At 40.4% G+C, this 288,358-nt stretch overlaps 2 protein-coding genes across 2 annotated transcripts; one reads left to right on the top strand and one right to left on the bottom strand.

The window, feature by feature from the left end:
* Window positions 1-79,180: 79,180 nt before the first annotated feature.
* Window positions 79,181-218,822, bottom strand: CDH8 (cadherin 8). Its single transcript, XM_053987768.1, has 11 exons — window positions 218,382-218,822; window positions 178,250-178,544; window positions 160,407-160,526; window positions 146,435-146,602; window positions 142,556-142,743; window positions 139,614-139,867; window positions 131,877-132,013; window positions 113,524-113,645; window positions 106,453-106,570; window positions 82,780-83,031; window positions 79,181-81,238 (listed from the first exon to the last, which is right to left on the bottom strand). The coding sequence occupies exons 1-11, from the start codon at window positions 218,631-218,633 to the stop codon at window positions 80,745-80,747; spliced, it is 2,400 nt and encodes a 799-aa protein (XP_053843743.1). The 5' UTR covers window positions 218,634-218,822; the 3' UTR covers window positions 79,181-80,744.
* Window positions 218,823-253,525: 34,703 nt separating this feature from the next.
* LOC128813024 (peptidyl-prolyl cis-trans isomerase-like 4) lies at window positions 253,526-254,768 on the top strand. The gene is given in 4 exon segments (XM_053987769.1): window positions 253,526-253,907; window positions 253,910-254,266; window positions 254,269-254,342; window positions 254,345-254,768. Coding segments are annotated over 4 exon segments (1,215 nt in total). The 3' UTR covers window positions 254,747-254,768.
* Window positions 254,769-288,358: the final 33,590 nt, after the last annotated feature.

Genomic DNA, 288,358 nt, shown 5'->3' with positions numbered 1-288,358 from the left:
TCAAATCAAGAAATAGCACATTTCCACAGTGAAAAGTGAAACGCTAACCCAGCAGTCTCTCCCCATAACTGACAATACCAAATGCACCCGAGTAACTCCCCTCATTTCAAAACCTTTCAAAAAGATTTCTATCCAGGAGTGAATTTTTATTCTGTGATTGTGTTCACTTTTCTTCCTTTTTTCCCCTTTTCTTCTATCTACCACATCTTATGAACTTATTACATGCACAAATCTCCCAAATTCACACATTTTAACATCCACATCACCATGTGAAGTCAGTGAAAGTCACAGAAACTCTTGGACTTTGTGACTGAACTAAAGCCTGGGACTCTAGTCAAGAAAAAAAAAAGAGGATTTTTTTACAAGATGTATCTTCATTTAATCACAATTAGAATTATTTCCCTTCTTTCTCCTGTTATGTAAATTTCTCCAAAGACCATGACACGTTCCTCTAGAGAAGACAGGCACAACTGTCAACAAATTATCTAGTCTTCATCAGAAGCCTTATAAAATTATAAAGACACTCCCAAGAAAGGCAGACAATTCAGTCACTGTCCATTCAAAATACACTCACAAGTCTCGTGACAGAGACGCTGTATTACTACTTCATTTTAAGTAAGGTAATTCATTATTACATCTTATTTATTTTAGTGCTTAATTATAGACTCCTTTTTACATCTTGTGAGAGCACACACAGAAAACAAGCAATTGCATTAGCCACTTCAGTATTGACAAAATTAACTGGGTTACACTCAGCAAGTTTCAATCTTTGGTTCTGAAATAACTGTAAATTTTCATGGAGAGCATCAGCATTGAGCACTTCTATTTCTAAACACAGATTCATGTCCCAAACTGCATTGCAAAGCTGGGAGTGTGTAATGAACTTTAGGTGTTGTCAAGAAAGAATTAAGACAAACCAAACCCCAACCACACCCATTACACAAACATCCTCTACTGGTTGAAAGGGATTTCCATTCAGACATCTGAGAGACAGCCAGAGGCCCAAGTATTGAAAAAGCAGAATAAACTTTTGCGTGCTTTGTTAATTATCAGAAGGTTACACTGGGACATTTAAGTAGAAAACCCCATTAATAATATGACTAAAGGGGAAATTGTTTAGCTCTGGGTTGCAATGGTGATGAATAGAGGTTGCCATGAACTTGAAATTATTGTCTGAAATTACAATGCTGTATCAAAGGTCAATGCCAGCTTTGCTCATTTAAGGAAAAAGCTAATTATATTTACATCATAAACCACTTGAGATATAAAGCAATTAAAAATGTTTTAGAATGGAATAAATAAATTGATTGATAAGTCATCAGTTTTATAGGGTTAGCTGATTTAGAAGCCCAACACAACTGAAGGAAAATGGCTTGTAGAACCCCTGGGCTGCATTAGGAGCATTTTCCCAGAAATCAAATCAAAAGCTACAAGTTGAGGTTACCAAAAACTACCCAAGATGAGGAAAAGCAGCTTGCCATTGGTACCAAATTTGCAACCACACTGTATCCACTCTGTCACTTGATAATATTGACTTCAGTCAACTGCAGAGGACAGCAAGGCCAGCAGAGCTTTGGGAGGCACCAGGCAACTGTTTCCAGCAATGGGAAGTTTGCACAAAGTTTATCTATTTCAACAGCCATTCTGAAATTTGACACAATTAGTGATCCCAAAAAGAAAAAGAAACAAAAAGTGACCCTCAACCATCCCCCCACCCCAAAGCACACAACCACCCCCACATTGCATAGTAAATATTCCCCAAAAGACCCAAGCACACATCAGAAACACATGGACTCTTTGCCTCATGCACAAAGTGAGTTCATCGTTACCACCCTGAGGGTTTTACTTATTCTGACAATATTGCATTGACTACCCTCAGAATCAAAAATCTGTCCTGCCCAACAAGAAAAGACCAAGCTGATAGAAATCTGTCATGAAAGACAACCCTGTAGCCCCTAATATTTTTTTCCATTATTTTAAATTTTTACCTGGTCTTTCCTTTTCATCGCCTGTATCTCAATAAGTAATTCTGACATTGTTAATATTATACTGAATAATGTGTTGACCATGGAGACGAAGAAAAATACATATTCAGGAGGCACCAAACCTGCATGAAATAACTGGTTGCAACATTCTTTGAATGTTATTTTAGTGCTTACAGGGCATTATGCGGTTTAAGTAGCTGACTGAGTTTTTCTGCAAATTGAAGCATTAATATTTTTCAAGATAACAATTCAGCCAGAAAGGAGGTGAATTTTCTCTAAATGTGACATCTATATTCATATACTATAGGGTAGTAATATAGGAAAATAAGGTTTCTGTTATTCTGACATGACTTGAAAGTTGCATGTCTTACATATTGTATTGTTTTACATTCAGCTAAAACCACTCAGACACCATGAGAAAAAAAAAAAAGTCAGAGATTTTAATGTTATTTAGGATGAAAAAAAAAAATGAAATAAAATCCTAACCATACTCTGAAATTAAAGAATCAACTTTATTCTTGAAACCCATCTTTTTAGCACTTTCTTTGTATTACCCTGGCATGAGGAACAGATGAGCACTGCTAAAACAAAGTTAGGACCAGTGTCAATAAGGAGCAGAAATGAGATATCATGGCAAATGAACTGGATTATCTCCATGACTGAAGATAATGGGAATGAAAGCCATAAGTATAAAAGCCAAGAGGATTCAGCTAACTAAGAAAAATCCTAGGCTGCACCAAAGATCTCATCAATCAGAAATGGCTGCGGAGAAAAGGGAGATGGATGCATTAGAAGCCATCCCTGCAAAACACTCTTATTGCTGCAAACCATGTTTGCACAAGTCAAACACAAAGCTATAATGCTAAAAGCAAGTTATATTCACTAGAGGTATTGGAATCAATCCTATGGAAAAGTGTACTGCCAGAACATCATTTCAGATAGAAAGGGACAAACAGAATATGACCTTGATTTGCTCCTGCCTCAGCAGGGATGTTAAACGTGACTGACCCATGAGGGGCATGCACACGTCCTGTCTCTGCTCTGCCACACACAGAGGATGTTTTATGGGTATTGTGGTTTTTCCTGTTGTTTTTTTTTTTTTTCTTTGCCAGGATAGCCAATAAAACAGCTGAGCAGGCAGAGCTCAGCCTCTTGGAGCTATTTCCTGGTAGAGGCTCACATCTCCTGTTTGTGTCACTCCCCTTGGGCCAGCCCCAGCCCCAGCACAGAGAGACCCTCCCTGACAGTGCCAGGGAAGGCTGTTGGTCCCCAAGGCTCCCCTGGCAGTGCCAGGGAAGGCTGTTGGTCCCCAAGGCTCCCCTGGCAGTGCCAGGGAAGGCTGTTGGTCCCCAAGGCTCCGTGGGTGCATCTGTAGAGGATACTGTAAAATTCTGGGGTGTTACCAGCCCAGCCTTGACAAGTTATAGGAGAGAGATGAAGAAAGGGATGGAGCAAATTAAAGGGCTGAAAAACTGTTCTCCTTAAAGAGCAAGGCAAATTAGTATTCATGGATTTAAGTTGGAAAGAAACAGTTTTCTACAATCAGAGCTATCGGCATCTGGAACACCTTTTAGAACAGTTTCAGATGAGAAACTGTAAGGAAAAAAAAAGAGTTTTCAAAATGCATCTTCATAAACTTAAGAAAAGAATATTTCATTGCTGAATGTGACTGGTGGCACCTGACCTAATGATCATTTCAGATGGAAGGTTGAGAGAATTGGGATTGTTTAGGCTGGACAGGAGAAGCTTTGAGCTGAGCTCAGGGTGGCCTTGCAGGGCCTGAAGGAGCTGCAGGAAAGATGGAGAGAGACAATTGCCAAGGGCTGGAGGGACAGGACCCAGGGAATGGCTCCCAGTGCCAGAGGGCAGGGCTGGATGGGATCTTGGGAATTAGGAATTGTTCCCTGGCAGGGTGGGCAGGCCCTGGCACAGGGTGCCCAGAGCAGCTGGGGCTGCCCCTGGATCCCTGGCAGTGCCCAAGGCCAGGCTGGACACTGGGGCTGGGAGCAGCCTGGGACAGTGGGAGGTGTCCCTGCCATGGCTGGGGTGGCACTGGATGAGCTTTAAGGTCCCCCCAACCCAAACCATTCTGTGATTCAGTGATTGCTTCAAATCTGATAATCCCACCTTTCAAATCCAGTTCCTCCATAGAGAACTTCAGCATGTTCTTCATTCCCTTAGCAACACACATTCAGGAAGTATATATCAAAACTTTTACTGAAATTTGTATCCTAATGTGAAAGAAGAACATTGTCGCAAACATATAATGATTATATTTTCTGCAGAAGGTGGGTCAAAATCATCTGCAGCCCAGAGCTAGTTAATTATAAAAGACAATTTATATCTGAAGCATCTTTCATGCCTAGCTAGACATCATAGATTTAATAGCAGCTGATATGTACTTCCCACAATTAAAAAGAGATGAACAGGTCCTACCTTTATACTTATGAACTATTATGGATGTTGTTACAACAGCTGCTGCAAATTAATCCACTGTAATCCTTTTACACTCTGCCATTAGTTATACAACAAAATCAGAGCTTCTTGAAAACAAAAAAAAAAAAAAGTGTGAAATTGTTCTAATTACAAACTTAACTTATGAAAAATGAGAGTATTCCATTTGTCATCATCCAAAACTCCTATAATAAAAGATAAATTACTTTGAACCAGTTTACTGTTCACTACAATATATCCATCTAGTGAGACCTTACCCTAAATTAAGATATTTTACCTTAACATTCCTACAACCAGGGACATTATAATTTTCTCTTCAACTTATATATCAAGAATTTATCCTCAAGTGAAAAAAAGAAAAAAAAATCATAAACTTCAGAAAAGTAGTAGATTACATGAAAAAATCACAATCAAATACTCAAGCACTATGTCATTTAATACATAAACTTCAAGAGCATTTTAATATGCATTTTCATTGCTACCCTCTTCATGAAATCTGACTGGGAAGTCAGAAGTGTGGAAGGAATCGGGTGGGATTTAGGAATACTGAAAAACAAGAAAAATTATAAAGAAGAAGAAAATCTGTTTGGAACATTTCAGAATTACCTGTCACCAATGACATTCTGCTGTGAAATGATGGCATCTTAATATCTTCATCTAAGGGACCTTGATTTGAAATATTTATATAACACATGAAATGGGACTCCTGGTAACAATGAGAACTGTCAAGTACTGAAAATAGTGAGTATTGCCATGCAATTTTTCCCTGTCAAGCTTAAATCCTTTCTTTCAGAGCTGGGGAAGAAGTATCACCTCTAATGCTGAGTTGTTTATTCTTCCTTCCCAGGAGTGACTCCCGTGCCATCACTCTGTGTGACACAGTGTGCCAAGTCACGGCTGTACCCAAGTCCCTCTCCACCCACTGGCAAACACACAAACCCCGTATTTTTTTCCTACCCCAGCTCTAGGAAAGCTTTATCTGCACTGTCTCTTTAGAGAGGGACCCCCAAACTTTAAAAAATGAGTGCTAAATCCTTGTAGTCCACTCTGTTTGGAAGCCTCCATCCTTGTGGACTTGGTGCTGCTCTTTTGGCTTTTCAGAACAAAAGGGGATTGGAACATTTTAACATAAACAAAGCACAATCCAGGGGAGCCGTAGCAAGTGAGTAAAGACCAAGCAAAATTTGTGTCATCCAGTTTTTCCCCCCTTTCTCATCAACAGAAACCAGGAAATAGATCATTCTCAATATTTCTTTTCCCCCATTGGAGTGCCAAGAGTTACATCTGAACTCAGCCCAAAGCATCCTCAAAAAATGCAGTGGAAAAGAGATTTCTGTGAAAATGCCTACGTTGTCAGAAGACCAATGTTTTGCCTTATTAGAACATCTTTTCTTCAAGAACAATCAAAAGATAAAATTTTGCAAAGAATTCCTGATGCGGCCTGTAATTTCAACCAGACTTTCAGTGTCCAATGATTCCCCTTGTCTACAGCAAATATCCCTGGACAGTATGTCTCAAAACATCTGCAGGGTGACTTAGTTTCTCAATTTTCATTTGACATTAATCTTGCCAGAGGGGAGTGTGTGTGTGTGTGTGTGTGTGTGTGTGTTGTGTGCTTCTTTGTTGATGGGTTTTCCCCATTCACAGAGAAAAAATCTGTAGCATTCCTTTTAAGAAAAAGTTTAAAATATCCTAAATTAGAAGAACTGATTTTTCAGTCCTAGGGTTGCAACTTAAAATTAGGGATTAACCAAAACTCACCAGATGCACTGTTCCTTTCATAAGTAACTCATATACATATACACACTTATATATATATATATATATATATATATATATATATATATATATATATATAAAAGATAAATGTGTGCACATAGATATGTAAATATATCCACACATATATTTCTTAGCAGTGCCATGTTAATATCTGGGCTGAAGATCTCAGGGGTCTTTTCTATCCTAAATGATTCTATGATACAGAATATATTTGCATCATTTAGGCAAAGACTACATAACAAAAGGGAAAAAACTTATCTGCATTTAGGAGAGAGTACATTCAGCTGAAACTAAAAACCACACTACTTTTATTCATGGCTTCTTATTTTTTACTGATTCATAAAAGAGAGCAAATGCTTGAGCAGTAATTAGTATTGAGGAGCCATTAAAATCAGTTGTTAGAGGATTGGGATCTTCAAAGTCGGCAGTCATAATCTCCTAAGATTTTCCACTTGGCCAACAAAAAACTGTCTGAAATATATAAATCAGACAGAAAAAACAAGAACATTGGAACCCAAAAGTCCAGCTACCAGCTTTTCCAGAATCATTGAATTAAGACTGTATTCTGTCCAACTGAAGCTGGGTGCATATGCTGAACACCCCAGCACACAGCAGTAAGCAGAGTCAAATGAAATAGAAATAGAAGTACAGCTACTGTTTGCATTTAGAAAATAATACCACAGTCCCCACTTTTAAGTACTTCTCTTGTTAATTAATACAACATTCAAATCAGCACATGTCCCTTGGAACATGATGGGAATGGACACAGAACAAGAAATAGAAGTCAAAGTCCTGCTATAATTGGAAACATTGGCAAGACTTTTAAAAATTGAATCTGAAAGTTGGAAGTAAAACCAAGAAGCCCCAGCATGCTCAAGTCTTTGAGATAGAAAGCAAAGAAAAGAGTAATCTTGAATATTAAACTATCTTTAGGTGAGCAATAGCTCCTTTTAGTAGATACTATCACTGTTATTAACAACTTCTGTTTTGAACTGGTGGAAAAAACACTTCAGCTTGTGGTAAACATTATCGGAAAAAATCTGCACCATTTCAGAGAGGAATAAAGCCCAACAAGTACATAGATATCTATATAACAACGTTTCATAAAGCCTTTTTAGTTGTTCAATTAATATCCACTCTGTTACTTTTATCCAAGAAGGATAAAAATATTTAATGATACTGACTATCACTGTTCTAGGCCATGTTAATAAAAACAAATCAGTGGAGGGATACTTCACTACACGGTATTCATTATAACTGCTGTACAGAGGGAAAGAACCATCCAGAAACTGTGATAAGGTTGCCCAGCAGCACCAGTTGTGTGTAACTCCAGCTTATTCAACTCCAGCTTATTCAACTCCAGCAGGTTGGAAGGACACAAAAAAGTCAAATAACTTACTTAAAGTAGCTTCAGAGATTTAAACCCCACTTTTCCAAAACATCCACTTCACAGAAATGTTGTAAACCCTTTTAATGTCCCTGCCCTAGGAGATCAGATGACACAGATATGCCCAAATAAAAATGCTTGAGCTGACACCTGGTGCTGTTTGAGCAATGTACAGACTGCTAAAAACAGCTGTAAATGACAGAAACAAATAAGAGGCACAGATAAGACCTAATCATATTTATTATCAAGAGACAGGCTTGAGACACCAGTCACACAAACTGGATTTCTTTCAAACAGTGCCTGAGAAAGCTTTAAAAAACCCCAAAACAACCAAAACCTAAATGACCAAACTAAGAAATAAAGGATCATTCTGTCTCATTTGTGTAGCCTGCAGTTCACAAGGACAGCAAGTAAAGTTCATGTTTCAAACCTTAGATAATTTCCAATAGCACACAGCTTGCAGAGGTCCATCCAATTGCTTAGAAAAAAAAAAATAAACCTAGCTAGATAAAACCTTACATCTTGTTATGAGAGAACAGCCTGAGTCCACTTTGGTTAACAGTAAATATGGACCAACAAAGAATTAACACAAGTCAGAGTCACTGAATAAATGCAAAAATCCATCTTGTCCTGCAAGAACTGAACAATAAAAGCTTTACATTTTTTATCAGTTCTGGGTATTTTGTTGTGGTTCATGTGATCACTTCTGTCAACACTAGGCAAAATATTAATTTGTGTAGATATGTCTAATTAAGCAAGTTCACATCTTAAGAATTTTTTGATTGCAAGAGAAATGGCAAACTAAAGCCTGCATCCTTTAAAATGTGTTTTATACTGAGCTTAATCTTCTTGCACTCTCTTTCCTTTCCAATTTAATTTCAACATTGAGACATGCAATGATTTGGTTACAAACATGACTGGCTGCCTTTATGATATTATATGAATTGTCATAAAGAATGCTTTCTAGTTGAATTAACGTGACAGGTATGTAACAGATTCTGTAAAAATAAAGTCACAATATGCCATAATATTTCACAATGCTCTAAAACTGACAAGCAGTTCCCTAATTACTGCTTACACAGAAATTCTAAACACCATTTTCCTCTGTTTACTTTGCTAAGCAATCTATTATTTTTGTGCATGCTATGCTGAAAATGCAACGCAGTTAAAAAGAAAAAATGTGAAAGATTTATCTTTCATACTTATCAGAAAAATGTCAAGACCTGACAAGGTAAATGAAACATCTGGTTACAGGAAAACTCTGGATATACAAACAGCACTAAGTTTTCACAGAAGTATTGGGTTTTACTTCTCTGTTTTATTCTTATTGGCTAAAAATATTTAGCCAATGCCTGCAATGCTGCTTCTGCAGATCATGACTCTGCACTGCAAAGTGAAAGGGACCCTTTTGCAAAAACCCTTTTTGACCCCAAACAGTCCCTTTGGTCTTCCCAAGGCACTGTTTTCATTACAAGGGGAAAGAATCTCCTCTTCAAGGAAATCTTGAAGGAGATATAATTGATGCAAAGGTCTTTGTACTTAGGGTACCAGTAATTTCAATAGAAATTCAATAAAATAAAATTGTTCATCAGAAAATATCCATTTACTAAAATTAAAACCATTATTGATCTATTTATATTGCTAAAATACCTCTATTGAACATGAAATTTCTGATAAAATCCTGGTATTAGGAGCACGAAACAAGCTATAGGCCAAAAGCTGGGGCAGTGGAGCAGGGATTCTGACATCTCGTGGCTTGCTAAATTCCTGGAAAAAATGGAAACAAGTAGGACCCTTTCTCAAGGCCCTGTGCCCCTGTGAACCAGAGATCCTTATCTAATGTACTTCCAGGGACCCCCATCTTGCAGAACACAGTGCATTGCTCTGCTCTGGGGTGCACTGGTTCATCACAGCCTATTGTGTGTTTTTAAGCTAAACAAGCCCACACAAAAGTAGAAACAGCAGCTTATGTTCAGCCTGTGATTTGCATATTTAAATTCAGTGTTTAAACACGTCTTAATCTGCATGCTGTGCTCCATCTCTTGAAGTGGCTATTATAGAACTTGTCTCTGAGAAAATGTTAGATGCCAAACTAAGCAACATGTCTGGAACACAGCAATCATTTTATCCGGCCTCCTCGAGTGCTTTGCCATCCTTGGAGCCATTCTTCCAGCTTTCCACAGCTTTGCTTCAGTCTGCAGTTCTGCTAAGCACTGTCCTCACCATTAATCCAAATTCCAGTTCTCTGCACAATATTATCACAAACACAATATTAGCACTTAAAACTCAATTGCAAGAAACAGATAAATCCCCCACCAGAGATGGATAAATACTATATGGGCTTCAGTGAGCTCCTAGGATCATAACTTTATGCATAAACAGCTCTTTTCAGTAACTGCACAGACTGTTTCTTTCCATCCCTTAAACCAAATGAACATTAGAATGGTTTCTCTACTCCTTAAGAATATGGATTTATTTGTTTCCATAAAAAAAAAAAAATTCAATTTCAAGTTGCTCACAGTGCCAACAATCACCTGAATGCAAACAGCTGAGCCTCAAGCCAGGTCTGGGAAACGTCACTCAAACAATCAGTTTATAAGTGTTTTAAGACAACAGGATTTTTGAAATACTTCTCCTGAAAATTTTAGATAGGTATTAAAATAGTGTTAGTATAACAAAAAACCTGCTTATTTTTCTGAAATGAAACACCAAAGGCTGAGAAAACCACCCCAAAACATGAGCGAGGCAGTTTTCGGAGAGTTTTTAAGAGAACAGTTGAGACATTTCCATGCAAAGCAAAAATCAACTTCAATCAAAAAAAAATGATAACTTTTACTTCAGTCTACATTTTTAAATAACTTTTCAACCTTTGCCCTGAAACACAAAGAATTCCCACTGAACAGGTCTCCTTTCTAAAAATGTGCAATTTAGAGTTAAGCATTTACTATAGCAGTTATACCACTCTATTAAAATGAGCAGTGAAGTTGGGAATAATGTTTGCACTTCAAACCACAGAACAAACTTCCTTTTTTTTGTTTAATTCAAGCAGTTACTTTTAGTGCACTCATGCGCAGGCACCAAACTCTTAAATGTTTGATTCTATGAAGCAAATAACAGTTAAATAAGCCTAACCACAAATTTAATTAGAGTGGTGAAATGGCTCCAAAGGAGGCACAGTGGTCTGCTGTGACAAACCACAGACCAGGAGAATCCCCAGGAGAGTTTAACCCAGTGCAAATTACCCAGCTGGAAAGGGCAAAGCTGAGGATGTCTTCAAGGAATGCACAGCTAACAGCTACAAAAAGTTGTTGGTTCATTTTTCAAGTGAATAAGAGTATGTTTAGCTGCTGCATAAAGAAAAAAAATATAAGATCCAGCTGCAGTTCTATGGTTCTTCTGCAAGGCAGGATGGTACAGGTGTGGAACCCTATGAAAATGGTTGGTTTGCCTACTGAAAGAACGTGGCTGATGTTTGGTGGTTTCTGTAGAGTTTTGTTTTTCCCTCCCCTTTAAGTGGAGAGATCAAATTTAGCTGGATGTTTTATTGGAACTCACAGGGCTTGGCTCAAACGCCAACTGCTTGCTTGTTACTGAAATGCCTCATTATTCACTCAGTCTGATTCTATTCAAATCCCGGGAAGTTAATATTCCACTTTACAGTTTAACACCTGCTGTCAGAGCTCTGGTGCCTCCTTACAGCTCCCAGGGGACAATGCAGCACCTCCTCTCTCACTTCGTCTGCACTGCCTTTAATTCTCAATACACAGAAACACAACCCACCTCTGCAGTCACAGGTTTCAATTTCAGGTTGTTTTTATTTTTCCTTTACATGCTTTAGAAGCATTTTTTCTTTTTTTGCTCCTATCACAAGGCTATCTGGAGTGGTAAGACCTGTGGGTCCACTCATCGGGATTTGTTGTATACCTCTGTGCTTCAACCCTCCTGTTTATGATGAGGTGAGCAACATAAAATTTTACCTTACAAAACAAATCCAGTCGAAGAGTCAGGTCTGTGACACACAAAAAGGGGCTTTTACTGACTTGCAGAAACCTGGCAATGCAGGCTGAGTGCAAAATATTGCACAGGAAATGGCTTAAAGTTCCTTTGCATGGTAGTTGTCCTTGTTCTGGGTTTTCTGACATGTAACTAAATTTCATCTTACCAGCATTATTTTAATAATCTCTGCTGTTGCTGTTCTGCACAATATATTTCTTAAATTCCCTCTGGATTACCTGCAGGAAGGTGAATGCACACAATGTTCCTACAAAAACCTTTGCTGAGATCACTCCTGTCCCCACAGCTTTAGTGCCACCAATGTTAGTCTGATAAGTAAGCGTGCACTTGTTTCCTTGGAACACCATTCCCAACCACATCCCAGGATAGCACAGCATAACCCTCTCTATCAAGGAAAATCTAGGGCCCCTGTCAGGGAGCTTTTCTTTAGGGCACTGGAGCATTTTTGCTCCACCAAACCTATAAAATTGTGTTCTTTATACTCCAGCTTGTCCCAGGAATGGCAATCTGAAGGGGTGGAATGCAAAAAATGTGGTGGTTTGGCTAAAAAAATAGACACATTTTAACATGCCATTTAAAAAGGGCTTAGCTTATTTCTTCTCTACAGGAATGATGATTTATAAAATTGATACAAATGTGATTTATTAAACAAATTATAGCTTTGTGTTTAGCATTATATTTCTTTTAGAGTGTGTTGTCATTTAGACAGGGTTTTTTACATAACACAACCTGTCTTGCCTCAAAATTAGCATTATTAATTCTCAAAATCCAATGGCAAACAAGTGCAAGCAGTCCCAAACCTACCTAAAAAATTCATACTTTAACAGAAATTTACATAAGAAAGATTTAATATTTGATATGTGTATTTATATTACTTCTTTTTATTTAAAATATAGATTGAAATGCCAGAACATTACACAATAAAATGGGAAGTACAGCTTGAGGACTAAAATGCAGTAATGATGTGGCATTTTCCTGTGTGACAAGTACATATGGAGGCTGGTTTGTGTCAAGTCAGTATACCTTGGAAAAACATGGGAAACTGTTGCAAAGCTCTCATTTTGTTTATTTTTGCAAAGAATATTGCCATCACTTATTTCTGATACACCAAACCGTGAAAATAAATTCACTAAGCTGACTAAGAAGTCTCGTTTAAAAGGTCAAGATTTTATCTTTTCTCAACACTTTAAAAATGGAGATACCACTTCTGATGAGATGAGTAACTCGGTAAAGAAAAAATATGTAATTTCTGCCTGCAGCTTTGAAATAAATATGGAGCCCCTTCCCAAAAGGAATATCAACCTCCTGCTCTAAACTGCAGCATCCAGTGGGATATAGACTGCCACATTTCTATGCCCCTTGTTCCCAGTCCCATATGACAAGTCTAAACCCACTGTACAGGAATGCACCCACTTCTTACCAACAGGTCATTTAGAGCACCTGCAGAGACACAGTGCAAGAAAAATATTAAAAAGTGCATCAAGAAGAAACTACTGGCATCTAAACTACCCTTCATATGCTACAAGATGTTAATTGGCATTTAGGTAATGCACTAATAAACCTAAATGCTCTAATTACACTAACAGCAGCAGAGTACTGTGTGGATGTCGGCCACAACAAGAGAATCACAGAAAATGGGTGGGAAAGGATTTCAAGAAGCTGTGTTTTTTCATTTCCTTTGCTTTAAAAATACCCAAGTAGATTTCTGAGCTGCTTTGTAATTGTTTCAGATCCATATGGGGCAAAAAAAGCAATCAATGCTCCTATGGAACAGTGCTAATAAGGTGACTATTCTACCCATTTACTATCTAGTACATAAAATTGCTGCTTTGTCTGTTCCATGTGTAAAACGTACCTCATGTCAGAGAACTCTTATGTTGGAAAAGCCCTCCCAGCCCATGGAGTCCCAGCTGTGCCCGATGCCCACCCTGTCCCCAGCCCAGAGCACTGAGTGCCACCTCCAGCCCTTCCTGGGACACCTCCAGGGATGGGCACTCCAAACCTCCCTGGGCAGCCCCTGCCAAGGCCTGAGCACCCTTTCCATGCAGAAATTCCTGCTGCTGTCCACCCTGAGCCTGCCCTGGCCCAGCCTGAGGCCGTTCCCTCTCCTCCTGTCCCTGTTCCCTGGGAGCACAGCCCGACCCCCCCGGCTGTCCCCTCCTGGCAGGAGCTGTGCAGAGCCAGAAGGGCCCCCCTGAGCCTCCTTTTCTCCAGGCTGAGCCCCTTTCCAGCTCCCTCAGCCCCTCCCCAGCTCTGTTGCCCGATCCTAAACACAGGTAGTAAAATAGATTCAGATGTGAAGCCATATCCCAGACTTTTTCCTCTCTGGAAAAAGAGTTTGGAGCTCACTTTTAAGGGTGGTTGTGTACTGTACCTCGAGTTATACTGTCCTGCCCAACTCAGCTCAGCAGATCTGACTGGAATTCCCATGAACAGGAATCTCTCCAGCAGTTAATTAAGCAACTTGTATCTTTCTGACAGGATGCGTGTGGTTTCAGTTCTCAAATTCTTTCTTTGGTCCCTGTTTTGTTGGTCAAAAGAGAAGATCATTACACACTGCTGAAGGGTGCTCCCCCTTTGCATCTTCAGATGCAAATGAAGACTTCAAATAGTGCAAACACATCTATTAAACATGAACAAAGGTAGCAAGACTCTGAGAGAAGGTGGCCTTTCATTAATATTAGATTAATGAAAAACCTTGTTTCCCATTTACTGCTGTCATAATTTACAGCAATTCCACATGGGAAATTAACTTCACAGACCCTTTTTAACCCCTTATTTTTTCACAAGTGAAGGCAATTTAAAGTGAAAGAATAAACCCTTCATTTTGGCATACCTAAGACATTGATTGGCACATACAGACACAAACAATGAACTGAATCACTGGGCTGTATTGGATTTTTCCTTTCAAATACAATATGAGTAAGACTCACTATTTTTGCCTACTTATTCTTTATTGCTGTTGGGTAATGGATGCAACAGAATGAATGGCAGAACCAGCAGCTGTGATTCTACCACATGCTGCAAGAACAAAAAAAAAAAAAACCCAAAAAAACAACCAAAAACCATCTCCAGCTGTGCTTCTAAAGGCATCATTTCTTCTAAATGATCATAGACCATGCATTTCTTTGACTTAGGTGAGAGCCAGGGCTCTCAGCCAGCTTGATGCAACTCTTACTAGCAACATGTAAGAATTAGAGAGCTGTCAAAAAATATCATTAGAGCTTTTTAGTGATTATTTTCCTTCAATAAGTCACTCCAAATTAGAATCTAATGCTTGCTTTCTTTGATGGCTTCTAGTTTTCTGGAGGTGAAAGAATACAAGCCACAAATGAAAAATCTGGCTTGGTTTGTCATTCATTATTAATTTGTTTTGAAACATTTTCTACATATCTTCATAGGATTCACAATTAATTTTAGAGACAGTACAGCACATATCTCTTAATATCAGAGAGATGGAAATCTAAATGTCAGATCCCAGAAGTGAGTGTGCCATTGTTCTAGAAGCACATGGTGAAGGCCATTCCTGAAGTCCACTTCGAAAAAAGCTCTCTGGCTGCTCAGGAATAATATATTAAACAAAAAATAATATATTAAACAAAATTTTGTTTCCAAAATTAGGTAAAGATTTATTCTTTTATTTGTTAATCACATACCAGACCCTCAAAAAAAGAAATCAGTTACTACTGGCTTGGCATTACTGATTAGGTAGAATCTGAATTTAGATCAATATCTAAGCATGAGTGCACTTTATGTCTGTGTTTCTGATACAGCAAATGCTTCCACTTTATTACATGCACAAATCTACCTGCACTAGAGCACACTTCTACTCACCCAGGGACCACAAAGCATCACAGAGATGTAAAGTCAGCAACATCATTTGTATGGGGTCCCTGCCTTGGGTATTTATTATCCATCATGCCCTCCTTATCCAGCCCCCACATGGCCACACCTGCCCCTAGTTTCTGCCACACTAAATTCAGGAGGATCTGCTCTACTACTCCATGTACCAGGAAAAAAGTGAAGCATCTGCCCCTTTTGGCTCTTATGTGCAAAGTCTGCAACAACACGTGTGAGGAAACCCACGGAAACAAACAGAGTGCATGTTTGTTACTGCACCTAAATTTAGGGATCAAGCTGATTCCTAATGAAGAGCATTTTTATTTGCATCTCTCCAGGCACATGTGCTACTGCTCAAATTTGTGACACACCCTATTTTACCATGCATTCAGCAGGGTTTTTTTTCAATCTAGTAATCTTCCAGTGCCCCCAGTAAATCTGTAACAAAATTATAAGTTTTGAGCACTGCATGATTACTTGCACAATAGGATGATTCTGTCTTCTTGCTTCTTACCTGTGTTATTTTCATTTATTGTGTTCTCAAAGAATACTGATCATGACAGATTGGAGAACACTATTTCCAGAAAGCACTCTGCAAAGTATATAAGGATAGCTAGCTCTTGGTTTCCCTGGTTACCTTGAATTTACATGGCACTGAATTAAGAACAAAAACCTGTTAGTCAGAATCCTTATTGGTTCCATCTAGAAAGAGATTTTTAGACAATGTTAACCCCTGCATTTTTCAGGCTAAAAAAAAAAAAAAAAAAAAAAATCAGCCATGCTCAGAGAGCTCTGGAGCTGATGTTAGGATTAGATATCCAAGGCAGGAATGTACATGTTATGTACATGGCTTTAGATTGACCCAAGGATCCCAACTCCTTCATGCTCTAGAGGTAGAATTCTGAGGAGACTGCCAAATTACTTTCAGACCTGGCTAATTCTCCCACAAAACCACAGTCCCACATGCAGAAATAAATATAAAATACAGCACTTTCACAAAAGCTTACTATTTTTGGAGCGCCAGATTAGATTACATCCTTCTGTGTGAGAACTGGCATTTACATATATATGTACACAGGAAAGGTGTTCTCTGACCTTCACCAAATCCAGCATCAAGCATTTGTCTGGTGTTTACAGAGAGCACCACCCCTCTCTGCTTTGCAGATTTCAAAAGATCTGTGTACAATGCAAGCCACTGGAGCCAGGAAAAGCCACAACACAACTGCTTATGCATTTCCTGATTGAAAATAAGCCTCAATACCAGCACTTATTTTATCATCAGCAGTGACATCACACCAAACAGCAACTATTCTCTGGTTTTTCAACTTCCACTGGTGCAATTTCATCAGCTCTTATCTGGAAATCACTAAATATTATTAATGTCTTTTAGCCCATCATTGCCTGTCCATTGTTTCAGTGCATTAAGAGTTCATACAGCAGGGAGAGTACAGGAGCATCACAGCAGTTCAGGAAGAGGACAACATGGAATACAGCTAACAAAAGAGAGGAGGGGTGTAAAGGAGGGTTGAACACAAAATTGGGACAGGTAAAAAAAAAATTCAACCTTTGAGAAAGGACAAAAGCAAGATTAAAAAAAGATTAAAGGAAAATGTGTATTCTCAGCAATTAAAGAGATGTAAGGATAACATAAATTAACTCTCTGCTGAAGTCTATAGAATGCAGTAGCAATTTTGGCTACTAAGACTTTAATTTCCACATAAAAATAAAAATCCTCAGTATTCCTAACTTACAAAAAAAAAAAGTTCATATTCCCTTTCACTGAAAGTATTTAAGCATAACTTCATTTTATTATAAATAAGATCAGAAAGGAAGAAATACAATATTACTGCACCTAAAAACTCAGTCTTTAGCAGAAATTTTATAACAACCTGGAATCCCACAAGTAAAAGGTTGGAGCACTGGTACTTAGTTATAATACACACTCTCAGTCTTTCTGTTAAAGTACAGAAGAGTTTCATTTCCAGGTTGGATGGGGCTTGGAGCAACCTGCTCTAGTGGAAGGTGTCCCTGCCCACGGCACGGGCTTGGAATGAGCTTTAAAGTCTCCCTCCACTCAGGCCATCCCATGATTCTGTGTTTCTCTAAAATTAGGAAAACAAAAGAAAAATTACTGTATCCACACACAAACATTTATTTTCATTTCTTCTACCACCAGAAATAAAATTACTCACACTGCAAGGAGCCACTGGCAATGCACACCTTGTGCTGCTTCTTGCTGCAGGGAAGTGGATCTTAAGGAGGGGGAGTCCAATTCTCAGGTGAACCCAAGTACAAACCAATCACCACATTTACAGGGTAAGAAAACCCCCATCAAAACACAGAACAAATATGTAACATTACAGCTGAAATTTTGCTGTGATAGCAGGGCCCAGCACATATCACTGTGCCACCTGAAGTTTCTTTAAATACCAGCAAAAGGAAAGAAACTGTTCTAGGATGCCAAATCTCTCTTCCCACTTCTCGCTCTTAAGAGAGATTTTTCAGGATGTGGCATGCAAACCATCAAGGAAAAAACATAGAGCTGCAATTCTACTTTACTGCCCGAGGCAGTAAATAAAAATAAAGGCATTTCACACACTGATATCCTTCTCTCGGCAAAGAAATCTCTCAAATTTTAAAAGTGTTTCATTACCAGGCTCATCTAAAAAAAGTCTGCAACAACTAAAGCCAAAGCACAAAGCTGCTGAAAATGTTAGAAAAACCTAAAATTTCTTGGGACATTATGCCTTGAATCCCTGCTAACACTGAGTTGCAGCTGGATAATCTCCTGGCACTGAGAAAAGTTCTGGAATAGGGTCCTGCTCTGGAAGGCAGTGATGGAGTTCTCCTGACCAGGATCTCCAGTGACCTGCACAACAGAAGCCTCTCAAAAAAACTTTTAAGCAACAGATTTAATGCAGGAGCACAGAGAGATACTTATCATCTGTGCTCTGCTGCTCAGCTGGTCATTTTATACAACTTTCTAATGAAAAATTAATTTTGCCTCATTTACCATGTTACTGTTTTTCCTTTAAACTTGCTTAGCATTTCTTCAAGCAGCTGACAGTAAGCTAAAAACCTTTGCAGAGGCGTCTCATACTGGAACCACACGCTCCACTTTTGAGATAAGTGCAAACACAAAGATCTGGAGATTTTCAGACTAGGAAGTTAATACCCATGAAGCTGCAAAAGCATGTAAGGAAGGTACTATTGCCGACTATCAAGTAAAAAAGTGGGAAAAGGCAAAGAGGGAAAACACAATCTAGTGCTTAAAGAAAATATTATCAAAAGAATCTGGCCTTTAAACCCAATCACGCACGATCTGACAGATCTTTTTCATTTAGTCTTATGTTCCCTTTTCAAAAGGTTTGCTTTGTTGCTTTAATGAACTTTGCTGCTCTGACACTATTACAGGGTGGCAAAACAGAGATGTTTCCATTAGCTAAATAATTGAGCTTCTTTACTGCTGCAGAAGTCAATATAGAATCTATAAATTGGATTTCTTGCTGGACAGGATATAATGAATCATGGAATATAATGTTTGCAACAAGTTATGAAGAAGGATGAGTGGATTTAGTTCATCTTTGAACCAAAACATTTCAAGTTAAGCCTTCTCTCTGACCAGTTCTCAACTAAGCCTTCAAATTAGGTTTCCATGCTTTGCCAGGTGTGTCAGGCTGTGTCACATCCTGGCCTCATCGATCTCTGAGGCTCAAGCAATTCCACTTTGACTAACACTGATGGAATAGTCAAGAAAACAAAGGCTATGAGCCATTCACCTGAGGTGAGCCCAAAGTTCAGTGATCAGACAAGTGAAGGGTCTCTCCTCCTCTCCAGAGGACCAGCACAGAGCAGGCAATGCAGTTCCAGCACAAACCTCACAGGTTACAGCTGTCAGGAGAACATTCCAGAGGAGGCACAGAGCACCTCACACCAACAGAAATCACCTTTGCCAGGGGACAGGGTGCACACATTTCAGCTGCTTCTGACAGAAACGATCCAGATCTTGGGTTTTGAACTGCCAACATTTGTGAACTTGCTCAATGTCTGTCCTAGGAACAATAAAACAATCCTACAAGAGACCCCTTCTCTTTTATTGTAAAAACAATGGTTCAACCTTCTCCTGCCTCCTCTTGCCACACCCTTTAGCCCACAACTGTTTCACTTTGGGGTTACACAGGCCATCAATTTTCAGAAAACTTTGAAAACACAAATTTTCAGACATCTGATCTAAATTTTAACAGCTAACAGTATTCTTTCATTGCATTTGAGTAACCTAGAGTTCTGTGACATTAAGCAACAGTAAACTTGTTAACACTTGAACGTAAAAACCGATCAAAAGTCTTTAGGTATTTATTAATTATTTAACAAATATTTGCAACAAATTAATTAGCAAGTTTAGTAGCTCATAGCTTTTTGATATGTGGTTAAATGCTATTTAAATGGTTAAATTAATTATCCTCAGAAATCTAATCTAACAATATAGAAATGTGGTCATGTACCTACCACATTTCTAGTTTGAATTAATTACATGCCAAGTAGATTTATCTTTATGTATTCTACCACAATAGGCACAACGTTCAATCAACAATCAAATGAAGTTTTTTTGTCATTACTCTTAATTAAATATATTTAATAACAGTAGAAGGACAGGCTTGCAGATTCTTTAGTCAATGTTACTTTTGTTTCTTTCTGACACAATAACCCAGTTTTTACACTGAGAAGGGGCTGAGATTGGTACCAAAACATTATGCAAAAGATTTAACTTATATACCAGAACATAATAGTTCAGAAAATCCACTGCGAAAACCTCAGACTGCAGCTTTCAGCATCCCCCCCTCCTTTAACATCCCCCTGTTCAGCTGCTCCCCCTCCACCTCTCTGCCTCCTCAAAATGCACCCCATTTCATGGGCAGGACACATGGCTGACCTCGATTTTACCTGTCTCCAAACGTGTATCCTCACAGGATAACCAGTATCAATAAACATATATGGTTGATATTTTGAATTTATGTCCCCCTTCTTATGATATTTTAGAGTGATTTTCATGTGTCCTTGAATAGTCTTTAATTCGTTTTTTTATTATTGTTATTTTTAATTTTACTTACAGAAAGTGTAAAGAATGAACCATTCACACCTACTTGTCCTATCTAATATCAATATTTGTAGTTGCATCTTTCATGTCTTGTCTTCAGGCCCCACCAAGTGCCTTTCACTCATCAGAAAGGAAGAATGAAGGAGTAAAATACGTTAATGACAACATCCCTTCTCCACATCCCCTTGGCTAATTAGTTCAGTAAATTCATTGACAGTTCTGCCCTTGAGAGGAATAGTGGCTTTCTCTTTACAAACAAGCTCTGGGTCTGCTGGTAGACAAAACTAGCACTGGGAGATAAAAAGAAACAATGGGAAGGATTCCACTGATTGATGAATGGAAAAAGATATTTGCTTTTACAAATAAACTTTAGGTTTGCTGATAAATGAAATTAGACATTGAGAGATGAAAGAAGCAATGGGGAACCCCCTAAATTCCATAAGAATTAAAAATTAAAAGGGAGGGTTATACATTAGAGGGAAATCTTCGGTATCAGGCGTATCAGGAAGTCTGTACCTCTCAAGTACCTCAGCCAATGGGGAAAGAGAGAAGGGAAATGCAGCTGGGAAATGAGGATAGAAAGGAAGCTGCATCCTCCAAAAATTTGAGAGACCCCAGGCTAATGGCCCATGGTCTCTCCCTTTATTCAAATAAAGTAGAAGGACTCCTCTGTCTCCTTTTTGGACATAAACCTCTGATGTTTGTGGATTTATTTTCCTAACATCCTTCCTGATAGTTAAAAAAAAGAGGGGAGATGAGAATAGCAGAGTAAAACCGTGAACTTTCAGCAACATGTTAAAAAAAAATGTAAATCTTATAAAATTAATCAGTGCACACCTTAACACCTACAAACAAAAAAAAAAAAAACATTCCAGGCTGTCTGGATGACTCCCTCAAAAATCAGTGTATATTGTCAGGAATTGCAGTCAAGAACTTAGCAAAAACCCCAACAAACCCCTTATGAATTGAATATATTTTCTCTCTTTTTTTACTAAAAGTCTGCTCCTGCAAGAGTCACCATTTGCTGCCCCAAATCAGAGTGCTGTACAGGTACACACCAGCACTATCTCAATTCAGTTAGGTGGGGGAAGAATTAAAATACTTAAGTCTGCTCACAGTGATGGTAAATTTTATAATAAGCTTAATTTGTATATTACTGCAATTAACAGCAGTTTCACCATTAAATTTTATAAAAAGCAGTATTTGAGCATCTCTCTATCCAGCTGGAAAAACGAGGACTTTGCTCAAACACCATGTCCAAACTTAATGAAACGATCTTGCAGCAATCTAAATCCTGAGTTCCACAGGGTTACAGGAGTCAGAGACCTTTCAGACCTTCAAGGGCACAAATGCAGCATCAAATTTCCACTGAGACTACCTGTAATAGAGGCCAAAGAGATAGGAGCTCTCTCCAAAGTCACTTCCAGGCCCCCTGGTCTTTAAACAGAAACCCTCTTCCAATTCCTGCTGCTGGGGCTTCTCTTTTACCTTGTCACAAGAACCAGGTACCAGACAGCAGAGTCCTACATGTTGGTCAAGATTTCAGAGTTTCCTTCTTTCCCACATGCATGTGCTTTTCATTTCAAATGCAACATTATTTTTTTCCCCATTTGAAACAGAGGTTTTATCTGAAAATTTTAAAGAAGCCTGAAAAAAGACAGCTTCCAGCAAAAAAAAAATCCATGAGATTTAGGTCCCAGGTGCAGGCTAAGGCCTTCTTCCCCCTGCTCATAAACAGATGATAAATGTTATCACATAACTCAGCCTTGAAGCAGCTTTGTAAGAAGCTGAGGCCTTATGCAAATGCCTACAGAGTAAAAGGTCTGGATCCAGCATGATCAGAAAAGCAAATTATGCTTTTGTGCCACAGCAGTTGCCTGCAAGTGTGTCACCACCAAATTCAGAAAGTGTATATTCCAGTAGGAGGCTTTCCCAGAGGTATGATTTCTCAAAGGTTAATACACAATTAAAGCAGCAAATTTATTATACTGGATGGAATTTCTAAAAAGCAAACACACAATCTGTGTTCAAATTACTTTGGAATGGATATTTCTATTAAAACTCCAGTAAAGTCTGTTCAATAAATCACAGCATTTGTAATTAGTTATTTCAATGAAGCATGCTTGGCATATCAAATATTCATGAACTGATGATACGAGGCAGAAATCTATAAAATACAAGATATAATTGAGTTCCTATGTGATTAATCCACCATTGTTTTAGCAACAATAGAATTCTACATAATCTGTTCCATTTGTATGTAATGTATGTTTTAGCAGTTTAGTAATGAGCTTTAACAAGCTGGACATCCATTCAATGTAGGGTTTGAGTGCTCAAAGAACATATAATCTGCTTAAAAGTGCCCTCACTAACCAATGTTCATCCATTTCATGGAATGGCTCAGGCTGGAAGAGACCTTAAAGATCATCTAGTTTCAATATTGTAAGGTTTCTTTTACAACCAAATGAAAAACTTTTAAATATAAAGGCAACCAATACATTATTTTCCTGTAAAAGTAAGTAATATGTATGGAAACCTCTATAATATCTAATTATTTAAGTATTGTCAGGCCAACCTACTTTTACATACTGCTGAATACCAAATAAAACTAAATCAGTGCTAAAATTAACAGAATGCTTCCAGTTCTGAGCACCCTCAGTTTGTAAATCAATCTATAGCTAAAAAAACAAGTAAACTGGTGAAAGATAGAACCCTAAGAGAACAAAAAGATCTTTGGCTTCCTGAGCATCTCTCAGGCAGCCACTGTAGAAGTAACAGACAGAAGCAGCCTCCTGGCTGCCACTTTTGGATTTCAGCCTTCACAGACACTTTTCCAAGGCTTTATAAAAAAATCCAAGCTATATTTTCTAGTATTGTAAGAGCCTAACTTAAAGTGACAAATCTAGTACAATTTCCCTTTGAAGACTTTTCCAATCTTCAAACAGAACAAAAGAAATTAGAAATTAATTGGTAGCATAAACAGAACCTTCTAGATGCTTAAGGAGTACCAAATATATTGGATAGCTTTGAACTACTCTGGTCATGTGTGGCCATATATAAACTGAAAATCTTCCCTCATGTTCCCTTATCATCTATTCAATGATATATTAAAGATGTCTGTGGCATCAGACCCTCTCAGTGCTGTGATCCAGGTTAAGTTTGCCTCTAGTTTCATCAAGGAGATTGTTGGAAGACAGGAAAAGTGAATGAAAGGAGCTCTTTCAGACAAAAGATAACATAAACTGGGTCATTCCAAAAATCACACCTGAGAACAGCAGGAATTTCATTCAAATATCATCAAGATGAAGAGAGTCAATACCAGCTTCTGCTCTGCCCAGGAAATACCATTTACAAGCCCAACGGAAGGCTTTGCTTTTCTCCTCTCCTCCTCCAGATTAAAAAGTATCTCCAGGTTTTTACCTGAGAATAAAGTTCCCCTATCTTACAATCTTGGATTTTTTTTGTAAAATTGCTTTATATCAATAAGAGGAGGAGAGCTTCAGCATTTTGCAATGACAGCAGTCAGGCACAAAGTAAATATTTCCATTTCCTTTGTTGTCCTACGCTTTGGTTCCATATTCTCTCACTACATTACCATTTTTACTATTTACCATATTTACCATTATCATAGTTTAGTTACCTCTGATTACTGGAAATTTTCTAAAGCAGATGAATTTGTTGGGTCTGTAGAATCTGTAAATTTTGAGGAAGGTGATTAATTTCCACCCATGTAAACAAAACTATTTTTCACGTGCACACTACTCATCATCACGAGTGAGCTGCTTCACGTGAGCATGAACAAAGATTCCCTGGAAACTGTTGCCTGGTCTCTTAGTTCAGAATCAATCCAGCTCCAGAATGCTGGAGAAAACTGTTGCTGTAGTTCACAGGAACGGTTTTGCAAATATTTTCTGGGACCTATTTGAGGGAATTCCCACTAAAAGCCTTCAAGAAGCTGGAACTCACTACTGGAAAGTACTCGCACTACTATATTTGTAAATAGGCAACTTCTTTAACTGAATAATTCTAAATTATTTTTAAAAGCAGAGTGACACCTCTAGTCTACAGTGGGCCCTTCCTACTTTTTTCACATGCTTCCCACTCATCAAGTGGAATAGTTAAGTAAAATTTGGAAGACCAAGACAGTTCATCCTTACGTAACTCTTGTGCTCCAGAGATGTTTGCTTTGATAAACAACTTAAACCACCACAGTATAAGGTTTTAAGGATTAAGCATGGAAGAAAATAAGATCAAAATGCATAATCTGCCAGTTTAAGTGGAACCAACTGGAATCTCTGCACAGAAAATAATTCAAGTCATGTAAGTTATTTTTATTAATTACTGACCAGGGTCAATTACTCATTAAGGTTCTAGTTTGAACACTGTTTTGACCTTAGACAAGAAAAAGTATAACCAGAAGGAGAATAGCTCTTCTTACTTGTTCTGATACAGTAACTGATTTTATACAGCAAGTCAGTGCTGAAAGTATCAGTAATTTTATAAAATAAACCTCCTACCTAGCTATTGCTGTTTGTACTTACTAAAAGCATCACCATTCCCTGAGTTCAGTCATTTATTTAACTACAACTAAAAAAAAAAAACAAAAAAAAACACCCCCCCCCCATATCTAAACCCAGCAACATTAAAACTAGAAGATGAAAAAAAATCAATGTTTTGAAATAAAGTGAAATAAACTCCACATCACTTTTGTCTGCTTATGGAGAGGCCCTTAGCTCTGTTGCCAAGCAGTGCATCCACAGTTCCCAGCACTGAGCACAAGTCAGTTTGTAATGTCACAGTGTTCCAACAAAAAGGTTCACGTGTGCACCCTGAGAAAGGAATCACCACAGTGCATGCACTGGAGCTAAAGGAAACCTTCCATTCTTCGATTTTATGTATAATATTTGTCGTCATTAAAAAATTAATCATAAATCAATCCCTAAGTTTTAACCAGACTGAAAAACGACTGGCAAATGCCACAGGTCAACACAACCCTCAGTGAATTTTTGGTTATGATGAATATTTGTTACTCATAGGCAGTAGGGATATACCTAAATTACTGAAAATATTGAGATTCTTCTCAGAAGTCAAACACACTAAACCATAATTAGGAGGGGGATTCCTCCCCCTCTCATGACACTCATTAATGCTCAGGTTGTGACTAAAATAAAAATGTATATGGATTCTCCCTGTTGTCTAATTCATACAACAGAACCTTCTGGTGACACTTGTAAATACACAGGTATTTATTAACCTAAGCATTACTTCATGGCTCTGTGCTGTGCTTAATACTATAAATATTTTTACAGCCTCCTTCCCATCCTACCACTTCCTCATAAGGTCATTTTCCCCATCTGCTAACAATTCCTATTAAAATCTTTAAGTCAATTTTTGCCTGAACTTTTCACTTTTTGTATTCCCCAAATCACCTCAGCACTTGGGAAAAAAAAAAAAACAAACCCAAAAAAACCTTGAGTTGCATCCCTTTCCTGCAGCAAGACTATTTAGTTCCCCTAGTTATTTTCTACGGGGCATCACTCCTTTGTTGTCCCTTGAATTCCTCTGAAGAGGACCTCAGCTGTGTGGCTGTGCCTTGGTACCTTCAGCGTGTGAAGCAGTCCTTGTTAGTTAGTGTCAGTATGAATAATGCAGTTCAGTGTTTGAGAGCACATCTTAACAGCTGCCTGTGTCCCAGTGTTGCCATTTACTGCTGGCCACAAAGCTTCCCTCCTTGGGAGAGCTTTGCTCTTTGCCTTTTCCAGCCTTACACTGCCTGACAACGTGAGAAACGCTGAGCTGCTTCCTATGGATTTATAAAGCCAATTTCTGCCTATGGAGACTAACTTGTTTTTATTATAGGTAGCATAACTGACTGTTCTTCATCACCAGCAGAAGCATTTACCTGGCTCAATGTGAGCAGTGCTTTTAGTGCCATACAAGTACTTTAGTGCACAGTGATGCTCTTGAACAGTAAATGTGACATCTTCCCTCCAACTTGCTTCTGGAAAAATTAATTGTGCTGCCCTGTGTCAAACCACACATTCAGAAGTGCAATATCTAAATACATTTTAATGACTGTACTCTCACCTGCTCACTTGGTCACTATAAATATTCCCAAATAATTGCTTTCTGAAGAAATGGGCCTCCTAGCATTCACTTCAACACACTATTCATTTTGGTAACTTTCCCAGCTCTGAGCCAGTACCCAGTTTTGAAGCACTTAGGAAACTTTTCACACAATGTGAATGAATTTCCATGCACAGCACTTGGTCCCTGTTCAGTTTTACTTAGAGATGCATCAGAGGAAGACTTCATGACAAAGCCACTGCAAGAGCAGCTTCAAATCTTGAAAATTTTGAGGTTTTATTATCCTCTTTTTAAAAGCCAAGTACTTAAATTGTTCAAGTATCTTAATCCAAGTTACTTCCTGTCATCAAATTCGTTTTCTGGGTCATCTTTGGTCATGTTACTTCATGACCAGGGAAGACACCATCCCCCTGTGCCAGGCACTGGGGAGCCACCTCAAGATCCTTGAGGGTCCCTTCCAATGCAGAATATTCTGTAATTCTGAGTGTTGTGTCCAGTTCTGGACCCCTCTTGGCCAGAGAGCCCTGGAGGGGCTGGAGCATGGCCAGGGAAGGGAACGGGGCTGGGGAAGGGGCTGGAGCCCCAGGAGGGGCTGAGGCAGCTGGAAAGGGGCTCAGCCTGGAGAAAAGGAGGCTCAGGGGGGCCCTTGTGGCTCTGCACAACTCCTGCCAGGAGGGGACAGCCGGGGGGGTCGGGCTGTGCTCCCAGGGAACAGGGACAGGAGGAGAGGGAACAGCCTCAGGCTGGGCCAGGGCAGGCTCAGGGTGGACAGCAGCAGGAATTTCTGCATGGAAAGGGTGCTCAGGCCTTGGCAGGGGCTGCCCAGGGAGGTTTGGAGTGCCCATCCCTGGAGGTGTCCCAGGAAGGGCTGGAGGTGGCACTCAGTGCTCTGGGCTGGGGACAGGGTGGACATTGGGCACAGCTGGGACTCCATGGGCTGGGAGGGCTTTTCCAACCCCAGTGGTTCTGTGAGTCTATGAGTCTATGAAGTGATGATTCAAAATAGATTTTAACTCCAAATCTATCATACACAAATATTACAGAGGTCAAAATTTGCGTGAAAAAAAATTAAGATTATTCTTTAAGATTGAAATCATATGTAAAGACAGCATTATATAAACTGCCCTTGGGTTTAACATCTTCAGTGAAAAGTTAAACCGAACCTCTCTAAGAAAGGATTATTGGTTCAAATTTCCTTTTCCTTGAAGAGAATTCAAAAGTCTTCAGAGACATATTACAGCTTATGTAAATACAAACACCTTAATATGTACAGATATATCCTGATTATCATTACTGACAGCCAGTGGAAGAGAAAAAATAATCAGATTTTATAGGCTGACTTCTTCCCTCTAATACCTGGCCTTTCTGGCTGAGATGCCAGACTCATGATCACACTGTTTAATTCTTTTTCAGTTAAAGATAAGTTGTGAGAAAAGCTGTGCCTCAATGAGGCCTGGCCTTGTACACATCTAGTAAAAATGATTTTTCTGTGTTTGAAGTTTCTCAAAAGGCAGATCTTTGCCCTGGAAATGCAACTCTCAGTCAGTGACTTTCTTGGGAGAAGGTGAAATAAAATGCAGCTTGTGCTGCACTTAATGCAGTAAAATTGCACAATACAAACCTGATGTACATAATAGATTATGTTACATATATCAAATTACACATGCACAGGTAAATTTTTCAAAAGGGTGACCTTCTATAATTGTTAACGCAGATTTAACCAGTGTTAAAAATACATTTAACATTTGAAATTCTGATGCTTACAGTTCTAAAGCTGCTGACTCATAATGTCTGAAAATGTAATAGCAGGTGGGATCTTGATGCATGATTTACTGAACCTTTATGATTTATATGAATTATTAATCCTTTGCTACTTAGATGAACCGGTACAAAATTTCTCCTAGATTTGAGCAATTAGTATTACTTATATTTAGTCTGCTGTTGTACTTCTTAATTCAATCATCGTGTTTCGTCAAAACTTCTCAAAGCTCCTCTATGATTCTGAAAATCCTTGGCAGGGAGGAGGGGCAAAGTAACAAAGGCATCATTGAGTTTGTTTTGCAGATTGATGGACTACAACCCACTTTAATAAGGATTAACTATCCTGAATAGATGGCCAAATTCTGTAAAGCACAGCTCTGTGACCCTTGCTCAGCTTTGAAGCATAAGACTGCTGCTGAACCAACCCAAAAAAAACCCACATAAAATAAAGAGTCGGGAGATTTTTACACCAGTAAGGAACAAATAACAAAAACTTTCAAGTGGGTAGTAGTTAAGAGAAAAACACGGATGTGAAGAGATGTAAAATGAGTTGGAAAATGGCAGTTCAGAAAGATCAAGAATCCTCACACTGCAGCAAGCAGCACAGGCTGTCACCTTTCCATCTGAGTGGTGACTCCCTGCCCAGCGGTGACTCAGCGGTCACTCCATCAAGGAGGTGAGACAAGACTTGGCCTGTGTTAGTTCCAGGCACTTGCTTTCTGTATTAGCAAATAAACAGCTCTTCTCTGTGCAATCAAAATCTTATCTTCAATTCATTATGGCCATTACTCACTATTCCATGGCTTTTTTTGCCCCTAGCTAACAAAATCGAACTGATAATTCTTGGAGTTCCTACCTGACATTAACAGCACCTGGTGCTTTGTTATTCCCAAGGGTTCCCAGTGCCTCCTGAATTTCATCACCTTCCAGTTCTTCACAAACAGCTCAGCTGTCTAGAAAATAGCTCCCTACTTATTCCACCACTAAGACTCTCTACACAACCACCTCAAACATTCTATAATTACGTTCTTGGCAACTGTTTTGGATTCTCAGCTCATTTATTCTGTCCTACACCCCCCACATCTCCCTCACCTGCTCCCCAAGGATTCAATCTCATCAATTACCACCCCAGTATTTTATACTCCTCTTAAAGAGAAGCTTTACTAACACCATTTACATTTGTAAGGTATACTTACCTAGTACTGCACAGAAATTAAACAGGAGGTCAATGTACTAAAGGCCCTTAGATTTCTGCATAGAATTACCAGCTTGGATTCTGTTTTATGTATCTGACCCTTGTTCACTACAGAGCAACAATTTACTGGTGATCCAAGGAAACCCTCATCACTTGGGGGAGAGCGTGATGTGCAATAAAAAAGGGGTAGGGCATGTTTTTTTGAGGTTGGTTTTATAACTTAGGAATATGGGGTGTTTAGTTCTTGTTGTTGTTGTGTTTGTGTTTTTAAAGGGGGTCCAATAATCTCTAGGGGAGCATGGCCAGAAAGAACTCTGAGCAACCTGGTCCAGGGGAAGTGTCCCTGCCCATGGTAGGGGGGTGGAATGAGATGACCTTTAAGGTCCCTTCTAACCCAACCATTCTGTGATTCTTTGTAAAATTCCATTCTAAAGTGAAATTGTGGATATGTAATCTTTTCAAAGAGGAAGAATGTGGAAAAACACACAAACTTATATGTATAGCTTAAACACAAACTGTAGTGCAGACACACAGTCCAAGCAGCAGCAAAGATGCTCTGGCCACATCCATTTTATACCTGCTGAACTCTTTTTCCCTGCAAGGACATTATGCATTCCCTGGTCACTTGTGTCACAAGGGTCTTTGGCAGCAATTTAACACCCTGTTAATTCTGAATTTTCTTGCTAAGTACTTCTCCCTCATTTACTTCATCCTGATGTTGATGAAAGATTTCTTCACAATACCAAATTCTAATGCCATGAGGATGCTCCATTTCACAAGGGCTCCAGGAGCATTCATGCTTCACTACATTTCTACCGAGTACCCCCCAGGCAGCACCAATGCTGTCTGAGACCTTGTAAAAGGCCTTCCCACTTCAGGAAAAAACTCAAGCATGTGCAAATATAAAGTTGAATATCCCTGCTTTCCATGGTCCCCCAAAACACCCTTCTGTTGTACTTCTAATCTTCCTTTCCTCCGTTAAACCACACAAATATATTTTTGTTCTTCACACAATTTTCAAACCACCTTTTGTTTTTTACACTTCAAGGTGTTCTCACAGTCCCCCTGTGGTTCCCACTAGCATCTCTCTCAATGTTCTGCCACCAGCTATCAACATGCTCTGTAACCTGTACAGGCTAAGACCTCTTTGCTGATGGATATTCCTATCAATAATTTAAATTCCTCACAGGTATCCATAACTGAACATCTTCAGCAGTTTCTTTATTGTAACATGGCTCCTTCTCACCCCCAGGCTCACAGCTGGGGAGCTCTGTCACAATCGTATCTCTCTGTATTTATCTAATAAAGCTACAGGGCACTGATCAGGGGCTTATCTTCAACAATTGCCAAATGAATCCATTTCATTTGACTGCTATTAACATCATTCCCTGTTAAGTGATTCCCAAACATTTTTCCTTCCTATTGACGCAGATACAGATGAAAACCATAAACAACAAAGTTCCTGGACAGAAGGCTGCATTTGGCTTACACCAATCTAGAGACACTTCTATGAAGTGGTATCATTTTTCTCTGCTTAAACAGTTTCCACTGTATTTGGACAATCCCAAATCCTTCAGGCCAGTTGGAAGTTGGCTTGAGAGCAGCTTGGCCCATCAGCATGTGACAACTTGCAAGCCCTGCCCAGAAGCTGAAGCTCTATCAGCCCAAGCTCTTATTTTTTGCAGCAAACTGGATGTGAGCTACAATTCCAACTCCCTCCAGCTTTCTACCAAATCTGTTCATTTGAGGCTGCCATTGGCCACCTGGATACATGGGACACCCTCACCAGACATGATACAGTGGTGTTAAGGAGACTTCCCTGTTCAGCCTTCCAGGGGCCACTCTGGCAGACCAGATCCACATGGTCCCGGAGGTCCCTTCCGCCCCAAACCTATTCTATAATTATATGAAACCTCCCTCTGTTATTTTCAGCTCTCCACAAGACAATGATCTACAGCTGCTCTGTCCCTGACTGGAGGACAGGAGGCTTTTCTCCAACAGTTAAAATGGGACCAGGAGCATAAGTTGGCTTTTGTTTAAGCCTGTTTTACAGCAAAGTATAAACATATTGGAAAGCTTAACTTCTGATCCCCTGCTCCCTGAGACTTTGTGAGATGTTCCCTTTCCTGAAAAGAAAGACAAAACACTCTCATACTTCAGCCTGGTGATTTGTATTATCATTTGCTATTTATAAACCTGATTTTAGTTCTCTAAATAATTCTGAAATTTTAATAAAAGAGGTACCCTGAAACAAAAATATAATGAAGGCAAACAAGCAAGGAAAGGATAATTGGATTTTTCTCAGGCTATGCTAATCTGTAGACTATAAATGCTGTGTGGTTACACTTGAATACTGTTAATTTGCATGTAGCTGGGAGCACTGGCATGAACCACCAACATATTAGATCACAACACCTGACACTGGATGCTCTTTCAGACATCAAGCATTTCATCCTGGAATTAGTTGATTAAGCATATTTAGACACAAAAACCTACATTTCTTTTCTACAACTATAAATCAGAGGAGATTTTTTAAAGACTGTATTAGACATAATCAAGTGTGCCAGTATTTGATCAAATGCTACTAGCAAGGAGGAGCTAACTACAAGCTGTAGATGCAATGGCTGTTTATGCCTTGCTGGGCAGAAACAATCATTCAAACATTGGTATTCAGACAGGAAAGTGCTTGTCAAGTTCAAAATGCTAATCACTGCTTGCTGAGAAATGCAGTTGTTCCCAGCTGTAGGAAGAGCAACGCGTAGCTGGCAGCAGCTGCAGCACGTTGTTCTCTCCATCCAGGGATGGAATTCCTGGTCACCAGTGTGTCCTGGAAAATTTACAGGGCAAGAAACAACAATGCTTGCACTAAACATTAAAAATAAAAAATAAAAAATTAAAAATAAAACATTCATATCAGAATTTCCATAATTCATAAAAAAACCATATCAGAAGGTTTGTAATCCTTAAATCAGAACACCACCTTTTCAATCACCAAAGCAAAATGTGCTCTCTGGGGTTCACAATAATGCTTCTTTGAACAAAGAGTTTGCTCACTGAATCCAGAGTAAGCAGTGTTATTCAATTATATTAACATAATTTTATTAACTATTTAAATTACATATACATGATTTCTCATGTCTGTTTTCCCTTATAATACCATTTCTGTAAAAAAAACCCAAAAACTCAAAATCAAAACCCAATCTACAACATTTTTTTTTTAAATTGCTGAATATCATTTTCTTGCTTATGTATTTGAAAAAAACCCCTAAGTTTAGGGACTAAGTGAGTAAAAAATATGATAAAAGGACAAGCCTGGACACAACCCCTGTTTCAGATTTAGCCTGCAAGTAGATATATGTGTAAGGCTCCTTGCATCAACCCCATAGCTTTTAATCAATTTTGCATCTTTTTCCCCTAATCCTGGCAGCCCACTAGAAAATACGCACATGCTATGGAAATGGAATAAGTCTTAAAAAAAACCAAAACCAAACAAGCCAGTGAACATTTATGAGATATGCCCAATAAAACATTTAACTCGGTACCCAGCCTCACATGCAGCTAACCAGACCTACCAAAGACAGAACTTCCAGCAGCCTTTCCTTCTCTGAGGAGCTCAGCAGTGAGAGCTGCCAGGGTTCTCCTCATTCCCCAAGCCTGGGAAAGAGCCTGTCCTTGCTTGCAAACACCTCACCACCATGGTGCATCCCCTGCATTGAGAAACAGCTTAAAAACCCAACCAAGCAAATAACAAACTACAGCTAAAGGGACCAGCATGACAAAAGAACTGTTTAGGAAGATTTCTCCCAGACCAAGCTCTGGCTTACTCTCAGGGATACAATAACAATGCTTAGTTTGATCCCAACATCTCAGGCACACAAATGGTGTCTTCACTCTGGACATTCTTGATCTTCACATTCAGACTTCTTAATCTTTGAGTATTTTGATCTATTTTTGTCTTTCTGTGTTATCCTTTTCCCTTGTGATACATCTGACACTGTGCCATCATAACTACAATGCCTTGCTCTGATGACTGAGCTCACTGAGGTTTCTCTGATCCTTAAGTGAATTAGGAATAACACCAGATACAACAAAAATGTTTCAAACATTCCATATCCTGTATTGCTTCATATTTTGGGAGCTTTTCATATTTTGGGAGCTACTATAACACACTGTAGTTATGACAATCATTGTTTTATATGGAAACTACTGATAGTCACAACAGAAACCAAACCCTGAAAACAAACATTTCTACTCCTCCAAGATGCAAACACCACCGACATCAGAACAACCCAACAGGCAGAGACACGGGACTTTGGAGTTCAAAGTTCCATTTCAGGCTCTGGGTAACACCTCAGTGACATTGATATCTCACTCCACTCACATTTCTTACTGGTCTTTGTGAAATGGGGATAATGACAGCACTTTTAGGTCTCTATAAAAGCCAAGGCATACAAAGTTGGTTATTACTATTAATAGCACAGAAACCAGTATCAGCCTCTACCCAACTGCTGCTAAAACCCAAAACCAAAGCAATTGTTACTAACAATTAAGTTCTTGTATTTCTAGACAGCCATTATCATTACATAATTAGAGTAACCAGGATCACATTTGCTGACTCATTCCACTGCCATCCTATCCTTACATGCTTTTCTGACTATATTTTTCTTTTCATTTTTTCCCCTCCTCACATTTGAAATATTCAATGTAGAGGCTTTATGTATGCAAACAATTTCCAGAAACACTCCATTCCCCTACCTGGCTGTTTAACATCAATGACTGTTGCTTAAATAAAGTAAAAGTTGGCTTTAAGATGCCTTGTTATGCCAGCTGACAGATTTTATAACAGGAGGAAATGATGGGACTGAGATGAAGCAGCCTGGAGGTTCAGGCTGTTATATTTCTTTGACATAACTCCTCAGGTACAGATATAAATAAAAACTGTACATCAGGGCCTCAAGAATTCAACTCTGTATCTGGAGAAGCTCCTGATATACAAGTTCCAGTGAACTCAGTTGAGTAGTAACACTCAAAAGTTCTCCTCTGTCCCATTACTGCACACTTAACTACCAGATTATACACCAAATTCCACCAATCTCTTAAAATTTCCTTGCAAGGGTGAAGGCTTTAAGGGAAATCTTCATACAAAAGCCTCTAAATATCAGGCTCTTCAGTTCATTAAAACCTGAACAGCATTATATTGCTATGAATTCTATCCATTAAATTCATCTGCATAAAAGTCTTCAATAGCAAATAATAATTTTTGAATGTAAGTTTCCAACCTCCTGTTGCAGAGGAAAATCTTATTTTTTGCACATAGCACAAGAAATTTCACTAAATTCACTATGTGAGTTCAACAGTATACCCTCATTAGTGCTTTGTATTTACCCCAATGAGTTTCACTGGCCCTTCAATTTCTCAAGCATTGTATTTTTGGATCCCCTGGTGTAACAAATCATGACATCCCTAGGAAAGTCCAAATAATGCTATTACACACATAAAATACATGTCCAGTATATGTGATTGAAATCAAGACCATTCTAATGCAACTTCTGAGGTAAATATGAAGAATATTTTCAAAATCCGTGTTGCATTTTACTGGCTACTGCACATAAAATTCAAAGACTAAACCCAGCGTGTTATTCTGGCAACAAGCAATTTTTTTGAATAATCAGATCCTGAGCAACTTTCTGAGGTGCCTCAAGAGTAATAATTTACAGCAGAATTGCTCTGTGTCAACTGCTACAAAATTTATAAGTTGTCCTGTGAAGGTGAAATCAGTTGCTCTGCACCTCCTGTTTACACACAGTTCCATCCATTTTGTTCTTGAGTTAACACAGTTATCCCACTGGTTTAGAGCAGTGAAACACTTCTGACAAAGCCACTTCTCAATTCTAATAAGCTTTAAACTAAACTTAAATGCAACTTCTGGCACAGGGTACAGCTTCAGACTCTGTGAGCCACCAGTGTCCAAATTCAGTTTTCTCAAATGCCACTGAAAAAGCATTAAGAGAGAATTTGTCCACAGTTTTGATCCCAATTGCAAATAAGTCACACTAACTGCAAACATCAGAACAGCAGAACCTCAGGCTGGGTGAGAACCTCCCTTCACAGAATCCTGGAGTGGGAAAAGGCTGGAAGGACCCACAGGAGCTCCTCTGGTGGCACCTCCCTGCTCCAGCAGGGCCATCCCAGAGCACAGGGCACAGCAGTGTGTCCGTGTGGCTCTGCAATATCCCCAGGGAGGAGACTCCACAGCCTCTCTGCACCATCTGCTCAGGGCTGGGCACTGCCCAGGGCAGCAGTTCTGCCTCCTGGGCAGGGGCAGCTCCTGGGCTCAGGCCCTGCCCAGGGCCCTGAATCAAGGCTTTAAAGAAACTGAAAGAGTTCAAGCTTTAGCTAGATTTAGTTAGGGGGGATATAAACAATTAAGAGTATAGCAAGAAGAGCAGAATTAATAAGGGATAGTTAATTATTAGTGGATGGAATAGTTAAGGCTAAGGTGTAAATCATGTATTTGTCTTTACTGTGTTTAAAGACGCAGGATGGGATGCAGATCTAATTGTGAAAAAGAAGAGGACCATGGCCTGCACCTGGGCCCCAAAACCTGAGCTATGGCCAAGGGGTCCCAAGCCTGCCAACAAGGCAAAAGTAAAGGGCCACTGTGACCTCAGAAGTCCATTGCCCCATTTCAAACCCACCGACCCATTTCAAACCCACCGACCCATGTGAAGTGAAAGACTGCGCAGGCATGAAGGACATTTTAATATGCAGCAGGGTAGGTGGGGTTAGCTAATGAATATGTATGAGGCACTTTGGGCATTATATGAATATGTAAGACTTTTTTAGATCAATAGAGTGCTGGAGCCTGTGATTCTTTGCACATGCCTTTGGAAATTATTCCACTTGTGCCCGGCGCTGTAATAAACATTCCACTTTTCATCTTTAATTAGCTGAAGAGTCGTCTGTCCGTGCTTCAGCTCTGGGGCCGTGGCTGGGCCTGGAGCAGAGCCTGGGCCTGCTCTGCCCTCCTGCACACAGGGACAGCCAGGGCTGAGGGCCCTCAGCAAATCCCTGGCTGCCCTCTGTCCTGTAGGGCAACTGAACCCAAATGTAGGGACTACCACATGATTTACAAACATCACCTTGAAATTATACAGGAGGTTCTTCCCTGCAGGCCAGCTACTCGTGCCTAGAGCAAGGAAAGGCAGCACTCAGGAGGACAGAAAAACCTCCAGATGGCTGATACAATCCTTCTTTCTCTCAAATATTTTGGTGCTGAAACACCAGTAACATAGTTATGGCTTTGTAAGCACTCAGTGTCCTTTATGTAGGATTGACTCACTTAATGCAAATTCTCCTCCAAAACAACCCAAGGAGACAGGACCCTGCTCTGCAGAGCTGCATTAGACTCAGCACAGATGGGTGAACTGAAAGCAATCACATCCTTTGTAGGAAAAGACTTTGGTCCTAGCTATTTGCCAGAATTAAACCCCACCTTCTGAAAGTTTTACCTATACACAAAGTATCTGTAAGTGTATGGAAAAACTAAGTGTAAGTCTATCATCAGCCAGTGACCTCAACACAAATATGCCTTTACAGCTCACCCACAGAAAAGCACTTCAAGAAGGAAAGATGTATCTATACAAAAACAAGGCAGTGGAAGCAATTTTCAGAATTTGGGAATTTACAGCTTAAACAGACTTGTTACAAAGGCAAGCACCATTTACCTTTGTTGTGGGGTTAGAAATTCAAGGAAAACTAAACACTTTTCTGCAGATAAAGTGCCACTAGATATGAGAAATCATGCTTTCTATTATTCACACATTCATATCAAAATGCACTTAAAGTGCAGATGTTAAAAAGAAGGGGAAAAAGGTACTTAGCTTCCAACAAAACACACAAATGGTCAAGTACTTGTTAAGTACGGACTTCATAAAAAAAAGGAAAACAAAACAGAAAACAAAGCAAAACAAAACAAAAACACACACAAAAAAAAAACACACACACACAAAAAAAAAAAAAAAAAAAAAAAAAAAAAAAAAGAAAACAAGCTGCAAAACTATTGAAGAACAGGGTGGGCAGGCCCTGGCACAGGGTGCCCAGAGCAGCTGGGGCTGCCCCTGGATCCCTGGCAGTGACCAAGGCCAGGCTGGACACTGGGGCTGGGAGCAGCCTGGGACAGTGGGAGGTGTCCCTGCCATGGCACCCGGTGCCAGGGAACAATTCCTAATTCCCAAGATCCCATCCAGCCCTGCCCTCTGGCACTGGGAGCCATTCCCTGGGTCCTGTCCCTCCAGCCCTTGGCAATTGTCTCTCTCCATCTTTCCTGGGTCTACTTCAGGTCCTGCAAGGCCACCCTGAGCTCAGCCCAAAGCTTCTCCTGTGCAGGTGAGTGTCGTGGTTTGACATGGAAGTGAATTTTTTTCCAGGAAGTTGGGTCAAACCAATCAGTGGTCAGGTTTGGATATTGGCACCTGGAGTGACCACTGAAAGTATGGACACGCCTCTGAGAACACAGGGGGTTAAAAGCAAGAATTCCCAGGGGAACTGTCTCTTTGGTTCCAGTCGTCAGAGAGTGCAGACCTCCCCTGCCCAGCCATGGGCTGGGTGCGGGAGGGGAAGCCACGCAGCCTTGTCCAGGTAGGCCGAGGGGCTGAAGGTCTGGAACCGAGCCAGCTCCTGTGGACAGAAGGGTGGAGAGAAGCGGAGATGCCTTTGCCCCCCCCACAGAGGGAAGGTGACAGAGAGCCTGGCGGCACCTGGAAATTTGCCCGCAGAGGAGAAGGAGAAGGGGGGGGGAATGATGCCCAGCGTGGGAGTCGAGAATGCTGGACCGAGATTTCAGCCGTCCAGGGAGTCTGAACTTTTAACCCTTTCCCGGAAATGAGGGCTTTGTAAAATATTACTCCTCCTTGATTTGTAGTGGAAGAGAGACAGTCCGGGACCTGAGATGTTAGAAGAAGAAATATTTAGGTGGGAGGAGATGATGAAGTAGCTTTTGGCTGGACTTTTCTTGTTAGCCACGGACTGAACCAAAATCTCCTGCAATAGAGACTGCATTTTAGGGGGATGCAGTGATGACCCAAAGAGACCTGCTTCAGCTTCTAAAAGCACAGGAATGGCAAGAACAGAAGAAAGTTGAGGAGGGAATGGTGATGCCCTCTGTCTTCGGGAAAGAAGATGATTTTCTGTTCTTGGACCCTTGGCCCCAGGGGAAAATGGAGGGGTCTGTAGTCCCAGGATGAGAAGCTGAACTGTTGTATCTTTGGGTCTGTGGCAAAGCATCCTTAAAGGAGCCCTATGAGCAGTCTGTCCATGCACGGTGGTGAGAGCACTGTGACATGGAAAGGAGAGTGTCACACTGGCAGATTTTCTCCAGGCGGTTGCCATGTGTGACAGGGAAACACAGGAGGTGGCAACTGTGTTTCCTGGGGGGTCTGTGGTGCAAGAGAGACTTTTCTCTCCCTTGATAGTTTGAGTATAGATTACCTGAAGGGTGGTAATTTGATCAGGAATCCCGGGTGATGTTTCATGGTGGGTGTTTTAGGAATTGGGAGGAGGAGGGGTGTTTTAAAAGGTCTTCATCCTGGATTTAGTTTATGTGTTTTCTGTATTAGTAGTAGTTTAATAAGGTTTTTTTTTCCTTTGCTATTAAGCTTGGGCCTGCTCTGCTCTGTTCCTGATAACATCTCACAGCATTTATTTGGGGAAGGTGCATTTTCATGGGGGCGCTGGCATTGCGCCAGTGTCAAACCATGACAGTGAGCAATGCCAGCTGTGCCAGCCTTTCCTGCCAGCAGAGCTGCTCCATCCCTCTGCTCCTCCTGGAGCCTCCTCTGGGCTCTGTGCAGCAGCTCCAGGTCCCTCCTGTGCTGGCCCAGGGCTGGAATGGTCTGTCCCTATCTATGAGACTCTGACAGCAGAGAGCACAAATATTTGGGTAAGATTTTAATTATGTGACCATAAAAAGCAATTCTGGGCTATTCAGGGTTTGTGGGTGTGCACATATGACAAGAGTTGGTGTCAGCACAGCCACTCTGAGGAGTCCATTGCACTGTCCAGGATTTTTAGCCCAAGCTCCCTGTAGAGCCTTTCAGATTGCCAACAGCTTGAGGTAAATGCAGCTTGAAGGACAGTGAAACTGGTCCTTTGGTGAGTAGATTTACTGTGCTTACTCATCTTACCTACAAGGACCTGATCTAAAGCTAGAGAGGACTGTGAATTATCACCTTGAAGTATTTTACACCCAAAATATGAAAGGAAGCTATCCTACAAAATGTTGACTAAAGATACAGTTTCAACTTTTTTTTCTACACTGTAATTCAGGTTTGCTTGTTATCAACACAGACACAGCTGTTAAACCTTCTTGGATGCAACTCCAGAGGAACTCAGTTGGATACACCTGTCAACAACACCCCAAAATATTCCTTAATTCAGAAAATGCAGCATTCTGTACCACTCTCCCATTTACATCACAGCATCACATATCCTGCAGTCACTGTTAAGTCCTCTTTATCAGAAATTCTGCCATTTGCCTCTCAGGCTTAAGCCATAGATTTGGATTCATTATAATTACAAATATATTCACAGGCCCATCAGATGAGGGGAGCTTTCTGAAAACCCATCTTTATTTGCAGTTCCTCACCTCTTAAAAGAGACAGAGACTCTGCGAGAGGGTGGCTCGTGCAAGACAAGAATGCTCTGCACAACTTCTGATTCTCCAGCAGAGAACTGAGAATCCTGCATCTAAAGAACTGCTGACAATGTTTGGGGTTGTGACACTCCTACTGCTCACGGCAGAAAAAGTAATAATTTAAAAAAAAAAAATTAAAGTAAATAAAGATCACTGTAAAACATGTCCCACTGAAATATTGAACATGAATGAGTTCCTACTGCTGTGCAATGATTTAAAATTATTTGCAATAAAACACAGGTGCATATTATAGTTCAATATTAACTGCATTTTTATGCATTTGCAAGCATACAAGAGAAGACAAACAGGGATACTGGACTAAATTCATGATTTTCCAACATGGCTCATCTCTTCTCCTGCCTGACTACTGCAGGAATTAAGTTAGCCATTAATTTATCTCTTATAAACATCAGACTTTAAATTAGCAAATAATTTACAAGACACCTTATGCAGATAGACAAACACAAGAGTAAAAAATAATAAAATGGTCATAATTTTGCATGCTATGTCTCATTTGCTCCAAGTCTATTTTTTCCCCTTTTTTGTCTCCTATTTTTATTAAAACTTTTTCCTATTGCATGGAAAAACAGTTTTTAACATATACAGATACACATACAGGTTTTTAGATATATGTATATACACACACATATGTATGTGGGTGCATGCATATACACAAACACGGGAAAATTTATTTCCTTTTCTCTTGAGAAAATGAGTTTTTATATTTTCCCAACTGGCACTGGAGGGGAAAGCATGAAAAGAAAAAATAGCTGGCAGAAGATCTGGTAGATCTATGCCAAGCATGGCTTTGAGCAGGATGAACTCCATGTGCTTCTCACCTTATGACAATATTTATATCTCATTTTTTTCATAAGCTTTATTTTGTTCCCACCAGTCCACATCAAAGTCACATTTGTTCATGTGTTTGAACAAACCCCTGCAGTAAAGACAGCGTTTGAAAGGTTTGGGGAGGATTAGTGAGTGCATTGATACTTGTTCCTGTTAGACTATGCCAATGTTATGGAACGCTGAATACATTCACTGTGACAAGTGATCTAACACAGCCACCCAGCTCAGGCTCTGGGGAATTATCATTTTGCCCATCTGTCCAGGAGTAGAAAGTAGACTGTGTGCTTATGCCACAATATTTCATTTTCCATGTGTTAGGCAGAGCATGCTGGAGCTGGATGTCTCTCCCGTGGCACAGGGAAACAGCCCCACAGTGCTGGGAGAAGGGCAAAGCCACAGCACAGGAACCAGCAGTAAAGCTGCAAACGTGGCACAGCTCCTGTCAGCATCTCCTGCCAGGGAGGTTCAGCACGCTGCCTGCTGCAAGTGGGAAAACCCAGGAGGGGGCTGAGGGAAACGTTTCAATGGAAATGCTTTACTGGTCTGGAAACCAAAACCAACCAAACACTAAGAAGTAGCTTTTTCGTTGCAATTAATATTTACAGATTTGTAATATGTTTCAGTGGTAACTCAATTCAACCTGAGTCAAAGCTGTAGAGAATCTTTAAGGTTTGATAGAAGGTTTATACAATATGTATTTGTATATAAATTTAGAAATGCCAGTTCTGTTTATTTCTTGTTGAAATGTTTAAGCTACCCCCTCCTTTTTTTTTTCTTTTTTTTTTTTTTTTTTGACCCAGCCTGTTTAATCAATGATTGTCCAACCAGTCAAAAACCTCATTTTTTTACTTTAACTGGCTTCCCCTGGCTGCATCAGGTAAACCATCAGGAAGGCAAAACTCTTCTCCCAGAAAATATCTGAAAACTAATTCCAAACAAATGGTTAAATGGGAGTAGGTACTATGAGCCAGGTTAAATCTTGACAGGATAATTTGCAGAACGCACAAGAACATTCTTGAGATAAGAAATGAAAAAAAAAAAGATTCACTACAAGGAGCTATTGTATGCTTTGCACTTAACACACGTAACCTCAGAGTCACCACACACATTAATATTCAAACACTGAGGCTTGGGAAATATCCGAGGTCTCCGACATCCTGAGGCCTCACTGGGGAGCTGTCCCCTTGGTACTGAGGTTATGAACATTCTGCTGGGAGAACAATCCAGGGTTCTCCTCCTCATTCCCTTTCCAGGAGACAAAAATACACAGAGGCAGATATGTGATCCTTGGAAAATTGTCCAGCTTCTCAAACAGCTAATTTAACTTTCCCCAAATCTCAAACATTACCCAGTAGCAAGGAAATGGATAGATTTGTGGGCATTGCTGTGTTCATCTCTACTTTCAAAAAATAAGTTTTCATATTTCCAAGCAAGTGGAAAAATATTAATATTATTTCTCCAAACACAGGCCCATTAGTATTTTATTGTGAAGATAAATACTGAATCCGCCAACAGTCCAAAAGTGCTTCAAGTAATTCAATTTTGAAGAAAGTCTTAATAATATATGCAGTAGCATTTTACCCATAGCAGCAGGAATATTGATCTCGCACCATTAAGGTTTGCAGCATTTTTAAAACCCATTACCTCTGTGCACATTAGCTCTCACTGGCAGAAAGGGCATCACATTTGCTGTTAACTTCTGGCAGACATCAACACAAAAAGGTGATTCCACCTGCTGGAGTGTCTGCCTGACTGCCTGATAATGTCAATCAATAAGCAAAATCACTTCTTACAGTTCTCATAAAACAAGACGTCTGCCACACACGCGAATACAGAAGCTGTATTTCTGTACTTAAAATATTAATGAGCCTTAAAATACTTACTCTTACATTTGCTAACACACACCTCATAAATATCAGCAGATGCTTTATAAAGTATAAAAAGGAGTGGATCAGTGTAGCAGGGGCTGGATAACACCAGAACAGATTTAAAACACTGACGAGCAGCGTGTACAGCAGGTCAGCACAGACACCACTGAATCATAAAAGAAAGACCTGTCAGCTTTCAGATAAAGCTGGCACTTGATGATGATAAATTATTTACCAAGTGCTCTTTTTGAAACCATTAGGAAAATCCTTTCTTCTTCCTCCACCATCCATTCAAGTCAAGAGTACACCACATGCTCATTTTAAAACACACAGTGAAAGAAAGCACACTTTTAGAGCAACAACAATGGGAGTGTGAGCATATTAGCTAGGAACTAGCCTTTGTTACAAATCTGAAAGTGTTTGGGTTTTCGTCAGCAATGTCAAAATTGCCCACCCTGTGAAAGTGTACCATTAGGTTGGCAAGGGGACTGGGTTGGTGAAAAAATATTGAGAATGCACGTGTTAAAAAAAATAAAGGCATTGCAGCACCTCTGGTATCGATGGTTTTCCTCTGATTCTTAGGATTTCCTAGGAATGGCAAAAGAAAAACAGTTCTGCCCTAGACCCAGGCAAAATGATTCCATCCTAATAACTATCTAATCAGTATATCTTTTTTGTACAATGGAATTTTATGCCCTGACATCCATTCTATAAAGAAGAGTCTCCTGTCACCCTCCCAGCTTGCTGTGAGGTCTGAGCTGTGCATGCAATTACCTAAAGGCTTCAAACCCCCCAAGAAATTCAGCTCCACTCAGCTTGCCTGGGTGTACAGCTGAAACCCAGTCAATTCAACTGTGAAACAACTTGTTTTTAGGTTCACAACATATCTCTAGCAGCAACCATGGGCCCCAGAGGATTCTGGACACGCTAAATCCAATCCCCTTATCTAAAGTTGGTATTAACAGAAATACTTAATCAGAAAGTTAGATAGGATTTGCAAAAATATAGGAGATTATTTTGAAAGTGAATTAGTAATTTGTTACACATCAAAGGCATAAAAAAACCTACAAAAAAAAAAAACCCTAACAAACCTCAAAAAACACAGCAGTAAACTTTCAATCTACTCTGGGATTAGACGTACTCTGAGCCACTAAAAACTGAAATATCATGAAAGCAGAGAGTTATATAACATACACTTAGTGCATTGATATTACAGGAACTCCCTATATTGTTTCCACCTGCTTATATAATTGCTTACAATTGGATGTTGAGAAATCCATAATCTTCAAATGTCCAAAAACCCACAAATCCCTTAATTTTCCAAAATAACTCAAAATTTAAAATAACTCAGTGATTCCATACATCCTGCGTTTCAATTTCTAAACACTCCATTCTTATATGAAAGCAGGCAAGCCTTCAGTTTCACCTACCAGCTTTCCTATAAACCCCAAAAAATTGCAAATGAAAGAAAGGAAAAAAAAACCCCACAACCCTCCCCTCCCCCCCCCCCAACAAACAAAATCAAACAAACAAAACCCCGAACAAATAAAACCAAACAAACCCCAAACAAAAACCACGGAGACATATTGATCTGGGGCACACCTGTTATTCCATGAGTCACTAAGCCTATGGAAATTTATACCAATATAAGATTTTTCTCTGAAAAATTGCATTCCAATAGTATCTATATACAGGTTGTTGTCTGGACTCTAAACACTAAAATATGCACATTATTTACGCAGTGTTTTTTAATAAATAATCCAGCCAAGTCTAAAAAAATACAGCTTAATGTATAAATTCTAGTTATTAAAATCATATTGCCCCAATTTACTCTGAGATATGAAGCTATGTAAGGAAGAGAGGAAGGTTTAATTATGTACTTGTTGACATTGTCTAGATAATTTGCCACAATAAATAACAATGCTTAGGAGTCCTGTATAAGATAATCCAAAGCAAGGCTTGAGATGACTTTAGTCCCTTGAAAATAGACGTGCTAAAATAGACACATATGCCCATCCACCCATTGTTAACAAGTTACTTTAAAGGGGCAAAATTTGAAAGCTGATTTTGCCTTTTTAGCAAGTTCCAGACAGGACTTTTGTTCCCACGAGTTTTCAGCACACTAAGGTTCTACCTAGGGCATAATGACCCTAGGAGAGACATTCAGATACTTGTCAAGGGCCTGACGTGGTTTGGAATGCCAGAATGCACAGAAAAAATTCATTTTTCACCTTACGCCCACCAAGACTTGGCAGCACCACACAACAGTGACAATCTTACCCAAAATAGACATTTTTTAAAATAGTAGAGTTACTGATCACCTGTCAGTAAAGTGCCTGACTCTGCTCTGCTGCAGGTATACCCTGGCAAATTTGGCTCAGTCAAATGCATCAGCTCATACTGCAGCACTCATCCAAGCAACACAAGGTCTTCAAAGAAAACTTAAAAAAAAAGAAAAGACAAAAAACCCCACAAGGACTGTTTTTTAAAACTTAGTCATAACCAAATTCTTTATTAAAAGAATATAATAGTATAGATATGAGATGATCTTACTTTTCATCCATTATATTCATAGGAAAAAACAGGTTCTATTTCTGATGCTCAATCTAACCACAGCGAAAAAAGTATGTTCTTTCTCAAAGGAATTACAGAAGCTCAGGCCTTAACAGAAAACCTGATCTAAAGTCCTCTAAATGTTGATGAGTCTTTCTGAAGGCCTCAATGGCCTTTTTGTCATGTCAGCCCATAATTAATATCACCTTCTATGAAAAAGATTTAGGCTACTAGACATGGTTAAGTACAAAAATCAAAGCTCACTCGCACCAAAGGGATTACTGCTTCCATCCCCTCTGAGGTCAAAGACATTTCCAGCTTTAACAACAAGGTACTCTGGTTATCTAGTTCATTAAATGCCTGGGAGGTTTATTTTTTCTTAAATAATTAACATACCTGAAAGTTTGATATGATTCTAGTGTCTAATTTACACAGTAAGATGTTTGTGTTTGGAATTTCTGAATTGCTTCTGCGTGAGAGGCAGGCTTTGATAAGTTTTTAATTAAACTGATAATATCACTTTAAAAGCTAAAACACCTAGAGTATACAGGACACAAGAAATAACAGATTTTATAAGGCTTAGCAGCTTTATAAAGCTTGCTTGCTTTGTGGAAGAAACTGCTTTTGTGAAAATGTGTGTTTGCCATCTGATTGCTTCTGAAGAATATTTAAAGAAGGTTAGACACCTCTGGCTTTAAGAAGTATTGTGTATTACCATTCCAATAATACAGTTTTGTTCTGTATTTCAAAGTGGGAGGGTTGTAAACCCTTCCTACTGAATTAAATAGCTCTGCATTTCATGCTCTCTGCTCTTTTCAGAGAGCGAGCTTTGCCTCTGTGTTAAATTCTATGCTATAAAGTGACATTTCTACTTAATTACATTGTACTTGCACTTTAACTACTACAATTATTTAGAAAATATTGCTAACATCCTAAGAGGGGGCCACCTTTTAAACAGGTGAGTTCCAGTTGGACTCACAAACACTGAAATGAGGCACCACATCATCTGTGGAATGTTTTATGTGCAGCTGAAGGAAGAAGAGAGCCAAGCAGCTTTCAAAGACACAAAAAACCCTTAACTGTGGATAATGTATCTCCAACATTCTGAGCTGCTGAACACGTCAGGCAAAATGACCAATTAATCACAGAGGTTAAAAACTGGCAAGACCCAGACAGGTCAACCTACATGGAAATCTACTAAATTGAGCAAAATAATTTCCTAGACAGGAATGGGTATCAACCTAAGTCAGTGAAATCCATGAATCAAGCCTTCAGCTGCCCCATTGATGATTTTTGAGAATTCCATCAATTTCTCTTCACTGAAGACAATATAGAATGATGCCTCAGGTTTACTTTTACATTTTTCAGATTCTGTACTGCTTTAATGTGTAGTTCTGAGCTTCATATTAGGGGATGGTGAGCTCTCTGCACAGAGCAGGCAGACAAAACAATTCCTTCTCTAGCTGGGGACCAAGGACAACTGATCCAAATCTCAGGCCAAGAGCATAAACAACGTGGACTGAAGAGAGAAAAACAAGAAGGGTGGGACTTCATGGGCTAAAGCTGGAATTGGACAATTAACTCCAATATGCAGATGGGCCAGAACTGATCAAAGTGAGAGACCTTGTGAGCGGCCGTCCATTCTGTGACCCTTTTGGCTCACCTTGGCTGTAGCCCTGGCTGGGCTCTTGTGCTGCCCAAGGTGGATCCAGTGAGGCATTTTAATAAATCCCTACTTTATTCTGTAACTCTGTCCAGCCTCTGCTCTAGGGCAGCCTCTCAAGGCATCAAACATGTGAGACAATCCCATCAGCTACAGCTCCTCAAGCCTTGTAACTCCTGTGGCCAAGCCACCACGAGGCCTTTTGTCACTCTTTTCCTGACACATCCACACTCAAGCTTCCTGCAAACTCCCTCGTTGTTGTTCCCTGTTTTCTGCAGCCTGTGCCATGGCCTCTGAGTGTGCCCAGGGCTACTTCCCTCTTTCTTTCTAGAAGGAGGACACTGGGGATATCTCCTGTAGGCTGAGGCTGCTGGACTTGCCACAGGGCTGGGCACCATAAGTGTCACCTGTCCCCTTTATCATTTCCACTCACAGCTGTCAGGAGTTGTCTGCTACTGTCTGGTTGCTGTCACTGGGCAGACAATAAATTTCTGATCTTAATTCCTTACAAACTAACCACCAAACTGGGGATGAACTCCATTTCTCAGGCCCTGTGACAGGTTAAAAACTATTCTGTTGAAGCTTAGGTGTAAGATCACCTTTCAGCGTCAGATACAGTTAAGTTTCAACCAGTTGTGCATTTTGTGACCATTTTGGCTCACCTTGGGTGCAGCCCTGGCTGGGCTCTTGTGCTGCCCAAGGTGGATCCATTGAGGCCTTTTAATAAATCCCTACTTTATTCTTTAGCTCTGTCCAGCCTCTGTTCTAGGGCAGCCTCTCAAGGCATCAAGAAAATGCCAGGTGATGTGAAAAACAGAGCCATCAAAAGGTGAACATTTTGCCCAAAGTTTCTTCACCTTCTTAAGACAAAAGCAGATTCTTATCAGATACACTCAGTGTTGGGCTGCTATTCCAACAGAACTGATGCTTCCAAAGGCAAATATCAGAGAGCAGGAGACACAGAGCAGATACCTGCTCTAAATCCAGTCCCAACTCTGCAGGGCTTAGCACACACGGTCCACTGGCATCACCATGACTTTACACAAGGACAAAGTGCAAAATTCTTTGGCAAGCCACAGCACAGAAAAGGCAAATATTGCAATTCAGCCCTTGCTTGGATGAAACACTCAAGGCAGTATTCCAATGTTCACTTAGAGCATGATTTAAACACTGCCAGGCTTGGGGCTGATCTCACAGTGTGTTCAACACAGGGAGAACCTGACACACAGAAGGGCCAGACCTTCCTGATTGTTGTGTACTTAGCTACAAAATCACTGGGTTTTGGTTTTGTTGTTTGCTTTAAAAAAAAATTCCCTTAGATCTTTCTTGTTTTATAGCAAATTACCACTACCATTGTATTTCAGAGAAAGTAGCCTGTGACTGAACAACTGAGAATTGTATTTTAGAAGTAAACAAATAAAGTACTGTCATTACCTAAGAAGCAATAATTTAATAGATTAAAAACCATGAAATTATAATTACTAACTTGTTTGAGACCTACTTCAACACATACATTTATATTTTCCAAAAAATCTTTCTGCAGTACGAATGTATTCATTCTGATCTTTAATAAAAAAAGTCACAAAAACAAAAGATGAAGCCCAAACACTAAACAGTTTTACAGGAACAGATTCAATGCAAGTTATTTTAGTCTGAGTTGTACAAACTCTCACGAGGAAAAATAGCGTAACGTGACTATTAACTGGAAGAGTCTGAAAAACATCCTTGCACATATTTTCATGCTCCACATCAAAACAGAAATTAAACCTTTTTTTGTTTCTTTTGAGGAATAAACGTAACAGATACCAGCTCTGGAGTTGAATCTCTTGCTGTGCACTTGAGCATCGAGGCTGCCATCCAGCAGGGATCCTACCAATGGAATATTTTCTGTAAAGCTCAGGCAAGCTCAGCAATCTCTCTCCACTTGTATTTAGCTTTGAAACCCCCTGTTTCTATTTCAGACTCCGAGAAGGGTTTATGGGCTCTAAAATTCATCTTATCTTTACCAGCTCTCACAGCTGAGCCAATAAAAGTTATTGCAAACCTTGGTCTTCTCTACTTCCTTACATCCCCATGCCAAGAGCCACCTATCCTGTACAAACATTCAAAAATAATTGAAAATGTTTCTTCTCTGAAAGAATCAGTTTTGAGTTTCACTCATCAGATCATTACCAGTAAGCAGAAGGCTTTATCTAGCACAGAAATAGGGAGATTCTCAGGAATTCTGATGTGGATGAACACCAAATAGGGATAGAGGATACACACAGGAGGCCACCCAGAGCTTTTCACGGAAGAAGAAGAAAAGTCAGCTTGGTTGGAGTTTGTGTGCATTGTCCTTAGATTGGTTTGTTTTAGGTTTTTATTTTCAGAAGGCTCCTAAGGATCAAAATACCCTTTTCATGTTGCTGTGCATAAAGCCCTTTCCTAAATCATTCAGTTCTGCCAATAGTCCATAGCCACTGATAAGATACCAGATGCAGTGCAGTCAGAACTCTCAGCTATTTTCCTGGGTGTTTCTTTTCCTACCAGCAGTGATTTTTCAATAAACAACCCCACAGAGAGCACAACACACTTGGACAGCCAATATTTGTGTCCAGACTATATATTTATAACATTCACAGAGTACAGTTCATTCGGTTCTTAGCAATGCCAAACTACAGTAACAATGATCTTATTAATGTATGATAGCTCAATTTAATTTTTTAATCAGTTTTATGCATAATGAATTCTTACTGTGTTCAGTAAATTATTACCTGAATGATTATTTGCAGGCAACAAAAAAAAAAAAAAAAAAAAAAAAAAAAAAAAAAAAAAAAAAAAAATATTGTGACTGTCTAATAGCTGTTTGTAAGGCAGTGGAGCTTTTTCATCTTTCAGTGTAGAAAACATGTAGCTTATGGACAGCATCTCAAATTTAAGGAAAGATATTTTAGCCTAGTTTCATACAGAAATAAGGCCTAAAAAAAACCCAGCCATCTCATGTACCTCTTCCTCCCAATCACTCCTTAATTTACATGCCACTTTCTTTCCTTTTTATTTTTCTTTTTTTGAGATGTCTGCCTCAAATAAATGACAGTCATTTACATTTCAGAGAAAATAGGATAGGCTAACAAATTATTAAAACCCTTCTTAAGGGACAAAAGTATACAAGGAGGTCTACCTAAGCAAGCCCACAAGAAAGGCTTCTGTACAAGGGTGCTCATGATAAGGTATCCTGCAATTCTTCAAGACAAACCCTCATGAATTTTCTAGTATTGGTGTTTGCAGGCCTAACTGCAAGTGCTCCTACTTTCATTACAAGAATGAGGTAACGTAAGTGCAGAAAATCTTAAAAACCATGATAATTTTGATATGTAGCTGGAATTAGGATTATAAAAATATGCATTTAGTGGCAAGTAGAGCCTGGAAAAAGGACAGGTGTTTACACTGTTAATACTTCAGAAGTAAGTTTTTGAGGCTTAGGATTTAGATTTCAATAAAATCCTTTTTTTTTTTTTTTCCTCTAATGTATTGTCCTCCTCTGGGAAATTTGGTACACTTTCATCCTTTAGAAGCTTTAGTAACAATCAGCTAATGCAAACACCTAAAGCTGGATGAAGTGACTTTATCACTGGAGCTCCAGAACCCACCCACACCCTGTTACACCTCCACTGACAGCCCTGGGGACACCCTCAGTGACATTCAGCTGCTCACCAGGCTAATTCTAGATATGGCAATGATATTGCTCAGTCACCACTTACTTATGACAATTTAATTCCTCCAACATAAGCCTTACACAGTTTGTAGTTACCCAGGACATCAATCACCTCTCTCATGCCAGACCTGAAGGATAGCTCTGCTTGAAAAGAAAATCCTACTTTTTTCCTCTGAATAAAAATAAAAAGGGGGGAAAAAAGCCCAAGCAAAGCTCAGGTAAAAGAAAAGAGCTGTCCCATTTCAACCTCCAAAAATTCCAGTGATTCCTTTGCAGAAAACTCTCTAATCATTGTACTGAAATTTAATCATCTGTAAGACCAGACTTGTCAGAAATCCATTGAACAAAGTTGAAAGTAAGAACCTGCCTCCATAATCCAAGCTGCATTAGGCCTGTGCTGAGTCCCAGAGGGGATAATTAGGTTTGCAAGTGTAATAATCCACTGTAATAGAACAGCCTTTGTTCTCACCAAGCAGGCCTTGTTCCAGTTCCCCATCTGAGAAACGGGAATTTCTGATGTCAATAATCAATTGACCCAAAGAAAACGTCCTGCACTTCAAGAACTTCAGAGGTTCTGAAATAAAGAGTTCTCCTCCCCTCCCCCTGCACCAAATACAGCTATTTGGGAAGAATAGTCACAATTGGCTCTTTGAACCCCAATAATTCTAATGCATCACACAACTAATTACAGATATAAAGTAGAGATCACACAACTTCTTCCTATGGAATGTGTAACGTGGCTGGGTCTGCTGTAACTTTTATTCCAAATTATGTGTAAATTTTAGGCTGCAGTCCTCAGCTGTCAAAAATTGACCAACACATTTATAAAAATTTATACCTCACAGTCTCAAGCGCCCTCTCCCAGATAGCTTCCAACAATGAGCCTAAAACCAGCAACCTGGATGATACAAAAGCCACTGACACAACACAACAGAAAGGACAGCAAAGCTTCAAGACCAGTTTCATCAACTATTAAAGAAACTATGACTGCATTCTTTTTTCACTAATAAATTAATATGACTATTTCCTTACCTCCTGCATCCCTCCAGGCCAGGCCCCACTTGCTGGCTTGGAGCTGCTCATTTGAAGACTCCCTCAGCTGCAGCTTGTTCCTGACCCTCTGCATCCACGTGCAGCTGCCTGGGCTGTCCCTGGCCAGGCTGGCTGGCTTTCCCTCTCTCATGATCAGCTCCAGTGGCACTGTTCCCACCACACCTGCAGCCCCTTGAACCTTGCCTTGCTTAGAGAGCCTGCACAGCAGCTCTCTGGCAGCTGGTTCTCTGTTCCTCCAGGAGGTTTCCATCAGCCATCACTCCAAACCAATGGAGCCTAACACAGAGCAAAAGGAAAATTAAGCAAAACCTAAATGTTTCTGTCAAAATTATTCACTTTACAAAAAAAAAAAAAAAAAAAAAAAAAAAAAAAAAAACCTTTTTCTTAGTAAAAAAAAAATGCAGAATTATACTGTTGCTCACAACACCTTACAAAAAACCCCATGTAATAGCAAATCCTTTAACCTGTATGGGCTCAGCCCAGCCACTCCCTGTCTGAGAGAAGACAGGAATCCATTAAACAGAAGAAATCTGTATTTTCTTTTCTCAAAGCACCCATTCTGCATCATCTCTTTGACCCCACACCTATCCCTTCCCTGCAGACAAAAAGGACAGTGTAGCACAGCAAATGCCACTCTTTGGAGCATCATTCCTTCAGCAGCTCCCAGGGTGGGATCAGTCACTTTTCCCACAGGTGGAACAGGGCCTGAGCAATGTTTTGGAATCACTCTTCATGGAAAACATGGCAAGGCTGATGGAAATTAAACCTCTGTGCCCAGCCTGGAGACTGGTCACCAGGAAAGGCAGCTTGGAGGTGCCCTGAGGGCACTGCTGCAGACCTTAAACCCAGGTTATTCCCAGTCCATGCACACCCCTGCAATATGGTAATAATGGAGACTACAACTAACTCTGTCCCTTCCATCTCCTGCTCGTTCTAAATTTGATGAAAATCCAATCTTATTCAAAGAGCATTGCTATGATTAATTCCATATTTTGTGTACTTGAGCCTACATGAAAAAGAATCTCATTTTAGTGCTTGACTATAACAGGGTTTGATTTATTTTTCTAATATATAGTAATTCCTCTCTTTTCAACCCCCTACCCTCCCCCCAAAAAAACCAAAACTAAACCAAAACCCAACCAAACAAAAGAAAACAAACCCAAAAGATGAAGCGTTCCTTTCCTTCCATAAAATGCATGCTAGGGCTGAAGCACTATAATAGTTTCACCTCTTAAATGTGAAAAAGGTATATACAGAGCAGTTAATATCTGGGACATGTATCTCAGAGGGAAAAAATAATTTAAAAAATAGAAAAAGTAGGATTTTATCAGCAGTTGGAAGCAAACCAAAGTTCACAACTGATTCCCTAAAAAGGGATAGGCCTCACTTCCCCAGCATAAAAAATAAATATACTGGGAGTTACACAGCATTGAAATATTTAATGCTGTTGAACTGAAACGAGAAAGATACTGCTTTAAAGTATTTCATCTTCCATAATAATTTTTCTCTTTATTTTAAAAAGAAAGAACTACTTCAATGTTTTAAGAAGCAGAATATTTTTTTAATACAAAACAAAGAGTCTTTGTTTCAAACATTTTTTTTACAAGAGCTTAAAGAATTGCAAATTTTCTTTTTAATGAGTAATAAAAAAATAGGAGTTGCCATGGATATGAAACAACTATATATTCCTCCCTACTCGCTCCAGCTAAAACACAAGTATTTCAGATTACATTTGTAAGTGTTTTAAAATAAAAACACAGACTCAATGTGCATTAACAGTGTAACTGCTCTGTAATTGTTCACTAACAAGAGGCAAAAGTCTTGGTTCCACCACTTGGTGATTACTTAAACATCCCCAAAAAGCTGAGAGGCTGCCTGTAGGTGTAGTCAAGGACCCTTTTCCTCCACTGCTGGACAAAACCTGAACTCCAAGGGGGTCAGTTTTGGCCAAATTCCTTAAACTGCCATCTGTAACACTACCTAAAGTAAGAAACAATCTGTTATCCTTTGGAAGCACAGAGGGAGCAGAAAGGAGTAGAAAGCAGAGGCTGTAGGGAGTTATGAAAACCTACTTGAATATTGAAGATATTGATTTTTTTTTTTTTTTCTGTGACCCCTCAATCTATGGTTTCATCAGTTTACTTCGCGTTAAATTAAGCTGACAGCACAGCACTGAAAATGAAGCATTGGAAGGGGTAAAACTTTGACCCCTCAAATCTCAAATGAGGATGAAAAGCTATGTGCTTGGTAGAATCAAACATGGAAATTTAACAGAATTATCATCTAGGCAGAACATCTCAATGTGTAAAAGCCTGTTTAGACCCTAAGGTATTTATCAGAAATTTTAATTTAGAAAAAAGTCACACATATATTAATATTCCAATGGCATCTCCTAACCAAGAAAGGAGAAAAATATCCAGTCCACATGCAAAAAACACAATACTTGCAAAGGAAAAATTGCCTTTTGTCCCTCAACACAGGCAAAACCAAGACCCACTTTGGTAGCTGCTTCATAAACAACTGTCCTGTCTTGTCTGCCACTCTCAACCCCAAAAGCAGAAAAACATCCAAGCTGGAAACATGTTAACTTTTATAATTGAAACTTGCTGAAGTCAAACCCAAATAGAAGTAGTTTCTTGTAGAGAACAATGTCAGAAAACTTTAGTGAGAGGTGACTATGTCTTTCCCTGAGGTAGATTCCATCCTGCTGAAAGATCCAGCAGCAACAACAAATGGCCAATTCTGTCCAAGATTTAAAGCTTTTATTTGAATCCATGAGAAAAAAATAGTCCAGAGGGGGATAAAGAGAGAAGTCAGCTGAAAATCAGCAGCTGTTAGGGTTAAATTACAGGCCACTTCAGGGGATTGTAACTACTCAACCTCTAAGTGAAACTTAAAGGGATTTCCAAGCATCAGTCCCAGTTTATATTTGCCCATTAGACACAGGCTCAATAGGCTGTGAAGGAAGGAAGGCTGCCCAGCTGCTTTTGCCATTGGAACAGCAAGAGTGGTGATAAAAGATCAGTACAGCATTGGGTGGAAACATGGAACTGATGAAAGCTGAGGAATTTCAAACCTCAAGTGAAAGGAATGGTTTTTGTCCCATGTACTGGTGCAGGAGATGTTCCTGGGGTTGATCAGGCAGAGGTGGCTCAGGGGTGAGGAAATGTCTTGGCTGTTCCTCCATGCCCTGAGCTGCTCCCAGCTGGGTCAGCCTTCAGCCAGCCAGGACACCACATTTGTGTCACTATTTGTGTCACTGTTTGTGTCACTGGGCAAACACACAGCTCTGGGGGTCACCCTGGCAAGTCACCTCCTGCTCGTGTCCCTGCAGTGGAGCAGTTCAGAGCCAGAGAAGAGAGCTCAGTGTAGGACCAGAAAAAGGGGCTCCATTTCACAGGTAGACTTTTCCTGAAAATTAGCAGGGCTTAAGAAGTACTAATAGATAGGTAATTGTGTAGTTACAATGAAATCAGCTAATTAAAGGGAAGCCAAATGGGAAATATCCAGTGTTCTCTTTTGGCAGGCAACACAGAAGGAAAAATTTCCCAATGCTTATCGGTATCCCTAAGCCATTTATATCTCTAATTCCAGACATTTTCTCTGTCAGAGTTAAGGATTAAAATCTCTTATGAAAACAGTGTTAACAGGAGAAAAGCAAACAGGAAAGCTTAGTTTTGAGGTGGTTGCTCTTTTCTGAAATTTCAGTCTGGAAAGTCTTATCCTCCCATCCTGGTAAAACCTGATCTTTACAGTTCCTCAGCATTTGGGGGTTTATGGCAAAGCCAAAGTCTGAAAAGAAACTGTGAAATCGATTACCAAATTAGAAAAAATTCATTTTTAATTGCATTTTATGATGTTAGCCTTCTAAAACAAGTAAGAAGAAGTAAATTCTATCCCATCCTCAGGCTCAGTATCAAACTTTTACTGAATTGAGGTTACACAAGCTGTTGAGGGTTAATAACAACAAAAAAAAAATTAAAAACTATCTTATCTTTTCACTATTTAGACAGTATTTGGGACAAATATGGTGACATTCTACTTTCATAGAAAAACAGAAATTGTTTCGCTGAACAACAGTTCCAGTTTCTGGGCTATGGATCCTACTTTACTCTCAGTGGTGGGAAGGATGAAGCCAAAGCAGAAAAGGTGAGAAAGAAAAGTAGTAAAGACATTTATTCAGTCAGTTCACTCACTTTTATGAAATGCTGTCATTTTAATGAAAATGTGTTGTGATTTTTTTGTTACACAACAAATCTGATTTTTTTCATCACTTCTATGAAGCAATCACTGTTTTAACCTGGAGAGTTTTTAGCAGAACAAACCAGCTCTAAGATAATAATAGGATGAAATAATAATAAGAAAAAAGTCTTGTCATGCAAGCAAGAGGTATAGGAATAATGTTAAAGAAATACTGGAAATCCATTTTCTCAAACTTTTTAAAGTTAGCCAGACAAGCCATTAGTAAAAGTAATGTAAGGTATAATTCCACAGTAGCAAAAATGACTACATGACTTAATGCATCCTTTCCATTTTTCTGTCTCCCACAGTCCTTTTGATAATCTTATCATTGTGTAACCATCACAAGCAGCATCACCAGAAGTAATGGTTAGCTATTCTCAGACCACTTTTAAATTATTTACAGCAGCTCTGTTTCCATTTCTCTGACTCATTCTTTTAGACATAACAGGAAGTAGAAAACATGGAAATGGAAGAGTTATGACATTACATTTTTAGAAAAAATAGAAAGCTAAAAATTATCCAGTCTGTTATTTCTTTTTCTCAGCAATGCAAGAAAACATTGGCATCTTTCTGAACAATGACCCACCAAAGCACTGAAAAAAAACCTCCAACACCAGAACTTGCTCAATACCAAACAGATCCAGGTTCTGTTCTGCTATTTTTACAGAAAAAAAAAAAGGAAAGATGAGACATTGCTAGGAGAGAAACAACACTCCTTTCTTTTAATTAATATGAAGGAACCGCAGCAATCAGACTAACCCCAAAAGGACAATCTTGTTTAGTGCATCTTGCATGGGAAGAATGCTTTAAAATGTCACAGTCCTCCCACCCTCCCCTTATGCTTCAGTACTAATTTCTGGGCTCTTTTTTTTTTTTTTTTTTTTTTTTTTTTTTTTTAAGCCTAGCAAAAAAGAAAATAAAATCATTTCAACTTATGCTTTTTAGCAGAGTGATAAAGTGATTTACAAAGGTCATTTTCATTATTCATATTTTGGGGAAGAGAAGACTGAGGAAAGAGGAGAAAAGTCTTGGCAAAGAGTTCAGGCAAAGGAATGGAATTGAGGTCTGAACCCCAAAAGGCTACACACAGCTCTCAGTGCCACCTAGGAGCTGGGCAGGTTTAAAAGAAATCAAGTTCACCACAATGAATTTCAGTGTTCTCATTTATTTTATTCGTTTTTACAGTACCATAAGACAAATCATTATCAAATGAGTAAAGAAATATTTCTAGAAGGTGTAAGAAAGAAGACAACAAACGCGACAAGAGATGGGGATCCTACAGTCCCTGCCTGCCCAAGGAGGATTTTCTCTTCCTCTTAGAAGAGCTCCTCTGAAGGTTTTGCAAATTGGCTTCAGGACTGATGCCCTTACTGAAATACAAAAAAATACAGGGAAAAATGAAGTTTCTGAAAGGATGGTCTGGCTCAAGATCTCTGTAGTAATAAACCATTGGACAGAATGTCTTACACAATCTTCCAGAAGTAATTCAAAATGCCTTGGAAAGGAGCCAGCTGGCCTGGGAGCTGGCTGCAGCACTGCAAACAAATGGTGCTGTTCCACAGCGATGCATCGAGTGCTGCGCCCAGACACCAGGGAGAGCAGTGTTCTGTCAGCTCTTATTTCCAGCACTGCCCTGCTCTGCAAAGTGACAGGATGGAATGGCACCTTCCTCCTCAACACATCTCATCTAGAGATGGACCCAGTCCTGTCTAATTAGTGACAAAAGTTTATTCCTATTGCCAAAATGGTCTGGAGTTAAGTGAGGGCTGCTGCTGCCAGTACATGATGGAAATATTTTGGTGGGTTCCAAACACTTATAGAGAGCTCCAGACTGCACAAGGGGTGCCATTGTCAGTTTAATTCAGCAAACAGACTCATTATTACTGGGAATAATGCTTGTAATGGGAAAAAACCCCAAACCAACATCGGTCAGACTTTCTGCATGCAGGCAGTGTGTCTTGGTTTGCAAAGCCAGGTGTCTGCTAAGGAAGGCAGAAGCCTCCCTTGACATGGAAAATGTAAACCCCCTCCCTCCAAATTATTATAATTTTGAAATTAAGAGGCTCTCAGGCAAAAATATCGGAGTAGGAATAACAGTTCTTTACTAGGAAATTTAAAAATACAAATGCAATAGTACAAACAAAAAAACAAAAAAAAAACACTGCCATAGTCAGAACAAGCCCTGGCAGCCTGTGTGTCAGGGTGGTGGCAGCAGTGCCATTCCATGGTGGCTCAGCCCTCCTGCAGTGCCAGCTGTGCTTCTGCTGGAGCAGGATCCTGGACAAGGCTGGAGTTTTCCTCTGAAGCTCCAGGGGTGCTGGAGATGGGCCTGGGCTTCCTCTGGGAATGCAGTGGGGCAGAAAGCTGCTCCTCTGGGAATGCAGTGGGCAAAGGCTGCTGTGGTGTCCCAAGAGGTCAGATTGTATCCAGGTAGGAATGCTTGGCTCCTCCCCTGGGCACAGCATCTCCCCATGGGATGATGGAATTTTCTCAGCCATGCAGGGACACTCACTGGCCATGAACAGAAGAGATCTCCTGGAGGGAGGATTGGCTGTGGGAGAGATAAAGAAAACTGTCCAATGTACAGCAGAGAACTGCCCCAGCTCTAATGGATGGTGATAGAATGCACACTTATCTGACAACCCAGGACACAGGGTTTGGCAGACTGGCAGCCGGTTCCCCTTTCTTGAGGGACAAACATACTCAGGAAAGACCCAGTAAGGTGAAACAGCAATGGATCCATACATGGATTTGTGAGTTACAAGTGGCAAGACATGGGAGTTCATCCCCAGGACTAATTAACAAATGTGAAATGATCACCTAAGAGAAAAGTTAAAACACCTTGAAAAGTTTAATATATAGTAGATAATTTGGCCTTTAAGCATGATTTCAGAATTTCAGTAATTTTGTCCTTGAATCCTCTTTAAATGCTTTTAACATTCTATTTCTCAAAGTGTGCATAAGCTGCTTTAACTGGAATTATCTTTAGTGATAAAAAAGAATATGCATTGTGATTGGGAACTCATTTTCTTAGCCACAATGCCAGTAAGTGCCTTGGAAACTAAGAAATTCAGCAGGTGTTATTGATCTATCTTAAACTAAGCTAAACACAATATACTGCAACTTTAAATGCTATACCATACCATATATGTATATGTATATAAATAGATATATAAAAAATGGCTTTCTTGTGGTTTGTGCGTGTCAAGTATTGACTGCTCATAATAAAAAACCTGTTATCACAGTTCATCACACAAAAGGAACTCTGAATGCAAATGTCATTGTTTCTTATAGAAAGGATCTGGTGCCGATTTCAGCATGTCCATACTACTCCAAACCTTGGACTTTTTTCCATTTTTCATTGTGACTGGCAAAATGAGACCAAGACCAAAAGGCTACTACCATGCTGGATTACAAACAGAGGCTCTGTAATACTAACAGCAGTTTAATTAAAAATGTTTTTTCTCAAAAAAAAGACCCCTTGGTTTTTTGCACCCTCTTACACCAACTCTCAGTAACTCTCTACTGCACAGCTTTAAAGTTTTGCTTCTGCTTAGAGCAGCCATATGGCTGAATTTTGCACTTTACTTCATGTGATGTGTCTGCTGCTATTACTACAAAATTAGTCTTAAAATATCAATATTATTTCAGGAATCCAAAAGACACTGTCAACTTACCCTAAAGAACACCAATTTTCCCAATTTTAACCAAAGCCCAGCAAACTTCATCTTTTTCTCTCCCTCTGTTACTTGCCCACAACAAGAACTGCATGGTATAAAACCAAGTTGTTGTCATTAAAAATCAGTGAATGTTGCTAAACAGACACAATGGGTAAAGAAGCTTCAACTTTCATAACTCCTTGTCAAGTGAAATCACACTTTGGAGCAGCACAGAGTGATGTTTCAAATATCTCTAAAAATAGCTACTTCCGCTGTGTAATTTTAACATTGTTAAAGATTCTTTTTCCTTAATGTGTGATTTAAGTGTTTTCTTTTATGTGGTCATTTCACACTATTGCTCCTTATTACACCCTGTTCAGCCACTGTCAATGCCACAACAGGGATTGCTGCAGCTCAGCTGTTTGTAGACACTGATGTCCCTGTCACAGTCCCTGTGTGGCTCCTTGCCCTGGTGCACCTATCAAAGTGTGGCTCAGACTGCACACTGTAAATTGTGTATGCTGGGACACGGATTTTATCATCCAGCATTTGCCTTTGTACCAAAACCATGCAAAATTTGCATGTCAAAAACTCCTCCAACTGCTCGAGCAACAGCCTCAGTCTGGGCTCTGAAAGTCAAGCTGTGTTCCTTCTGCTTCATACATCATCTTTCTAATAAAAGTTCTCAAGTGCAACCCAGCTGCAATTCTGCTGCTGACGCACGTAACAAAACACCCCAGCTCGCCGTGCCATTGCCTGGGCAGGGGAGCAGAAATAAAAACCAGAAGCCACTCGAGGGATTGTGAGGGACTTGAATTAAGCACGTGGGACAGAATGATGTCAGTAGATGATACCCAGGATCTGGCAGAAGTCTTTCATTGAGGTGCAGATTCTGGAGCTGAGCATGGAGTACACAATACTGTCACTGGAGAATGTGGAATACCTAACTCCTAAAACATTTGCATATGTTTAAAGTAATCATTATTATTTTGCTCTTTTCTGCTGAATTGTTTTCCAAAAGCTCTCAGCTGTCCTTAAATATCATTCCTTCTTTAACATGAACTCCAACTGTGAGTTTTAGACAATGTTCTTCTTTAGACATGTGAGGGGAAAAAAACCCAATCTAAATCTAATAGTGAGTTTTGGCTGAGTAACAGTTTGTTTAATTGAATCTGTTTGAGAGCTCTTCCGAATTGATCACAGAAACATTGAATCACAGAATGGCCCAGTTTGGAAAAAACCTTAAAACTCACACAGTGCCACCCCCTGCCATGGGCAGGGACACCTTCCACTGTCCCAGGGTGCTCCAAGCCCTGTCCCACATGGCCTTGTACACTCCCAGGGATCCAGGGGCAGCCACAGCTTGGAACATGGTAATTTGTTCAATTTTCTAGTCCATGATAAATATATCAGAAGGTAGGCACAGACCATGCCCTTCTAGAGGTGAAAATTCCATATTCTCTTAGGCTTCTCACCAGTCTAAACTCAGATTCATCTTTTCATGGAAACTTTGAAAAAAGTCATGACCTTTTTAGAGCCACTATCCTGACTAAAGTTCTCTCTGCAAGTAACTAGGTTTACATTCCTGCTGTGTAAGAAATTAGAATAGTTTTATGTGATGTTGTATGTCCTGCAGGGCATTTTTTCTATGTTTACCATGAATTTAAGCAGAATGCCAGCATGCAGGCCTGCTGGGGATGGTGTTATCTGTTACAGAGTCACCAGACTTCTCAAAAAATCATTGGCTTTGATTATATTTGGGAAGTTAGTCTGACATTGATTCAGGTCATAGAGGAAGTGAATTATCAAGGACTGGCTGACTTGACTGGACTGTGGCACAGATTAAGGCAGATCTCACAAATTGCATTTAGTTCTTATGCAAAGTGAGCATCGTTTTGCTTTGATTTACAGCATCAGGGATGAGTCTCCCCTAGCCCACCTGCCAAATTCTAATACACTAAATAATAAAGTGTAGGAAAGCTGGGGGGGAGGTTGTATTGTTTTTAAGTACCTGACTGTACTCTGTTTCTTTCTGTTTCTTTCCAGAACCAGTGGCCTGGGAGGAACTCAGAAGTCCCGGATGCAGTTCTCCACTTCTCTGCCTATCCAGGTGCAGCCTAAAGAGAGGTCAGGACAAGCACAGTGACTTAGAGAAGAAGCTTTTCTTTGGACTTGTCTTGATACCAGTGTTTCTCCATCAAAAATGAAGTCTGGAAACAAGGGAAAATGATAGATTAGGACCAGACGATGCTTTTTTTGTTTTAGTTTTTTAAAGGATAATATTAAAAAAGAATGCACAAAAGTGAAGCAAGTTCAAACACACAACAATACAAGAACTTAAGACTTCTGAAAGTTCAGAAATTTGATTGCAAACAGAGCAATTAACAGACTTTGTATTAGAAGACTAATATTTAGGACTGACATACCTGAAAGATTAAGGCAGAAACAGCAAAACATGCAAAATGGAGGGTCCCTGTGAGAGTAACTAAAGTCTTTGTACAGAAAAATGTGTCAGTGTAAAGCACCACCATCAGACACACCAGAAATCTGCCCTTCCTGATCTTCAAGAACATTGAATGTATGATGTCACAACATATCTCTTTATTATATCACATCATGCTCCAACTGACAGCTTACTCAAAACAATAGTAGTATTTTCAAAATGCAGAGATGCAAGCCCTTCCTAAAGTTATCTTCTCAGATCATTGCTTTTAAAATATATTTAATAAAAAATGTTAGTTAATGGAGACTGTAAATGCACTACTGAGCTGCTCTCTATTTGTGGTATTTTAAATTTGATTGAAAACAATTAGCAGATGAGAGAGATGCCTGTGAGCATTCATTAAAATGAGGCTTGTGGTTTGTGACTGTTGAATTTCACTCTGCATCTGGAGCTGTTTGCACTGGTGGCACAGTTTCCCGTCATCATAAAAAAGGGACTGTTCCCTATAAAGGTTATGCTGGCAAAAAATAAATTGTATTAAATTTTTCCAAAACTTCCCATTGAGAGAGCAGCAGCCTATTACCCACGGGGAATTTCTCTATCAGATGACGATGGCTCATGGACAATTTAATTTGTTATTTAGCAACAGCTTGTAAATCCCTCTCTTATAAATAACATGCAGTTGTAAAAGCTGACTGCTAATGAGATGATTGACCCTAAAGGTCACACTGGCAGAATCCCCCATTGTTTGCTTAAGGATATAATTTTCATTTCATCTAACTGAAAACTGACACTCGAGCATAACATGACAAGACATTAAAAAAAAAAAATAAAAATCTGCATTACTGGAAGAACTCTGCCATTGTTTTGTGTTTGAGATAAACATTGTTAGCTTGGGCTGAGCTGCTACCAAGGCAGTCAGCTGATGGATATGGAACTCTCCAATGGACTGTGGGGAGAGATGAATACACTGAAAAATATCTGGTGAGCAACTACAATATCAAAGGTGAGCATGGTCTGAACGTGAACATTCAATTTTTCAGTTCATTAAAATCAAGTTCAATTCCAAAACTCATCTCAAGGTGAGGTGATTGGGGTAAGGAGGTTTTACAGAGGTTTTGCTTGTGTTATATTAGGAATTTTTTTGCTGCTGCCTGCATTTTTAATATTGAGCTGCTAGAAGAATCTCAGGCAGCTTAGTGCACTACAGGACAAAATTGTATGGACAACAGTCCTGACTTTAAAATGGTCAACACAGTAAAAATATTTAATTTTCAAAATCTATGTGCTCAGTAGTCTGAAAATAGCACAAAATTAAGTACAAGGCTGCTGTGACACATTATGCTTTCTACCACCTTCTACTTTCTCAGTACCTACCACAGTACCTACCCTCATGTTTCTTTCTTTCTTCTGCAGTCATGCAAAAAGCCTCCAAATTAATCCAGCATTCTTCCCTGTGTAGAGATTATTTGGGGCTTTTGTGCCAATGTCCATCCTGAATCGTGTAATACTTGGCTGATGTTGAACAGTATACCCAAAAGAGAAATATTTAACCAATACAGGAGGTAACAAGCATTACTGATCTGAGTTAATCCAGTAAGACTAAATAATGTAAATGAACTGTGCAATGCATTATGATTTTCAGCACATTCATTTGGGATAATCATGGTGATGACATAACCAGCTATCTGATCAAGAAATCCATGGACACATCTGTAAGAATACTTCAGATACATCAAATATATTGACAGATACCTTAGTGCCTTTGTAAACCCCTGATAGCTACTAGGGAAAACGTCTCCACAAGACATAACATTTGTAGCTGTGATTATTCTTATCAAAATATTGGTTACATATGAAGTTCAAAATCATGGTCCACTTGTCAAAGTCTACTGATTTTACACCAGATAACTTTGGGCACTGCTCCAGCTCCTGGGAACACATTTGAAAATTCAAGGTACTTTCAAAGGTCAGCCTCTGCTGTTCAGTTCACAGAAAACACAACATACACTCTCAGAAAGACTTAAATTAGCACTGATACTCACCAGTCAATCTGAAGGAAATTATAGGCTGCATGTAGGTAGATACCTCATCTTTATATTTATGCATATACAGACCTTAATTAGAGCTCTGTGCTCTGCATGTCCCATTTCCATCTCTAAGGATTCAACAGGGTATTCAGGAATTCAAGGTCTCTTGATGTAGGTTGAGCATCTGTTCCCCCTGAGGATGACCATATTTTGAATCTACTTGGCATTGATTATCTTGGAGTATAGTCACAGACTAGTTGTTTATGAGAACTTCACACTCCATCAGGTTTCCCTGTATTTTAGAGAAGTGGAGAGGTCATATTAATTGACAGGAAGAAAACCCAAAAGCTGCCTGCTTGAGCATAAAAAAAAAGTAAGGATGACAAGAGTTTTGAGACCAGATGTGTGTCCTAAGGTGACTTTCTGATGCTTGTATTCCCAGTTGTCTGTTCTGCTTATGCTGGATATTGAGTTCTGTGCCATACCCTTCTGTGTTATTATTTAACAAAATAATAATGAAATAGTCAAATCCTTTAAAGTTTCTTTTTATTTTGGAATCCTGCACTGACAGACAAAAAGCATCAACAAGAATGAGTCATTCGATTGATGTCCCATTCTTAAGCCCCTCTATCTCATTTTTGTCTGTTTTTCAATAAAAGCCAGCTCTGCCACTCTGCAAACATTAACCTAATATTGCAGGGTATGGTATCCAGTGCATACCAGGGCATTTATACTATAGCATCACCTGGATGAACCCTCCCATAAGATTCATGTGCTTTTAGTCTACAGCACAGACTTGTACCATCTTAACACAGAACTAAACCACACCAATTTCTACTGTGGGGAAGATGTCAAGAAATAATGAGGCAAATGTACTTAATCCACTATAGACACCATTATTTTTCAGTGTAACGGAATGGAGAATTTTTCAAAGAAATCAAAGTAAACATCAGTTTTTTGATTTAAAATATCCCCAAAGAAAAATTTAATTGTAAAGTTTCAAACACTCAGCCCCACATAAAATTATATTACTTACAATATTTTCCTTACTGTATTTATTATGCTGTCCAATGTGAATCTGAAATTTTTCCCATATCAATTGTACCAGCCCCTTACCACAGAAATGTCAGAGCTCAGCAATATCACCCGGATGGACAGGAGAACATCAACAGAAGGGTGACAGAAACCTCCCTCACATCACAACTGTGGGGATGGGGCTTCCTCCTGTAAGTCAAGGCCACATGAAGGTGGGGATCACGTGGCAGATTTGGGAGCGCACTGACGGTGGGTAGAAGAACCCATCTAATAAATTGAGATTATTTAATCACTCCCCTTCTAAATTCGGCTTACAAGAGCTCAGGAGAAACGGCAGTCTTAGATGTTGATGTGCAGCTGAGCCGGGCAAAATGCAGCAAACTGTTCACAGGGCTCTTCTCCTGGCCATGGGCTCTTGTCCTGAGAAGCCTAGAAGAACACAATAAAGGCATTTAAGGCTCAAGTGTTGTGTATCAATGAGAAAATAAGTGCCTGTGGCCAGAATAATTTTATTTTATTCTTAGGCTGGCAACACAGGGTAACATCCTGTCTGAAAAAATTGCACAAAGGATTTTATTGGACTAATCGGGGCCCCTGGTGAATAGACCTAATTGTTAAACTGCCATGGAAACATCACACAGTTCCAGGTGATTGATAACTTTTGCTATTTTCAAAACACAGAGAATGCAGAGAAGGAAATATTTAGATAACAAAGAATGCATAATCTGTCATACCTTTAAAGAATGTTGATCTTTTATGGAACTACTATTATCTCATCCTTTTATCCATAATCAACACAAAAAGCAAAGCAGAACTCATTTGCATTCTCCTCAGGCCTACTGCTTTTCCCTAAAACTGAAGGAAAAAATAGCTAGGACCTTTTATCATCCAGGACAAATAAAATAGCAAACAAGATGAAAGCAGAATTGCTAATGGGGGTTGCTGCACAGACATTACCAGGGTCAGTGTCCAGTGGAAATGCAGGAGCAGGATGTTAGGCAAACCCAGTGACAGCTCCTTTCACTGGCTCTGGATGACCCCACTGAAATGACTGCAGATTCCCACTGGTGGAGGAAACGGTTGGGAATCGGGATGGATGGAGTATTGTTACCTAAAGCCTTCTGGATCATGACTGTTGGGAAAAAATCTCATTGTCCAGAAAGCCCCCCTGTTTATTTGGGTCACAGCTGGCACACTGGAGCAGAGCAGTGGAGAGAAGGCTCTCACTCAGGATGAGAAATCCAGCACTGCTTGTGTGGAGGATTATGATCAGACTTATTGCTGATACAGTGAAGAAATATGGCCAGTGCAGTCTCTAATAGAAGCAGGTCTAGAGGGTGGTACCAGAAGTGGGTTTGGGTGGGAATGAAGAAGTTGGCAGAATGCACAGGCACAGAGCCCCCGTGGAGTTGCTTTGGGGTTTTACCTCCCTGTGTGACAATCTGAGAGCCTTTACTCACCCAACCCAAAGGGATTGTCCCCTGTGGTCAGGCTGGACCTGGACATAACCTGCAGGGGTCCCTGCCAAGGAGGGGATCCGCCCAGAATCTGCCTGCAACCTTGGGACACCAGTTTGTCGAGTTGGCCCAACCTCCACTAACATTTTATACCCTTTTGCAAGCTGCTGTGCACCAAAGTCAATTAGCACAGCTCCCCATCTCTGGAATATATTCATTATTTGAGCAATCAGAGAGTTCCTCCTGCAATTCCCACATGTGTTCTTATCTTAGGACAATTCATCCTATCAGAGACAATCCCAAGGGAGAGGGGGTGTGTTGAGGGGGGAGGTAGGAGGGACACACCTGATGACCCTCAGCATTGTCACACACATTGTGATGCCTTGAGAAGGCTGCCCTAGAACAGAGGCTGGACAGAGTTACAGAATAAAGGAGGGATTTGCTAAAAGGCCTCACTGGATCCACCTTGGGCAGCACAAGAGCCCAGCCAGGGCTACAGCCAAGGTGAGCCAAAAGGGTCACAGAATGGACGACCGCTCACAAGGTCTCTCGCTTTGATCAGTTCTGGCCCATCTGCATATTGGAGTTAATTGTCCAATTCCAGCTTTAGCCCATGAAGTCCCACCCTTCTTGTTTTTCTCTCCTCAGCCCACGTTGTTTATGCTCTTGGCCTGAGATTTGGATCATGTCCTTGGTCCCCAGCTAGAGAAGGAATTGTTTTGTCTGCCTACTTTGTGAAGAGAGCTCACCATCCCCTAATATGAAGCCCAGACCCGCACACTAAAACAGTACAGAACCTGAAAAATATAAAAGCTAAAACTTAAGGCATCATTTGTAGTGAAAAGGAGGAGTAGCAGACTTGTTACTGGGTTACAGACCATACTGGGTATCAAGAATTTGAGTGAGAAACCTGCAAGCTTTCTCCCAGTATCACCCAGAATGTGTTACTTCCTCCCACAAGACGCACCCTCCACTTTTCCCAAGACCCCCTGTGTTTTCTCCTCCCAGCCCAGCTGAGCACAGACAATCAGGCCATTTGCCCAAGACCTCCCCACGCTAGAGCAGCCCCTCCAGACCAGCAGGGCCTTGCCAGGAGTGCCAATGGACTCCAGAGTGGGCTCCCAGCAGGTGCCCCCCACCCAGGGATTCACTGCACTCCCACTGAGCACAGGGCAGGGCTCAGCTCAGCAGCACTGACATCCAGAATCCTCTCCTCCAGCCACAACTCCCTCTGGAATACCAACAACAAACCTGTGATGAGCACATTTATTCCCTAACTCCAGGACAGCACATTCCAGATTCAGGGCATGCTCAAATCACTACTTATCTGCTTAGATCTAGGAATACAAACATACCATTGAAATGTAAAATTTCTGAGCACAGGAACACCAGCTCGTGCCACATGATCTCCACTGAGATTGCTGGAGAGTGGAAAAAAAGCCAAATTCAAACTAATGTCAGAAGGAAATAATTTTAAACAGAGCAACCTTTATCTTCATTTCATCTCACTGATGTGATGGAAAAAGGCCTTTTATGAGGGAGGGATGAGTCTAAAGTTTTTGAAGGTTCATTTCAAAGGCTTTTTAACTGATTATCCAGAGCATCCCTTTGGTACAAAAAGCAAACCAGAGTAATTTTTTCATCTCTTGAGACTACCATCCCCATTTGGACTACTCAGAAATACCTTTCCCACACAGTCCTTCCTTTGCACTCAGAGGAACCTCTAAGGAGTGCAGGGACATGCAGACTAATTTGCAGACCCAAAAATATCCAGATTTTGAACTGAGAAATTCCAGACTGGTTAATTTAAAATATTCCTAAGGAAAGAGGCAGCTCACTTATCTGAATATTGAGAAATCATTAATTATTAGTTGGTCACACTGGTAAGACTCAGTGAGAGGTTCTTGTGCACTTCAGCTGAACAACATCCCAACTCTGATAACACAGAAATAGTAATCAAACAACAGAAACACAAAATCTGCTATTTTCTGTTACACTTTCTCTGTTCTGTTGGATTGTTCCAGCTCTTGTCTGCTTTAACACAAATAGGGAAGAAATCTCTCCTGGTCTTACAGGACATGCACAGGTTTTTGGTTAAGGTTCCTGCTTTATTACACTTTCTGTGGAGCCCTGTCCAGCTCCTTCAGTGTCTCAGTTTCAGGTATTTAATTTGTGCAAGGTGTCAAACAGCACTTTGTTACAGCTCTGAGGTGTTGTGCAGGTAACTAAAAAAAAGAAGATGCATCCAGCTACTACTCAATGGAAACTTATAAAAATGTACATCAGGGCGAAGAGTATTGCTCCCCTTCAATTCACTTTGACTCTTGATGGAACAAATCTCCAGGAAAAAATTGTTACAGGGCCTTGCAATGCTGGAGCCTCTAAAGCCTGGCTATTAATTAAACTATTAATGTGCTCTTTCTCTGCTTCAGTAGGGAGGTAAATAACCAGATTAGTGCTTGAGGAACCTCTTGTGAATAGCAGTGATTTTTTACCCTCCATTATTTTGTCTCACCAATCCAGTATCATTTGCTCCTTTTCCCCTTCCCTCCTACCATTCACTTATCTCAGGCAATACAAGAGCAAATTGTCCTTATTCTTTCTTTACTGCTGAGATGGACTTCAGAATTTATCCAGCCTGAATGTCACATTTTAATTTTTTTTTCTTCCAGAGACTTTATCATTTAAACCAAGTTTATCTTCTGCTCTCCTTGCACAGTTATCTGTTCACACAGTCCCAGTTCCTGAAAGGGACACTATTTTGGCACATAACATTTTCATTTAAATGATTGGTGTATTTTTAAAAATCATTTATCACCCAGGACTCAAACATAACACAAAACACCTGATGAACACACAGTTCATCTCAGTACCAAGGGGGTGATAAGTAAAAAGATAACTGACTAAATGGTATTTAGCTCAGGAAAGTACATCTGCCTTCTTGTCAGAAACCAGAGTAGAGATGGGAGAGGAGACTTGGCAGGAGAGTGAATTATTTTGTTTCTGGCCACGTGAAGGTTTGGCATGCAACACATTCCACAGGAACATCATCAGCAAAGCACACAGGCATCAGTCAGGAATATTTTTTGAGAGGATAGCACATAAAATGAGACATGCTCAGAGTAAAGGGTAATGAGGAATGGACCATTGTTCTGAAGTATCTGCTTGGGGACTATATAAATCCTCTTTATTGATCCATGTATTACAATGACAATTCCTACTCAAAAATTCAAGTTATTTATAGTCCCATAGATCTGCTTTAAGCTTAACACATATTTTTTTACAAAGCAAGATCTGAAAGTCCTTTTTCCTTAACTGTCAAGAGGGATTAATTTTGGAAGGGACTAGAAATTTTATTTCTAATCTTCACCTGCTGTGGCTCAGGTTCTAATGCCCTTCTTTATTTACACTTAGGACTGTGCTCTGTTTTACTGTGAGAGAGCAAAACTGTCCTGCTCTGGTCCCCTGAGTATCATTATCACTGCTAATAATGAAGGGATGGGACTATCATTGGGTTAAGAACGATTTATTGCTCAGATAAATATTTGTTTGAGAGGCTGTGAGATTTTAGAGGAGCAAGCAGTCGGCCATAGCTTAAAGCAGTTACAAGTTCTTTGTTACAAGATAATATATAACTTTCTGTAGTCTAATAGATAATTGTCACAAGGTGTATTTTGTTTTTCTAACTTATCACTTTTACTTACTTCTGCTGTACTGAGGATACTTTTGTCTAATAGGCTTCTGTCTCATGTACACATAGGCCTCTGTTATCACTTCTAAACTCTTTGTTACTCTGTATAACTACACCCTTACATTATAAATTCTTCACTATCTTATTAGTCCAGTTTTTCACTTATTTAAGGCATATTCTTACTCACAACTATAGAAATATAAGTTTATAATTTTTCTGCTTAATATCTGTCTATTGTATTTTTATATTAATCTAAGCTCCTTCCAAGGCTGTAAATCAAACTCTTCAATGTCTGTGGAAGTTTCTGTTTTTCTGATTCCTACCCTGAGGATACAGAAGAACCCTTTCTGATATAGCTGAACTTATTTAGGCTACATCTAACTAGAGAGTTCCAGGAATGCATCCCATGTCCATACGCAGACCCTGACACTGCTTTTCCTGGAAAGACATTCCAGCCTCACAGAGGGAAGGAAGCCACTACAAGGTTTGGAATCGCTTAGAGCTTGTACCAACAGGGAAGCAGGACTCAGGAGCTTTTTTCAAAATGCATTTTTCCTCTGACTTTAAGGAAAATAGGAGAGTATTCTTTGGCATCAGGACTCGGGGATGCTCAGTGCCTGCAGAGAGCTGTGCAGGGGATGCAATCCCCAGCTCAGTCAGTGCTGTCCACAGTGTGTACCAGAGTGAAGGATTCAGCTGCAATCAAATTCAGGCTTCAGCTTCTGAATTCAGGGAAAACTTGGAGTTATGCAGCTCTCTTTTAGCATCAATAATAAGATCATCAGGATTATTGTGGTTCTCTCCCTAATACACGTGAAAATCAGTGGTGATGCAGAAATCCATTTGTTCTATAAAACAGTCAATAAGAAAAAAAATTATTATGTTCTTTGTTGTGAAATTCTACCAAACTGAATGAAAATTATTTCTTCGCTTCTGAATTAGACCTGTCAGAGTGATTCATTCTTTTAAAAAAAGTCCACCTCACATATCATTCCTTCAGTTTGCAATAGACAAAGGATTTGTATAAATATCATCAAATCAGAGGGATAAAACACTGCAACATCAGAAAGAGCTCCTGTGAGATGTTTGATTCTCTTTCAGCCCTGGGTGAAAGGCAGTCTGAAACACAAAATTCTGTTTAAGGCATGGTCAGACTGTCAGCCATATATTATGGTTCACACCATGTGACTGTGATGATGATTCCTTTATATCAAGAAAAAACAAAGTTGTTTGTGATACAGTGAAGAAAATAACTTCAGTAGATATACAAATTTTCTAGGAGCTATCCCTCAAGACTAGAAATGCTTGGGAACTGTATAAACTGACCTATCAGTCCTTTTTTATAAAGGGTGAATGTCAGGGATTTAAATGCCCATGTTTGGAGAATCTTTTTCAAAATGTTGATAATTTGTCATTCTCTCTCATCCTACACACACATACTCATATTATACTCATATTTATGAGTATGTCGCATTTACAGTGTATTTTCAAGAAAAAAAATCAGGGTTTTTCTTCTTGTTTATGCTGCTTTCTGCTTTGCTACTCATCCCACAGATCACTACATTCCCAATCTGATTTGAGGCTTACTGCATAGACACAAAAACCAATTATACTCAGCCCCAGACTGCAGCACAGAGATTGGATTACAAGTGGCACCTTATGTTTTAGCTGTTCACTCCCTTTCAGCTCCTGTACATTATTTGCATTTTCATCAGCTGCCTGGTACAACTCTGAGCATTTCCAGCTTGCACTGCACAGCAGAGTTGTGAAGCCACTGGGTGCAGGCAGGAAAGTTCCAGTGATGTATGAGACTGCCAGAGGAACGGCAAGAGCTGCAAGTTTGAAACTTATTCTCTGTGCTCATGTCCTCAGAGAAAATCACTGCAGAGCACAGGGCCATATTTTGTGGGCTTAAGTGTTAATTAAGTGTGGAATAGATCTCACTCTGGTTCCCTGCACAGGGGAAGTTTCTACCCTTTGAGGCAGGTGAACTACTCACAGCAATAATTTATTTTACTTTTTCTTTTTTCAGCTGTAGCCGTTTTTCCTCATTAGCTCCTCATCACTTCTAGAAACTTGTTTGAATGTTTTATGTGTAACACCCAGTGCATTGAACACAATATTTTATCAGCACTTCAAAAATTTGAATTCCAGCTTTTAAGGGAAATTCTTTTAGTAAATATGAAAATTGTTGGCACACACTTACCTGAGCAGGACTCAGGATAGACCAGGATGCATTGAATTGTACCTGACTTCATGCCTTGCTGAGTTCTCCGTGCTTCACTTACCATCTAAAAGCAATCAGAAACACCAAACAGAAATAGAGAAATTACCCCTCACACCTGCACCTGGCATGGGGTGGGACCAGGCCTCTCACTGCCTTACCCAGCTTCTAACAAATCAATGCATCCAAGTTCTCCATGAGGACTACAGTTCCCAAAATTCCTCACCAAAAACTGAATTGGTATCAGACCATCAAATTCCATGATGAAATGAACACTTGCAGCAATAATGTGCCTTCTCTTCATACAAATTATTTTCCTAGGACTGACAGTATTTGACTGGCATTTGTTGCCAGAAAAAAATCCATAAAATACACTGAAAATATGACTGGAAATGAAAATTAAAACTAGACAGAATCATTCTGAAAATTTAGAAAAATATATCTTTCTTTTTGTATTTTGAATGTTTTTTCTTTCTCTTTGCAACTGTAAGTTGGTTTTGGTAATAAAAGTTTTCAATCAATATGTGCTCGTTTGCCCATCACTAAGCATAAGGGGAAATAAATTCTCAAAATTACTAGATTCTGTTTGTGTCACATTAGGATTGCAAAAAACCCCACTCACCTAATCCTTTCATACATTTTTAAGTGATAAAATATTTTCAGAAACAGAAGCTGTGGGAAAACTTGAGAAATAGTTATTAAGGCAATCACAGGTTTGTAAGATAACACTTTTCCTCCCTCTCTGATATTAGCAGACTGCCTGAAAGGACAGAATCTTACTAGATTATGATTTAAAAAGCTCTCAAATGAATTGCCACGTGGACAAGAGCAGACACAATACTAAATTTAATTAATTAATTAAGCCAGAGCATTCATGAGGATGGGACAGAAAGAAGAGAGTAATGGAGACTTCTGCTTAAATCAAACATTGGACTGGGTCTGTATAATCATGGGCTGATAATTCCCTGATTTTTAGTGGTTTTTTTTTTTTTTTTTTTTTTGTAAATTATGAAAACAGAAGCAGCAGACATTTATGGCAGTCTAAATAAAGCCCCTTTGTCATCTACTGTTACTTTTATTTATGGAAGAAGAATTATATGGAACAAAATGAATGGCTGCTGTTTCATGTGATATAAGAGGGTTGGGAAATATCCATTAAATCCCTACAGCATTTGCTGATTCATACTTGATCTTTTTTTGCAAGGATTAATTGTATCTCCTGCTCCATGTTGCAATGACATTTTACCCAACCTGCCTTTATTTGCTGCAACAGATTCTGGGTGGCCACAGCCAGCTCACACCTGGCACTGCAGGAAGTGGCAGTGAAATCTTGGGACAAGGACCAGAAGGATCACCTGTGCCTCTGGAGGTGACAGGCTCTTGGCCACCTTCCCCAGCCTGCCCTGGCACAGACTGGGACAAAGCCCTGCAGAATCACCCCGGGCTTGAGAGCTGCACTGGGCTGTGGGAAGGAGGAGGTCACACAAATTGCCAAAATAATCTGGAGTTTAACTCTAACCAGCTGCCCTGTCTCACACCTGAGACACTTGGAATTCAGCTCTGAATCCTACTTGTTCATGTGATTTTAAGTAAAACACCCTGTTTCTGTATTCCTGGCTTAAAGTCGTGATATTCTTCTTTTATAAAATATGGGAAATATTCCTCAGCAATGTCTAAAGTGGTAATCCCTTGCATATAAAACTCCCAGCACTGGTATATCAGTATCTGAAAATGAGTCCAAAAGCAATCCCATCTGTGGCAGGAAATGTGGAAGTGGAGTTTATTTTAAAGGTGATTCAATTGGCTTTGTTGCTCCCAATCATATAAATAATATTTTAGTTAAAAAAATGCACATCTTTTGTTTTCATATTCATTGGTAAAACTGCCAGCTTGTGAAATTTGGCAGAATGAACTGTGTCAGTGTTGCCATCAGGGAACATTGCACTAACAAAGGAAGAAATGACAAAAAGGCCCCCCAACCACAAGACCTGTTTTATAATTCAAAAGCAAGCTGTTATGAAAGGCAGGGAAATGACTTTTTTTTGCTGTAAATATTTTGAAGGTAAAAAAATCAAGGCTGGGCTTGGGCAACCCAAAGACCCAAGATACAAAATGAGAACCCAGTCCAGATTCACCCATCATTTTGCCACCACCAGTTACCAGTGCTGCTTTTCTGGCTGTTTCTTCCAGACTTCACAAATCAGCCCCATGGAACAAGTCTCTCTTTAGATTGGATGAGCATCTCTGGCAGTGTCCAAGCCAGGCTGGACAGGGCTTGGAGCACCCTGGGATAGAGAAGGGTGTCCCTGCCCATGGCAGGGGGTGGAAAATTAATGATTTTTTTGGGTCCTTTCCAATCTCACCCATTCCATGAATCTACACAAAATAGTTGGCCTGGGACCTCCTGATGAGCAGGAATTTGAGCTGTTAGTATTCGATTTAATTTGTATTTTGTGAGTGTCCAGGAAAATATCAGGGGAAGGTACTACTGCCCCCATACTAGAAATGCTTTCTCCAATCATGGAATAAAACAGGCAACCTCTACTCATCCCTTCACTCTGCCTGTGGTCTCACAAACCTTCCTCAAACTGGCACCAGAAACGGTGGCAGGTGAAAAAAGGGAATTTTGCAAGTTGTTCCATAGCCCCTCTGAAGAGAAGGCTGAGATTTTCATGCTGTTGATTTCAGTGGTTTAATGTTTGCAATGTGGGGGGGTAGGAAGAACAAAAAAAGAAGAGATAGTTGTGTTGCAATGCTAATGAGCACATTTACAAGGCTCTGCCAGCAACGCTGAGCTTCAGCTTGCTTTTATTAGCCATTTTGGAAGATGTCTTAGTTGCAGTTGCACAAAAAGCATTGTCAGGACTTTTATATTTTCTCATTTTGAATACTGTGACATTAGTTGGAGAGGGTCTGGTTCTGCAGCACATAAGCCAGTATCAGTATTGTATAATACAGCAGCTAGACTCATTTTGCAGTGTGATTACAAAACCCATCACTGTGAATTATACAGCAAGTTAAATTGGTTTCCACCTTCTGCAAAGCCAGAATATTATCTTGCACAAATAGTATACAAATGCAGAAATAATACAAGTCCAACTTATCTGAATGATAGAGCACAGAAAGCTTTCATTGCTCACTCCATCAGTACTTTCTATTTTCTGCTAATGACACGTGCTGTAGTCTGAAAGCAAACTCTAATAACAGTGAATGCTCTCACTTTTTACTTTTTACATTTTTATTTTTACTAAGCTTCAATTTACTAGAGCATCCTGCTGCTGCTAAAAACTTTCCAAGTCTGAAAAATAATTTTTCGAGCAACATTTTTACACAGAATCCCAGAAATGGCCCAGTTTGGAAGGGGGCTTAGAGCTCATCCAACCCCACCCCTGCCACGGCAGGGACACCTCCCACTGTCCCAGGCTGCTCCCAGCCCCAGTGTCCAGCCTGGCCTTGGGCACTGCCAGGGATCCAGGGGCAGCCCCAGCTGCTCTGGGCACCCTGTGCCAGGGCCTGCCCACCCTGCCAGGGAACAATTCCTAATTCCCAAGATCCATCCAGCCCTGCCCTCTGGCACTGGGAGCCATTCCCTGGGTCCTGGCACTGCAGTCCTGATGAACTTTTGATGAACTTCCCACTTCTCTTGATCAGAAGAACTTGTGAATGTCTGCCACTAATGAACATTTTTTTTTCTATTATTTATGTTTTTCTATTAATTAAAAAGCACCATCATTAGCTTCAGATTTTTCAGCATAATTTAAATACTGGATGAGTACTTAAATTCGTATGAGTAACTCAGACTGTTCAGTCTTCCCTATAGAAGGAAAGGAGCTTGGTGAATCTCACTGTCCTGGGTGAGCTGCATTTTCTAGTCTCTGAACACTGACCAGCTGAAAAAGACCTACACAGTCTTAATGAACTTCCTGACATTATACTCCCAGTATTCCAGCTCAGGATAGATGTGGTGAAGAGAGGAGCAGGCAAAGGAGGAGAAACAGCCAAACAGCTCCACCAGACTGAAAGTATATCCCAAGAAAGCCAGATACAGGAAAAGTGCCAAAAATTCCTCCTGCTAGACAGAGCTTGGAGAAGCTTTCTAAACCCATTTATCCAGTTCTAGAATCCTATGACCATGCAAGCTGTTAAAAAAATTGCCACACACATTTGTAGGTAGATGCAACTGCATGGATGTAGTAGAGCTGATTTATTTTTCTCTTTCTATTAAAATCAGCAGCTCCATCTCTAGCAGAGCTGTACAAATAGAGTTATTCCAAGCAGACTATTTTGCAGACATCCTGTCTGCTCTCCAGACTGAGAATTGTCACTGCTGTGCTGCCACAGAGCTGATGGGATTTGGAGTTGCCATAGTGTTAAATGTTTCTCCTGTGATCAGCAACTGCTGATTTAAATGAAAGTCTTGAGCCATTTTCTCTCCTCTGTATTTCACAGTCATTTCAAAGTCATCATAGACAAAAAGGTGTAATGATAACAGGTAAAAAATGTATTTAAATGAGCTTGCTGTGATCTGATTTCAAGGTCAGAGCACACAAACAGCCTCTGCTTTCAGCTGCTGTAAAGGACAGGACACACTGAGGACCTCCAGCCATCCGAGTTATATTTAATAAACATGTACACACATTTCCTTCACAGTGCTTTTGTGTTGAAATGCCTGAGCTGAATTTTGTGTCCTTACAATGTGTGCAGAATTCCAGCTCTCATGGGTGCCATGATTTACTTCAGTGGTTGTGACAAACGATGTGAGGCACAGCCAGATGAAGGCAGGCCAGGATCAATGGGTCTCTAAGGCACTTGGCACTTGTAAAAGATTTTGAGTATTTACTTCTCAAATTTATCAGTATTAATAATTCTAATTTAATGCATTTTCCTTGTCACTTGCAATGAGTCAGTTGCTAATTAAATGTTGTTGAAAAAGATGAATTACACGTTTACATGCTTAAAAAGAGTGTCGCTAATATATCTAAATCTAGATGTGAAATGTAGAACAGTATGATCTACATACTGTTGTTACCCAAAATAATTCTATGCTGAGTTAATTATCAAAAAAGAAGTACTGGAAAACTGAATGATTGCCATTTAACCCTCTAACATGTATTGGTATAAATTTTATATTCAGATTACATGGAATTAGTTTGCAGAATTAATCATTTCACTTCAGTGGGGAGGCAATGACACAAGAAACAGCACATCTCTATTGACAGGTCAGAAATTCATTAATTCTTTTTCTCCCCTTTGCATTGTAGCCATTCCTGTTTAAAAGCTGTAGAAATGCCCAATTTCGAGCTCTGCCCAGCAGTAGTGACTCCCATCTCTTTTTGACTGACAATGATGAGATTCCTGTCATGCTTTGCCTCTCCTACAGGGCCAGTGATGGGATTTTTTCCTGGAAATCTTATTACTGAATGCACTGTCGTGGTCTCAGATGGAACTTTCAATCAGAAAGGCAATCAGAAGGTTTTCCATTTGTGAGTTTTCCTACAGGAGAGCTCTGCTAAACTCTCCAGTGTAGCCTCTCACTCACAGAGTGCCTTGCCCTGAACGCTGAGGTGGCCCCAGCCAATGCCACGATCCATGTTCACAGCACCTTCCCTGGCTCCCAGCACTGGGATGTACCCAGAAACTGGCTCAGGTCCCAATCCCTTTCCTGTTTAAGCTGGTGTTGGATCTGCCATGGCAGCTCAGAACAGCCTGGCACCCAGAGCAAGTGATGAGTAAGAGTGTGTTTGGTTTTTCTTGTAGTGAGTTACAGAAATAAGTTTGGTTTCATTGAAATCTCCAGGATATCTCCTTTCCTACCCTTAGAAGACTTCACTGTTTAGATCAGTGTTTTGCCAAAAGTTTTAGATTTAATTATTCAAAAGCATTTTTGTTTTACTGCAGTGTAACTTAAATCTATTGGGTACTTAATGAATTTCAATAAAATCTCTATAATATATATCAAGGTGGTATTAATGTATTAATTGCCTACAGACTACAGTCATTAAACCAAGTCACACTGCAGCTAAAGCAAAGTCTGTGTTACCATCTGAAATACAGGCAAAACTGGGGGTGATGTGTTAAGAATTCTTTGTTTGCAGAATAAGTGTTATTGAGGAACTTTAAGTCAGTGGGTTGTTTTAATCAGGAATGCTTAAACAAAAATCATGTGAGGTTATTTTTCAGCATGGTGCAGTGAATCAGACACTCATAACTCCTGTGCTACCATCACTGTCAAAATTCTGCAATCACTGTCAAAAATGGTTTCAAATATTCTCCTTTTTTCTTTTTCTTTTTTTTTATTTTGTCTGTATTCAACTAATAAATAAATTATTTTGAAGAAACTACATTCCTCAAAAAACTATGTAGTTATTCTGGCAGATTCATTTCTGCAGTGCCCAGGTAAACCTGAAAGAAAAGCAATAACAAGAAAAGTATTTATAAAAATATATTTCACAAAGTAGGAAACAATACAGGAGTTTCTCTGAATACAATACATGGAGTAAATAAACAAATGATAATATAGCTTCAAAACAAAGTAGAAAATTAAAATGATTTGCATGTAATACGTAGTTTTCTTATACAATTGCTACTTCTAAATGGCAAGTTTGCATTACAAATTGAGTATGCTTGCAGCTTCTAGTGTTCTTTCTCTGTGTGCAAGAGCCCTGGTGCATCACTATGAATATTATAGAAAAAAATGCTAATAACAGAAGCAGTAAAATTATGTACACACTGGTTCCTGCTCTAATACAGTGGAGAACTATAAGCATGGTTTTTTTACTGTACTGTGTTATGTGTGGATTTCTAAAAGTCTATAGTTTAAATATTCACATGAACCAGTTTACTTCCAGCTGTTTGTGCTTGTATTAAAAACACCAGGTACTAGATTTATGAAGAAGATATAAAACTGTCAAAAGTTTTCTCTGGCAATGTTTAATTCCTGCCAGCATTCTCTTAAAATTCAGCTACTGCAAATGGACAGGGAACTGCTTTAACCTGCAACAATTTGTCATTTTTCTTTTCAAAATGTACATGTATGAAACATTCATTATACATAGAAAAAAAAATCTAACTGATATAATTTAGTTTTCTTCATAATCTTACACTATAGATTATTAGTCAATAAATAAAAGCAGTAATGGACATCAATAAAATATTTATTTCAAAGATTAAACAAATAAATTCGATCTTTAGCAATAAAATCAGCAATTCTTTCATTTATGTAAGTCCATCCCATTTCACAGTTTTTTCTTTCAGAAGACGAAGCACAGGGTTGATCCTTCTTCTAGAAAAAAAGATCCTTTTGTGAAGCAAGATTTTGCAGCCCTGCCTTTGAATCTCTACACATTAGCATTTATTACCCATCACTGGAATGGATTAAGAACATGTGAATATTTTAAGGCTTGACACAATATTTAAAGATGATACTCAGTCTGTGGTTGCGTGGCCAACAATTACTGTATGTACAATGGATGGTCACTGCACAGTAGGAGCCAGTAGGAATTGGCAATGCTATTTCTGCTCAGCATTGCTAAGAAGACCAAGATATTGCTTTGAACATTTCTGTGGCGGGATCTTTGTTGGCAATGCAGAAACAAACCTTTAGCTTTACACATACTGGGCAGGAGCTACTGTTCAACAGTAAATCCCTGCAAGTCCATTTCCTAAGAGAGCACCAATTTCTTTTTTGTTCTTTTCAATTCACTGAAGATAATCAAAGATCCAAATCTCCATCTTCAGAGTGGTCAAGTGAATATCAAATATCCAAAGACTTCTAGACACTCCACATACTTTACTTCACACTCCACAAGACTTAACCTCCTAACATATACTTTTTTTTTTTTTTGGTTCAACATTACAATGTAGTTGATTTTATAGATGACTGGCGCTAAACTTGCCTCTAAAACAAAAAGCCACATTAGTTTTAACTAACAGCAGTGGCCCTAGAATATTACATGATCATTAAGTCAAGAGGGAAAAAGTTTGTAATCCACTGTCAAGTTTCTTTGTCACTTTCTCCGACTGAGTAAAGTTCTCCGAGTCTTTTAAAGCGAGGACCCCATTCACTGAGGTAGTCAAAATTCTGGTCTGAGTCTGATGTGGAGGACTCCAAGGAGCTAAGGGAACCGGCCGCTGACCCCTTTCCTTCATAGCCATAAATCTGGATAGAGTCATATGGCGGAGCTGTGGGGTCATTATCAGCTTCATGAAGCCTTACATTAATAAATTCGTCAACATCAACACCATTAGGAACAGGTGCAAGACCCTGCCTGGGCATAAATTGAAGATCAGGCTTAATATCCTTACGAGGCAAAAATCCATTAATTCCATCTGGATTTTGCAAAGTCGCAATGTCAAAAGCTTCTGTGTCTTCCTCTCCACCTCCTTCGTCGTCGTAGCGAATGATATTTTCCCTCACATCTTCATCATCTTTGATGATCAGAGGCTCATTCTTATGTCTTCTTAGTGTCACAAACAGCACCACAATGACTGCAAAGAGAGCACCACAAGCTGATTAGGCAAAACATTTCCAAACCAAACACCACATGGTGAGTGCAGCTGGGGAAGGTGAGAGGCTGCTTTTTGTGGGATTGGGAGTAATAAGGGTGAAAAGCTGAAAGACCTATTCACATGAAGGAAATTGGATCAGAAGCTCTGATTAGTCATCTAGTCTTTGATTATCAGCTCATATTTACATCTGAAGCTCAATTTTATAGAAGCAATAAGATTTCCCATACTCCTAATTTCAAGCCTCGACTTTTCCCTTTGGAAGTGAAGTCAGGCTATCATTATTCACATAGTCTATAATGATCTACATTAGGGATAGTGCTTTCAAAAATTAGAGGGTGTTTTTCTGAAAACATAGCCCTAATGGGAGAATGAAATCAGTGCTTTTTCTACCTGTTGCAAGACACTGCTATTATATAACTAAAAGAGAGTGAGAAAATAAATGAGACAGAAAGAGCTCAGCTCAATTTCAGAATCATGAACAGATGCATAAAAAATTCTAGATGGGTTATGCTTGGTTTTGCAGTTTAATGCTTAAACCTCAGTTACTGATGTAAATCTCAGTCACAAAGTGAAGCTGCAAAGTGCAGGAATAGGACTCTCATTGTTCTCTCCCTCACTTGCTTGATGTTGTACACAAATGTTGTATGTTTTATTAAAATATACCACAGTGCTTATCTTGTAAAGCTTTAGTGTCTCTTGTGCCATTACAATCCAGAATAAACTCCTAATAGAAATATACAAATATAAATATATATAAAATAGAAAGAAATAAAGCTATAAGAAGGCATCCAAAGGAGGGAGCCCAGGCTGGGGAAGGGCCTGCAGGGGCCACCCGAGGAGAGGCTGAGGGCACTGGGCTGGGTCAGCTGCAGCAGAGGGGCTGCAGGGGCAGCTCTGAGCTCTGCTCTGGGCCAGGGACAGCACCCAGGGAGTGGCTGGAGCTGGGCAGAGCAGGGTCAAGCTGGACATCAGGGGAAGGTTCTGCTTCCCCAGAGGGTGCTGGCACTGCCCAGGCTCCCCAGGGAATGGGCACGGCCCCGAGGCTGCCGGAGCTCCAGGAGTGTTTGGACACCAGGGATGCACAGGAGGGATTGTTGGGGGGTCTGGGCAGGGACAGGGGCTGGGTCAATGATCCCTGTGGGTCCCTTCCAGCTCAGGACATTCTATGATTCCACAATTCATACAAGTCTTTGAATATACAATAGATCCATTTTCTATCAGGTGTAGTCCACACTGTGTTCACCTTGCTGCTCAACACCCCGATGTGATTTTCAGTTTCCCATTCCACACCTGTTTATTCTGTAACTCGTGTGTGTGACTACTTCAGAGCAGGACTTTGCTCCCTCTGCTTCTGTCCAGCCCTCAGCACATGAGGGATTGAGTGCTGCCAGCACTGTCAGTGCTGCTGCACGTTGTGTCGGACTGGACCGTCCCTCCTCCTCTCTGACGGCCACACCTCCTCCGAGCCCGCAGGCCCAGGGGATTTGCGAAGGTGATGCAGGCCGTGCCAGAGCACCCACCGAGCAGCAGGATGATGCAGGCCAGGATGGCGATGAGGGCGCCCATGCTGAGCCCGATGGGCAGCACGTAGGCCTCGGCGTTGCAGGACTGCACGGTGCCGTCGCTGCTGCAGCCGCACACGCGGATGGTCAGCGTGCCCGTGCTGCTCATGGGCGGCGTGCCGCTGTCGCTGATGACGATGGGCAGCAGGTACACCTCCTGCTTCTGCCGGCTGAAGCCGCTGTGCTTGGCCAGGATGCTCAGCGTGTTATCTGCAAGGCAAAAGCTCAAGATGCGTCAAGGGAAATTTAGGTTGGAAACTAGGAAAACGTTTTTCACAGAAAGAGTGATAAAGTTCTGGAATGGCTGCCCGGGGAGGTGGTGGAGTCCCCATCCCTGGATGTGTTTAACAAAGCCTGGGTGTGGCACTGGGTGCCAGGGTTTAGTTGAGGTGTTGGGGCTGGGTTGGACTCGATGTTCTTGAAGGTCTCGCCCAACCCAGTGATTCTGTGAAATCTGTGAAAATGGCAGCGTCTCAGCTCTTCCTCAGTGCCTTCAGGAGCCTCAGTGCAAACATTCCATGATCTCCTCGTGTCAGCAGCACGTGGCACGGAAATGCCTCCCCTTTCTGTCCAGCTGCCTCAAGAAGTGCAATATATGCATTTCCTTGTGTGATAAGAAGATCATGATCCCTTATTTCTCCTCTGCATACAGCGCTACAGATATATTCCAATCCTGATTCACCACTTTTTTTCAAGTCACACAGTCATAAAAATCCAGCCAGTAAAACAAGAGAGAAACGAAATGTTAAAGAAACCCAGACTTAAAGCATATTCACCAATTAACACAAATCTTCCTTGCCTTACAACCACAAACTACACAATTTCTTCTGCTATAAAAGATTTTTCCTTTTTATATAAAGACAAAAGAAAAGCTAAATGCATTCAAAGTAGTGGGGCTAATTTTAAGAGATCTAAATATTTATTTGACCTCAATGAAGACAAGAGAGCAAACCAGGCTTTATCTCCCATGGAGGCAGACAAGAAATGAGTCTAGGACATCTTACCTCTGCACACATATGTAGAAAGTTAATTTTAGAAATATAAAGAGGCATCTGACTGCATGGCATCCTACACAGCCATACAGTTACACAGTGAAATCTCTAAGAGTTACTCAGTTCTCAGTTCACCAAATGAATACAAGTTGATTTTTCATAGGGTAATCATACAGATTTTAATTTGCATAGTTATAAAAATTACAGATTCTAGACAGTTATAAACACACACATAGCAGATATCAATAATCTTGTATGTGTCATAGTGCTCAGGTATAAACCATGATTAGTGGCATGTCAAATCGGCAGAAAATTCTGATTTCTTTATATACTTAAACATTCTCTAACTTTTAACTGCTTTATTCTGTGGAATAAAATAATAATTCAATATTAGGAATTATAATAACAGTGCATGTTGACTTCCACTAGTGGGCTGTTTGTATTTTCTTTAATAAAAAGATTCAGAGGCACAGAGAAGAGGAATGTATGTGTTTGTGTGTGAGTCTTGCCGGGGGATCCAATGACAATTTAAAAATAAAGCTGCACATCTTGTTTGGAAGAAGGAGTTGAGGTTCATTTTCCTGATGCATCATGAACAAAAGAAAGCCTCCTGATATTTTATGCTCTAAAATGGACACATGCAATGCTAAATGTCATTCCATGGAAGGAAAGAAAACACTAGGAGTGCTCATATGACAATAGGCTTCTCCTGAAGATCAGGTCCCTTCCCACACAAACATTCTGTGATTCTATAATATTCTATTAGAGAATCACCTACCAATCACATTTACTTGGCCTAGAGAGGTTCTTACTATAATTTATATTGCAGATGATGTAACCATTTCAGCATTTTTCATAAATTCAGATTATGCAACACGTGAAGGTCAATCTAAAAATTAACTCCTTCATAAAGCAGAATAAATATGGTCACTTTGCAGAACAAAAAGTATTCCTAATAAATTTTTTTCCCCCCCACAGGAATCCTGAGGTTTTATCTATTCCAGTTGGAAACAGTCACATCAAAACTGATGGCACCCTGGAGCTAAATAAATAGTCTAGTTCTTCCTTGTGCCCTTTTTAAAATGAAAGGAAGCATATGTGTTTACTGAAGACAAATTTCAGGTATAAGCTCTTAAGAATTCTGACAACTCAAATAGGACCAAAGTCCCTGATGACACCCAGTGTCACATGTGCCAGTGTGCTGCAGTGGAAAAGTCACGTGTGTTTGAAGGCAATAATTAACACACATTTGGAAGTGAACAAACCCTGCACTTCTCCTTGCTTGGGTGTGCCAGAGGTGTTAACACACGTGTGCAAGTTAAACCACTTCCTTGTTCTCTGCAGGAAAAAAAGGGAAAAGTTATGCTGGGAAAATAGTCTTGTAGCTCAGTTTCCCTGAATATGGGTGTGTGGAGCTTTACCAAAGAAAGAGTGACTACGTGATGTGCAAAAGTTCTTTTTTTTGATCTGATAGCCTTCTTTTCTCCCTCAGCACCCCTCCTTGTTTTGAAATACTGGAAGACAAATTCATCTATCTGCTGTCATTCTCCTGCAAAATTAAAAATATCCCAGCATAAGCTGCATTCTTAATCCTTTTGCTTTAACCTTTCAAAAGAGAAAATAACTATGTGGTGCTCAATTTCCAGCTCTTTCTTTGAGACAAATCCCACTCAGAGGTGTCACATCTGTAGTCATTTATTTGGAACTCCAGAGACTTTTACAGTTCTATAGCACAGTGCTCTAAAATCTGTACTGATACAGCCTGTTCCTTCCTGTGAACCTGCTGCAGTCCTTCTCTGCCCAAGCTGGAGCACAGGATTGATTACTGAGCCCAACAGCCCTGCACTTTACAGATATGCAAAAGAGGGAAGGCACCTGCTTTAGGAAGAACTGAAAAAGAGAAGCTGTACTTGTTGGGAACAGCTTCAGATCCCTTCCATCCTCCTGAGACACTCACTGCCATCCTGTCTGCTGCAGAAAATTCTAATAAGTCAAAACCAGAGCATAACAGAGTAAAAAAAGGAAGGATGCACTCTAAAGAGAAGGGGGCAGAAAAAGTGAGAGGGAGGAGAGATGGAGAAAATGTTCATCAGTGAAGCTTTGTTGAGTGTAAGAAGCCACCTGGTTTCTTGATTCCTGGTTGGAATTGATAACCACCATGGTTATCAATTCAAGCTCAGAGATGCAAGATATTTGGGGTATTAACTGTTAGTTAAGTGCAAAACAAGTTGCAATGCCTGGACAGTCAGAACTATTCAGAAGAGATGTCAAACAATGAGAAGAGAATAACTTTCTTTTCTTACAGATGGCTTGCTTGCTTGTTTGGTTGGGTTTTTTTATTTGTTTGTTTTTGTTTTTTGGTGGTTTTTTTTTTGTTTTTTTGGTGGTTTTTTGGGTTGTTTTTTTTTTTGTTGGGTTTTTTTTTTATTTTTTTTTTAGTTGAGGTTTTTTGTTTGGTTGGTTGTTTTTTGTTAGAAACCATGTTTGACTAAAAGTGAATATGTTATGCCTGGAAAGAAAAGAAAAGCAGACAAGTAGAACATAGAAAAAGCAAAATAAAATGACCAAATTGTTTTGCCAATGAGTGGCAAGTCCTCCATTTGACTTAAGAATTTTGTTTAGCAATAAATTCTTTCCCCTTCATTGCTATGTCTTAAAATAAATATACCTTGGTGTTGCTGGAGATGTGGCTCTTGAGTGAAGAACAATGACTCCCTGGGTTGACATTTAGTTGGTTCCTAGAACTTGAAGATAAATCCTGGCAGCTGATCAGCAATAAACTCAATTTATCTGATTTGCTTTCTCCTTTCTGGACATTCCAGAAGGAGCCTCCTTCAGGAACAGCCTCCAGCACTGCTGCATGAATGAACTTGGCAGCAGGTGCTCAGCAGGAGAGGGGACAATCACCTTCCCTCATCTTCCCAATTAACCCACTGATCCTTCATTACAGCGCTGCTCGGGTTCTTTATTTATTCATGGTACTTTTAGCAAAACAAGGAAAAGCACGTGCAGAAAAGCCCCAAAGCTCTCTGCTCACAAAACTCTGAGCTGTCTGCCACAGGCAAAGAGCCACAGAGAGTGTTCCTCCAGCCAGGGAGGCACATCCAAGAAGGGCTTTGACATTCTCCATCAGAATTCTCCCAGAATTCTGTGCCCTTCTCAATGGGGAAGGGGCTGGAGAAGTTCATGGAAATGCCTGAGCACTATGAAATCCCCTCTCCCTGGTGATGCAGCAGCCACCCAGGATGGACCAGGAGCTGCATCCTGTCCTGCAGGCTTCAGGAATGGTGTAAGATCTTAATAACTCTCATAGCATCAGTGTCAGGTCAGAGAAGCACAGCTCTGGGCATGCACAGGTACAGCTCAGAGATGGAGCTCACTTCTGCCTTTTTTTACACTTAAAAAACCTGGTGGCTCAGCTCCCTGGCTGACTCTGAGTCTCTGTAATTTACAAGCAGATTCTTGAAATAACCATGAAAGAGACTGTTTTGGGAATATCTCTCTCACAGCTGGAACACAGGATGACAATGCAGAAGGTCTTTTAAAGATGTCCAGTGTGGTTTCTAGACAAAGGTAGTTTGCATAACCATAGCAATTACCACAGGGCCAAGTGCTTTCTGCAGATTCCCCAGCTCTTCTCAAATCTCCCAGATCTCTTTTGAGGCTCTTGGATGAACGATTTTGAGAATATGTAAATGCAATCATTTTAATACAAAGCTACTTCTGGATTTTCTAGACACGAGTGACTTGAATGGCATCAACAGCAATCAGGATGTCAAATTAGCAGGCAGGAGTCAACCCCTTTATCTCCCACTTTGTGCAAGAATGCATCTTGCAATTTTAAACCAGACAATAAAATAACAGAAGTAAAAATCAGCAGTGAGTTTGCATCTAAGTCATTTTCTCTGCACACTTTATTGCAATTCTTTAATTCCCTTGCAGTCTCTAATATGTTGAGATCAGCGGAGTTCCCTGCTGTGCCACCTTACACCTACAGAATTCTGCCTTTCTTTTTTTATCCCTTTTATAATGTCCTCAGAAAGATCAAATAATTAATGATATTAAGGACTTGGTGGTAGAAGTTGTTATCTATGCTGGATATATTATTTATGTGAAGAAGGAATTTTAATTGGAAACTGCAGCTGGAAACAGCAGAATGACAGAAATATACGGTTCTTCCTGTTTATTAGAGCTATCATTCTGTGTACATTTTTAAAGCTCAGATTCTCTGTAAAATAGAGTTTTTTGAGAAGAGTTTCTTCTCTTCTACTCTTCTAAGTAGAAGAGCAGCAGGGATATCCTTACTGTGACACTCCCTGCTCTTTCTGATAAGGAAAAGACAGGGACAGCTCATTCATCTCCAATCTCTATTCAAAAGTAGCATCTATTCTTAAATAAAAACCCCAAACTTGAAATAACTGAGCAATTGAATTATTATCATCAAGGTTTCAGTGGAAACTAGCAGAAAACCAGAGCACATGACATTTGAAGGAATGTGAGCTCTAGAACACTCAGCAACCAGCTGCAAAGGCACTAGAAAAGAACATTCAAGAGAACGCTGATGCCATTTCAGCTTTGTATAACCATTAATAACCATAATTAATATGCATATGCCTCTTGTAATAGTTAATATTCACTAGTGGAAACCTTACAATGTCAAACACAGATTTTTTAAAAGATCCTTTCAAACATTAGTATTTTTGTTTTTCTTCAGAAGTCAAACCTAATGACAGAGAAATGGATTGATGATAGGAAGATTCCAATCCCCTTTTTAGAGCCTGAGTATAAAACTGTCAAGAGACACAGAGGTGTCTCAAAAAGTCACTGTATAAGTCACCTTAATCATTATTCTTTTTGAATATTTTCCCAGTCATATTTCCGTTCTACAAAGAGATTTACAAATAACACCTTTTTAGATTGGTAGGATTGCACTGCAGGAAAAACCCAGTGACTGCAGCCCCGACAAGTCACTGCCCACAGTGCCACGTGTGCTCTCTTGTTTTGAAATTTCTCTTTTTTCCTTTTGCAATTACAAAATCCCTGGGAAAGAATAGTCCTGATCTCCTTTCTGATCCACCACAAGAACCAGCAGTGACAACTCCAAGCACACCCTCATCCATGCTCACCTTTTAAAAAGCCACTGCTCACAAATGGGCCCTGAGCTGGAAAACTGATTTATTTGTTTCAGGCTCCACTTTAGTACAAGTGGGAAATATCAGTTTCCTGCTTCCAAAATAATGAATTTAAAATTCTTTATGAGAAATATCCATGTAAGACAGTTGTTTTTTTTTTTTTTTTCCATGCCTTAGGCTGCAACAAATTTAAAGGAATATTTGATTAAAAGGATACAATTATAAGTTTGTATGTTATAAATTTGGTAATAGGTAGTAGCTGAAAAAATAACCTATTTGTTCATTAGAACTGCTATAACAATTTTGTTTGATGTTTAAACTTAGTGCTTTCAACATGGCTGTATTTATAAAAAATACATTTTTATGATAACATATATATATGTATGTATTTTAATATATCTAAATATAAAACTGTGTCGTGTGTATTTTTACAGCTGTACCAGGCCTTCCTTGATGACTGTCTCAAAGAAAATCCTCTCGAGCAGCAGTTTACAGGAAAAAGGACCCTTTGTCTAATCTGTATGGTAAAGGCATAAATGTTCTATTCAAACAGAAGGCTTACAAAATCATCTGAAAATAAAGAGAGGCCATTTTTTACAGTATATTTTTGCTGATTTATGATGGCCAAACCATACTGGCAGTGAAGTATCCACAGGCATTTCAAAGTGACCTGCTTTTCATATATGTCAAAAATTTGTGAGGTCTTCAAAAAAGCAGATTGATGATTGCTATCAAATTTGATAGCAGACATCAGGTTCAAAGGAAAAAAACTTTTTGTCATAAAAATTCAGCTGATTGATCAAATTCTCTTTCCTGCCCCATAGCAAGTTGCATTCCATATCAGCATATTTAATGGCAATTCACAAAGCATTCCTATGACAAATTAACAAACACTTAAATGATTTTGGTTTATTTATAGACCTGAGGTATCTGCAATCCCTTAAAGCACCTATAAGAACACAGGGAAAGAAAAAGTATTTCATGTGAGAAAATATATTGGTAGAAGAATAATTGGAAAATGTCACATATTTTGTATCTTTGATTATTTTCTCCTCTTTACCAGTTGGCTTAAATAATAACAGTTTATGCCAGAACTGAGCAGCTGAATCAACTAATGAATAAAAAAAACCTAAATACATTTCCATGTAGTCCTTTGCAGAAATAAAAAGTACTGCTGGGAATTTTGAATCATGAGCAAAGTAATATTTAATTGTGTATACATCATTTTCATATGTTAAAATTTCTTGGAAAGGGGAATAATTATGTTAGTGCTACTGTGTAATACAGAATTTGTAGTAAATAAATTCTTGACAGGAGGAAAAAAAAAAAAAAAAAGCCAGACAAATTAACAGCAAAGTGATGATGAATAAGCATTTCCTCCTACTTTTTTCCTTTGAAAATGTGAACTTTAGATAATAGTCTGTATAATTTCTAGTTCTATTCCTTTGGAAAAGTCTGAACTTTAGATAATTGTCTCTTAAGTATTCTAAAACTTTCCTGTGACCTTTAGGCCAGCAGAGCTATAATCAAACATAACTATACGGTCCCTTGCAGTCTAGCAGCAACTCTTGTATTTTGTACCTTGGTTTTAACTCATTGAAGAAAGGACAGAAAATCCCTGCTGAAGAAGTAATGATGTAGAACACATTGAGTCTGAAATAATACCAGTTTTATTGTTAATAGAGTAGAGAAATAATTAGGACATGGTACCTTTCTCTCTCTTTTTAATTTACAGACGCATAGAGCAAGTCAAAGCAGGAAATTTTGGGTTCTGGGTCTGTTTAAGCTCCACCTTGTCTGAACTGCACCCAGCACATCTGCTGAACCTCACTCACTCTGGTTTGTCAGTTCATCTCTTCCCAACCCTGGTGCCACTTGGGCTTGACACTCCCATAATGGGAAGCAATCCAGGCCAGTGAGGGTGTGAGATGTGCTCAACCAGCACTGGCTTTTGCCCCTCCTTTTCTCTCCTGTATCCCAGCAGCCAGTCACAAAGCTGTTTACTAATAATGCCACTGCTTTGACACGCTTTGCTTCATTCAGATCACATCACTGCATGGCACGTGCATTGAATGGTACATCTGTAAAGTGTAAGAATTAATGCAGGTTGCCAAGCTCTGCTTTAGAAAAAGAGATGAAATGGCTGTCAAATGTGCTCAGCATTAAAAATACATTATTAACACAGCAATTTGCATAGACTGATGGATCATTTTTGAAATCTACATATTCTAGTTAATTCTATTCTGTTGTTATTTTAACCAAAAAGTTTCAGAAAGTGATACGGTGTTTTACAGCACTTTGATAAAATAATGCCTATATTTTGCATTTGAACCAAGAACTTTCCAGTACTATATTACCAGATTCTAACAAAAATGCTTCAAGGATAAATAGAAAAGTCAAGATATCCCAAGGCTGTGCCATCTGCTTTTCTTTGGAGGGATAATGGATTCTCAATCTTTCTATGATTACTACTTAACAAATGCAGTGTGGGAGGAGAAGCTGGTGGCAGACAGGGATCTGAGCCCCTTAGGCCACAGTGACAGCTACAGCTTTAAACGTTACACACATGTTCTCTTCTGTGTAGAGCTGAATCTCCACCGGGTTCAGTGAAATTCAGAGTGATTTTGGTAGGTGATGGAAAAGCTCCAAGAATTCTTGCCCATGTTCTTCACCTTCCTCACTTCAACACATCCTCCAGTTCTTCTATCAGTGACTTCTAGGTCTGGAAAAGTTCACAGACCTCGAGACTACGAAGACAATCATGGATGTTTGAAGTGAATCTTTCTTTCTACAATGTAAACTGTCACTATCACAGGAAAAACCATAAAACTTAAGTAGGAACCTTTCGGGTCTTAGATGTGATGTGTTCTTGCCATTTAACATCCACTTCTCCATGCCATGATAATCACCTTTTCCATCCCAATTCTGTGCTGAATGTACACAGGGGCTTGGTAGGGATTTAAAACAATTTACCAGTAAATCATACACCAGCCCTTAAAAACTAAATCTGTAATCAGATCTATCAACCATATTGAAGATTTGTTGCAACAGTAAAAGCCAAATTCCAGCCCTACCAATGTATTTCTATTATGCCACTTACTTTTTACATAATGTCCACTTTGAAATACAGCAGCAGAAAGCAACCAGCAGACTATAAAAACAGCAACCAGCATTTATTGGAACGTTGCCTTTTGGTACTGGTGTAATAAAGGTCTTGTCAGCACTTCCATTACAAAATGCCAATTTTCAGAGGTTTATAACTCTGACATAACAACTTCCTATGAAAAGAAATTTAGAATGTGGACTCTCTGCCAAAGAGCACTGAAAGTTAAATACAGCTTACGTTGGCCTGGGTATTTTAAGTCAGAAAATAAATTAAAAACAATTCTGACTTAACATTTTCTTGAGCTAGTGCCACTGAAGAAAAAAAATGTGTCTTTCATTGTAAAAAGTGCCAGATCCTGCAGTTCTTATACACGCAGAACTCCCTTGAAGTTCCCTGAGAACAATATCTGTGAGAGCCCTGAAAGGAGTGCCATTATACATTTTTGTAAATGTCATCAAGAGTTATATTAGCTTTTTGTAATTTGAAAGACTGAAATGTTATGGTGTAACATTGCCCCTGGGCACACAGGCAGCATGATAATGACTTTGGGAAGACATTCTGATATGCAGATTACATATAACAATAACAATTTGTTATCACCAGGCCATTAATGGCAGTAATTCAGACCTCTGTCTCACACCCAAAGGATTCACAGGATGCCTTATTACATGCACACCTCTCAGGATGTGATTCCCATGGGGAAAACTCATGGCCTTTTGAAATGCAGGGAAGAGCAAAAGGCATCCAGAGAAGGAATTCCAGTGAGTGAAAAAATACCAATTACCCATCTATAGAGTGGAAAACATATAGCTTGAAAAAGTTTTCAAATGAAACATCCCAGATACTCTTTGGAATGTTTCTGGACAGCATGCAAACATTAAAAAAACATGGGAAAAACATGGAATAGCCACAGGTTCCAGACTGGGATACACAGCTGGATTATGGAGAATCACAGCAGGAACACACACACATCTGAATTTAGATTCAAAGCCCAGGACACACTGCAAGACCCTGCCTTTGCTCTCTCCATGATGTGACACAACACAGAACTTGGAAAGAAGCAGCCAGAGAAAGATGTCAGCACTTGAATTCTGCCTCACCACAGAGATGTTACCAAGTCAGTGCTCATATGGGTGAATATTAAGAATATATATGTTCATGTATTATGAATACATGAAACTACAGCACCAGTTCAGAAGTTGTTTAGAGTTCTCATGGAATCACAGGATGAGTGAGGTTGGAAGGGACCTCCAGAGGTCACCTGCTCCAACCCTGCTCACCACAGCTACCCAGAGCCCAGGACCACGTCCATCTGGCTTCTGAATATCTCCAAGGATGGGACTTCTAAAAATAGTAAAATATTTGTATTCACAATTGAAATATAACTGTGACAAACCAAAAGACATCCAGTGTTTCTCTTCATCCCATGAAGAGAAGCTATCAGGTATAAATATATAAAGAATCTGTAAGCCAAGAGAACACCTTGCAAATGGTTCCTTGTTGTCTTCTAATTTGTGATGAAGAGTCTGATAAAGTACAAGTGAAGTGTTTAGGCAAAAGCTGCAATAAAAATACAAAGCATGATCACATAAAAATATTAGAAGAGATGGGGATTCTACTGGCAGAGGAAAATACATCTCAATATGCCAAAAAGACCTCTGTGATCACGAAGAAAAAACATATAAAGTTTAAAAAACATGTAAAAAATATATATAAAGGTGAGCAGAAAAACCCCAGTAGATATTTTGACAAACTTATGTTTCCTTACTGGGAAAAAAAAAAAAAAAAAAAAAAAAAGATTTAAGAAAAATCATTTTAGTTTAGAAAAAGCTATGGTCTATACATGAATTTTTGAAGCAAGTGGTTCTGCTAGACAGACTGTATTAGAACTCTATAAAGTTTTTAGCAACTACATCTTTTGATCTTGCCTGTTAGCACAAAAAAGGCACAAAACAAGAAAAAGTTGATTTGTCATAATTTTTTTTCATTTAGAAATAGCAAATCTTAGTACAAAGAAGCCATAACAATGTGGATTAGATAAAGATGATACAGAAGGAGATGTCAGGGGTAGAACTGAGTCTCAACTATCTCCCTCTGTATTCAGTATTGCAGCTCATATCGAAGATTCTAGCTGCCATCAGACTGGGCTCCACCATCTCCTCCCCTGACAAGCACATTCCTCATGTTTCCTGTCTGGGACTTCCAGAAGAATCCAAAATATCTCTCCCTTAGAGCACTCCTGAAATTCTCAGCCTTTACCAGCCCCACTGCTCACAGCTCTGCAGCGTTTGCACAGCACAACTGCAGCACAGACATTAAATGTTTTACCAAATTCATAATAGCCAAGCTAAACAGAAGCGTTCCAAACTCCAGAACAATTCCTCAATCAAAAATCCATCACTCCTGTGGAGTGCTCTGAGATCACAAGGTCTTAATGTTCGTTGGGGGAACACTGCATAGTTTACAGGAAGGTCACACATAATGGATGAAAAGGTTATGGAAAGTGACAGGACCCAACTAAGCAAGGTTAGGGAGCAACAAGTTGGAAAAGCCTACATGAATTAGTTTTATTTTTTATTATTTCCAACAAGCTATATTTAAGCTTCAGTTTTAGGTTAGACTGAATGAGAGTTTCATAACACAGCACAAACAAAGCCAGAAAGCTTTACCTGTGTTTATGAAAGCAATGTGAAATTATTATGTCATTAAAAGAGAAGAAAAAATTCAGTGTTCATGTTCAAGACAGCCAATATTCTTAGAACAGAACACAGAACTTTCATCAGCATTCAGAGATTACTGTAGCTTTTTAAGGTTTATGACTTCAACACCAAACTCTACTCAAAACTCCACCACAAGGACTTCATTCCTGATTTAGCTCTTAGAGTCAGATTAGAAAAAAACCCCAATCCTACAGAGTTGCAGTTACTGTTTAGGCAGGAACACAGTCCTTAGCCCATAGCCAGAGCGGAGTTTGCTAGTCTGAGCCCAGGGTTAGTCAGGCCAGGCTGGGGGCTCAGCCTGTGCTCTCTGAACATGGGCAGACAGCTCCCACTGCTTCTCTGATTCCTGCAATCGGCCCCGCATCCATCAGTTACCTTTGGAGGACCCCACGAGCTCTTCCTCTTCAGTGCCATCAAGCAGACATCTGGTCCTTTTCTTCAAGTTCTATTTATCTCTCCCTAACAAGCTGCCTTATTATCTCACTTCAAACAGGGGCCCATCTTCACTCCCTCTCTAATCAGTGCTGATTACCAAGTGTGCACATCCTATCATTTTAGGATATGCAAACTCTCTCCCCAGACTAGACAGGTCAACTGATGCATTTCATTTCTTTGCTGTGTTTGGCTCAGTGTGTAAGATCTCTGTGTTCAGTCAAATCATGTATTCTACCTCTTCCCTGCCCTCTGAATGGATTGCCTTCTAGGCAGATTTATTATATAAATATTACATGCTAATAATTACATAAATGTGTCGCTAATTACTGGCTGCTTGCCAAATAAAGTACATCCTAATTAGACAGAATTAAATGAAGACCAACAAAGTGACATATTTTACAACAAAATCACCCATAAAAATTACAAAATCAGGAGTTGATGGGAAAATAGCCTAAGTGGTACAAACCTCCCCCACCCAGAAAAAGTTTTGTCTCCTTTGTTCTCCAAAGGTTGATGTCAGAAGCTGTAGTGAAAAATCATGAAAAAAAATCTCCTGTTTCCTTCAGTGTGTCACTGCTTTATTTGCTGTGACAGAGAAATACAACCTGTTCTTAAACAGTCACCTCCCCAAAATGAGTAAGGAAGAAATAAAGGGGTATGTAAAATATAAAATATAAACTCATTTGAGCACACCAGACAGGTTCAGGAAAATGCAGAGACACAGAATTCACATAATAATCAATGATGTGGTCACCCTGCAGGAACAATGACTGTGATTCCAGCAGTAACTCCTTCCTTGTGTAAAACACTTGTTGCATTGGTTCAAAACAAGATACAAATTAGAACATGATCTGAGCCTTTTAAACTCACATTATACTGTCAGTTGTGTAATAATTAATCAGATAAGCCTTAAGGCTAAGCATTAAAAATCAATACCTTCTATTTTTTAATGGAGCATCCACGTGCAACTAGTCTGATATAATGACAAAAGGAGATTTTTCTTAATCAAAGGAAAAATTAACAGTTAGTAGGTCATGATTCCTGCTTAAATTTTTTTCACTTTTAGCCTGTTTATTCTTCCTCTAGTAGAACAGTGTTGGTGGTCTTTTAATCTTTACTGCAACTAAAAGTTTAAAATGAGAACTCCTATCTAGTTTCTCATTAATTGACAAAAGTGCAATTAGAGCAACTACTAAATTAATTCCTCCTCAACAGTCTGCATTTAGGATACGATAAAACAAAGAGATATTCCATAATGAGAGCAACCAAGAAATTTAAAAAGAGGGAGGGAAGGAGAGAAGGGAAAAAGAAAAAAATTAAAAGGAAGGAGGAAGGGAAGGGGAAGGGGAAGGGGAAGGGGAAGGGGAAGGGGAAGGGGAAGGGGAAGGACGGGACCAATCAGGTAATTAGGGATAAAATCCAAATAGCCAAACCAAAATAAAAGCTAACCATGAGGTAAACTCAGAAGAATTTCTTAGATGCAATATGACTCTGCTGGGCAATATATTGATGTGGTGATGGGGCAGAGGTTCTACTAGAACCTTTGGCCTCAGGACATCATTCCTCCTACTCAGAATTAAACCCATTTCCAGGAAATCAAACATAGTCTGTGCATATGTCCATGAACATTTCCATCACAGAAATTGCTTTTTGCAGAAAACCTGGAGGAACCAAATGTACCCATCAAGCCAGAAGTGGTACTTAGAAGTCTCTTAACTCTTTCAGCAGGTAGCTGATTAAAAATCTGGAGATGTCTCTCCAAATATTATATATTCACTTAGCTATAAATACTACTATGAAATATTCTAAAGTCCTAGAGTATAATAATCATGGGTGCTGTGAGTTTTTAAGGAGTTATGTCAGAACACTTAGGGAACCTTTGATCAAAGGCTGGTGGAGCAACATTTCACAGAATCCCAGCATGGCTGAGGCTGGAAGGACCCACAGGAGCTCCTCTGGTGGCACCTCCCTGCTCCAGCAGGGCCATCCCAGAGCACAGGGCACAGCAGTGTGTCCGTGTGGCTCTGCAATATCCCCAGGGAGGAGACTCCACAGCCTCTCTGCACCATCTGCTCAGGGCTGGCACTGCCCAGGGCAGCAGTTCTGCCTCCTGGGCAGGGGCAGCTCCTGGGCTCAGGCCCTGCCCGTGGATAAATTCCAAGGAGCTGGTACTGCAGATCTTACTGCTGTTAGTGTAGAAGTTTTGCACTCAGTAAGAACACAACCCTTCTGCCTGCTAAGCAGTTCAGTCTTGAGACCTTGATTTAATGTCTATTTTCCCATTATGTGTCTGAAATTAAGTCACACTGAAGATTCAATTTGTTCTTCTCTGCTATTTCTTTCATCCATGTTCCATGATATTATTAAGCCAGACAGATTTTCAAGCTATCTTACTGACCAAATTCTTTTGCTCTCCTGTTTTGTTTTCACAACCTTTTATCCCCTACTCACTCTTCTCTAGATTTATTATGAAATTAATGCAATAAACTGGGAAAAGAGAGCTAAGGACGTTACACTACTGAGCTTGATGAAACTCCTACAGCAGGAAAATTCACAGCTGTCCAATCCATTCCCTCATCATGAGTAAGCACTGTTGTGCATATGGTGCACAACACTGACCTCAGATCTTTTTCACTCAGATTGCATCTGGTTCTCAATTAGTTTGATTTATAAAATGAAACATAATTGACATCTTGGCAACATTCTGTTGCTAGCAGCACAAATAATAAATTAAGAACGAGTGAAGTAAAAGTCTCTTTAGTCATGTATGCATAATGGCAGGCTGCATGTATTTGGGATTAGCTGGGTCTCATCACTCCCACTGGAAGCTGTTTGGAGCTGGGTCATGTTTACACTAATGCTCTGCAATAACTCTCTAATTGTGGTTGATACAAATGACCACAAAAAAGGCAGTCTCTGAAAGGATGGGATGCTGTGGGAATTAGTCTGATTTTCCAATGTGCATATACAAATCCTCTGTAGCTGTCTGAAAGTTTGCATTTGGGAGGCTTGGAAAGAAGTTGTCACCACAGAGCTAAACTGAACCAGGACAGAAAGGTTATACAGCATTTGGAACAGAAGCTCCCAGGAAACACTTCGCCAGTGCAAAACTGCAAAAAGTACAGATGTGCTGGGGAGCACAGCAGGGCTGAAGAGGAGCTGGAGATGCTTGCAAGAGGACAATCAGCTTACCAGATGGCCCCCTCCTTGCTGGTTCATCCATCAGCTTGGCCTGTCCAGTCCAGTGAAGACTTGATGGATCACCTCTGGCTTAGGGCGGAGGAGAGAGGGAATCTGTCTGGAGTCCTGCATCCTGAATACAGGAGAGGAGTGAATAAGGATTCAGGTGGACAGAACAGACAGAAGGGTCGCAGCGTGGAGGAGCTGGCAGCTGAGTTAGCCTCTGAAGAGCTGATCCTAGTTCTCTGTTTCAGCTGTGTGCACCAAGAAGGAGTCACCTCTTTAGCCTATTGAAGTGGTGAAAAGCACATAACCATTGTGAGGAGCTTAAATCACCCAGACAGGGATAAAAAGTGTTTGCAGAAGAACTGCACTGACTCTTCACCTGGTTTGTGGTTCTAATCAGAAAGGAGTCTGGAAAGAGCAGTGATCTGCATGCAAGAAGAAAGCTGGGAAAGACAGCAGAAGCAGGTGTCAGTGAAGGACAAAGGATTGGAGTGGAAAAATGCTGGCTTCCCATCTACATTAATGCAATCACTTCAGAAAACAACACCACAGCCATCCCTGCCAGGGAAGTTGTTTCAAATCTCATTCAACTGATAGTCAACATCAAGGCAAAACAGAACTTCAGGGAATAAGAGAACACAGCTGATAGTGATTATAGTAAAGAAAGAAGGGGGAAAGGAAGCAGAGAGTTATCAGCAGAAAGACACTGAGAATATTGTCACCAGCATTCTCAGCTAGGTGGGACTAACACTGCAATACCAGGGAAAAGTGTAGCCTTGCTAGGAGTAGTAGACAGGAGTCAGATATGTCACTTCAACTGCAATGTAAAATCATACAGTGAAAATGGAAATTCATCCACTGCCTGGCAAGACAGAACCTCTCAGCACTACTGGAATGTATTGGACTCCCTTGGGAATATTACCATTAACTTGGAATTCTACCAAGTCTTCTAGAATTTGAGAATAATCTCAGGATGTATAACACTGATTTCCTCCTTCTGTAGCTCATCACTTGTCACTGAGAAAGGGCTCCTCTCTTTCAGTTCTTAGGCACAGTCTTACTTCACAGGATGACATTACATCTTAGAATTGTCAGATATGCAAATAAGAAAATTGATTACTTTTCTCACAAAGGATGATCTAGCATGTTTTCTGATCCAAAGCAGTTTCAGGCAGGTGAATTGTCTAAGGACCAAAGGTAAAGGAACCTGAGTATAATAAAGAGGGAACTGCATGAATTATTTCAGGGACTTGCCACCCAACGCACAGCCACTCGCTCCAGCAAAGCTGTTTGCACTGGCTGAACATCACTTTTTGCATATTAATGGAGTGGAAGCTTGAATCAGTCCTGTCCTTTCTGTGGTGTCCCTGCCTGCTGCCACAGTGAGGGAGGTGTGGCAGCACAGTGTCCCCAGGTCCCCTCCCAGCCCCACCGTGATCCTGACGCACTTTCCACCAGCAGAGCAAAGCACACCAGAGACACAATTCTTAAAAGGGGGCTCAGCAGTTTAGGATAACTTGCAGACCAGACTATGTTACTTCAGGCCTGTAAATCACATTTTGTTTTTAGCTGAGAAAGGCAAGTATGCATCCAAAATATAATTAAGTATTTTCCAGAAAAAAAAAAAAAAAATTATTCTTAATTCACAAAATTAAAATGTTTCATAGAACTTAGTTACCTTAACTATCACATTATTTGTTTTGGTAATATTTAGACCTTCCTACTCAGCAAAATAACATCTTTATGCTTTGTTTTAATTTCTTTAACTTACAATTTCTAATAGAAGCGAAAAAGGAACTTATTGAACAAAATCTTTCAACCAGGCTACAAAGGAAATATTTCAATAATTTTGTATTAGCAATTTCATTATTAACTCTATTATTCATTAGAAAAATCAATAAACTGAGGGTCTTCTGGCATGCACAGGCTATAAAAATGTTGAACTTTGCTATTTAACAACTCCAGTTTAAATGCCATGCTGAGAAAAAGATTGATAGTATGATATTTATAACACTTTTTTCACACTATGAACACTCCTGGAGAAACATGATGTGTGCCTGTGGATGGCAGATCCTGACACACAAGTGCCAGATAATAGGGTACTTGGTGTTTGTTATTTTTTAATACATTGCAATGCTTTATTTTTAACTGCTCCTTTCACACTGCCTGCACCTTGTTATGCAAGTATTCCTTGTGATTTCTGGTGACAAACCCACATCTATTAAGAGATGTTGATCAATGCTTTTCCTTAGATTATGCTCATATTCCTTTCCATCTCCTGAATGCTATTCCATACCACTAATATTGACAGATGGTAGAAAAATAATAACTTATAAGATGCAAGACTGAACACATCACTTAATTTGAAGAAAACCACTAACAAGGATGTGATTTGGAACGTTTTGGAGTTTGAAAGTCTAATTACTGATATATAAAAGAAATGAGGATGATAATTAAACCCATTAGAAATACATAAGCATGTGCTTTCCCTCGAGCAGTGCCATTGTGGAACACCCTCTGGCATGTGGCAGCTGGGCCACAAAGCTTCCCAAAATTGCCTGAAACTGCAGCAATGTGTGAGGATGTGCTGCTCACATCCAAGGCTCTCTTTGGGTGCTGTGATTCTGGATGTTCACTGCACATCCACCCAGAAATGATGGGTTTAATGATGTCCTTGCTTTGACAATTTGTACCTGGGGTCAGGGGGTCAACTTTGAAATTGGGCAAAGTGGAAGGAGAGCAATGAAACAGAGGAGTCACCTCAGAGCTCTCTGAGGGATATATTTGGAGAGAAAAGTCAATCAAAAACACAGAAGGAGCTTCAGCTGGCAGCTGAGACAATGGCAGAGAGACTTATCCAGAAATGCCAAAAGAAACTGTTTCAGGGAAAGACTTATTTTAACACATGAGAGGTACTCTGGTGGGAACAAAAGACTCACCCTCCAGGTATGTATTTGACAGATGCTCCTAAAAATACTTTGATGAAAAAAGCTGAGGGAAAATCCGGGTTTTATTGTATTAAAATCACAGTGACAGAGAAGTACTTTAACAAAAAAAAGTTATAATAATTTGTCTTATTATTTGGGATATCTAAAAGTGCTTGCATGTAATTGTTTTCCTCAGCTATTGTGAAAGTTTAGAAATATTTGGGTTTTAATGGTAAAGAGGTGGTGAAATATAAAATAATCCATAATATACAAAGGCATGCAAGGCAGTGATTGAAGTGATTATACCAGGCCATTTCCTTTAAAACACCTGACACAGTGCCTGCACTTTCAAGGCAGCACAAGGAGGACGTAAGCAAGATTTAACTTGAAGGAAAGAACAAAAGAAATGGGAATTTAAGCATGATCACTCTTGGAGCTGTTATATGTATCATAGATATAATGGACTAAGCATGGCAGAGAATAAATATTAAGTTTGTTAAAGAGAACCAACAGAACAATTCATCACTCAGGTGGATATATAATGCTTCAATTAAAAAAAAACAAAACCCCAAAACATTTTACTATGCACTCATTAGAATCAGGACCAAATTCAGAGCTCAACTTGCCAGATGGACACTAAATATTTGAGAAGAGAGGAGGCTGATCATTGATAATCAGCCTATTACAAGCCAAATCAGGCTATTGGATTTCTGCAGGAATATGAGCTCATGCCAGGAAGGTTCTTAACCCAAAGGTAAGCCCTGCAAACGGGCCAGGCAACCCCAGGACTGCTCTGCTACATAAGCCCTATAAGAAGTATGGAATATCCCATTTATCCAGGAAAGATGCACCATTTCTCCTGTCAGAAGAATTACTGCATCCAAAGGCACTGTGGAACGTTCAATTTGGGGTTTATTCCATTAGGAAACAGATTCTGGCATCAGAAAAATGGAATAGCAATGGCAGCTTCTTGTGGGAAAACTTTGGGTCTCTTTATGGCAAAGACGTGTTTGGTAGTTTTTGACAGTAAAAATTGCATTGGCAGCATATCAAAATGTTTGCATGTGTGAAAATGCTCCTATCACAGAATTCAGTTCTCACTTGAACAATCCAAGGGAACCTGAAGGATTCAATGCTGAAAACAGGTACTGCTGTGAGAGGGTTGTCTGGGATGCAGCAGGAGACCCATGTACTGGCACTGGATTTTAGGTAACGCTCTGTAAAGACCATTCATCTGGAAAAAAAGGCTGTCAACAAATTCTAATTCCATTTCCAGAAGTCTCATTTCAGTTTTCTGATGCCATGACAGTACAAAATCCTCATCAGTTGTCTAAATTCCTGTCAGTTTTTTGTCATTTATGAGCCTACAGTGTTTTTGGAAGGGTTAATTTCAGTCAGTCTACAACACATTGCTAGAGTGCATCAACACTTGTCTAAAGATGAGATATTTTCATCTGAAATGTGAGGTTTTTCTGGTTCAAAGTTTCTCAGACACACCGCACAAAACACCAATTTTCATTTTTTCCTGCTTCTGCTCCTGTGCAGAAAACTCAGCACAAAAGCACGTGAAAAGTGCCCAGAGATTCAGTCAGGAGTTTGTGCAGTCAGGGACTTGTTATGTCACACAGTCACAGGTTTAGTCACAGGTCTAACACAAAAAACATGACATGATTTTCATGTAGCATTAACTTCTTATATTTTTTTATATAACTCTGCTATTTCTCTTGAGAGGGGATAAAGGTTTTTGCACCTGGCATCCAAGTGCTCAGCGTGCCTTGATTACAACTTGAGAGGGCATGATTGCCTGGATTCGGATTATCACACACTGCCCAGGAACCCAAGCACTAAACCTACAAACCCCACCCAGTAATGGACATCTGAGCTCAGAAAAGGACACAAGAAAAGCATCAGGAGAGATAAAAATAAAGATGGCTAAGAGATGATCTACAGATATTCTGTGAGATGGATGATAGCATTTAAATTTACATTTTTTACATTATTTACATCAGAAAGGCACCACAGCCTCTACAGTTTTGGGTATCTTGTCTACAGAAGGAATATGGAAATTCATAATATGGAAATTAATATGGAAAAATAATATGAAAAAAATCAATAAATTAATATGGGAAAATTAGTATGGAAATTAATATGGAAATTCAACAAACCAAGCAAATTAAGAACACCAGTGCACCATTTCAAGGCACAGATTCTGCTGGGAGCACAGCATAACTTCTATATATGTAATAAAATTTTCTGAGAAGTGTTTTGAGTTTTTGGCTTTGGTTTTGTTTTTTTGGGGCTTTTTTTTTTGCTTTTTTTTTTTGTGTGGTTCCTGATGAAGATACCTGTTGTGTCACTTAGTTAAACACATTTCTCAACAACATGGCCAATCATAATATTTGCAGTGCATGTCAGCAGCACAGTTAATTACTGACTATCATGGGAACTTGCCTTAGGGTAATTTGGAAGGTTTTAACAACAGAATCAGCCTGTGTGCAACAAGCTAAATTGATTAATGGTTGTGCTTATGTTCTACACAGGAAGGGAATATTCCAAATCACAGATATCTTATGTATTCTTTGGAAGGAGGTACAGAAAGAGGACACTGCAGCTTTTTCTCCTGGCAGGTGCCAAACTGCACTGTTGGCATACCAATGTCACCACATTCAATGTCATCATTACGTGGTGGCCAAATGCCACACGGTTACCTAAAGCACAAGAGAATCCAAAAGGGCAATATCATTTCTTGAGGAGCAGTCCTTATGTTTATCTCAACCCTCAAGAGAATTTTGAAGAAAGGGGAGGTATTCAAAATTATTTAAATAAAGAAAAGCACTAATTCTAGCAAGTAAAAATTGGGTTTCTACAGGAGGCTTCCTGAGAAAATGCAGTCCCTGTGTGGTATTCACATGTAGACAGCATTTCTTCAGCAACCATCAGGTTTCTGCTGCCTTGAAGAATTAATTTGGCAGGAATTAATTAATCTGGGAGGAAATTGAGGCTGAGGACACAGTCAGGAAGGTGTCAAGGATTTTGGCCACCAGTGTGAGGGAATGTTTTTCTGCTCCAAGCTTTACTGTGTTGAGCATTGATCTGACCTCCAGAAAGGAAAGGAGGGTTTGTTACAGGCATTTCCTTACAGTTCCACACTGCACCAGCTTGGTTATGGACAGCCCAGATACTCAGTAATACAAAAAAAAGGAGAAATTTCACTTGTGAATTCAGGTTTTTTTAGAGATATTGGTGTCTTTCAACAAGAATAATCACTCATGCTTATCTGGCAGATATATTCAAGACAAAGTCATGGTCAAGTTCATTGTTTAAGTGGCATAACTAAATAAAGACTTACTGAAGATCTATGATGTTTAAAGGACATAAAACTCACCTCAGCCAAATTATACCCTGATTTTGGCTCTGACAGGAGTATTTGCTTCCTGTGGGAGATCATGTCCTAACATCAACTGTGCACTGCACCCCTGACTGAGCAAACTTGATAGACAAGGATGGCATGCATAGTTGGGATTTTATTATTGGATACTAGAGGATTAAATCAGAAAAGTCTTTTCAAGCTGATTTTTTAATTTGAAGAGATTTCAGGTGGTTGTTTTAAGAGGATTTTCACATTTAACTGATTCAAACACATTAAAAATTGCATAAAACTGAGTGGCAATGATGTAACAAAATTAGATTTATTTTTCTAAACCTTGTTACATAGAAAGTTTCCTCACTCCTCCTCAGCTCATTTTGCCATTGGCTGTGAGTAGGAGCAGGAGTGGGTCTTAAATAGGTAACAGATTGGAAGGACAAGGATAATTAGCAACGTGAGCTCAGTATTTAAACATGAAGAGAAATGCTAAGATCTTTTTTACTTTGTCATGCTGTGCCAAGCAAACCACCTCACATTTAGGATGCTTAATTCAATTTGTGTTACACTGCTGATGATTATGAAATGCATTTTGAAGAGATTTGTTTTATCTTCTCCAGAAAACACAGAGACTCATTTACTACAAGAAAATAGAGATATAAGTAGAGACGCACTTTGTGAATGCTAGAAGAGAAAAACACATCTAAGGAAAAGGAAAATATAGGATACATTTAAGCAGATTTAAGAATTTAGGTGCAGTGTCATTTAGCAAAACAGTATCATCATGCTTCTAGGTTGGAACAGATAGAATAAAAAATGCAAACAGCATTTCCTCTTTAATTGACGTTTCATGTATTGCTTTTATACCCCTGCACATACAGCACACACATTCATCTTCCACATTCCTATTAGTAATGGATTAAACAGGGCTTTACTTTCTAACAATTTCAAATAAGTAACTGAATTTGACTAGAATTCCTGGCAGAGTGTGCTTTATTAAAAAGAGCCAAGATAGAACAACTTTGCTGAATATTCAAGTAAGTACAATCACATCAAGCACACTTCATAGCATTCTTGGGATCAGTCCTAGCTCTTTCTCTCACCCGACCTTCAAACTGATCTGTGTGCCAAAGAATAGGATCAGTATAAATTTATTGCCCAACAATATTAAATGGGTCTTTTTTTTTCCATCACACGTGAATGGTCCCTTCTACAGCCCTGCAAAATGACATTTTGCCCTTCCAGAACTGCTCCAAAGCACAGGGACTCAAAGTGCCCTTCTGGGCTTTGCTGACCTAAGGGATTTCTCTTTCTAGCAAAAGTTCCTCACCAAAATACTTTGGAACCTTTATAAACACAACAAACAGGCTGAAAAGGTGCTTGCTTTGGGAGATTTAGTAGATACTTAATTTTATGTTCCCATCCATAAACAGTCAATGTAGGAGTCAACATTTATTTAACAACATAGTTTCAGATTTTCATCTTACACCATATCTCTGGAATTTCAAATTAATAGGAATAATACAGGCAGTAAATCCATCCTTTCATTTTATTTAAGCCAGTGACCTGTCTTCTGGATCTAAATTCCACGTTCATTTTACTTTTTTCTTATCTACTGTAAAGTTATTGAAAATAGCTTAAATGAAGGTACCATTCAGCAGATTATTTACATTTTAATTGCACAAAGAACACACTGGTAAAGTAATTGGAAATCAAAACAATTTCAAAGTAATTTGTTGAGATACACACTTTATATCTGTTCTATTTACCTTCATTTTTCTTGATGGTGAAATTTGGGTTGTTGACCATTTCAGGAAGAAGGCTGTACAGGAAGTAATGCCCATTTTTAGGATCATCCTTGTCAACAGCACTGACAATCTGAATTACCTGCAACATAAATGGGCTCATTAAGTTTTCACACTCCTGATAAGCAGACAGTGTTGAAAAAAAAATTGTATTTCTTGGACACATTTCATTTCTCTCCATGCCAGATTTAAAAAGATAATTTATAACTCTGCAAGGCTTTTATGGACCTTAGACTAAAAACCTTGGGAAGAGGAGCTGTATCTGCCCCTTTTAAAATGTTTCCAGAACAAAGAGTGAGCAAATAAGAAGAGACAGGTAAGAGAGGCCAGCAGATGCTGCTGCTGATTTAGACAAGTAATAAATTATTATTCAACAAAAAAAGGAAAATTGTGCTTCAGAAACACTCATATTGCCTATGGCAAGCTTTCATTTACACGACCACACTTCTCACTGGCTTGGATATATAATATACCTTTAATCCTTTCTCCTTCCCCCACCCCACATTTCACTTCATAGAATTGTTATTATTTTTTTTAATTAATTTGCATGTGAAAATTTGGATGAGAAAAAATCAAAAAGAAAAAAAAGAAAAAAATAGAATATATTGAGGGCTGTATGTTTTTCCCCTTAATTCTAATAAAACCTCAGTTATTCCTGTACTAGGAAGATATGCTTGTTTGTTTTTTAATAACATCATTATTAATTAATGATTCCTAGAATAATGCAAGATAATTAGGTGAGAAGACTGTTTTGGATAGTTTGGATAACTTTGAATAATCAAGTAACTTTGTATGAAGTACCTCATATGAATTACATGACCAACTGCAGAGTCTGAAGCGGATTTACGTCCATTTACAATTTTTACCTTTTACATTACTCAGGTACTGCAGCTGATCATCTTCAAATCATACAAAGTTGCACAGAACTATGAAAGGAATAATTTTAAAATAACCAGGAGGTTCAGGGTTTTTTGTTTGATATTTTTGGTTTCTTTGTGATGGTTTTGTTTCGTTGGGAATTTTAAAATATTTGATGCACTTGCTTTTGATTCCAAAGGTTTTCCAGAGAAACAGAAACAAAACCAGCCGTGGATCCAGATTCCACCCTCAGATCTGGCTTTCAGGGCAACTTAGCTCATGCTAGATGAGGTTCATAAGAAATTTAATTAGAATTATTGACCTTTTCCATGTCCATTGAATCCAATACCAATTGTCTTATGTATTTATTTGCAATGTCTAAAGCAAAGCACCAATAATTTCTTGCACAATTAAATTCAAATTAGGAATCACTAAAAATTTTAAAGTATAGAGTGAAAAATGGAAGCAGGGGTTGATGCTATCCAAATTCATAGCCTTTTATTTTAAAATTTCCATGTTTCCCTAAGAAAATGACAATAATTAACAATTTATTCTGGTTTAACCACAAGGACTATCAGTCTGTATGTGTTACATATATGAAAATAGTCAAAATCATATTTATGTTCTTCAAGAGTCAAAGAAAGAACAAAATCTTACTAGATAATCACAAGGATCAACACCAAAGCATAATATTTGAAATTATGTATGTAAAGAAATGTTTGAGCAAGTAGTGCTATTTATAGGACAGCCCAACTTAGGAAGCAATGTGAGACAATTAATTCCTAGCCTAATCATATTCTGGATAGGTCAGTTTTATCATTATTATTATCAAAAATCTACTGAAAAAAAAATAGATTGCTTAAATACCACATAAATAGGGGAGTTTTTTGATAACTGCATCTATCAAGGTGGAAACCTTGATAGTATTTCAAACAAATGTATTAGAAGAGATGGACAAAAAAAAAATAGGCCTAATTCAGTTCTTTCTTTTTTTACTTTAAGAGGTAGGTCTCCAATTTAATAGTTGAATAACAGATCCTAAATTGGGAAAAAAATAAACAGTGGAAAAATATCTAAGTAGCCTCTGTCTGTCCCAGTGCAGAGCTGGAGCCATTTGCAGATGGGAAGCATTTTCAGCTTTCTCTTTGCAGAGGTGTCAGGCACTAAAGCACCCACTGTGATGTGCCCAGGGCTGGAGCAGGTAGCAGTAATTCATCATCATAGGGAAGTGCAGTTTGGGCTGGGCTCCTGAACAAGCAGATATATTTAGACAGATATATACATTAAAGGCTGTTCAATTTTTCAAACACTGATAGAATGGGAAAGCAATAGGGAAAAAGGATAATGACACAGTGAAATCTGGAAGGGCAAGTGCACATAACAGGTGCAGTTTATCAGATTGTTATAATATTTTGTATGTACTGGTATTCCATCCATTCCCTACATTGTTTACAAAATCCTTCTTTTTCTGAAAATGCACCAAAAATTATATGCAAAAGACAGGCTTAGTGCAATATTACATTTGTTGTGTTACATGCACAGATCACAGAATTAAGAGTTAGAGTTCCCATAGCAACCTTATTTCTTTGTGTGTTTGCATTAAGATAAGGTCTTAAAAAAAAACCCACAACAGAAAACATAATATATATGCAGCGATATTAAACTGTGGTATCTTTTACTCCACAGGGGTCAGAAAAGTCCACTAATTCTCATTTCCAAGTTTTTATTAGTGTGCTGACAGGCATATTTTACTACTCCATGTTGCGTGCTCACGCAATGGAATACGACTGAGGTAATTCTCCAACTCTTAATTTGTGGCTCACAACATGGTTGAGAATCACAAAATCACAGAGTCACAGAACCACTGAGGCTGGAAAAGCCCTCCCAGGCCATGGAGTCCCAGCTGTGCCCGATGCCCACCCTGTCCCCAGCCCAGAGCACTGAGTGCCACCTCCAGCCCTTCCTGGGACACCTCCAGGGATGGGCACTCCAAACCTCCCTGGGCAGCCCCTGCCAAGGCCTGAGCACCCTTTCCATGCAGAAATTCCTGCTGCTGTCCACCCTGAGCCTGCCCTGGCCCAGCCTGAGGCCGTTCCCTCTCCTCCTGTCCCTGTTCCCTGGGAGCACAGCCCGACCCCCCCGGCTGTCCCCTCCTGGCAGGAGCTGTGCAGAGCCAGAAGGGCCCCCCTGAGCCTCCTTTTCTCCAGGCTGAGCCCCTTCCCAGCTCCCTCAGCCCCTCCTGGGGCTCCAGCCCCTTCCCCAGCTCATTCCCTTCCCTGGCCACGCTCCGGCCCCTCCAGGGCTCTTGTTATGAGGGACCCAAAACTGCTCCCAGTGCTGGAGGTCCCTCAGCAGGGCCAGCACAGGGGACGGGCTCTGCCTTGGTCCTGTGGCCACACCATGGCTGGCACAGCCCAGGTGCCCCTGGCCTCTTGCCCACTACAGATATCTTTCATTTTCTGGGAACAACACGCACCCCGAAAATGTTCCACTATACAGAAATTGGTCAATATTTGTCATAAAGAAAATAAGAACTGACTTTTTTTTTACTACATATGCAGTGAAAGTTAATAACCCTTTGGCTGCTCAGTCTTGAAAGTTCTGAAATTCTTACATGTAAAATTCCAACTTTGATCTTGTATTAATACTTCATGCATGCATTTGATTCTGTACATACATTTAGCAGAAACTTAGCAAATCAGCATATTTTGTTTAGCAGACAGCACTGGATTGTAATGAATAGTTAAATGGTCCCCTAGGACAACTTGACTTTCTAATTTGTAGGATTGTATTGCAGTTCTACAAAGACACATGTGCCTGAAATAATTAATACAAGGATAAATAGAAAAATAAAGTTATTTTCAACACATCATAACTATCTACATGCAATTTTAGTACATGGCACTGTTTAAAAGACTGTTCCTGTGATGCATCTCCTTAACCTCACTTAGAATGGGTCCTCATCACTAATAAACACTTTTCTGATTTTAATGAGTCTTATCTTCCAACTCTGGAAAAGCTTTTGCAGTCCCATTGCTGTTCATGGTTATTTCTGCATATTTTGCAGACTCAAAACACTGTCAAGAGTAGAGTCACTACAGAGCAATTTTAACTCTGTCTGAAGAGTCAAATGCAGGTTCTGGCAATAAAGGGATGGCTCTAGCTGAACAGGCAAAGATCTACCTGAAGATTTCACCCATTAGAAAGAAAAACAATCTAGAAGGAGAAGTGAATAAAATAGAGACAAATTGTGGGAGACTGGAAGAGCACTGTACTCAGTTTTCTATTGCTCCAGTTTAAAGCTGGCTTCAGCTCTCATATATCTCTGTCTGTACTACTCAACTGAAAATTTTGTAGCTCTGTTTCCAGCAAACAGCACTTCTCTGGAAAAGTCTGAGCATGGACTGGAGAACAGTGAGTGAGGCACTTTTCTTACTCAATATTACACAAGTTCTGTTCTAGGTCTACAGGAAAATAATTTTACTGTGCTGGAGAACAACCAACAGCACAGCTATAGTCAGCAAACCATGAATGTTCTGGTTCTAGTAATTGGAATTTTGCAAAACAAAAAGGAATAATAGGAAAAGGCAAGAGCTGATTTGTGGCTAACTTAGAGGTACTGTAGCAGTACTTTCAAATTTTTGGGGTTTGTTTGGGTTTTTTTCCTCCTAAAACTGATATAAAACGTTTCTGGCAACTCTCTGTTGTGTGTAAAAATGTGAGAGGAGCACAGAAATACATGCATAAAAAATAGATTTCCTTCTCCCTCCCCTTCCTCTCCTAACAGCCTGTGGTACCTTTACTCAGAGGTAGGTCAAGGCAAGGAAAATGCATCTGGCAGCATTACACATCAAGAGTTTTTAATCCACTGTGTCACCTCACTAGCAGCTGTACTTGCTACTGCAATTATATCAGAACCCAAAACAGAACACTTAGAAAGTGAACTGGAATAGATGATGCAATGTATTTAGTGGCTGCACATAAGGTTTTACCAATAGTTCAAATATAATCTCTTTTATGGTAAATTAAATTTGATTTAAACTTAGATTTAAGTGGAACTGCAAATGTCAACAGACAGGAATACCTTAAGACAATTGCACCTTTTCTGCACGTGTAACATTTGAGTTTAAGCTTTGGACAACCATCCAAATTAGGCTTTTGCTACTAGTGGTATCTTTCTCATATCACCTATTTCATAACTGAGATATATGTAGTTTCTTGAATTCTACCTCCTGACTTATTAATAGGATTTCTTCAAAAACTTGAATATAGAAATAAGCATACGAAAATACAATAAGGCAGTGGAGTTACTAAAATCTTTACAGGAGCTGATGATTTTTGAATGACAACTTCAATTCAGAACCTAACCTTGGTGATTATTCTGGACTGGTTACTGTTCCAGTAGTGTTATTTGTTTAAACACTGAATAAATTGCAGGATCAGTGCCACGTCATCCATGCTGGCAGCCAAATATTTAATACCCATCTGTAAAGTTCACATGAGGATTCATGCTCAAGAATGACATCTGCCATCAGATCAAGAGTGTAAGAAGTAATGGTAGATAAAGAATATCATGCTTTAATGAAAGTTTTCTGTAAGTGCTTAAACAAAAGCCTCTTCTACCTGCTGACTCTTAATCATCTCATTTATTGTTTTATTCCAAAATGAAATGTGAAATTTTTCACCATCTCTTAAACCACCTGAAATTCAATAGGAATACCTAGATAAGTACAGTCAGAAAACACTGTACAACAGAACTTTCTGATTTTAGGGAAGCTCACTGAGTCCTGGATATAGGCATAGTCATTAAGATTTAATCCATCCTGGAAAATGCAACTACTCAGCATCAGAAACCCACCCTGAGCTAAACAGAAATCCACACTGAGCTAAAAGAACTGAATTGCCAACAGTAATATGACTGTCTGCTCATAAGGGCACATCTCTTCAGTGGATAGAGAGAATTCTCATTCCTTAAGTGGCACATTTTTGACACCGTTTTACTAAACAAAAAGGGGTGCTAGAAGTCAAATCATCCTCTGCAACAATACAATCCAATCCTGTATGCAGAGCTGGGTTGTCATACACTGCTATATAGGTTGTCATTTAATGCTACTAAAGAGAAAATAACTTCTAACTCTATTGTCAGGTAACTGTCTTTGGAGAACAGTGAATTTAATGTCTAACACCCACATGAGACACAGGAATAGTTGGATTAACAAGCCATGTCATGCTGTCAGCTGCTGTTTATTTACATAAAATGTCACAATCTAGAAATAAATTGCAAAGTTTAAAAACATCGAATTGTTGTCACACCCAATGTTTCTCTGGCTGGACAAAAGTTACATCTCATTTACACTGCATTACTTTCTAAATGTCTGTGCATATTCTTGAGTCTTCACCTTGTCATTTAGGTGGCATATGAGATGTTCTTCCCTCTCTGCTTTACTCTGCTTCATTTCTTTGAAAAAGACTAAACAGTTTAAATCCTGCTTCTGACATGTTGTTGTTTACCTCATGTTGGCAAGTACTGTGTGAGTTTCTTCACCAAGCTTTTCTTCATTAAATGAAGAAGGTAATAACATTTTATATATTTTTTAATATAATGAAAACTTGAACTTCCCTTCTCCAACACCGTCTTCAAACACAATTACAATTTACTTCACTTTCCATCAAGTTCTGGTTTGCTGTCTTATTTTTTTTCCCAACTGTCATAGAAAAGTAAGAACTGAATAGAGATTATAACTGAGATAAGGTCAAGGGGAAATGGGTTTATTGCTTTAACGGCTTATTCTAAATTATACCTGGGAGCAGCTGCAATGCAGGTCAATAACTGAACTGGAATTCAGGTTGGATTATACTTTCACCTACTAACACACATGAACTTGAGTTCTAAGCTCCATCACACAGAGTGTGACATTGAGAGCTTAAAGACACCCACAATTTTTTCAGGATATTGTCCCAAAATACTCACCTTTAATTTAAAACTATACCTTAAGGGAAAAAGAAAGTTTATTTAATTATAGAAGACATTCCACAGAAAGTGATCATGGGTTTATCTTAAGTTAATGCTAAGAGCTGTGAGCACGAACACATGGGCACCCATTTTGGGAATAAAGACGACATAAGGTGACAGGGAGAAAGCCCAGTCTCACACCATATAAAACCTGGGATACTCACTTGTCCAGGCTTGCCATTCTCACACAGGAAGGCCTCGTGCTCTGATGCAAACTCAGGGGCATTGTCGTTCACATCGAGAACTTTGATAGCAACAGGCACCCGGGACACCTGGCTGTGGTTCCCTAAGGAAAGAAACCAAAGTACCCAAGGTAAGAATATTTAATTGGGAACTAAATACAGCAGTGCTGGCACTGTGACCATGCTCTTCCTGTCTCCTGGCCTTGCTTAACTGGGCTGCCTCATCTGCAACGGATCGTGGAGTTGGAGCGGCAGCTGAAGAAGGATGGCCAGGGCTTTGTGGCTGAAAAGAATAAATAGATCCCTGTTGCAAACAGCATTTGTTGGAGATTAGCCCAATGAAGACCTTTCTTGGTCTAAATTGGTAAGATTTTTCTTTGATGAAGTTTGTATTGTTTTATTGATAAAATCCATTACATATGGAAAAGGGAAGGCTGCAAACAGCAGAGATTTATTTCTTTGTTTATCTTTGGCAAAGAACAGCACATTTTACTCCATTAATTGTTCTGACTGCACATCTATTATTTCTTCATTGCAAACACAGTTAAAGTACTGACCCACATTGGGAAAAAGATGGATGGGAGACTGACAGGGGCAAAACTAGACAGTAATTTGGACTATTAAAGCACTTTGATCATCTACCACGGACCAAAACTGTGACCTGTGAACTTCTTTTTTCATTGAAGTAACAACTCATTATTTATAATATAGAGCTATTTTGCATAAAATTGTTTATCACTGTGAAGAGTAGAATGAGTTGTAAGGCAAGAAAAGCCAAACCAACAGTTTGCATCTACTTTGAATAGCTTTCAGAGGCAGCTGCCTGTGTCTTTCCGTCAATTCAGCATCATTAACTTGCTCAGAGACTACTTATAAATATTTTAAATTATTTTTCCCCAAGGAGCAAGCCCATTAATTCAGTTTAAACTGAGGTCACCAGCTGATTTGGAGAGTTTGATAAACTGTTCCACAGCACAAGCACATCTCCACAGGTACCTCAAACCCAGTGTCAAAGTCCATCTCCCAGTGAATATTATTTTCCAATCATGGTATTCTACTTCATTTGTATCATCAGTAATGACAAATCTCAATATTCAGTGCACTTCTTGGTACACATAACTACAACGTACAAGAAGATCAGGCTCCACCAGTGCTCAGGGACCAACTGGTAGCAGCTCTACAAATGACAGAGATTAATAAAGGCAGCATCACCATATACACTGTGGGTTTTGTGGTTTCCATCAGGGTTAATTCTGTTGTGACCTATTCAAACCTGATATCTTACAGCCCTTCTTCCTCCTTGTGTCCTAAAGACATCCACAAGATGGGAGGCTCCACCCAGAAATCTAAATGTGCAAATGTCTATTGTTCTACTGACATTAAAATGACATAAAATAACAACTTTAAAAACACAAACTCAAATATACCAGTGCTATAAAAGGCTTTGTATTTCTGAGATTGTCTGAAATACCAAAATTCCTCCTGGATAGGACATGGAAGATCACCACACATCAGAATGTAAATGTTTTCCATCGTAAGGAGCCAACAGTTTTTATATGGAAAGAAACATATTACAGAAGAAAAAGAAACACCCACCAAAATATTATATGAGCAATATTAATGTTACTTTGCATCTTATGATCTTACTTACCAACAGGTGAGGGGAACTTACCAACAGGTGAGGCCATAAAATAATAATGTATTTGAAACCAAATAAAACCTAATATGCAAATCATGAATTCCAAACATTTTAAACACTTTTTTAATCTTCACTTAATAAAAATACAGACAATGAATCTCAAGCTTATCAGAATTCTCAGCACTAGTGTCATATTTAAACACTAAAGATTTACTTTTATCTAAATTAATGAAATGATGGCAGTTCAAATTTTAAAGACATTACAGAGAAATGTAATTAATTAGATAAGCTTCTAAAGAAATTATTCATGTCCCTTGTGACTGCCCCCAAAATGTTTGTCTTTCATCAGAAATACAAACATTAAATTTAAAGATATTATAATTAGAAACTTGATGAGAATTCGTTTAAAAAATTAATTTACTAAACACAAGAGAGGCCTAGCTGGTTTGGAAATCTCCAAACAAGGGGATATCCACTGCCTTTTAGGGTTCCTGTGACTATGGTGAAATTTGTTGTTGAGAAAGAGAGAGAGATGGGAGAGGAAAATGTATCTACAGCTTGTACTGCCCACTACTCTGAATACACTGCATTATTTTGTCATCCCAAACTTCCCGGGGAAATTCCACTTTGTGCTAAGTGTTTTCCTCCACCCTGAGCACACCCATTCAAACACATTAGTGAGTCCTCACTAAGCAAACCCAGGTTGAAAACGCTGTCAGGACGGAACAGTTCCATCTGTTCATCTCCATACGTTTCATGTCTGCACACTCTCGGTGCTGAAACACGTACAGAGGATGGCCAAGCTTAAACCCAGATCTGCTGGCAATGCCCCAAATGCTTGGGCTGGGAGTAGGAAGGGATTGGAGTGCATCCAGGCTGGTCACAACCTGCCCCAGCTGCATGGTCACTGCCCTTGAGGCCGTTGGGTGTCTCACTGGTTAGTATTCAACGTTCAGAACTTTTCCTCATTTGTATGAATGGACAGTCAGTTCTTTCTAAACTAAGAACAAAACTGAGTTTAATTACTGTGTGGGTTTTTGTTTACTTTGGGTTTTTGCCCAATAAACCCCTCAGTCAGAAGATTTAAGGGAGACTGAACCTTCTTGCATGAACCAGGTAGACAGCTAGACTGACTGCTTAGCTTCCAATCTGTTATTTTATGCAAAATCATTAAAAAAGGTGAAGTTAGAGACTCTTTAAGGAACTAAGCAGATTTTTAAAAGCTTTAGCACCAGTAGGTATTGTGATGCACAGTTTAAAAATACCTATCTTGAATTTTGCAATATAAAAGTATCATTACGGCTGTCACTTGAGAAACATCAGATTTGTTTGAAAATTTAATGCTCTGAGATGCAAGATTGAAAAATATTGAGAAAATTTCTACTAGTCTAGTTAAATAAAAGTCTGTTCAAGCAAGAGGTGCACAGAAGGACTTAGCTGGCCATCTGAGGATGCCACTCTGTGTCTAGATGAGCAGAGAACATTTCTGAACTCCAGCAGTGAGATCCAGATGAGCACAGAAAGGAGCATCATATACACAGAAAGGAGCATCTAGACAGATCCAAGGAAAGGAAGAATCAATGCAACATAAGTAGTGGAACTTAGTTTGGGTTGATAAATAAACTTCCAAAAATTACGGAAAATCCACCTGGGTTTAGAAATGCACATTGGAAAGTTTGCAAGGGTCATAAGCACCTAAAAAGCTCTTCTGTTTTCTCTCTGGGAGAAAGACTCTACTGGGACGTTAAATGCTTGAAATGCCCGACTTGCTGGTACTCCTCTGAGTGACCCACTGAAACTGACTCAGGGTTTAAAAACGCTGTAGAGTTTGATACCAAAATGATGAGGCAGATCAAATAACCAAAGTCAAATTAAATCAAACAAACAAAAAACCAAACAAACATTATCAAGCAACTTAGTGTCTCCAAACCTGAACTTTTGGAGGCTACAGTCCCATGCTTTACCACTTGTTATTGCGATCAACACTTTTCATCCTTCCTGGAAAAAATCCTACGTAACTGAGATGTATCTGTATTGTAGGAAATTTGTATTACAAAGCACCGAGTGTTGTCAACATTGTTACTGCACACAGCAAGAATTTCTAGGAGTAACTAGAGCTTTTAAATATTTTTGGTCTTATACTACAATTAACAAAATAAAATACAGCTTTTCAAATCCCATAAACACTTAAAGGTTTCATAAATTTGCTTAAAACACTTTCCCCGTCTTCCCTTGACTGATAAAATGCTTTTTGAGATAAAGGGAATTATTGTGTCCCAAAATGAAGTTTATAATTTATTTAAACTGAAGAAATCCAGTTAAGTTCAGTTTTCCTTTAGGTAATTAAATAATCCAAAATCACTTCAACATTCTCTATAAAAAATCATTAGCTGTCTTGTATTTTACCTAAAATTTATCTATATGAATAGAAAGTAGATTCCTACAAAATAACTCATTTCAATAACTCATTATTATTATTATTATTATTATTATTATTATTATTATTATTATCATCACCACCACCACATGGTTTGGAAATGGTTATTTCATGCTTCTCTGATTCAAGGAAATTTCTACAATAATTATATTTTAAATTAGGTGTAAAGGAAGACCTAGTTCTAACAAAGAAATCAAAACAAAATCTGAATCACTGACTTCATAAAAAACAGCACTTGGTTTACATCCCTTATGTTTCAAACTTATTAAGTTGTATTTTAACAGATCCAATCCCCCTGACTTTATCAAAGTTTTATCTGATGACTTTATTAAGATAATCCTCAGGATAAGTTTTTTCTCCTGTTGTAGTTTATGTTGTTGTTTTCTTTAGGCAATCCTTTACTTCTAGAATGCCACAGCTTATAACATTTTTTCTGTCATACAAAACTAACAAATCTGACTTAAAGAATCCTTAGATACACAGATGCTATTGTGAAACAGAGGTTTTATTTATGTTGAAGCTTAACTCTAGAAATCACATAGTGCAGCAAATACTGGGCTCGTTTGTCTGCAGCGTTGGGTAATGATCTGATTCAAGAGAGGCTGAGTGCCTGAAACCCTCTCCAAAATTGTCAGGAAGACAGCAGTAATTGCCAGCATTTCTCTTAAAAATACCAGAACACAAACTATTTCTGAGCTAGGACAAAACTCAAACAACAAACTAAAAACCCAGACAGAACTGTTCAGCAGGAAGATTTAGATTCCCCATTGAAATGATTGTCTTTTTAAAGGATGAGAAGTCGTGGATTATTGAAATAGCAATATAAACATATCAGTACTTAGTACTTACAGTTCCTGTACGAGGTGCTAAGACAAGAAACAAACACGGCCTCCTAATTATTATTCAATTTGTATTTCTTTAGCACATGGAACTCGCCGGAGCAGCACAGATTGTGGCGAGTGTCTGTGTGTACATGTGTGTGGGAGGGGCGCAGAAGGGAAAGGATGTGGAACATATTTCTCAGGTTTGTTCCTTCAGTCATTCTTTGGGAGAAAAATAATAACGGAGTTGAGAAGTTTCGTCTCCTTTCTCCAACTCCCTGGGTTTATTGTGTTGTGGGCTCCAGAAGGATGAATGAGGCAAGAGCAAAGCTTTGTTATGCTCTACTTCTATTTCCTCACTGAGCGACTGTCACAAGTTTAACCAAGAAGTAGCTTAATATCGTCCACCTCTTCAAAGCTGAATTTGGAGTTAAGAGGTTCCCAAAGTTCAGCAACTCCAGCTGTAAAGATGTGACTCGGGAAGGCCACCTACCTTTATTCAATATATGAGATGTATCACTTGGGACTAAAGGACTGATTTTACTTTCAGGTTGCTGAAAATACCAAAACAAAAAATAAAGATTGAAATTTCTTTGATACGTGCACACACCGTGGCAGAAAATGTTAGTTAAATACACCAATACACCATATCCTTCAGGTCCTGTTTTCACTCACTTTCTTTTTCTGTGGTTTTTTTTTTTGTTTGTTTGTTTGTTTGTCTTTTTTTTTTTTTTTTGGTACATAAGTGCACATAAGACATGAAAATTATTTCGTATATAACCTAGCACCGATCAGATTCTGAATCAATTACCTAAATTATGCAGAAAATGGAGACATGCCTGCAAAAAGACCAATTTTTTTTTTATAAGTGATATTCCACCTAGCCCTGCACTCAGCTCTTTGCTTGCCACTGAATTATTTACTACATTTGAAATAATTTAGGATTCAAAAAAAATATATACTTTAAATTAAAACAGGGATTTCAACCGGATACTTGGTTAACTTCAAAGGATCAACACTGATTTATAAAACTTGATAATAAAATTTTTAAAGGGAGCCTATTCCTTTCTTACAGGTACAATGCATACTGATAGAATCAGTCAGCCCTCATTTTGCTTATCTGAGGTCAGGCTGTAATTTGACATTCACATGCAACCTCTCTGCTATTTTTCATGTCATGAAGCCATGCAGTTATTCAGCAGCTTCATAAATAGTTACTCTGTAATTACCTCTGATACTCTGTGAATTGTAAGATCCATTTGCAAAACTGGGAAAGGTTTGTAATTTTCTGCAGAAGTATCTTATTTTGCTTGGTGTATTTGCATTATATTGCCTTGTCTGACTGCACAGACAGATCAAAAGGGCTTGGAAAGGAGAGACTAGATCAGAAAAGCAAAACATCCCTTCAAATGTAGTTCACAAGAGTGAAAAGGGCCTCTTCTACCATAACCCTGGCTATAAGGGAAAATCAAAAGATCCTGTTCTATTTAGATTTAGCTGTGCATGATAAGAGAGAAGTTATCCTCTTCTGCAATGAGACTGAGAATATGGGCCACACTGAGCGAGCTCTAAGTTTGTCCTGGAGGGAGTGGAGGATGCTGAAAGAAATTCAAATCCACCTTGGGGCTGGAGGGGATTGGGAAGCAAAGACAACCCCCACACCTCATGCCATCCTTCCAAAAACTCAACAACACCAAAACTTAAGGCTTTCTGGTTATTCCGAATGACTCTGAATGGTGATTTGTCTTTAGACCCAACGTGTATGTTTTGAAAACTCCACCTTGGTGTCACTACTTGCTATTCAGTGTCATGAGCTCCAAAGAGCAAATGCTAGAAGAGACAGGAGATGCTCCCTGTACTGGATAACACAAGTGCTGATTGCATGGGACACACCTATTGCATCAGAGAGGGATTTGGAGGCTGCCATGGCATTCTGGAGATGCTGCTGCCCATGGCTTGGACAGGTACACCTTCTCTGGATGAGAAACTGGCTGATGGCCTGACCCAGAAATGGGAAATGGTGCCGGGCACCAAGGGTGTCCCCCAGAGCTTAGTGTTGGGACCAGTCCTGTTCAGTATCTCTGTGGATGGTCTGGATGAGGGAATTTGGGGCCTCCTCAGTCAATTTGGAGATAACATCAGGTTGGGTGGGAGCATGGATCTGCTGGAGGGCAGGAAGGCTCTGCAGAGGGATCGGGACAGGCTGGATCCATGGGCTGAGGGACAACAGGGCCAAGTGCCAGGTCCTGCCTGGGGTCCCCCCAAGCCCATGGAGCTGGGCTGGGGCAGAGGGGCTGAAAGCTGCTGCTGGGAAAGGCCCTGGGGGTGCTGTGCCAGGGGCTGGACACAAACCCAGCTGTGCCAGAGCCCAGGGGCACCTGGGCTGTGCCAGCCCTGGGTGGCAGCAGGCCCAGGGCAGGGCCCGTCCCCTGTGCTGGCCCTGCTGAGGCACCTCGAGGGCTGTGGCCAGCTCTGGGCCCGTCATGGCCACGAGAGCCCTGGAGGGGCTGGGGACAGGGTGGGCATCGGGCACAGCTGGGACTCCATGGGCTGGGAGGGCTTTTCAGTGATCCGGGTTTTTTTGTGAATGCATGGAATATGCAGGAGGAGAGAAAAATGAGCTATGAAAGCAATGGGAACAAATGGATGGGATGAAATTTGGAAAGAGTTGGAATGGGCATCCCAATCAGAAATTCCAACATCTTTGCAATATTTGAGTAAGAATTACGGGTCCTTGTCTCTTGACGTGCTCTGGATGCAAACAGCATGTGCTTAGAGGCTGCTCTGCATATCTAATTCTGACCACAGTGAGGTTTATATTCACAGTGACACATAATAAAGATATATGTGACGCATCAATATGAGTAAACAAATACATAATTCAAAATAAAGTATTAGTAGAACTGCTTGAGAGGGGTTGTATTGGAAGCTGCTAACGTCATATCAGGTTTATGACAATGAAGCAATTCCAGTTCATTCACTGATGCTAAGGAAATCCTTAAGGGAAAACAATAAAAAAACCCAACACTGCCAATATCCTTCCACCCACACATCTATCCAGAGACCAAACTGAAACAACTTCTGGCAGAAAACAACCTGTATTTGTCATAAAGCATTGTCTAATTGAGCCTTATTTATCTCTAACGAGGACACAAGTCAGGAGGAAGTTTGCAGTTTTGTCACACTCAGTAAATTAGCTGTGCTATGTACTGAAGTGGGGAATCATTACAACTGCAAAATTAAAAATCCAGCTAAAGTTTTAGTGCTTACTAGCAGTGCACTTATTAACAACTACAAGAAATGGCAATCTAGAAATATTTGAAGTTTTACAGTTAAATTTTTGTGCAAAAGTCCAATGCAAATCAAACATGAAGCAAATGGAAAAATGATACCTAACTTCAAGATTGAACAATAGAAAAACAACACTTGTGATCTCTGGAAGCATCTCCAAAAGGAAGCATTGCTCTACAGACCCAGCATTTCAGAAAAGAGGCTACTAAAAGATTTTGAGCTAAGGTTTTCCATTTCCTTGTGGCAAGCACCACTAGGAAGGAAAAAAGTTAGGAAAACAAAGAACCTCAGATCATCTTTCTGATACTTTCATTATACACTCTAAAATAATAACAGTGTGATGAAATGCCACTGGATCTGTACTTTTGTGGATCAAAGCACCACAAGGCTAATTAGGATTCCAGATTTTCTGAGGCAGTGTAATGCCTTAAATCTTTGTGAGGAAGTAACAGGTTTTAATTTCTAAATATTATAAGGTGAAAAAAATCCAGAAAATAATATGGTGTCCTTGAACAACAGAAAAGAATTTGACTTAAAAATAAGGCAGTGGACAGGCAGGAAAAGAAATTGACAGAAAAAAAATTTATGACACAACAAATGTACCAGGACATGATTTGGTGCTGTGTTTCTCAATTCCAGCTTAACCAAGGGAGTTGTGCTGCCATAAAACAGTCAGGAATCTGTCCCACACTTTAGAGCAATTATATTATTAATACGCTAATACCTCATGCATATTAAAATCTTATAAAAATATTGACTTAGATACGCAAGGTCTTATTGTCAATTATAATTAGCTATGAAATTTTCTAATGACTAGCAGCAATAATAACAACAATAAGCAGACTGATTGAGGACAAGTTGTCTGGAATATTTGGGGGTTTTTATTTGAAATGATTTCATGATTGAAGTAAAATAATTTATAGCTCAAATAAAATCCCTCCCTTACTCATAGACAAAGCATCAAAATGCTTTAATAAAGATTTTTATTAAAGCAGAATTTATTATAGAAGCGTTTAAATGTCATTACTTTTAGAGCTCATATTGCTTTCTGAGACTGATTTTCTTAACAGTGCAATTCAATTAATCTTATGTTTCCTTCACTGATAGAATATTGCTGGATATCCTGGATATGAATCGGGTTCTAGGAGTTCAGCATCAAACCTTCTTACTTGCATACCTTCAGCAATAAGCAAAAAAGACCTCTCCAGCACATCAGAATGCACCTTTAAAAAGACCATCTCCTTTGTTTTCCAGACACAAAATAGTTCCATTCTTTCCTGTCCTGCACCTTTGCCAGAAGCTCAGAGCAACCTGCTCAGTCTTTATTCCAGACAGAAATGTGCCTTAAGAAGATTGACTGAAATTATACTGAGTTACAAACCCCTACTCTGCCCTGCTCTCATGCAGAAAAACCAGTGAAGATTTCAGACAGTCCCAGTCTGCTCAGAACTGAACTCAGGTTCTCAAATGAGGTGAATTCCACACAGTATTTCTAAGATTAATCTTATTTTCTTTAGAACTTCTAATTCAAATGTTCAAAGTGCAGATGGGCAGTTGCTAGGTGACCAGGGTAAAGATGCACTTTGCTAATATAACATATATTAGCATATATATATATATCAGCTATATATCTATATGGTCAGCCTCTAAATTTCCTCAAACTAATAAATATTCTGTGCACTAATTAGTCATGTACATTTCTGCTTGTACTCCTTACTTGAATCCTTCCCTGCTTTATGCTCCAGGAAATCTTATTTCCTTCTAAAAGACCACCCAATGCCCCAACCTTTTGTGTTTTAAGCTTTGAACAGTGTTCCAACTCCTGTACAATTTTACAAAATGAATATTTGCCAATCTAGAACTCGGATGTCCAGCCTGGATTTTTAATGCCCAGAAAACAGAAGTATCATTTAGACTGTTACTGCAAATCTCTCTCCTTTTCCTTGTCATAATGATGTTCACTACTTTCTTCGACCTTTTTTAGTTGTGGTGTGGATTTTTTGGGGTTTTTTTTGTTTTGTTTTGAGTTTGTTTTTTTTTTTTTTTTATGTGGGTTTTTTTTGTGTGTGTATGTGTGTTTTTTTTTTTTAACTGAATTACATAGATGCTTTATTCACAGCTGCCTCCCTCTGGAATCAGAGGCCTCCAACTTCTACTCCATATCTGAATTTTAGTTCTTGCTCCTGAACTACTAAAGCCACTTCACACAGAGATTGTTTCACAAGCACACTCCTTTCCCATTTGTATTTCCTCATAATATGGCCACTCCCATGCTATTGTCCATGTGGATCACCTCTCCTGCTATTCTTGAGCTGTGTGAAACACTAATGGGAAAATCCGTGCTATGTTTGAGCACACTTTCACAGTTGAGAACTGCAAACTACCTTGACAAGATGCACCAGCCCTCCACTGCCCAATGGCAAACCTTCCATGACCCTTTAGGATCTGAGGAGCTCTGTCTAACCCTCTAGTTATGTGCAAAAGGATAAAAAGCACCTTAGCAAATTCTGTGTTTTAGTGTGAAAATGATGGATTATATAGTTTGAGTTCCAGTAAACCAGAGCAAAAAGGGTCAAGCAGAAAAGGTTAATATTCCTGAGCTTCTCTTGTTTAAACCTCCATAAAGGCTTATTTCCCTCTTTTTTTCTCAAACTTACTGAAATTGATTCAGCCCTAAGTTAGAGATAATTATATGATGTACCAAAGTAACACTCTAAAATGTTAGAATTATTGCTAATAATGCCTATAGTTATTTTTACCATAAAAGCCTAAATAAAATTAAATAAATGAAAGCATAATGAAAGCAAAGGTATTCATGGCATTAAAAAGTACATTGTAGCTGAAGGCTTGTTCTGAAGAAATATGTCTCTCTTCCTTTTTAATTAGTGTCCTTGCATTTTTTAAAGGCATACACACTATAGATAACTTTAGCAGTGCATGTGCTGGGTGATGATTCAATTACTCTATTTATGCTCTCGGTAAACCATACAGAGCCTTTCTGGCTTTATGCCCTTTCCCATTAGGTGACAAAATTGCCTCATACTTCTTCATTTCCAAAGAATGCCATTGGTGTGGGTAATTACCTGTGTCAGAGCCCACAGCTTTGTCCTTGAGATGCCTCTGCTCTGAGCCTGGAAAATATTTATTGTGGTCAAACCTCCATTTACATTTCAAGATCTTGTCTAGATTTTCACTTCTTGCTTTGAATAATTATTCAGGAAAATTTCTACTTGTTGTGGCAGTTCTGGTGCTTTGCCCAGCCCTTGGGCAGGGGGCTGAGGCTGCCAGGGGAGTGCTGCTTGCTTGGCACATGGGGCTGAGTGCCAAGAACCCTTTGGTCAAGCAGTCAGTCCAATGAAAATAACATCTCTGTGACTGCAGTGCCTGCAGAATAAGGACAGCAGAAATTCCATTAAAACCCTTCATTCAGTGATTTAAACCTTGGCTAAAAGCACTGCTCCAGGCCACAGGCCTGTTCCAGGCACTGGCTTTGGAATTCCCCAGTGGACTGCTCTGTTGCGTGTCTGTGGGTGTGATGTGCAGAGTGTGAGGACCACAGGATCCCAGAGTGGTTTGGTTGGAAGGACCTAAAAATAATCTTCTTCCACCCCAGCCATGGCAGGGACACCTTCCACTGTCCCAGGCTGCTCCCAGCCCCAGTGTCCAGCCTGGCCTTGGGCACTGCCAGGGATCCAGGGGCAGCCCCAGCTGCTCTGGGCACCCTGTGCCAGGGCCTGCCCACCCTGACAGGGAACAATTAATTTCTTCCTAATATCCAGCCTAAGAGAGAGAAGAATCCAGTGCTGCAAATAATCATAATACAGCTCAGAGGAAAATATAAACCTTGAGTACTCCACTCAGCGCTACACAGAGTGAAAGCCAGCTTGGGGATTTTAAAGGGATCATCATTTAGCTGTCTTTAGAGATAATGAGCCAGGCTTTCTATAATTTATTGATGTGTTTGTCACAAATCTGAGCCGGCCAAGTGGAATATATTTAGAAGTCTTTACTTGTTGAAATCTATGGTGTCATTCAAGGAAGCTGAACTATGTAATACACATATTCTGGGGGAAAAATTACCTCACTTTTTCAAAAGAGAATTTCAGATAAGCATTGCTAATAATGAAGGCATTGCAGTATATTTTGTTTCCAAAGAATTCACTAGAATCCTGTATCTCAAACAGATCTCAGCTTCAGTTTTGGAGGGATGAATATGCAAATATCAGGATATTCATATTTAAATCAGAGGAATGTTGTGCAGTCAAATTCTATTGCTAATAATTTTCTTTCTAGGCTAAGTTAAACCAGTTTCTCTGAGATGTTTTGCTTTCGTTTCAAACTGCACCACTTCTCCATTTATTACTGCTGTTATTATATCAATTAACCAGCAATGATGGGCATTTCCCTAATAACAATGGCCCACATTGTGAGTGTGCTAGGAATTGTCTGCAAGGTGGCTGTTCCAGCCATTAGAAAATGGAAATCCATGGAGCTGGAGGCAGAAAGAGGACAGAGTTTAATTATTACATGCCTTATCCGTGTCTGGCAATCTGATCCCTTGAATGATCAGTGATTCTGAGCTCCATTCAGAAATCTGTAGGAAAAATGATCTAATAAATAAGTCATGGCTATTTGATTTTCTTTTCCTCTGACTAGCACTGACAACACATAACGTGGTAAGTGCTGGCAAACCTGTGCAAGAAACTGGGAGAATACTGAGGAGGTTAAGCCCAGCCTGAACCCTGCTCTGCTTCACTGCCCAGCAAAAGTGGCAGCCAGTTAATGCCAGCAACCCAAGCATGTCAATGGGAGCAAGAGTTACAGCTATAATTGTAACCTACACAGTGAAAAAATGTATATGCAGGTTCAGGAGAATGGGATTGCATCTGACTTTTAGGATCCTGACTTCACCAGATTTTACTGAATGGTAGAAAATTCATTTCAAGCAAGTAGCAAAGAACCAAAGATGTGATGAGCTTTTGTACATATAAAAAAGATGCACCAAAAGAGAAGTCTGTAATTTAATCATTCATTCTTACTGCACTGCAATTCAGGCTGTCAAAAATCCTTGCACATGCCCCCAGATTCCTTTCCTGTTCAGGATACAGCTCCAGAGAGCTCAAACACATGAGCAGCACTATCATCCCTGACTTACAGAGCAAGTCTAACATTCAACCCTCTCTCAAGAATTTAAATTTAAAATAAACCTCCCAACCTTGGCTACAGCTTTAAGCTCATGTAAATTTCAGCTACACCACAAACTAATGAGAAATCTCATTAGGTCAGTGTTTAAAGCCCAGAGTCAGTGACAACGTTCACCCTTTATATGCACAGAGCACAAAGGTTCATTCTCAAGGAATCATTTTGCCAGTGGACCTGCTTCTTCCGGCCTGTCATCACCTTGATATTCCTGCTCCTTTCCATTCAGCAGGGTAAACTTAGTGAATGGCAATGTAGAAAGAAAATTTAAGAATCAATTCACAGGTTCAATAGCTTTGAGTCTTGCCCTTGCCATGAGTGTATTTCTTCTGCACACCCTAAGCCTGCATTTCAGATGTATCTTTCAAAGATGTCAAGGTTCTTTCTAATATTATCTTCTCTTGAAAATCCATATGGCAGAATTCATCAGCACAGAGGAGACGAGGATAAAAGTTAAGCAACAAAGAAGCAAAAATTAATTTGATCCCATAAGAAAGAGATGTAAGAAATCACACAATAGAAAAAATGTGCAAAAGATATTTAGGAGTAGACAAATTTAAGGGTAGCAGTTGAGTGGACCAAAGCTGCAGAAGGAGTTTAAAGGAAAACATATAACTAAATGTACAGTTACATCTGAAATATTGAAACCAGCACCTAAACATCACCTGTATCACCTAAACATCATCTGTACCGTGTTAATCTCATTCAGTTCATTCTTTTCCACAGATGGCTCTTTGCTTGGTTTATTCTCTAGTAACTACAATAAGATTAAAGAATTCACTCTTGTGGCCCTGCAGCTAATAAAGGGAACCTCCCAGTGTGCCCATTCATGGGACTCTCTGTCAGGCACACTCCCACCACCCTACATTGTCACTGCTGGGACCCAGCAGCAGCTCCAGGTCCCCTCTTGACTCCCCACACCCCACACACAGCCAGAACAGGTTTCCTCACTGGTTCCAGCCCAGGTTTCCCTCAGCAGAGTCTCAGATCTCTTGTTCCATAAAGCCATTTATTCCCAGCACAGTAATACAGCCACAGCCTGAGCCTGTGCCTCTGAGGAGGGACCTCACAAAGACTTTTATCCCTGAGCTTTCATCCCTTCACAGCCTGAGCACAGGGAAGCTTTGCCTCTTCTTCCTGAGCCCTGGGCTCCTGCCCTGACTCTGGGTGTCCCTCACCCAGCTGGTCATTGGATCCCTTAGCATGCAAAGGGTCACAGGTCACATCCCCCTGTCTCTCTGAGCTCCCACCCAGAGCTCAACCTGCAGCTTGCAAACCAAGCAACTGCACCAGGTGTGTCCCTCACCACAAGCAGAATGCACCATGGTTACTGGGATTTTAGCAGGAGCCAAAAGCCCTGTGCACTGGCCAAGCGTTTCAGGAACCAGAATGTAAAGGCAAAACAAAAGTCTGGGCAAAAATGAGAGGGACAGCCACTCAAGGCAGCTGTTCTTTAATCTTGCTGGCCAGTTTAACTCCCTGAAAACAAAGGCTGCAGAAAACTAGAAACTCCTTCAAAAGAGTCTGTCAGCAATGGGAAAGTAAAGGAGGGAACAGCACCATCCAAAATGTCTCACTTTGCACAAGTCTCAGAATACAATGGAAATGCTATTTGTCACCAATAGCAGGAATTATGTCTGAACAAGTACTGGCCAGACACTTGCCTATGAATGAGAACAGAAAATGTCTTTCTTCTAAATAAAAACCCAACCAAATGAAAAACCCTACAAAAATCCCACAAAACAACCCCAAACTCCTCTTTTGCCTGTCAAATCCATGTAGAAGAATCACATTCCCCACTGGCTCACACTTTCCTCTGCCTTGTTTTGCTAGACATGAAAGAGTTAAATTAATATTTTGAAGCATTAAGATTAAAAATGTTTAAAGTTATCCACACACATTTTAAATCTGATCACTTTTAAAAAGATTCTGAGCCTGAGGATCTTCACCCCCATTTCAAGTGAAAATGCAGAAGCAGTAACGCTTCATTCAGCCACACCAATCCTGCCTTGGAATATTCCTACCTGAGACAGTGGCTGAGGGATGATACAAATAAATAACTTTGTCATGGCAGGAAACTGCCAAAAATTAAATCAGCTTAGAGCACAAATTTAGATGCAGGTACCTTACCATTACAAAGTCTGAAATAGTGAATTATGGTTTGTCAAAAGTTGGTGTTTATCTATGAAAGTGTTGCTAAATTAGGGCAAATTCATATAATCTAGGATCTACCATGCTGGGAATCAAGAAATAAAAATCCAGTATGATGGCTTATGAGTAGTAAGCAAATTTAATGGCAGTTAAATGGCTTGGTCATTGCCCTGCAGATGGAGAGGAGAGCCTTGCACAACCTTGGGAAGCAGCCAGCCCAGGAAGAGGAAATGTTCCTGCACGAATAATTCCCACAAATTTATTTTCCTGTGAGAGATCAGCAGTCCATTAATAAGACTGTCACTGAAGGCATTGTAATGACACACTTTGCACTTGCATTTGCTGCTTGTGTCTGCCTCCAACAGATTTCTGTTATTTTACAGCAGAGATTTTGTCTATTACTGTCTTGGAAAAAAAAATCTAAAAATGCCCATTTTCCCCTGTTTGACAGTTCTATAAGCAAATTTAATTTCTGCTTGAGGAGCTTAAAAATAATTTCACTTAAATAAGCAAAGACAGTAGTCTATGAAATTAAGCACTTGTTTTATGTAAATGTCAAATAATTATATTAGGAATGCAAAAATAAGCCATCAGCAGGAACACAAATGCTCAGAACAAGATTGGCATTATTATTTTCATAGCCAGTCTGATAAGAGGCAATTTTACAATAGCAGTAGATGCTGAGGCTCCCATGAAGTCTAATGACAAGGCTGATTTCTTACAAAATTCTTGAGCATAATTAAGTTTCAGAAAACTGAAAATGCAACATGCAGACTTCATGCTTGTGTGGCTTAGTAAAGTGCACTTCTGGCAGTTTTGCTCTGACACACACATGTAAAGGAGATATAAAAATGAACTGGAGGAGTGTCTTGCAAAATTATTCCTCTTGTTCCTTTTTGACTTTTTGGAGAAAACAAATTGTAAAACGACTTCACTTTACATCTTACTATTCCAATGTCTGAGAGTGTTGGATCATAAACTAACAATTCTGCTTTCCATGCTGTTGGTAAATCTCATCAACTGAGAAAATTAGTATGCACATTTTATATATTTTTCCTTTAAAAACATTAAAATTATTAACTGGTTAGATAAGAAGTGGAAAAAAGTATGCCTGATGAAACCACGCCTTCCTTTCTTTCCTCATGTGCTTCCCTGTGGCTTGGCTTCCCCACAAGCAGAGAAGTTTAAATTATTTCTGCTAATTTATCAAAGTATTGTTTGGCTGCAAGATGGCACAGTGATAGGGCACTGTGGGCACTACTGGCAATGAAATCCCCAAATTACTGAGGTGGGCCAGAGGAGCACAGGGTACAAGGATTGGAAGTTGGGAGCTCAGTTCACACCCAGACCCACCTTTCCCATGTGTCACGGATTCCTCATAGGTTTGGTTTTGAAAACAAGTACTGTTGTGATATTGGGACACAAGACAGATGATGGACTTTGGACCTGGTTAGCATAAGAGATTTGATAACAGGATGCCTTGGCAAGAGCAAAGAGAACTTTTAAAAGAAGATTCAATCAGACTGGTTTACTGGAAAAAAAGAGAATTTCATTATACTCTGCAAGCAAGAGATATTGTAATATGCATAAGTTTGTGCATGTGATTTTAACCTAATCATTGTAGTAAACATTACTAGTCTCCCTAAAACAGTATATAAGCATTGGTAGTCCTCAATAAATTCGGGTTCTGATCACTGAATCAGTCTTCCCTGTCTATCTTCATTGCTGACAAGTACCACAGGAAAGATATTGGACAACAAAAATGGGCCAAATAAGCATATTTTATCCCCCAATTTATTATGTTCATGGCTGTAGCACTACAAAACTGAGCTTCAAATGCTCAGTACCATAATGCTGTATCCTTCAAAGCAGAGATTTGGGGACAAGCAAGCACGGCACCAGGCAGTTCTCTCTGTGCAGGAGTGAGCAGCACTGGCCACCAAGCTCTGCAGACAGATATTCCTCCAGTGCTGGCACAGATGGGTTCTGCTGTACACTGAGTGCAGAACAGAGAGCGTCCCAGGGTTTGTGTTCCAGGTCAGGACACCACACGGGGCGGCAGCCCCACCTTCCCCACCTGCTCCTTTGCCTCAACACGCTTGTGTGGAATGCATTGTCTAAAATACAGTGCTAATATGAATAATAAATTACGCTGTCGCGTGTGATCTTGTCAGCAGCTCCAAATTAATTAAGAATTCTCCTTGATTAAAATCTCTGACCCATATTGCCAGGCAGGGCAGCTCTCCTGACTCAGGTGTGCAGAGCAGCCACCAGGGCTCTGTGGACCTGAACAATGCAGGCTCTTGTTGAGAGTTGGGTGTGAGTAAACTCATCCATATGTATCCAACAGCACTACTTTCATGCAACATTACCCCTGTGCTTAATCATTTATAGCTCTGAAACATAATAGCACTCAGAATTAAGAATGTCTGGGTTGAGCCTTCAATTTACTTCTACAATAGCAAAGCCTTAATTTTTTCTGTCTTAATAGAGCTAATTATAAGGCTTTAGTTTGGGCTTTTTAAACCATTTTTTAACGTTTACCCTGCATAGCCTGTACATTTGTACTCATCTACCACTTCAGAATATCTATTGCCATATTCACTGGGAAAAAAAAATGCTGTTGTGAAAACTAAAAGAAATGGAGCTTGCACAAAAATTAAGCTTTATTTCCAAAATTCTCTAACTTGAACACCCAATACATTTTATTTTACTGAATTACATAAAGTTTCCACTGCACAGCCTGTCAAATTCAACTATAAATCCATCAGAACAGCCAGAGAACTCAAACACTTACTGGTTTCAGTGGCTACAATAGTGATGTTGTGCCATGTGCTGGTTTCTCTGTCCAGGGGTGTTGCCAGAGTTATTTTCCCATCCTCTGCATTGATGTTGAACTGTCTCTCAAGGTCAGTGTGGCGATCAATGGAAAACCTGCAAAACAGACATCCCTGTAATCTACTTAATGAAGTTGGTGTAATCCATACAGTCACAGAGACAATTTAGGCAGCCCTCTGAGAGCTACAGTTTTATAGCCAAATGGATTGAGAAGCTCAATAGCATAATAATTTAGAAGACAAAATGACAAACTGAGGCTAAAAAAACTTAATAATTATTGCCCAAGGAGTAATTAGCTGTATACCCAGTGTGAAGGTCGTAAAGTGCCCTCAGGTTCACCGGTAGCATCTCTGAAAAACGGTGCTGATCAAGAGTTAATTACACAATCCATCACGTTTATTGGACAGCTTCTATGGTATTTCACAGTAACTGATGATAATTTCAACAGTAATCTATTAAGCAACAAAAGTGGTGGGCTTTGTGGTTATTTTAAAAAGGGGATGAATAATATTATTTTACCAATAAATTTCAGATTAACGAAGCATGAACGATTCACCAAGCACATTATTATTTGCTTATGGTTCAAGCAGCTCCATGGGCAGAGCACAGTGAATCACCATTTTTTCCTATAAAACACTGCAAATGCTGGAGGCTTGATTCTTTTATGGGCTGACATCATTGATTTTTAACCAAACAAGTTCCATCTGACAGGTAGTCAGAGTTTGCAATTGTGAATGTCCAGGTAAATTCTGCAGCCCAAGCAGGGAGCCAGAGCTGCAGTGGATTGCTCCGATGGTGATTAAGCAGGATGATGATTTAAAGCTCAGGTCCAGATCTCCAGAAAGCTTTTGTGTTTGTCCATTTGCACAGTTATTTTATTAATGAATTACTCGCAAAAAGAAACTAAATTACAAAATTGAGCCTTCAGTTTCTTGACAGGAAAGGTAGGGAAAGAGGGAGTTGAGTGATAAACTATTGATATGGTTTAACAGAAATTGACTTCAAGGGGTTTTACTGAATCCTAATTGTGGATTTATACAAAAGCCTTTTAAGCCTTTGTGTCTGTGTATTAGAGAAGCTACCAGCATGCACTGGCAGTTTTTACATCTGTTCTGCATTACAGCAAGGCACAATAGTTAGGTGAGTTAGAATAAGGTATCACACTCAATTACCTTATGGAGTGGCCAGAAAAGTGACTCCAGACTGTCACTTTCTCATCACTTTTCTACCTTTTGCAAGCACATTGTTAAAATACCACAATAAAAGTAAAAGAACACATTTTACTACAGTGAGAATGGCATTGTTATCTGAAAATCAGCTATTCCATTCTGGTTTGTGCTTTAGCAGAAGCAATTTCCAAAAAATATTCTGATTTGGAGGTCCCTTTATTCACTACAATAAATATATTCCAATGAACTCCAACTCATTCCAGCCAACACAATCGATTTTAATAAACACAGCATTAGCATCTGATTTCAAAGCTTAGGATTATTGTGTTCTTTTTTTTTTATTTCAGTATCAGATATTCTCCTATTTAGAATGAAAGTTACATTGCAATTAGATTATTTGTGCAATGCATTCTGTAAGATACAGCTCACTTTCAAAAAGAGCTCTAAATGATGAAAACTTATCAAAATCTCAAAGTTTAAGTGTTTAAATACTGCATTGCCAGAGTTCAACACTAACCTGATCACAATGCTTAAGTACTTAACTAGTAATGGATTTAAGAGGGAAAACCTCAGCTTAACTACAAAATGGGATTTGTTAGATATTTACTTGTTTTGTTTGAAACTCTGAGAAGAACTAGTTCTACTCATTGAAAAATAACTAGTTTGGTAAGAAGAGTACCAGAAAAATATGAAGTCAAATTCCAAATATCTGTGCCAAACACACATGCATGTGTGTTTGGACATTTAAGTAAACTGATTTTCTCATGAGCTCCACATACTCAGTTCTCAATGGTTTAATGGGAACTGCACTAAACTCAGCATTTCTGAAAATCAGGTCACTTGTGTGGAAGAATAAAGCTGTAGGTACTTAACTTCAGGCAATCATTTTTGAAAGTGGATCTTAACTGTATTTTGATGTCTCCCTAGTTCCAATTAAAGTATTAGAAGTAAAATTCTGGTACTAGTGAAGTTAGTAAAAAAATACCTTACAGCCTTTCACAGGTTTAAGGTTTCACTCAGGAAAATACCAGAAAAGACAGCAATTAGCTCTTTTTAAGAAGTCATCACTTATAACTGTCTTTTCATTTTCAAGTTTTAGGTAATGATGATGAAAGAACTCTACTGATATGAAACATATAAAAAGTTTTCCCAGTCCACAAACAAAATAAAATGTGAAATGCTCATATGGTATTCAGTGTTTAGTCAACCTGGGGTTGACATAAATTCCACTGAGGAAAGACAGTTTTTCTCTAAGGACCAATCCTTCCTTAAACTTCCACTCACAGCCTTCCTGCCATGCAGGTTTTGAAGTTATAAAAGAGGGAGTGACACATCTGTGAGTTTATTATATCACATTTAATCTTATCCCAGCAGTATTTACTCACAACACAAACCCAGCAACTCAATAAGAAACATTTTTAACATAAGTTGTGTGTCTTTGCAAGACAACAAAGAGGTAAAACCCTCTCCTGATTTTAATATGATAAATATTTGTTACAAAACCAAAAAATAAAATCTGCAGTGTCATAAACCTGGGAAAACTAAGGATACATTTGCAGTTTCCTTTTCATGATAATGGTGTTGTAACTCTTTTTAATGGGAATGCATTGTCAGATCCATAAAACATACATAAAACATATATTTCTCTAAAAATGAGAAAATAATATCATGGGAAATAATATCTAAAGCCAGCACAGGTTACTGGGAAGTTTGGGTTAGTTTATGAGTCTGCTATGGCAATTATAGGAACAACCCCACAGTGGTTTAACAGAAGCCTGGAAAGGATTCTCAGTCCTGCTCTTGCACTGTTGCTGTTATGACTTTATTTGATCTACTCCTTATTTGCACCAATGTAAATAGGAGCAGAAATCCTTTTTTTGCTGCTCCTGCTGAGATTTGAATGCCAGCACTGACACCCCAGGAGTAGTAAATCTCCATTTTTATTATTGCCAGGCCGACTGGACAGGGTACTTAGTGACAGATAAACAACTGCACCATTGGGGAGGCACAAAATATTGGGTCTGGGTTTTTAAGGCCTGCTGTGAATTAAGAAAATGATCAACTGCTGCCAAAGATGAAATTTCTGCCAAAAGAAATGGGGAAAACCTTTTCCACTGAATCTTATCTCTCCACAGAGAAAGCCACTGAAGGGCAGTGATTTATAGGAGGGCACTTGCAGTATAGAGGAAACATTATGGCTCATGCTTTTTGCTATGTGCCTGGATCATGCTTTATCCAAGATAACTCACTGCAGATGAAGAGAGCGTGGTTATGAAGTAACACCAGGAGCAGGGCACTGCTGGAGGCCACAGCTGTGGGCCAGCAGGGGATGATCTTCCCAGGCTAGAGCTGTTCCCAGGATGTGCCACCCTGCCCACACCAGCCACAGCAGAGCCTCACAGCTGAGCTGGACTCACTGGGCCCTTTCCCAAAAGACAGGCATGCATCCAGATGTGGTCCTGACACTAAATCCTGGATTTATGGGATGGAACACAACAAACTACAATTATTTACAATTATTACCTGACTCTGTAAAGCTTTTTCACCATCAGCCTTAAAAATAGGAAGCCCTTAAAGCAGCATGCACTGCACAATGGCAACTAAGGACCAAAAAGACCTTGTGTTGCATATTTTAAAGCTGATAAATTAGAAGAAACATCATAGAATCACAGAATATTCTAACCCACAAGGATCATCGAATTCCAGCTCCTGGCTCTGCACAGGACAGCCCCAAAAATCCATCTATACACATGCTTGTAAAACTATGAGAGGCTTTGTACCTTCAGATCAAGTGAGAGAAAGTTCAGACAATGCTTTATATTTTCTAAGCAAGCATTAAAAACAAACTACTGGTGAATTGGTTAGGAATTAGGATGAATTATTTTTCCTTAAAAAAAAAAAAAAAAAAAAAAAAAAAAAAAAAAAAAAGAAGAAAGAGAAGAAAGTAATACAATAGTCTGGGTTGGAAAGGACCTTAAAGGTCATCTCATTCCAGCCTCTGCCTTGGGCAGGGACACCTTTCCCTAAGACCACAAGCTTCTTTCCAGGCCGTATTTTATAATAACTTTTCTAAATTCTTTAACATTTTATCCTTTGACTCAATTATCAGACTCTTCCCACGTTCAGAGATATCCAAGTTTGATTTCATTTGTGGCACTGCACTCCTCTGAATGTGTGGAGCCTTTGTGTATCAGACTAATGCAAAGCAGACGTGCTATTGGGAGCACAGAAGGTGATTCATATTTTGTTTGTGCTGCCTGGCTTTTTATAACAAATGTACACAGTAGCTCTGTCTAAGCTAAATATTGATAGAACAGATATCTATTGAAAAAATGTAATTTCCTTGAAATACAATTCTTTGTTGCCTGATAAAATTCTGTTTTGAAGGAAAAAAAGGGATTTTAAAAAGGCCAGGCAACACTAACATTAAAACAGTCCATCAGTTTTAGAACAGCTTGTTGTACTTTTTCAGATTTTTAACTGAAGTTTGATATTTTTGGTATCATAGAAAAAATGCATAAAATCTGCATCATATGCACGATACAATAACAGAAGAAACATCTGAAATGTACATTCCAATCAATAAAACCAGTGCTTGAATATGTTTCTGTTAGAACCTGCCAGCTTCCTATTTTGTTCCAAATTGGAAAGAAAGAAATTGTATTCTGCTCCCTACTTGTCTCCAACTAGTATTTTCCCTCTTTTAATAATAGAATTACTAACTTGAAATTTTTTCTGTCTTTAAAATATTTTTATGCAAAAAAATGCAAAAAAAACCCTGAAGAATCTGAGCTTTCTAGAGTTCTCCCAGATAAATTGAAATTAATCAGGAAAGCAAACAAGAGCAAAAAAGTTGCCCAGAAACTTGGGCTCTGTATGTTCCTTAATTAGCTATTAAGCCAATATTTTAGAAAATATTAAATGTTATAAAGTACTGTATCTATTATTTAAAGAAAATATATAAATCACACTAATAAATTACCTTTTTAAAAAAATTAACTAATTTTGGCCAGCTCTGTTTCATGTATGCTAAGTGTTTTTATATGACCTGATGAGCAATAACATTCTAATTCAGTTTACAAACACAAAGTATTTTTGTTTTTAGAAGTCTGAAGGTCTTTTGATTTATAAAATGATGAAAAAGTGAGAACTAGGTAAATCTTTTACTCAGATCCATTTTTTGGGCTTGGACAGAATAAAAAGTCTAAGTTTTAGATCAGAGGTAGGTTTGTGAAATGTCTGAATTATTAAGAGTTTGAGGCAGGTGAGAAAAAAAAAAATTCCAGGGCAGCAGAACAAGAGTGGAAAAGCAGCCAAGGTAAAAGGGAAGCAGGGGTGGAGCAGGCTGGGATGAGGAGCAGAGGGGATGGGGCAGAGGAGCCAGGACCCAGCCAAGAGCAAAGCAGGGCAGGGCAGAGGGAAGGACCTGGGGTTCCATTGAGAGAGAGGTTGCTGTGGAGCTGGAATGCAGGGAAGAGAGCCCACTTGCTGTCACCATGGCTGGTCTCACACTCCTTTCAGGGGATCTTTTTTGTCTTTTTCACAGACACCAGTGGGCAGCAGCAAAAAAAAATTAGGGATGGAGCCACTGCTTCAATTGTGACAGATTGAACCCTGCCATTATATGGTATTTTTGTTTAGGAATCTATGGTAGCTGATGCTGTGTTTATCTGCTTTTGAGTCTGATTTAGAAATGAGAATCATAGAATCAGAGGATATCCTGAGTGGGAAGGGACCCACAAGGACTACTGAGTGTTGGAATCTGAAATGTAAGGAACTCTCAGAACTTTGGGCCTGTAAGGCAAAGCTTAGCATTAAACACAGGATTTGATCTGAGACCTTGGAAAAGGCCTCCAAACTTAGGTGACAGAAGCAAGGATGTGGATTCATAGTGTAAAGCAGAGACACATTAAGCTAAGTAAAGTTTAGAGTTTTAGAGTTTAAGATACAGAAAAAATAAAAGTAGCTACAAAGGTAAAGAAGGAGTTTAGAATGCAGCACTGTAGGTTTGTGTGTCACAACATGATTGGCTGAGAAAGCTCACACTGTAGCATGAGTCCATAAGATGAAATATTTAAGGATTGGGTCAAAAACATAAATATCCTTGTTGGCAGTGTTTTAATGGTCAATAAATCTTTAAAAGGTCTTGTAACTAAAGGTCTTGTGACCTTCTGAAGCACACAGTGAAGTTGTGAGCTGAACTCACCTTTCTTGTTTATGTAGAAGATAAGAAAAATAAACCGCATCATCTAAAAATCTCAGAGGTCCCATCTCTAACTCATTCAAAACTCCTTTAAAAAAATCCCATAATCAAGTTTGACTCCTGGCCCTGCCCAGACCCCCCAGCAATCCCCCCTGTGCATCCCTGGAGCTCTGGCAGCCTCGGGGCTGTGCCCATTCCCTGGGGAGCCTGGGCAGTGCCAGCACCTCTGGGGAAGCAGAACCTTCCCCTGATCTCCAGCTGTTCCCTGGGTGCTGTCCCTGGCCCAGGGAAGAGAGATCAGAGTTGCCCCTCAGAAGGAAGTTGTGTAAAACTCAAACATACTCTCCAACATCTTCAAACACAAGTCCTAAAGCATCCAAATGTGTTGGAAATTCTGAATTTCTAATTCTGAAGATACTATATTATGATATGTGTCAGGCAGGGCCTCTACATAAAGGTTTAAAGTCCAGCTCTGCAAGAAACCTGATGGAAGTGACAATGATTAGGAAATTATAGTGATAGAAAATGATGGATTATAACAGCTGACATCATCCTCTCATCCTCCTGATGCTGCCTGGCCTAAATTCCCTGAGGCAGCAATGCACAGTGATGATAACTATTAAATAGACTCTCTCCACATATACTTTTGCTATGAATTTCACTTTTTAGTGTTGGTTTTCCTAATGCTTTTAGCAGGCAGTACTACACAGAGCAGAATGTGCTTTGGAACACTCACCACACCATCCAATCACTACCAAAGAGGAGAGGAACATGTGTGCTCATCAAATTATATAAAACCCACTGATCTGATCCAACTGGAATAAAAGATTTTGTTCAAATTAAATCAAAAAGGGAAAATATTATAAACTGAAGATGCAGAAGTCATATGGGCATAATCATCTGTGACTTTGTATCTTTAAACCAGGAATGGGTTTAGACAAAGGAATACAAAATATGTTTTGACAACCTTACAACTGCATGGCACAAACTCAATATTGTTAGTGCAGACACTACTGGATTATTTAAATTCACTGCAGAGATACTCTCTGATGATTCAACCCCATCCAACCTCATTTCTCATAAGAACCACTCATATTTCTTATTTTCACTGCATTCCTCTGTTTCATAAGACTACTCCTATGGCAAGGAGCATTTTGGGGACTTTGAAAATGATCTGAACTGATAAATCTAACATCATGAACCAAATCCTACCCAGGCATTTTCCCAGAAACAGAACAGCAGGAAAACAGTCACACAGTGAGTGGGGAAATACACTTGGGGTCAGCCAGTAGCATTCCCAAAGAACACTTTCAAGCAGCCCTACCTTATAGGGCTGGAAGACACGTCGGGATCATGGGCTGTCACCTGCCCCAGCACGGAGTTGAGAGCAGCATTTTCATGTACTTCCAGAAGGTAAGTGGGTGAGGAGAAGACTGGGGGCTCATCAGCATCCTCCACCACGATCTTCACGGTTGCTGTGTCCTTGAAGGGGCCCCCGCTGAGGAAGCGAGGGTCGATGTGAATGTTGGCTGCCTCCACCTTCAGGGTGTAGGACTTTTTGGTCTCAAAGTCCAGTGGCTGTTGAGAAGGACCAAGATAAATGTCATTTACTGATGGCCACAGAGAACAAGTGATCGCAATGCTGATGGATGGGAGTTATGTGCATTTTTAAGCACGCAGAATGAGTTTTCCCTCTCCCAGAAACCCAACCTCCAGATTTTCTAGATACATACTGATATCTGTTTATTTACCAGCCTCGGAGAAAACAGCACTGTTTCCTTGTTTTTCACAAGAAATTTACTGAAAAATTCCCTCTCATGAATTACACCATTACAATTATGTATCAGACAAACACAACAAATTTGTTTGGGATGACACAAGTTGCATAACAATAATGCACTTCATCAGTGCTTTACTGGCTGGAGATAAGAAAATAAATTCCACTGGCCCCACAAAGAATAAATATTTTATTACTTCAAACAATGTGAGAAATGCAAAGAACTAGAAATTATTATTTGTTGGACAGGAGAGGCAAAATGTAGAGCTAATCATATGAGAAGGTACTTCAATATTCTTGCACTACAAGTACCTCTGTATTTCCGTTTATAGGAGTAAATGAGGTAGACCTCTCTCAGGAATTTCTTAAAACTGTAGCAATTTCTACTTCTGTATCTTTTCTCTTTTTTTTTTTTTTTCCCCACAGACAGAATCACAAAACAAATTACTTTATTCTATCAATATACCTGCCATGTTACCACTGCTTTTTACTATTTTACAGTCCTATATTAACTCATAAAAGATGAAAACTCAGTGGATTTAAGGGACTGAAACACCAAATAAACCCCAAATCTGTGACACTTTTGAGTGTTAGACTTTTTCATTATGGGAGATTCCAGTTTGTGTCTTGAAGCACATCAGTATATTCACTTCATAATTCTCTTGTGTCTCACAACGATTCAAATTTCAAAGATGTAAATTGCCAAGCATTGGAAAGATATTAAGATTTGCATTATAATGTCTCAGGGATAAAAAGAAGAGGACATAGACACTCTGAATCTGTAATGCAAATACCAGCAAGAGCACAAACAGGAATCTTCAGGAAGTCTGTCAAAGCCTTCAATATGTATATCTTCAAATTCTGTTGATTTTTTTCAGGTATGAATCAAGCTCTAATGGGATTTGCTCTTTCTCACAAATTCTAGTAAACACAAGAAAATCTTGCTTCTTTTGCACCTCTTAAATTAGTATGCTTTTGAAATTATGAATGGAGATTTATAAATCAGCATATTCACAATTTGCCAATCATGGCTCCTGCAGCACTTTTTCAATTGCTTTTCATATGCTTTACAGAAATGACAGCACCCCAATACATTTAGTCATGCCTAATCAGAATATCATATTGAAAATTTACTCAGCATTGTCTAAAGCCCATGATTTTATGCTGAAGAAAATCTGTTGGTGAGCAGTACCCTCCATACATCATCTACTGGAGTAGAACCAAAATTATTATTGCTGTCAAAATGAAAATATGAAACAACATTATGGTTGAGATTCAGTTATGAAATAAAGCCAAGGGAACTGGGGCAAAAGGCTAATTGCCTCAGCTTACAGGAGAGGCCACAGCATACAATAAATAACAGTAAGGAAGAGCTGGGATGTATATCATAATTTTCTCTTTAGAAAAACAAATGTAAATTTAGATAAATATGCATCAGTTTATTATAAATCTACAGTGCTGACCTACTCACTGAGAAAGAGAAAACACAAAGTTTTGACAGGCAATCTGCCTGACCTCTTTAATGACAGGTACCTGTGGAATATTAATTACCTGTGCTCATTGGAGTCACCTTTTCTCACTGGAATATCATGGTTTGGGTTTTGCTTACTTTTGTTTTTTATAAACAAAGATTCATTTAGAATGATCTGTGCTACGCAGTTAAAACCCTCTGCCACTGCTATAAATTATATTAATATCCTTTTTCAGAACACAGCATGAGGAACAGCTTTTTCTCCTTCCCCGGAAAATAATGACAAATAAATCTGCAATTAACGTTTCTCTGGCTTTACTAGAGGAGTTGTGTTCTATGCTGCCTCTCCCCATATTTCTGTACGTAAGTGGGTGGTGTTTTTGTTGTGTACATGCAAATACCCCACCTTACACACATCAAGACTGTAAAAGCATAGAAGAGGTAACATGGTTTTCTTTAGGGCCCAAATTTGGCATTTCTCATGTGAAACTACTGATCTCCTTAATAAAATTCACTGAAATCCCTGTTCATTGAGTGAAGACAGTTCAACATGAGAAAAAGGTAGAAGACTAAGCTCTCACATATCAGGTAATTTAATTAATGCACTGTGATTTATTTTTCTCTGAACAGCTACACAGGAAATCAAATCATTGAGAGAAGTTGTTTGATGAATACTCAGCCAAGATTTTTCAGAAGTTTAAACCACCACCACAATGGAATTTAATCTACTCTTCTCCTTTGGATCCAAGGAAGCAAAACCTGCATGATGTGACCACGTGGGAGCCGGGATAAGATTAACATTTCCAGCACCCATGGACGTCTCCCCAGTGGTCAATTTTCTCTATGAAAATTCAGAGGAACATGGCCAGTACACCCCTTTTCATCTCTCCACTGGCTTGACACCTCATCCATAGATGAGAGAATCCCTGGAAATCCAGCATCTTCTCACAGAGCCAAGTCTGGCTGGGTAGTTGCATGTACAATGAACATTTATGTTTTTAACAGAGATATCATTTACCTTTCTCACTCTAATAATGCCATCCTGAGTTTGGGCATCCGTAGTAATCTCAAATACATCCATTCCATCTCCTTCAATAATGTCATAGGATGATTTAGCATTTTCTCCAATATCCAGGTCATTTGCTTTCACCCTTCCTATTGGTTCACCGAGAGCAACATCTTCCATTACTGAGAAGTGATAGAGACCTTACAAATAAGAGGAAAAGACTGAACATTACAGCTGGTCCCAATGTCCCCTGTGTGCTCTTCAATGTTTACACGTCCCCAACACCAACTCTTGAGATGAGCAACTGATCCAAGCCCCATTTCCACAAGTTATTGACTGAAAGCAGCACAGCATGGTCCTCACACAAGAATATTCATTTTACTGTAGGTGAGTGTCCTTTCCATTCCAGCAGTCTCCTCCTTCTGCCTTGCAGGGATGTTTTGTGTTGGCAAACACAAATATTGAGCTCCTTTCAACACTGCAGAACTTACCTTTTTATACAGATATTTTATTGACAAGTAGTTACAATTCAACCAAGAAACTTTTGCTTTTACTCCACAAAAAAATTTTCTATGTAACTTTAAATCTTTACTACTTTTTAAAATGTAATTTGAGTTTGTTTGTTTAAACTCTTCCACCTCTCTTTTGTCATAAGAAACTAAACAGGAAACATTCAAGGAAACTCCCATTATTTTTTTTTTACTGGAAACAACAACTTTTCACAGTAATCATTACTGTGTTCACTATTTGTTGCAGAGTTACATTAAAATCCATTTGTAATTGCAATTCAAATTGTTAACATTTTCTTTTTTGTTACACCTGCTTCAAACCTTTTAAGCTAAAAAGCATCAAAAATCTTTTTAGATACATCATTTTAGGTAGAATTTTTTTTAAGGCAAAATCCAAAATACCCATTTTCTTTTGTATCTCCCTGCTCTTAACAGTACTCTAAAAACCAGAAGATAAGCATTTTATACCCACAATTCCTTCTAGAGTCCTTATATTTCTACCTCTTTATAATTGACTCTTACTGAAGTTAAGGTTAATGCATGGTCTAATCAAACAAAATGCTGCTCAGGAGTTAAAATAGGCAAAAAGAATCCAAGGATAATAGAAGAGACCATTAAAACAGTTTTTGACACAGGATTCTGGCCTTGTTCTTCTCTGTCCTCCCTGCTGTTCTAAGACAATCTGTTAAGTGCAGGTAATAGTTTGCCAAAAACAATGTTCTGGAGTTGTTGCTTTGCCTGTTGTAGGTGATTGCAGTAGCAACAGCTGCAAATAGGAAGGCAACTGAGGAATTCATAAATACATGTATTACCTACACAATGAAGTCCCAAAGTGACTTGTTTTTAATGTTCCTAGGCTACATTATTAGAGATAATTTGGAGATCATCAAGATTCCTCAGAATATCCATAATGGCTCAAAAACAATGAGCAGCCAAAGCAATGAATTGTCTTGGGAGATTAAATTAAGCATTCATCACTTACACTGCTGTCCACACTTTGCGGTCTGAATCTCCAGGCACAGCTGATTGCATTGTTAAGTTGAAATTTTGCTCTCAGATTTATTAAAATAGTTTACAAAATATTAAGAAAAAATTAAAAATTATCATGCAGCTTACTCTTTTACACAAATTCCTCTCCAGAATTATGAATTGTGTCGTGGTGCTGAGCTGACCAAAATATCCACACTGGGCATCTCTGAAAGCCCTGGGCTTCCACGGCAGTGCACAGTTCCTCTCATTACAATTCTGTGGTAAACTGCCAGGTTAAAAACTTCAGTGACTTATAAAACGCCTCTAAAATTATTTCAGAGAGATCACAGAAGTAGTGAAAGTTCATCTTTTTCATTTCTAAAACCCAGGAGGCTAACGCTCTGAAATCAAACCATAAATATACATTTCTGTCCTGCCTGGAAACAATAACTCGATCTAACACCCTGTTTCCCGAGCTCATTACCATTTATTGTGCAAGCAGCATGTATTACATCTTATGAATTTCGATTTCATTCTGGCTAGGCTTATTGTAAGTTTGATCCTTTCTTATTTTCCTTTCCAGCCAAATGCAAACTGTGCTTCAACAGTGTAAAAAAAAAAATCAGACTTGCTCAGCTCTTGTCCAAGGGCAGAGTCGTGGCTAATCTGTGGTGCTGGGCAGCCAGCTCAAAATGCTGCCTTATAAAAGGCAGAATTTGTAATAACACCCAGCTCTAACGTTACTATGGCTCATCATTAAAGCAATAAATACATAATACCCAGTGATAAAACAAGCAGGGTTTTTCCCTAAAGAATTTGCATTAATGGTCAGTGGTTATTCCCAGGGGGAAGTTCAAATCCTGCAGGGGCTGTAACAGCTTCAGAGGCAGCACCTTCTTCGTTGCTGCAGGAAAACTCATCCAGGAGCAAATGTATTCCAGGGGATAAGGATGCAGCCTTGCTGGTGCCCCCAGTCAGTGTGCCACTGTGCCCAAAAGCACTGGGAAAGGGCAGTTTCACCCCCCAGTTTCACATGCTGTGCTCCTGGGCTGCCTGCCCCCTGTTTGGACCAGCAGTGCTGCTGATTTTCAGGTCAGATTTTTGCCATATTGGCAGCCAAAGACTTTCTGAGGCAGTGCTGGACAATATAAAAGGCAGGTAAGCTGGCAAAGGCAGGGCTGTGCTCCCTGAGTTGGAGCCACAGGACACTGCAGGAATAAAAGAGACATCCCTCTGCAGGCTGGTGATAGAGTTCATCTCTAGACATGGCATTGTTAGGGAAATTCTTGGAAAACACTAACACGCAGGGAAAGGCAATGCAACGGGACACAAAGTAAAAAATTAATGCATTTCCTACTTTATGAGAGAAAACCTTTTATTGTGCAGAGTGCTTATCTGTTAAAAACCACTAAGATGGGGTAATAAAATATATATTTTGAAAATAAGCTTTTGCCTCTGCTTATTTGTATTAGATTTCTCTCTCAATTTCTATGTACATTTTCTACAGGCTACAGAAGCAGATTTATCATATGCTGAGCACTAGGACAAACCAATTTTACTCTGTGTCCTCAGAAGAGGCCAAAAGTGGAGTTGAAGTCATCCATAGATGGAAAAAAATTAACTTTACGCGGGGTCCCTGAGCACCTTTTTAGAAAAACATACTTCTAAGAAAACAAAAATGATGCAAAATCTAGATGCAGCCTCAAAAAACTTTTAACTTTAATTTTCCAGAAGAAGCTGGATAAAATGCTACGTTTCTAATAGTGTATTAGGTTGCACACACTCCAAATAAAATCAATCCAGTCATTATGCTTTTCTTCCTCTTTTTTTTCTTTTTTGTCTTCATCTTGGAAATAGACTACAAAGCTTGCAGAGAATCTCAGCAGGATGCCAAATCATTTTAACCTAGCTCAGCAAGATACCCATTGGAACCACAGTAGAAAATATGGATTTTGAATTAAAGATCAACAATTATCTAGATTCAGACTTATCTCCTTTGTTTTCTTCACTATTGCCTAATTAGTCAAGGCTTTTATTCCTTTTATGTGTTATATGTGTCTTTTACTGGTGGTGTCACTTGTCTGAATGAGATGGAAGCAACAAAGCACACAGAAACAACTGCACTGAGAGGAAATGAATGTTTTCAGCAGGCTCCAGGCCCTTTTGGGTGGATGTCAGAGGGGTAACAAGGAAGGCAGAGATCTGTTGTGGACATAACTCCCTCTTTCCTAAGCTCTTAATCAGGCAGAGGATGATTAACCTTTTTCTAGTCACAATTACATCTTTTAAATTACATTAAAAACCCAGGCAATGTGAAGATAAAAAAAATACTTGATTAAAAAAAGAAAAAAAAAAAAGAGAAACACAACAGCTTCTCAAATAGGAACACACACACATATAATGTGCAACTTACTCTGTGCAAACTTAGGAGGATTGTCATTCACATCACTGAGAGTAATTGTCACTGTTGTAGTTCCAGAGAGTCCACCCATATGTCCTCCCATGTCCTTTGCTTGGATGACCACAAAATATTCTTCTTTGGCTTCTCTGTCCATGTTGGGAAGAGCTGTTTTAATTATAGCTACAATAGTGGGGGGGGGGGGGGGGGGGGGGGGAAAGAAACAATCAGGTACAGATACAAATTCAGTTTGCAGTTGTTTTTATGGATACATGCAAATATTGGTATATAAAAAATGTCAAAGGTCCAGTTAGGTTGCCTCTTAATACAAAGGATGAAAAAGAATTTGAGATTTTGAGAAAATTGTATTAGAGGTCACTTACCTTGATTTAATTAGAAGTGCACTGAAACTGTGGTTCAAAACCCAAGAATCAATCATAGCTCTGATACATATTTCTTTTTCATTTTATTCCTGACAAACTTTGTGGTTCCTGCCCTACCTCCCACAGAAATCCATCTTTTCCCCACAGAATTCCCAAACAGAAGACAACCACATAGAAAGCTGACTTTGTGAACACTGTTAACCACATTTGTTCAGATTGTTTAAAATAATTTAAATCCAAACCCATTACTTAATCTGCTCTTGTGTATGTTTCAGGCTACAGCTGTTCTCTTAAGTCTTAAACTGAGTGCCTAAACTTGAGAAAGACTCCACTCTGCTCAAGGGGAGTCACCTGTGGAACAACCTCAGGAAGCTGCCATCACCTACTATTATCACGTTAGAAGCTTTTAAACCTAGAGAAGTTCAATAATTTGCTGTATACCAAACTCTAAAATGTCAGTGGGCTGAAGGCAACATCAACAATGGAGAGTTTGGTTAATTCCAGGGCCAGATCCACTGTAAACTCCTAGAGATTTCAGGGACATGTAGTAGAAGAAATAATCAAATCCTTTTTTCTTTCCAAAAATTTTCCATCTGTAATGTGCTATTACATTCACAATATGTATTCAAAGTGTAATACTAAATGTTTAAAGGTAAATTTAAATAGTGCTCACTGCAGTTTAGTAAAGTCCACCATCATCATAAGATCATTACAGACTAAAGAAGCTCCACTAAACTTAGGGAAAACAATTCAAAATATTCCATTGAAATATGGCTTTTTTTTAATCCATTAAAAAGGAAATAATGTTTCCTTGCAGACACTGAAGTAATTCAACAAATCTTTGTTTTAGTTTTGCTTTCTTTGTTGGGATTGGAATAGCTGTGGAGGCTTCATCTATCTCTTAATCTTTTGTCTGGCACAGGTTGTACTAACCAAGCTTTTTAGAAATGACACTGAGTAAAATGCTGAGATTACCTATTCATGTAGACTAAAGAAATAGTCTCGTTGCAATACAGATGCCTTTTAGTAAATTCTAAAATTTACAAATTATAAAGAAAATGCTAATATTTATGAAATATCCATTTATCTTTAACAATATAAAACTAAGAACCTCATCAGACCGTCTTTTCATGGCTGGGGACCACACTAAGAGCAAGGGGGTGTAAGGCATTTATAATAAAGCAATACACTTCCTCCATAAACCACCAAATATAACATGAGAGCAGGCTTGGAACCTACATGCTTGTAATTTTTTTCCATGAAATGTTTTTTGTTGTTGCCTCACATATTTTATAATTCTGCAGGAAAATGAAACCTCTGCCTTACGTCTGCAGCAGCCGAGGCAGAGAAATCTCTTGTTCCTGAGGAACTCAGAGCCACAGGAGGGCTGGGGTTGGAAGGGACCTCTGGAGATCAGCAGGTCCAACCCTCTGTCAAGGAAGGGTCACCTGCAGCAGGTGACAAAGGAACATGAGCAGAGGGACAGGAAAACTCTCAATTAGTGAGTTTTCATTCCAGCACAGACAATAAAAAGCCCACGGTAAGTGGGGTTTGGAGCCTCAAGGCCAATGGCCCAGCAGGTGAAAGTGCCTCAGGAGGGAGCCCACATTATTCTGCCACACACTGAAAGAAAATGCTTGTGTTAAGTTTTCTGAGTGAAAGCAGGGGAACAATAAACCCCATTTATCAGGTTTGATAGGTGCAAAATACAGTCAGTGAAAGAGCAGGGTCATTTCCTCCATGGCAGCCTGGATAAGGAAAGTAAATGATGCTTAATTCTAAAAGCATCTGACAGTTGTGGCTTGTTTGGACTGACTGGCTTACTATTGATGAATAATAATGATGTATTCTGCAAATAAGTCTATTGTTACAAGTGAAATGACTCATAAAAAGCATGCTAATGCAAACCTAGGCTATCAGAATTTGGTTTACATTCATTTTTTTTCACTAATATAGCAGATCCAAATATCAATGAACCCTTATTTCAATAGGGCTTGCATTAAGCATACTGTACTTTATCTCCATTATTTTTTTAGGCAGAGTTTCTATGTTTGTTGGATTTTTTAACCTAATTTACATAGTTCACTCTAGCCTACAGATGAGTTGTATGAGATGCCATATTTTGTATTCTGCAGTTTGCACTGAGAAAAGTCAATTATTTCACTAAATTGATGTTTTTTCCCAGACAGGTATTTTAATTTGTCTCTTGATGTATTGAACAGTTTAGCCCTTGCCTATGGTTTGAAATAGATCAGGCAGATTAAATACCTTTAGAAGTGCCAAAATAAAAATTAAAATTTTGGCTTTTAAGACATACAAATTTTTGGGTTTCTTTTTCTCTATAAAGGTACTAACACAAGCTGTTGTTTCAACAGTTTTATACATATCCACTGTCACAGACCATAAACCACTGCCAGAAGCTGAGTCAAAGTCAAGTTTCAATTTCAAACACAATAAAAGGCTAAAAAGAAGTTTACTGTTTAATTTACTGTAAGAGGAACTGAAGGTTTTTAAGAACCAAATCTATCCAAATTACATGGGCTGATTGTTACCACTACATTCAGAATCTATAGAACTGAGGTCAGCAACAGGGAAGTGTTGATACCTTTTAGGAGGCAAATTTCTAAACACCAAAAAGCTCCATCCTCATCTATCATGATCAAGACAAATACAGGCTAAGAGAGTTCTGCATATAGAATCTCAAGGATATTTATTTGCTCTTTTGCTTTATTCACCAGTCCTCAGGCCAGGCTTGCAGGAAGCACTGAAACCAACTGTTTATTTTTAGAACACAGTCCAGGCTCACCAAACAACAACACACACCCAGCACACAGAACATTAACTCACTGAGCATTCAACCTGCTCTGCTTCAGTTCAACCCAGAAACAAATGGAGAATAAAATCATAATCACTTTCAGCATGCAGTGATGGATGAGAAGGAGATGTGCCAAACAGGAGTCGTTCAAAAGCGAGAGAATTACCATAAACTAATGTAAGGCAGGTAGATGCCTGTTGAAAGATTGTATTCAGAACAGTTATCAATGGCTTACTGTCAAGTGGAGAGATGGATGACGTGGTTCATGGGTGGTTCTGCTTCTAGAATCATTCAATATTTCCTGAAAGCCAGAAGGCAGGGACAACTTATCAAGCCTTTCAGATGACACAAAGTTGGGAGCCATTGCAAGTACAGGAAGAACAGGATTAGAGTTCAAAACAATTTTCACAATTTGGAGAGTCTAAAATAGCAGGATGCAACTCAATTTGGCAAGCAAAAAGCATTTTGTGTGAGGGAAACAATTAACTTCCCAATTACAATAGAGCAGATGACTCACAAGACAGAAGAGAACGTGGAGTCAAAATGAGCTGAATGTGAGACAACAGCAACTTGCTGATAAAAGTGCTCAAGCATTTCCTGCTATATTAGTTAGTATGTTATGTGGAAGAAGTGTGGAATAATCTTTCCAGTGCACTCACACAGGTAAGGCTGCAGCTGGAACAGTGGGTCCCGTTTTGAAAAATATTGATTTATATAGTCAGGGAAGTATAAGGAAAGCCTTTACAGCCAAATATGTGAAAATTACTGAGAACTACTCTCCTTTTCCACTGGGGATAAGAGAAGAAATAATGGGCCTAAAATATGATCCCAAAATGGGTTTCAGCTGCACCAAGAGAGATTTTAGTTGAACATTAGGGGAGTACCCACAAAAAGCTGCCTGTAGAATTTGCAGTGTTCCCATTCCTGCAAGTTTTTAAGAATGTATCAGTCAACCATCTGCCAAGAATGGGAAGGGAAAGTCTCATTCTTTTTGGGGTCAATGGCACTCACTGAATTCTCACTCGAGGTTCCTTCTCTCCATAAAGTCTATGTCAAGACTTTGTGTCCTTGAAGCCTGAAATAATTCCCAAACCTTGCTGCCATGAAAACGTTCACAGACATATGGTACAACCACTGAACACCCCCCAGAATTTTCCTACAGATCCTCTCCCTCAAGCTGAAAAGATCAGGAAACAGCTTGGAAGGTAAAGAAGTCAAGGAGTAAACTATTCCTCCCAAGGATGAAACCTCCAAATATTGAGGTACGCTTTTTTTTTTTTTTTTTATTGAGTTGCTTTTCCTGAACAGCCATCGCAGTCCCACTGCAAATAAAGCAGCTGCAGAAGGGGATTTACTTTTGCAGTGGTCCTGACTGCACACATTGAGCAATTTGCACAATCTGCCTCACAACTTGAATCAGTGAAAATGCACCCCTGGGGACTACATTCAAAAACCCATTTGGAAGAATATCCACATCTCACTCTGAAAAAGTCCAGGGGAAGGGAAGCAAAGTGGCAGAGGCTGCAGCTCATGAAAAGAAAGAAGCAAAAAAAGCAACAGAAAGAAGGACCTGGCTTTCACTTTTGTCTCCATTTTTTAAGGATCTCTTTATCATAATGCTATAAAACTATACATAATAATAATTGAGCACATGGAACAAAACCAAGCAAGCACTATACAAAATTGGAACCTGGCCCTGAAAAGCCTTTCTCAAGCATCCCATTCATCTCACACACGCTTTGTTGAGGACTTCCTGCTATTTCAACTTGCATACTTTGATACTTTGGAACTTTCCCTACTTCATTTTGCAAGAGCTAAGTAATTGCTTTGATCTTCCTTCCATGCTAGAATCTTGGTGGAGATTCTTATTAAATATAACAGCCACTTAGGACCCAAACTCCTGAAAATCAATCTTGCAATTTCTTCAGAGCATTTCTGAATGCTCTGAAATGAGAATGAGTGGCATTCTTTGTATTCCCGTGAAGCACAGCGACCTCAGTGATGTTTTAGCAGTCCATAAAAAAGGCTTACCTGGAGATCTGTGGAAAACCTGTGCCACAAATTTTTTTAAAACGAGTAAATCATAACTACCTTGACTCAAAGTTTAAAAAAATGTTGTTTGATGATGTGATACAGGAATACTGATCCACTATTTTTAATTTTATTTACCTTTATCATAATCTCCTTAATAAGAATTATCATAAAATCTTCTAATTTCTTGTTTCATTTCTAAGCAAGACAGGAAACATATCTGCAATCACTAGCAAGGCTGCCTAACTTTCTATAAAAGTTATTAATTACAGAGTTGTATGAACTACATTCAGATCTAGATATATTTCAAATCAAAGACATTAAACACAGTAAAAATAATGACTAGCTAAAAAACCAAATGCTACATTACATTTTACATTTCTGTGCCATTTTGGTATTTTCAACAGAGAATCTAAGGGTGTATGTATTTCATTCTAATGCTTATTTTTAGAAAGTGTATGGGAAAAATGGCACTTTTTTGGTAAACAGAGAGGTCAAGATTGAATCTGGTTTTATTAATTTGGGGCTTTTAATCTAGGATTTATTGTCTTTTCTCTTCCAGGCCATATTACTACAATTTTTGCAGTTTCTGCCCTTGTTTTTATTCTGAAATAGACCCTGCAGGTTTCTTACTGCATGTGGAATTACCTGCCTTTCTCTATGTGCACTCTGCTAGAAGTATGTCCTGTAGGAGATGACGATGGGTAACACCTATTATAATGTTGCCTTTTTAATTCAAGTGAACTTGTCTCTGGGTTTTAGAGAATGGGCTCAAAGCTTTCAGCTCTACTTACCAGCTGTTCCCTTTTCCCTGGGACCCTTTCACTGGCATGGTGAAAGGATCACTCTCTCACCAGCCGAGAACAAATTCAGTAAATAAACATTTGGCACTGCATTTACGACCTTGTTTCCTTAGGATTTTATTTGTAGCAATCTAATAGCTGTGATTACACCAGACACTTTACCGAAAGTAGCCTTGGATTCTTTTTCAGGTGCTTTCTAGCTCCAGCTGTGTAGTTCAGATTCCTCTCTCTAATTCAGGCCCTTGAAGCACATTATTTAGATATGTTGCCCGTTTTTCTACTCAGCATGAGGAACAGTCAAGTTCAAAGTACCTCGCGAGCTTTCTAAAATGATAGAGCTATTGCTCTGAAATGCAAGAAATATATGTGGGATCAGCTTTTTTTGTTACTGCTATTATTTGATAAACTCAACAAGCAGAAATCGCTTCTTTCCAAAATGCCAATCTGCCTTGATCTTAAGCCACTCAGCTTTACCAGCTGCAGACCAGCAGAACTGTTCCCAAACGTCTCTGCAGCGATTTTACACTTATTTTATTAATCAGCAAGGACAGCTCTTGGTGCTACTGAAGGGCCCAGTCCTAAATCCCTGATCCATAATAGCTGCACCTTATCCTTGTGGCTAACGAGCCAGGGCTGCGGGACTGACGGAGCTCTGCCCTGGCTCTGTGTCAGCCCAGCCCTCTCCTAATGGGCTGTCACCAAGACAACTCACAGGGCCACCAAACACCTCGGTACAAACACCTTGACACCACTCCTCGGGTTGCACAGATTATTTGGTACACAAAGACATGAAAAGACTCCCAGCAGTGTGAAAACAGACTCTGCTTCCAGAACTGCGCCCCAGCGCTGCAACGGCAGCGAGCAGCGGTGTGCTCCAGGAGCCCTTGAGTGGGCTGGAACCACACTGCTGCCCTGGGAATGAGCTGGAACCACACTGCTGCCCTGGGAATGAGCTGGATCCACACTGCTGCCCTGGGAATGAGCTGGATCCACACTGCTGCCCTGGGAATGAGCTGGAACCACACTGCTGCCCTGGGAATGCTCCTGAACCACTCTGCTGCTCTGGGAATGAGCTGGATCCACACTGCTGCCCTGGGAATGAGCTGGATCCACACTGCTGCCCTGGGAATGCAGCTGGATCCACACTGCTGCCCTGGGAATGCAGCTGGATCCACACTGCTGCCCTGGGAATGAGCAGGATCCACACTGCTGCCCTGGGAATGAGCTGGAACCACACTGCTGCCCTGGGAATGAGCTGGATCCACACTGCTGCCCTGGGAATGAGCTGGAACCACACTGCTGCCCTGGGAATGCAGCTGGATCCACACTGCTGCCCTGGGAATGAGCAGGATCCACACTGCTGCCCTGGGAATGAGCTGGAACCACACTGCTGCCCTGGGAATGCTCCTGAACCACTCTGCTGCTCTGGGAATGAGCTGGATCCACACTGCTGCCCTGGGAATGAGCTGGATCCACACTGCTGCCCTGGGAATGCTCCTGAACCACACTGCTGCCCTGGGAATGAGCAGGATCCACACTGCTGCCCTGGGAATGAGCTGGATCCACACTGCTGCCCTGGGAATGAGCTGGATCCACACTGCTGCCCTGGGAATGCTCCTGAACCACTCTGCTGCTCTGGGAATGAGCTGGATCCACACTGCTGCCCTGGGAATGAGCTGGAACCACACTGCTGCCCTGGGAATGCTCCTCTCTGGGCTCCATGGACCTGAATGCTCCTGCACACACCTGCCTTCTTCTAGGGGAAGGTGCCCCTGCCATGGCAGGGGTGGAATGACATGAGCTTCAAGATCTCTTCCAACCCAAACCACTCTGATTCTGTGGTACTACAATTCTATGAAAAGGAGTTTCTACACCCCTATTGCTAAAGCAGAGCAACACTCACCCATCCCAGCTCATGCCTCTTTTTATTATTTCAGTTAGGAGTTTACCTAACGTTAAATCTGCAATAACTGGCACAGCCATGGCAGCAGCAGTAGTCAATAAAATGAGCTGGAAAGCAGCAGCTCAATCCATGCTCTGACTCATGTCTAACAAGTACTTTCTCTACACTAATCCCATGAGGGTTTAGATCTAAAGTATTTAGAAGCTGAACTATTTAGGAAGGCTCTGTTGAACACGAGTGAGTTCTGTTCCTAGCAGCTCATTACTTTCCCCTTACAGTAGTAGATTCCTTCCCCTGGACCAAAACTGTTTCCCCATTTCTTTCTAGCTTGAAGTGCTTCCTTCCTTGTCATTATATCATGAGTAATTACAAAAACAGTCCCTGTGTCTCTCTTTTATTAACACCTCTCAAATATTTGTGCAGTGATTTCATATCCTTCTTTAATCACCTCTGATCCAGTTTATACAAATTTAGTTCAATCAATCTTCCATTATAAGTAATATTCTCCTGACCTTAGCTACCCTGCTTTGAACTTTCTCAGTATCTCAGCAGTGTTTTTTTGATTTTTTTTTTTTTCCTTATGATGACAGCTCTTATCAGCCCTGCACACAATATTCTGAGGGCACCTTGTACCACTGGGAATGAATTGGACGTTAACAACCAGATAGAAGAAACAGCCTGAACATCACAACCATATCTGTAACTGAAAAGGTGCTGGTTTATTCCCTCTTACTCCCTTACTTGTTTTCATTCTGCTGGACTCTATCATAAGGTCCTAATGCAGGCAAGACTGCAAATTAAAATAAAAGATTCAAACCTGTCTTGTGTTGAGTGAAGTTCCCATTCCTCCTAGGCCTATTAATTTATGTTTGCATTTCAGGGATTCAGCACTGTGGACCAGAGAGGGCCACACACTAAATTAAAAACTCTGCTGTTAAAAGCATGCGCTCTTCCAACTGAAAGTTAAACCAGGTATAGGGGAAAACCCCACAATTATCCACTCTCCAGAGATATCCACGTTCTATTAGGAGAGGCTCCATCTTTCTGAGTCTGCTGACTCTTCCATCCATCTCTGCTGTACCTCCTTAAGCCTTGGCTTTGTACCAAATGCCCATATCCAAGATGGCAGTGCTTAAAAGCTGTTCTTTTTCAGCCAAATTAAGTGTTTGTGCTCCACTAATCCCACGTGCTTTCCAGTGCAGTAGGGCTTTGCTGTAATTTGCCTTGTTCACGTAACTACATTTCAGGTATGTGTAGGAGTGACATTATTTAAGTTCACGTGAAATGTAAATAAGTCAGACACAGCTGAAAATGTATTTCCTCTGCCATCCCTATATTGTAGAACACAGTGTCACTTCATATTACATTTCATTATGATAATCTTATTTTAAAGCTGACAGTCATGATTTAATATCCTTGAAAAAGCTTAAAAGTGAGAAGTGTACTCCAGCTACTTTTAGCAGTCTTAAGGAACCCCCTTTCCCAGCATTTGTATTGTCATCATTGAGATTATGAGAGAATCCATACAGCTCGTGTACCTTTGTAACTAAAACACACCAAGCAGGGAGCCTGGCATCACTTACTGAGATGGAGCCATAATGATATAAGGAATATATTTCTACCCACCATGAGTTTTGTTACTAATCTGATGCCATAACATTGCAAGTTTTGGCTCTCACAGAAAAAAAAAAAAATCTAAATCTGTATATTTGTCATGTATTAATTATATCCTCCCTCTATCCAACAAAGCAGTCATCATAATAAAATTCACCTACAAAAAGCAAAAAATATTCAGAACAAGCCATCAAAAAAGCATTTACCTTAAGCCCCATTCTGAGCACTGAGTGTAAAATAACTTCCAAATTACCTCCTTTCACGTGTCTATAACTCTTACAGAAGAACTTGCAAACTAGAACTGCAGCAATATATGCATTTTTCATCTCAGGTAATGGGAAATTATTGTTTTATGGGTCACTCACCAGCACTTGTTTCTTAGTGCCCAGCATTATAGAATTGTTTCAGTGAGGAGGTTGAGTAATGTGGGTTCCAGCTGAGAGTGATTCAGATAAGGGCACATCCAGCTCCTGCCAAGGCAGGAGGAACCAAAATGCAGGAAATAAACACCTGCTTCCCTCCCAGTTACCCTCAGGTGTGACAACCCCTCCTTAGCACAGGCACAAAGCCACAGCCTGCTCCTCTGCTCTCTCTTTTTGCTCTGAGGATTCCAGAGGCAGAGGAATCAGGAGGCATGGTTGGGATCATTCCTCATGGTTCACTCTCCACCTGCCATTAAAACCGAGCAGGAAGGTCAGACAATCCTTACTCTGAGCCAGGAAAATCGAAAATTACAGGCAGTACTGCCCTGGTGTTGGTAGCTGCACAGATCCACATTTACTCTTGGTTTCTAAGAAACAGGATAAAAGGCCAGTAATCTAGAAAAACTGTAAACAGATCAGCTCTCAATAGCTATACTTTTGATAACACTTGATACACTCCTATGAATGACAGAAAATATTTACATTCTGGAGTGGATCACTCTCACACAGCCCATTTCTTGAAATGCTGATTCCATTTAGGGGAAGACACAAAATGTGTGCTCAGAAACAATTCTGTTTCAAATTAACTGAAAAGGCTTTCAACTTATCAGGGCACTAGTGAAATATAACCACAGAGAAAATGCAGCTATACACACATCCACATTCTCTCACACCCCCAAAAAATCCCAAACAACCCTCAGACCCTAAAATATGTACCACACTTGCAGGATCATCCTCAGGTTTGATTTGTTTGGGGTGATACATTGCTATACCTGCTGTGCTTTAATTTGTACACTGTCACAACAGTATCCAAACACCTTCCCACATGAAAACCTCCCCTGAGGGTCCTGAGGACTACAAGATAATGTGTTTTCCTGGCTTAGCTGCTGAGAGTTGTGATGGTTCACATTGCAAAGATTGGACAAATAGAAAGAAACAAACATCTGCACACTTTGTATTTGCTTTGGACATTTTGGTTTAGAGTAATCTTTTTCACCCTGTATATGTGGCTGCAGTTGCTACATAACTACCTGCATCTGGTTTGATCAATGATTAAACTTTCATGTATATTTATATTTTATATACCCTAAACAAACAGAAATGTGCTGTTTGGTGAGAGCAGGATGGTGATTCCACCTCAGATGAAGGGCACTACACAGGGATGGCAAAGAAACAGGGAACAGCCTCAGCACAGAAACTCAGCCAGTTGCAGTGAATTAAAGAATATAATTGATGTCCTCCACAGATCTAGAAAAATGGGGGATCTGAAAACATTTATTCACTTAGAAGCTGCTCCATTAGATGAAGCCACTTAGGGACTGTGGCCACAGTTGAATTCTTTGTCAATAAATTCCCCTTAGACACTAACATGCCATTTTCATGGTAACTGAACTGCTCTGCAAAGGAATATTTGTAGCTGGAAATGAAGGAAGGAGGGGGCAATTAATGCCATTGAAACAGGAGAAAAACCCTGATTTTCTAGTTCACCGAGAGGCTTTGTAGCTCTCTCTGGCTTTCATGATAACAGCAATCACTTTCCGAGGTGAGAAATAGTTACTTCTTTGGATTGAGCATAAGGGTTTAATGCAATACAAATAAGAAAACTAAGTAAAATGAAGTATTTTTTAACATTTGGAATATTTCTTTCAGGCCATATTTCTGTGAAAGAAAATCTTCTGTGTAGGTGGAGAATGCACTTCTCAGCTCCTTTAGGAAGGTTGACATGTTCCCATGCAAAGGCACCAACTTTCCTAACTAGAAACTGAGAAAAACCCTACAGTCAATTCCCCTCTAATTAAGACAGCTCACACAAGTCGTTACTGCGTGCAATAATTTGTAATATTTAAGAAACCAAACAGTATATTTAGATACTTGATGGTCAGAGGTCTGTTCAGAGTTATATTTCCATTTGATTGTGACAAATGAGCCACAGGAACTAAGGGCCTTCACTAATAAACACTCCCTTAACACATTTATTTTTGGAACAAGCTGCTCTTTTTCCATTGTACTGTGCTAGAATTTTTCTCTGTAAACCTCTATTTTACGTGCAGTGTAAAAATAAAAGGCTGAATCACATTCCAGAGATCCCTTTCACATTTAGGATAGCTGTCCTTCAACCAGAAAAACCTACTTTGGACTAATCCATTAATATTTATTGAGGCACACTATTTACATAAAGTCCCATAAAGTTAGGGCATTTCTAGGAATGAGAAATAATTTTTTCCATGCAATCTATTCAGAAAGATTTCAAGAAATTCTAGCTTTTAAAGATTACAGGAGTACTGTGTTTAATGTTGATGAGAAAACTGAGTTCATTTAATCTATCAAAATCATCCTTTATAATTTTCTGAGCATTTATTTTATAGTTTTGCTACTCTGCATAAGGACAATAATTTTTTCTCCTGTTTTACTGCTTTACAGCTGTATAAGTTTAGGTGGATATTTGTATGTTTTAAAAAGAGTGTTAGTTTTCTTCTCCTTGGGAGATCACAGCTGCTTCATTTACAGTGATTAAAAAGGATTTCTAGTAACAGGTGACAGAATATTAGACATACGATCAAATCACCTTAAAATTTGCTTTTTACACATAAAGAATGAACTAAATGAATTAGCTGTATGGACAACCTATGTACAGAAAACAAGAGGGAATGGATTTATTGGCACTTCTTTCAGATGACTTTCAAGACTACAAAACCACAGAGAAATAAAGTTACCCTAAATACATGCTAATAAAACTTCACATCAACACTCATGGTTGATGCTCTTTCTCTCCCCAAATTGATCCAACCAATCAAGAAAGAAAAAGAATTTTCAGTGAAAACATAAAATACATTCACTGAAATTCCCAAGCTAAACTGTACTTTAGCTGGGAATGCTGTAGGCTCATGTTGAACATCACATTGTGCTCCTCAAAGCCCTCAGGCCAAGCCCTGCATTCCCTGAGCAGTTTTGTCACACGGCTCCTCCTCTGCCTTCAGTTGCTCCAGTAATTTCTGTGACATTGCCATCACCATCACCCCATCACCATTAATCCCTGTTTTTCCTGGGTTTTTCCCCAAGATCAAACTCTGAGGAACTCTGAGTGAGACCTGAGTTACACCTGGGTGATGAGATACACAGAATCACAGAATCACAGAATCACAGAATCACCAGGTTGGAAGAGACCTTCAAGATCATCAAGTCCAACCCAGCCCCAACCCCTCAACCAAACCCTGGCTCCCAGTGCCACATCCAGGCTTTGTTAAACACATCCAGGGATGGTGACTCCACCACCTCCCTGGGCAGCCATTCCAGAACTTTATCACTCTTTCTGTGAAAAAACTTTTTCCTAATATCCAACCTATATTTCCCTTGGTGCAGCTTGAGACTGTGACCTCTGGTTCTGTCAGTGCTGCCTGGAGAAAGAGCCCAGCCCCACCTGGCCACAGCCACCTGTCAGGAGCTGTGGAGAGTGATAAGGTCATCTCTGAGTCTCCTTTTCTCCAGGCTGAGCACCCCCAGCTCCCTCAGCTGTTCCTCACAGGGTTTGTGTTCCAAGCCCCTCACCAGCCTCGTTGCCTCCTCTGGACATGTTCAAGCATCTCAATGTCCTTCCCAAACTGAGGGGCCAGAACTGGACACAGCACTCCAGGTGTGGCCTCACCAGTGCCCAGCACATGGGAAGGATGACCTCCCTGCTCCTGCTGGCCACACTAGTCCTGATACAGGAGGCAGGGGATGGTCACCTCTGCAAATATAACCAGAGAATTGCTCCAGGTTGGAAAAAGCCTCTGCAACACCAAGCCCAAGCATTCCCCAGCAGTGCCAAGCCCACCTGATCCATGGCCCCAGGTGCCACATCCACACAGTTTTAAATCCCTCCAGGATGGGCCCTGCCCACCACTGCCTGGGCAGCTGTGCCAGCGCTGCACAGCCCTTCCTGTGAAGAAATTTTCCCCAATTCCCCAATCTAAGCCTCCCCTGGAGCAAGCTGAGGTGATTTCCTAAGCCAGGGGTTGCTGTTCAGAGTCACCTACCTGTATGGGGCTCAATAGAAAAGTAAGGCTGTCCTTCCAGAATGCTATAAACCAGCTTGGCACTATTTCCATACACTGGATCATCTGCATCTGTAGCTGTTACTTTAGTAACAAAGGTGCCTAAATAGAAAGAATACACACAATTAATGTTTACACTCACTAGATATTTGCATATCTTATTCAAAAACTAATTTGAAACAAAAATTCATTTCCTTGGGAGCTGTATAACAATAATAAAAGAAGGAAAAATATCAGTAACCAGTTAAAATATTACTTGTGGAACAGAAACAAAACATTTTCCTTCAAGCTGGTATGTGCCAGCAGCCTGAATTTCTGGGTAAAATAAAAGCCCTTTTAGTATCTGTATTATTTAAAATTTCTTTGTAGAATGCATTTAAAGCTACCCAATAGGTCTGTGTAGACTTCAAGCATTTGAAAAGGAATCATATCAAAGGGATACAAAATACAAGGTTAATAATACAGTATAATATGTCGCATTTAAGACTTGCAAATTCACATTCCAAAGAACTTTGCCAAGTTACAGAGACCAGATAGAAAAACAATAATAAAAAGGGTTCTTTTTTCTTTCCTTGGCTCGCAGCCATGATAATGATTTGATGTGGCCACAATGACAGAGTTGGGACAACAACAATTGTCTCTGAAATGAGTCTCTGCCACTCAGGGGGCCATTGTTCAGCCAGAGTTATAAATTCCATACTCTGACAAAAATAAATAGAAAAAAAAAAGGAAATTACCCTTTTTATTTCTTAGACAACATAGCATTTGCCATTTCTGTAAGAAGCAAAATGGAATTCAGTTGGTTGCATTAAGGTTGCTGCAGAGAGGGTTTTTTTTGGCTGACATAAAAGTATGATGGTGTTAATTAGGCTGACAATAAAGACAATATCTACAGAAGGAGAAAAAGCAAAAGAAGGAGAAAGGTTAAGGGCTGAATTATGTTCAGAAAGGAAAATAATTACAGCACCCACCAAAAATCACCCTTTCTGGATATGCTAATAAAAATAGCCCCCTGTTCCTTCTCTGTGTGTGCTGTGAATCCTGATCCCATGGCCCTTCAGGACAGCAGAGCAGACGGAAGGAGATCCCTTTGGCACAGCCTTGCTCCTTGCCCTGTGCTCCCTTTCCTCTCTCCCTCCATGGCAGTTTTGTGGGTTACAGCACACGTAAATTATTTAGAGAAATGTTCACATATCCAGATACAATTTGTGGGTTACAGCACACGTAAATTATTTAGAGAAATGTTTGCATATCCAGATACAATTTGCATATGACCCAAGAGCTGCCATTTCACTCTTTCCCACCTGGCCACTTCAAACACCAGGGTAAGATGTGGGGCAAGGCTTTGGGAGGGCAGGATTTGGGAGGATGGAGAACACCTCTCTTTGGGAGCACGTGTTCTGCAGGGACTGAAGTTGTGGCAGGTTTGCCATGTGGAACTAATGGAACAATTCTCAGTGAAGGGAATGTGGGTTGCAGAAATACATCTCACTAGAGAAAAAAAAATGGCTTTGGCCAGTATTGCTCATTTATTTTTTGTGTAAATTTATCCATCCTTATAGAATGGGAGAATATCAGCAAAGGGAGCATCTCTCCTGGGCTCAGCAGGGGCCAGAGGAGTCCTGCAGCTGTGCACATCCCATGGAAAAGGAATATTATGTCACATCTCTCTTTGACAGATGCTTGCTGAACTTGTTTTATGAATATGCAAACTGTTCATGTTTGAAACTTAACTGTATCTGACACTGAAAGGTGATCTTACACCTAAGCTTCAACAGAATAGTTTTTAACCTGTCACAGGGCCTGAGAAATGGAGTTCATCCCCAGTTTGGTGGTTAGTTTGTAAGGAATTAAGATCAGAAATTTATTGTCTGCCCAGTGACAGCAACCAGACAGTAGCAGACAACTCCTGACAGCTGTGAGTGGAAATGATAAAGGGGACAGGTGACACTTATGGTGCCCAGCCCTGTGGCAAGTCCAGCAGCCTCAGCCTACAGGAGATATCCCCAGTGTCCTCCTTCTAGAAAGGAAGAGGGAAGCAGCCCTGGGCACACTCAGAGGCCATGGCACAGGCTGCAGAAAACAGGGAACAACAACGAGGGAGTTTGCAGGAAGCTTGAGTGTGGATGTGTCAGGAAAAGGGTGACAAAAGGCCTCGTGGTGGCTTGGCCACAGGAGTTACAAGGGTTGAGGAGCTGTAGCTGATGGGATTGTCTCACATGTTTGATGCCTTGAGAGGCTGCCCTAGAGCAGAGGCTGGACAGAGTTACAGAATAAAGTAGGGATTTGCTAAAAGGCCTCGCTGGATCCACCTCGGGCAGCACAAGAGCCCATCCGGGGCTACAGCCAAGGTGAGCCAAAAGGGTCACAGAATGGACGACCGCTCACAAGGTCTCTCGCTTTGATCAGTTCTGGCCCATCTGCATATTGGAGTTAATTGTCCAATTCCAGCTTTAGCCCATGAAGTCCCACCCTTCTTGTTTTTCTCTCTTCAGTCCACGTTGTTTATGCTCTTGGCCTGAGATCTGGATCGGTTGTCCTTGGTCCCCAGCTAGAGAAGGAATTGTTTTGTCTGCCTGCTCTGTGAAGAGAGCTCACCATTCCCTAATATGAAGGTCAGAACTACACACTAAAGCAGTACAGAATCTGAAAAATAGAAAAGCTAAAACCTGAGGCATCATTTTCCCCCTGAAGTTCTGTTGACTCACCTTTTGTACTCACACCCATTAGCAGGGCTCTTTCTGCTGTTCCCACACACAATCATCCCTCACCACAGCTGTACTCCCCTCTCTGGAGCTGAGTCCCACCATCCCAGCACATCCCAGCACAACCCCCAGGCTCCCTGCAGCCCAGGGCTGCTGTCCCAGGGTGGCACCAGCCATGAATGCAGGCTCAGAGCTTCCTTCAGCTGGATTCAGGCTGATGTAGCAGGCGATGTGTTCATTTCTGTGGCTGCTATCATAAAACTGGTGGTTTGTAATCTCCTAAGACAGAAGAGGTTTGTGCAGGACATCATACAATGGGACAGGGCTGGAAAAAGATAAGGCTCATCACAAAGTGAAAATTTTAGTTGGAGTATTTTATCGAGACGGTTTCATTTTGTTCCCATTATATATTTTATATACAAAGGAAAATAAAGAAATAAAACTGTTGACTTCTTGGAGATTGTGTTTGATTTTCCTAGCTGGCTCTCATTTCAAAGGCCTTCAGAAATAATTACATTGCTTGTTTAGAAAGAGTTGATATATAATTTCTATTCTTATCTTACTTCACTTGAGAATTCCTGAAGACTTTCTATAGATATTTATTTCAAGATTCCCAGGCTTGAATGGATATGCTGATTCTTTGATAAGCACATTCTTTATCCTAAGTGCTCATTAGATACTAAAGTTGAATACACCCTAATAAAAAGAGTTAATCAGTGTCTAACATTGCTTCTAATCCTGATGCTAAGCTACCAAGGTTTTCTTCTTGTGATATAAAATAATTCAATCAGAGACCCCAAGTTCAACTGAAGTTTATAAATGTATTAAAAATACATGGGTAACATGTGTGTCAGTATTTCCAGTTACAGTACACATAAGGCAGGGGGAAAGGCATAATCTTCTTTTTCTTTCCCTTACAGGTCACTTGAATTGTGATTATAATCTCACCTAATAAAATTAATGAAGGGAATGGACAACTAAAATAATCTCCTGCCTCCTAGAAATCCATTTCTTCCCCAGCCAGTTTCTGCCACTTAGCACTTCATTTCCAACCATCACACACTTCTGAGGCCTGTAAAATCCAATAATTTTCTCCCAACAATCTTACTGATGAAAATTGTTTAGGGAAGATGTGAGCGATCATGAAACCGAAATTAAAGAAATTGCTTCCACTACTGAAATTAGTTAAGCTTTGGCATAGTTTAAATTTTATCACCTTTAATTTGATGATTTTTTTTTTTTGCTTTATGCCTTGAGTCAAATTTTCTGCAGGTGTAAAACACACCACATTATGTTGCTCACACTGGCAATAATCAGTATATTTAGGAGCAAACCCTGTCCCCTCTGCAGCTGCAGGTGATGTTGCTAAGTCAGTGCTGCCCTGGTTCCCCTGCAATGTGCTGAGAGTTCACATGAAGCAACCAATCCCCCTCCCACAGGTGACAGAACCTGGGCAAAAATAAGTTTTGAAGACCTGAGAGATTCCTGATGGTGAAAAGCAATGCAGAAAAAAGGAACTCACAGTCACCATGGCTGTTTTTTAGCCAACCTCCACACCAGAACTGTCCAAGCTTTGGATTACCAATATTTAAGCAGGATTTTACTCCATTACTGACACTGCAGTTATAAACTACATGTATATAAATATTTTTTGCAAGCATAATGCACTTAAAATTTTAAAGATAAAAAGATTTTGCATTGAAAAAGCTGAAAGTTTGCAGGGAAGGGCATTTATTAAGTAAATGCTCTTGGAAAAACATCATTCTGGGTTCTGCTCAGCAAATAAACTGCTAAGGTTTCTGTTTGTGTTCAATTTTGACTGCATTTGGCTTGTGTTTGTTTCTTTGTCAATGCTACAACAAACTCATTTAGCCAGAGACTATAAATTTGAAATGGTGCCATTTTTATAAGAAAGCCACTATTGTAGTCCAAGTCACTGTTGTCCTAATTACAATAAAATTGCAGTTTTATATAATCTGGCCCAACAACATAATCACTGTTTCTTTTTGCTTTATGTACCTATTGTTGCCTTATGTAAACCAAACCCTTTTTTTTTGAGAGAGATGAGGCAAATTTTAAGATGTTCTGTTAAAAAACTTTGTGTGTTTTTTCCTCAGGTACACTTTTGCAATGCTAATGACCCTTAAATATGGATTTACCCACTGTAAATACAGACTGCACAGAGATTCAACAGATTTTAATTAGTGAACACTTCTAATGTGCTTTAACCATTAGCCATTGCTGATTGTTTTACTCTGTCAGTGTCAGATTGTTTTACTCTGGCAGGCCAGCAATCAGATACACAATTAACAACAGGACTATTTTTATATGGCTAGGTAAGAAAGCCTGTGTTTGCTGGCAAACTAAGATTAAAAACCATCATAAAAAATAAGATGTGTGTGCTCAGCCAGTGCTTTTCTGTTGTTTTGGCTGTGTTTTTATGTGCAAGTCAGGGTACAGATTCTGCACATTAGTCAGAAAGAAAAATGCGTATGCTGCCACAGGGAGTAGGAAAGCAAATTCTTTTGGTGTGGCACTGAAATGTGCGTACTGAGAAAAAAAAAAATTCCAAAAAATCAATTTTGAATGTTCTAGAGGAGGTAATGCATAGTTGGTGCCAAGAATTTACATGAATCCATATTCAGTGAACAACCATTTTGTTGAAAGATTGTAATGGCTGGTAAAAATAAATAACATGACCATAATGAAACCTGGTGGGACCATGTTTTCTCATCTTTCCAGGGACTTCTGGGAATTATTTTTTCTTTTTTTTTTTTTTCTTTTTTTTTTTCTTTTCTTTTCTGATGCTCTTTTTGGTTTCACACACTCTTTCTCTCCTAATCTTCCCAAACCTTGACAGGATGAATTCTCCATTTCATTTTGAAGATTTGATTACCAGCCTGATGGGGTAATAGGAGAGTATTTACATGACAAAGCCTCACCATTATTTGTCAACTCTTTTGTTTTCCTAAGAACATCCTATGCTTCAATCCTTCAGCTGGCTTTGGAGTCGGGCTGATGGAAGCCCTGCAGCCAGAGGTGGTCACACAAACCATTGTTTGTAGCCAGCAGGTCAGATAAGCATTCTTTCCAAAATGAAGCCTTTTCTTCACTGTCCTTCTTTGCTATAATCTCACAGGTAGCATGACAGTTGTTGTCATGGTAACAATTTTTTATTGAATAAAACTGCAATAATCTCATAAAAACCTGCATAACTTCTTGACATGTAAATTATGACTGCCTCAAAGCTGAAGAAACTTATTCTTATTTGTTTTTCATTGTTGCTCATTTTTTAAATGCAAAAACATCGTTTTAAGCCTTATCACCCTGCTTTATTGCATGAGACCATTTCTAAACACAAAACCTATGAATTAGAGGTTTCGCTAACCAAATACAGAAAATGTACATGAAATAGGAATCTGTTTAAAGCACTACAGAACTTGTTAACATATGCAAATTACCCACATAAAATATCATTGCATATCTTGGTGTTCATGCAGATATACAAATACATACACAAATAGTGGGAATTTTGCATGAGTGTTTAAGGGTTCTTTTGCAGATCATATGTTATTATTTCAGCCCTACCTCCTGCACCCGTATTTGAATGTAATTTTATTATTATTAACAGCTAATTCATTGCCAAAGCTCTGGGGGTCCAATGTGTGGATCAGATCCCACAGGGCAGGAAAGTTCTCTGCCAGAGACCCCAAGAGCCAAGTACCAGGAAAGACAAACACAAACAGGAGAGAGACAAGGAGCTTGTTGGACTCAATGATCCTTGAGGATCCTTCCCAAGCCAGGAATTCCATGATTTCATGATTCTGTGAGGAGAGGATGTAAATCCCCCTGGAAACAATGCTGCCAGCACATGGTGCTGCTGCTGCCTGACCTACAGAGCCCACAGGACCTCGGAACCACTGAAAATGCCAAGGACTGCTTTGGGGACAGAGGGCTTGGGAGAGTGTTTCAAATCTTCCCACACTTAGAGGAAAGCATGAAAAAAAAATTATTCTTTTTAAGTGTCCAGTGGACCCTTAATGAATGAGGCAATAGATGACACCCTAAGCAGAGGTAAAGGATAGAGATACAGGTCAGAAGAGTCCACTGAGGGAAAAATGGGCAACTTGTGCTTGCCAGGCTGGAGAAACAGGAAGGCCAGCATGCACTCTGCTGTTTCCATGGCAGAATCCAATATGCAATAATTTCTAGATGCAGAAATGAGAAAGAAAATTTGTATATGTTACAGGTGTAATACTGGTATGTTGGTGATGAGAACCACATAAATACACAGATACAAGACTTCTCTTTATCTTCTGCAAAGAGAAAAACAACAAAAGCTTCCTTGCAATGAGAAATTGCACAAGGAGGAATAGCTTCCCAAGGGAAATAACAGAATCCTCCTCAGTGAAGAGTTCACTCTCTTGCACAGGATGCTGGAATAATGTATTCTAAGGGAAAACCCTAGAAAGACAGGAAGATTAACTAATAGGGTAATTTGTCTTTCCCAGCTGTAATTTATTTGACTCTAAGTAGTGAAATAGTGTGATGCTGTCATGATCTTGTTTATGATGATTAAGGTAAGGAAGAAGGAAAAGAGGGTTATTCACACAACTCAGTTTTAGGCTCAACTGGCTAAATTAGATACCTTGCTGCACCAGCTGCCTGCTCTACCTGAGGGAGGAAGACAGAATCATCCTCTCCTGGAATCCTCCTTTTTTGCCTGACCAGAGAGGGACAGAAATGAAATTGGCCAGCTAATGTGAATTACTAAACTTCAGTCCTGTGAGTCCTCTCTTTTGTGGATGTACCCAAAACAGGCCACCCCAGTCTCTAATTTCAGCCCTCCACTGCAAGTGTGTGACACTGACACTCCACAAACAGGACAAGGAGAACCTTGCAAGAATTTCAGGTTTGTTTACATTAAATTCTGTCATAGAATCCCAGAATCATAGAACCAATGAGGTTGGGAAAGCCCTCCCAGCCCATGGAGTCCCAGCTGTGCCCGATGCCCACCCTGTCCCCAGCCCAGAGCACTGAGTGCCACCTCCAGCCCTTCCTGGGACACCTCCAGGGATGGGCACTCCAAACCTCCCTGGGCAGCCCCTGCCAAGGCCTGAGCACCCTTTCCATGCAGAAATTCCTCCTGGTGTCCACCCTGAATCTCCCCTGGAACACTTTAAGGCCATTTCCTCTTGTACGTATCCCTGTCTAAACACCTGTGCGTGCTTATATACTCATATGGACACCTGTAAACACTTTCTGAAATAAACTGAAAGTGATACAGTTCATATTTTGGTTTTAATATTAAACATGAGTGACAAAACATTACTTGCTCGTTTTGCCCCTTTATTTTATATAAGTAGTTGACTGTAATCTCACTGAAATGCACAGAAAGAGAGATTTTTCAGTACTTTACAGACCTATAGGAAATTGCAGATGCTGCCCTAAGGCATTGGTAATCTAAACCAAAAGTTTTAGCACCTAAAAATCTGGCTTAATGAAAGAATCTAGAAGACTTTAACAGCTTGGTCTATAATAAATTATGTAGTAACATGCAAGAAAATGCAAGAAGCTGTTTCTTGGTTCCAACAGGAAAATAATCCTTTCATACCTTTAAGTGATATTTAGCTCCATAAGCAGAAGAGGTATCCAGACAGTTTCTCCCAAATGTTACACATTTCTCAATGCTGGAATAGATACTTTAGGAGGCCAATGAAACCTTTAAAGAATGTTAATGTCATGCAGTACCTGCTTGAGTCAAAACCTCTGCACAAATGCATGACCTGCCACATGTAACACAACAAGGTTTGTGCAGATTGCTCATGTGCCGTTTTAAGGACTTTTTATCATGTGAGGGTGTTGGAATCTCCCCCAGATTGGGGTGACTCTGGGTGGTGGTAAAGTCTCTCCTCCAACCCGTGCCTTCAAAGACTCAGTAGTCTTTGGTCTCAAGGCAGTGGTCATGTGGTCTCAAGGCAGTTTATTGCATGTTATCTCAAGGCACACAGACTTCCTGACATTCTCCCTGACTCCTTCTCCCTCTGCGTCTCTCTCCATCTCCCTTTGTCTTCGTCTCCCCCGCCCAAGTGGCTGGTGCCATCTTTTATATCACACATTACATATTAAATGTTTATAGTTTTTCCCCAGTGCCTATCACCTATATTGAACAGTGACTTTCTACTCTAAACCAATCTGTGAGTGCCAACATCACCAAGAACATGGGGAATAGGAAGGAGAAAGAAGGAGGAGAGGGCACGCCCAAATCCCTCCATCTTAGAACCTCTGACCCCCATGTACAAAACTCAAACCCCTCTGTACACGGCCTAAAACCCCCCTGTACAGCACTCAAAAATCCTTTTACTTTGTGATTACTTCTATTATAATATCTAAACTTTTGTGATTTCTTGTTCTTCCTGCAAAGTTGGTAAATTGTTCCATGGGTCAGACTCAAAACCACAGGGGTTTCTGGCTGCCTGCCCGCGTCTCAGAGGCTTCTGCCCTGGACCCGGAACATCCAAGAGTGTCTGAGGGACACCTTGGGTTCTGACATGAGGGAAATGGGAAAAACATATTGTATGCAAATGTGTGACTGCAGAAGTACGAGAGGAGCTGGCTATGCCTGGAGAAAAAGGCTGTGTGAACATGCAGGGAGCGGAGCGAGCTGGCAGCTCCGCACCTCGCAGCTGTATAATGAGGCTGGGGGAAGCGTGGCTGGGAAATCTAATCAACTGCATATTTTACCATTTCTTGTCTGCCTAAGCTAATTGTTTTGGAACTCTGATGCTGCCTCTTTAACATAACATTTTGGAATCAGAAATAGTTTACAACATAAATACATATTCAGATTTAGGGATATGGATTCCTCCCTGGCAATTATCCTGGCTGATGTTACCTGGGTTTATCTGTGCGGATCTAACAAGAAGGGACCTTCTTCCTTTTCAGCTTTAAGGCTGGTAGCTCTTTCTTGCTACAACTTATGAGATGGTGCCATTAGAGAGCCTGCAGGTATTCCTTTGCAAATTCCCCTGGGTGGCTGTTTGTTAGGATTAGTACACGGTTTGAAATATCACAGGCAATAGCAGAAGGGTAAAATATATTTTATGTTTGGCTTAAAGAATTATGTTTTCCTTTCATGCTATTTTTTTATTCTCCCTTTAGGTATCACCTCACTATAGAATATTAATTGATATTTGTGAGAGAAGTGGGAAATAGCTCCTCTTCTGTTCAGGACTTTTTGAAAGACTGCTTGTCTCTAATCAATTGACTATTTCATCAGCATTCATTCTGTGAAGTCCCCAGGCAAAGGCAGTAAAATTGGATGATCACTGTACACTGTATTACCAAGCAGAAAAAAAGGTACTGTAAGTCTTGTTCATTCCAATGGAAGTTTCAGGTTATGCTCAGGTGTATTGTAAAGAAATAGAAATAAATAATAAAGCAGCCTAGGCTGTTTACTGCAGAAATTCTTTCATTTATGACTTTGTGTGGTAAGAACAGAAAGTGGCTGATATCATCTCACAGCCTTGATGCTCTGCTGGCTTTGTTTGGGAGAGTGAAGCCTGGAGTGCCAGCAGCTGTAACCCAGGGTGCAAAAGCAGGGCCTGAAATATTGTCCCCCCAGGCCACTGCGGGGACAACAAATGGCAGCAGAGCCCTTCTGGGCCCCAGGGAGGGGCACAGCTGAATCAGCTGCCCAGCAGCTCCAGGGCTGATTCCTGAGGAAGCCGTGCTGACAGCAGCTCCACAGGCAGTTGTGAGCCCTTTTCACAGAAAAACAAGAGCTGCAGATTCAGCACTTAACCAACGACAGAGGTGTCATCAGGGCAGGGTGGGGAATGACCAGTGCCAGGAAAAAAAAATAAGGATTCTGAATTGCATCTCATTTTGGCAAATATCAAGTGTGTCCATCAGAGAGATGTCTAACACAGGCCACTTAATGAAGAATTTGAGGAGTATTGGTCCCTGATGTTCCAAAGCCAAGTCTTCTTGCTAGCAGAGGAATAGAAATTACAGTACTCAAAGTTTCTGTGAAAATATTACCACAGTGAACTTAATTTTCTGACCTAGAACTTTCTACCTTGTGGTGAGACCTTGTCTACATTTCCTGTGATTGGGAAAGGTGAGATTATGCTCCAGACCAGTTCTGTGGCATTTCACAGAGCATCAGTCTGGCAGGAACCTGTGCTGCTCCACTTCCTCTCATCCCTCTGTTTTCCATTTAGGCATCATCCCCTGGCCAGCAAACGGGCTCATGTCACCAGCCAAGCTGCTTAGAAAAATGAGATAACACAACTTCAAAGCCTGCAAAACCAAACCATATGACTCTTTGAAACAGCTTTTTTTCCTTCAAAATTTTACATTTGGGGAAATTGTGAAAAATCCATGCTGAGAATAGATTTAAACTTGTAACCAGAAGAGAATGCATCAGAAACCTGAGTCAGAGAATTATTTTCACACAGTGACAGAACACAAACATGATGATGCATTTGATATGTACAAATGGAGGCGACCACAAAGGATTTCAGAAGTAGAATATCTGCAACAAGATGTTTGTGACTAGGAGTCAAGAGGAAAAACCACAGTAGAACAGATTCTTGTAGGTACACAGGACATTCGCCTTAGACTGCCAAAATTTCCTCTGCTCTGCCATCACATGATCAACATGTGACAGCTCTGTCTGTCCTTATCCCAAAACTGGAACATCACGGAAAGATGAATTTCTCTATCTGGAAGAACTCCATAAGGAACTATGTCTTCAGTTCTGATCCCAGCAGATTTTTCCTGCAGAGTTTATCTTCTCTATGTGTCATCTGCACAACTTTCCTTCGTGCCAAGGGAATGCATGTGTGCAAAAAATGGACAGTTTGTGACAAATTGCTGCCAGTGAATGGAGAGGAAGAAAAGCAGTGTTTGTCTCAGAAACCAGCACATATCAATAGCTCCACACCTTGCACAGGAAAGCCAGGCCTTGCTCCTAAGGGCCAAACAATGCCTTCAGAACCTCCACACTCATGAACTTCCTGCCATGGGCACAAACTACTTGGAGCAATCTCACAGATGTTGGTAGTTCTGTATTGCTAATTATCTGGTTTAGTACAATAGGACAATATAGAGGGGGATAACTAAAGGATCAACCTATAAACTCCTAAAGAGTATTAATTCCATCATGGTCCTCGAGCTCACAATGACTATGTAAGAACAGTAAGAAAGATAATGATATTTTTGATCCGACCTCATGAGAAAAAAAAGTACAAAAATAGCAGCAGGTGCTCAGAACTGTGTTTTCTCAAGGCTCAACAGCCAGTCAGGTTAAGGAACAGCCAGCCAGCCCTGGTGTTGAATGCCCTGAGCCCTTCATGAAGGTTGTGTGTGACCATTTTAAACACACACACACACTCACCAAGGAAATCTCACATAAAACTCCTCAGTGCCACAGCTCCTGTGTGTGATTATGCACAAGAGAAATAAGTGGAGGAACAAAACATGAAAATATACTTTTTTTTTTAACAGCTGTTACACTGTTGCCATATTTTACAACATCTGTTGGTTTTCCCCTTAGCTTTTGCACTGCCTTTGCATTTACCCTTTGGGTTAATGTGTACTTGACCGCAGTGCTGTAGTCCCCTTATTCCACATTTTTGTGACAAACTATCATTGATTTAACAGTCATGCTCAGTGCCTTAAAAATCAATGATAAAAACCCCAGCAAGACAGTGTGGTTGATCTTGACAACACTTCAAGTCAGGTTTTTATCACAACTTTGTGATTTGTCAAGTTATCTTATCACTATTCATGTCAGATGTTGCGTGTTGATTTCATATGGAGCAGATTTTGTCCTTCTGCAAAACATTTGTAAGTGGAAGAGAGTGAATATCTTTGGGAGAACTGGAAAACAAAGTTGCACTATGTAGAGTGGTCCTAATACACCTGGCTGGACTAAAGAACTCTGTTCTGCTTAAAAAAAAAAAAAAAAAAAAAAAAAAAAAAAAAAAAGAAAAGAAAAAGATTATAGCTATAGCCTTTCTTATCTGCAGTGGCGTAATCAAGGGCAAACCTTGATTCAAGGGAAAGCATTCCTAAGTAGATGAGCTTGTGCCAAAACTGAAAATTGATATTCTGACTCAACTGAAAGCCTAAACCCTTTCCAGTAAAGACCTTTCATGGAAGCATTTAAGGACAAAAAAAAAAAAAAAAAAAAAAAAAAAAAAAAAAAAAAAAAAAATTTATTCTAAGCTTTTCCATATTGTTACTATTTTCAAGTGGTAAAGGCAAAAGCATTTCTAGAGCAATGTCAGACTGAATCCCACTGTGTGTATTTTTTATGACTGTCAGGAGAAGCCTTAATATTTGGAAATTATTAAAGTTTGTCTGTTTACCTTAATTCAGGCAAACTATGAGAGCATTCTCTTCCCTTATGGCTTTTGTTCTTTTTCCATCTGTGTCCTTTTTTATTTCACCAACACCTTTGTCACTCTGCTTCAGTCGTCTCCTGTCTTTCAACATGACAATGCTGTCTAAACACTCCTGGCTTTGCTGAGAGCAAAATCAAGAGATTTCACTCCTCATTCCTCTCCTGAAAAAGGGATCCCAAAACTCAGCGACAATATCCACCTTGGCTCCCATGACCACCTCTGCATGTGTTTTAGGGAATTAATGAATCTGCGTGTAGCTGAGAAGGTAACACAGAAACAGAACATACTCAAGGGAAGGTGTGGGGGTTTTTTTTCTTCTTTTCTTTCTTTTTTTTTTTTTTTTTTTCTTTTTTCTTTAAATAAGCCACAGAACTTGTTCCAATTGCCCTTATGGATCTTCTAAGCTTGCTCATTCATTTACATAATATTCTGTCTTCGTTGCAGACATAGATACAGAGCTCACAGACAAATGGGGAGGCAAAAAAATAGAGTCTTGGGGTTTTTACTTCCAGAAGCACAGATAAATTCTTTTCTTTCTAAGGTTTTAGCTGAGTTTCTACTCCAGTGTACCCTTTTATGTTTAAAAGTGATTAAACAAGATTTACAGAAAAAAATATATTATTTCCTATTTGTAATACTTACCATAATGAAGTAATTCCACAGATTTCACTTTTTGATCTTTAATTCTTTAAGAAAATTAATATCATAATTCAAATACTGAAGTGCACAGTTTCAGCAAAGAACATATTCTCCATATACACTATTAGCTTTCACAAGCAAATTCATCATTTCTGGAGGTGGGGAGCAGGGCTCACTATGGTAGATTATGTGGGAATTACAGTAAAAAAAATTCAATTTAGTTCTCAAAACTTTTTGTTTTTTCTGGAATGCGCTGGTGTCTTTGCTCAAAGAGAGAAAGAAATGATTTCAGAATAACTCTGAGCGCAGTGCCGCGGCCGGCAGCGAGCGTGTGTGTGGGAGTGTGTTCTGCACAGACAGCTGAGAAGTGAGCAGCACTCCTCCCGGAGAGAGCTCCGGGTAATACTGATCCTCTTTGCACCAGGAGTGGGAGGAGAGCCATGCAAATCCTTTTGTTTCAGCAGGGAAGCAGGATTTTCCAGAGAGCACCGAAACACAGAATAAAAACCAAGCAGGGAAGCTGTGGCTGTGTGTGGCTCCTGGATGCTGGCACACACACAGAGCCCCACATGGGCTGGCACATGCTGCAGGTAGGGACAGAATCCCACAGCTGGGGTGGAAGGGGCCCTAAATATCATCCAGTGCCACCCCTGCCATGGCAGGGACACCTCCCACTGTCCCAGGCTGCTCCCAGCCCCAGTGTCCAGCCTGGCCTTGGGCACTGCCAGGGATCCAGGGGCAGCCCCAGCTGCTCTGGGCACCCTGTGCCAGGGCCTGCCCACCCTCACAGGGAACAATTCCTTCCTCATCTCTAATCTAAACCTGCTCTCTGTCAGTTTGAAGCTGGTTTTCACATCCCCATAGTGTTTCATTCCAGTTCTAGATAGTCAAAATAACACCTCACATTGTTATGTTCTAGTCAGGAACATAAGACCAGGTCTAAGGCTCCCAATTAGAAAAACTGCATTGGCTTAGAACCTTAGAACAATGAAAGGTTAAAGCCTTCATCCGTATTTCATGCATTGCCTTCCCCTGAGGCCCAAAAATAAAATGCCTTGTACTGCATCCTCATTACATAAGCACTATATATAGAGAGCATATGAGTTCCTCTTCTGCTTCAGAGCAGAAAATTGATATAAGCATTTGAGGAAAGAAAAGGTTCAGCAGAACTTTGTTTTATCCTGAGTAAGAATACTGCCTAGTGATGCATGTGTTGTACAAAAGTCAAAGCAAGAAATTGGCAGTGGGTGGAGATCTCTTTAAGGGAATTAAGTAAGTGGATAATGGTAGTGAAATTCTCTTAGCAGGGGGAAAGTAAAAATTCCTTGAACTTTGAAAGGAGACATTTTTTTTTTTTTTGTACACATTACAGAAGAGTTAATCTAATTTTAAGAGAACTAAAAAAAAAACCTTCAAAAAACCTGAAATAATTTACAGAGAATCTTTTCCTTCATCTCTTGATGTTGCTACCTGTGGATGAAGAGAAGAAAGCAGAAGGAAATAGTAACAGCAAAATTAATGAAGGGTAACACTCTCATATTCCACTTTCCAGCCCTGACATTTGGTTCCATCAGAGATTAAGACACAGATTCCACTGCCTCTACTTCACAGACTTCACACTCACTCATGCCCCATGTAATGCAATCAGGAACATTCTCTGAGTATTGAAACAGCAGAAAAATAGATTTTGTTTCTCAGCAAAAGAGCTGGAGTGCACGTTGGTGCTTCTGTAGAGCAGCAGCTTAGAAACCTGCACCCCTAGGAATGTCCTGTAAAACACCTGGAAGGGCCAGGGATCCTAAGGGATAAATGTGCAAAACTCTCAGAGTTACAGTAATAAACCTCCGACCTGGCAGACGATCTATTGCAAATCTCTACAATATAGGTTGTTTTCGTAATGGTAACAACCATTTTTGTTGTTAGAACACACTTGCTTTTGGACAAAACTCTTTCATGCAGCCTAACAAACCACAAGAATGTGGAACTTCATCATTTCAGAGGCAGTTCAGTGTCTCTCTTTTCCCCAACATGCTGGGGGAACAGATGAAACATTTTCCTGTAGAGCCATCCCCTTTTGCTATTCCCTAAACTACATCCAGCCATTGGTCATTTCTACTACAATCCTCTATAATTAAGTTTTCCTAGATGAAGTTTTAACTTATAATTCATCTCTCATTACCTTTCTTCACATTTTTTCCCTCCTCTTTCATTCTTTCTCCATTTTTACTTTACCTCTCTTTCACTATTATTTCATCTTTTATTCTCTTTTATTCCCTTACTCTCATTGCACTTACCATTTTTAAACCTCATGTTAACAATTTTCCTAGATTTTTATTCATCTCCTGATTAGTTTCCCCTCAAAGTTTTCAGTTTTGTTTTTTTTTCCTTTTTCTCCTCTTCTTTACAGTGAATAGTGCTTGGATAGGGGCCGTGTCTTTATCACAGATTATAAATATGCACAGATATAAATTATTTTTATATAGGCTTTGTGATCAGAAGCCATCTTTTCTTGCATATATCTTTCTATTTTTTCTCCTAGAATACTACATAAATGCCATTTACATAAGAAGTGACAGCATTCAATTTTCCTTTCTCCTTCTCCCACACTGTTTTGTTTTGGTTTGGTCTTCTGTTCTCATTTTATTTAATTAAGTCATTTGCTCACCTAGAGCTTGGCTGAAATATCTTCTGAAAGCAGGTCCACATTATATTTGTGCTGCTGTATAATTAAAAGTAACTCAACATATAAAAGCTATGGTCTAGAAAAGAACTGAAATGCAGGCTCAAAAATTCGCATATCATTTTTGGCACAATGAAGATTTGAAAATCTGTTGGAGCAGAGCTGATTTAAAAGATGAAGCCTCAGGTATGACCATGCAGTCAGCACTCACACTTGTATTTGACAGTGACTCGGTGCAATTCTCTGTGCTCTGAGTGAGAGGATGGTTCTGGCTCCTCACATTCCTCCTCCTTTTAGCTAAACAAACTCTCTCCAAACCAGAGAGAGTGGTGTTTTTGAAACTTTGTGATAGGATGTTGCTTCATTCCACAAAGTGTCTTGGCACTCCTTCAATTACCTTGCTTTGACAGATGTAGACAAATCACTGAAAAGCACATTATCCTCAACCTAACACTAAAATGCAGTAGAATTTCCTCTGCATTTCATGGCCAGATTTTGATGCCTTTGCTTATGCTGAATTCTCATATTGCCCTGAAATGGATTCTCTTGTTTTGGTGGGTTTCCTTCCCTTGGCTTCAGTGACAGCTGAAGATGAGCTGCACTCGATGTGTGTCCTGAGGAGTGTCAATATCTGCCTCTCTAAGGACGTTCACTTGCAAACACAGGGACAAACTATGCAGAAAAGATTCTAATATGTTAATCCATGAGGAAATAGACTCACACTAATCCGACAAAATGAATAAATATAAGTAAAATATATTAAGAAGATTATGTTCTTCTCCTTTCTCTTTTCTGTGTTCACACAGTTAATTTCCCTTTTCACCATCTTTTTCCACAGCTTTCTCTGCTTTTCCCTTCCATCATCCATGCAAATCCTGTGGCTAATTGGTTAAGTCCACTCTACAAGCTAACCATCAATTCCCAGACACAGCATCTTTCATTTCACTGTTTTTGCCTGATTACAGTTGCACTTAGAGGAAAACAAATAAGTATGTATCAATGTCCTGCAAGTGTAGGAAAACAACAAACAGATAATTAAACATCAACAAACTATCAATAGGATTAGAGCATCATGCTGAAGCAAATCTTGATAAATCCTTCTCAATAACAATTCTCTAACTGCAATGTCAGAAGGGAAATATAAATTTAGCCCATTAAAGTGTTGTTGGACAAAGAGACATTAATACAGCTGTTAATAATTTCCTTACTACTGAGGGACTCGACTATTGTGCTGCAGATGAAAGCTCCGGCCAAGAAAAGATTTGAAACATGCAAATGAATGCTAACAACATAATAAATACCTTATTATTCATCACCAACTCAGCAGCCTCCTGGCACAGCCCAAGCTGTGAGCAGGGAGGGGCTGGGCTGTTCACACATACGTACCCACAACAGACATTTCTGGCACCGTGGCGTGGTAGGGGCCCTCTACAAACTCAGGAGCGTTGTCATTGATGTCCTGAACCTTGATGATGAATTCTGAGGGGGGCTCCAGGGGCTGGTTTGTGTCCCTGTCCACTGCCTGGGCTGTGAGAGTGTACTCAGCCTTCTCCTCCCGGTCCAGCCTTTTCATGGCGTGGATGTCTCCAGTCTTGTCGTTGATCACAAAGATGGTTCCAGCTCCATCTCCTGACAGAATATACTTGATTTTGCTGCTGCCAGGGTCCAGGTCTGTGTGTAGCTAAAAAGGGGGGAAAGAGGAAAAAAAAAGGCATTTTAGAGACGAAAAAAAAATGTACACAGAGAATTTTGGGGTTTTTTTGGTTTTTTTTTTGCTTTGGTCTAACTATACATTTTGTCAGCTGATCCTTTGTGCTTCAATCCCAGCACCAGTGATCCACATCTCAGCTTGAATACACACGGAGAGCAGGGATTTGTATGCATACTAATCAAAAATGGATGCAATCATAGGCATAATTAGACTTTCTATTTAAAAAGCCGCTGTTATATATTTTTTAAATCCCACTCTAAAATGGAAATGCCTTCAGAACCATTATCAGCCCAAATGAACAAGTACAAAACGTCCTTAACCTATTAGATCACAGGGTGAGGGAAGGGCTAACCATAACACATATTTTAATCTAACTTCTTTTTTTAGTTATTGCTTTCAGCTTATTTCCAGGTGACTGGAAATGGTTGAACACTGGCATCTATGGAATCTTGTCACAGACAGCAGTCACAGAAATTAAGAAGACTATCACAACTCAGATCTTTGCAGAACTTAAAAGATTCTAAGATCTTTATTCTAAAAGTATGTGCCCTGGTAGAAGAACCCTTGCACACATCTTCCCATTCTCCTCAAAGGCCCATCAGGAAAAAAATTGTATTACATTTGTACTTGGCTTTTCAAAAAACAAGAGAGAATTATAATAAACTGAAGCAGTATGAGAAATATATTCATTATTTTTAATGTTTTTATTAATTAAAAACCTGGGGACAAAGGACTTCCATTGATTTTTTGTAGGCTCACAGCCAAATACTGAATATCAGATTATCTCCAATAATTTTTAAGTTGTGAGAGTGTGAATTGGTTGGATCATATGTATCACTGTCAACACATTCAAAAATACAGGATAATAACTTGAATACACAGTAATAGGGGTTTAAATTCTGTTTACTGTTAGGTCTAACAGACTCAATATGATCAATAAGAAGTGAATAACATCATTAAAAATGTAACTTGCATCTATTATTATTTATCTCTGCCTCACAAAAGACAGTCTGAAGGAAATATGTACAACTTGCTTAGGTTGCAGCATGAGTTACAAGCAGCACTAAAGACTTTTTCCTGTTTGCTCATTCTGTGCAGACAGCTCCACAGAAGCTGTTGCTGGTTATGCATTTTACTCTCAATTGATAGCAGGGGTTGCCAGTGCCAGGCAGCAGCATCATTTAGAATAAGAGCTGGCATAAGGATATTAAAATAGTGTGGAAAAAAGCCTTGTAACACCAGCTATGGCCAAACCACAGGAGATTCTTATGTCACAAGTGGCTCTGCAGGTCCTTGTGTCCACAATTGGTCACAAACAGTTGTATCTACAGCTCACCTGTTCAGGAATTGAGCTGTTCAAGAGCTCAGGAAACCCAAGGTTCTGTCTGTTGCAACGAGCACAGTGGACAGCACAGCCAGGGCTGATTTCCATGTTGGTCTGGTTTGTTACAGATACAAAATCCTGGCCACCAGTGCATTCCCTGCTCTGCAATAATGGCACAACTCCCACGAACCACACGAGGTGTAAACTTATCCTCTCTGTTTTGCTGGGCAGCATTTTATTACACCACCATTGTTTTAACAACTTTTTCAGAGCACTTTAGCTGTGAATATGTATGACTCAACCCAGTTCACTCTTCCTACCCAGCCCACAGGAACGTACACAGAGATGTCAAGTGACAGCTGAGTCCCTTTTCCAAAAGTTCAATCTGGTTTTCTTTTTGCACTTGCCATCAGCTCCTGCTTGAGGACAACCAGCCTCATTTACTGAGCCATTGCCCTCTCCTCTTGGTTGGTGTCACAGTTTGGTCTGGGCAGAAAGTTAACACAACTCCTTTTGCCTTTAAGATTCTTCTCCTTATGACCCTTATTTTCAGGGCCCCAGAGCCTGTAAAGATCAATCCAGAATCTGTGTTTGAAACAGATTGTTTATAATTTAAGCATCTGTTTGCTCCTTGAATAAAATCTATATGGCATTAACATTGCATATGAAGGTTTTGGCAGCATATTCAGAGCTGAGTTAGAGTGATGTAATATCACAGCATTGTCTGGACACTCACAGCTCAGCAGAGGAACTGGGAACATCTCAGCCACACAATAAAAAGCTAAAATCCCAACTTTTAAGAATAAACCAGATATCCCCCACAGACATTTGAGAAGGCTTAAACATTCTAGAATTTGCTGTTTGCTAATAAGTAAGAGAGACTGTCTGTGTAATCTCAGGTTTTACCCATAATATCCAACAGCTCATAAATCAGTTCTGGTAGATATTCATGCAGGGCTATAAAACCTTTGCAGTTCTAGTGATATACCAACAGTTAAAATGATAAAAATGTCTATGACTGCCATTAATTGTTTCCTCTAATAAGTTAAATTCCAATGTATCAAAAGCAAGAATTGCTCTTTGCTATTCAAGTATTGCTATCTGAAACACTACAAGGTGAAGGGCTAAACATTAAACAAAGTACAAGAGATAGGAGCATTTTATAACATTAAAGTTGAAACTATGTCTGATGAGTGGAAGATCAGTTTTTTACCCAAAGATTTATAGTGGCAATATTTTTTCTTGTTTTTAGTCCTTTAATAAAAAAAAAAAAAAAAAAAAAAAAAAAAAAAAAAAAAAAAAAAAAAACCCCAAGACATAAATGTGGCATTTACTACAATCTATAGGGAGCATCCAAACTGACTTAAATAATTTAAATAGTTTTTCTGGGTTTTGAAGTCCTTACACTCTAATATCAAAATATTATAACAAATTACCTGAAGAGCCACTTCTCCAAAATAATTTTATGGTTTAGATTTAAGTCATCATCACCTACTACAAAGTTATATCACAGACTGAAATCTTAAGTCAGATAGCACAGCATTTTTTCCAAGTAATATTTCCTCTCTTCTTCCAGACATGAATGATAATTTACTGCAAGAGTCAAGCTTCAGCAAGCTGTGTTCGTGTGAAGGGGGAAGATCATTAAACACATAATTATATAGGATCTAGGTGAATGATAGAAGGGCATAATGAACATTAGAAATGAATAGTGCTTTCAGCTCAAAAAGCCTCACAAATGTAAATATGAAACTGCTTTCCACATCTGCAGCTTTATTTGCTGCACCTATACTTGAAAGCTGACCTTTTTCAGAGCAACATCCAGATGCAACAAGAATTTCTGCTTAAAACAGGAAATGTCTGTATCTGCCCCAATGTCCCACTGCCAGAGAGCACCCCAAAACAAACACATTTACTGGAGAACCTCATCTTGTTCAGAGAGAGGTAAAATCACTTCCATTATGTGAGATTCACTTCATTAGACTTCAAAGGAAGTGAAATCATCTTCCTCCATCTCTGCCCTGCCTGAGGGACTATAAATCCACACACCTCTCTCTCTTAAAGCAGCAGATGCAAGTCCATCACCCAGTTCATGCTTGGATTTATGGAGACAGGAGTGACTTTGGAGCAGCTCTGAGTTTTAATGATGATGCAGATGCCCTGTATTAATACCTTACTAATAGCTCCCCTGTAGCCTCAGATAATTTTTTTTTCTCTGAAAAATTACCTTCATTCCAAATGAACCCTCAGACTAGAGCAATTTCTAGTCTTTATTAATTCCTTTGCTGCTCTATCTGATAATACAGATGATAATCAATGAAGCCTGGACTGACAGGAACAGCACACGCAGGGTGCTGCTACAAAATTAACATTATTTTCACTAATGACCAATGCACATCTAAAAGTCTTGCCAACACACTATCCAAGGGTATAAAATGCATTTATAGTCTTTCAGGTATATACATTGCAAACATGTATAATTAAAATCCATGCCAGAGAAACTGCAGAGATTAAACTTATTCTAAGAGCCTCTATATTCTGCAGATGCAAAAGTGTTATTCTGCAGTAAAACACAACGCCAGGAGTGTGGGACTGTTATTAAATTTTCCTGTTCCATAACCCTTTGTTCAGCATATTTTAAACAAGGTTTTCTTAGCAAGTCCTTGGCTCCAAACTGCATTTGCAGCCAGGGATTTAATGCATGGACAAAGGCTGGGAGCAAGGCTGGTGAAGCTCCTTTGCAATTCTGAGCAGATTCACGAGTCTCCTCTGCAGATGGGAGCTGTCTCACCTGCTCTCACTCAGCTACCTGGCAAACCCATGGCAGCCAAAACAACAGGTTGCTCAGCACAAAGAATTCCATGTGTTCACCATCAGGAGAGTGCATCCTGCACTTGGGGCTGGGCCATGCCCAGATGAGCAGAAAGCTGTTGGTTTTCCTCTGCAGGAGGAATGGCCACTTCCAGCCCTCTCAGGTGTGTGGTGCTGATGCACAGCTTGATCCACAACAGCCCATAATAGATCCCTCATCAGTGGGAGGATCTGTAATCCCAATTTCCTTGTATCAGTAAAAAAAAGCATAAATATAGAGATATTTCATGTGGGGAAGTGGAGGGGGAGAATCTACACATTATGAAAATGCTCCTGGACATTTTTAATTAAGGCAAGAGAAGGCAGTATTATGTAGTCAAGTTTTTATTTGAGTTTGTTAGAAAGTAATTAATTCATCCTCATGTAATTACAAGGGAATTACCCCATACTTGTTTCAAGGGAAAAGGAATCATCTGCCCTTAAAACTTCATTTTAAAATTTGCATAATCCTTCCCTGTCCCAACTCTGGATTCTTTTCTTTTAAGGGTGCCTCACTGATTTTCACCTGATGTTTCACCGACAAAACACACCAGCACTGTCCTAATATTTCAGGTTCTTCCTCTATTTTTTACCTTTGCCTTGCAATAAAATTCCTCATTTATGAGGCAGACCCCATTTAATGGACTTTGAGATGGAATTTTCAGCTTTTTATGACTCTTTTCTGAAACTGCTGGCTTCTAAGAAGCTCTCACTCATTCTGTGAAAGTATGGAAGGGTTTTAGTGACTTTTACAACCATTTTTTATATATATCAAAACTGTAAGCTGGGCTTCAAAATGCTTTCAGAAACTGTAATGCACCTTACTCTTCAAGTGTTTCTTTCTGTACATGGCTTTGCAGGGATGTTTTTTTCCTAATAACATGAACCTCTTTAGGAGTTACAGAAGTTTTTCTGTGTATTGTTGATGTGCTCTGACACATCATGGACAATGAACATGTTTATTGTTGACCCACGGTTTAAAGAGTCATTCCTAATTAAACTATTATAAATAGATTTGATTTGCTTACCCACAACACAGAATTAATAAAGTGAATTTGATTTCAATTTAAAATTTCAATCTTTCATTTTCTCCATGAATAGGCTGGTCCCATCTTTAGTAATGGTAATTATAAGTGCACCATGGGGAAGAGGAGAATCAAATATTCTGCATTATTATTCAGGGTAATGACAAATTGGGGCACAGAGCTGATGGTCTTGACATAACGTCAGTCCGTGGAACACTTTCAGAAGGGAAACAGACGTGTCCGTGGATGACAAAGGTTCCATTTAAGATCCAGGAATCATGTAAGTTGAAGCCTCTGGAGTAACTGTCAAAAACCATTACTGCTCACACTTCTCAGCTGCAGTTTCATAACCGGATTCAAAGGGAATTAAAGCAATAATATCCCTAACAATTTCATTTAAGACTGTAATCTCTGCTTTTGTCTGCCTCAGTTTCCTACCATGTCATTTGAGTATCTTTGATTCCAGATAGCTTCTTTTATGTTTCTGTTTATTCTTTGCTACTGCTTTTTTTATTCTATTTGATTTGCTAATTTTGTCTCTGTATATATTTACGCTGCAACTGTGCACAAATGACTTTTCATTGCTTACCTTTTGGTATCATCCCAGAGTACACTGGAGTGAACTGCTGTTTGAAAACTGCAGACAAGCCTGGGTTCTAACAGTCAGGTTATTTTAATCCTCTGATTATGGCCAGCTGATGTAAGGAAAGAGCTCAGGAACCTGCCTGAATCTTCATCTAAGTCCTTCCTGGTCACAGTGTCATTGGTTCTTTCTGTATCATGTACTGCCTTCCTCACCAGGCTGAATTAACAGTCTTTAATTTTGTTTAATGTCTTGGGAGAAAAAAATATAGCTCTACTTGTTTTTACAGGTGGGAGGAAGAGATAAACCCACATTCAGTCTCACAAAGATCCACATTAGGAAAAAACATCCAGACCGTGGGACTACTCAAGCCATTCTTAGACAGCTTCATGCATTTATCTCCAGTTAGTCTCTATATGAATTTGCAATTAGAATCTTTAGGTATTTCTGGAGCTGTTTCACAGTTGTATTCCCCCTGCCAGGGGAATAGCCTAGGAAGGAGGAAGCCACATCCCCAGATGCAAAGCCTTCCCCAGCTCCCCAGCCCCACCCGTGGCTGTGATGGTGACAAGGACAAGGTGCTTTGTTCCCACCTAAACCACTCTCAGGCTGATCTTTCCTGCACGTATTGCTTACATACCTTGCTGTTTCTGAGTCCTTATGGTAAGCCAGATGATAGCTAAAGCTTTCTGTTTCCCTAGCTCTGGCCTTGGCCCTTTCCATTTGGGAATACCATCTGTCTTCCCTTCTGTCCTGAGAACGCTGTGCCACACCTGACCCTGTCCCACCGCAGCTTGGCCTGACGCCTCCAGTCCCCGCGTCCCGCAGCTCCTCAACGCCCAAGTGTCCCGTGTCAAGTGGCCTCAGATGGCTGGCACCTTTTTGTAGCTGGCTCTCTGCCCAGCTGGGAGTTCATGCAACTATTTCTGAACCCAGACTGCTGTTCCTTTCCCCTGTTCCAGCACACACCGCTCCTGTAAGCAGCTCTGGATTTTTTTAACCCAACTGTTCCTTACACTTGGAAGCATGATATGAAGTTGTGTCACGCTGCCAAAGAGGAGTCCTTTCCCATCTCATTTACTTCCCTATTATTTCATCTACAGTGAACAGTGGTTCACCACAGGAGATCTGAGAGCTGGGCATAGAGAGACTCAAAAATTGCATGCGGCTTTAGTCTTGTAAAACACATTCCCTCTTTTGTGTCTTTATGGGGGAAAAAACGTGTCTGTCATCTCCCACTGTTTGGGGTCAAGCTCTTACATTAACAATTCCAGTGCTTCAGGCATTATAATTAACAGTGCCTCCTCCTGCACTTGTCACTCTCTTCCCAACTCAGTGAAAGAGCAGCAAAGCTATTTACTCCCTCCTCCAGCTTGTCAGTCTTGGACACAAACTATGCTACAGCTTTTTGCTACATGTAAGGCTTGTGAAGCCTCCAGGAATGACTTCAGAGGGCTCTTCCCTTTGGGCTGTCAATTTTATTGCCAGCAGAGGCTAACTTGATGCTCCATCCTCAATATAGATAAAATATGGAGTTGGCTGTACAAAACCATAAGCTATAGGAATTCCCATTCCACAGGCTAGCCAGAAGCTCAGCAGTTCCCACATCCCAAATCCTACTCTGTTGTTCATTTAATCATCATCATCTTATTCACCATGTTCTGAGCTTTTCTCCCATGTTGTTTGAGCTGTATTTTTCCTTTCCTCCTTAAAAGCTTATTAGAACTTGCCAGGCTTCATTCTCATGCCCAGAGTTCAGTGCAGTTGAGCACCAAGACCTCTTTGTGTTGTTGAAATGATTTCCTCAAGTGAATGTCAAAGCCATAGCTCAGAACACATAGTCTTTGGATTGCAGAAGAGGAATAAAAAAGTTAATCACTACGTAGGCACAGCAGTAATTTGAAGGCTGCTTACAAAATCTGCCAAACTAGACAAGCTTAGAGCCTAGATCAGCCAAGGCACAGAAAAGTACAACAGGCCAGAGTGGTCAAAGGGGAGAAGATATTTCTATTTATTTTAGCATATTTAGTTGTCATGATTTTAAAATCCCCCAAGGGCCTGCTTTCAGCTGCTTTCACCAGCCTGGCTTCTTCTCATGTTTTGCTCAAAATGACTGGGAGGGTCCCAGAGATAATATATTTAACCCGTTTTCCTTTTTAATAAAAGAATTTCAAATCCATGCAGGATGCCTTCTGCTAATAATATTTAATAAAACCGGCTTGAAAGCAGTAAAATACTTTTTTTTTTTAAGGTAATTTTTCAAATTTAAGATTAATGCTTAACATTCTTCAGTGTCTGAAAAAAGAAGTAAGTACTATCTAAAACCACATAATGTGTAAAGCTGGCAGTGCAAATAGAAAGCTCTTCTCTAGCAATTGGCTGTCAAACACAGCTACAGTGCAGAAATATAAACATCAGCTCTGCAGCCAGCTTGAGCTAAAATTGAAAGCTGTTGAGAAGGTAACAGTGAAATAAAGAGAGCTGAAAAATTAAATTGTGGGTACTTACATATTGCTTCTCTTATAAACTATCTACTTACAGGTGACAATATGACTGATTTCTAGTGCACTTACACTAACCTGTGAACTGTTCACAGGGGTGCAGTAGCAATTTTTTCTTACTTGAAATATCTTTCAAATTACTTAGAACGTGACAATAAACACAACTAGGAAATGCTACATAACAAACTCCTTATGAGATGTCAAACAAACCAGAACCAGCTCTTCAGAGCTGCTCTGTTTGCAATTACGTAGCAACATCAGAGTGTCATACATCAGAATGAATAGATGTAACATGAGGCTAATTTGATTATTTTTCCCTCTTTTCTTGCAGTTAGATGTTTATTAGGGATAACTCATGCAGAATTGTAAGTTATTTGGAGCAACCTGGTTGAAACTAGTTATTATCATTTCATGCAGTTTCACAAGGAGTTATTTGCCTCATCACTTGTGTGGTTTTCAAAGCTTCCTAATGTAATTTCCCATGCATTTCCACTAAGTCATGCATTCCTGTGAATTTCTTGCAAACTCACTCACAAAGGTTATGTCTCTCATAATGCGATCAATTTGCGACACCATTAAATTTGAAATATTCCTTAAACCACTAGAGAAAGATCATAGCTTCTGCCTTTGTTAATGCTTTTCTGGAAGAATTGAACGGGGAGAGGATGCATAAACCATTACACATCGACAGTATTAAATATGCAGAAATAAACCACTGTGCCTGCTCCAGCAGGGCTTCATTCCTAGGGATGAATTACCTCTGATCCTCTAGCAACTTGTATTGAGCCCTGCAGTCCCCTGCCCAGGACATTTGGAAACTTCAGTCTCAGGGACAATTATCACCCTTTTCTGACACATCAGATAACCTAATTTGTTTCAAAGGAAGCAAAATTAGCAGTGCTATTATAAGTGTGGGAACTGTTCAGAGTATGTATGTCATTTGCTATATGCACCTGAGCTACCTGTGATTCCAAACATCCAAAATCTGGGGTCAGCATCCCATCAAAAAAGAAGCTCTGGCTCAGCATGGATACAGCCAACTTGTATACAAATCAGTATCCCAGGAGCTGGAAGTGTGTAACATATGTCAATCTCAAACCAGCCAGAATCCATATAGACTTAGCAATGATTTAGTCTAGACCTTTATCCAAATTGTCTGAGCTCATGGAAAGACTCCTGTGGGAGGCTGCAGGAGACATCTGTACTAATTTAATGATGGCTGAATCACTGTTGGTTTGCTCTGCCCACACAAGCTGGGGGGAGCTCGTAGCACTCTGTGAGCACGGAACAGCCAAAACCCCATATGGCCCTGTCCCCATTCAGCTGTTCCCTGCTGTCCCTAATGCTCCTCACGGGAAGAGCAGGGTGAGCAGCTGTCCTGCATTCCTCTCTGCTGGGGAGGAAGGAAAGGATGCTCACTATGGTAAAGACAGGAGGCAAAGAATCACAGGGTTGGGAGAGGCCTTAAATCCCACCCAGTGCCACCCCAGCCATGGCAGGGACACCTCCCACTGTCCCAGGCTGCTCCAGCCCCAGTGTCCAGCCTGGCCTTGGGCACTGCCAGGGATCCAGGGGCAGCCCCAGCTGCTCTGGGCACCCTGTGCCAGGGCCTGCCCACCCTCACAGGGAACAATTCCTAATTCCCAAGATCCCATCCAGCCCTGCCCTCTGGCACTGGGAGCCATTCCCTGGGTCCTGTCCCTCCAGCCCTTGGCAATTGTCTCTCTCCATCTTTCCTGCAGCTCCTTCAGGCCCTGCAAGGCCACCCTGAGCTCAGCCCAAAGCTTCTCCTGTGCAGGTGAGCAATGCCAGCTGTGCCAGCCTTTCCTGCCAGCAGAGCTGCTCCATCCCTCTGCTCCTCCTGGAGCCTCCTCTGGGCTCTGTGCAGCAGCTCCAGGTCCCTCCTGTGCTGGCCAGGCTGGGGCAGCACTTGAGGTATATAGGGCTAAATAATGATTTCTGAGGACCTTTCAAACACACAGGACGTGTGTTCCCCCTCCTTCAAAGAACTGATCACCAGGCTGCCCACTGGAGAACATAAATTCCATATAAGGAACAACAAAAGGGAAACAGCTACATGAGGGAGAACTTCTAAGATCTCCAAGGACTTTGCCGAAGTTTCTCTAATAAAATATGTGCTCAGGATAAAAAGCCCACAAAAAGCCACCTTTAAAAAGATGAGGAAGAGGTACAATACTAAGAAGTGAAGTTGACTTCTTAAATAATACCCTGGATACAAGAATGAAACAAAATCCAAATATCTTATGAAGGTTCCTGCTATTTCTGCTGAAGTTCCTGAGGGAAATCTGCTGAGAGCACCAAATGGCAGCCGGGCAGGGGACAACTGCAGTCGGTGCTGAGCTGTAAATAATGGTTATTAATTACTTGTACTGCAATAACACATAGAGGTCCTTGCTGTCACAAGGACTCCTCTATTGTGTGCTACATCCTTCCCCAGCTTACCTCACCCTCCTCTCTTGATGGGGAAATAGCAAATGGGGCTTTTTGCCCTTCCCTGTTTCTAAACCAGGGAAGGTTCATTCAAGGAAGAATGAACGCAAAATACATAATTAAAAAAAAAAAAACAACTTTCTAAGACATTGGCTAATTTCTACAATTGCCACCTATGGATTCAGTATGAGTCAAACTCATGGGTAAATAGAGCTGAATGTCTTCACAAATTTCTAGTCCTGAGATGATTTTTTTTTTAATTTGATTGGTTTTAGGGACTGATGTGAACACCTGAGTAGGAGTCTCTGTCTCACATTTGAAGGGACAAAACTCTAAGAGAAGCACAAAGACTTATAAGAATGATACAGAAGCAAAGACATCCCCTTTAAAAAAAAACCCTTCACAACTAACATCTAGTTATTAATTCATATTATGACTCCACAATTTATAGCCCAATTAAAATCAGAGTTTACCACTGGCCTACAAGTTTATTTTTTATACTTTTTCTGATAACTAATAGAGGTGTAACTGAATTCCATACAAATGAGACAAATAATGAGATTAACAATTATCTGACTGGCAGATAATAAAGTGTTGAAAATAGCAAGACCCTGAAGTAAAGTAAAATGTTTGAGATTATTTATCAAGTCAGTAAAGCTGCCTTTTTACATTTACTCAGGATATAGGAGATGGAATGTTTTGTTTGCCTATGGAGATGGGATTATTGGGTATGTAAATGGACATTGATGGCAAAGTTAACTGAAAAGATAATCTGCTGCATGAAGTTCTTCAACAAAATATCAGCAGTGTCAAATGCACCGTTGGTCAGCCTTGTCAGGAATATTCTGACACAAAAGCTGATGGAGTTAACAAACATATCTTGGCTCATATCAAAGGTTAACTCTGTTTTGAGACATGCTGGAACCACGGCCAGTCAGAAGTCACAATCACCAGCATTAAACCAAATTCTTCTTCCACCCACACTAAAGCTGCTGGGCTATTTAAATACCTCCCCAGTGGTCTGTGTTTCGGTGTGTGTTTACCAGCTGGCCCAGAGTTGCCTGTCTCAGCTGTGCCAACTGCACTAACTGGTAGCTGCTCTCAGGAAAAGGCAGGAGGACTGGAATGCTTTGAGCCATCATGTTCTCCTGACTGGTGCATAGCTGCTGCTGATTATACAGCAGCAGTGCTGGCGAGGGGGCTGAGCAGGGAAACCCCCTGAGTTCTCCAGTCTCCTTTCCTTTCCTGGCTGTGTGATGAGGAAGTGTGAATGCAGTGCTACAACGAGCTCAAACATTATTTTCAAGACAAAATAATTAGGTTGAATGAAACCCTGTGCTTCTAACCAGCACAAAACCCAAGAGAAAACACACAGCTAATCTGTGGGACTGCAGCACTGACATTCCCAATAATAGGAGAGAAATCCATAAGAAAACCAGAGTTCCTGGGCCAGTAATATATTCTGCTTTAGTTTCAGATATTATTGATATACAGGTTTAACAAACAGGCCCAGGTCTGTGAAAGAATCCAGAAAGCCCAGAAAATTCTTAGGTTTCAATTGTTACACGAGCAGCCCCTTACAGATGGACCCCATTTGTGGAGACTGTAGTATCCATGGGGATGGGTGGAAATCCCCATTTAAAGATCCAGTGCCACCAGATCCGTGAATACCTGGGATTTCTTACAGCTGACCTGGAACTTTTTAAACCTTGCTTGCTGTTTGCTACTCTGGTCTCTACTAAAGTCCAGTTCTAACAGTTCAGGTGAACATCCCATTAATTCTAACCATTCTCTAGATCTAAAAATAATCTATATTTTTAAGGCAAAATGAAAAATTGTAGTGAAATTGTATTCCATGCAGTGTACTTACTTACCTTTCATCCCTGAAAAATAATTTTTGTATAAGAGTTAAATAGTTACAAGTCTAACATCTGTCCCTTACTAATAAAAAGGAATGAGGTTATGCAGATTAGGTGATGGATAATAGAGAAAAATGTAAAAAGCCTCCAGCTAAATTATGCTATACTGTCACAAGAAAAAAAAATAATCCTCATATCTCAGCTTTCTTCTATCTGCTGAAATGTAGTTCCAAAGGGACACTGGTAGTGAAACTCAAAGGCCAAATATCAGCCAGTTTGGATGCTGAAAACAACTAAGAAATAGACATATCTGGGGTAAATACATGGCAAAGCAGGAAGAAACAAAAGAAAATAAATACCAAGCATATGGCTCCTAAAACACATGGAGAAAAAAGTTACAGGAATGTTAGGCAATTTAAATCTTGCCACAGAAAATGAAGCTGAGAATATTTAACTTCCAGATGCCAGTTTATTGATTACAAGATGGTTGGACCTTTTTCCTTTTTATTTTTCCTCTTTCCCTTTTTTTTTTTTTTTTTCTTTTTTAATAAAAACCAAACAAACCACAGTCTTCACAAAGAGGAAAAATGCCCAAACAATCCAGGAATGCTTGGGAAAATATTCACTCCAAGGGTTACCTGGAGAGTTTTACATTTGATAATTACATTTCTTTCCATTTCCTGCCCGAATCTCTTGACAATTACTGAATTTTTAGGCCTGTGGGGAAGCACTGGAGAAGCAATCCCTCACCATCAGAGGGATGAGGGAGTTGCTTGATGGGAACTTTTTCCAGGAAATCTGCATGAAAGAAAATCAGGATAGCAGCTGGTTGAAACCAAGGAGAACACAAAGAATTACATTCTGTAAGGCAGGCCACAAGCTGGCAGAGATAACATGGATTTCAATACCTTCTCTGACTGCAGAAGAGATGGATATGGAGCCTCTAAGTTGTTGGTTTGGTTTTTTTTTTTTTTTTTTTTTTTTTTTTTCCCAGAAATAATACCTGACTTGGATCACATTCTATTCAATAGTGACTGTATTTTTTTGCTAAGAATACTCTCAGACTTTATTTATTCTGCCTTGAATCTTACTGCCAAGCTAGTTTCTTCTCCCTGCCTGTGGCTAAAGCTCTCTTCTGGCTTGATTCTCTTCTAGAAGTGACAATTTATATTGATAGTCCAAGCAAAGAGAGTCATCACCAGAGTGGCCATGTCATCCAGCCTGGGGTGCAGAGCTGAGCGATCATCCTGAACAGCAGCAATTCACTCCCAGCTTCCCAGAGAGCAGAACAACCCTTTTATTTGTGTTCCTGCAATCAAGGGGACGTTATCAACATCCAGATCTGAATACAGGGACATCACTCCAAATGTGCCACACCTGTCACCACAGTAACCAAGAGAGCACCTCCACTGCTAAGCAAAAATCAGATCATCTGCCCACTCCACTGCTGGGGAAACTCGCACAGAAATGGAGGCCCAACACTCAGAACAAACTGAGCACTTAAAGGTCCTAAGGATGGCTGCTCAAACCACCAAGGAGACACCCCCAAAATACCAGCCTTATCCTTGGAGCTGCATAGATTTTTTTTCACCTATTTGTTTTTCTGGACAGGAATAATGATTCAGTGACACCAATCATCATATTACTAAAAAGTTCATTTAGGAAAAATGAGTTTAGAGAAGGACCAAGGCAGTATTTTTTCTCAACATGTTTTTTTCTTCAATGTTATTTTTCATTGACAAGCAATGTTATTTTCATTGAGAAGCTTTTTATACCTGTATGTGCATTAATTTTATTATTCTAAAGTGTTTCTCTTTTTCAGTATGTTTAAAATGTAAACAGAATGTTTCCTTTTAAATTAATTTTATTTGTTATCATGTACAGGGTCTCATTTTCATCTAATTAAAATACTATGCTTACCCCAAAACATTTTTTTGTATTTTAAGAGTTTGTATTTTGAATGACACAAAAGTATCTTTTCTCCTCAACTTTTCAATTGCACATGAAATGGAAATCTGTCATTCATCTCAGAAACAGCACTCAAGTTCTAGGAGAATTAAATTCTTATTTCCTTTAAAAGCAAAGCCATCCCTACTGCCTACACAAATCCTCCAATTAAATCTTTCCCTTCCAACAAAAATAAAGCAATTTCATTTCATTTGTTTATCATAATTTAATTATTTTCCTTATTAGAACCAGCTTTATTTTAATGTTTTAGTCCTTTTAGGTGATGACTCATTCTGTAGATATTAGAGCAGCTTTCTGCCGTGCCTTTACTTCTGCACATAATTAAAACACATTTGCTGTGATTATATTTCAGCACATACAGATCAACATGTATTTTGCTCTTAGGTAGAGAATCCCCATTGTTCATGTAATTACTAGGAGGAAATAATGCAAATGAGTCTGCTGGAGACAATTATCGGACTTTCTTTTTAACTTTATAATGTTATAAACAAGAATTGCCATTCGACTCGGGGGTGGACAGCAAATATTCATTTTATTGAGTGCTTTAAACACTTCATGGAATCTCAGAACACCAGGATGGAAGGGACCTCGAAGATCATCTGGTTCAACCTTTATTGGCCAGAGCATGGGGAAAGCATGGTCTAGACAGATGGCCCAGCAGCCTGTGCAGCTGAATCTGAGAAATACCCAGTGCTGGGGAATCCACCACTTCCCTGGGGAGATTATTCCAATGGCTGCTTGTTCACATTGTGAAAACTATCCATCTCATGTTTACTTGGAATCTCACCACAAGGAACTTTTACCCATTACCCCTCATCTTTTCCATGTGACTCCTGGTCAAAAAGGGAATGGTTTCAAATTGACAGGGTAGGATTAGAGATTAGGAAGGAATTGTTCCCTGTGAGGGTGGGCAGGCCCTGGCACAGGGTGCCCAGAGCAGCTGGGGCTGCCCCTGGATCCCTGGCAGTGCCCAAGGCCAGGCTGGACACTGGGGCTGGGAGCAGCCTGGGACAGTGGGAGGTGTCTCTGCCGTGGCTGCGGTGGAACAGGATAGTCTTTGCAGTCCCTTCCAACTCAGGCTGATCCATGGTTCTAAGATCTTCCTTGCAGCTGCCATTTAAATACTGGAACACAGTGATAAGTTCACCCCTAACCCTTCCTCTTTGAAGGCTGAACTCAGTCCTCCCAGCCTTTCCCTGTATGGCAACTTCCCAGCCTTTGGATTACCTTTGTGGCCCTTCTCTGGGCCCTCTCCAGCCTGTCCACCTCTTTTTGGCATAGCAGAGACCAAAACCGAGCCAAACACTCCCAACATTATCCAGGAAAGGGATAATGACTCTATCTCTGCTGGTGATGCCCTTGCTGGCTTTCTTTGCTGCAGCACCACTGGTCACTCACATTGAGCCTGTTGTCACCTGACTTCAAATTAACAGAAGGTAAATAACCACATTCTAATCATTTATCTAGTGCATACTAATTTATCTCTAAAATAACATCTTAGATTATGCTCCTGAGTTGTTCATATCAAGATATCTCCTATTAGTATATCTTAACAAACAAAATTGTGTGTTGTGTGTGTTCTGTGAAAAAGAACGTCACAACTATGACTCAGCATCTTTCTGCACAATTTGAATAAATAATCCCAGCAGGAAGAGTTAAGAATGGAGTAAATTCCACATATAGAATACCTACTGAAACTCCTTGTGTAGGATTTAGAAAGACCTTTAAATTGTTACTTTTTCTGTAGTTTATAATGAAAATCTTTGAGCTGCATCACAGGATGACAAACATCCCCATATTGTCGCCCCCTAAATTACATTACATCATTCCCAGTGACAGGAGTCCCTTCCAGTTCCTCAGCAATCCACGATGAGCACAGAGAAATCTCACTTGTGAAGGCAATAATTTTCTCCCAGAAAACATCTCTGGAAATCAATAGCCACGTTGTCAGGTGCCAAGGAACATGGAGCACAGTGCAGGAGGCTCGGGGAAGGACGGGCACAATTGGAGTCAATCTGTGCTCGGAGACTGCCAAGTGACAGGGTCACCCCACCGTGTCAAGGCCTCACATGTTCAAACCAATCTCTCAAGTTTTGTTTTCTCCCTTTTTTTTTTTTTTCCTTTTTTTTTTTTTCTTTTGTGTGCCTTTTTTTCCCTCGTCATTTGGGGCACATAAGGGAACATCCTGCTGCTTTCTCCGATTTGTGATGAGGATGGTGCTGCAGCACAGGGATGGGGACAGGGCTGGTGTGGATGAAGGATCCCTTCCTCAGGGTCAAGCATTGATCTCAAGGCACCACATGCAGCTTCCTGGACATAATCCCTTGGCTTTCATCACCCCAGGCTGAGTGCATAAACACTACAGGGGATCCAGCTGCTTATTTTTTTCCAGAGATGGGAGTATTAAATTTTCAAAACATATTCTCACCTTATATAGGATATCATTAAGGGTCAAGTCAAGTTTTCATAAATTGCAAATACACAGGAGTGTGAAAGCTGATGGACTGAGTTTGGGGAAGGGAAAAGAAATTATTAGACCTGAGATCTCCTTAGTTCTTTAACAGACTCTTCCTAATAATTTCTTCCTGCTTAACTTTCACAGACCCTACCTTGGCCAAAGGACTTTGGATTACAAGTTTTGATGCACAAACCCAGCCATTTCTGTGCACAGCCTTTTCTGGGATTGTTTTAAATATATTTCACTAGCAAATGAATTTGGCTGAATTTGCTCTTGCTGTGAAAACCTCCAACCATAAATTTGGTGTCCTTTTTGAAGAGATCAATTTACAATCCATATCTGCGCCATATTTCTTCCCCTTGAGAAAAATACAATCAAAAGATTCAGCTCTGCTCTGAATGTGCCACAATGTCCAGCTGAAATAAAAACTATCAAAATTGGAGATGCAAACAAACCAAAACCCAAGGCTAAAAAAAAAAAAAAAAAAAAAAGTCATTTTAACCCTGCTGCACTTGGAGGCTCTGCCATCCTTTCAAAAGCAGAAATGCACTTAGATTATCTCAGTATGGTCTGGAGTAGAAAATTTTTGTCTATCCCTAAGCTGAACAGAAATCCAATGTTATAATTATTCCAACATTCTAAGAATCTCCCCAAATGCCTGTATTGACAAAATTGCTCTTTGATGCTAAATCTCGATTTATATTTCAGTGATTTTTTTTTTATTTTAAGCAAGGCAATGGGGAAAGAACTCAATTACATTTGTGCACATGGAAAAAAGATGCCTTTTTTGAAAAAACTAAAATTAAACTTCAAGAGCTTTGATATGTTTCCTTTTTTTTGTGCTTCCTTATATTATAAAAACGGAAAGGAATTTTTAATTGATGCATATCTAAACTCCTCCACGTTCTGTAGTACATATGTTTGAATTAAAATTAGAATTATTTTTGAAAGGCTAAGAAGTGCTACCATAGTTTAGCTCTGTTCCACCAAGCAGTGCCTGTGCTTTGAACTGACAGAAGCCTTTAAGTGCAGAAGCTTGGATAAGCTGATAAAGATGAAACCAGCCACATCTGCAGTTACTTAGATCCAATTCTATTCAATTCAGCCCTATCATACAACAAATCTCAAATATTCTTGCACATTTTGCAACAGCACTACTCTGGGGTAGTAAATAATAAACTTGCACAAATAATGAGACTTCAGGCAAAAAGAGAAAACCCAATCGATTATTTCTTCATTCCTGCTTCCCGGCATATAAATTGCTACCACCACAATAAATTAATTATTGCAAATTAAAAATAAAAAAAATACTGATTAATAATTAGGAATTTGCCCTTTAACATGGAAAGAGCTTTCTATTTCCAACATAAAATTAACCAGAATAGCAACACATTTTATATGTTGATATGTTTGTATAAGATCAAGCACTGTAAATACAGGAAAAACCAATAGTGGCAGGGACACCTCCCACTGTCCCAGGCTGCTCCAGCCCCAGTGTCCAGCCTGGCCTTGGGCACTGCCAGGGATCCAGGGGCAGCCCCAGCTGCTCTGGGCACCCTGTGCCAGGGCCTGCCCACCCTCACTTCTTCCTAATCTCTGATCTAATCCACCCATTCCATAATATCATTATAGAATATCTTCATTAATATCTTAATGAAGATATTAAATAACCCTGGCCCCACGCTGGCCCCTGTGGAACTTGTCACCTACAACAGTTTGTGTAGTTCACTTTCCAGGAAACAAAACAGATTTTGGGTCCTGTTCCCCCAGCCCTGCATCTGAAGGTCATTGGTATTAAATGCACTGGCCAGGCACCTTCTTTTCAGAAAGCTAAACAGCTCTCTGTGCACACTAGCAGAGAAATAATAACAGGCAGTATAACAATAGGAAATGCTATATCCCTGCCACCCGAGCATTCCCAAACACCAGGGTAATCAGGACAGAAATGAGTCTACACCACCACACAGGCCCATGGTGGCCAAACCAGTTGAGTAAAAGTCTTTTAGCAAAGTCTGGCCTAACACACTCGAGCTGCATTTTACCCTCTTTGGACACAAGAGAACAATATAAACTCCAGATGTAATCAACCCCACTGTGCCCTTACCAAAGTCACTGCAACTCCACAGTGCCAATAACTTTTGTGATGGCTTTTAATTAAAGCAAATGAACAATGAGATTAAAATGTAAATTACAAAAAAAAACACCATTCAGATAATTCCATGCTGGTTAAACTTTTTTCTATGTGGTCGCCAAAAGCACACAGGTAATTTAGTATTTCAAACTGATTTTGCAAATAGATTAGCTGGTAATGTAAAATTGTTAAGCAAATCATTTCAGGAGAAAACTATTCTGGGATACAGTCACAGGAAGAGGTCGCATATGCAAAACTAGGCTTTGCCCAATTGATTTCCAATTATAAAATCAGAGGCTCTAGAGTTTGTGGTTAATAGTCCTTCCCTTTAGCCTGAAAAAACAAACTTGCAGCTTGTGCTCCCAACAAATCTACATCCAACACTCCTCACTGCAGTAAGAGCCGAGTGTGTCCTGGCACAGAGCAGCACGAGGGAACCACAACGCCTCACTGAGGGCCAGCCATGGAATTAGGCCTACAATGCCTCACTGATGACCAGCTGTGATATGGCAAATTGCTTCTCAGAATAAACCTACAATAATGTCTGTTTGGGGGGAAAAAGACACCACAGGCAGATTCTACAAGGGCTGAATAAATTTAAATGCCCATACTGTGTAATTGCATAATGTTATGTTTTCCTTTGCAGAAAGAGACTAGCTAAGAATTTCATATATTTAATCCATTCATTCTTCAGCACCAAGTGTAGACTGCTAGGACATCTGAGTCTCTTGTCTCATTTAATCTTTGTATGAAACTGGACAATTCTCAGGATCAAAAAAAACTTACTACGTGTGCTCAACATAAGGACATTTTTCTGAGTACATGCTGCACCTTCATCATGGATTAAAGTGGCACAAACATGAGTATTCTTTGTCTACAGCAGACACAAATCAGGAAAATCTTTAATATATGATGTGCAGGAGCATTTGATTCACAGGCCTGCCTTGTCTGGTTTACATTATAGCTTTATTCAGTGTACAAGCATCACAATTTAGAAACTAATAATTTTTTTTTTCTGAGTTCATAATTTTCTAATGAAATACTAATACATCCATACATTCATAAACATTGCAAATCGTTTTCTTGGGGAAGCTAAATCCTGTGTTGTGCTGCATGATTACTCAAATAATAAATCACTACTCCTCATGACAAGAAGAGAAGAATTGTGATCTATACAACTTGTCATCTTCATCACTGATGTTTACAAATGAGTGCATTTAATGATTTAGCTGTTAGAAATTTCACCTTGCAATACTTGCTAAAACTTACTCATCTTCATTATTTTTCTCACTAAAACTGTAAAAAGAAAACTTTTTATAAAGAAAAATATTTTCAGGATAAATCATTACTTTCAGATGTGGGCTTGATTTTCTGCTGCATTATTCCGCTTGAACATCTATGAGAGTTGGCAGAGATGATATTTTTTGAAGAAGCAGGTTTTTCCTTGCTCTGCTCCAGCCCCTTTATCACCCATTCAAAGCTAGACAAAGTAATCTGGAAAACAGTGCCACGAATCCAGTTCATATATCTGAGCAACAGGTTTTTAATCACATATTGATAGTAGACCAGCTTGCGAGCCAGCAGTCAAATTTTGTGGTGGCATCACCCACAGATGTTTCACAGAAAGTCAGACACAGGGAGTTGTCAACCCACTGTGAATCAATTTATTCATTCTCACCAACTCTCCAGCCAATTTCCTCCTTCAAGGTGCAAATTAGCAATACAGATGTATTCTCTGAAAGATCTCCAGCTCCAGGTTTTTAAGAGCAAGCTCAGAGCTTGTTGGCTCTCATCCAGTGTAGTATCAGTTTAACACTGGAGGAATTCTTCTGCAGGGAGCCACACCCCCAACCTTGAAGCAACCTTTATAAACATGTATTTTTATCAGTTATTGTCTCTCTGCAGACCTGTCTTAAGACTTCATAGCCACAGTCAAGGCCTGGTAAAAGGCTGGTGGATTTTCAGCCACTTCCACCGCAAGTAGAGTAAAGCTCTAAGAATTTGCCACTGTCTTAAACTATGTTTGACGTTGTTAATCCTAGGGACCAGAATTTGGAGGAGACCAACTATCAGAGCTACTGCACAAAGGAGGAGCTTTAGTAATTTTAAACTATGTAGAACAGGAGATACCTTGTGCCAATTCAAGATGTATTCTGTCTGCAATGACCTCGGATGGAAGGAAAAAGGAAACTGGAAGCTGAGTCGATAAACTACCCAATAAAGTCATTAAAGGTCTGTGACGAGATGAGATGAGATGAGCAGAAACAAAGGATAAACAATGGTGTGTTACATCTATTGCACACAGTCTAAGGCCTGAGGAGTAGAACTGTGTCCTTGTCATTTGTCTTTACTGTGAGAACTTTCATAGATCAAGAGAGAAATAAAACACAACCCCAGCATGGCTGAGGCTGGAAGGACCCACAGGAGCTCCTCTGCACCAGCACCTCTCTGCTCCAGCAGGGCCATCCCAGAGCACAGGGCACAGCAGTGTGTCCGTGGGGCTCTGCAATATCCCCAGGGAGGAGACTCCACAGCCTCTCTGCACCATCTGCTCAGGGCTGGCACTGCCCAGGGCAGCAGTTCTGCCTCCTGGGCAGGGGCAGCTCCTGGGCTCAGGCCCTGCCCGGGGCTCTGGGGCCATCGCTGGGCCTGCAGCAGAGCCTGGGGCTGCTCTGCCCTCCTGCACACAGGGACAGACAGACAGGGACACACAGGGACAGACAGACAGGGACACACAGGGACAGCCAGGGACAGACAGGGACAGACAGGGACACACAGGGACAGACAGGGACAGTCAGACAGGGACAGACAGACAGGGACACACAGGACACACAGGGACACACAGGGACAGACAGACAGGGACACACAGGGACAGACAGCCAGGGACAGCCAGGGACAGCCAGGGCTGAGGTCCCTCTCAGCTGGGGCTCCTCTCCAGGCTGAGCAGCCCCAGCTCCCTCAGCCTTTCCTGGGCACTGATGTTCCAGTCAAAACAATAAAAGTCTGTCAGATTCTCTACTACCCCTAATATTTAAAGATTTTTTCCCCCTACCATTGCAGGGTGATATTAATAATGGTATAAATCAGTATTACTGATAGAAAGTAGATTGAATTTACCTGCCTAATTATTCCTCACTTTGGCTTAACTGTGATCACTCTGGAGAGCAGACAACTAACCCCAGTAGGCTACTAGCTGTTCTGCCTTAGCCCTTGCAACATTGGTTTCTCTTGAAAAAATATTTCAGAGGATCAAAGAAGAAGACTATGTAGGTAAAAATCAGCAATGAAAATGTTTCATTCACAATATACTTGCTACCCTTTTTTGTTTAGCTAAGACAGCTTGGAACAAAATATTTCATTCCTGCTCAGAGATGCTGTAACATTTGTATTAATATGCATTGTTCTTGGTTTTTAAACTCCACAAAACTGAATCCAAAATAATACTACCCTGGGCCCTGAGAAAGTATGTTGTACCTGTCACAACAATGCTGCTCTTTTTTTTTCATATTCACCCCTTCTTCTAATATGAGATAATAACAATCCATGGCTACATAAACGTAAACACTGGAGAATCCATTATAACCAGGGCACATAAAACAAACATACAGAGGTGCAGAGACAAAGCAGTGCCTCAGAGATGTAGGGAGCCATACAAATGCACAGTTTACATGTTTATTACTACCAGTGTATTCTTGACTCACTCTTGCAAACAGCCTCAGGGTAGTGACGCCAGCAGGGTGAGCATCAGCTAAATCCAACAAAAGGGAGAAAAACAATGCATACATTTTTCATTTTTCTTATGGCACAAGACTGAGTATTCTACTCTGGGCAAGAGTCCCTCAAGAGTATGAAGAATATGTGCTACAAATGGCTTTAGGGTGCTCATGAGTGACTGTTTCCTTTCCAGCTACAGGGAAACTTGTAATGGATTCTTCTGTCTCTAGGGAAACTTTTAAAACCGAACCAAAATTTCAATATTATTTTGAAGATAGAATGATTTTTTTTGCTGTAAACCTAACTGCAGATGCACAGATTTTATTTAAGCCATATTTTTAGATCAAAGAAGTCAAAAAATCAGTTTTGAAGGGGTAAGCTTTTATTGAAATTAATAGGGCAGGACATGCAGCTGGCTGACGTATGGCTAATGTGGTACTTCTCAGAGCTTTTAACACACTTTGCTGATTGTTTGCTCAAGGCATATGGTTTGAATGAGCTGGGCAGTGCACAGTGCAGCTGGCAGACTAGATATCCAAATCTGGCAATAAGACTCACAGTTATGTGGCACTAGGTATCAAATTTGCCTGAATTTTATGTTATGAATTCTGCCATACCCATCAAAATTTGAAGCTACTTCAGACTGTACTACAGTAGTTGTCAATGCTTCAAATCTTGCAGCAATAACTGCAGCTGACCCATGTGGTGGAGGAATAATCTGAAAAGGGCAAAAGCTTTTTTATAGAGAAAAAAAATTACAGAAAGCTTTCATTAAACAAATCCAGAAATTTCAAAATGGGCAAGCACCATTTCCTCTAGCGCACAGATTGGGAAACTGTGACAGGTGCTGTTCCAAATACACATTCATTTCAATCAAGCAAAGAATAGGAAGTTTTTGGCAGCTTGTCCTGTTTTCCATTACCTCCCATAACCCAAGTCAATGATTTCAGCCTCAGATCTGATATTCAGGAAGGTCTACAAAACTCTCCAACACTATCTGAATACCATTTTTGTATTAATTTAATAAATGAAGCATCGTTTTTGGACTCTCAGCATAATAAACTCTCATTTGCACTGAGTAGATTCATAAATTCATGCTGTTAAAACTGTTTTCATCAGAAATGGGCAAACCTCCTGTGGTGCCCATTCATATTCCAGTTCTGAGCTGCAGGAGTGTGTTTGCCAGTCATAAGTGCTCAGTTATTATTGCAGAGTTTCCTTTATTGCTGCTTAAAAAGCCAATATAGATACTAAAAGTGACTCTCTCATCTCAGGGTACACACAACTGCATATTTCTGAGGATAAATTCACATATTTTCAGTGAAGTGCATCCCATTTTTATGCCACATGAACCCAGTGTGATGAATTAAGATGAATACTAAGAGGAACAGAGAAGCAGCAAGTTCCCTGCTCCAGACCTGCCCAGCTGTGTCAAAGTCTTGGTAATAAAAGGTATTTGTTGTAATGCAAATGTTCACTGAGCTCCAAGAGAATTCCAAGAACAATGGATGTCTCAAACAAACAAATACAACAGCACAGAGTCTCTATTCAGCTCAAATATTAATCTCCTAAGTTTAGAAAGAAACTAATTTTCTGAAATTTCTATTTCCAACAAAGAAAGTCTCATCCATTTGTGAGGCTGACCAGTGTCTTAAATAACAATGAACAGCTGGTCTTTTTTTCTTTTTTTTTTTAAGTAAAAATAAAGATTAATTCCTTTGAAATCTTCCTTTTTGCTATTCCCACAATCCATTCTCCCCACTCCCTAAGTTGTCCTAATGATAATACTGAACATGAAGTCAGCACAGATATGCTGCACTTGGACAAATTGAAAATAAATGGCAAAGGATTTTTTTAAAAAAATTATCTCTCTCAAACTTCAGTTCCCTTATCAACATAAAGCGATGCAGAGAAGGAGAAAAATAAGTATGAGGAGCAAAGGTTTCCTGTATTACCACAGAAGTGCTCCACTAAGTTCTTGAACCTTTTGAAGCTGACCCTGAGCAAGGAATTGAATGTGCAAAGGACAATGTTTTACAGGACAAAAGGATACAAAACACAACAAAAATGTCAAATACACTGAAGTCTGTGGAAGCTCATTTCGGTAGCAGGGAGGCACAATGCAGCTGGAAAAGGTGCATGGTACCATTTCTAGCTCAGCAAATAATGCAGAACTTGTACAAGCTCACCCAGCAGCTCCTTAGAGAGATGGCACTGCATATGTTCTGACACTGTGACTTCCCTGCTGAGGCCTTTGCACTCTCTGCATTCTAAGGGGGGCGCTTTTCATTATTTTAAATTTGTGTTTTAAAAGCTGAACACATTATCCAACCCCAAGACCTGACAAAATGTGCAAATACACATTCTTTTATCTGCAGTGCCTGATTTACAGACAGGCTCAAACACTTTGCAAGCTTCACAGGAAACACTGACTAATGTTAAGATCACCTATATATAAAATAGTCTGAGGTATAGTTCAAAGAATATTGAGAGGAAATAAGGAGTGTTAGAGGTCATCTCACCTACAAAGAAGAAGTGCCATCAGAGGATGACAAAATTTGATTTCCTAAGCAACGCCCAGGTCATTTAGCTCACAGGTCCAGGTGAGGTCAGCTCTAGCACTAATCTGGACATTGGCACATGACTTCTGAGAGTCACAAAGACCTAGAAATCCACCAGCAGCTTCAGCTACTCTACCTGGATTCTCTCTAGCTCTGAAACAACAAAATGCCTTTGTCCAAGGCTGGGAAAGAGCTGCCAGCCATCACTTTGCGCCAACGTGAGCCTTCTACATCACTGGGGTGTAAAACCAGCCACACCCTCTCACAGAGAGCCTGATGGACAGAGTTCCACAGCCAACCTTCAGAGAATCAGGAATTGGCTGACAATGCCCACAATCTATGTTTGGACCATATAATTAGGCAGGTATTTGAAATTCCTCTCCCCAGGACAGAAAGCTGAACAGCAGCTCCCACCCTTCTGAATTCCCTTCCCAGTTACACTTTACTCTTTATCCCTGGTCTTAGTTCTGCTCACGATGTTCAATTTTGCTGTGCAAAGGTAAGAATTTTCAGAACAGAGCCACTTCAGACTGTCAGGAGACCTTGGAAGAAGGTTCTTGCTCCTCTGGGGAAAGAATACTGGCCTGAGCTACGAGCCTGACTCAGGATATGGTCAAAACCAAAGCCGTGTTACATGTGCTTTCTACCTTTGCTTAAATTCAGACAGAGACAGGTGATCTGAGCTTGTTCCATCAATAAACCCAGCAGATTATCAAAACTATTACCAAGTCACCTCATCTCCATTGCTGTTTTAACTCAGGCTAAAAATATAATTTCTGTATTGAGGGCTTTTGGTCTTTCTTGGGTTTTTTGGGATTTTTTAAATCATACTTGCACCAGATTTAAAAAGCCAATTCTGAATATCCCATTTTTACCGATGTTTTTCCAGTGAATTAAGGCAATAATTAACAAAAGGCTCACTAAGCATATTATCTTAGAATTCAAGTGTTATAACTGGAAGAACTCAGTGGATATTTTCATGGTAATGCGAAATAGAAAAATCTTGACCCAAGCACATAAAAAACAAATTCTGACCTCAATCAGCAGACTTTACATGGGACAGCCGTGGAATAAACTAGCTAACTGAAAATGGAATTTAAAATCATCCAGAAGCTGGTCTTGAAGAATGGGCATATTCACACCATAAAATTCTGAATTACCAACTGCTGCATTTAAATATGCAACTCAAGTCAAGCAGAACTTTTAAGCTAGAATAGAGAAAAAAAAATCTTCCCTGAGCCATCTAGAGTCTCCTTTAGCTTAAGCGCAGTGAACATGGCAGCTATCTTGCTGGGTTATACACTACACTACAGAATCCTGGTGAATTATTTACAGCTGGGGACTCAAATGCTCTCTCAGTATCATCTTTCCCTGGGTTCTGTAGTCACCAGAGCCCTTGATACTGAAATAAGTGAGAATAGAAATGAGAATGTTCAATTCCACAACAAAAATGGAGGCTGAAAGGTTTCATTGTAGGTCCAGCACAGATTAAAGTGTCTGCTCAGCCTGAAACCAGTCCTGAGCTTTGTATCTGCAGTCCCTTAGGGCTTCCTTGTCTCCCTTTCAGCGTGATTTATGTCAGAAAGTTTGGAATAAATTAACTGTTCTGCTGGGTATTGCAACTGAAAGGAATCTAAAGACATGCTGATTTCTTTCTTTATTTCCCTCCCCCTCACATTTATTTTGCTCAGCACAGTAAGATAAAACCTGCATCAAGATGTGGTTTGGAGTTCTAAGTGGGCAAAAATAGAACTATTTAGAAAGCTGTAAACTCCTGCTATAAGCCAGTGTTTAAATAATGTATTAGACATATCTATATATACACAAAGACACAACACATGCACTTAGACTAATATAGTGTGTGTGTATATATGTTCCCTTGCAGTTCTGTATTAATCAAATGGAATATTCTGTAGTAGAAATACAGTACTAATAACTCAAAATAGCACTTCTGTTCAAGCTGCCTTGTACAAGCTTATTTGAGTTCTAATTGTGTGCTGAAATTCTCCCCTTTAATGCCTAGGTCTATTTGAAGGTTGGCTTTTGGTCCCATGGAGATAAAGGAAAATGTGCCAACATTTGAGAGATTTGATTACCTGTATAAAATTATGCTTGCTCATTTTTCCTTGGCAAGATACTCTTGGGGTAAGTTATATTAAAGAGAGGATAGAAATAGTGTACATCCAAAGAAAATATTTTCCAATTATGCTTCACAAGATGCAGAAAGTATTACTTGTTACGGAGGATTATGAATGAGATAATTACTGAGAGCCTAATGTACCTGAAGCTACAATAAAGGACAGAGAAAATCATTAATAAGTGGTTATTGACTGTTCTTCCTGCTCTTTGTAATAGAAGGCCAGAACAGTAGCAAGGACAAACCTTTCCCCAGTTTGGCTGTGACAGGTTATACACAACAATACCTTTTCTACTTACATGGCCCATCATTAATTCCTATAAGTGAAACCATAGCAGCTTTGATTTAGTACACAAAACACTTTATGCCTCTCCAAACAGCCTTAACAAGAAATGTTTCATATGAAGAGTCAATTGAAAATAGTGGAGATTTAGACATACACAGGATGAACGTTCCCTCTCTTAAATTATTTCATTGCACACATTCCTAATGAGCAATCTGCACTTCCAAAGGATCCAGACCAGTGTTCTGTTGGTAAGGCACACAATGACAAAACACTTTTAAAGATTAAAGGATGTCTCATTACCCCTTTTTGATACTCTGATGAAATAAACGATAACCCAATTATTTCTGAGAAGCAAAGAATGTTTGAGCTCCCGCGCTCAGGATTTCAATACAGGTGTGATCAATAGGGGAGATTATAAAATAAAGGATTTCTGAGTGGCTGCAAATCTTTTCTTATTGCAAAGCAGAACATGGTACCACGTGCAAAATTACCTTCAGTGCATTCTCTTTTTTTTTTCCTCTTTCCCTTTCAGCTCCAAATCCTGCTGCATTGAGGATGAAGGCACAGACACTAGAGAAAAGTTCAGCAGCATTTCTAAAAGAATGGAAAAGGTCACAAACATTACAGGGATCAATCTACAGGACCTGCAGTGCCTGAAGGAAGCCCACAAGAAGGATGGGGAGAGACTATTTACAGGAGCCTGGAGAGACAGGACAAGGGGGAATGGCTTCAAACTGATGCATTTAGGTTTAGATTGCATATTAGGAAAAAATTTATTCCCTGGGAGGGTGGGCAGCCATTGGCCCAGGGTGCCCAGAGCAGCTGTGGCTGCCCCTGGATCCCTGGCAGTGCCCAAGGCCAGGCTGGACACTGGGGCTGGGAGCAGCCTGGGACAGTGGGAGGTGTCCCTGCCATGGCAGGGGTGGCACTGGATGGGTTTTAAGGTCCCTTCCAACCAAACCTTTCTATGAAACTTCACCCTGGGCTGATCTCCCAGCATGGGCAGCAGGGGAGGGGATTGTGCCCCTCTGCCCTCAGCTGAGAGCCACCTGCAGAGCTGCCCCAGCCTGGCCAGCACAGGAGGGACCTGGAGCTGCTGCAGAGAGCCCAGAGGAGGCTCCAGGAGGAGCAGAGGGATGGAGCAGCTCTGCTGGCAGGAAAGGCTGGCACAGCTGGCATTGCTCACCTGCACAGGAGAAGCTTTGGGCTGAGCTCAGGGTGGCCATTCTACCTGACAAGGAAGCCACCCAAATGCTGTGGTTTTCTTGTGCTCCTACACTTACTTCATGCCAGAAAGAGCCACAGTTTCCCTAATGAAGCCCCTGCCCTACTGGTTATTGTGGTCCCCCTTAACAAAAATCCCTTCAATATTCCCTTACACATCTACCAACCCACTCACACACACCAGTTTTCATCTCACTGTAGTCAGTTCTCTTTGTTTCACCACCCTGGCTCCACCAGACCCTGCATAAATTGTATTTTAGACTTTACATTAAATACATTAGGATGGACTGGATGCCTAGTGAAACTGGAAAACAGAGCCTGGTTTAGAGTTGGAAAAGTATCTCCTGTCTTACCCAGTTATTCAGCAAGAATTACAGATGTATTCCTGATTCTGAATAGCTGTTGTCTGTGGGATAAATCCTGCCTCAGCCATGCTATGTTTTTTCTCACTCTGTGAGTGTAAAGCACATGCATTTCATCCCCCATTCAAAGCACTGCAATGAACCTACTCTCTCAGGAGTGACCTCCAGCCTGACAGAGCAAAGTTTTGCTTTACTATCCATCAGTCTGTCCCCCTCAGAGAATTGCCTACAACAGGATTTGTGCAGAATGCATTTGATTTAGATAGAAACATTTGCTGAAAAATCCCCTTAAAAATCCAAATATTTGGTCTTGCATCCAGACTGCTCAGTTCCATGCAGTCCTTGGCTTATCAGTGATAGGAACAAGCGGGTGGTCTTTTGGAAGGGCAGAATTCAGATCAATTACAAAATAATTATGTAATGGAATGATCAGTGCCATTGCTTTCTGCACAGAAAAAGGAGCCTAATGTTTCCTGACAATTTAGTATTGTCCATTTTCTTTCCTTAATTTTGAGCTGTGGTAACTCCACTGGGCCAGTATATTCAACGTATTGAAGTATACTCATATTTCAGTTATTATATCTCATTTCAGTTATTAATAAATTACATATCTCAATTAGTCAGCAACAGCTTTGAGGCTGGAATTGTCTCCTACTCAACAAAATGGATTGAAATTTTAGCCAAAATTTCTTGATATAAATGGCAGCATTAACAGCTTTCACATTTACTGCTTCTTGGTGCACCAGTCCTCATGGTGAGGGTGCTTTGAGGATATGTGCAACATTTTTTAAAATTGTACAAAAACCAGTTTTACATTGAGATTTCTTTAAAAAACCCCATAGTTTAAATTTGGTCTTACAGACCAAGTAAAATCCTGATATGTGATTTAAATGATTAAAATAACTCCCATTTTTTCATATGAAAACTCAATAAAAAGCCCTTGTACATTTAGAGCACTTGCTGTCAGTTCATGTGGGATAGCCAACAGCATAATCAAGACCCATTAATTAGCAGAAATAAATGAACAAGTTGGAAATATTGTGTTGGCACTAAGTCTTGTTTCAGACGATTTTATGTGAAGAAAGAAGTACAAGCATTTTCCCTTTGCCTCTGGACATGGTATTTTCTTGTCAGTATGGCAGGACAACACCAGGAATTGCAAAGTGTGCCAGTGGTCTATGTGAAATGCTATAGGCTGCATAATAATTAGAGAACAGGTGGCCTGAAAAACAGGCAATTTAAAATTTAGAAAAAAGGCAATAAGACTGAAAAGGGAATAGCAAGAGAGCAAGTATGTCAGCAATTCCATTTAGAAACTTTATTCTATAAAAACATAGCAGATTTTTAATAAGCTCTCTGAGGTGAGCACTAGGAGATTCTGAGCCTTTTGCATCATGCTTTAATACACAGGTTCATGCTGCACCAATTCTGCTGCCAATTATCCCAAACTAAGTGAAAAAAAAAAATCATACAGTGGTTTTGCCCATTTGTTTTAAAATCCTTACTGCTTGGGTTGGGTGTACAACATGTCAAAATAAAATGTTAAATAGATCCTGATGATGCTTGTGGCACGATGACCTTACATCGGGCTGGAAGAGGTGTGGTTTGGTTCAGCCCCTCTGTGCCCCGTGTGCTGCACAGCTGGGTGCCCACCACCGGTTCTGCCCATACCAAAATCCCCTTTTCTCCCCGGCAGCAGTGCCCCTACTGCACACACGTGGTTCCCTCGGCCAGGGAAAGGAGAATTAGCTAATGTGGCTTCTGGATGGAAACCAGCAAACGGCTGGGGCCGCTGAACTGCTCTGAAATCCCTTTTGCCGGCTGCGCCTGCAGCGCTCTGCTCACCTCCAGGGATGCTCTGTGAGCCAGCCTTTTATTCCAGCACATTCCCGGGCTGGAACAAACCTCAGCTTTGCCTCTGCTCACCAGGGGCTGGGTGGGAAGCAGTTACTGAGCTCAGGGCCCGGAGCAAGGAAAGGGATGTCTTCTGTGGCTCCTAATGATTCCTGCGGTTAATTCAGGAATGCCATTGACAGTCTCCAGGGAGAGCTACGCTTACTTTTGCTTAGCTGCTGGCATGACTGCTGTAAAATAAAGGCTTTAAAAGAAATCCTTGCAGGGGAATTTTTACACTAACAGGGAGTCCCCAGGAAAAAGGAAAGTTATGAAGTACTCTGTATCACTACAGGTGTTCCTCGGGGATCACCAAGAGGCTATTCAAACATATTAATATTTGCCTAAATATCTTTAGGAAAATTATCTGCATTTATTTTACAATTCTACATGCCTCACACATTGCTTGCAAATAATAGTTGCCTTTAAACGCTGCCTAAAATGTTTATTTTTAGCAAATTATTTCTGCAATGAAACTGACTTGCCCAACATCAACATCCCTGGCTTTGTCAAATAAAAAACCCACAACCAAAACCAAAAAGCCAAACACCAAACAAAAGACCCTCAGCTGTGAATTCCTTGGTCTGTTGCACCACACACACTCTGGCTCCCTTTTTCTTTTTTGACTTTACCAGAATAGGAAGAAAACCCAACTTTTAAAACAGAACTTTCAAGAAACAAGATTTATGCAAACTCATTCTCATTTTTTGCACTCGAAAACTTATTTTTCTTGTGATTCCTGTGATTGTATATTTATTACATCCAAAAAAGACAGTGCTGCCCAGCAGCTACAAAGCCTTTCTTAGGTGTGGCTCAGTTCATGAGTTATCACCCACTTGAGCTCCACAGCTCTTACTGGAAGCCTAAAGCCACCAAAGGATTCTCTCATTTTAATACAAAATTAATGTTTTTGTTACATAAATCCATGGCACATTGAGGAATATCCTATCTGGACCTGAGAACAATAAAATTTCCCTTTCACTTTATTGGTTGAAAGACACATCCCAGCACTTTTGGGAAATCACAGCTACCTGAGAGCTCATGGATGGATGGGAAATATGCTTGTCAAGTTCAGCAAGGACAAACTTTTAGCAAAAAACTCCCCTCACAATTGGCACTAATTGGTAGTTAAATTGACAGCTGGAACTGAAGCATCCTGACAGCACGAGGGGTGAGCCCTACAGGTAGAAATTGAAAACCATTTACTGAAGCAATGTTGGAAAGACTAAACAATCATAGAGCATCTCAGAATATCATGGGAAAAACTCAACTCAATTTTTCATAGTGTCACTTCAGCATTTTGCATGCAGCCAACATTTCACCGAGAGGAAGATAAAGTTTTCAGATCAATATATTGAAAAGCACACAAGCTTCTAATTCTTTACAAACAAAATGCTCAATATTAGCTGCTCTTTTTTTCAGAATACCAGAAATTTTTGTGGCTCTAGAAAAACATGACCAAGAAATTTAAGTGAATAATGCTAGAGTAACATATACCATCCGTTTTTATTTAAAAAAAGGAAATTTAAAAAAAAACACCAATCCCAAAGAGAACAAAACATAAAATAAACAAACAAAACCAGCAAAACCCCTGCCCAACTTCTAATTTATTCTTCACATCATAGACATTTTCCTACTGCATGAAAGAAAATACAGGCAGCTGAGGAGGTGCCTGGTGTTTTGCAGTTTGACCCTTTAAGATGCTGGATTCATAAGTAACTGATAAAATGCCTCTTTGAAGTTATTACAAGTCCTGTTCTATAGCTGATGTTCAAGGGGTTTAAGTTGTGTCTCTGCTTAAATTGTGGTTATATCATGCCCCAGGCTGGAGATGAAGGAGTATGAAAGTGTTCAACTGTATTCAGTAATACTCCCAGAAATATACAGAAATGAGATTTTCAGTGTCTGGAGATATGTCTTGTTTCTTAAATCTTAGAGAAATCAGCAAATTTTTTTTTTTTACACCGTAGTAGAAAATGTAGACACTGTTGGGTCAGTCAAACTGTTCTTGCTTAAATTTATGCTTTATATTGAAATTTCTTCTTGTTCTCAGTTAAAAAAGAAACAGATGAAAGTTGTGCAGGCTCAGGAATATTTTTTTTAAAACCAAAACTTTTAACAGACTTCTGTAAAATGTTGCCTGCTATGTTTATTTTCTTTGCAGTAACATTTAATTACAGAGAGTTTTTCTTAGCTAGTTCTACTCCTGCTTACTAAGCTGATTGAGACGATGCCAACTGGAGCATTCTGTGCAGTACAGAGTCACCTCTTCCCTTTCAAGCACACAAAAGGCAGGGGGAATTCATATTTTTCATAAAGAATACAGTAACAAAATAATTGATACATTTCAGCTTCTGGGAATTTATTAAACTTAAGCAGGAAAATTAGTGTGTAATTATGGTTGCAAAACAACAACAAAAATCTAAGGCTCAGAAGGCAATGTTGACTTTGCAGCATTTCTGATACTGAATATTTTATGGCATGCATTTAAATCATAGAAAAACATACAAGTGTGTATTAGAAAAAACATAGTAGAATGTATTTAATATGGTGTTGTGATTGCTGTTCTGTGAAAACTTTACCAAAGCATTAATGTAGGATTATGCTAAATCCTATGAAACATGCCAGGACATTGCTACTCCTACAAGTCACAAGGATTTTTTTTTTCACTCAGTGAAACAACATTTAATACATTCCTCAAAATACTGCTAGCCTTAGTTATATACATTTCTGGTTTGCATCACTTGAGTACAGAGTATTTTTAGGCAGCCATCATAATCACAAGCTCAGGGCGGGAATGAAAAGCAAAACGTGAGGAAGGAACTTGCTTAATTAAAACCTTATTTATTTCACCTGTTTGCATCACTTGTGCTTCAACAGAACTAGCCGTGATTTTAAACAAGTAACATTTTACCATTTCCTGGTCAAGATAGAAAATGCATGTTGGTGAAGAAATCAAGGATTGCACAGAGCATGGATAATGTAGAACATACAGCTCCAAGCAATTTATAAGTGCTCTCTGCATTTCCAGGTTTGGGTTTTCCAGCAGCTCAGCCTGAAGCACTTGATGTGAGAACAGGATGCCTGTCCACTGCTCCTCCTACAGGAAAATTGTTTCTCCTCTACAGCCCTGAACCCAAGCCCCAGACATCAAGGGGAAAATCTCTGTTGCTCCAAACAGCAAAAGTTGCCCAGCTCCCTCATCCCACATTCCATACAAGAAAATCTGCATTGAACAGAGTGAAAAGACACAAACCAGGGAATTCAGAAGCAGTCATGGATGGAAAAGCTCCTTGAGCTCACCACAACCTGGCCGTGCTTTCTGAGCCTCACCAATACAGTCTCACTGGTTTCCTCCCATCCAGGATTTTCAGAGCACCTTCTCCAGATGGTGACCAGGCATAGATGTGCCACAGGGGCTGCTCTTCCCTGCCACGCTCACTTCCCAAATCTCTCATCACAGACTAAACAGGCAATATTTTTTGGGGTCTGGAAACAGGGAAATCAAAAAAGTCTGGGGGAGATTCTGAGACAACCTGGGAAGTATTGCCGGTGGAGTGGTGGGACACAGACAGCATCAACCTGAGCGACTGCTGGTGGATTTTTGTGTCTGGACCTAAATTTGGATTCATTTATCAGTAAGCCAGAGAACATAAACACAAACAAACAACTTTTGTGGCCTTCATTGCCTCTTTCATTCTCTCCACACTTTGTGAGGTTTAACAAAGCCAAACAAGTGACAGATTCTGCAGCATGGATGGAGCACCCTGGGTGTATGGACAGGCTGGAACAAAAAGCTGGAGAGATGACACAGGAAGGGTGCTGGCACTGCCCAGGCTCCCAGGGAATGGGCACGGCCCCGAGGCTGCCAGAGCTCCAGGAGTGTTTGGACAGCGCTGCCAGGGATGCCCAGGGGGGATTGTTGGGGGGTCTGGGCAGGGACAGAAGGTGCACTTGGATGATCCTTGTGCATCCCTCCTAACTGAGCACATTCTATAAGTCTAATTAAAAACAACTGCTATTACATTGACTATCCTAGAGTTTTGCTTAAAAACTTCTATTAAACCAGGTCCTAACCCGTTTAAAGCATCACGAACAACACATGTTCCATAAAACAGGAGCTGCAGTACCCCAAAAGCAGCTTCCTCACGCTTTTTCACTTTATTACCTATGTCATTGTGAATTCGGAGGCTGTCTCCTGTGAAAGAACAGTGGCATTTGCTAGAGCCCAGATTTCACAGCACATCTGCCGTGGTGCTGTAAGAGCATGCAGAGGAGATGGAGAAGATGCAGCAGTGTATAGCAAGTGGAAGTTCTACCTAACTAATCAAGTCCAGAGGGACAGCATGCAGTGTCACAAGACATATCACTCTACACTTGAATGAGGTTGTCAGCCACAGGGAGGCTGCTAGCTGCTGACAGCACTGTGCAGGATGGGGAGGCTTCTAAAGGAGACACAGAAGCTTTGCAAAGTATTTACCTGCTTCTGTGGGTGAAGGGGAAAAAAAAGGAATGAAGTACAAAAGGGTATTTGCAAATCTGTCACTCGGTATTCTATTGCTGGGAATAAACCCAAACTCATTTGATGTGTGTTGCATGAACACAAAAAAGGTTACTTTGCAGGTTTCTCAAAATGCACATATAGATTTTTACATGTGCAGATCAAAATATTATGGGACTTACTTTAGTAAGAATAATATAAATAAGAATAATATAGAATGAATCAGATGATATAGAATTTAATAAGAATGGTATAAATCATAAAGAGAATGTCCAAAGGAGGGACAGAGAGCATGAAGCTGTGCCAGGGGATGCTTATGCTGAATATCAGGGAAAGGTTCTTCCCCCAGAGGGTGCTGGCACTGCCCAGGCTCCCCAGGGAATGGGCACGGCCCCGAGGCTGCCGGAGCTCAGGGGGGATTGCTGGGCATCTGGGCAGGGACAGGAGCTGGACTGGATGATCCTGATGGATCCCTTCCAATACAGGATATTCTATTCCATGATTCTATGAAAATACCATGTGGCAAAATAAATGCCATATGAATATAGCCCCCAAAAAAATAAGTTAAAACCTAGAATAATTGTGGCTTTTTATTGGAAATCTCATAAATTCAGAAAGCACTTCTTTACAGATGTGTGAACTCGAGTAGAGTTGCTCACTTTGAGCTTGATCCTACCAAACATAGTGACAAAAATTGGCATTAAAAGTGCATATTGCCCAAATTCATTCTAAGAGGTTCAAGAATGAAAGCAAAAGATTTGCTCCGGTCCTTTACTTGAGTCATTGAAGAAAGACACCACACTTTCAAAGGTGTTCACATTAATTCCTCCTATTAGTCTCACCACAGTTTACTTCCTTTATTAGAGCAAATACACTGGGAATGCATTTATTACTCTATATCCATGCAGAACAGCAATGAACAAGCACCTCTGAAGTGTGTGCAGTTGCATTGCAACACTTAAAACTCCAGAGAAAAGTCTTTATGTCTGGAAGCTGTTTCCCCTGGAAAAACTGAGCAGTTTAATAAAAGATACCACAGACCTCAGTAATCCTGTCTTGCTAAATTTCCCTGCACTTCACAAACTTTGGTATGAGACCCTTTGAACCAACAGGAGGAACTCACAGACTCTGCATTCAAGCTTTTATTTGCAAAGTGATTTGTGTTCTGTTTGTACCCTATAAAATTAATCTCAGTTTTCAGTTTTATTTTGCTGATAAATTCCATCAATTCCATTAGAACCAAATGCTTCTACTCAGTGCCTTTCCACCCACTAACACAAAAACCATTACTTAAGTATCAGTTCTATTCTCAGCAGTTCTTAAGAGCTGAATTTTCAGTGGGTTTTGAAGGTCCATTTGAGAACATAAAACAAATTCTGCTTGTGTGTGTATTGTTTCTGTTTGTGCAAAACTTATTTTTGTATTTATTCTCCAAAGCACCTAATTAAATGTTTGTACAAAACGCACATGACTATGAAAAGCACCAGGTACACTCTACAACAGTGTAGAGACAAAAATTGCAACAAAGATCTACATAATTAGATTTGCTTCTAGAATGTTTTCTTTGAAGCAATTAGCCACCAAATAAAAGATTTGTTTGAAGATTGTACAAGAACTTTCAACATGTAAAAAGCACATAGCAAACAATACTGACTCTATAACAGGACAAAAGCACATTTCCATCCAGAAAATGCAGCAAAAATGGGGCAGACATTTGATATCACTCTCTCCACAATGTTAAGCCTCTCTGCACTCGCTATATCCTGTTTTACTGAGTGTCCTTCATTCAAAGTCTGGCAAAAGAAGAAAAAAGAAAATCGAGGTAAGTCATAGGGCAGAAAAATAGTCACTAAAGTCCCAGAATGAAGGAGATACCCCAGGTGTGCAAATCCTTTGCCAGGGAAAAACCTCACAAGGCTGGAGGAAGAGTGTAAGTGGAAAAGCCAGGAGGAGGAACCAGGTAAGTGCAAACCTACTGCGAGTTCTGAAAAGGAGGTTATTTTTAAATTGCAGCGGATAAGAAACCAATGAGGGTGACAGAGGACAAACCACAGCCCAGCTTCACGGAAAAGGAAAGCATTTTGCTTGTGACATTCTGTACACCCTTAAGTTTTGGGAAGGATTGCCAAGAAGTATAATTGAGGGAGTCTCTGCTTTCCAGTCAGGAAGGATTAAGAGCAGCTCTGAAAGCTGTGGAGTACCTCTGCTCCCACTGGCTGCCCACCAGCCTGAAAGCACTCTTAATACTCACAAGCCTTAGGAAAGAAAACTAAGTCAGAAATATGGATGATTTTTCTGGAGAGGGAGAAAAAATAGAGAGAAGAATTCCAAAAATATTCTATGTTGTTCTAATGAATAAACCAAAAATTCCTCCCTATGGGAACAAACTTTGCTTCTTGCTCATCTCCGTCTATAACATGCAGTGTTTTAATTATGCAGCAGCCTCAACAAATAGATTGTCACAGCATTTTAGCTAATTCTATTTAAAATGCCAGAAGAAGATGGGATAATGTCTTCCTTGGTTTGGCTTAGTTTAACCTACCCACTTCTATTCACCAATGACTCAAACAATTCAGGATATTATAACCACCTAAAAAACCCTTAAAATAGTAGAAATATTTAGACCTGGATATACCCTGAAAATCAAAATACCACAAAGTACAAACCCAGGATTCTCCCCAGCTACTCAAAATAATTTTAAAAGCTCAAGTAAAATATTCCAGAAAGAATGGGTTGAATAAAACATTTTAAGATGTGAAATATGCACATTGCTGTCTCTGTGAAACTGAAATATGTTACTAACCCCAGAGAAACAAATGAGAACAGATACCAAATACCTGATATAAATGTAAATTGACACAGCACCAAAAGTCCCTGGATAGAAAGCTCATTACACCTTCTGACCCTGAGTCTCACCTGGAAAGTGGCTACACTAGGGAAGATTTGGAAATGCACTTGATCTGTGTTCTCTTCAATAATTGAATAGAGCTATTGACAGTCCCTATATTATACTATATGCTATTCATTTATCCATGGAAATTCCAAGATTACCATGAAATTAACTGTTATCCATAGTTTGTCTAGATTTTTTTTTTTTACTCAACCTCAGTAGACAGCTAGTAAGACAACAATGCACTTGGTTCTTCAGTGGGAATTGAACTTTAGTGATAAACAATTAAGGTATTTATACCTGCTCACTGCCAAACATGCACTTATGAACAGATCATTCTTTTCTAAGAATAATTCTGAGGGTAATTCATCCCTGATGGATACAGATGGCTCATACAAGTGCAAGGCTGATTCACTGACTGGAGGTAACACCCTGAGCTACAGAATAAACTAATGCATGGCAACAAGCAAAGCTTTAGGGCAGCAGAAAAGCTGTGACACTGAAAAATATGATAATGTGCCCTGTGTTATCTTCCTGACTTTGACATTCAATTACAAAATCTGTGGCAATAATGTTATTCCATATATGTGCATAGACCTCCATATAAACTAGGACCTCATAATTTGCTGTACAGTCCCCACTTTCCTTTTTGGTTCTTGTTTTTTAAAAATCCTCAGAGCATAAACAACTTGATTCATCAGACTGGAGACAGAAAATGACCTATAGGTGTAACAACCTTTAGGAATGCACAGCACTATATTGCAAAGAGCTGCTTTGGTAAAATTCTTCAGCTGACAGAAGTAAGGAGTGGTGACTAATGATACAAAAGAAAGGATGTGAACGCGCTTATGGGGTTTTTTGACAAATGGAATATGCATTTTTTTTGTTGGAAATAGCAGGTTAGCTAACTAGGAAATCATGTCCTTACAATCAGGTACATTTAAAGCACAAACCTATGGATATTAGAGAACTATTTTGGAATCACAAAGCACCTCAGTCTGAAACTCCTTAGAAGAGTCTGAATGGCTGAGGACCTTCTCATGTCACACATATATACATTCAGAGAAAAAAACCCAAATCTTGCCTTACCCGGCCAACTAGGATTGGTTCAGGTCCAGAAAATTCTTCCAATACAAACATTTGATTCCAAACCCAGCCTCTCTTGGAACGGTGCAAAATTTTTTGTTCTTCATTTAGCCTCTTTAGTCCTGTACTGGATCCACTTGGTAGTACTTGAGATTGATTCATTGGAGCCATATAAATGGAAGGAAGGACAGTAATCCATAATATTATTAATGGAGTCCACGTATCCATAAGCATTTCCGTTAGTCTTTCTGGCATTGTACCACAAGCTACGCAAATCACCACAGAAATGAAATTATTATTTTGCTTTCCTCCAGACTGTAGCAATCCAATTCATCACGCAGTACAGAACATTTACTTACAGCTCCTCCATGTGTTTACAGCACAGTCAATGTAAAAATAGCTTAGATGAGAAAAACATGATCCATTGAGTTTTCCAGTCATTAAAGATTCCTGGTGGGGGAAAGAAAAAAAAGAAAGTTCAAATCACTGACTAAAGAGCTTAGGAAAGCACTCTGAAACATCTTATTTACTTTTATATCATAAATAAGCCATGTTAGGGTTTAAGTTTGTAGTTCATAATATTATTGCATAGTTCAATTGATTCTGTGTATTCTTTCATTGCCTGAAACACCGAGAGAAGACCCAGATAAATGATTACACGCACTTAGGAAATTATTCAGGCCTAAGAATTGGATGGGGTTTGCAGCAACCTGGTCTAGTGGAAGGTGTCCCTGCCAGTGGCAGGGAGATGGAAATGGAGGATCTTGAAGGTCCCTCCCAACCCAGACTGTTCTGGGATCTTGCACTTCATCTGAGGGTCTGAAGCAGCTGCCAACCTTGTCACTACCCTGCACTGTTAATGTGGTCAACTACAAGCACATATTCTGTCACATAAGCAAATCAAAATAACGTTCTTGCATTCTCATGTTCCTTTCCTCCACAAGAAAAAAAAAACAAACTCCTGAGTGTACAAGGCTCCAGCAGCCCATTGTCTGTTCAGCCATCACCTCTCAGCAGCACCACTGCCCAGCAAACCCTTCACAGCCCAGCAGAAACAGCCCTGCTAAATCATCTGTGAAATCCATGAGTCCCAAACCAGACCACTAGCAGGACCTAAAGGAACTCATTTATGCACATCTGCACTACAGGTGTCACTGGCTCTCCTTCACTTTCAGAGAAAGCACACAGTCGTGTTTCATTTCAAAGACATTTTCCTGGATGGACACTTGGGAGCATTTTGTCTTTCTTTCCTTGCCCACCCTTTGATGTACTAAAAGGTCACACCACGTTTCATCTCCGAGTAAATATTCCTTGAAATGGAAAGGCAAGTTAACGTAGCAGGGCTGGTGCCAGAGGGATGGGCAAACCCAGAAATGCAGCCACGGATCACATGGAAAACTGGATGGGATGCGGCACAGAGAGATGGGCTGCATTACAGGGTTATGGAATTACCTGGAAAGAGTCTTGATACATTTTCTTTGATTCACATCCAAACAATCTCAGGAGAAACCACTATATACAAGAGAGTAGGAACACCTATTCTTAAGCTTACACTGTGTTTTAGGCTGGTTTTTATCTACTTTAAGATTAATCCCTAGTGTTGCACGTTTATGAAAATCCTGAGAGCTTAGTTGTTTGTTGGTTTTTTTTGGGGGGAGGGGAGGTAGGGGTGGTTTGTTGTTCTTTTTTAAGGTTCATACACACTTACGGCATAAAACATGCAGTACAGCTTTTACATGACCAGTAGAAGTCAGCTGTTCTTTTAAAAGCAAACAATGTAGAAAGTATTATTTTTAAACTTCAGTAATTGCCAAAGCAACTGTGAAATCTGTTGCATGAAAACCTGAAACTGTGAGAAACTTGTCTTGTTAGAAGGGGAGAGGATCTGCTACCAAAGTGAAACTCAATCTCTCAAGCAGCATGGAAGAATGGTGAGCTAATAGTGCAATGCTTTGACAATGCATCCAGAATGAGGAGAATATACATTACAGGAGAAACTGGAGCTTTATAGGCCTCACTGCCAGCTGGGGTGGAAATAACGGAATCAGAGAATACAGCAAGCTCTTGTGAGGAAGTTTTGGGGAAAATGTGAGAGAAGTGAGAAGCTTTAAATGTCTTGACATTCTCTCAATCCCAGAAAAGGAAAAGGAGCAAACAGCCTAATGATGGGATGCATCAGTCACCCTCTGAAAAGCCTCTTCAGTCCAGGGAATTAAATGGAGTTTACTGCTGCTGCTTTCTGGCACATGTTAAACAGAGATTTCCAGGGAAATGTTTGGAGGTAGAACGCATTGAAAGAGAGAAACAGGCAAATTTCAGTCAAAGTGATTGGTTTTGCTCTAATGGGATCCTCTTTATATCTGACTGGATGAGTGGGTGCCTGTGCCTGCCAGGACACAGATTTTTCTGATTTCTTCAATGGAGCAAGAATCAAAACACAGGAGAAATAGAACCACTGTAAAATGAAGCAAGAGACATCATCTTCAAACAACACCCAGGATTAAATTCAAAATGGGGGGGCAGAAATCTGAAAACACAACATAAGGGTCTTTTTTAGGGCTTGAACAGAGCAAGATGTAATGTACTCTTCTCTTTTTAGAGTGACTATTTCTGGGTGAAAAACCACTTTGTATATAAATCCCAAAAACCCCTCAGAGAAAAGGACCCAAGCAGGCATGACTGACTTCCTTACACTTCCAGCACAAGTTGATATAGTTCTTTTTATCAACAGGACCAAATAATAATAAAGCACTTCCTTTCATATTCAAGAAGCTTTTTGAAAACAATTCCTAATTAATCTCCACAGCCTACCTTCTAAAAGAAATGAAATAAATGAGATAAAACAATATGACGCTCTCAGAACCATTTTTGGTTGAAGAAAGAACAGGATATTTGGTTTTCACACTGCCACTCTCAATCCTTAGAAAGCATTAAGTTCATTTCAGTGCATCCCTCCTCGGTTCCTCCCCCAGACTTCCTGCTTGTTACTCTCCATTTACTCCAATCAAACTGAGGTCCCATCCACTCACACTAATACAGAAGATTCACTGTGACTGGGCTGTCCCCATGGTAGCTGTGTGTTCAGCAATACCTTAAGGCAAACGAGTCCAAAGCACATCAGAAATATTCACAATGCACACACCATGCCATGAAACCCCCCTCAGTGAAACAGCCCCGTGAGGAGCACAGTTACACAAGCTCAGAGCACACAAAGCTGGGAGATTTTGGGAAAAAACCCAATGGGACTTTGGCATGTCCCAGTCCTGCAGAAGCATGTGACCAGTGTGGAGCCATCGAGCTGGATAAAGCTCTCCACAGCTCAACCTGGACTACAGGAGCCTTGTAAGAGTTACTTGAGAAACAGACTCTCATTCAGGCTCTGTCAGTGACTAGGGCATATGCTTTATGCAATGCATGGGGGTGGGATTGCCCCCAGATTTCTTTACCAAACTTGGAAATTACTTTTCTGCCTCATTCCTGGGAGCAGAACACCATGTATGTGGCTGGGAGCTGATGGAAGGCATTGTAAATATGTGGCCCAGGATTTACACATTGGTTAATAGGAAAATTGAGAAGTGCCTTGCAATCAAATTGCAATCCTCTGGGTTAGATGTGTAGGAGGGGATGACAGGGCTCTTGAAGCAGGCTATGATAACTTTAAAAGCCACATGTAAAGGTAGACTTGGAAATCAAGGAAGACCAGAAGGTGAGGCACAGCAGCACTTTCCCTTCTTATGTTATGCCATGGTCTACAGCAGTGGTGAGTATGGAATGACAGCAAAATTATTCCAGTGAAGCCAGAATGACTTTTTTCTAAGCAACAAAAAGAAGAGAAGCATGTGGCCCTTCAAGAGGGTATTTCACAGAATCATGGAAACACAGAATGGTTTGGGTTGGAAGGCACCTTAGAGATCATCCAGTGCCACCCCTGCCACGGCAGGGACACCTCCCACTGTCCCAGGCTGCTCCAGCCCCAGTGTCCAGCCTGGCCTTGGGCACTGCCAGGGATCCAGGGGCAGCCCCAGCTGCTCTGGGCACCCTGTGCCAGGGCCTGCCCACCCTCACAGGGAACAATTCCTAATTCCCAAGATCCCATCCAGCCCTGCCCTCTGGCACTGGGAGCCATTCCCTGGGTCCTGTCCCTCCAGCCCTTGGCAGTTGTCTCTCTCCATCTTTCCTGCAGCTCCTTCAGGCCCTGCAAGGCCACCCTGAGCTCAGCCCAAAGCTTCTCCTGTGCAGGTGAGCAATGCCAGCTGTGCCAGCCTTTCCTGCCAGCAGAGCTGCTCCATCCCTCTGCTCCTCCTGGAGCCTCCTCTGGGCTCTGTGCAGCAGCCCCAGGTCCCTCCTGTGCTGGCCCAGGGCTGGAGGCAGTGCTCCACCTTCATCAAGATTTTGCTTGTGTTGATAAAAGTATAATTTTTGCTTTTAATCTCCACATGTTCAGATGGCCTTGGGCTGTTGCCTTAAACAAAACTTCAGTGATCTTCTGCGTGGTTTCCCTGTACACTGTCGGGTATATACAACTCCAGATCAACTCTAATCCAGCAAAGCTGTTTACAAAACAGCTTTAGTTCTCCATTCGTGCCTGAGAGGAGAAAGTGATATTTAAAATATAAAGAATGTCTTTAATGTAGCAAATAGATGAAAGAAAATGCTCCACTATGTCATGGAGCAGAGATTCAAACAACAGCCTTATGTTTTCAAAAACTTAAGACTGTATTCATAAATTTTGTTCTCTATGCACATCCTGTAGGGAAGTACAGATGAAGCTGAGTGGTTTGTTTTGCACCCTGTGTGCTGATGGAGTTTTAGAAAAATATTATTCTGTTCCCAGGAACTTGCATCTTGGAACTCTACTCATAAAGCTCAGCCATGTAGTGTGTAAGTCTTGTACAGGTACAGCACAAGGTGATTACAAAGAGGTTTATAACCTAACAGGAGGACATAACCAGCACCCAGCTTCAGCAAACACTGGCATACACACTGGGACCTGTTCTGGAGCTCAGATCTATGCAGGTCACAGCTGGGAGTTCCTGCCTTGCACAGAGTTCGAGCCAGGTGTGCCAGTGGACACTTACAGAGATATAGGGCTCATTTTGTGCATGAGTGAAGTGCTTCTGACAGAGTTTATTTCACTACAATCATTTTAAAATCATCTTGTAGCTTTAAAAGGTGACCACTGGAATTTGTTAAAAAGATTAATAAACTTAATAAAAGTAGTTGAAGGTATAAACTTCCCATTGAAGAAGAAGCAAAGTAAGATCATAAAAAGCTTTAACAATATTTTTTTTTTTTAGGCATAGAATATTCATCTGGTCAAATAAACCACTTTATTACAATGCCAGTGCATTGATTTACACCGTGACCTCAGTTCAAAATATTTTAGAGCCACTCTAGTGTTTCTCCACACTAGAGACATGGACAGTTGTCTTAAAAACTGCAGCAAAGTTTTTTCATTATTTTATTTGCAGTGATGATTTGCAGCATCTCAGCCCTTTGACCTCACTATTTCATTGTGATGGATTTTATGAGTTACTAAACAACTGTTTTTAAGGTAAAACAAAACCCTTGGGTACTGCTTTCTTTAAATGAGTTATTCCAGAGATACCAAAAGAAAACCTGATTATTTTTGCCCAAAAGGGTTTTTTTTTGTAGAATTTTCAGGATTCACTATATTTTGTACATTAAATACCTAATTTCTATCTTAGATGCTAATTTAATATAAGCAAATCCTCATTACAATACAAGAAACCTCAAATAATTGATGAGAGGCCTTCATTTAATGACCACCTAGAGAATGCCAGCCAGTGCCATTTCTTACCTTTTTTTATTTTGTCTCCACAGGTGTGGAATATCTGTTGATTTTACAGAGTTGTTGTTTTTTTTTTTTTCCTACACACTGTTCTTCTTTCTTAAACTTTTTACATTTGTTCTTACCTCTCTAAGTATTGCCTACACTACAACTTTTGCTTCCTTGTCCCCTTTCTCAAGGACTCAGAGAAGGTTCTTTCCCACCAAAAGCAGCAAAAGGATGCAAAGCCTTCCCACAGTGGGCAGAGTGATTATCTTTGCCTCACTCATCCCTGCTTGGCAGCACAACAGAGCCTTATGTTTTCAGTAACAGAAATGAAAGGCCTTAATGCTCCAGTCCCACTTGTAGGAATTCTTCTTACTCTTTTCATAGAATCCCAGAGTGGATTGGGTTGGAAGGGACCTTAAAGCCCATCCAGTGCCACCCCAGCCATGGCAGGGACACCTCCCACTGTCCCAGGCTGCTCCAGCCCCAGTGTCCAGCCTGGCCTTGGGCACTGCCAGGGATCCAGGGGCAGCCCCAGCTGCTCTGGGCACCCTGTGCCAGGGCCTGCCCACCCTGCCAGGGAACAATTCCTAATTCCCAACATCCCATCCAGCCCTGCCCTCTGGCACTGGGAGCCATTCCCTGGGTCCTGTCCCTCCAGCCCTTGGCAATTGTCCCTCTCCATCTTTCCTGCAGCTCCTTCAGGCCCTGCAAGGCCACCCTGAGCTCAGCCCAAAGCTTCTCCTGTGCAGGTGAGCAATGCCAGCTGTGCCAGCCTTTCCTGCCAGCAGAGCTGCTCCATCCCTCTCACTTACAAGAGAACTGCGGTTTTTAATTTGCCATTAAAGCAGAACAAAAGTAAATTCCATCAGAAAATAACTATCAAAACACCATATCCAACAAATAAGCATGTCATCCTTTCCTGCCTAACTCAGCTCCACACTCATCCTGTTTCCAGTACGTATCTATTAAATTGTACCTGAACTTGGTTTAAATCACCTTGGACAAGGCAGCAGGCTCATGTTTTCCTCTGCAAAGGAATGAATACTTCTTGCCATAAATAATAACGCTTATTCCTCAGAGGATTATTCGTTTGTGTAAAGATTACTGACTTACTCACAAAAGTCAAATTAAGAGGCAGTTCTCCACCTAAGAGCAAGATGAGGAGGGAGTGAGGCTGTAATCAGCCACGCTGCCATGGCAGTGGCTCAGATCCTGCTCACAGTGCCCACTGCAAAGTGCCACTTGCATGCCCTGGCTAGGCTCTCCTGCCTCTTATCTGCCAGCAGAACTGTGTGCAGTCACTCCCTAACCCAGTTCTGTCACAATGATCTTGTTAACTTAAACGCCTTTAATAGTAAGGCGTTTTTAAAACCAAATCATTTTGACAGAGCTGGGCCTTGCCATTGCTTATGCTATAATTCCACCAAGAGCAATTTTCATTTAAGAGGCTCTTACCCCCCCCTCAGCCCCCACAACATGCAAGCTACATGTTCCCAATAATTGGTCTCCATTCCCATTCCTTCTCCACTGCAGTTTACTGTCCCTGCAGTTGTGCTATTTGCAATCAACACTGTAAGACAGGCCAGTGAAATGTGGGTTAACAAACACAATTTGCGACAAAATCTTGTTCCAAAAAGTCTTTTCCCTCAAGACTTACCCAGATCATTGCAGAACTAAAGAACCCATCAACTATAGGACAACAGGAAGTTTTGAGAACTGTGCTGACAAAAAGCACATGAACTTTCACTATGTACTTCAGAAAGCAGAGAAATAGTTGAATCAACAAAATTGAACTGAGGAAAACTTTAGGAGAGAGGAGAAACAGGCAATTAGGGATGGAAAACTACTGAAATAAATGTTGAATGGACTCCTGCTATCCAGTCATGGTAACCTGCCATGGTTTTATTCACTGATGCTGGCAGGTTTTAGGGACAGAAACCTCTCCCTGAGATGTGCTGGTCTGAGAGCAGGCTCCATCAGGAGGGAACTCCTGTGGGCCAGCACAGCCCAGTGCCCTGGAGAGGGGCTGGACACACACAGAGCCAGCAGCCACACTCCAGCCAGCCATGGCCCAGGCACTGCTGCAAACCAGAATGACCCCAGGTAGCTGCAGCAGATTTCACTAACAGTGATTTTAAGGGACTGTTACGTCACCTGGAGTTAGCTGTAACACAGAAAAGCATTAAAGCATTATCCACACATCCTTTCCCTCGGCCACGCACCTGAAATTGCACAGGGAGGGAAATGAGCTGGGAAATGTTACACAAAATCCTTGGTGCTGTCAGAGCTTCCTGCCAATCCAAGTGCAAATCCATTGTCCGAGTTCATTTTGATGTACTACTCGTGGCAATTTACTTATGGCTGCCTGGGAAATCAAAAGCAGATTCCTAAAGCATTATTTATTTCAGCAGCAATGGCAACAGGCACCACCTTTCTCCTGCTTTTGTCTTAGGTGCTCTGCCCTGCCCACACACGGAGTAATTCAGTGGGCAAAGATATGTCACTTTATCTTTTTAAGCTTAGTCATACTCTGCTACTCTTTGAAGACTTCTGCACAGCTCTTTAGGTTATTAAGTGACTTCCTGAGCTTGTGTCAAATGCTAAAGGACTGGTTTAGGCACACTGTTAATGTCTGCATCAGATGTGCTGAGGGAATCCATGCACTGGGAAAATATGGACATGCAGCTACAGAAATGCAACAGTTTCTTCAACACTTAGAGCTCTAATAATTACTAAAGGATTTATTAATCTATCTAGAAGATTAGCATTACCAAAAGCAGGTTACTTCTGTTTTAGGGGGTCTGTTACAGAGGCAGACAGAAAGAAGGTTTGGAAAAGCTTTTCTAAGATGAATTCCTCTGCCTTCTTTCCCTTACTTGGCTGCTTTAACTGGGAAACATCATAACTTGGTGTTCTGGAGTGGAGATGAGGCTGTTTTAGGATATAGGTCCTTATCTGTCACAGCTTCACTGAGGCTTTGGGATAGAGAGAAAATGACAACATCCACCACACTGAAATATATCTCCATTATTATTATTATAATAAATTAGTTGTTATTCTGTGCCTGCTTAACATGGCACTTTATCATCTCTACAAAGTCTATGTGACTAGCTAAATATATTTTTTTATAATTTTTGACAAATATTTACTATCAGGTAATTCCTTCTTAAAAACACCAGACCACAAAAGAGTACCTTGACCCAGTGATATGCTTTTTGTACAACTCCCCTTAGTATCAATAGAATTTCTTACTTTTGTTACTCTTCGATAGTAAAATCAATATGGGGCAACTTTAAAGCTGTCAAGGCTCAGATTTTTTCTATGTAAAACTGTCAATCTTTCCAGAAGCAGCCACTACTTTATGGAACCAGAATGCTTTTAAAGAAGCACACCAAGGGTGTTGTCAGAACCTTCAAACTATTTTTATTCTTTATTATTCCTTGCTCTGTGCAGTGCTCTGGACTTCCAGTGTGCTACGGATGCTCAGGTACAGGACAAAGAGACAGCATGTGCTACAAAGTTTGCAGCTGAAGGTGAAATTTCCTCCCTAATGAAATAAGTGTTTAAAATATTTTAAGGTCATTTTGATTTTGGTTGGTTGGGTGGGTTTTTTGTTTGATTGGGTTGGGGTTTTTTTTGTGGGTTTTTTTTTTTTAATGTGTGTGTGTGGAATTTATTTTTTTTTTCATGACAGCTGATACTAAAGCCATAGGTATTAAAGTGGCAATACAGCTATTTTATCTCTACAGAGGAACAAAAGGAAATTGCAACCTTCCCTTTCAACTTCTTCTACTTAGGCAAAAAGAAAGGTTTGGGTTTCTGGGAGTCAGACACTCCACTGATGTGTGTCAGAACATCATCTCCTGATGCAGGTTCAAAACGGAGAGACAGAAAAGGCTCCCACAGTGAAAAACTTAAAGGGAAGACAAACAGTTGCATCAGCACTGTTTTCATCCTATAGCAAGAGGAAGGAGCGATCTGAAGTAATCTTTATCCTCTCTGTGCAGCGATTAAAGCGGTTTTCCTGTGCCCGAAGCAGGAGCGCGTTGCACAGAGCGCACCCGTGCGCCGGGGCGGCCGCAGCTGGCACCGCCTCGCTCCCTCCTCGGAGGTGAATTCCAGCATCTGGGACCTCCGGCACTGCCGCGAGAGAAGGGACAAAGGCGACTTGTGCTCAACATGCAGAGCTCCTAAACAAGCAAACAGATTGGCCTGCGACTGAGAATGAGGTGCTAACCGTGCTCTGCCTGGGGCATTGTTTATCAGGAGACTTTCAGCAGCTGGGATGTGCTTATCCCGTACTTCCTGAAAAAAAAAAAAAAATCTTTAAATATTAATGGGGGACATAAATATCTTGCTTTCTGGGCTTCTTTTTCAGCATTTTTTTTTTTCTTGTAATACATAAATATGTACAACAGAACTTTCATATCCTTGTTTAACGAATATTGTGTATTCTCTACAGAATTAAATAAAATATAAATACTTAAGGAAAAACCCACATGTTTTCCTGACATGTATCCCGATTAGATTAAGATTTTAAATTATGACTGGATACCATGACTTAGTGAAAGCTACGTAAACTCTTCAGCCATATGCATGAGTGTGTGTGTGCATAAAAAAAATCTTTGAAGAGGAAAACTCTGAACATACCTGGACTTTTCTAACTGTATACAGTATGGCTTCAGAAAACCTCAAATCTCTGCTGAGATATGTGAAATTAGACGTGAAGGTTTCCAATTTTGCATTACTGAATTTGATGGCACTTCTACCATCAATTTAGATGAGTTGTTTGGAAAGAATTAGGGCTCTCCAATGTTAAACTTATTTCTTCTGGAGGTCCAAGCTGAGATTTTTGTGGGGTTCCCGCCCCCCCCCCCCCTTCATTTGTTTTCATTTAACTTTTGGAAACACACAAAAATAAAGGTCAGAGACCAGAATGTACACGATCTAAACTTCAGTGACATTAAGTTTTGATACTCTGTTACTTAAAGTCAATCATAGCTGTTACATTTAATCCATAAGAGAGATTCACATCTGAAGTGCTGCAAAATTCAATTAGAGAATTGCACTTCCTCTTGAGTGCGTGCACTCCATTTGCTGTCGCATTCGAAATAATATATATGTAAAAATATTTATAAGTTTTATATTTATATGTTTATAAAACATAAAATATGTGCATATGATTCTGATCGTCAGTGACTGCAAAGGAAATGGGTGTAAATGGGAGTTGTCAAACGAGGCTGAGCATTGCTTCCCTGGAAAAAAAACACTTTGGGTGAATGTACACGAAAGCTGAAACTGTGAACTAGGGACTGCCAAGACTGTTTTCATAATGTTTTGAACTTCCATAGCTGCTGCAAAGACACACCGAGAAACGCCTCTGTGAGCTTGTCTAGGGCTTGGGCACCACAGGATACGGGAGACACCTCCCATGGGAGCTCTCCCTTCCCAGATCTGGGACTGAGAGACATTGCTAATCTCAAATCGGAGCCAGGGTGCTCATCATTCTCGTGATGAATAATTTCAAATGATTTCCACAAGACACATCATGATCAACACCTTGGCAGATCAATTCTGTGAGTGCTCTCACTGCAACCTACCCATGGATAAAGGTTGCTCTCATGGCTGAGGCAGGTGGAAATCAGATTTTTATAAAGTCTGACTCCAGGTAAAAGACTATCTGTTGGTAACTGAACTGCTTCACATATAAATCTTTTCTTTTCAGCTTGCACTTGCTGCTCCAGGTAACCATCAGTACCCAATGTATTTTGGGAACAAAATTTTATTCATGCACTGGAAATGCCACTGAGTTGATATTATTTACGTGGTTGACAAAATGAGAAACATGCTGGACAGATTCTAGAACAAAGGAGAGGAAAATAAATGTGTGTGTATATATATATAGACACACATTTGTAATCTCAAATTGGACTTTATTTTGTTCTCTGTCTGTCTGCTGCTCAAATGGTTATGTTCAGAAAGCTCTGAAGTGAGCCACCTTTTCTATGGCAACAACACTAAGAAAAATGTTGAGTTTCCGTGATCTAAATTAATTCTATTGATGTGATCTTATGGTAGCAATGATGCTTAAAATGCTCCAAGCTGAAATTGACATAGCATTTGCCTCCCACTGAAGGAATTTAGGTTTTATTATTTTATACTCATAGATGAAAGACTCTTATGATACCACTTTAGTGTATACTACAAGCATACAATTGTATTAATAGTAGATCAGGCTTTAATAATATTAAAATGGAAAAGGAATACTGCTGAGATATGGTAGGTATGGGGGATTTATAAAAATACCTGCATGAGCAGTCGCTTTCTGTCACAAAACATGCACAATCATCACTTGAAAATACACAGCTCCAAGAAATTACAGGACACGTTCACATCCCTACTTGTCCATAACCTCAGAAATCAGTATTTCTCTCTCTTTAACATCCCTCAGGTTTTGGAAATCAAATCATCTGTGCGTACCAAGAGTCAAGTGGAAGGGTCCAGGCCCCTGTTTTCAATAAACGTCCAGAAAAGTCCCAGCTAAAGTCGGTGGGAATGGTGCTCCTAAGCAAAGATTTAAAAGATGAAATCTGCAACTCTATGAGAGGAAATAGAAAGAAAAAGAGCTTCAGGGGCTAACAGACCTAAATTTATGTCCATGGCTGACTGTGAGTTCTCCCTTGAAATGGTTCTACATCCTGAAGAAGGGAGGAATTTTTTTCAGAGAAGACAATGAATCATATGTTAAGAGTGGTGCAAATAAAGTGCCCAGGGATCGATTAAATTGATTTTATAAAGGTGCAATGTTATCGGAAAAAACCTGAGGCTCAGAAATGACAAAAATTTAAAAGATAACAAATATTGCAAAAAAGTGAATTAAAATCTGATTGTGGGACTACTTCCCCCTTTACAACTCTTTTTTGGACCCCAGTAGCAGGAGCTGATGGGCATGACTAAATAACATTCAAAAAGCACTGAGAGGCTTCATCTAAGGAGGATTCTACCTCCCCTCGCAGAGGTTAGAACTTGGTTTATTTTTAAGGAAAGGCATAAAAGGAGTAGCTGTCATATACAGCCAAACTTCTTATTAAAACCAACTGCATTTGTTAAGCAGGCATACGGAGTGTTATTGATTTTTTCATATTGAAGAAAATGTCCAAAGTTAGTTTCTTGGCTAGCAGCCTGTCCAGTTAACAAATTGCTCACCTGGATAATTTAAGAATCAACTTACATGAAATGCCTCAATCTCCAAGGACACTGAAGGCCCTCAGCTTACAACTAAGGATGGAAATCAAAGTCCTCCACAGCCAGGATGCAAGTTTGGAAAAAGAAGGGACTTAATAAATAGCTTAGGGGGAAGCTACCAGAAAGCTGTGCTCCTTCTGTAAGCACTGAGGGGGAACAATAAGGCTTAAAGGATGAAAATACCATGTAATAATCACTTCCCTTCCTAGGGTTCTTCTGTCACAACCATCCATACAATTAGACTGGGAGGTGACACCACAGAGAGCTTTTGGGTTCTGATGGTATCAGATTTTATGGGTGTGAAATTTGCTCATTTCACGGGCATGCCAAATACTAACTTCTTCCCGAAGATTCATCATCTTGTTTAAGACAGGTAAAATGTACAGGAGAGTCATTTTCCACGCCTCTGAATTTTTTTTATTATTTACTTGTATACACTGAGAAGCCTATTGTGAAGTCTCTACTTGTTCACAGCAGTCTAGCATTGAACATAGAGGGGAAATATCACTCATACAAGAGCGCTGCATAGTTCCCCTTACCCTTGTTGCAGAGAAACTCTTGAAGAATTTCCAAAAGAGGATGAATGAAGTTAAGAGGATTCTTGATCTATAGCTTTGGTAGTTATCAGCTCTGTTCTTTAATTGAAGCTGAAGTGAGCAGCTGCTAACTCCCCTGCCATTAAGCGCTGACACGTTACGTTTGAAACAATAAACAGTTGTCGCTATTTGAGTTCTTGCCATCAGCACCTGCCAAAAAACACCTGTCCGCGATAGCCAGCGCCACAGCGGGCCAGCCGTCGATGCGCTCAAGCTGGCCGTTCCCAGGTGTCAGCCTTTGTAAAAGCTGTGTGAGTGTTTCTTCCCCGCTCAGAGAGAAGAGACAGACCCGTCTGCAGGAAACGGAGAGCGTTTGTGCCTGTCTGAAAGGGAGGAGAGCCGGGCTACAGTTTGATACCTGTTGGCAACGCCAGCGGGTCTGTGCAGCGCCGTTAAATGCCAGCCTGGATTGATTCCACTCGATTTAGTCTGCTACGAAACGCAAACTGTTTGAATGGAGAGAAATTCAAGACACGACTGAACGGCAACGAACCGCCGAGGAATTCCTGCCTGTGTTAAGTGGTGTCACCTTCATGGCGGCAGGCAGAGCCTAAATAAGGATTTGAATGAAACTCTCGTGTATCAGCCAGGCAGGAGCTGCCACAGGCTCCTGTGCTGAAGCCTTGCAGCGCCTCCCAGGCAAGCCCGGCGCTGGTGCTGCCGAGCAGGGACGCTGGCTGGCGGCTCGGGGCTCCGGCTGGGATGCTGCCAGCCAGCAGAGACCGGAGCCAGGCAGAATAGAAGGATGCGTTCCTCCTCTGCCTTCCTCAAAGAGAAGACGAAGCGTTTAGTGGCACAGCAGCTTCAGGGGGCTGCAGGCTCCCGCGTTTCTGCTCTGGGAGCCTCGGCAGCAAACCAGCGGCTGGGGCTAAGGGCCTTTCTCCCTCTCCCAAGTTTCAGCTGGGTGCATCCTCTGTTTAGTCAGCCAAAGGATGGGAAGGAAAACAACTTGTGGGACAGGGATGACTCCTGGCTACTTATGGCTACAGATTCATTCCCCTCGCAGCTTTCAAGAGCAGTATTTCTCTCAAAGTAGGAAAGGAAGCTACGAAGCCATTGCCATTTATTTACTTACTTAGGGGGTGCAAAGCTCTGTGGTGAGGGAAGGTGATAATAAATCGGGGGGATTTCCCCCCCTCAAGGTTCTTCCAGCCTCCTCCTCCCTCATTGACATATCTGGCTGGTGGGTGATTTTTATTCTCAGCACGAAAACGGCAATCTATTTCAATGCATGAATGCAGCCCTGCATCTATTCACAACACAGTGAAAGAGCCCAGAGACGTACTGTACTAAATAAGAAAACAAGGAGAAGAAACGGGTTCGCCAGCCTTAGAAGCCTCTGTGATCCAAAGTCCTCCTGATTCTTTAAAGGAGGGTTGTAGAACGGAAGGGAAAATAAACCTCCCCCCAAAAAAGACCAACAAGCGGGAAGACAAATACAATTGCCACCACTTCTTCTCCCGAGAGAATAATAATGATAATAAAAAATGCTAACAAGCACCCCACATTTCCATTATCGGCAATTTGGAAACATCCGACTTAATGAGGGACCCCAGTTCAGTCTAATTTAACCGCACCTACGGACGAGGAAGGCGCTCGCCCAGCGCGCCTTGCACGCACACAGAGCCCAAGTCAGCCAGAAACCCACGGAGCGAGAGCCCTCTGCCAGGCAGCCAGCCACAAATTGTCTGAATAAAATGAATACTCACTCCTCCAAGGAGCAAGGGAGCCGCTCGCCCGCAGCCACTTCACGCGCGGATTGAAAGGGTGAGGTAAAAAGCCACCAGCCGGTGCCTGGGAACAGGCAGGGTGCTCCAGCTTTTCCTCTCGTGCTTTCCGAGGCTGCCGATGCTGGCGGAGCCGCTGGTTGCTGGGCTTCCCGGCTCTCTGTGCCTGCCTGCTGGCGTGCAGTTATTAATTTCTCCCTTCGCACGAGCCAGCGGCAGCCGCACGTCTCCAGGAAAGCGGGGATATTCCAAATCAATCCGCTAATTCCGGGGCTGAGCGCGCTGCCGTGCCTGCCTGCCGAACGTAACTGTGAAGCGATGTGGAAAAGTGAGCCGGGAGCCTCCCCTGACAGCTCTTATTGGGCTGATCTCGGAGGCAGGTCTAGCGCTGGGAAATTGGTGGAAGCACTTTGGGGTGGTGGTTTTCCCCTCCCTCCGCTGCCCGCCTTCCCCCCGGCAGGCACGCAACTTTTCCAGGGCCGGCGGCGCCGCTCGCTCCCCGCGCTCCTGCCGGGCGCCCGGGCCGCCAACTCCGCGCCGGGGCATCTCCTCCGGCCGGCCGGGAGCGACGGAGGGAGGGAGGGAGGGAGGGAGGGATGCGGGCAGGGAGGGAGGGCGAGCGGGGGTGGGCACCGGGCGGAGCCGGGGCGGGGGGGTCGGGCCCGGAGCGGGGCCACCGGGGACGCGCCCGCCGGGGCTGGGAAGTGCCCGGAGCGTCGGCGAGGAGGAGCTCCCCTCTTCCTCCCTGCCCCGTCCTTCGGGGTGATGCCCGCCCGGAGAGGGATGCGGGCTGGATGCGGCAGCGCCCCGACGGGCCGCGGGCAGCCGCTGGGCTCCGTGCGACAGCGCTGCGGGCGGGCGCCCTGGGGACAGGGAGGGCATCCTTGAAAAACGCTTTTCCCAACACGCCCCCGGGAGCTGCGGGCGGTTCCAGCTTCTCCGCAGCCTCGGTGGCCTCGGGCGCTGCGCGGAGCAGCCCCAGGGCAGCGCCGGGCGAGCTCCGCGCAGCGGGAGCTGCATGGAGGCAGCACCGCGCAGGAAGTCCTCGACCCCCGCCCCGTCCCCGAATCCTCTCGGTGAGCCACAGCGCCGGCATCCCGCACAGCCCCGGCTGCTGGAGCGCTGCATGCAGGCTCCGGGAGCGCAGCACTGGGCATCGCCACCTGCCTTTGGCTTTACGGAGCTCGAGGGGGGCTCGTCCCGTCCGAGGCAGACAAAGAGCAGGGCCAGCAAGCCGCGAGGGACAGGCCACTGCCATCCCCTGCCCACCTGCCTCAGCCATCCAGCTTTTCTCCTGGTCACGTTGCATGCATTATCTGTTAGCAGATTAAATGTATTGTTTGTAATAATACATCCTAGCTCTGAATCCTCCAAGTCCGATGTTTGCCCGAAGGGAAGGGGTAAGAGCACAAGGTGCAGACATGGCCAGGTGCAGGCAGGGACTCTTCAAATGGAGGGCTGCTACCACACGAAGCTGCTGCTGTTGGGGAAGTTTAATAAACGAAGCAGGTTCATTGCTCAACTTTATTTGTAAAGGGCTGGTCATCTGAACCGCCTTCAGAGCACCTGCAAACCTCTCCACCTTGAACAAAAGATAAGATCACTACTCTGTTGAAGATCTACCTAGGACTGCAGAAAGTGGACCCTAATACTCTGCTATACAGTAAGAATACCATATAATTTAGTTCCATGATTGTTAATCTTATTTTCCATGCTGATCCTGTGAGTGCATGCACACGTGTAAGACAGCACATGAGACCCTCCATGTGTAGCTCTTACCTGCTCGACTTTATCTTGACTAAATGCAAGCTAGTGCAGATCACAGGTGCATTTCTGCTTGCACAAATCCTCCTTCTGACAAGTCTCAGACTCATGGGAATGTAGCAAAATGCACCCAGAATGTGCCATTTTTCAAGGTCAATGAAGAAACATCTAACTATCACTTTCTTTCCCTCAGCCCAAGCGCTTACTTTCTGAGCTGTGAGCCTGGGAGGATTGCTTGGAGGAGGATGGATATGAAAATACACAATACTTGAAGCAGGCAGAGAGCCTTGAGGGAAATACAAAACACTTGGCAGTGCAGTAGATAAGATCAGAAATGTGATTTCCTTTTACCTGGGGTTCTGCTGAGGCAAAGAGTATTTTTCTCCCCCATCGTTCTACCAGCTGAACAACAGCAGTGAAAATACAGATCTTGTCACAAGGAAAGTGTGAGGATGCTCAACCTGGCTTTACTCCTGGGAATTAATGCCGGTTTTTAAACTTCTTTTAGATTTCAGAAAGAGTGGTTGCACACCTTGTTTTAATTTCCATTAAAAACACCTAAAGGAAGCAACCAAGAATAAAAGTTGCTCCTGAAAAGAACCCTCATGTTCTTGCTTTAAATAGGCAGCACAGTTGTGTGTGGGAAGAAAGCTAATGGTAGAGGCTGTACCTCCAAGTGCAGCTTAAAAGTTGAGTTTTTTGTTTTGATTTCAACCTTTGACTTGTGCCATTTGTTCTACGTGACCTTTCTTGCAATTGGAAATTATCAGGGCAAAAGCTGTGCTCTTTCATCTTCAGGTTGTGGGAGAGGATGGTAAGTGTCTTGTTAAAATGGATTATGCCAGCCATGGATTCCCCTGCTGGAAAGCCTTTCAGATGATGGAGTAAATCTTGACAGGAAGAACTGTATAGATTAAAATTAATGTAAAAATAAGCTTGGAATAGCAAAGGAACATTTGCAACTTTCTGCATCCTATCCAGATGAAATGATTTAATGATATTTATCAGAGTGAGATATATCTATAGACACACTACTGCATTACACTGATGAATATGCTGGCTAGAAATTGTTTGCTCTTAAGTAAATATCATAAGGAAGATTATTCCTCTATTTTCTAAATGCCCATTTCATTTGTTAAGCAAAAAGCAGCTCTGACTCCAGTTGCAATGGGATGAAGATTTTTAGTTTAATGACTGTACTGAAGAAAGAAGTCATCTGCAAAATGCATATGATTGAATCCCACCCTGGATGAAACTGGAATGCACTTTTTCATATTAAATTTTGAGATCAGGGGGAGAAAAACCAACAAACCAGACTATTTACAAATAGTATTGGCTTGTGGTATGGGTTTGTTGTTGGTTTTGTTATTTTGGGGTTATTTTTCATTTTGGATTTGTGATATCTTTTGGTTACTTTGTTTTTGTTTGGTTGGGTTTTTGTGGGGGGGTTGTGTGATTGTTTTTTTCTTTTAGGTGGGTTTTCGTTTTTTGGGGTTGTTTTTGTCTGGGTTTTTTGACTGGTTGTGACAGGAGAACTGGGAAAAAATTAACCTCAGCTTGGAAGAGAACTGGGAGATTTACTTCTATATTGCTTTGCTTGTATGAGTAAGAAGGATTAAAACTCCAACGTGACTTCCCATACATAGACAGACAGGAAGTATCTGTCACCTAAAATATGTGGCATAATGGAATTCCACCATCTTTTCTCACTTTCACGTTTTTGCGAAAACAGTTCTTGATCATAATTTAATTCTTTGTTCTTCAGCAGTGCAATCACCTGTTTCCTGAAGACAGAAAGTTTAGACCTTACTGCTTAAAAATATTCAGTAGGAGTGGCTTAGAATGAGCTCTTCAGGGGCAACTCAGTCACTGCACAGCCTTGCCAGGGTTACTGCTGGAGTCAGAGTTTGGGGTTATCTCATTTAAATAACAATACCAAGGTCAGGGCTTGGGTGGGGGGGAAAGAAACTACTGTGCTAATTCCTCCTAGTCACATTTTATTCCCATCAGATCACCTACCAGTGAGATATTTCCCTCACAGCTGATTTCAGTTTTTAATATGTGAAATGGGGCCTGATCCAAAATTAAATGCAATTAATGAGTCCAGAGTGAATTGCTCGATCAAGATAAATGACTTTACTGCAAGCTACTTTTGCTTACAGGGATTGCCACTAAAATGCCACTTCAAAGTAATAAGAAATTAATAACTGATTTGAAAGTTACTAAAGCAAGTTTATGGACTAGTGGCATCACCTGCCATTGTTGCGTTAAAGCTTTAAACACATTAAATGCTGTTTTCTTAGACAATACCCATTCTACATCACTGGCACCTTTTGCTCAAATTACATGAGAGATTATTCCTTAATTTAATTTGCTTTGTATGCTAGAATTGACATTCCATGAAATAAGAAGAAACAAGAAGGTTTAGCTTAAGTCCAGAACATTTCTGAATAAAATATGCACTTTTATCAGCTCCCCGTGCCAGCACACAGACGTAATTACCTTTAGAACATAGGTTCTTATCACTGTCTTGCAACCTTTAAAACCTGCTTGCATACAGTTATCACAAGTTGGTTATCAGGAAAAATAATGATCTCCTGTGTTTGGGAAGTCACTGAAGACATCTGTAACTTGAAAAAAAAAATCCATTATATAATGCTTACAAATGATCCTATAGATTAAAACAAGGAAAAATGATACAAGCAGCTTCTGAGATAAAGGTACAGGGTTGGGGTAGGCTTGGTTTCAATTTTTTTCCCCTCTGAAAGACATTCATGTTTACATTTTAACAGGCAAGGCTAGAAACCCTGAGAGACTGGAGTGAGGGATTGCAAAGGAATGCCAGGTTCCTTCAGAGATCACACATGGTTAAAAATCAATATCCAACACTGGAACAGAAAGCTTGGAAAGCCCCACTGAAGAAAGAGCAGCAGCAGCCATAAGTGACAGAAGTGATTCTCAACCACACAAAAATCCTTGCTTTTGAGTCTGGGCCTTCTGAGAACAGCATCTAATCCAACTCCAGTCCCTTGTTACTTGAGATGTGAGGAGAAACAGATGCATTGGTTTTGAAGTTACTTTCGCTTTGACTGGACAGACATATTCCTAGAACCATTCAAATTCCTCCTCCAGCCCAAGGAAAAGTCTGTTCTGTCAGACAGAAACAGAAGTTTAGCCCAACAGCAGCCCTGGGCTCGTGGGCCCTTAGCACATCCATTGCCATCCCCAAACACTTCATTTAGCACCATAAAACACAACTAGCCCTGAGCAGCTTCCACTCTCCAGAGATTATAAAATATAACTCCCCCAACTACTAATTTGTGTACCTTTTGCACCAGTGATATTAGGGAGTGCATAAAAATAACAATGCATTATCAGGTTTTATTATTCCTCAGGCACTGTTTGCAATTTTGACTAGTTGCTGTCAGGTTGGCTGTTAGAAAAACAATTATTCCTTTAGTATATCAAACACTAGGAGAAAGACAAAAGGAAATTATATCCAGCAAGGCATTCAACCATTAATTTTTTTTTTTTTTTTTTTTTTTTTTTTTTTTTTTTTTGTACATTAGTGCAAGTTGTACAGGATGCAATTTGGGAAGTTAATCTTTCGCTGTGGGTTTTCACTCTGCCTTGTGAGCATCAGGAGCTGGCTCAGTTGCAGGAGCTGTGCAAATATTGTTTGCTCTACCTCAAGTGCCCTCTAGTGTGCAGTAATTAAGCAGGTTAAAATAAGTTTTTTTCTCCTTTTTTTCCTAACAGCTAGTCTCCTAAATCCCAAAGTAATATGTAACACTGCTTTTCTTCGAGAGGAAAGAGAAATTCAATGTTCACTGCATTAATTGTGTGGCTATAAATGAATTATCTCCTCCATGCAAAATCAAATCACTCCTGTTGCTGTCAGATTTTTATTCTCAGAGGCATAAGTTAAATAAAGGCCAATAATTCTTTTGGGCATTGTGCACATGTGAAAGTACAAACAGTTTTAGTGTTATCAGGACCAAAACTACAGTCTTCTCTCTGCAAAAGGAAATTCATCAACAAAACATGACCCTAGAACAAGCTTAACAACAAATGCCCTAATTATGTTTCTAGGGTCTTTTAAAAGTACTCTTTGTCTGTAGTTTAGAAAACAGGGAAGTGTATATGAATATAAATAAAATAATGAGTGGGGCACACATGTAATAAGTTCTGTATGTTCTCATCTGTCCTGTGATCCTGATGTTCTCCCTCAAAATTCTGACATCACCTGGCTGGACAAATCCAGCCGTGTCTGCCAGCGAGAGCAGGTTCTGTGCAGCAGCTGCCTGACACCAAAGAACAGTGAGAGGAGGAGAAGTGAGATGTGGGGAGGTAAAAGTGTGGAGAGGTAAAATTACCAGCTGCAGCTCCAAGAGCAAAGAATGAAAAGCTATGAGGAAGCATGAGGGAGTTTAACTTATAAATAAGTTTACATAATAACTTTAAATAAGTTTAACTTATTTAAGCTTATTTCTAAGGGCTCCTCTGCATTTAAAAAGCAGACTTAACACCTGAGTTCCCCACATAACTTTCTCCACTGCACAAATGAGCTCACTCTGGGGGAAACCATTGAAGAGTTTTTCCCCATTCCTCATTTCACTGTGCTCTGACCTCAAGTATTCAGTTTCAAACAGGATTTACCATAAAATTCCAAGATAATAGCAAGCCTAAGAATACTCTAAACAAAACAGATTTTTAATGGACTTCTGAAAGCTGAGGTAAGAGGGATGGGTGGATCCCAGGAGAGATGAAATGGTTGCCTATAATAGGGATATGCTACACAGGGTGAGAGAATTGAATCTTTTATGAGTTGTAAAATCAGTAGGACTTCCTATAAGTGGAAAGAGTCATCATCACTACCTCTGAGCTGGGCTGTGGTGGCAGAGTTGTGGTTTCCAAGTGAGGTGCTGAGAGAAGCCCACACTATTGCTTCCCGTTTGCCAGCTTGGCTCTGCTGAAGGTTAATTTTTGTTCCTTTACTGTTCCTCGTGCATTCTGCAGAGAACACACAGTTCTGGTGCAGTTTAACATCCATAGGAGGCAGACAGGACAGAGCAAAGCACTGCACTTTGCCAATACATGGTTTTGTAACACATAATGCTCTATTTTAAGAGCCACACTGCACCCAGGCACAATGCTGCCAGCAGCACAACAGCAAGAGTTATTCCAGAAACAATGCTGGAATAGATGCTCTCATAATTGAAAGCTAAAGTACATCAGGGTTAGACGGGTTTTGGCAGGGATCCGGGCAAATAAACTGCCTTCATTTCCATCAGATTTGAGTCAGCTTCCCCAGGTGTGCTCAGCCCTCATCACTGCAGGGATGAGAGTGGACTGCTCTCACAGCAGCAGCAAATACATACACCTGCTCTGGGCACCAGGAGAGCAGAGGAAAGGGGAAAGCCAGTCAGTGGCAAGGGCAGCTTCTTGCTGTAAAATGGACACCTTAAAAATGGACAGCATTCTGCCACCTCTGTCCTGAAGACAATAAATCCCTTCAGTTTAGCCCAGCTCTCCATGAAGAGCCTTCCTTATCTGGAGAATAGCAGATCTCAGGTCCATGAGAGGTGACAATTACAGCAGGCAAGCGATGCAAAGGGAGCTGTGCTTGCTAACAGGAGGGAAAGTAACCCAAGCCCAAACACAAAAATAGCACAAGCCCAGGTTTCAGCACGGGCCACCTGAAGCAACTGGCTGAAAGGTACTTTTGCACACCTCATCATGCAAATCTAACAGCAGCACAAGCTGAAATTTGGCTGCTAGCTCAAATGGTGTTTGTTTTTCCATTCTGAATGCAGTGACAGATTAGGAGAATATGCTTATTTCAAAGTATTTTTCTCCAGAGAGTTCTGCTTTGTTTTTTTTTTTTTTTTTGTTTGTTTTTTTTTTTTTTTGTTTTGTTTTTTTTTTTTTTTTTTGTTTTTTTGTTTTTTTTTTTTTTTTTTTTTTATTTAATTAAGAAGGCAAGTCAACATATTGCCCATAAAGTGATTTTTTTCAGCAGCTGCTGACATTGTAGTTTGGCAGACTGATCTTAAAAAAAATCATAATACTGCGGTAAAATAAAGCATCAATGTCCCCTAAAATATTTCTGGTGCATATGGAAGAAATACTGCTAAAGAAGGAGAATATCAATCATTTAAATGCACAGGACTCCATGCTGAAGGACCTTCCTTCTTCATAAGGACCTAAACAGGCAGAGCATATAGAGGGAGAATCATGGTACTCAAAACAACTGGTTTTAATGCCAGTAATTTAATGAATCAAGTAAATACCTCCTGAAATACATTCTAAATTCATTTACCAATGCTGACAGGTGCTTTTTATTGTCAAATGCAGTAAAATCAAGTGAATAAGTACTTGAGACTGAGATGATGCAAATAATGTCCCCCAGAGGAGACAACATGGAAATGATGTGACTGATCCACAGCTTGGTGACCCTCAGCTTCTCTGCAAGCCTTTAGAAGTGCAGAGAGAGTGGTAAAAGGTGTGTTTTCCATGGATCACTCCAGTCAAAGAAGCCAACTCTGGAATAACTGGAGGATAGCAAGGCCTGACTTACTCCTGTGCTAATTTCACTAATTCCAGCTTAACACTGGAGTAACACTATGGTAAAACATGACCTATATTTTTATTTAAATTAAAATCTCTAATATTCATCAAATATTTATAAGAATATATAACAAATAATTGTGGCAAACATTGCATAATAAAGATGAAAGGGAAATTAACCTTGTGAATTTTTAAACTGAAGAATAAAGACCATTACATTAATAAGACTTAATTATATCATTAAATATTTAAAACTATGTCCTCTAATAAATGTTTTTATTTAACATATTTCTTTTCTATTTATTACATTAGTAAAATGCCTTTAAGGTACAGGGAAAAAAAAGGAAGGTTTTTTTTTTTTATAACCATGCAAATACAGAGAAAATGAGAAAGGAGCCGTTACCTCTTCAGCTCAAGGTCAGCTCTCAGGAGAGAACAATCTTCCACAAGCCTCAGCTCCCTGCTTCAATGGGCTGGTATTTTTCTTCAATTATTATCTTCTTTTTTAGGTCTAGCTTGGCTCTCTCTATGCTGATGAACTTGAGTTAATCCAGCACAAATAAACCTTGTCTCAGTCCATGTTTGTTCCATTGAGCATCTAACTCATCCCTGACAGGACACAGGGGTGAAAGCAGCACTTGGGAACTTCCGGGGAATCCTCAGGAAATCCACACCTTGCAGACACCAGAAAGGGTCAATTGGATAGCAAAGGATTGGGGGGTACAAGGGCTACAATCCCCCCATCATCCCTCTGGAGATGTCACAGATTCTTTTCTCAACATTAGTTCAACTCACCTCATGTCTCTAGAGTTTTCTAATTATTCTACAAACAGCAGAAGAGTTAAAGCAAAAAGCTTCTGAATCAACCCCAAATTCAGCCCACAATGTTACATTCCTACCAGAAAGAAGTTTCTTTTCCTAGCACACCTCCAAAACTTTTAATATTCCCCTCCAAATATGGCACTTCAAAGCAATTTCTGTTTCTTCAGTGTGTTCCAGTCCCCATTTCTGCCTTGGCTGTGCACACAAACCCCACATCCAGGGAGTCTGCCTGTCTCAGCTTTCCCCTGAAAAGCCAGGTTTTGCATGCACTCACAGAAACGCTGATTAAAATCAAATGGCAAACAGTGACAAACCAAATCTAACTCATCAGCGTTTCAGATTTATCAGAGGCTACAGTTTAATGATGCTTTAGTGGAAATTCTCTACATTTGCAAGCACACAAAATTCTGTTTAGTTACTGTGCTTTTTGCAGTCAAACCATTCTTTCTGTTTACCACAGTAATACTTACTCTGATCTAACTGCCACAAGTTTTTGTTTATTTCTGTACTATTCCTCTGACTTCTGTACATTGTGTGTTTTGCTGCTATGTTTGTGTTCCTGCTGTCCCTCAGTGTTCCCCTCCCCTGTACCCATCATCACCCATCCTGTAATTACAGAAATGTTATTTTTTGATAGACAGATGCATAGGGTTGCTGGCAGGAGTACTGCCATTATGCAGTCCAAATACCGTGCAGAATATTAAAGAATCATACAAATCAAGTCTTAGGGAAAGAATGATCTTGTAAATTATCAAAAAGTTTGAACTAAGTCTGGTTTGCTTGTTTACACATGGGATAACTCACCTCAAACTAGGTAACATTTATTTACATATGGCAGCTAGGACTGCACAGGAGATAGAGCCTTCTAATTAACACTCCTGATGCTGCAAACATAAGCAGGGATAAACACACATTCCATTATGTGTAGCTGCCACTCACATTGCCACAGTATTTTTGTCTTTTCACTGCACAAGTAAAACAATGCTACAAAGCAAACAAGCACTGAGCTTTCACTTCACTTCACTTAGTACCTGCCTAATAATGTCATACCTTATTTCCAGGAAATTTATTTGGAAAAGTTACCAAAAAAACAACCAACCAAACAAACAAAAAGCAGTGTCATAGCCTATCATTTAACGAAGGCTGAAGAGGCTGTAGGAATAACATGGGAGCTTCCACTAGTGTTATGTATTACTGTGCTTTAAAGTTTCCACAAATAAGGCACCTGTTTCTGCCTGGCAGGGTACAGAATAGTGAAAAGTGACACTATGCTCACAAATAAAAAGCTTAATCTGCAGAACAAATGAGGAATAAAATACATACTGTGGGTCCAAATGGCTCACCACTGAAATGTGGAGCAAAGGAGTCTGCCTAGGCACAGGTACAGCCCAGCAAGGGGCAGGGAATGTGGGAAATTCCGTGGCAACCACTTCCAGCTGTGCCCCCACCAAGATTTCACCTGGGTGTGCCTCAGGGATCTACCTCAGCACGTTCTGAAGGGCCCCTGCCTCATCCTCTGTGTTTGGGCTGGCAGGGAAAATGTGAAAATGCTGCCAGCAGAGACAGGAGGGCTGGAGCCACCCAGCTGAGGGAGCTTTCCCATGGCAGTTCTGCCTTTCCTTTTCACTTCAGGGTTACTGGGTGGCTCCCAGCACCATCCCCAGGCTCTGTCCTCCCAAACCATACCCACGTGCACAGAGGGTTCAGTGAGAGGTTTGCAAACCTTCCTTCTGCTGCCACTGAGACTAAGACAGGGTTTATCATTTCCTTTGTGGTTGAGCCCAGACATGCTTGGCCAGGTGTAGGGTCTTCACACAGAGCTCTCTGAAAGTGCCTTCACACAGACTTCCAGTCTCCACGCCACAGTTCAGTGCACACCCTTACCCTGAGCTGTCTCATATATAATTCAAATGTTTAATGTAAAGTGAAGCTAATGTTAACAATACATATTTTTGAAGACTGACAGTATAATGCTTTATTTCCTAAAGGAATAACTGGAGTGATCCATAAGCAAATAGAAAGCCAAGTAACAGTGCCCGAACAGACATAATTTGTGCTCATCCTTGAGAAACCTTAGAAAGCATACATCCCTTCCTCCTTCTCAGCTAGGCAAGGTGGGATTGACTGTGGTTTTCTTTCTGATGAGGTATGAAAAGCTGCAGTGCACTTTGTTCTGCACTGGTATTAATGATACCTTCAGAAGTGGGATGTCTTTGATATCTATTGTGTGCTGCTCACTGATGGCTCTTTCTAGCCTGGAAAGGTACCTTGTCTTAGCAGCTTTGTGTGGGCTGAGAGTGGAGGCCACAAGAATATTTTGAAGTTGAGGAATTTTAAATTAATATAAAGTATCATATCATTAAAGCTGAGATAGTAATACCCTTCTAAATTCGCCCTAATTCGCCCCAAAACTTTCTTTGTCTGTTCAGGAAGTGATTAGATATTATCCTATCTTGGTTCTGGATATTCTTTATTGCTGTTCATTCTCAGAGGCGGCGGATGAGAATCCCCACCAGCAAGAGCAGGGACAGCAGAATCACTCTCCTTGTGCACAATCTCTTGCTGCAAGCACCTCCCCCCCCCTCCCCTGACACTTCTTCTATAGTAAAACACTCAGAAGCAGCAATTCTGGTAATTGTCTGACTAATATCTTCATTATCAGGAAGCGTTCTCTTTCACATACAACAAATGGAGATGGTGCTAACATCAGCACTGAAAATAAGGATTAGAGAAGGGGAGCTACTGATCAAAGAGAAAAATAAACTGCAAAGGTTAACTTATGGCACATCTTTTTCATCACCTGCTGTCTATATTAAGGAAACATTAAATAAACAACAGCTTGTAAAATGATATTTTCTTATTTCTTTGACTATACTAGTAATACTTAAAATAATTTTGCATGAGGGAAGACCCACATTCTGCTCCTAGATTTTAATTATGCCATCTGAAGTGCAGCAGTGGTTAAGAGCGTGAAAGACTGGAGACAGAACGAAAAAGATTGGCTGGGGCAGGAATTCAGATGGTTGTTTGGAAGTACCAGCCCGGAGCAGCTCGGCTGGTGGGTGATCAGTGCAATGTCTGGGAGGAGCTGTTGGCTCTGCAGAGCCACTTCTGCTCTGGCACTGAGCACCAGTCACCTGGGCAGGCTGGGCAGGAGAAGGGCTCTGGACTGCTGTCTGCAGCCCTGGGCTCAGAGCAGCTCCCGAGGTCAGGGCTGACACCAGCGGGACAGTGTGGGGAACAATCGGGGCTGCTGCCCACGCCAAACCTGCTCTATGAATAGACAGCCTCATCCACTAGGCTTGTCAATCTGTCACCCAGAAAAAAATAGAAAGGAAAATTAAAAGGTTATGATGTTATCGTCTCCAAAAATAGGATTTCAGTCATCCTGGAGAAGTGCTGTGCTGGGATATTTTCACTCAGGTTCTGCTGACATCTCCAAGCTGTCACCAGCACTGAGCCTCCTTTTGGGACTGCTAAAGGTCACCGAGCACCAGGGAGATGGAGGGAGACCTCCACTTGGGTGACCACAGGAAAATGGTTTCAGGATTAATCTGAAGTAGAAAGAAATGAATCAGTTTGTCTGTGTTTCTCTTTACTGGTGGTGACAACACCCAGAACAGCAGTGCCCTCTGTTCTTCAGCACTGCCTCAAGTCCACCAAAGACCAAAGGTTAGTTCCTAAAAAAGGAGCTGCTGCCTGAACCAGTAGCCTGGTTTTCTTATATTTCAGAGCTCACATAGAAAACCAAGGATCACAGCATGCAAGAGCAGAACAGACTAGTGGAAAACAGTCTGAGAATAAAAGGAAAACAACCAGTAAACCTCAAACATTACCTTTGAGAATGAAGAGAAACTCGTGAATGCCACTATCTGCTTTACTTGGAAAGACAAGATTCAGCTGAGTCCATTGGCAGTAAATCCTCAGCTCTGAAAGTGAGAGACTAATTCAGTTCCCAGGGCACAGCAGACGGCGGCAGGGGCAGGAGTGACCCCTGAGGTGCCACACGACAGCCCGCGAGCTCCGAGTGCTCAGCACTTCTGAGGGTCAAGCCTCTGGCACTGTGGCATTTGAGATTCAGTCTCTCTATAGATTAGGATTGATCTCCCCTGTCTCTGGATAGAAAAATAAACAAACTGTAACCTTGAAATCGTCATCCAAACCTGGAGTCCAGCCAAAGGAGCAGAGACAAAATCCCCTTGAGAAGCAGAACAGCAACCCCAGAGGTCACTATCGATGCGTCAAACAGAAACAGTGGATTTTGATACTGCAAGGACTAAAGTAATTTCATTTTTATTCAAAAACTAAAGGTGTAATCATATTTTTTTTCCCCTGAAATGCAGAATTGCATCCATTTCCATTTAGACACAGATACTCAGAGGATACCTTAAATATTCTCTTGGAATTGAACATGCACATTTGAAAGCAGTGCAGTTACAGAACACAACATTCTCCTCCATGCCAGAGGATGGTGTTGTACTGCCCTCTTTGCTGTTTTGGAGAACAGAGGGAGTTACCAGCAGCTTCAAAGCTGTACGGAGGGAGCAAAGCAAATCCAATCTAGGAATGGCTCCAGTTAACTCTCCAGACGGAGGGATTGCAACAGGGCAAGCTTTTATGGGCCACTGCAAAACAAATGGATTTGTTGTCTTCTTTTGGGATTTTTTTTTTTACTTTAGGTGAGGCCATCTTCAAATGAAGAAAGAACTCAGGTGTGCTGTAGGCTCTCTTTCCACAATAGCCTCAAACTCTGCTTCAGATTCACTGAAAGTGAGGACAGCAAAGCCCACAGAATGACATTTCAAGTGCTTGTGCTTAAATGTCGCTCATGGCAATGTGTGCATCCAATTTCATTACTTTTAATGGGGCAACACCCAGCAGGCCCCAAGCAAATGTGCAGATGCACAGAAAAACACACCCTCAGTTCCCAGTGGTTACCCCAACCTGAAACTCCAGACAGTTGAACTTTATTCCTTTATTTGGCATATCAATCTAAAAACAACAACAACCGAGCAACAACAACAAAAAAAAACCCCACACACAAAACTCCCCCCTAGAGGCCCCCCAAGAAAGCACATGAGAAACCATGCAATAGTACATGTTATATATGAAACAGCTGCAAAATAGCAAAGTAGGAGGCCCTCAAAGATTCAGCACTATGTAAATAGGAATAAACAGAGGCAAGCATTTTGAAGGGAGGTGGAGGAAATGTGACTGCTCTGTCCCTGACTGTGTTGGTTACACCATGCACCTACCAGGAATGCATTTTATTATCTAATATTTATCACTTTTGACGGTCACAGGTGTTCCTACTTCAAAAAGATTTTAGCAAATGCCCCTAACTGTGTGACATCTGGATACTGTCATCACTGTAACAAGAGGTAACTTTTGCCACTAAGCTTTGCTCTGGCAGATGTGGTTTTAGTGCCACTGTTCATTTCCTTCCCTGTTAAAATGCAAAACATTAGTTTTTACTCACAAACAGACATAGTCTGTTCTATTCTACAACGTGAAGTCAGATCCTTTTATACTCTCAGTCCACAAAAACACACATTAAGTGGAAAGATGTTTCACTTGCTAGGATACTGTGTTAGATTCTTGAGTAATATAAATTAAAGACAATGAAATTGTTACGCTCATGGAATCCCTCCCCACCCTCACAGGGAACAATTCCTTCCCAAAATCCAACATAACCCTGCCCTCTGGCAGTGGGAGCCATTCCCCCTTGTCCTGGCACTCCATCCCTTGTCAATTGTCTCTCTCCATCTTTCCTGTAGGTTCTACAGGGACCACAATTAAGAAACCACCTCTTCTCCAGGCTGAATTTACACTTTTGGTTAAATATTTCTAGTATCTTCTCCATGTTGTAAGGAATATTTAATTTAAAAAAAAAAAATAAAAAGAGAAAAAACACACAGGAAGGAAATGGAAAATTTTCTGTAAGCATGCAGAGGGAAAAAGCTGCTTTGAAGTAAGGTGCTAAGCTTAAAACAATTTGCAAATGAAATATTTTTCACAAAAAAAATTAAAATCTTTGGAAACCTATTGTTCTTGGAGCCCTATATGTAGCTGAGTAAAATTAGCCTATTGGTAAATGCCAAAGATTATCAGTTCCATTCAGCTGCTCAGGCACTTGGCAGGGCCAGGGGAGCCATGCCCTGGGGACCAAGTGTCTTTTTATCTCTTGCAAAAGAAGGCAAAACTACAGAAACAGAATCTAAAATCCTATAGCAAAAATACAATTATCTGTGCTGGATGACTGTCACGTTGGGAACAGTGCTCTGGGTTACTATTAACTGCAGAAAAAGACAACAGAATCAACAAGTTTATGATTGGTGCAACCCACCACAGATCTCAACAATCCAGCTGGAGTAAAGAACACGAGCATTTTGAATGCAGAGGAAAATCAGAGGGCATTTAATGAAGCAAATGACTACAGTTTGTATAATCCTGAAGATGGACATGAACTTGCACATTTTTTGAAAATGTGAACATCAAGAATGCAAAGAAATACCAGAGGTCCAGGAAAATTCCAGTTTTATGTAGTGTATTAATACCAATCTGTGTCAGATTAGACAACCTGTAGTGACACAGATAGAAATTCCATTCTCTGATCTGAGGGGTTTTTTGCATATTAAGTGATATAAAGCATTCTACACCTATGCCCAATTCTGCAGGAAATTAAAGCCTATGATTATCACTTGTCTAACAGCATCAATGTAATAAATTAAAGGCTTTGAATAATGGCCAGCAGGCTTCTCAGCCATATTTCAACTTTTAGAAAATAATCCATTTTTGGCAGATCATCTGACAAGTTCACAACTTTAGATCAAGGCTTATATTATGTGTCATCAGTATTCTTTTGTTCATCTCATACCTATCAATTTTTGTTCATCAAAACCCAGGGCTTTTTAAAACGTGGAAGAAATTTGGCATGTTATGTGGGTCATTTATGGAAATCAAGAACATGATTTAACATTAATATACATAAAAACGACTAGAAATTATGCACCACAAATCTAAATCAGTTTGTGGCTTTTTAAACTCCATTGTGTAATACAAAGCATTTTCTCCGTGAGGGACAGAAAAATTCAGGTGGGAAAAAAATAATTACCAGATAGAAATCTTGGCTTAGTTAAAGCTATGTCATATATTAATGTTATTCTCAACACAGCAGGGCATTGATAAATAAGGTTTACATCTCTGAATGTTAATTTTTAAAAGGAAAAACTAGCACCTCTCCTTCAAATGCAAACTAACTCCCATGGGTTTGTGAAGTCAGGTAAAATTTACTGCAGAGCTATAGCACCACCACATATGGGATGATCCTTGCTTTTAAAAAGGAGGAAGCAAAGAATAGGTATTACATTGACTGAAAAGAAATGCAAACACCAGAGACAGGTGCCTTCATTATCTGTGAACAGCTGAAAAGAAGACATTTGGAAAATAAACGTCTTCCACTGGAATTAGAATCACAGAATCCCAGAATGGTTTGGAAGAGGCCATTCCACCCCTGCCATGGCAGGGACACCTCCCACTGTCCCAGGCTGCTCCCAGCCCCAGTGTCCAGCCTGGCCTTGGGCACTGCCAGGGATCCAGGGGCAGCCCCAGCTGCTCTGGGCACCCTGGGCCAGGGCCTGCCCACCCTCACAGGGAACAATTCCTCATTGCCAAGATCCCATCCAGCCCTGTTCTCTTCTCCCCAGGGCTGCTCTCAATCACTTCTCCATCCCACCTGTAGATGTGCCTTTGATATTTGCTACAGAAAATATCAGAGTTTCCCAGTTTTGTGATCCAGTTGGCTCTAAACTGGAGTGAGAATGGAACCTGTGAAAAGAATGCACAACCAGAGCCCAGACCTGACTGCCTGACACGGTGTGGAGTAGCCAAGATATTCCTAATCCTTAGGGTTCAGTGCTGTCCTGTCTTCTGCTACTGATTTATCACAACTATTTTTGAAGAGATTTTATTCCATGGCTAAAGTGCAAATACTTATGTGCAACAATGAACCAGCACAAACTGCATACAAATTACAGGCTCCTCCCAGCCCACAGCCAGGTGAGATTTCTGCCTTTATGAGGTTTTTCAAAGCTAAGAGAGTTGAACTTGAACACAAGAATTGGACATAAGATTCCTAGTATATCATACTAGGAATAGTGGCCAAGCATTCATTCTGTTTCCTCATTTCATCCTTTCAAAACCACAGCTAATTTGTCCCCTTGATTTTCTTCTCCTTTCTGCCTTTGTATTTGGCTCTCTGGAACATTAAAAAGCTTTGAGTAGGGATGGGGGTTGACACAAACCACAAAAAAAAAAAAAAAAAAAAAAAAGAAATATCCATGAGCTCAGTATATAGTATATTCAGGAGAGTGTTTCAGTCCTGTGTGATTGCTCCTTCCAGGCTTCCACAGTACATCACTCTGCTACAGCCACACACTTCTGCCCTGGCTTTAAGGTGTTTTGCATCATCATCACCACAAGGGAAACCTCCACAACAAAAATAATGCTGTATGAAGGCACCATCAAATAGATTAAAACACTTCACTGGTGGAAACACGCCCAGGGAGCTGCAGACCATGTTCCAGTGCCTGGGAGCAGTGTCAGCACAGCAGGAAGCCCAAACCAGTCACCTGCCACTGCACATTCCCTGACTGCTGAAGATAAACTCCCCAGATTCCTCAGATTTCAAATCTGGATCTTCCCTCAGAGATCTATTGCTCAAACCGTGCCCAGGAAGATGCCTCTGGGGTTTTACAGCCTCTCGTGCCACCCGCACTGCTTGGCCCTGGTCCCCTCCCTCAGCACACAGTGCCACATTGCAGGAGTGGGAACATCTGACTGCACCTCCCTCTCTAGAAGTGGCCAGGCCCATGGGGGGAAATGAATGGCTGTGGTGCTGCACTCAGATTGCAGCTGATGGAGCTGCAGCCTGCGCTGCTGGCACCTGTGCCCTGCTGCACCTGTGCCCTGCTGCACCTGTGCCCTGCTGCACCTCTGCCCTGCTGCACCTGTGCCCTGCTGCTTCAAGGAAACACCTCTCGTGTCAGCTCCGCATCAGACGTTTGGCCCAAACACTATCCTTATCCATGGATGTCTGCTGCAGCAAGGCTTTGGTCTGTAGTGCAATTGCCAGGGAATTGAGGACTCTTTGCAATAGTTGTTCCCTCAGCGCTGCCAGAGCAGCCCTGGGGCTGGCTGGAGGCTCTGAGACCCCCACCCCGGGGTGACACCAGTGACAGCCCAGACTGCCAGCGCCAGGCTGTCGCTGGGACTAATTTAACATCCATTTGTGCTGAGCAGGGTGACAAACAGGTTTGGGAACCAGGGTGTGCTGCTGCCACTTCCCCAGGTACCGTGGGCAGGCAGGACATTGGAATCAGCCCTGCCATGGGTGGCACTCGGGGTGTGCCAGGGGCTGGCCTGCCCAGCCAAGGGGCTCCTGTGCCCACAGCACGGTGCAGGGCTCAGCCAGCGCTGCTCCTGCCCTTTGCTGCTCCTCCCTTGCCTGCTCTCTGAGCACTGAGCCCCTTTTCTGCCCTGTTGGACACCACATCTCCCCTTTTCCTTGGCACCAGAGCGTGCCCATGGACACAAGGCTAAATTCAGACAAACTGTAGAGAAGTCTGTAATCCTGCTGATGTCCAAATCAATGGCTTTGCCATTAACATCCCTCTGAATGAAGTCGGTGCACTGAATTCACTTTCACTGAAGATATATTTCCTCAACAAACAAAAAAAATTAAGAAAAAACACGTGGCGTAGTGAATCCACCCATGTGGTATGTGCCTTACGTGCCCTTCCTTAGCAGACACCTGTCTTTCAAACCAAGACATTAACAAAATCTACAATAACTCAGGTTAAACAACACTCAAACTTGGTAGAAATTAATTTTGATGGAACAAAATGTACTTAATAGAACTCAGCCCTAAAAGGATATCAAATTGTAACTTAACATTACTCCAAATCTAACAATACCGGGGCTGAACTTTACGTAATTTTACCAACACTTAATTTGCACTAAATAAAAACATGACAGAACTGAAAATAAATCTCAATAAAACTGGAATAGAACAGGAAATAACTTAAAGTGAAGAACAATTAAATTGGATATTGTCCAAACTCAGTAACACTCAAACTTAACAGAGGTTAACTTAACAAAATCAACTGAAGATAACTCATCCTTAATCAAGTTAACAGAACATATGTTAGTATTACTCAAATCTGACAATATTGGACCTTAACTTTGCTTAATCTTATTAACAATAAATCTGCAGACAATCTGTGAACAGAATTATTTTTCTGGAGAGATTAAAAAGGGTGTGAAAAATCCATTATAAGTTTATGTAATGTAGATTCAGGTATAACAAAAGATTAAAGATTACTCGCTGCAAACACTTTTAGATATATAAATTTCTAGAGTTGTGGCAATAAAACAGGTGCATGATTAAAACAACTTTGTCTGCTTGAGCAGTAATATTTTTTCCCATGAGCTAATTATTTCTAAACTTTAAAGAACTGCTGCAAATAAAATCCAAGGTTATAGGACTTAGTTAAGAACTCAAAACTGATAATAATCAAATAATCTTGGGAGAAGGGGAGAGCCGCAGGCTGGGTGCGTGCGGCCATGGCGGTGCTGCTGGAGACCACGGTGGGCAACCTGTACACGGAGGAGCACGCCTGCACTTGTCTGAATTTCCTGAAACTCTGCAAAGTCAAGCACTACAACTATTCTCTTATTTATAATGTACAGCAGGATTTTATTACACAAACTGGTGACCCCATGGAAACTGCCTGTGGAGGGGAATCCATATTTTGTCAACTGTATGGTGATCAAGCCAGATTTTTTGAGGCAAGAAAGGTGCCCAGAATCAAGCACAAGAAGAAGGAAACTGTGTCAATGGTGAATAATGGAAGTGATCAGCATGGATCACAGTTCCTTTTTACCACAGGGGAAAACCTGGATTACCTTGATGGTGTACATACAGTACTTGGAGAAGTGACAGAAGGATGGATGTACTGAAGACAATTAATGAAACCTTTGTAGATAAAGATTTTATCCCATATCAAGATATCAGGATAAATCATACAGTAATTTTAGATTATTCCTTTGACGATCCACCTGGCTTGTGTGTTCCTGATCGCTCACCAGATCCTACAAAGGAACAGCTCGACAGCGGCAGAATAGGAGCAGATGAAGAAATTGTGGACTTGACAGGACAGTCTGCAGACGAAATAGAAGAAGTTCAGGCAGAAGAAGAAGCAAAAACTCGTGTCATTCTTCTAGAAATGGGAGACTTACCACATGCAGACATCAAGCCACCAGAAAATGTGCTGTTTGTTTGTAAACTGAATCCTGTGACCACAGGTGAGACCTGGAGATAATATTTTCATTATTTGGTCCCATTAAAAGTTGTGAAATGATCTGAGACTGGAAGACTCGGATGGTGAATCTCTTTGTTATGCTTTCAATAAGTTTGAAAAGGAGGTAGCCTGTGAGAAAGCCTACCTCAAAATGGACAATGTGCTAGTAGAGGATAGGCAGATACATGTGGATTTTAGCCAGTCTTTGCAAAGATCAAACGGAAGGGAAAAGGTGGATGGAAGGAAAGCTACCAAGGAAGATTTCAAGAACTATGAGAAGGAACATGACAAACCTTTGAAATTTACTCCAAAACAAAAGGTAAAACCAAAGCAAGATACCAAGTTCAACCTCGTGCCGGATGAGGATAAAGAGTCTCACACAAGTCAGTCACACTTGGCTAAAAAACAGAAGAAGAAAAAGCACCACCACTCTGAAGATGAAGATGATGACAAGAGGAACAAAAAATCTAAGGATTCTGACTGAAAGCATGAAGAACGCTGTAGGGAGAGGACCAAGGGTGAGAAAGACACAGAGCCGCAGCTGTTCTCAGGAGAGAGATAGCACTTACAGCAGCCAAAAAGACAAGTACAGATGAAGGACAAGGAAAAGACAGAGGGGAGCTAAAATAATAAATTTAACTTTCTTTCATAATTCTTTTACCTGTTTATGGCATCCAAATTTATGATTCACAATCAAGAGATGTTACTGTGTCTTTGCAAAATCTACAAAGTTTATTCTGAATCCACTACTGCAATACATAAAGCCCACTCCTTTCAACATGTGCCATATAAAAGATGGGGGAAAACCATAAATAATAAAACTACAGTTCTGTTTTTTATCTTGCTCCGTAAAAGCAAAATGTGTTAGCAAGAATTAATCCTCCAGTCTGCTGCTCTGGCTCTCTTTTATCTAGTTTTTTGTTTAGGTTTTGTTGAAATCAACACCTTCTATCAGGGTAAGAATTCCTGTTTCATTTGTTTGCTCATTAGGAACAAGAAAATGCATATTCCAGAAAGGCTTGATGTACAGATGAAGCTGTCAAGAGCAATGTGAATTCTAACAGAGTCGCTTCTCAAATGTGATAATTACTGTTTATTTTATAGGCTTACACATGACATCCCATTATTAAAGTAACTCCCACTTCAGCTTTTATTATTACCCACACTTTTCAATCTCTTATCGACCCCAAGCAAAACTGTATTTTTCTGCACAGCAACAACAAAAAGCTAACACTCAACGTTTACTTTACCAGGAATTATTCTCCAAGCTATTTCCACATTTTAAAAGGTGCCTCATTTGAAAATACCGATGGCTTCCATTAGGGATTGAAATTGCCCTTTAGAATAGACTGGATAAATCAAAGTGTGGGGAGAACTAGTAGGACTTTGAAGAGCATTTTGGAGCTAGTCCAGCTGAGCTCCCACACAGATCAATGAGGAGTTTAACATCACTTTCCAGGACAGGAGCAACAGGAAGGGAAAAGCCATGTAGTTAATTTGTGCAGAATTCCATGCCATGACCTTGAATAATTATGGAGAAACCACAGACCTCCTAAAAATCTGCACCTGTTACATCTGGGCCACCCCACGCTCTCTGTGTTCAGAAACACAGTGTGGGACTCTTGTGCTTCACAGGAGCTGATGGCAGGTGGTCACAGACCACCACAGAAGGGTCACAAACCCTCCTCAGAAGGGTTTGGCAGCAGATCCTCTCCCCAGACATCGTTGTTATCTCCTTTATTGTTCCATGAGTGTGAAGTGATGGCTTGTCATAATTTGGTTTAAACCATGTTTTTCCTGAATGAAATGTTACTGCAAGTGGAGACAACACAGCTCTCCCACCATCTACACATAGGAAACACCAAAGCTCTGCAAACCCCCAAGGGTGCAGCTCACTCTTCCCTATGCTTGTGTCACCATGGCAGGAGAGCAGGGAGAAAAAAAAAAAAAAAAAAAGCATCCAAAAGTTAAAATTGGCAAATACAGAGTAAATTAAAAACCCAATAACCACAACACTGGGATGAATCTCTAGCAGGAAGGGGGGGAAAAGGGGGAAAAAAGTGGGAATCCTGTAGATTAGGTGAGAAAGGAAGAATAATGACCTGTCCTGTGCAGGGCCAGGAGTTGTATTCAATGATCCTTGTGGGTCCCTTCCAACTCAGGATACTCTATGATTTTATCACAATCTGAAAGGACCAGCAGTGATTAATAACAGGAGCAGAAGACATGCTAGATTGTGTCCAGTGGGAAGAAAGCAAGGAAAGAGTTAAAAAGAGCAGAAAAGTCAAAGGAATCAGTGCAGAGACTACATCTGAACTTTGTCAAAAGGGAGAGGAGATCGGAGGGTCAGACCTTGAGATCTCACCTGGCCATTGAAATAGGTGTTCTTTTCTCTTCCATGCATGGTAGCTTTTTGATTAGATATGCTTTCAGAGATGCAGTGTCATGGCCAGTACACAAGAAATCATCACAATACCATGACTTTGGCAGCAGACGTAGGATTTTAGGGGATTTTCACTGAAAAACCTTAGAAAGCAGAGGTGACTGGAAACTCTTTTGAGATCTGTTTGAGATTCTAACAGTGAAGGCAGCACATGTACAGCAAACAGATGATCCCAGGATTTACCTGAAGGAGCTATGGGAAAGACGAACAGAAGCTATTTGCAAGGAATAGAGTGCCAGGACAAGGGGGAATGGCTTCCCACTGCCAGAGGGCAGGGTTAGATGGGATACTGGAAAGGAACTGGAATCCTTATCACGCTTTACAACTTCCTTATCACTCTCTACAACTCCCTGAAAGGTGGTTGCAGTCAGGTAGGGTTGGTCTCTTTCTCCAGGCAGCACTGACAGAACCAGAGGACACAGTCTCAAGGTGCATCAAGGCAAATATAGGTTGGATATTAGGAAAAGGTTTTTAATGGAAAGAGTGATAAAGTTCTGGAATGGCTGCCTGGGGAGGTGGTGGAGTCACCACCCCTGGATGTGTTTAAAAACAGACAGGACATGGCACTGGGTGCCATGGTTTAGTTGAGGTGTTGGGGCTGGATTGGAATCGATGATCTTGAAGGTCTCTTCCAACCTGGTCATTCTGTGAATTCTGTGTGAATTGCTCCCTGGCAGGGTGGGCAGGCCCTGGCACAGGGTGCCCAGAGCAGCTGGGGCTGCCCCTGGATCCCTGGCAGTGCCCAAGGCCAGGCTGGACACTGGGGCTGGGAGCAGCCTGGGACAGTGGAAGGTGTCCCTGCCATGGCTGGGGTGGCACTGGATGATTTTTAAGGTCCCTTCCAACCAAACCATTCTGAGATTCCATGATTCTACCAGTTAGCCAGGCTTTGTCCTGACAAACACTTCACTTCCTCATTGGTAGGGCACCACCACTCCTGAGGAGCCCAGTGCTTTCCATCAAGCCACACCTACAAACACACATCCCCACACTGCTGCCATGCTCCTTCACACCTACAGCTTTGATAAATGTTCCATTACTTGGGGATGTTCAGATTTTCTTACTGCAGTAAAATTCCTGAAGAGAGGAACACTAATGAATATAAAAGATCTATCTGTGATTTATTAAAAAATAGATCCTGTAAAATTCTGCTGCATGGACATGTCCAGTTACTGCCAAGTCCAGGGAGATACCCAGCATTCAGCACTGATGTTTATCTGACTTCTCTGGTCCATTTATTGTTCTTTCAGTCAATTGTGCTGTTTTTCTTTTTCAGAAACTGAAAGTTTCTAGATTTTTTTTCTAGTATACTAGAATTTTTAACATTTTTTTTTCTTTTTTTTGGGTCTGAATTACTATAATTATACTCAATGTCTTTATTGCCATCGACCTTCCAGATGGCTCTGATGGAAAAATGGAAAAGCTAATATAATACAGAATAATAGAAATTACCAGTAAATCTCTTATTGTTTAAGTGATTGAAGGCTTCCACCCCCAAAATAATATGCAGCATACTCCAAACTAGCCAGTATATTCTGTGATATAGAAGAATGCAGAGATTTGTAAACCCTTGAGAAGCACTTTTGATGTTTAGGGTTTTATATTTCTTTGATCAGCAATTAGTTGCTAAAAATGCAGCAAAAAGGATCACTTGATAATACACAAATTTTAAGAACTAAAGTGGAAAAAAGCCTCTAAAATATGAAATTTGTAGGCCACCACCACAGCTGAAATTGAACCCAACTTTTAGCATGAACACATAGAAAACTGTTCTATAATTTCACCTAAAACATTTCCTAAGTGATCTCTTTTATTCAACTGACTGGAATATGAAAAACAGGCCTCAAATGAGCATTGGCATGTTCTATTCTGAATTTCAGTATATCATTGAATTCTAATGTTTCAGGAGACGTGTCACATAGAACTGAATTAATATTCACCAAAAATGGCAACTGTAACAAAATTAAGGATAGGATAAAACACCCATCTCCTACTGCATTTTTCTATTACCTCGTCAGACACAGTGAAGTCTTCATAGAAACACAGAAATGGCAAGAATACAACACTTTCAGTCTTGATTTCTTACTTGATTTTGGAAATATGTGGGGTTTTTTAAAGCAAGATAGTCATATCAAGACATTATAAAGTCCAGTGATTGAAGGCTGGTTATATTGATTTTTCCAAATTATTTTCCCCCTATATTATATGGTTATCCTATTCATTAAATAAGGATACATAAGCATCTCACAGAAAGGTATTTTATATAATCATTTAGAGCTCCATAATATATATTTGGTCAAGGAAAAAGACTGTAATTGCAGCCTGGAAACTCCTTAAATAGAGAACTCAGGCTGGAACTCAGGGAAAGAAAAGAGAATCTATCATCTTTGGAGGACTAGCAAGTACCTTGGAGGGATTAAAAGAATGTTGAGGGGTTATAGAGGGAAAAAACTGAAAGGGCCAAAGCTAAACTGAAACTTAATTTGGCCACTGCAGGTAAAGACAATGAACATTGTATAATGCACTGGCAACAAAAGGAAGATGCCATCCTTTCCTGGATGCAGAGGACAGGACAGTGTCATGGGATGAGGGAAAAGCTGAGCTCCTTCATGCCTTGTTTGCCTCACTCTTTAATACCAAAGCCCAGGATACCCAGATCCCAGAGCTGGAGCTTGGTGACTGAGTGAAGTCCCCATGGAATCACAGACCTGGCTGTCCTTGTGTGTCCCTGTGCGTCCCGTGTGTCCCTGTGTGTCCCTGTCTGTCTGTCCCTGTGTGTCCCTGTGTGTCCCTGTGTGTCCCTGTCTGTCTGTCCCTGTGTGTCCCTGTGTGTCCCTGTGTGTCCCTGTCTGTCTGTCCCTGTCTATCCCTGTGTGTCCCTGTGTGTCCCTGTGTGTCCCTGTCTGTCTGTCCCTGTGTGTCCCTGTGTGTCCCTGTGTGTCCCTGTCTGTCTGTCCCTGTCTATCCCTGTGTGTCCCTGTGTGTCTGTCCCTGTCTGTCCCTGTGTGTCCCTGTGTGTCTGTCCCTGTCTGTCCCTGTGTGTCCCTGTGTGTCTGTCCCTGTGTGTCCCTGTCTGTCCCTGTGTGTCTGTCCCTGTCTATCCCTGTGTGTCCTGTCTGTCCCTGTGTGTCCCTGTCTGTCTGTCCCTGTCTGTCCCTGTCTGTCCCTGTGTGTCTGTCCCTGTCTATCCCTGTGTGTCCTGTCTGTCTGTCCCTGTCTATCCCTGTGTGTCCCTGTCTGTCTGTCCCTGTCTGTCCCTGTCTGTCCCTGTGTGTCTGTCCCTGTCTATCCCTGTGTGTCCTGTCTGTCTGTCCCTGTCTATCCCTGTGTATCCCTGTCTGTCTGTCCCTGTCTGTCCCTGTCTGTCCCTGTGTGTCTGTCCCTGTCTATCCCTGTGTGTCCTGTCTGTCTGTCCCTGTCTGTCCCTGTGTGTCCCTGTGTGTCTGTCCCTGTCTGTCCCTGCGTGTCCCTGTCTGTCTGTCCCTGTCTATCCCTGTGTGTCCCTGTCTGTCTGTCCCTGTCTGTCCCTGCCTATCCCTGTGTGTCCCTGTCTGTCTGTCCCTGTCTGTCCCTGCCTATCCCTGTGTGTCCCTGTCTGTCTGTCCCTGTGTGTCCCTGTGTGTCCCTGTGTGTCTGTCCCTGTCTATCCCTGTGTGTCCTGTCTGTCTGTCCCTGTCTATCCCTGTGTGTCCCTGTGTGTCCCTGTGTGTCTGTCTCTGTCTGTCCCTGTGTGTCCCTGCGTGTCCCTGTCTGTCTGTCCCTGTGTGTCCCTGTGTGTCCCTGTGTGTCCCTGTGTGTCCCTGTGTGTCCGTGTGTCCCTGTCTGTCTGTCCCTGTGTGCAGGAGGGCAGAGCAGCCCCAGGCTCTGCTCCAGGCCCAGCGATGGCCCCAGAGCCCCGGGCAGGGCCTGAGCCCAGGAGCTGCCCCTGCCCAGGAGGCAGAACTGCTGCCCTGGGCAGTGCCAGCCCTGAGCAGATGGTGCAGAGAGGCTGTGGAGTCTCCTCCCTGGGGATATTGCAGAGCCACACGGACACACTGCTGTGCCCTGTGCTCTGGGATGGCCCTGCTGGAGCAGGGAGGTGCCGCCAGAGGAGCTCCTGTGGGTCCTTCCAGCCTCAGCCATGCTGGGATCTCACAGAACGATTTGGGTTGGAAGGGACCTCCTTAAAGCCCACCCCATTCCACCCCCTACCTTCCACTGTCTCAGGTTATTCAGAGCCCATCTAGCCTGGCCTCAGACACTGCCAGGGATGGGGCAGCCGCAGGAAAACCTGTGCAGGAGTCCAACTGACAGCCAGAGAAAAATTAAGAAAAAATGCAACCTTTTGATCTTTGATGTGGGTCTGTAAAGGTTAGGGACCATGTTTACATCCACTAGTAATGGTGTTTTCTCAAGTGGATCATCCAATCTGAACTGAGGGATGCTGCCCCCCACATCCTCTTTCTAGCTTGAGGTGCAACGTCACAAAGCATGACAAGGCAACATTTTTATGAACAAGCCTAATGTCTGTGATCTGCCTTCCTATGAAATTAGTTTCTTCCCAAATGCCTGTTATTCCAGTTGTTAAATTACTCTAAGTCATGCTCCAAGGCATGTATAGTATACTACAATAAAACAGGAACAACACTTTGCATATCATTAAATGCCAAATTCTTTCTGCCACTCTGGAAGCAGAACTGCAGCCAGAAACGTCTGCTTTCCCTGCTTCTTTGCAATTCCAATTGCCAAGTGAACACAGGCTGGAGAGGCAGTGCTGCCAAGTGTCAGCGCTGCGTTAATATTGTTATTATTCTCTGGGACTGAAGTATATAATGCTATTTTCTCCAAAGGCATTATTGATACCACGGATTAGCATTACAATTTGTATAATTATTGCAGCGCCCACAGGAGTTTATGTCATCAAATATTTATACAACTCAGAATAGTTGACTGCAAATTATTTTAGATGCCTTGCTGGACCTTTGGAAGGAAAAAGTGGTTGGATCGGGAAGCTAATTCAAAGGAAAAGCATCATATAGAATTGTCACAGGATATTCAAGAGATATTTGTCTTGGAATAATCTTGAAATCTCTTCACACTGCTTGTTTTTAATCAAGGGCCTTCAGCTTTTGAGTTGATTTCTCCTAAAAGCCCACCTAATTTTAAGCGTCCAGTGTCCCCTTCTCACTTCCCATGCTATGACCATGTTCCTTGAGTATCCAGCATTTGTTTTTTCTGCTTTAGGCCTCCGTCCCACATATACCTGCAGCAGAACACAGCAGGGCTGTGTTCTCCAGCTGATCCCATCTGATGGGTGTGGATTATCAAAGTGGCCCTCAGTGACAAAAGAAAAGCTTTTTTTTTAATTAAAAGCCACTGCAGGATTGCTTATTAAAACCCAGAGTAATTAAAAAATATGTGGTGTATAATATTTCTAAATTAAGAAGATATCAATGCAGTTTGTTCAAAACTCTATAACATTGGAAGTCAAAAGCAAATGTCCCGTTTTTGCTTTTTTGAAGAAACATGAGGCAGTGCCTTTCACCTTGCCAAGGTTGCAAGAACCAGAAAGATTTTCAAATTAAGATATATGCAGGCTGAAAAAAAAATAGATTAATTCCATACTTTATTCAGTCAGCTGTTGAATTAATGGACTTTTTATGAATCCCTTGCACCAGGCCAGATTACACCAAATTCACAGGAAGTGCTCTGTGGTTGCTCCATCCCTGGAAATGTCCAAGGCCAGGTTAGATGGGGCTTGGAGCAGCCTGGGATAGTGGAAGGTGTCCCTGCCTCTGGCAGGGGAATGGAATGGAATGGAAGGATCCTTCCAACCCAAATCCTCCTATGATTCCATGATTCTATGATTTTTTAAACAACTAATGACTATTCAGCTAAGTCTGACATAAAAATGTCTACTACATGATTGATTTTTATAAAACCAAAACCTCTGGAAATCCCAAAGGCAAGATGATTATCACAGAACAGAGTTCTATATCAGAACAGTCAGAATTTCTTAATTCTTAAAGGAATGAGCCTTTTTACACAAAAAGGCTCATCTGTAACCTCAGGTTACACTTTGGCTTAAAGAAAAAAAAAAAAAAAAAAAAAAACAGAAAAAAAGTAGCCTCACAGTGCTGAGTATCAGCAAGTTGGAGGTGGTGACAGAGAACAAGACATTCAGAGAGAATGAGGAGTCATTGCCACTAGATAATGCATGACGTTTAATCAGCCGTGTCACCAACTGGAGGTAGCGTGCAAGAGTTAAGCATTAATAGGATAAATCTGTCCTCTTCTATTTCAGTCTTGAAAAGAACTGCATTTGAGATGGTTTAAACAGATAATTTTGAAAAGATCAAGAGCAAGACCTAGTAAGTAACACTCCATTAAAGATAGAGCAATTAGAAGTTAGCGAGATACCACACAACCCCAAGTTTAATATCAGCATTGTAGAAGAAACAGCATAATCATGGGTAAGGACACCAGCAAGACCTTGCAGTCAGATTGAAAAAAAACTTCTATTTTTATCTTCAACAACTTCAGAGAGCTGTTTCTCTCTGGTTTTCTATCACAGTAAGTGTAGACAACATTATTTCTACAAATAGCCACAGTGTGCGGAAACCCTGTCATTTCATTTTGTAGTCAAAAGAAGTCTGAACATTAAAAAGAATGCAAATATAACATATGCTGCCTTGTATTTTCACCTCTGTCCTCCTTCAAAGTATAGACTATTCATAACAAAAATTTTGGAATACTGCAATAGAAGCAGTGTTAAGATCTTCAAAAACAAAATTATGAAACATGAGAGAGAGGGTGGCACATGATCTTTCTTGTGCCAAGTGGGTTTCTATTCAAAACAGATCAGGACATGGATGAATATTTCCATGGAAGATAATGGGACTTGAAGTCACTTTGAAGCAGCAGAACTAATAGACTCCAGTGAGGTCAAATCAATTGAAGTGAAGCAGAGAGCCTGGCCCACAGTTTTACCACTGTGAAATATTGTCTGTGTCAGAAAGGTCAAGTGATTGATTAATTTTAGGTAAATATCCAAACTTACTACCCCAAGTAATTCATAGATACCTTGCAACTAGGTTAGCTAATAAAAGTAACTACTGAATAAGGAGAGGATCACCAGTTTCTAGCTCAATTCTCCTTTTAGCTTGTCTTAACCAAAGTTGTGTCACAGTAATTGCAAATGACTTTACTATCATTAACATCATTAAACTTCATGGAGAAAGCAGTCTGCAGGGACATTAAAATAAAATCAACTATGCAAAATTAAAAGACTCAACAACTCTTCTTTAAGGCAGTGTGATACTAATTAACAACAATTGCTTTCTGGTTGAGAATTTCTCCTGGCTGTGTAAATCAGGGGAAATGCTCTGTTGTAGTTTACAGCAGACAAATCTGGAAAAGAAGGGAAAAAGCCCAATCACACCCACATTCCAACAAAAACAGGTAAACAGTGCAGTTCAGGGAAAAGGTATTGGAATGCAAACCCTTCTCAGCCAGGACACAAGATTTACACAAAACCCCTGGGGTCTCAAGATACCGATTAAGGAAAGAAGCAAAATTTCAGAATAGTCTTCTGGGTGAGCACCAGGAGTTGCCAGCATAGCTCTTGATGAAGGCTTTCCTCACTCATCTCAGTTTTGGCTGCTCCTTACACCCTTGTGTCAAGATGTTTGTCCTTTCTGTAACTGGTGCTCTGCTCTGTGTGTGGAATGAATGCAGCACTAAGGAAAATAATAGGGGCTACAGTTTCCCTATCTTTACTCCTTCATTTGCCCTCTTGAGATAAAAGCAATAACCGTTCTATAATTTTTATGAAAAAATATACTGCCGTTATTTGATAGGATTAAATATAGGATCATGTTTAAACTTATTTTTCATAATTGCAAACCAAACTTTTACCTTGCTTTAGAAACAGTTGAAACTTTTAAGCTCTCCTGAATTTTTTATCTTCTGCCTATTGAGAAAGAATAGCAACTATGCAGATAAGAAAAGGACATCTCTGACAATCCACAGTACCAAACCTCAGAGCCAGCAGGGAGAATGATCTGTCAGAAACTGAACCAGAATTCAGACAGTACAGAAGGGTCTTACTCCAGATGAACAACAGCTACGGAAGGAGGCTTAGAGTTAATATTAGCTAAACCAATCTTAGGATGAATTATGATCATTATAATGATCAAGTTGTTATTTCAATTGCTTCCTTAAATACAGAACAAATATGGGACTTGTCTAAAAGTAATGAGTTGTGTTTATTTGTGGGGAGTACATTTTTAGTAACTGAGTGGATAGAGTTCTTCAGCTCACAGCAAAGCACTTCTTATTTGGACTATATTATCACTGCAAGATTCATCTCTTTCAGACTAATCTGTCATGACTTTAACAGGAGGGGTTTCTCTGGTTTTAGCTCTTAATGTAAATAAACATTAAGATGTGGAAGATATGAAGGCAACAATTTCTAATAAGTACTTTTAGCTACACAGTGGGTTATAGAGATTTTTTAAATTTAGAGCACCAAACACTTAAATCTCACTCGCATTAAAGAAAAAAAAGAAGGGAAAATATTTATGCAATAGTGCATTGTCAAAGAAAGAATATTTAGACACTTTCAGTCCTTAATTGCAGCACTTAATATCACCAATAGAATGTTGTTTTAGTAAAACAAGCATTTCTTGGAATAACAGTAAAGTAACAGAACTGCTTAAGTGGCTGAGGCTGTACAGTCTCTGGGAGACTGACTCAGGTGAAATTCTGGTATCTTTTATCAGCATCCTGACAATAACAGCACCTTCAGTGGGATGCTGGACACAGTGTTGGAGCCTGGGCTGCTCCTCCTTCCAGAGCAGATGCCACAACCTCATCCTTTAGAGAACCATCTTTCATTGTTGGCACAAAACTCTTGAGAAGATAAACCAAAGCCTGACACCCACATAAACCTGGAGACAGCCTTCAAGAGGAGTCAGCTCTGATATCCCCCAGTGTGGCAGCTGGACAGAGCCAACCCCATAGCACAGAAGAGAGCATCCTCAAAAACACAAAGCAACTTTTGCTTCTGCCAGGAAAGGTTGGACCAGATGATCCTTGAAGTCCCTTCTAACCTGGCATTCTAGGATTTCCATCATACCAGTGTGGAAATGGGTTCATTAGAAAAAGGGAAATTTCTCTTTTGAGTGGGTGTCTAGTAGGTGGTCTCCCGAAACAATGCTCAGGAAGGTGCTTAGAGCTGACCCAAACAGGTACAAGTGACCCTGTCCTCTGCCCACTCCAACAGTGGAAGGGAGGATCCTTCCCTCTCCAAGGACTCGGTCCTGTTTGCATCACCTCACACTGAACGGAGGCAGAGACACCTCAAGGCCATCCTTGCTCAGTCTACTTCACTCCTGAAATTCCCCACAAACTCCTCTGACACCCTCAATGTCTTCTGTCCTACAACTGTGCACTTTCAAGCTCTCTTCAACCAACTCTCTCTGCAAAACAAACAGCTTTGCTTTCCTTTCTCCATGCTGTGTATCCTTCCCAGTTACTGAAGAAAACCCCCCCCAAAAAAGGTGTAAGGAGCGGTGGTCTTCTCTTACTTCAGGAAACATAAGAGCTCAGAGCTCAGAAGAAAGATGTTGGACTAGAACAGCAGTTCCACAAGACTGGAATTTTCCAATTCATATCCATGGTAAACACAACAACTGAAGCCTAAAAGAGCTGCAAGAGTAGCACAAGAGCTGAGCTGAAAGCAGCCAACGCCAGGCTCCTCAGCCACACATTTGATTTGTCCTCCCATCCTAGATTACAGCTTTGCTCCAGCCTGCTCTGTGCAACTCTGAGCTTCATTTGTTCTGTACCAAGCAATATCATTTCTTGAGATTCTGCTGCTTCCTAATGATGTAGAATATAACATGGCACTCCTGAATGCAGTAAAGAAATATGCAAAAGAGAAAATGCCAAACTTTGAAAGAAAACCCCGTCTTAGCACACTATTAGACTAATCATGTGAAAATGTTTATTTGCCATGAAGTCAGAGCTATTAAACAAATTGGTCCATTCTGCAGTGCCAGAGTATTCTCACATGGGTTGCAAGATTTCTTTAAAATTATGTTGAAAAAGACACATTCAGCTAATGAAATTAATGAGCTTTAATACTCCCTTGAAGTACAGGTTTTCAGCACAAATTTGCTTCATTATCACAGCTCTGTAAACCTTGTAATGCATAATGGTCACTGATCCTGCCCAGAACACAGTGAAACATGGCAAAAGTTTAATTGTACATGCACCTACATTTTAAAGCAAATAAGGCAGTCTCCAAGGCTATTAATATAACAGATGCCTTTTATAATTAAAGGGATAATGTCCAAAGATTAGCTGGAAAGTATTTTAATTAAAGTTAGTAAATTACTGTTGAAGTCATCATTACATGGAAATTCAATTAAAATTAGATCCTTAATTCTGCAGCAGCACAGCAACAACAGTAAGTTTCCCCACATTTTTGTCACATACAGCACCCTATCTCACATGCTGAAGCACCTGATTTGGTACAAGTTTTCCTCATTTCTGTAATGCTTTATTGTACAGAAAAGAGCCAAAGCTGGTGCACTGTTAAATCGTTTTTATTTTTCTCCCTGCTGTTCTCAAGCAGGAGACCTTTTAAAATCTCATCTCCAAAGAGGAGCACTCACATAAAAAGTAATTTTAATGAGTTTATAAAAATATATTCACAGAAAATACAGCATTAGCCCTGGAAAACCCTTTCTACGGCACTGTTTGAGTGAATGGGTAAAGAGGCACTGAAGGACTCAATAACGTCTCTTGAATGCATCAGCAGTACAAATACAAATCCATTACAGCAAGTCTATCTAAAAGTGTATTTCAATAGCTCAGTTTAGGAAAGGTTTACAAGGTCTTTGGATGGTACAAAGTGACTCTGGCAAGTAGTTAACATAACTAACTATAAGAACACATTTTTCTTCTAGACAGAGGAAAGATTAAGGTCATCTGTTCATTTTTTTAATAATGAACTGAGGAAGAGCATCCACTTTTTGCCTACTTTGTCAGTTTTATTAGACATCAGACTGCACTCCTACAGTTTGCTTTCTGTATCACTAAGTTATCTCTTCAGCACTCTCCAGACCATCCGCAGGCTGAAAAAGGTCAGTCAAATGCAGAGTTTAAGCAAACAATTGCGTGGATGTAGCCTGTCGAGCACTAAAGTGAAATCCTTGAAGGAACACGAGCAGTCCTTTGCTCACCACAAGCCTGAAATTAGATTTGCAGGTGGTACCCCTGCAAATCAGGAAGCATCAAATGCCCAAGTTTTTGGGCTATACATCAGAATACGTGATAGGAAAGGGTTTAGGGCAATGATCACATGCACATGGCAGAGGAGCTGGGAACTAGAAGTAAAGCTATTTTACTTTGCTGAAGAGAAACTCCCAAAGTAAAAGGTAAATTTAAAAGCACATACCAGCTTATAATTGCTATGGCATGGATAGCAACTTGAAGTGGTGATCAGAGGGATGGAGCAGCTCTGCTGGCAGGAAAGGCTGGCACAGCTGGCATTGCTCACCTGCACAGGAGAAGCTTTGGGCTGAGCTCAGGGGGGCCTTGCAGGGCCTGAAGGAGCTGCAGGAAAGATGGAGAGGGACAACTGCCAAGGCCCTGGCACAGGGTGCCCAGAGCAGCTGGGGCTGCTCCTGGATCCCTGGCAGTGCCCAAGGCCAGGCTGGACACTGGGGCTTGGAGCAGCCTGGGACAGTGGAATGAGCTTATTTTAAGATCCCTTTCAAACCAAACCATTCTATGATTCTCTGAAATGTCTCCTTTAAGAATAAATTGATGCACTACTGATCCCTTCAACTGCTAGATTAGAATTACTGCTCCTGCAATGCGGGGAGAGCACAGATTTGGGAGAGCACAGATTAGGCTGTCAAAGCTGCCCGACAAACACAATCCACTTCAGGACTCCAGAGTTTACTGCATGACCTGCACATCCATGGCAGAAATACCTCACATTGAGCCAAAAGCTGAGATATACCACAGAGATAAGCATATATCTAAATGCACTGTCAGAAATATTATTGGTTTTTATAGCCTCAGAATTTGTCCAACAAAATGACTCTCTTTTCACTGGTTTTGACCAGCTCTGTTGACTCCACTTACAAGAGTGTCTTTGCATTTCAAAACAGGTGTTTAGTGGGGATATAGGGAGGGACCCAGCAGGAAACAGCATACATTAAACTGCTGCAATCAAGAAAGCTGTGTTAATGGCACTGGCAATGCTGAAACTGCCTTTCATATTTGTTTGCTGCAGTCTTAAAATATATATTGAAAATGTAAAAGCATCCTTTCTCCATCTTTCTCTCAGCACTGGATATATTTTGTAACTAGACTTGCTTGGAAAATTCTTGCCAGCATTTTTAACCTTTTTGCTACTGAGGCTTCTGCCAAGACTTTCATTATACCATTCCCAATTACCCAGAAACTTAACAATTTCTACCAGTTTGAACTTATCTCTTGTGATATATTTCTTGCTTTCTCAATAGCAGGATACTAATTAGCATTTAACATTTACTTAATACATTCTATTAGAGCAAAATGAATTACGATCTTTATTAACCTGAACTGAGAAATTATGAAATTGTCTATTCAATCCCTGGGTATATTCACTGCATTTCTATTGTGTCGGTTTTCTTAGGATTCTACTATATTTTCCTCACAGTGGGATAATGAGTCTACTAAATTGCTATCTGCAATAAATTTCTTGTGAAATGATTCAGTTTCCTTTTTTCCACTCTTTCATTTTATGCTTTGAATAGAGAACCTAGAGTGAGATAGAGATTGCAAAGAAAAAACAATTCAGAGAAGGGAAATCACTAGAGTTTGGAAGAGGATAAACCCAAAAGGTTCAAGGATTATAAATGCACCAGCTGGTCATTTCAGCTGTATTCACATCATGTCCTATGCTGAAATACATTTGGTAACTGTCAATAGTGCCATAAGCTTTCATAGAATTGTTCTGCCTCTCTCCAGGTGTGACTCTGACCACTCTGCCCAGAAGCACATCCCCCATTTACAGTGACCTGACTCTCCTCTCTGCAGACCCCCCCACTCTCTTGCGTACTCCCCATCCCTTTTTTTCTTTTCATTTTTTAGGGGAAAGCCTCTACACCTCCTGGCTGCTTTTATTCTTGTGCTTCAAACCAACTAGTTTTTGGACTAACTAGTATTTGGCAGTTAACTCCTCCCCAGAGCCACAAAACAAAGTGAGTGTTATTCAGGAACTTTGGGGATTTTTACCCTCTAAGTGTAATCCTAACGACTATAAATTACGGTGCAGAACTCCTTTAGAGGAAGACACAATAAGCCTTCTAAAGCATTGTCTTCCACACACGGGTGCTGAGAAGATCAAGAAGAAGGTCAGTGGGATCAGAGGCTGAATAGAACACCTGAGCAGCTGACTAAGTGCAAAACCTGATGGCTAATTAATGGTCATTTAACAGACACTGAATAAAATAATATTCTGACAAAGACCAAACAAAAAAAAGGAACTCCAAGAGCTTTGCTTTTCTCCTGTTCATCCAACAGAACCATCACTTTTACCAAATGTCCTGGGCTTACAGTAAATAGTTTTGTTTAGTCCTTATTACTTTCAAACTAAGCTCCATTCAAGTCAGCTTTGTAGCAGCAACATTGGCCTTGGCTGCAATGGGATACACATAAGACACCTTTTATAAAAGGGTCCCCCTCAAACACAGAGAGCTTTGTCCTTTTCTTAATTTGAACAACAAAGCAGGGGGTCTAGTTGAACTGCTGATCACATCCATGTTACCTTCACGAGGAAAATGTTCCCAAAGGACATTTGAGTCAGTGTTTGGGCTCTCAGACAGGCCAGAGCCTAAGAACAAGAGCAGGGTAAAGCATGCCACAAAGAACTGCTTTTAGAGCCTAATTTAATATATTTTGGTGTTTCTTACTGCTGCAAGAAAAACAAACAGCTATAATTCCCCGTAGTGAGGATGGCTGTGTACTTTTCCTTGAAATCATCACCTAGTTAATGACAGCTCTTTAGGTATAATTAAATTTATCCACAAAGAATTGCTGCTATGTAGAACAAGTTATCCAAACAGTATTGTTGTGTTTGGCTTTCTTTCCAGAAGGTTCAGCTAATAAAAGATGTTAAGCTTTTTTTCACATAATCAAATACTAAATAATTTGTGATAAAAGGCAAAATATATTAATTCCTGATAATCTTTCTCACCTGATTATATTTTTGTTAAGATAGTGACCGATAACAACTTGCTTGGTATTTTGGTAACAATGCTTACTCTTCAGCTAATAAACACTGTCTACCAAAAATTCTGAGGTTTTGGGTTTGTTTTGGGGATATTTTTGGGGTTTTGTCTCATGTAAGCTTTTTAAAATCATGGTTTCCAACAGTTTTGATGATAAAAAGCAATACACAACAGGTAATGGAATAGCCAGTATATTCTGCTTTTCCAGTAACATTTTTAAACAGAAGATTCAGGCAACAAAACTCCATCTTTTCCTCACAAGGAGATGAAACTGAACACAAGAAAATCTCTGAAGATATGGAGATTCAGATGCATTGTTTGTGTGTAAAAGAGAATCCAGTTAATGAAGCATCTGTGAATTTCCCCAATGGTAATCAATTTTACCATCCTTAGTTATTACTTTTGGAGGATAAAAAACAATAGTAAAAAGTTAAGAAATTGGTTAAAATCCAAATAAGACCAATTTTGAGAACTCCAGGATCTCATCCATGGAAAGGCTGGTCATGGAAGCACTGCAGCCTGATTTTGGAACAAGATACCTAAGCTTGACCTACATTACCTTTTAAGCTTCTAGACCTTTCCCTCACCCCTTTATGATTTATTTTAAGTATTTTTAAGCTTTGCAGCTCAGACTGTGCCTGCTCTTCCCTCTCAGGACAGAATTTCCTGAGGATCCAACAGCCTCCATCACAAAACCCTTCTACAACCTTACCTACTTCATTTATTGTCATGGAGTTGGGCAGTGTCAGGGTATGGAGGGAGCAGGATGAGGATCCAACAGATTTAGGAAAATGTTAAAACAGACTTGATGCAGATGCATTCAAGCACGTCCTTCCCTATTCACTCCAGGGGAAAAAAGACATTGTTAAAGGAGAACAGTTCTGCGAAGACACTAAGAACCACTCTTATATACAGCTATTAATTCAGTGATTGATTTCTGCTTGTTCTGGCTCACAAAGTCATTCAGAGAGTTGCTCCGACTTAAAATACTGCACTAATAAAGATAAGACACTAAGTTTCAACAGAATTTAATTTTAAGTAAAATGACTAAAATTTATCTTGTCTTACTTTGTTAAAGGTAGAGCAGAGCTACATATGATTACACTTTTTAGTACTAAGCTGATCTTCCTCCCTCTCCAAAAAAATAATTAAGATTCTGTACTATCTGAGTCAGCATTCTAGTTCATTGAAAGAACTCAGCACATCAGGCCCTGTTTCTTATTCCACATTACTTTTTACTTACTTGATGTAATGTGCTCTGCTAGAATATTCCCCCCCCCCCCCCCAAGACACGTCATCATTTCACTCTTGGCATTGGTTTTGCTTCTACTGAGCGAAAGAATCAATATCTGTATAAGCCAATTTTTAATTAAGCAAGATTCTATACAGATATTTTCCTGGCTTTAATATTTATGTACATGCACAAAAAATAAATGTGTAATTATCTTCTATAAGCCATATTCAAAGCTTTCTGAAGCAAATGGAAGACTTTTGATTTTCCTGAACTTTTGAATTATGTCCTAGAAACAAACATCACCAGAGATCTTACTCAGCCAAGTGGAAGAAAAGAGATCAATGCTCTTCTATTCTCCCTTGGCTGGTCCATCTCTGACTGCAACAGAAAGAAAATCAAATGCTAAAGAAACAGATGCTTTGATTTATTTAATGAGGACTGTGGAAAATTATCTGTCCAAAATTTTAGATAAAGATTTAGTTAAGATTTAAGATGAAGAAAAATGCAGAGTTTTGCAGCAGTTTTGGAAGAGTTTCAAGGAGATTTAAAATACTATTATTTAAGATGTGGTCTCTGATGGAAGACAAAAGACAGAGTAGAGAAAAAGTGAGACAAGATTACCAAACCCAGTTATTATGTCTTGTCCCCCTCAAATATCCTTTGCTCTTATCTTTAATACCACACTGCATTAATTGGTTGTGCAACTACACAAGCCTGTAAGACTTGATAAATTGTGAAATTTAGTTTAAGGGGTGTCTCTGCAAGACCACTGCTTGAAGAATAATTACATTTTCAAATTAGAGACCACCAGGTCCTTCTCTGGTATGAAACAGAGGCACAGAGATATGAATATTCATGTAGAACCAGCTGGGGATCAGACTGGGGCAGCAGAACAAAAGTGCAGAGTTAGATTTAACCAAGAGCCAGTCATTCCACTCTCCAACAGTGTGGAAAGGGCCATGACAGCCACATGAACTGGAGTTTCACTGGGAGAAACTGCTGTGGGTAACTCCTCACTGTTTGGTAGTGCAGGAGCCACAAAAAGGATTTTCATCAAAATATTCTCCTCACATGGTCCTAAAGGCTTGAAGGCAGAAAAGATGAGGGGATGGAGTTGCACCCTCAGCAGGTTTGCAGGTGACACAGAGTTGAGGGGGCAGGGACATTCCTGAGGGACCTGGATAAGCTCCAGAAGCGGGAATTCCCTGGGAATCTGCTGAGCTTTGCCAAGGCCGAGCGCTGGGGCTGCCCCTGGGCCAGGGCAGCCCCCGGGATCCATCCAGGCTGGGGCTGAGCAGCCGGAGCAGCCCCGGGAGAGCCCTGGGGGAGCCGCGGGGCAGAGCCGGCCCTGCCCGGCCCCGAGAGCCGCCAGCCCAACCCTGCCCTGGGCTGGGCCCGGCCCGGGCAGCAGGGGAGGGGATTGTGCCCCTCTGCCCTCAGCTGAGAGCCACCTGCAGAGCTGCCCCAGCCTGGCCAGCACAGGAGGGACCTGGGGCTGCTGCACAGAGCCCAGAGGAGGCTCCAGGAGGAGCAGAGGGCTGGAGCAGCTCTGCTGGCAGGAAAGGCTGGCACAGCTGGCATTGCTCACCTGCACAGGAGAAGCTTTGGGCTGAGCTCAGGGTGGCCTTGCAGGGCCTGAAGAGAGCCTAAAGGATGGAGAGAGATGATTTCTATGGGCTTGGGGAGACAGGACAAGAGGCAATGGCTTTCCACTGACAGAGAATAAGGTTTGATAGGATCTTAGGAAGCAATTATTCCCTGTGAGGGTGGGCAGGCCCTGGCCCAGGGTGCCCAGAGCAGCTGGGGCTGCCCCTGGATCCCTGGCAGTGCCCAAGGCCAGGCTGGACACTGGGGCTGGGAGCAGCCTGGGACAGTGGGAGGTGTCCCTGCCATGGCTGGGGTGGAAGTTGATTTACACAGTCCCTTCCAAGCCAGGCCATTCTATAATTTTATGATATTTGTCAGGAAAATGAGTGATGTTGTAGAACAGCCTCTACAATCTGCTTTCCTGCTTGCAGTTTCTGCTTTCACACTGGACTTGGATCTCCATCCTTATCTCAGGTCTGTTCTCTGCCACAGGGGATTTAAATCCACCAGCTATTACTCTCAGGCTCCCAGCTCATTGCTCAGTCTGTGGAGAGGGACACACTGATAACAAATATCTAAAAATCCACCTCTGTGCAAAAGGTTGAAGGTCAAAATTTGAGCTGTATGTGCATCTCTCGTGTCTGCAAGGTTAAGCAACAAGTGATTCTTCAGCATTACAAGTTTTGACTTGAGCAAAAACATGCAACCAACTTCTGATTTCAGATGCTGCGTTATCTTCCTGCAGAGAAACCCAACGACTGGGCACAGCCCCCTGGGACATTCTGCTAAGGTGCTTAAAGCAGGACTATGCAGAACTTAAAACTGTCTTTTTTATCAAATTTTCTCCTTAAGAAATACTGTGCAATGGGAGGGAAATAGTTTTGTGTCAATTTACACAGGATTCAATAAAAGCAAATTAAAAAGTTGTTTCCTATTAAAATCGACACAAGTTTTCTATTATCATGAGTATTATTAACTGGAGATATATGTGCCAGATCTTCTTTTAATTACAGACATATAACTTACACAAAAAGAAGTCATATCTTCCAAGTAATTACAGACAGCTCTAAAGCATATTATTGTATTATTAAATTAAAAAATCTGCTAGTAGAAAGATCAGAAATTAAATATAGACTCATCCAGCATTCAAAGGAAAAGTATGCATAGACAGACATGAAATAAGCTAAATTATTCAGATTTAAAACACAATTTTCACACAGGAATAACTATATACAGCAGCAGTGTTTTGCTGGTTTTCTAAATCAGGTGTAGCTACCAGCAAACTATTCAGTTCTCATTAAAACAAAGAAATAAACCCAGCCTGTCATGAAGAGCAGCCAAAGAAGGTTTATCCCCCAGTGAAGCCCTTTCCAGAAAGATCCCCATGCCTAGCAAGGGGAGCAAAATGAAGCACAGCATCATAGAATGACAGCACAGTGGATTAAGTAACATCGTCTCCACTCAGCTCTTCAGAACTTGCACACATGTGTGGTTTAACCCTCCTTTTCAAGCTCAGGGCTCAGAATTCCTGATCCTGCCCAGTGCTAGTGAGACAAGTTTGAAGAGGGAGGCACAGGCCCCACTCCAGATGGATTCCCACAGACCTCTAAAGTCCTCATTAGTAAGATATGCACGATCTAAAGCTGAATATTTTATCCATGTCTTTGTTCAGCCCGTGGAAGAGGCAAATCTACCTGTGCAGTGACCACAGAGGATGTGGACTCCCTGAAGTTGTGCTTCTTCATTCATCTCAGTCCCAACTGCCCCAGAAGTTGTGCTACCCCACCAAAAACTAGTTCAGCTTCTGTTCCACTCCCTCAGTCTGCGGGGCTCACTCTGAATTAATGCTGAGCTTTAATAAGATGGAAAATAGTACAGATTAAAAAGGATAATAATGCATAAAACTGCATTTTGAGGTTGAGCTGGATGTAGACTTTTAGCTGGCTGTTACATATTTTACTGTAGCTTTAGAGAAGGATTTCCAGGAAGCATTTTCAAAAGTAGTTCCAAGAGCCTTTTCTATAAGACCATGGAGAGACAAATATGTGCGTGTACTAGATACATATTCAAAGTGTACATCTATTTTTATACCAATGTCAAAGGTTTAAAATATTTAAATATTTTATCCCTTTTTGTACCACTAATAGTTTCCAGTAATGGGCAGATCCACAAGTGCCATAATATTGCAAGAATGATTCCTTTCATCAGATTTCCCTTTTAATTTTGTAAGGTTAGCAGGCTTAGAAGTTTGTGATAAGTTCTGAACTTCTGGATGTTTATCTAAGCTGAACTCAAAGCAATCCCTTCTAAAATCTGCCCTGCTATAATTTTAGTGCTGAAGATCTACCTTAGGGCTCTGCAGCTTGCATGTAAACCTCAATTTGTATTGTTATAAATGATAGCCACTGGTATGTTTTCTTGTGATATGTGTTTTCTTGTGATATTGCAGTTATTGCCTTTTCTTAGATTCACTTTCTCCTTAATATAAACAGAAACCCTCTAAAATAAAGCAAAATATTTTTCTCTTCCTACATGTCAACGGCACACCTTTTTTTTTAAACAAGTACCAACTACATTCATAGCAAGATTAAAAATCAGTTTTATAAGTAACCTTGGCAGTTACTCTGCAAATATAAAGGCTGTTAAATTTGATAAGGCATTAACACCCTAGTAAGCTCTTGGAATGTCCATCCCCCCTCACAATGGTCATTGGGCACACATCAGAAGTGAAAGACACCACAAGTTTTAGTTCGATGACATAAGACAAAGGATGTGCTGGTTTCAACACTTACTGCACAAACCTGTTTTTCATCTGGCTAATTCAAAGTGTCATCAGAATGGATTAAAGAGCAAAGGAAAGAGAAAGAACGAGGGAGAGGAGGTAAATTAATTCCTCCATACCAGAAAGCCAACTTTCAGTCAGCTTTTCCCTGGATGTTTGTATCTGCAAGCCTACTGAGAATTCCAGCAGAAGGAAGTCTATTAATTTTCCATGTACTTGTTGACGAAAAAGCTATCAGGATTATGGGTTGAATATTTCTAGAGTAGGGAAAGTAAGGGATGCAATTAATCTCTGTGAACTAAAATATACCTCTTTTCATTAATCTTTTATTGTAAATGAGCAAAGTAATTGAACCAGTACCACACTGTCAGAATAAATGCAATGCCAGTGGGATATGCATGAGAGAGCACATACTGATTGAGTATTAAATATCTAACGGCAATAATTTATGGTTCATTACCTCTTTTTGGAGTTCCTTAGTTGCAGAGTGCTTGAATTTTAAGTAGCCAGACTTTCAGCAGAAACTGCTTTCAAAAGCTGAACATACCAAATGTGCAAAACCCTCTGCAATCTACTTAAAATTAAGTTTTGTACTTAGCTGAGCCAACCTCTGCACCACCAGCAACACGTATCTATTTGGATTAATGCAATTAAAGATGCAGTGATGAATACTCCAAGGATCATGTGCCAAGTGAAAATCAGAGAAATGAACAGGATGTTGTACACAAGCAGATCACAGGTAAAAATGGCCAAATACCTTCTTATCTGTGTTCCTATAAGGAGACTTCATATAGGAGACACAGCTTTGAGCTGTTCCCTTGGATCCTGTCACTGGAAACAGGATCAGAGGGTTGCTGTTGCTGGAGCTGGGCCAGGCAGGGTTAGGTTAGACATCAGGGGAAGGTTCTGCTTCCCCAGAGGGTGCTGGCACTGCCCAGGCTCCCCAGGGAATGGGCACGGCCCCGAGGCTGCCAGAGCTCCAGGAGTGTTTGGACATCAGGGATGCACAGGGGGGATTGTTGGGGGGTCTGGGCAGGGACAGGAGCTGGGTCGATGATCCCTGTGGGTCCCTCCAAACTGAGGATATTCTAGGATTCTATGACTTCCAAAAGACTAAATTTTAGAAAAGGGGAGCAGAGCATGACCATTTAAAACACTGTGTCACATGGTATCATTTAATTATCCAGTAACACTGCACCTGTTCAAGGGAAAAATATTCAGACATCCCCTTGTATAATTTGAAGTAAAAATAATGTTATCTCTTTACTATGACTTGAGCATTCCTGACAGCACCAGGCTTACAGGGAGTTGTGGCAACAGTGAGAGATGCAATGAGTTTGGCCTCTTCCCTCGGCACCTCTTTCCCAGGCTGTGAGCAGAACCATCTTTTGCAGGGGAGAGATGTCACCTTTGCTAAATTGACACACCACGACCTCCTTCTCCAATAGGCCTCCTGACAGATTCCAGCTGTCCTGCTTTGACAGAATCTTTCAAGGATCAAAGAAAAGATCAAACTGGAAGTGGGAAATAAATGCTTCAGAATTTTTATGCCCTCTTCATCTTGACTTCACAGGGTGTAAGTGTTGAAATCTGAGGGAACCAGACAGGAGTCAGACCAAACCCACAGATTTTAATCCTTTCTGAATTTTACTCTTTCTGTTGCCTACTGGAATTGGTCCTGGAATGCATACCAGGCTCCTGAGCCTATATGCTCCTGGTAAATTCTGCTCATCTGTTGAAAATTAAACTGTCCTATTCAGACACTGCTCACTTGGCAACAGACTGCTTTATGTTTACTGTTTATTGATTGTTGTTAACTAGGACTATAGAGAAGAAGCATTTTCAGTTTCAAAGTCGTCCCAGAGGACACTGGCAGGTTACAATCACTTACACTGTAAAAAAGCTTCATATTAATTGACTCTATATTTACATATTATGAATGCATATTTTAATCTGTTTTACATGAATAAGTCCTCCACAATGACGGTTTCATTTCCTTTTTTAAAACAACATAACTACTTGCCTTATTTGAAGAGACAAATCTCTTCTAAATTGTTTTGACCTTTCCTTGTGTTCTTTCTTAAAGTGGAAGTTGTATCTGCCTTCTCAGTTCAGGAATTTCTTATCTTAAAGCAAAGGGATGAACTCAACTTCATACTGAAACTATTTCATTGTGCTCCCTCCAGTTTGGCAAGTCACCCTCTCTGTCTGTATTTGAAACAGCCAAACTCCTGACTAGCTCAACTCAACTATTTTTAGCCACAGTAGACAAAAGGCTGAGAATAGATCAACTACAGCACTGTGCTGGAAAAGGTCTCTGGTCAAGCCCAGAAAGATATGGAGATATCCCAGACTAATAAAATACAAAGGTCAGGACATTAATCTGGAACAGAGCAGAACCATCTGAACATGGCACTCCTGTTGCTGTTTAATATTTTACCCTCAACCTTGGCAAAGTTTGTTCTCCTTCTGTAAAAACCTTTCATTTGGAGTTTCCAAAGCCAACCCACATTAAGATGAAGCACTTTCTTACCCATCTCTAATTTCATCACCATCAGAGCAAGTCTTGGTCAAGAGGCTTCAATAAAATATTACCCACTTATCCAACACACTCTCTGGCCTCAATGCTTCCATTTTAGGCACAGAAAGCTTACAGTCATCATTATCCCTACCCAAGCCCCAAATATTTATCAATGTTCTGCTGTTTTCCAGGACCACAGGAAGTATTACAAGCCAGCTGCACCGCGTTCTGAAAGCAGAGCCAGACAAAGCTTTCCTCACAAAGTACCTGCCTCCCTTAGCAGTTTCCAAGCCTTTTCATAAATTATTGGCTCACACAAGACACTCCTGCTAGCAAACAGAAACACCTCCATCCTAAGGTCTCAGGAGAAGGAGGCATCTTACAGAGTCCTATTTGTCAGGCACCACATTTAAAGCGCTGCAATAAAACAATTAAGCATATTCACAGATGTGAACACTGCAGCCCTGAGTGTTACTATTCCTTTTCTTCATTCTCAAGTCACTCTAATACTCCTCTAGTAAATGTGTACTCTGGGGGCTTATCTGTTACTGCTCTGTGTCTTCACAGCACCTTTGTAGCAATGTTCTTTTGTGTTTAGAATGACACCCTGCAGAAATTGCTTCCTGCCACCGAGACAGACCAATTCATTTTATGACTACAAATCTATATTAATGTCTTTTCTACCGTATTTAATGATGTAAGTCCTTCCACTTGTTACTCTTAAGCATATCAAGGCCTGTATTTCTGGAGACAGTAGTGCATGCAAAAGATCACAGTGGTTTTTATTGCAGTTAGAAACTACCTGATGTTGCCATGATCGACACAGTGAGACCATGTGTGAGTTACATTAAAATGTTAAATATGGACAAATAGAAATCAGGGCCAAGCGACTCCAATGGAATAGTTATCAAGAAACAGTTCCCATTTATATTTTTTCTAAAATCTATTCTAGCATCATAGCGGCAGAACAGAAGACAGTAGCAGAGTGCATATGGAATTTAATTTTGAATGATATTGAAAGGTCAGTACAGAATTGCTCAGCTCATATTTTTGTCAAGATAGCATGTGTGAACTAGTTATTTCCTCCTTTTAACATATAATGACCTTGTCCTTTGATTTAATGAGAAAATTATGCCTGCTGCACTCAGATTTAACAAACTCTCCAGAATTAAAGATATACCAAAGGATGGAAAAAAAAAAAAAAAAAAAAAAAAAGAAGAATAAGAAATGAGACCTCACACTTACAACGCAACCATCTGGCAGAAGAAAGCCCAGAGATACCAGCACAGAGACCTGTGGAGCCTTTGCTGTGACACGGGCAGGAGCAGAGAGGGGGAAAGCTGTGCAAGAGCTCCTTCCCCCTCAGGTGCACTGACCTTACTAATGTGATATAATGTGAACAATGCACATGTTAAATGCCAAGTCACATATGTGCTGCTGGTAGCAGGGAATGCAAAAAAGACAAGAGTGCCTGCAACGGTGCATTGTAATTATAACTTGAGAAGGCTTCTATAATCTTAATTACAAGCAGGATGCCTAACCTGTGTTAAGGCCATATAGCTCAATTCTGAAGGTTGCAGTAGTAGCCCGTGTCACAAAGGACTGTTGATTTGTTCATTAAAAATCTTATTTAAAACTTCAATGAATTTAAATGGTTCTCCTCAACTCATGAAAAAATATTGAGGCCTGACACTATTAAGAAATCTCTTCTCATGTGTGGAAGTGGAAGGGTGAAATCCTAATTCTCATTCTAGCTCTGCTTTAGACACTGTATACTCCTGACTATGTTTCTTTTACTTTCTACCTTTTAGAACTCTGCAAACTGCCACAATTCAAAAGATTTGAAATTTGTATGCCCAACATCCAAGGAGCTGTTCCGCAAACAACACAACAATGCACTTGCTTTCCACTGCTTTTTACTTGCAGCTGAAGAAATCAGACTGGAGATTTGGAAGTTCAAATATGTATGACTTTAGTATGACTTCTCTTGCTTTTTCCAGGGTGAGCCCTGTGCTGTTTCAGGGGCACAGACAAGGAAAACAGAAGGTTTGTCCTTCCCTCCCTGCTTATTTCTTTGATTTTGTGCAGGGTTTTAATTTCCCAAGCACATTGAGTTGAGAGACAGATGAGATCAGAAAAGGATTTCTGAGGATGAACAGTTACACAGGGATCACGTAGGAGAACCCATCTGATGCTCTAATGACAGATATATTTTTGAACAATCAACCTGAAGAATTGTTTAATGAATATTAGATTATATTAAATATACAGGTTACATCTAGAGCCTGACTAAAGCAAATGATACTTATTTTTCTTTAGAAAAAAAAAATGAAAACAAGAACAAACTGAAGACTACTGAATTTATGTTGTTTCTCCTGATATTCCCCTCTGCTGACTTCAGAGCAAATTACTCACAAGGAAATAAAAACCTCCCAAAGCCAAGTGCTGGTTTCAGTGAAATGCAGAAGAAAAGCAGGAGGCAAACAGCCATGCTGGCAAAATTCCCAGGTATCAGCCTTGTGCAGAGCTGTCACAGCAGTGATTAGCGAGGTACAGAGCCCTGTCCCCTGGTTTCAGGGGTCCTCACATGAGTTTCCTGCCTATGATCGATCTTACAAACCACCACAGCGTGGCACTGTGACATTCCAGCTGCAAACCTGGGTTTATTTCCCTGCAGCCAGGCTCCTGACACAGCCCCCAAAACAGCCCCTGGGCTGGGGGACAGGGCCCCTAAAGCAGCTGGGGCGTTCTGCAGCTCTGCTCCCCCAGTCCCCATCACCTCCAACCATGGATCCTATAACAGAGGCTCCTGGGCTCCCACTTTGCAGGATTGCCTGTGGGAGCAAGGGGGCAATCCCAGTGCTGAGTGACTGACAGCAGCTGTGCTTTGGGATTGTGGAAAGGGAATAAAGGCTGCTTTTCCTTAGTTCTCAAAGTAACCCCATCCTAGAGCTAACATTTTATATTCAGTGAAACACTTCTGAAAAACCAGTATTTTCTATCAGAAAATAAAAAACAAATTACCAAAGAGCTCCACCCTTAACAGCCCCATGGATATACACAAAGTCCTGGCCCACTCCAATGAGTATTTCTGCACCATTGCAAAATATTTTCTAAGGGACCCTTAGAATTTTGAAGAATTTGTACTTGTAGATCACAGAATGAAACAAAACAACCATTGAGCACTCTCAGAATAGATTGAAATAAATATTGCAGCCAGCAAGACTGCAAAAAACCTGTTTATTATAGAAGGTGTTACACTGGTTTTTTTTTGATTGGTGGCCAACCAAAGCCTCCGAAGTGGTTTGTGGGTTGGTTTGGTTACTTTCTTCTCCATCTTAATATAATATTCTCTCATGAAAGGCTGCAGCCATTCTGCCTGTATTTCTAAAGGTGGCAGGAATTGCAATGAACTGTTCAGGGCCCTGTCACAGCCCTACTTCATCTGCCTCGTGGCTCTCAATTGAAATACTGATCAAGTCTGGCCCCACTGAATTTTTACAATTAAAGTTTCAAGGTGACATACTATGGCATAACATGAAGCATAGATTTCATTTGTCCTTCATTAATAATCAACCTTACAGTCAAATATCCATTAACATGAACTGCATAATAAAATCAACAACAATTTCAAATGAATTCCCATATGAACAAAACATTTCAAATGCTTAATAGTTCACACTCTTCTTTCACCAGATACAGTTCAGTAGCAGTCCAGGTCTTTGAAATCTTCATAATGCTTTTTATCTTTTGAAATGAAACATTTCCCCTAGACTTTCATATCACCCCTATTACTTTACATCAGTGCCAAGTCAATTCCCTTTCTGGATTTCATCTTTCCTCTCATATCTCTTTTGCCATTTAGCAAACAACATCCTGCCTCTGGATCTTCTCAGGGTATTTACTCACAAAAGAAAAGGACACTGTTCTAACCAAAATTAGCAGAATCAGAACAAAGGCAGCCCTCCTCTGCTTCGTGGGCTGGCATGTGCAATAAGTGAAAACTCAGAGATAGAGATGCATCAGACAAAGAAAATGAACAGTTGGTTTGCTATACAGAACTTAATTGGCAATGGAGGCCCTCTAGTATCACCCATTATTGTACTGAATTACTATAAAAATAATCTTTCAACAATGTAAATTTATGTCGTTTTTGCTGCCCTGTAGATTTCTTATTTTCCCAAGCAAGAAGGATTACAACTCTCTTTGCTCATATAACCTGGTGCTATTCTGTTCAGGAGCACAACAGCTCCAAAGAACAAAACTCCCAGCCATTATCATTATTAATAAAGAAAAATTTCCCAATTGTGACTGGAACCTTTTAAGTTTCAGATTGAGCTGCTTTTCCTGGTTGGGAGCAGTGTGATTGCTTGTGTTCTGGGGAGTAGAGGTGACTTTGTCATGCTCAAAATCTGCACTTTTTGATGTTAACTAACTTCCTATAAAACCCTGTGAATGCCAGATAAGGAGGCTTTTACCTGAGAGCAGCTAAGTCTGATAAGTGAGGTGTTTGATTAAGCTCAACTAAGATTAAGAGAAAGTTATTGATGCCTTATCTCCAAAGGACTATTCAGTTCAACAGCTGTCTCAGTGAGAAGCTGTCCTTTTTCTCTCCCTGACAAAGCCACTATCTAACCATTTTAAATCCAATCCACTTACAGCACTCAGACAATGCTCTTCATTTACTGTAGCTGAAGTTGCCACATTCCCATGGCAGACTAGGATAATACTTATTACAAGATCCAGAATGGATATTCTATGGAATTCTCAGGCACTAAACTCTTTGGACAATAAAGGTTTCCCAACACTTCTCCATCTTGAGAGGAAAGCACAATTTTTAAAGTACTGCTTCCATTACATAATGCTCCTCTGAACATAATGCAGAGCAATTTCCCAGTACTTTATAAAATCTATTCCTTTAGGCTAACATTTACATCCTAGGAATTACAGCCATATCAAGCATTTGCATGGAGATCATTAATATTTAAAGTGGGACATAGAACTTAAGCAACTGAAAAAAATCTGCACTCACAGAAGGCCACAGCACCCTCCTTCTGTGCCCTTCTGCAGTGGCAGCAGCAGTGCATCCCCTCTCCCCACTGATGGCTCCATGGAGTGGTAGTTGCTGTTTTAATTAGAAGTTTGGAAGTCTCCTGTTGCTTAGACAGCCACTCCAAGAGAGGAGTCCTGGATCCCAGGTGTGTTTTAGGAAAATGTTGGCACTGCTGAGCATGGGCAGAACAAAGCACCAGACCCTGAACTCCTGTGCTGTGTGACCAAAACCTCTTCTCTCCTCCCTGCAGCCCAGGGGCCCTGAACTGGCACTGAGCCATGCTCTGCAGACCTCCATGCCCAGCACTCCTGGTCACATTCCTGCCCCTCCAGCTCCCAGCTCAGGGCGTCTGCTGCTTGTGAATCTCATACCAAGGTGCCCAGTTCCCAAAATATTGCCCATTCAATGATCACTTCTCGTCTGCAAACTTCAGCATATGTTTGGGCAGCAACACACTTCTTGGGAACTTGATTTATTTCTGCTGGAATTATGTGAGACCACACTTGGACTTTCAGTGAACTTGACCTTCTCTCTTGCTGTAAATTGCCTGACACACTGCTGGAAGTACAGAGACTTTGTCAAGAAACTGTAATTATCAAAATACATGAAACTGGAGATACAATTTGCACTTGTTCATCACACCATTCCATTTTCATACTGTTGTATTTTTTCTCATTTTAATTGAGTTCCTATGCTGCAAATTAGTCTCATAGTGCTCCTGCCTTGTTCTGGCTTAAAGCAGACATCCATGAGGTATCCCACTGAAAAAGCTAAATTCTTCCTGTGAGGGATATTTAACTTTCCTTGATAATTCCACACTAACAGCTAATTTAACAAAGGTTTACTATTAGTTCTCTATTCTTTTCCAGCCCATGCCTTCTTCCAAGGTACAAAAGTGAATGTTAAAAAACCCCACCCTAGTAGTATGGCTGTCTGTTGTGAATAGATTTGTGAGATGATAATGCCAAAAATGCAGATGTGGTGTCTGGAATTTGTGCAGGTAAGCAAACTAAACAGAGCTAGGCAGTGCTGTATTTATCTAGCACAAATATGTATGTTCCACGAATATAAAAAGAAAGTATTGATTTGCTACTGATACAATCTCTCTTTCCCCCAAGCACTACTGGCTTAAAGCCCTTTATGGAATATACTCTTGTTGATCATCAAATACAGCACACTCCTACATCAGCAGTGTAGGAGGGAAGATTATTCCTCTGAGAATTACTGTATTCAAGAGGCAAGTGATAGTATCATCACAAAATAGACAAGTTCCATTTAAAATTAAATAAAATAATGCACCAGAGGTTTCTGCATCTCCTAATGCTTTTTTATTTCCCAAACTTGTCTCTTACTGGATCAGGCAGAACAGTGCTTTACTTCCATGAATTTTTAATTTGATTTCGTCAAAACTGTGGTGAATTTTTCCTACCTTCTCCCTAAGCAGACTTAAAAACAGCTTACAGAGTTTGTACAGCCAGAGCAACTAAAATAGGCTCAATGTGCCAGATGAAAGCCTTCATTTTACTTGAGAGTAAATACACAAGGCTTTGCTTAGAGCTCATCTTTTGGCAAAGCAGGTAATTCACTTGTTTGCAAATTGCATTCACAGCCTTCACTCACTTCATGAGAGTTTGTAGGGCTCAAAAGTGTTTCTGCAGCTTTCTTCCTTGAAGTAAGAACAATGTCACCCACAAACCATTTCACCATTATTAAAAATCTGCACTGCATCCAGGTGTGTCATAGAATCATGGAATGGTGTGGGTTGGAGGGGACCTTAGAGATCATCCAGTGCCACCCCAGCCATGGCAGGGACACCTCCCACTGTGCCAGGCTGCTCCCAGCCCCAGTGTCCAGCCTGGCCTTGGGCACTGCCAGGGATCCAGGGGCAGCCCCAGCTGCTCTGGGCACCCTGGGCCAGGGCCTGCCCACCCTGCCAGGGAACAATTCCTAATTCCCAAGATCCCATCCAGCCCTGTCCTCTGGCACTGGGAACCACTCCCTGTGTCCTGGCACTGCAGTTCCTGAGGAATTGTCCCTCTCTGGTTTCCCTGCAGCCCCTCAGACCCTGGAAGGTGCTGTGGGGTCTCCACACAGCTTCTCCTGTCCAGGCTGAGCAGCCCCAGCTCTCCCAGCCTGGCTCCACAGGGGAGGTGTCAAATTCTCAAGTAGCACTGGAGTTTCACAACCTGTTACTCTCTAAGAAATGGTCATTCTGACATTTGTACTTTATTTGTTCATCTCCAGTGAGCTGACTCTGTTTCCTGATCCAAAACTTTTAATGAAGCAACCATTCCTTTGGCAGAACCGTGGTGGTGACACTTTCCACTGTGACAACTACCAAGGACTTTGGGTTCAGTGAAGCACAGGGCACTAAAGCACTGCAAGGATTGCAGGAATTTCCTGTAGCACTTATCTGATAAATATAGCCTGGGTTTAATTTGTCCATTTAATCCTTTCTCGTCCTGGGGAGGCAGAAGTTAATTTGTTCTACATGCAAGCAGCAACCATTTGGGTCAGCCTGAAGAAACCATTTTGGACTGTCAACATGCATCTAGGGGAGCCTTGAGACAGAGTGGGAGACAAATTGACCAAACGTTGATTTATAACAACAGTCAGCCAGAGAAGGCAGAAATGTGAAAACAGTGCAAGCAGAGTGTGAAACCCAAACCTAAACTGTCAGGGAACTGAAAGAACAACCAGATGCTTTCTGCAGTGACATAAATTGGAGCAGAAGTCACCAGGCAGAGATATAAGCAATGCTACCACAACACATAAATAATCTGACTCACTCTAAAAGAGTTGTTCTGTGGTGCTGAAACCAGCTGCTGGTTGCATAAATCACATCCCCCCCAGACACAAACAGGGTAGGACACACATTCTTCAGAGAGAGGAAACCATGCCACAGAGTTGGAGTTGTCTCTCCTGCTGGAAATGCAATCTAGGACAAAGAAATTGTCACATTCTGGGTCTAAAAGAATACCAGTGGATTAGAGAGTAGCTCCTGCTGGCACTGCTCTTTCAATTTATCCCCAAGTATCACATGAACATTACTGTTACTGCTTCCATTCTGCATTAAGAGATGAAGAAATTGGTTACAGACCAGCAAGAGACCATTCAAACAAATGAACAGCTAAAAACTACAGAGGCAGTAACTCCTTAGTGTACAAGTTACAGCATTCCAGGATGCAGGAATTTATATTTAATTCTACAGCTGACTGTAATTCTGTTGTTCCTGTAAGTCAACAGCTATCATTAAGCAATAACCACTTAAAGTATCTGCAGTCTTCTGAGTTTCAGAGCACAGAACTGAGATATTCTAGTCTTATGTCATATTGCCAGGTAATCTTCCAAACTGAAGTTTATATGCAAGCACCTTGTGAACCTCATTCTGAAATAATGGTATCACTACTAAATGCTCACCATCCAAGGTTTCAAGTATGTGAAGGCTGATTTTGAAAAGAGTATCTCCAAAACCTGAGATCTACCTGGAACACCTCTGGCCTCACCATGCACTTATGAAGTCTGCTTAAACTCACCTACACTATTTCTATTATTAAAAAAAAAAAAAAAAAAAAAAAAAAAAAAAGAATTGCACAAGTCTTTACATCAAAATGCATCTAAAAATTTCATCTCCAAGCCCTTCTGAAAGGATAGCACACATTGATTAACTGAATTAGTTATTGCCTTTGTGTAAGAAGCAAAAGAAAAAGAAAAACCCACTTGTTTTCCTCAAACAATTCAAACTTGGAGAAAGGCACTGGACTCTGCAGGGAGACATCTTCTCTCAGAGCAAACACCAATTCAGTAAACAAGAGAAAGGAGTAACATAATACTTGGCTATATCTCACTTTCTTTTCCACTTGTTTGCTTTGTTCATCCTTTAATGCAAGAAATAAAAGATACTTTCTCTATGTGCCTTTTTCATATAAAAATACAAATGTATACAAAGAGAAATCATTATTGAGAAAAGAGAACACACTGCAATCTTAGTGTGTTTTAGCACTACAGAGCCTTATTCACCTTGCCAGAAAATATTCACTCCACAGAGACATGAAGCAAGATAAGGGGGGGAAAAGGGTCTGGCATTGAGGTATGAGATAAAGGTCAGCAAATCACATGGGCATTCTTATGTCAAGACTGAGCCATGAGGTAAATTACTCTGAGCCCCATGGAGTAGCTTCAGAAAGTTGTTTGGACATTCAA

This window comes from Vidua macroura, chromosome 11 (assembly GCF_024509145.1).
Source record: "Vidua macroura isolate BioBank_ID:100142 chromosome 11, ASM2450914v1, whole genome shotgun sequence".
Taxonomy (NCBI): Eukaryota; Metazoa; Chordata; class Aves; order Passeriformes; family Viduidae; genus Vidua; species Vidua macroura.
This window is presented reverse-complemented; position numbering and strand designations above follow the sequence as displayed.

What these genes read in the sequence shown, in the direction of transcription:
- CDH8 (XM_053987768.1), bottom strand. Translation starts at nt 218,633, where the DNA reads ATGCCAGAAAGACTAACGGAAATGCTTATGGATACGTGGACTCCATTA. An exon ending in TTCTATTGAGCCCCATACAG is followed by an intron (nt 146,603 to 160,406) that starts GTAGGTGACTCT and finishes CCACTATTGTAG; the next exon opens with CTATAATTAAAACAGCTCTT. An exon ending in GTGTCTTCCAGCCCTATAAG is followed by an intron (nt 132,014 to 139,613) that starts GTAGGGCTGCTT and finishes TCTGTTTTGCAG; the next exon opens with GTTTTCCATTGATCGCCACA.